The 275,152-nt window shown below is 36.5% G+C and overlaps 2 protein-coding genes across 5 annotated transcripts; one reads left to right on the top strand and one right to left on the bottom strand.

Moving 5' to 3' along the window:
- Positions 1 to 34,230: 34,230 nt before the first annotated feature.
- On the bottom strand, positions 34,231 to 156,261 carry RELCH (RAB11 binding and LisH domain, coiled-coil and HEAT repeat containing). 2 transcript variants are annotated; one of them, XM_068563230.1, is made up of 29 exons: positions 155,509 to 156,261; positions 137,912 to 138,001; positions 129,472 to 129,543; positions 129,306 to 129,361; positions 129,088 to 129,201; positions 115,455 to 115,658; positions 115,258 to 115,349; positions 114,348 to 114,641; positions 111,596 to 111,671; positions 109,286 to 109,381; positions 91,486 to 91,598; positions 86,997 to 87,087; positions 84,180 to 84,251; positions 79,958 to 80,098; positions 79,328 to 79,492; positions 76,976 to 77,123; positions 72,764 to 72,920; positions 72,013 to 72,136; positions 70,135 to 70,183; positions 68,000 to 68,079; positions 64,815 to 64,921; positions 63,722 to 63,821; positions 59,270 to 59,352; positions 58,407 to 58,470; positions 56,862 to 57,000; positions 53,018 to 53,134; positions 49,190 to 49,278; positions 44,560 to 44,630; positions 34,231 to 35,929 (listed from the first exon to the last, which is right to left on the bottom strand). In XM_068563230.1, the coding sequence occupies exons 1-29, from the start codon at positions 156,026 to 156,028 to the stop codon at positions 35,809 to 35,811; spliced, it is 3,645 nt and encodes a 1,214-aa protein (XP_068419331.1). In that variant the 5' UTR covers positions 156,029 to 156,261; the 3' UTR covers positions 34,231 to 35,808. The 2 variants fall into 2 exon arrangements, with proteins under 2 accessions (XP_068419331.1, XP_068419332.1); XM_068563231.1 differs by having other exon boundaries at positions 155,548 to 156,261.
- A 191-nt stretch (positions 156,262 to 156,452) lies between these two features.
- PIGN (phosphatidylinositol glycan anchor biosynthesis class N) lies at positions 156,453 to 261,299 on the top strand. 3 transcript variants are annotated; one of them, XM_068563507.1, is made up of 30 exons: positions 156,453 to 156,491; positions 158,551 to 158,701; positions 161,430 to 161,678; positions 163,726 to 163,847; positions 164,459 to 164,557; positions 166,234 to 166,340; positions 169,273 to 169,397; positions 170,516 to 170,646; positions 171,855 to 171,971; positions 174,163 to 174,203; positions 177,095 to 177,154; positions 178,391 to 178,483; positions 179,603 to 179,658; positions 197,503 to 197,581; positions 198,531 to 198,713; positions 204,214 to 204,353; positions 206,589 to 206,688; positions 206,793 to 206,885; positions 207,991 to 208,082; positions 210,215 to 210,323; positions 212,395 to 212,503; positions 218,702 to 218,804; positions 223,288 to 223,390; positions 225,075 to 225,161; positions 228,004 to 228,059; positions 228,355 to 228,430; positions 230,176 to 230,249; positions 233,886 to 233,928; positions 236,426 to 236,478; positions 260,993 to 261,299. In XM_068563507.1, the coding sequence occupies exons 3-30, from the start codon at positions 161,458 to 161,460 to the stop codon at positions 261,114 to 261,116; spliced, it is 2,796 nt and encodes a 931-aa protein (XP_068419608.1). In that variant the 5' UTR covers positions 156,453 to 156,491; positions 158,551 to 158,701; positions 161,430 to 161,457; the 3' UTR covers positions 261,117 to 261,299. The 3 variants fall into 3 exon arrangements, with proteins under 3 accessions (XP_068419608.1, XP_068419607.1, XP_068419609.1); XM_068563506.1 differs by lacking the exon at positions 156,453 to 156,491 and adding an exon at positions 156,498 to 156,661; XM_068563508.1 differs by lacking the exons at positions 156,453 to 156,491; positions 233,886 to 233,928; positions 236,426 to 236,478; positions 260,993 to 261,299 and adding exons at positions 156,498 to 156,661; positions 230,778 to 231,029.
- Positions 261,300 to 275,152: the final 13,853 nt, after the last annotated feature.

The raw sequence follows: 275,152 nt of genomic DNA, 5'->3' as shown, positions 1-275,152 counted from the left end.
CGCGCACCTCAACGAAGAGTAGCCCCTGCTCACCACAACTAGAGAAAGCCCGCGCGCAGCAACGAAGACCCAATGCAGCCAAAAATAAATAATTTACATATTAAAAAAAGTGAGGCTCAACTGTTCTCTGATTGGTACAATATGAAAAGATGTGTCTCTGTTTGAGAAGAATGTGAGGAAAATGATGACCATCACGAATACTATTATAATAATTGACCAGTTACTAAGGGATTTGGGGCATTCTAAAATGCATTTTATGAACGTGTTTCCAGTGATAAAGAGTATTCAGAACTCCAACTTGAAGGCGTTCATCACAGCTGGTCAACTCCTGCTGGTCTCGTTGAAAACCCACTAATATGAATCAACCCCCTCCCCACATACAGACCACTCCCCATGAAGGGGTTGTGAATTGATTTCCTCACTATGCAGACAATAGAGTAAGGCCAGTCATTCCTTTGCCTGAGTCATTTGCCTTACCTTGTAAGATGACTTTTCATATGATTATGACCAGAAGACAAATTTCGGCCTGGTCTAGGGTTTAATAATACAAAGCACCAGTCTCTTAAAAAGCTCTGCTATCATCACACCTTCAAAGCTGTCTTTACTGAGCTCTCATATATCAGTATTTGTGCAAGGGATTGGCTTGTGTAGGATAAGGGAATGAGTCCATCCCTACCCTCTCAAAGTGTGTCGCAGCAGAGGACACAGGCAGATAGAGAGGAGAGAAAACTAACAGACAGAGACCCACAGGACAACACAAGACCTGGTGCACTGGAAAGACCAAGTTCCACCAAGTCCCTGGATGCAACCCTCACTGTTCACGGACTGGGAAGGGGAGGGAACCCGGCCTGGGATACATGGGAAGGAATCACAGAGGGAGATGCACAAAGCCCAGAGGGCAGGGGCAAGGGCAGAGGAGTGAAGAATGGGGCTTGGGCGGGGGGAGGGGGAGAGGAGGAGCAGTGGGAGACCTGGGGCAGATGCGGAGGCAGGGGAGTGGGGCTCTGGGAAGAGGCAGCTGTAGAAGAAAGGGGGGTCATTTTTAGCAGTGCCATGGAGTGTACTGCAAAGAGTGGTGGAATGAGAAGAGCCAATAAGAAGGTGCGAACTCCTTTTGGCAATGAACAGTGTCTGATGGAGGGAATGACTGGTGTCTTATGGAAGGAATAGCCATGTAAAGAGCTGGCATGAACAAACAAGGTAGGGAGTCTGGATCTTGCAGGAGGAGCAAAGAAAGTGGCTTATCTCAGGGAGATGAGAAAGGGCTGTCTCCATCGTGAAACACTGAATTTAGGTCTTTTTATGCCAGTCCTTCGAAAACCCATTTTAAAAAAAACTTTGGGGGTACTTTAATTAAAAACTGTTTTTATTGGGGTAAAAATTTTATATGTATATATATATATATATATATATATATATATATATATATAACAAAATTTGTCATTTAAACCATTTTTTAGTGTACAATTCAGTGGCATTAATTACATTCATGATGTTGTATAACCGTCACCATGGTCTCTTTGCAGAACATTTTCATCACCCCAAACAGAAACTCTTTTAACCATTGCACAGTAACTCCCCATTTTTCCCTCCACCTGGGAACCCTGGAGTTAAACAATAATGCCCCATTTTCTCCAGCCCCTGGTAACCTCTATTCTGCTTTCTGTCTCTGCGAATTTGACTATTCTAGGTACCCCATATAAGCGGAATCATACAGTATTTGTCTGTTTGTGTCTGGCTTATTTCACTTAGCATGGTCTTCAAGGTTCATCCATATTGTAGCATATATCAGAACTTCATTCCTTTTTATGGCAGAATGATATTCCATTGTATGAATACATCACAGTTTGTTTATCCATTCACCTGTTGATGGATATGTGGGTTGTTTCCACCTTTTCCCTATTGTGAGTAGTGCTGCAGTGCACACTGGCACACAGATATGGTCATTCTATGTTCAGCTTTTTGAGGAACTACCAAACTTTTTTCCATAGTTGCTGTACTATTTTAATATATTCCCACCAGAAATGCGGGAGGGTTCCAATTTCTCCACATCCTTACCAACACTTGTTATTTTCCATTTTTTTGGTAATAGCGATCCTAATGGGTATGAAGTGGTCTCTCAGTGTGGTTTTGATTTGCATTTCCCTAATGACTAATGATGCTGAACATCTTTTTTATGTGCCTGTTGGCCAGTTTTGGAGAAACGTCCACTCAAGTCCTTTGCCCATTTTTATGGGGTAATTTCATTTTGCATGGACCTGTTCACAGGACTCAATTTAGCTGTCAACAGCATTGACTTATTATATAGGACTGGAATGGTTATTAGAGGGCTGTGGGACCCTTGGGTTCATTTTCACCAACTTGAAAGAAATCTTTTATTTTCCTGTTTAAGAAGAACTTTCCCAGTCTAAACAGCATCACTGCATGGCTCTCTAGAAAACAATCAAGGAGGTTTAGCATTTAAGTAAGACGTGCTCAGTGAGTTTACAACCTAAAAGTGGAACAAATTAAATATGCATTCACTTACTCCTCAAAGGTTAACTGAACACATCCTATGTGCCAGAGACAATTTTAAGTTTTTTGGATACAGTAGATACTAGACAGAGAGAGTCCTTGCTTATATTGTACTTTTTGGGAGAAGAGTGACAGTAAACAAACATGTAACGGAATCTGGTTGGAATGATTGCGATGAAAAAAATAAAACAGGATAGGGCTTCCCTGGTGGCGCAGTGGTTAAGAATCCGCCTGCCGGGCTTCCCTGGTCGCACAGTGGTTGAGAATCTGCCTGCCAATGCAGGGGACACGGGTTCGAGCCCTGGTCTGGGAAGATCCCACATGCCGCGGAGCAACTAGGCCTGTGAGCCACAATTACTGAGCCTGTGCATCTGGAGCCTGTGCTCCGCAACAAGAGAGGCCGCGATGGTGAGAGGCCCGCGCACCGTGATGAAGAGTGGCCCCCACTTGCCACAACTAGAGAAAGCCCTCGCACAGAAACGAAGACCCAACACAGCCATAAATAAATAAATAAAAATTAAAAAAAAAAAAAACAAACCAGGATAAGTGAGGTGATGGGATTATGAGGGGGAGTCTCATCAGATGAGATGACTTTTTGAGTGGAGACCTGCATGAAGTGAGGGAACAAGCCAAATTAATAGCGAGTGTCAGGTAGAGGAGTAGTTCAGGTGGACAAAAAAGCATTTGCAAACGTCCCGGGAGGGTGTGTGCCTGGCTTGACCAGGAACAGCAGGAAGGCCTGTGTGACTAGCGCAGCGAGGAGAGGCTGGAGTATAAACTCACACAACTGATGACATAATTTACCCAGATCGTGAGTTAATATGCACCTGCAGCTCCAGGACTGTGTGATACTGACTTTAGGTTCATAGTGGACATAACGTTTTAAATAATAAGCACTTCATACTATTTTTATCACCAGGCAGGAAATACAATATTTGTCATAAGAGTTTTTAATTTTTACGTTTGTGATAAAATACTCATAACATAAAATTTACTGTCTTCACTGTTTTGCCACCAGATTTTTAAAAAATAGATATTATACAGAGAAAAAAAAATCTGACTCAGGTCAGGTTTGATTAAAAAAAAAAGGAAAAAAAAAACAACCCTTAAAAATGTAGAGTAATTGTGGCCTATTAGAAGTCTTGGTATATCCACCATTTCGATTTAGCAAACGTTACAGGTGACTTCATGAGCTGTCTTGAAAGTTGCTTTTTATGGCCCCATCAGTATTTTTTTTCTCTGACCACCTTGATTCCAGATAAGCTCCTTTAAGAAAAAAAGTGCTGCACTTATTTAGACAGGAGCATATCAAAGGTCTATTGATTTTTCTTCAACTCTCCTTCTTACTTTCCTCCCAATGTATTTATTATCTCTGCTCCTAGACAAGAAAACATAGGGCCTACGGGAAAATGAAGAAATAACTTTGCATCTCAAAACTTTAATTGCAAGTTTCTTTGTCTTCCAGGGAGATAAAGGGTGAGAAAAGTCTGCAGCCGTGGGCTACCTGAAATGAAGGCCCAAGGAAGGTTAGTTTCCTAAACACAGTAATTAGGATGGGTTTGCCTTGTCCTCACACTGTCACCCCACAGGCTCCAGTGAATGCCCCTTTATTCTCCCAGTGCAAAAGGATTTTTTTTTTTGCCATTCTTGAATTTTTTTTTTTTGTTTAACTTCTATTCATTTGAGATGAGAACTGCTTTCTCTTCTTTCCTGTAGTAAGCGCTAATGGCCCCTGTGCTTCCAAGCGTGTGCTGGTCTGCTGGACGCCAAGGACCCTCCTCGGCTCTGCCTCCATACTGGGGGTGGACCAAGCTAATAAGGTGGTTAGCCCCCAAAGTGGCCGGGGTAGGGACTAGACTTGCCCCCGCCCGCCTCTTAAAAGTGCACAGAATCACCTGGAAATCTCATTAAAAGGTGATCCTCATTGGGTAGGTCTGGGGCGGGGCCTCACCCTGCATTTCTAACAAGCTCTCAGGTGATGCTCATGCTGCTGGTTGCTGAGTGGCAAGGTCAGAGATGGTTCAAGGCCAAGATGAAGTCCGGCTCCTCAGCAAGGCCCCCCGGGCCCGCACGTGTGCTCAGTCCCACCTCAACCCACTCCTCCTACTGTCTCCTCGCAGCCCTGCCCTGGATCCTAGGCCTAAAACACACTGCGGCCCCTGGCCCCCATCCCGCTCCATTTCGTCCAGCCAACCCGTGTCATCCTACTCAACCCTGGAGCCTGAGTCAACTAGTCTGACACATGAACTCGCCCACACTGGACTTTGGTTTAACCTCAGATCTCACACCTAGACTGGTTAGCCCCTTGCGCTAGGTGGTCTCACATCCACCAGGACTGTCTCCCGTCCCAATCCCTTTGATGCTCTACGGTTGTTTTTCGTGTGTCTGCTCCTCCTGGTAGACTGAAAGCTCACAGCTAGGCCCTCAGCACACCGCCCCCTCCCCACACTCGCCTGTCCCCACCATTTTTCAACAGACGGCCCTACACCACTTTCAGGGTCACCCCCCCCACTCAGCATCCTTGGTTAACTTGCCGGCATTCCAAGCCCCCTAACCTGGTTTTGTGTCCCCCGGGCCTGCTGACCACCCACACGCCACTCTACTAACCACGCCTGCTCCTGTGTCAACCCTGTCCCCATGCTTTGTTCGGCTCTCCCCGCCTCTGTCACCAATCCAAACTCCAGCCCTCCCTCCTGGCTTGGCCCGTCCCATCTCTCCTGGGGAGCCCTGCCCGGGGACTCTGACCCACGAGACCCTCCACCCTTCCTGTATCCCACCATGTATCTCATGTATCCCACATCTCACACCCTCCGATGTCCTCACAGGGCCACATCCAAGGACTTCAACTAGATTCGAAGTTCCCGGAAGGACTAAGCCAGTGCTGGCGACTGAGCAGGTGCCCACAGGATGCTGGACCTGGGGGGAGATGCAGCGGGGGGACCCTCCCCAACGAGGTGGCTGGGGCACCAGACACCACTGCCCCGGCCTCCAGAATAATCATTGCCATGCTTGGCACCCTTCATCTATCTTGCTTTTCAAGACTTTAAACCCCACACCTAGTGCTATCCCTGGACTTGTTTGAACTCGTCCCTCTTCTTCCTTTTTTTTTTTTTTTAACACAGTTGAGCTTCATCTTCTCTTGTCTCAGCCACAACTAATCTACACTTTTTTAAAAAACAAACCATAATTCAAAAAGAGTCATGTACCACAATGTTCACTGCAGCTCTATTTACAATAGCCAGGACGTGGAAGCCACCTAAGTGTCCATCGACAGACGAATGGATAAAGAAGATGTGGCACATATATACAATGGAATATTACTCAGCCATAAAAAGAAACAAATGGAGTTATTTGTAGTGAGATGGATGGACCTAGAGTCTGTCATACAGAGTGAAGTAAGTCAGAAAGAGAAAAACAAATACCGTATGCTAACACATATATATGGAATCTAAAAAAAAAAAGAAAAAGGTTCTGATGAACCTAGGGTCAGGACAGGAATAAAGACGCAGACGTAGAGAATGGACTTGAGGACACAGGGAGGGGGAAGGGTAAGCTGGGATGAAGTGAGAGAGCAGCATGGACATATATACACTACCAAATGTAAAACAGATAGCTAGCGGGAAGCAGCCGCATAGCACAGGGAGATCAGCTCGGTGCTTTGTGACTACCTAGAGGGGTGGGATAGGGAGGGTGGAAGGGAGACGCGAGAGGGAGGGGATACGGGGATATATGTATACGTATAGCTGATTCACTTTGTTATACAGCAGAAACTAACACAACACTGTAAAGCAATTATACTCCAATAAAGAATTTTAAAAATACAAAAAATGAACTCAACCACCCAAAATTATTCAGTACCTTTAAGCGCTGCACTGTGCCAGGTACGGGAATCTGACTCTCCTCCACTGCCATGTTCACAGAGCAGTGCCTCTCAATCCTTACCATGAAAAAGAATCAACTGGAAATCTTTTTAAAATGCAGATTTTCTAACAAGCTCCCAGGTGATGTTGACACTGCTGGTCTTTGAGTAGCAAGGTCAGAGATTACATTAAAGACCGAGAGCCAGAACTTTCTCATATTCCCAAACGCTGTACAGTTGTCTCCATTTACATAATGGACATTGAGAACCACCTCGCCCATCGCTGGAGACAGACACCATTTATCTTGAGTGGGTGAGGGGAAAGAGTCGGCCTTCATGCAACACCTACTGCGTGCCAGGCACCATGATTGAGGCTTTCCCTTCCTTGTATTTCTGCTTCCTCACAAAGAGACAAGGCAGCCCATTCAGACAGTTAGTGATAAGCCAACTGGCACAGTGCCAGACACAGAGCAAATGCTCGAATTCTAGGTAAATTAATGAATAATTTTTCCTGAAGGACTGTTGTGATCTTATAACTTCCCTTTACAGAAAACTATGATGGTTTCCTACTAGCTCTGAATCAAATTCACACTCCCAAGCATGGACTCGGAAAGGTTGCACCAGTTGAGGGCAAAATTAGAGACACCCTGGGGGAAAGGGGTTGCAAAATCATGATCAGAAATCTCTTTCTGGGCTCAAACTGTGTTTTCTAATAGGGATAGAACACAGGTCCGACTAATCAACACACAACACAGCTGCTCCAGCCTCTCACGCTGTCCCTCGTGCTGGGAACAGAATGCCTCTCACACTGGATGAGGCCCCTTTCACCAGGCCACCCTGGACTCGCTGTTCAGGCACAGAGCAGCCGGGTGCCGGTCACACCCTCATTCCCTTGCCTGTGAGGACTGCTCCATGCAGTTAAGATGACTGGTTGTGCATTCTAGTGCTTTGGTTATTTGTAATTTTACACCTAAGTAGGACCTCAACGGCCTGGTCACAGGGATCCCAACTGGGACACAGAAAACCTAAGCCCATCAGAAGGGGCACTTTCCCCCCACCCCACCCCGTCCAGGACAGAGCCTGGCAGGTGGCAGAAATGGGATAAACATGGCCCATGAACTGTCTTGACAAACGCAGGAGCAGGGCTATCGTCAGTGGTACAGTACAGTTTATTTCTGATGGGGGTGTGTGTGGCATAGAGGAGTCAGAGATGCCTTTGCTTCAGGAAGTGTCAGAGATGATTCAAAATGTCACATTTCTTTTCCTCCTGAGTCAGGGAGCAACTGGCACATGGACCCTATGCTGAGAATGCTCGGGTGCCTGTTTAAACTCAGCCTTAAGGTCATAGTGTTCTTCTTTCTGCTCAATGACAGTTAACAACAGAAAGGCCTCAATAGACGTACCTCCTTGAGCCGAGCCCCAAGAACGCAAACTGGTTATGCTATTTCCCAAAACGCTAAAAGAGCTTGCTTCTGCCCAGCCCCCCACCACGTCCTGGAAGTTTCTTTCTCTGCTGCTTACCTGTCCGATAGGCGACTGCATAAGCAGTTTCCCTGAGGGGTTAAGGCCATGCCACTGGGGCGGACACCTGGGAGGGGTTCCAGCTCTGCCACTTATGAGCTGTGCAAACTGGACCTCTCTGTGCCTCACATTTCTCATCTCCCTGGCAGGGTGGAGTGAGGATTGGAGAAAATCTATGTAAAGCACCTAGCACGTGCCTGGCACACAGGACGGATTCAGCAAGAGGCAGGTGCTTTTAGTACATTAACCATATATATTAACTTACAGCTGAGCTCAAAATCTTTTTATGGAATCCCACGTCTACAGCAATGGTTCTCAAACTCGAGTGTGTGTCAGAATCCCCTGCAGAGGTGGTTAAACGGTGTGTGATATAGTGGGCCTGGGGTGGGGCCCGAGAACATGCATTTCTAACAAGTTCCCAGCTGCGGACGCTGGGTCCAGGGCCCCCCCCTCCTCCACAGGGCAGAGTCCAACTCCCTCCTGAGGTTTGTTCGTGACTAATCAGCACCCCTCCCGTCCCCAACTGGCCTTGGCCTTTCCTGGTCTCTGGCCAGCTCTGGGCTCCAGACAACCGGACAGGACTTGAGTTTCTCCTGTTTGGCTCTGCTTGTCCTACCTCTAACCCTTCCCCTGCTCACTGTGCCCTCAGACTCATGTCCGTCCCTCCAGGCCCAGACAAGCGCCACCTGCCCAGCTCTCCACAGCAACCCTGTGCGCTCTGCGGCAACCCTGTGCGCTCTGCGCTCCCGCGGCGTCTTGCTCTTGGCAGCTTTAGACCCACCTAACTGCAAGAACTGAAGACGGGGTGTCTTATTTTCCCTACTAGGTGGGGAAACTCTCCAGGGCACAGGCTGTGGGGTAAGTCTGATGTTTTCCAGAGGGTCTTATGGAAGTGCAAAACCAGGGTCCAGAGAATTGAAAGGAAAAAAGGCTGACAGAGAGGTTAAAGGAAGTAGCATGAATAACCCGAGCAAGGGGAAGTAGTGGGCTGACAATCTTCAACGAGAGAAACACAAAAATAAAGAAGACGTTGGCCAACTGATCTTTACCCCCATGAAAGAACAAATTTGAGGAAACGGGGTCAAATTGTGACACAGTATTAGATTCTGCTATAGGGAAGTTCCTGCCACTGGGAATTGTTAAATAATGCACTGGAATAGCAAGGGTGGGTGTGAATAATCTCTACTAGGCTTGAAAAATGGAACAGATTCTCAATTACCATGAACGTTTCAGACATGATCCTGTTTTCCTACCTTGGGTACAAAATTGAGAACCCTTGACAGATTTTTTTTCAACTGGATATGAATTTGGCTGCTGTTTGTGCTACTTAAGGATACACTTCTAAGTTAGTTGCTAAGTACGTTCCAAGAAGGAACAAATATTTTTAAAAAATCAGAACCTTAGAAAAGTGGCTCATTTCCCATTCTGGGGGTGGGTAACGAGAACCCAGGCTGGCAAACGCTGCGGTGCTAATAGGATTTGTGCGACAGCACATGTCCACTCTCCCTGCTTGCCAGGTTTAACCATCACATTCACAAAAAGTTAGAGTTTTTCTTCCTCATTTTTAATGGAAAGTCTTCAAATTTCTGGTAGCTGGAGGAAGTGGCTCTTGTACTCTCAACACTGCACAGGAAATGTAATGAGTTATTATTACTCCGATGAACTGAAAGGGTAGTTTTTGCAGTCGGTTCTTCCTACCACTTGGAAACCTGGCAGCTCTCTGACTTTGCTTGTGCCAGACGGGCCTCTGTGTCACCTGCTAGCCTAGGACTTTTTGCAGTGGGGAGAAGAAGGGGGGTGGGCAGAGAGGAAGGGAAACACTCAGCTGAGGCACTAATAGCCACCAGGAAAAGGTGTCTCATGCAAGCAAAAAGTTTTTGCTGAGCTGTGGGTCCAAGGTAAACACTGCTTCTGCTGGGGGCAGGTGACCTATCTGAGGCCAGCGTGGGAAGACCACGGCGCAGGCCACACCAGCTCTGATGCTGGACTCTTTGGGGGTCACTGCCTGCTTATCTCTTTAGGCCTGAGTTTTAAAACTCTGCCTACATCCTGAACCTCTGATTCAGACACCTTTAGGTCAGGAAACGGCTCTGAATTCCAGAGCACACAAATTTCCTGCAGAGCCAACGCCTTGGGGCTCTTAGCTTGTTTTTTACCCCAGTGGGGTGTAAGGACTTTTGCCTCCCAGTAAGATAATCCAAAGCAGATGCGATTCCATATCCTAAACTGCAACCTTCTTTATTGTTTGTTTGGGGAAAAAAACAATCCTTCTTTACTTGAACCTGAACCTGCTGTGATTCTGATTTGGACTGAGACAGAAGTTTCCTTAATAAACCGTGAAACAATACAATCAAACGGTCAGTTGTTCTGTTCTGACATCTACCACATTTTTTTTTTTTTTTTTAATAATAGGTCCAACCACATCCTTTGCCTCGTATCTTCGGCGCCCAGCACAGCCTGCTGGCTCTGAAATCGCTCCTGCGCTTCTTTCTCTTGCCACCCTCCTGACCCGATTCAAGCCTTTACCAGCTCTTCCCCAAAGCAGGGGCTGTGGCCTCCTTACCACGCCCCGGACCCCCTCCTCCCCCCAGCGCCATGGCACCCTTCCCCGTGACCTCCACATCTGATCACGTCCCTCCCCAACTCACAATACATGGAGATAAAATCTAAACTATTTTCTTTGCACAGAAGGCCCTCGAGTGCTGGCTCCGCCTCCCGCCCCCCGCCGGCCCTCGGAGCCCAGGAACACTGCCCTCGTTAGAGTCGCCTGAAAACGCTGCACTCGGTCTGGCCTCCCCACCGTTCCCACCACTAGGCAGAGCACAAACCAGTCTTGATCACCTAGCCCACATGCTGCCCCCTTGCCCCTCCTTCTGTGCTTTGGTAAGGAAAAGGGGGTACTTTCCGCCGACACTTCCAGGCCGGTTAAAGCGCTCTTGTCCTGGGCGCCCACCACACTCTGAAAGCCCTCTTGATGGCTCGAGTGTCCCACTGCATTCTGTCTGCACGCACCTAGGCCGGGCGCTTCCTGGAGACGAGGGCTATGCCCCTGCTCTCCGTCTCCTTAGCCTGCTGCAGGGCGGCCCACCTGGAGGAGGCGCTCGCTTCGTTGCGCTAAACGAGCACATCTAACACAAATGCAGTCCTCTTTCTCATTGTTGAGTGCTGTGCCCTGGACGTGGCAGCCCACAGAAATCCGAGGCTGGAGGGCGCCGGTGGCGCACAGGACAAAGACAGCGGGTTAGCACACATGCACGCAGACGCGCTGAGACTGCTGCCGGGGCTGCCGGGCGATGAGCGGGGCCAGCAGCCGCTGCCCACGAGAGGGAGGGCAGGTCGCCGGGGAGCCCGGCGAGAGGGAGGGCAGGTCGCCGGGGAGCCGCGCCCGCCGGGCTCGCGGGCAGGAAACAGCCTGACGGCGCCTCTCGGAACCAGGGCAGAGGAACCCGCTGGGCTGCGCGTAACCTCGCCCGCCGCCCACTCAGTGTTAAACCTCAGAAGCGCACTGAGAACTTCAGACCCACTCGCTCTTCTGTTCTGCTGAAGTCCACTGTCTCACTCGTGATTTCTTCAGGCTCGGGGCTTGGGTTTGGGGGGTAGAAAGGAGGAGTTGAGCTTAAATCTGTGTTCCTAGCAGTGGGTCCTACAGGAAGCTCCCACGTGGCAGCCAGAGGGAAACACGAAGATTAGGTGCCCGACTTCCTACAAACCAGGTGGAGAATTTACAGGCGCTCGCAGGGAGAATCACCTGGCGCGCGAATCCCACCCACGCCGGCCTGGGCGCCGGGAGGTGGGGTCAGGTATGCTTCCGCTGCTGGCTGGGGTGCGGCCGCTGCAGGGAGACAGCAGACAGGCCACAGCTGTCCTGGCGGCCACCTGGCCCGAGGGGAGATGCCCTGGGGGGTGACTCATTTGTAGAGAGGGCAACTGTCAGGGCGGGATGCAGATGCAGATCCACATCCACAGCGAGACCGGCCCAGACAGCATCCTCTGGACACACCATGTGGAAAAAACACCACTATCTTTTTCCATGCGCTTCAAAGATAGGAAAATAGCATGGGGGGAATTTTAATACTGATCTGGCAGAGAAAGTTCACGTGGCACCTTCTTCAAACAATACTCTCTGCAAAGGAGGCCCTGGTTTGGAACTCCCCTTTTCATGGCCTCATAAAACACTGATTTATTGACCTTCAAAGACATACCTTTATTGTTTCAGTTTTCCTGGCATATGAATTTCTGGTAGATAACTGAAAAAGCAAGCTCATATTTCCTTATCAACACGGAGAATATGTTCATATTACAGATGTGCCATTTTCGGGGGAAGTGGTGGGAAGGAAATAACAGGGAAGGCATTTGAAATATTTATCAACAAAATGAACGAAAAGGACACTGATCCCCAAGCCTGTGATTCTCCAAACAAAGTAGTAACTTATGGCCAAGCCTTCCCACTAGGATGGGCTGGCAGGGCAGGAAGACAGCCGGGGCAGGCGTGGGCACCTACCTACCCAGTCCCACCCAGGGGATTTCCTCTTCGGGGTCTCCCCACAGGCCTTCCAGGGCCCTGCGGCTTATCTGTTTCTGATTAGTCTACATTACCATCTCAACAAGGGCCATACAAGTGTTATCTCAAAAACTATAAATGTTTAATGTCCTGTCTGTCGTGGGGTTTCTTGAATTAAGCTAGCTTTACAGATAGCTTTGTGCTATCTATAAAGTCATAAAAATATGTGGGTTTTCTCTTTTTGGCAAGATTCCTTTAGGCCTAAACCACTGACGCCACCCTCTCAAATAGAAAGCTTTCTTCCCCACAACAGCCTCTTGGAATCATTCCCTCTCTGACCCTTGATTTCCTACCCATCCTCCGAAGACCGCTTCAGAAGCCCCCTCCTCCAAAAGTCCTCCCTGATTCCTCCAACTATACTCCCTCCTTCCCTCCACCACCCTCTGCGCTTCTCGTTATCATAGTCTGCGTTATTATTATCACTGCTTCACCTGTCTCGTCCTCTCGACTGGACTGTGACCTGTGAAGACCCAGCTATGTCTTCGCCTCGTTTCTCACCAGCACAAGGTTTTACGTCCCAAATATGTTTGCTGGCCTGCGCACGAGTGAATCTGCCCTTAGGTCTTGGATAACTAGGGATAAACACAGCTGTGTGATCAATTACCTCAAAGAAAACAGCCTGCTCCTATAGTTTCTTACTTGGAATAAACAGCAGAACTATCAACATAATTTTAAATGTTTTTTTCGGTAGGCAAATACTCTTCTTCTGTCTGAACTCAGATTCCCTCACACGGGCGCAGAGAGATATAATCACAGAGATGTTTTAAAAGGCAAAACTTACAGCCCCCCAGGTAAGTTTAAATCGATTTAATATACTGTAAATAAACCTAAATACAATACTTGCAGATAAAGCACTTTCCAGAAGCTGTTTTTGCCAACTATTTTACAAAACCAATACCTCCCCCATCCTCCACACTCAACAGTTCTTTAAGCCTTGCCCAGTGTGTGATAACTAATCGCCAATGCAATGCCTTTCTTTGAACTAATAGATCAGGTTGGCCAAAGAAGCAGTAATTGAACAGAGTGCTTGTAACCACAGTATCTTTGGGGGATAATACTGCAACATTACATCTAGCTCCACCTTTCAGAATTAATGGATTTCCACTGGGGAGACTGGGCACAAACTTATATCATTTGATTAGAGCTATCCCAATATCATTTGATTGTTTCCTGTTTAGGTATGATTTAAAAATGCACATAATATAAGTAGCCAAAAGGGAAAGGGGTGGGGGGGAAGATAGCACTTGCTGAAAGATAGCTCTGAGAAATAAATGTTTTGATAGCAAACGAGTTCATGTTAGAACGTACTGCATTTTACACATATATGTACATACGTAGTTTTTGCAATAACGCTGTGAGATGCTTTTTTTTAAACTGTGTAGTGAGCAGGTATTTCTCAGGTGGCTAGCTGTTCACTGTAGCCCTAGTGCTGTGGTTCAAATAAGGCAGCACCCTGTCCAACCTGTTGAACACTTAATTAAGCAACACCTGAAGTGTTTAAAATGAAAAATTCCAGCAGGCTTTTCCGCCTTCTTTGCCCTCAACCATTCCTAGAGACTCATACCAGTAGAAACGAAATAGACTGAATCTTCCTGAGAATTGTCGGCTCCAGCCTTATAGCACGTTCCTGTTATTTCTGTCAAGGCTCTAATCCCAGGCTGGCTTCCCCCTTCTCCTCACTCCAAACACAGTTCTCCAAGTGCCGTTCCCCTTGTCTTCTTGGGGTTTCGAGCTGTTCCCCCGAAAGCTGTTAACAAGAGCCTAAGCCAATCTTTACAGAGAAGGGAAATCTGAAACTGCTGAAACCCAGAAAACCACCAACGTTTACCCTTCCCTCTGAGGGACTTCCAAGTATACAAGGCTTTCATAGTATTTGTGGTGCTGGGCTTCCTACACTACAGCTCTCCGCCGGGGAGGGCAGAAAACCAGTAACTGGTTTTATTTATTTGGCAACTGTACCGAGTGATCTTGTAAAGAAATCTCTTCTGAGAGGACTTGGGGTGGGAAGGACAACAGGACACGGGAAAATGCTCTTGTTCTGGCACCCCCAGGCCAGCAGGGCCTGGCCCCAGTGAGACTAACCACTGCCCGCTGTGCCCGCCGGCCCGTCCCCGTCCCAGCCCGGCTGAGCGCATGGAGGACGGGGTTGTTTCTGGCTCCCCTACTGGCTTGAAGCACCCCAGGTACCTGGGTTTCTCCAACTGTGAACACTATTTTGTCCTAACACCATCAGAGGGGTTCTGAGAACAAGTGATTCTATGTCATTCTGGGCCAGAACCTGAGCCGGTGGACCTTAAACTGTAGGGAGGAGTCGGAGGGGAGAAGGGAGACATAAAAAAGAGGGGAGCATAAGAAAGAAATCCGATGTCAGCCTTTCTGAAGAAACTACCAAACCCTGTTTCACCACACGCCCGGGAGGCGAGCATCGCTCTAGTCTTCAGACTACCAGCGAAGCTGAGGCGGGGAGAGGGTGTGAAGCCCAGTTAGAGGGAAGGACCGGGAGCTCCGGAGGGTTCAAAATGGCCCGAAAGGAGAAATCGTATGTGGGATGGTTACTTAACGTGGGCACTGTCCGCGGCTCTGAATTTTTCCCTCGCTTCTTCTTCTGTTCGCGGGGGAAGGGTCTGTGTCCACGCCGCTGTCTCCGCAGCAGCTACACTGCGGGGGCACCTCGTAGACGCTCCAGAAATGTTTAGAGAATAAACGACACCACCAAAGCCTGCCACTAAGTGGGACTTTCGGAAGCGCCCGTGTCCGGGTGCTGGGGTCCCGCAACTCCCCGTTCTGCACCCCAGTTCCCCTCCACTCGCCCGTTCCCTCCTTCCACCGTCCACCCCGCAGCACCCCCAGCTCTCCGCCCTCTCCGCCCCCAAATCCTCAGCTCCTGCGGCTCCGTCCAGGTCTCAGGACGTCTGGCAGCCGCCGCGCCGCGTCCTTCCCCAGCTCCCGCGAAGGCGTCGGGCGCGGGACCGGGCGCGCGGGGAGCGGTAGCCGGGGCGGCCCTCCTTACCTGCAGCCGGCCGAGCAGCGCGCAGAGCGCAAGCAGCGCGGGCAGCGGGCGGCGCCGCCGGGCGCGCTGGGCCATTGCGCGGAGGGGCGGGCTGGGCGGCCCGCTCTGCGGCCTCTGCTGCCCAGGCGGCGCGGCAGCCCCGGTCCTCGGTGTCGGTCCGCCCCGCCCCGCCCCGCCGACGCCCGGCTCCGCCCCGCCGACGCCCGGCCCCGCCCCGCCTCGGGCACCTGTTCCCGCCCGCCCGCCCGCCCGCCAGGTGGGGCCCGAACGAGGCGGGTGGTGTCCGCTTCCCGCGCCTTGTGGGGGGCGGGGGGGACGGGGAGGGTGCCGGGAGGTGAGGGTCGCGGGGGCGACCTGGGGTGCTCTCCGCGCCCGCCGCCCGCGTCCTCTGCCGCACTGTGCGCCCCTGTACGCAGGTTTGCCTGCGACCTGCCTTCGGGTGTCTTTCATGGTCACAGACGCAGCCGGCCTGCATCCCAGGACTGTCGGGGCCGAATTCCCGGGGAAGGAAGACAGCCCGGCGGCCTGACCCCCGCCTCGCGCCCGCCTGGCGCCCGCCTGGCGCCCGCCTCGCGCCCGCGCTCAGGCTTCCCGGCGGGGCCTCCCAAAGCAGGTGCACCTCGACCAAGAGTTAACGAGGAGAGGGTCTCCATCGGAGATTCCATAGGGCTCAGTGAAAGGATCAACCCAATATAGCGTCGAGCACGCTTCATCATATCCCTCGTTCGGTCTTCCGGCCAGAAGCCACTTCCTCTTGCCTCCTCCGAGCTGTCAGCCGCCACGCTGTCTCCGTCCCCCGCCTCACGTGCTTAGGAGTACGTCTGCCCTCACCTGCCAGGTGGATGCTGGATGCACACGTACACCCAAGCCTTTGCACAGATAACTTTTTTGAGTGAAAACTGGTCCTCAGGTCAATAGAATGTATTGTTTTGAGTTCCAGAACCAGCAACTTGTCAACTTTTGGCCTAGCATGTGGTGTATCTTAGTGAATATTCTGTGTGCACTTGGAAAAACTGTATTTCACTGTGGCTGGTGAAGTGCTTTATAAATGTCAATTAGGTTAAATTGGTTGAAATACCTGTATTGATTTTCTGTCTACTTGTTGTGAGAAAACTGTAAATTTCCAACAAAAACTGTGGGTTTGTCTATTTTTCTTGATCTGTCAGTTTTCTTATTTCATCTTTTTGAAGTGCTGATTAGAGGCATAAACATTCGGGATTACTATGTCTTTTTGATGAATTGATCCTCTTATCATTATTACATGTCCTCCTTGATCGGTGGTTAAATTTTGGTTTCTGAAACCTTTGATAGTGTATAGCCCTTCACCTTTCTTATGAATAGCATTTACATGGTATATCTAATTCTGTCATTTTACTTATCTATGTCTATTTAAAGTGACAGCATGTAATTGGGTCTTGCTTTTTCAATTTATCCAGTTTGACAATCTCTGTCTCTTGATTGGAGTGTTTAGGCCATTCACATTTAATGTGATTATAGATATGGTGAAGTTTAAGTCTTGCTATTTGTTTTCTGTTTGTTCCATCTTTGCTCCTTTTTTCCCTCTTTTCTTACCTTCTTTTGGATGATTTGAGTATTTTTAGGATTCTGGTTTTTCCCCATTGTTAGCTTATTTTATATACCTCTTGTTTTGTTCTTTTTAGTTCTGGGTTTACAATATGTATCTGTGACATCACAGTCTACCTTCAGATAAAATTCTGCCACTTCAGATATATTGTAAGAACCTCGGAATGACATACTTCCATTTCCCCCTCCCACCTTTGTGCTATTGTAATCATGCTAGTTGCTTTACTTTGTAACTCCCTCCCGTGCAGCTTGATTGGTACACTGCCCAGTTACTTTTGTGCTTTTTGGAAAGCAGTCTGGCAGTGTTGATTAAAAAAAAAATAAAAGTGCAAATATCCTTTGACAAAGCAATTCCATATCATAGTAAAGGAAACAAGTTACAGAGTAATACCATCCCATGTTGTAAACAATAATCAGAAACATGATTTATTTACCTAAGCAGAGAAAGTTTCTGGAGAGACAATAATAGTATCAAACACTAACAGCATCCTTACACTTACAAATTCATTGAATCCTCACAACAGCTTTGTAAGAAATACTGTCATTAGTCCCATTCTACAGATGAGGAAACTGAGGCATAGAGGTTAATAACTTGCCCTAGGGTCACTTGCCGAAAAGTGAGAGAGCTGGGATTCAAGCCCTGGCTATCTGGCTCTGGAGTGTGAGTTCTGCCTTACTAAGCACCAATTTATTTTTCAGGTTTTTAAAAATTGAACTGTAGTTGATTTACAATATTTTGTTAGTTTCAGGTGTACAACAAAGTGATTCAGTTATATATATATTCTTTTTCAGATTCTTTTCCATTATAGGTTATTATAAGATGTTGAATATAGTTCCCTGTGCTATACAGTAAATCCTTGTTGTTTATTTTATATACAGTGGTGTGTATCTGTCAATCTCATCCTCAAAATTTATCCCTCCTCCCCCTTTCCCCTTTAGTAACCATAAGTTTGTTTTCTATGTAAGTCTGTTTCTGTTTTTTTTTAAAAATTAATTAATTAATTAATTTATTTTTGGCTGTGTTGGGTCTTCATTTCTGTGCGAGGGCTTTCTCTAGTTGTGGCAAGTGGGGGCCATTCTTCATTGCGGTGCATGGGCCTCTCACTGTCGCAGCCTCTCTTGTTGCGGAGCACAGGCTCCGATGCGCAGGCTCAGTAGTTGTGGCTCACAGACTTAGTCACTCCGCGGCATGTGGGATCCTCCCAGACCAGGGCTCGAACCCGTGTCCTCTGCACCGGCAGGCAGACTCTCAACCACTGCGCCACCAGGGAAGCCCCTGTTTGTTTTGTAAATAAGTTCATTTGTATCATTTTTTTAGATTCCACATATAAGCAATATCATGTTTGTCTTTGTCTGATTAACTTCACTTAGTATGATAATCTCTAGTTCCATCCATGTTGCTGCAAATGGCATTATTTCATTCTTTTTTATGGCTGGGTACTATTCCATTGTGTGTGTGGGTATATGTATCTATATACATACAATATATATATCACATCTTCTTTATCCATTCATCTGTTGATGGACACTTAGGTTAAAGCACCTAATTTTTAACACTAGGTGAGTTCCAAAAGGAAAAGGAGAAACTGCTAATTTTAACTTTTGATGTTCCTAAGCTATTTACACTGAGGAAAAAGTACTTTTACATTTTAACTGACAAGTCTGTAAATTTGGTAAACAGATGTTAAAACTCCAGATGAAGTAAGTACAGGAATGGTAAAAAATAACAGATTAAAAAATATTTATCTGGCCTACTGTTGTCTTGAATGTGGACACAGGCTTTCTGGAAATGGTAGTGTGTGAGATTATGATTTTGATAAAAGGAACTGACTTGTGGGAGAGGGTACTTTCACTGTGGCACTTTATGAGAAATACCAAGGGTTACTCCTGGCACATTTCCAACACCAACCCCTTCTTTTTTCAAAAATGTTTAGGGGACTTAAAACTTCTGCTTGGAAAGCCCCAGAGGTGAGTGTGCTGGTTTTGGAAGCACTCTGAACAACAGAATGCCCATGTTAACATATTAAATCTACTAAAACAAGTTTAATTGAAAAAAAATGAAAGTAATTTTAAAGACTCTCTTTCTGTATTTACAGAACTATCACTCAAATAATTCAAATATTTTATAAAGGTTAATGTAGAATACACTTGTCATCAACAAGATCCATTAAAATGAGCTTGAGGACATTATCTTTCCTATATGAATAGCATTATTATGAGAAGCATGGAAGTAAGTTAAATCAAATACTATCTTCCTCTGTTAAGTGAAGGATGCATACACTATAGCTAAAGAGATTGCTCATCACTTACAGAAACTAAGTGTTATTTATGATTTTTATAAGCCCCACATTTATAGGCACATGTACAATTAAAGTTTGGTTATATGTAATAAATGTAAAATTCATTTTAAATAATAGATGTTTTAACATTTATTAAAGGCAAACATTTCCAATTTTTAAAAAGTAATCAGGTGACAGTGAATTGTTTTATTTGTACTGGGGAAAAATAAAACACAGTATACAAATACAGGCATTGTAGGTTTATTTGAAAATTATTTTACATGGATAATGCACACCTCACCCTGGAAATCCCCACTACTCCCCACTTCTGCAGGAACTGTTTAGTTTTCAGAATCAAAAAGGTAAAATAAAAATGTGGCTATCATTTTTGTTTCTAGTGGATGGTTTGTAGCATTACATTTTAATGGTCTTTATTTATGCACCCGAAAATAGACACTATCTTGTTAATGAAATGCTTATAAATGTCCGCAAGAATGAGAATTAATCAGCTTATGTAATTTTTTTTCACGTGGTGATACAAAATAGTTACTGGGCAGAGCTAAAGCAAACACTTAAAAAGCGAAGTTATTAAGTAAACGTAAGACCACGAATCTTTCAGTAAAAGCTTACTAGTAAATACAAATGTTTTTATTACCTACCCTGTTATGGTTTGCTCCTCCACTCATCTTGCCTATAAAACACTTTTTAAACAAAAGTAAACCATTGATAAATCAGTGTTCACTCACAGATAAATCAAGGTGCAGTACTATCCCATAATGACACCCAAATATAGTAAGAAATTTCATATCTATGTTTGTGAGAGAGATTGGCCTGTCATTCCCTTTCTGAATTGGGTCTTGTCAAGTTTTGGTGTCAGGGTTTTGCTGGATAAGATTGAGGTATATGGAAGAACTTTGAAAGGGTGTATAAATGGTGTTATTTTTTTCCTTAAATATTTGGTAGAATTCACCGATGAAGCCATTTGGGCACTGGGGTTTCTTTGTGGCATGGTTTTAAGTTACAAGTTCACTGTATTTAATAGATATAGAACACAGAGATTTTCTATTTCTTTTTGTGTTGGTTTTGGTAAGTATTTCATATGTGTGTTTGTTTTTAAATAGGAATATGTTCATTCCATCTAATCTTTTAACTTTGCTGGTATACAGTCATTCATAAAATCTCATATTTTTAATGTAGTGTTTGTAGGGGTTTCTTTTTAGTGTCTAATACTGGTAATTTATGCCTTCTCTTTTTCTTGGTTAGTCTTGCTGGGGTTTAATCAGAGTTCAATTAATTAGAATCAAATTTTCAGCTTTGTTCATCTTCCCTATTGTATTTTGAGTTTTCTGTTTCATTAATTTCTGATCTTTATTGATTCTTCCACTTTGCAGTTCTTTTCAAACTTCTTGAAATTGAGATAATTGACCTTAAGCCTTTCTTCTTTTCTAATCTATGTATCTAAAGCTTATGTACAGCTCCCTCTAAGCATGGCTTTAGTTTTGTCTCACAGGCTTGATATTTTTGAATTTTCATCGTTTAATAAAAATGTTTTCCAACTTTCATTACCCTTTCTTCCTTAACCTATGGTTTCTTTTGAAAGCACATTGCTTACATTTTCAACATTTGGCATTTTCTAGTTACCTTTTTGTTATTAATTTATAACTTAATTCCGCTGTGGTCAGATAATATATTCTGTAGGATTTCAGTCCTTTGAAACTTGTTGAGAAGATTTGCTCTGTGACACAGCGTATCGTCATTTGTTAAATGCTCCATGTACACTTGAAAATAAACGTGTATTTTGTAACTGCAAGTCTTTTGCAACAGACTTCTTCATAAGATGATCAGGTCAAATTTATAATTGTGTTGTTCAAATCTTTCATGTCCTTCCTGATTTTTAAACTGCTTGTTCTCTGTCAGTTTCTGAGAGGAGTGGGTTAAGAACATACCAAACTTCCACTATGATTATATGACGATTTTTCCTTTAGTTCTGTAATTGTTTACTTAATATATTTTGAAACCATTACATGAAAAAAAAAAAGATTAAAAAAAAATCATTCTATTCTTCCTGTCTACAAGCTTGACATTCTTTTAATGGTTACTTAAACTAGAGATTGATTATAACATGCATCCTTAACTTGTTAAAGTCTAATGCAAAGTAGTAGTTTTATTATTTCCTGGGCAATGCAGGAAACTTAGACTGCTTTAACATCAATCACATCCCATCCCCACCTTGTGCTCTTTTTGTTGGGTTTGTATATTTTAAATCCTATAAGACATTTAAAAATTTGCCCACATATTTATCCTTTTTATTGCTCCATATTCCTTTTTGCATCTCTAAGATGCCACCTAGGACCACTTTCCTTTGGCCTGAATAACTTTTTCTGGTTTTTCTTTGGTGTGAGTCTGCTGGTAACAAATTCTGTTTTGGGGGCGTTTTTCTAGGGGGACAGTGTCTAAAAATATCTTAAATTGCCTTCATTTGAAGTTCTAGGGTGGCAGTTATTTTCTTTCAGCATTTAAAAAATATAATTGCTTTGTTTTCTGTCGATAAGCCAACTATCAGTCTTACAGTTGCTGCTTTTAAGATTTTCTCTTTGTACTTGCTTTCCAGCAGGTTTACTATAACATATGTAGGCTTAGTTTTCTTTGAATCTATCCTGTTTGTAGTTCATTGTCCTTCTTGATGTTTTTTTGTCAGTTTGAGAAAATTTTTGGCCGCTCTCTCTTCAAATAACATTTCTGCCCAATCTCTCTCATCTCCCCTTCTGCCCCATACGACTTTTACCCTCTTTTCTGTGTTTTGCATTAAAAAACAAAATCTGGGCTGCTTCCTGTTTCCGGTTCCACATGTAGGGAGCTTGGAAGTTGCCACTCTGTCCCAATGAGTAAAAAGCTGAACAAACGGAAAAAATCAGTGAATCTTCCTAAATCCATTTAAGAGAAGGGAGGTCACAGGGCACACCACTGCCCCCCAAATTGGAGAGACTGACAGGCAAATACAGAGAATCACAAGTTACCAGAGCAGAAACTCACAAGCTGTAACCTCTGTGGGAACCAGGGCAGGGGTAGAAAAACCAGAACTGTAATTGATCAATTGCTGGAGGCCCAGAGTGGATAAGTCTGAGAGTTAAAAACTCCAGGGGGACCCAGTCATAGAGGGGTCCCTACTCTTTTGTGAGTTTTACCTCCAGGAGCTTGACCAGGTTCTCACAGCAGATGTCAGAGAAAAATCTCCTGTGCTTCTGGCAGGGGGAGGGGAGAAGAAACAATTTTGAAATACACCAGAGTGCTCTGTTCTTCCTAACAAGGCTTGCCCTTAGGAAACTAGTTAACCTCAGAGCCTAAGTTGCTGGGTATTATCAGAGCCTAACCCAGGGAAGGGAAATACCCAACTCCAGCCCACTATTGCCATTTTGTCCCACCTAAGAGGGGAGGAAGAAGCTGACAAACACTTGCGAAGTTCGAAGTCCAGAGGCACAGGCTCACTAAAGACCAAGACCTAATCACAGGACTCTGGAATGTTTCTCTTCCCCTGTCACCTACCACTCCATTACTAAAGGCCTATTTACAACAGTTGCTCTTACCTAGTACATCACGTCTGGTTATCAGGAAAAAACCACAAGGCATACTAAAGACAAAAAACACAGTGTGAAGAGTCAGAGCAAGCATCAGAACCAGACATGGCAGGTATGCTGTGATAATCAGACTAGGAATTTAAAAACAACTATGATAAATATGGTAAGGGCTCTAATGGATAAAGTAGACAGCATGCAAGAACAGACGGGCAATGTAAGCAGAGAGACAGAAATCCCAGGAAAGAATGAAAAAGAAATGCTAGAGATAAAAACCACTGTACAGAAATGAAGAATGCCTTTGATGAGCTTATTAATAGGCTGAACATGGCTGAGGAAAGAATCTCTGAACTTGAGGATATATCAGTAGATACCTCAAAATTGAAGAGCAAACAGAAAAAAGACTGAAAAAAACCCACCCAACTACAAAAGTTATAACATATGTATAATGGAAATATCAGGAGAGAAGAAAGAGAGAAAGAAACAGAAGAAAAAATTGAACCAATAATGATGGAGGATTTTACCAAATTAATGTCAGATGCCAAACCACAGATCCAAGAAGCTCAGAGAACACCCATCAGGATAAATGCCAGAAAAACTACATACACGCTTATCATTTTCAAACTATAGAAAATCAAAAATAAAGAAAAATATCCTGAAAGAAGCCAGAGGAAAAAAAAATCTTTGCTCTTTAGAGAAGCAGAGATAATAGTTATATCTGACTTCTCCTAAGAAATCATGCAAACAAGAAGAGAGTGGAGAGACATTTTTAAAATGCTGAGAAATAACTCACTAACCTAGGATTGTGTAACCAGTGAAATTACCCTTCAAAAGTGAAGAATTAAAGACTTTCTCAGGCAAACAAAAAGTGATGGTATTGTTGCCCGTAGGCCTGCCTTGCAAGAAGTGTTAAAAGAAGTTATTTAGAGAGAAGGAAAGTAACATAGGTCAGAAACTCATATTTATATAAAGGAAGGCATTGAAGAAATAATAAGTGAAGGTAAAATAAAAACTTTTTTCTTATACTTAATCTAACAGATAAAGATTTTTCAAAATAATATCAACAATGTTTGCTTATGTATACATCATATACATATGTGTGCTTATGTATATATTATATATATTGCTTATGTATGCTTATATATAAGTGAAATGAATGACAGCAATGATACAAGGGATGGGAGGAATTAGGATTATTTTGTTAATATAAGGGACCCACACTACCTGTGAAGCATTCTAGTGTTATGTGAAAGTGGACTTGGATTAGCTGTAAATGTATACTGGAAACTGTAGGAAAACCACTAAAATAAGTTAAAAAAAAGAGGTAAAATTGATATGCTAAGAAAGGGAAGAAAATGAAATCATACAAAATGCTTAATCAAAACCACAAAAAGAAGAAAAAGAGTGGAAGACAAAACTACGAACAAAGCACAAGGACAACAAATAGAAAACAGTAACAAGTATGGTAGATATTAATCCAATTATATCAATAATCACTTTGTTTTTAAAAATATTTATTTATTTATTTATTTATTTATTTATTTATTTTGGCTGCACTGGGTCTTAGCTGCAGCGTGTGGGATCTTTGTTGCGGCATGCAGGATCTTTAGTTGCAGCATGTGGGATCTTTTAGTTGCAGCCCACAGACTCTTAGTTGTGGCATGTGAACTCTTAGTTGTGGCATGCATACTCCTGGTTGCGGCATATGAACTCTTACTTGCAGCATGCATGAGGGATCTAGTTCCCCGACCAGGGATCAAACCCAGGCCCCCTGCATTGGGAGCACGGAATCTTACCCACTGGACCACCAGGGAAGTCCCTCAATAATCACTTTAAACATCAATGGTTTAAAGGTACCAATCAAAAGAGATTGTCGGAGTGGATCAAAAAACAAGACCTAACTATATGTTGTCTACAAGAAATCCATTTTAAATATAAAGACACATATGATTAAAAGTAAATGGATGGAGAAAGATATGCCATGTTAACACTAATAAAAAGAAAGTGAGAGTAGCTATATTAATTTCAGGCAGAGCAGATTTCAGACAAAGGAAACTTTGTCTGGGATAAAGAGGGGCATTACGTAATGATAAAGAGTCAATTCTCCAAGAAGATATAACAATCCTTAAAGTGTATGTGCCTAATAACAGAGCATCAAAATACATGAGGCAAAAACTGATAGAACTGCTAGGAGAAATAGATTAATCCACTATTATAGTTGGAGACTTCAACACACTTCGCTCAAAATGGACAGATTTAGGAGGCATAAAAATCAATAAGAGCATGGTTGAACTCAACAACACCATCAATTAACTGGGTATACTTGACATCTGTAGGCTACTTCATTCAACAACAGCAGAAAACACATTTTTCTCAAGCTCACATGGAACATTCACCAAGATAGACCATATTCTGGGACAGAAAACATATCTTAACAAATTTTAAAGAAGTTAGATGTATCTGTTCTCAGACCACAATGGAATTAAACTAGAAATCAGTAAGAGAAAGATAACTGGAAAATCCCAAAATACGTGGAGATTAAACAACTTCTAAATAACATACGGGCCAAAGAAGAAACCTCAAGAGAAATTTTAAAATATTTTGAACTAAATGAAAATGAAAATAAAATTTATCAAAATTTGTGGGATGCAGCATTAAGCAGTGCTAAGTGGGAAACTTACAACCTTGAATCCATATATTAGAAAAGAAGATATAAAATCAGTCATCTAAGCTTCCACCTTAGAAAACTAGAAAAAGAAGTGCAAATTCAATCCAAAGAAGTAGAAAAAAAGAAATTAAAAGAGAGCTGAAATCATTGAAATTGAAAATAGGAAATCAATAGAGAAAAATCAACAAAACCAAAAGCTGATTCTTTGAAAAGATCAATGAAACCAATAATCCTCTAGCCAGGAAAGAGAGAAAGAGAGAAAGAAAGAGAGAAGACACAAATTACTATTATCAGAAATGAAAGAGGGGACATCACTACAGATCCCATGGACATTAAAAGGATAATAAAAGAATACTGTGAACAACTCTATGCCCACAAATTTGATAACCTAGATGAAATGGATCAGTTCCTTGAAAGACACAATTTGCCAAAACTCATCCAAGATACAATCTGAATAGGCCTATATCCATTAAAGAAACTGAATCAATAGTTTATAACCTTTCAAAACAGAAAGTACTAGTCCCACATGGGTTCACTGGTGAATTCTTACCAAACATTTAAAGAAGATATTCTATCAATTCTCTGCCATCTCTTTCAGAAGATAGAAACAGAGAGAATACTTCCTAACTCATTCTATGAGGCCAATGTTACCCTAATACCAAAACTAAACAAAGACATTACAAGAAAAGAAAACTACAGACCAATATCTCTCATGAACACAGACACAAAAATCCTCAACAAAATATTAGCAAATGGAATCCAACAATGTATAAAAAGAATTATGCAGCACAACCAAGTGGGATTCATCTTAGGTATGAGAGGCTGACTCAACATTTGAAAATCAATTATGTAAATCCATCACATTCACAGGCTAAAGAAGAAAAACCACATGATCATATCAATAAATGCAGAAGAAAACACTTGACAAAATCCAACACCTATTTATGATAAAAACTCAGTAAACTAGGAATAGAAGAGGAACATCCTCAACTTTATAAAGAATATCTACGAAAACCCTAGCTAGCATACTTAATGGTGAGTAACTTGAAGTTTTGCCACTATCAGGAACATTTTGACTTTCAGAGAGTACAGGTGCCCAATGGACCCATTTTCTCAGAGACTGTCAGTCTACTGCATTTCACAAACCCACTTACCTCACTCATCAGAAGCCCAAGCTTTTTCTGACCTGAGCTCTTACCCCTGAGCTACTCTGAACATTCCTTAAAGTTACTTAATCTCTAACCCTTCCCCACCACCCACTGGGCACATGGGAACTCACGGTGCCTTCAGATTTCTTATCTACCTCCTCAACCTCTTCTCTTGAAGAGTCTCTTGTTCATCTTATACTAACTGAAACCTGACTACCCCTAAGACATCACCTTCCCTGCTATTCTTTAAAGTGGAGGCTTTTCAATTTTGTTCCCACAAACCTCTGTACTTTAAAGGCTGGAGATAGAACAGGTATATTATTTGCTTTCCATTTCTACTCTCAAAGGAAGTATCTTTCCAGTTCACTTACATGTTGTTTACTTTACTGAGACCCATCCCTCAGATTATTTATTTCCCCCCTCATTCCAATATCTCATTTTCCCCCTTTCCCAGTTTAGTCTATGGTCCATCACTATAATCATTTCTTTGCAAGAGCTTTAATGTCCTTGTCTTTTCTCCTCCTCTTATGCATCTAGAAAAACCCAGACCTGATTATACTTTATTTTGTGTATCTTCACATCTGCTCCTGAACAGTTAATTTTGTCTGGAAGAAACAAACAAAAAAAAAAAACAAAAAAACCCCACAATTGTGTTAACTGTCTTTCTTTAAATTCATAATTACTATTCTCAAATGGGCTTTCAAAATTGCTTGGCAATCCTACAATTCCCTCAATAATTCACTCTACCATTCTTGGAGACAACCATTTCTACCTTGTTTCTCCTCAAACCTCCAATACTTTCCACATGCCAGCCAAGCTAATATCTTTGCTTCATACTTCACTGAGAAGAAATTAAATGGAAACCCCCAAACCTTCCCACCACTAAATCTACCAAATTACCTCCAAGTGTATCTATTCTCTGCTTTCTCTCCAATTACAAAAGAGGCCAGGCTGCATTTGTGCTCTGAATCTCACCCCCTCTTGCCTTCTCAAGGATTTCACTCTCGCAGTTGTTGCCTGTTGTTCCTGTTGCATCATTACTATCTCTCAATTTACTGGCTTATTCTCACCAGCATATGAACAGGATCTAATTTCTCATGTTAAAAAACGTACCTACATGACCTCATGTTCCTTTCTAGCTACCAGTACTTCTGCTCCCCTTTATGGCAACATTTCTTGAAAGAGCTGTCATCTCGAGTCATTGTCTCTCTTTAGCCCACTCCAATCAGGCTTCTATTTCCACCAATCCACTGAAACTACTATTGAAGTCATCAGTGACTTTAATCTTCCACCGGATTTCAGATCCATCCTCATCCTGACTGCTGAGTAGCAATTGACCCGCCTTGGAACACTCTTCTCTTGGCTTCCAAGATGCCACACTTTCTTGGTTTCCCTCCTACCTCACTCCTCTTGAACCTCTTAGTAGTTCCTCTTGCTCTGCTGAATTTCCAAATATGGGAGTGTCCCAGACTTGGATACTCTTCTCCATGGTTACTCTCTCCCCAGGGCCATCTCATTTACTTCCATGGATTTAGTCAAATATTGTTGACTCCATAATCTATATTTTCAATCCTGACCTCTGTTGAGATCCAGACCTGTATAACTAACTTCTTGATATTTAGACAGGTAACTCTCAGACATCTCGAATTTGACACATCTAAAACAAAATTGTAGATTCACTCCTAAAACTTGTTCTTTACCTTACTTCCTTACTATTGTTATCACTCATTATTTATTCAAGTTATTCCAGACAGAAATCTCAGTTACATCTTTGGTTTTTCTCTTTCCCTCACTCTTCATACCCAACCTGTCATGCCAATTCTACTTTCAAAATATATCTCAGGGACTTCCCTGGTGGCGCAGAGGTTAAGAATCCGCCTGACAATGCAGGGGACATGGGTTCGAGCCCTGGTCCGGGAAGATCCCACATGCCGCGGAGCAACTAAGCCCTCAAGCCACAACTACTGAGCCTGCACTCTAGAGCCCGTGAGCCACAACTACTGAAGCCCACACACCTAGAACCCGTGCTCCGCAACAAGAGAAGCCACCGCAATGAGAAGCCCGCGCGCTGCAATGAAGAGTAGCCCCCGCTCGCCGCAACTAAAGAAAGCCCGCACGCAGCAACAAAGACCCAACACAGCCACAAAAAAAAAAGTATACATATATATATATATACATCTCAGATCAGCCTTTTCCCTCCATTTTTGTCCAAGCTGCCATCATCTCTTGCTTAGATTGCTGCATTAGCTTCTGTCTGTAGCCTCGACTCATACCCTTTTCCAAAGCATTCTTACAAAGCATAAGTATATCTAATCGGAATGCAAATTGGATCAAGTCATTCTACTACTTCAACTATGCAAAGGCTTCCCTTTCTAACTTCTAATCATAGTGCTCAAGGCCTTCTGTGATCTGGCTATACCCCTCTCCAATTTCATCTTTTGATACTCCATCCCATTTCAAAATGCTCCAGCCACACTGGCCTTCTTTTTCCAATGCCTTAAATACACCAAGGCTTATGATATACTGCTCTTTCTTCTCTTCCTATTTCCAAATAGTTAAAGCCCATTCTTCCTAGTTTTCAGGTACAATGTCACCTTAGAGAGGCCTTCCAAAGTAATCACCCTAATTAAGGTAAGTCCTCCTCAGAGCCCTTCCCTCTCAACCTGTTTGTTTCCTTGCCTGGCTGCAAGCTCTGTTCTCTGTTGGTCTCATTCATTGCATCCCATGCCTAGCACAACACAGGTACTCCAAAAATAATACACAGGTTGAATGGTGAATGACTTTATAATCCTTAGAAAGGGGTAGTTTCCCTACAGTTACAAATGGCTTAGGAAACGTGGTAAGGTTTGTTGTTAAAGGCGCTGCCCAGGGAGCCAGAGATATGAATACAAGCTCCGAGAGCTTTTTAGGCCATATGCACATGGCACAGCACTTAATCTGCACTTTTATTTACCCATATTTTCTACGTTGGAAATAAATAAAGACATTAAGAGAAACAGTCAAATACTTTGCTGAGCTCATAATGCACAAGACTACACAATTCTCCTGATCAAAATATAATGGCTCTACGAAAAGGACATTAGGTTAGTTCAGAATGTAGTCTCAGTAAACTCATACTGTTTTGGGGACTTCTGATTATCCTCATAATCACTCTTTTAATCTAATTAGAAAACTTGCATAGAATTGATATCAAGCTCAACAATTCATTAATTCATTCAATCAATATTTGTTGAGTACCAACCATATACCAGGCATTCTTCAAGTACTGGAGAGACACTGGTTGAAAAGGATAGACAACATTTTCTCATGGAGCTGAGTCTAGTGAGAGAGACAGACAGCAAAAAATAAGAAAATGAGTGCTGGTAAGAATCATGAAAAAGATAAACCAGGCTGATGAAGGAATTACAACGGTTACTTTGAATTGGGTGGTCAGAAAGGGCCAACTTGAAGAGGCTTTATATAAATTGAGAACTATGTGGGAATCCACATTTTATAAAATCTACTGGCTTCTCATTTTTAAAAATCAGGACATTTGTTCATCTCTAGTCTTCTGTCACCTCTTCATAATTTCTTGAGGATGATTACAATATTAAGTGTTTCTGTAGTATGACAAAGAAAGCAAAATGGTCTCCAAATTTGATATGTAGCATTTACCTCCTTATGAAGACTTCCGTAGCTTCAGCAAGAAACCTGAATTCTTTTTTTTTTTTTATTGGTCCATGGTTAACTGAAGGATTTCCTTCTCTTAGATAACAGTAGAAGCCAATTATTTTCAAGAAATGCCAGTTCTTATTTTGCTTTCCTCAGTATGAAAAGTTTAGTTACAGGGAGCCTGGAAATTCAAACTACATGTCAAAGCTAGTTACTATAAGAATCAAATGTGTACTAACAGACAACAGTGGGGATGAAGAGGGTAAAACTTTTTCAAAACCTAAACAACTTATGTAATGGAAAACGAATCTATCAAACTAATTTACTTGGGTCTTTGAAAAAATTTTAATTTAATCACAAGTTTTAGTAAATAAAGAGCAAAAAAAATTTTTTTTTGGCTTCACCACACGGCACGTGGGAGCTTAATTCCCTGACCAGGGATTGAACTCGTGCCCCCTACAGTGGAAGCACAGAGTCTTAACCACTGGACTGCCAGGGAAGTCCCTAAAGAGCAAATTTACCTTACTAGTCTTGACTAGGTGAAGTGACTCTGGGAGTGGTGAAAGTAGGCCAAAGTAACCATCAAAAGTAGTTTCTGCCTTCTACTGCAGTATTAGGTAAATCATGCCTGGCATGGTAACCTGTTCACTTACTAGAAAACAAAAGTATGAGGGAGGGGGTTATCCACACTTTAGTGATTCAGTAATTTAAAATTTAAAATTTCACTTTGACCTTTCATAAAACTTTAGAAGTGCTAAAACACTTTCAGGTTTACTATTATGTAATTTTCATAAAGTCTTGTGAGGAATATAAAGCATATTATTATTTTCATTCTCTTTGATGGTAAGACAAAAGAATTTGTTAGAAAAGTGACTATATTTATAAAATCCATATAAAAAATAAATTAGGAAATGATTTACATTATTAAAGCATTCATTATAAGTTCGTTATTTGATACATGATGGACAGCTTACAAACAGAGAAAGCTAAAAATTTAAAGAACTGTCAAGTAATTGTCAGAAATAAAGATAAAGCATCTATGAAATCATAAAGTCAATGAGAAATTATTAGTACTATTCAACAATACATATTTCATATAGAGATATTTATAATATTTCCAGCTTTTTTGAAAATCCATATCTAAAAATATCCAAGGTTGCAAATGCCAACGGTTCAAGAGAGGGTTGCTTTTCCACTAAGATAGTAGTTTAAAATTTTAAAAAGCAGACTGCTATCAACAAATGATAACCCTAAATAACATTACTGACAAAGAATTTAATACCTATAATGACACAAAATGGTAGTTTACAGACAACATAAATATTGCTACATTAAAGTCCCTCAAGAAATCTATTCATGAAATGATCTAATTGGAATAAATATAATGGAGTAATCTTTAACAAAATAAAAGGAATTAAAATAGTAAAACAGGACTTCCCTGGTGGTGCAGTGGTTAAGAATCCGCCTGCCAATTCAGGGGACACGGGTTCGATCCCTGGTCCAGGAAGATCCCACATGCCGCGGAGCAACTAAGCCCGTGTGCCACAACTACTGAAGTCCGTGCGCTCTAGAGCCTGCGAGCCACAACTACTGAAGCCCGTGTGCCTAGAGCCCGTGCCCTGCAACAAGAGAAGCCACTGCAATGAGAAGCCTGCGCACCTCAACGAAGAGCAGCCCCCGCTCACCGCAACTAGAGAAAGCCCGCGTGCAAACAGTCCTCTAATATAGACATGCTTTGAACAGAATTTTCCAGATATTACTGAAGACTCTTTGGAGAAAAGCAAATAATTTACATTCCTCACCACACTGAACTGAAGGAATTATTTATATACTATCAAAAACACATAATAAAGTTTTAAAATACTGTGGTAAGTTTATATTAACTATTGTGTACTTTATGATTGGTATGCTCTTACAGTGAATAGAAATTTTTATTTTAAGATTTTTTTAAATACACAAACAAAGTAAACCATAAAGAAGGCAATCAACACAAAGTTTCCTGTAGTTAGTCCTGAAGGGAAAATAGGAATGATGAGATGTGGCACTCTCAGATTGTGATTAGAACACAGATTCCACAGATGAAATGCATGCAGGGCATCCTTATGTAGTATAAAAATAGTCTAAAATCCAATTATTTTACCAATATGCAGATACAATTACTATTTTTGATTAGTAGCATACAGCTTTAACCTATTATTTTTAAACGTACAGAAATAAAATAGTAACCAAACCAAGTACACCGCAACGTTACATTACAACTTCCAAACACGTCTATTCATATGAAAGGCTAAATTTATTTCACAATTTGCTTGTAAGAGAGTTAACAACCAAAATAAAGTTGGAATATTGTTACCTGGACAATCTGGAGAATTTTAGGAATTAGAGTAGCCAATTACAAAGCTCTTTAAATATACATTATTTACACAAAAAGTAGTTAAGAAATTGGTAATCAGCACAAAATGTTAGCAGCAGTTGGCTATCACTGTTCAAAGATCAACAAGGTAGGTCTAGACAAAGTTATGTCCTTAAAGGTCAAATAATGGTCTAAAATAGTTTATGTTAAAAATCAGGGTCATGAAAAGACAATTCAGCACACACTGATTTCACCTCCCTAAATTTTAGTTCAGAGACTATTTGAACCAATTTTTTTTTTTTTTTCTGTAAGAAAAGGAAGTTTGATAGCACCTTGAATTGATATCCCATTAAAATTACTTAAATTACTCACAATTTCATTCAGGTTGTAAGTCAATCTGATGTTTAGCAAAGTAATCTTTCAAAAGGCGCGCTGATGGAAACAAATGAAGGTCAAGGATACTATGTATAGAGAGGTAGATAGTGTTACTACTCAAGCATCGCTCTTGGAATAAGTCAGCAAAATTGTTAACTATGGCACTTCTGGATTTCTGAAAAATTTTAGTCTCTGCCTTGCTTTGGAGCATAATTTCAAATTAACTTTTCATTACTTTGCAAACTTAACTTTTATTTGTATCATTTTTACTTCTGTTTAAAAAGAGTGAGGATGGGAGTTTTACAGCTTGTTTTGGAAGAATACACGCAGTTTCAGTGATTAATGACTGTCTTGTGTTTAAAGAATCCATATTTTACCATAAAAATCAACTTGAGGGCTTCCCTGGTGGCGCAGTGGTTGAGAGCCTGCCTGCTAATGCAGGGGACACGGGTTCGAGCCGTGGTCTGGGAGGATCCCACATGCCGCGGAGTGGCTGGGCCCGTGAGCCACAATTACTGAGCCTGCGCGTCTGGAGCCTGTGCTCCGCAACAAGAGAGGCCGCGATGGTGAGAGGCCCGCGCACCGCGATGAAGAGTGGCCCCCGCTTGCCGCCAACTAGAGAAAGCCCTCGCACAGAAACAAAGACCCAACACAGCCAGAAATAAATAAATAAATTAAAAAAAAAATCAACTTGAAAATAAATGGGAAGTCTTACTGACATTAAGATATTTAACAGCATGATAAGGGGGACTCACTTGAGATATATTGTGTATCTTGCTAGCTGGTGCCTTTCCAAAAAAACCATTAGCATTTAGATAAATGGAGTCAAATTAATAAAAATTATCACATTAAAAATACATTATATTTATTCACCAGGTAATAAACATACTAATTCTACTACAGTTCAAAGCAAATAAGAATTTAAACAGTTTTTCTTTAAATCACCTCAGAAATGTATTAATTTTATACAACATAATCTTTTTTTAGTAAAAGTAAACTAAAATAGGTAATTTATATAGCTTATATTCCTAAAATAAAATATATTTTAATGAATATACACTTTCTCATTTCATTTTGCTTGGATATAGGATATAGTGTTTCAAAATGAAAATAAACACACATAGCAAAAACCAAAACAAGTATGCAAAAACATTTTATTTATAATAGATCAACATTTTTGACATGAAAGGTAGCCACTTTCAATTTCTCAGGAATGCCTAGAATCCAACAGTTTCCATAAAGACTAATTAGTTAACAATTATTTCACTGTAGGTAAAAGAAATAATTTCAGAATAAACTTTTTAAATGGCTTTGCCTATGGCAACTTATTTTATAAGCTTTAATATGTGGTAAGCTAGCTTTCCCAGGAAGTGAATATAATCCACCTATGTTCCAAGTGTATTAAACCAGTTTATACAACAAACATGACAATCACCCATTTGTATCAGCTGTGCTCAAAAGAGAATTCTCTTTACCAAAATATGCATTTTTCAAAAAGGCCTCACATTAACCCCTTAAACCAACCACCTCCCTTCTATGTCCAGGACCACTCTTTTCTACTTCAAGTTGCGTTACTTTAAAGACAACTGTCAAATTCCAGTGGAACGGTACACTGACTTAAGACTCTATGTAATATATATCAAACACAAGAATAGTCACTGACTTCAAGGGACAAGGTGATGACTAACCAGTAATAATTTAGCCAATGTCATTTTTAGTTTAGAGGGAAAAAAGCAGCCCCCAAATGTCCTGAACTTTTCTGTACTTCTCTGTAACACACAGAATGAAAAGATAATCTCTGAAATTAAAATCATTAGAAAACATCTTAAATAAAATATTTTATGTAAATAGGTGTTAAATATTAGATTCAAACCATATTTTTTCTGTATTTCGGTTTGGGAAAAAATGTCACAATTATTAGTTCTTCTTACTTAAATTTAGTTTTGAGAATTTAAATCTACTACACACCAGTATGTAAAATTCACCTTGGTTAACCACTCCCCATGCTTCTGTGCTGGGTTTCCTCAGGTAAGTCCATTATACGCATGTAAGTGATGGGGAGGTTTAAATAGCACTTAAAGAATATTCATGAGAGTGCTGAAATATTGAAAGTTTCATTATTATCTACTTACTGTAGGATTTGCAATTCAAATTCATTGCAGTATTATAAACACTGTGTGAATGGAATGCACACCATTCCTACAGACACACAAACTGAAGTCCAAAAGGCACAGAGTAATGCTGGTGGCTCTTTCTAGTCAGTTAAGAAACAATAAAAAGTCTGCATTATTCTTCATAATTTAAATACTTAAGTAATCTCCACTTTTATTACTTTATAACAATGACTGCAAATTTACATTATTTTAAGTACCACTGTAATACCTTAGTGTATCATACAGATATTTGCTAATATCCCATCCAAAAATTTAAAAAAAACCTCTTCTATATATATATAAAATTATTCTGAAAGACAAGAACATAGAGGAGGGGCTTGGTACAGACTATCAACTCAATTTTTTATCACCACAGTTGTAACTCCAAAATTAACAGATATACAGCAATAATCAAAAGCAGTGCAAATATCTTTGGAGGTTAAGATAAAATTATAATGCAAGAACATAAAAAAGAAATAAAAAAAGGCAAGTACTTCAAGTACAAGGAACCAGTCTGCTTGAGGTCCATTTAGTGTTTACTGGGGGCTTCCTTCCTGCTTTTACTTCTTTCTCTGAAACACATTGGCCAACATGGCACCTGATGTTGTCAACTGGCCCATTTTGTTCAAAAACTTGGTCTTTGTATCTTCACTCACTAAGCTTGCAGCAATTGACATTGAGCTAGGAAAGAAATTTTGAAATTTGTGTAAAGCAATTAAAAAACTAAAATATCTATTTTTTCATTTCTTTAGTAGTATAACATTAATAAATACATTCTGAACTGGTATCACAAAAGGGAAACAAGTATTTATGGAGTAGAGTTTTTTGGTACCATAATAGGTTAGCAGCTTTCATGTTCATTGTTTTTTTAAAGGAAGCAGTGTGGTATAGTGATTAGGAGCAAGTGTGGAATGAGACTGAATCTCGGTTCTGTCATTTACCAGCTGTGTGACTTTGGGCAAGTTATTTAATCTCTGTTTCCTCATCTATAAAATGGAGATAATTCTAGTACCTACCTCACAGGGCTATTTAGGATTATACAAGTGTAAAGTGCTTATTAGCAGTGCCAGGCACGTTATAGCATGCTCTAAGTGTTAGTTATTCTTCTTAATATCAGCATTACTTCATTTAATTCTTACAGCAACCCTGGAAGATAGATATTATCCCTATTTTCACAGATGAGTAAATGAAATCACAGTGAGGTCTTTAACAATCCTATGACATATTACTTTTTTTGGGGGGCGGGGTTGGGGAGAAGAAACATGTCCTCAATTGCCAACTGCACTAGTTTTGATGGACAGTGTCAAATCTTTTCCTTTCTTTTTGACCAACCTTCTGTGTAGGAAGTAAGCACAATCTAAATGACTACTAAAGACAGCTGGTTTATCATATTACTGAACAGAGTATTGATAAAGGACAATTTTTCAGTGATCCAACAATTGTGCTGTAATGGATTAAGGAATCCAGCTTATTGGCCTTGTGGCTTTGGCCAAGATGCTTTAAATCACTCTGATTCAGTTTCCTCCTCTGTAAAATTTTGCAACTGTTATTGCAAAATATCTTGAGGACTAAGTAAGAGAATATGTTTGAACCTGTCAAAGACGATGAGTGGTGAGCAAGGTACAGGAGCTCAACAGACGTCTGTTAAATCTATACATGAAGTATGTGCTGCTACCAAAGACTTCTGGTTCTATGTGGTCTTTAAAGGTGTGTGCTGAGTTACTCAGTTAAATACCTGACCACGATGCCCATCCTGAAAGTCTCTTCTTCCCACTGCTCTCCTGCCAGTACATCAAACTGGTCTGTCCCTACGTGCTCTGAAAACCCCTCTCTTGCTGCTTTTCCTCTGCCAGTACATCAACCTGGTCTGTCCCTACGTGCTCTGAAAACCCCTCTCTTGCTGCTTTTCCTCTGCCAGTACATCAACCTGGTCTGTCCCTACGTGCTCTGAATACCCCTCTCTTGCTGCTTTTCCTCTTCCCACAAAGTAATCCTCCATAAGGCTCAGCATTTTGCTCTAGTACTTCAATTACAAAACTTACTCATTCTATAAGTTTTAAGTAACATCTCCATAGGATGACTCAAAAATATTTATTGAATCACAACATTTTTCCTGAGGGCCAGTCCCACATTACCACTGTTTGCTAGATAAAGCCAATGTCTCAAGTTTTTTTTCATACCCTAACTTTAGAAATAACTCCCCACTTTTATTTCTGAGTACAAGTCTTTCGCCTCCTTAGGCAGCTTTATTCCTAGTTATGTTATGCTTTTTGTTGCGATGGTAAATGGGATCGTTTCCTTAATTTCTCTTTCTGATTTTTCGTTGTTGGTGTATAGGAATGCCAGAGATTTCTGTGCGTTAATTTTGTATCCTGCAACTTTACCAAATTCATTGATTAGTTCTAGTAGTTTTCTGGTGGCATCTTTAGGATTTTCTATGCATAGTATCATGTCATCTGCAAACAGTGACAGTTTTACTTCTTTTCCAATCTGTATTCCTTTTATTTCTTTTTCTTCTCTGATTGCCGTAGCTAGGACTTCCAAAACTATGTTGAATAATAGTGGTGAGAGTGGACATCCTTGTCTTGTTCCTGATCTTAGTGGAAATGCTTTCAGTTTTTCACCGTTGAGTATGAAGCTTGCTGTGGGTTTGTCATATATGGCCCTTATTATGTTGAGGTAGGTTCCCTCTATGCACATTTTCTGGAGAGTTTTTATCACTCACTTTTATTTCTTTACTTGCCAGTGGTTCTATCCTTTTCCTCTCTTCCCAACAGGGAATATAATGGCTCTCCATTTCAAACTATCATCAAATCTTGTGACTTTATTCTACAACATCTTCTTTATTGTTTACTTTTATTTCTAATGCCAATACTTTACAACTGAATTATGCCAAAAGTTTTGGATCTGGTCTCCTTGTATTAGTCAGATTCACCTGTTAAATAATCACTTCTTTATATCACACCCCTTCTCAAAATCCTCAGTGGCCACTTACCACCTACAAGATAAAATATGCATGGCATTCAAGAAACATAGCAATCTAATTCTTATGTGTGTGTGTGTGTGTGTGTGTGTGTGTTTAACCAACCATCACTACTTAACTTCTAGACCCCCTTGAGTCAGGTCTGCCTAGTCTAATTGTTCAAACCATTCTCAACTTAAATATTTCTTCTTTTATCTCATGTCTAGCCATCTTTCAATTCCCAGCTCAAGCCCCATCTTTTCCATGATGCCTTTCCTTAACACTCTAGGTTTATAGTACTGTTTTTTTCTGTAAGGAACAGTGTTAAGTAAAAGATAAGTATGATTTTAGTTTGTATCTACAAAAACAGGATACATGGCTCAGATAATACTTGAGATACCATCAAGTCTTTTTCTTTTTTTTAATATTTATTCATTTGGTTGCACTGGGTCTTAGTTGCGGCAGGTGGGCCTCCTTAGTTGCGGGTCGCCAGCTCTTTAGCTGTGGCATGCAAACTCTTAGTTGTGGCATGAGTGTGGGATCCAGTTCCCCGACCAGGAATCGAACCCGGGCCCCCTGCATTGGGAGCATGCTTCCCTGGGAGCATGCGCCACCAGGGAAGTCCCCCATCAAGTGTTAATGATGTTCTAAGAGGAGTGCAACAATGATGCTAAGGAGTCTGGAAACCATAAGAGGTAAAAGCGAAAGCAATGAAGAATGTTTGGTTTGGAGAAGAGAATATTTAGGAGACTTAAGATACGTCTCTATGTTACTCGTGAAAAATGAGATATATAATATATATCTGCACGGCTGTATATATCCATAGAGCTCTACTGATGCACATCACAATTACCTGGGGGAACTTTTTGAAATGTGGACACCTAGACCTAACCCCAGTGATTCTAATTTTTTCCATCTGGGGTAGAGGACCCAGGTATGTATTTTACAAAGCTTTCTAGTAAAGAACCATTGCATTATGGCTTTTTTTTTTTTTTTTTCTGAAGAAAGAGTTTAACATTTTTATCAGTTAGACAAAAGCGTCTGACTCTGACCCCTCCGCCAAATGATGAAAACCTGGTACAGAGAGTAGATGTTATAGGAAGGGAGACTTTAACTCAGGGTGAGAAAGGAGTATTTTAAAAACAGAGTTGTCAAAAATGAAATGGGCTGCCTTGTAAAGTAATGTCTTCTTACTGCAGGCTTTCAAGGGATTCTCAGATCTTTCCTTTGCAACTCATAGCCAACCAGCTGCCATTTCTTGTTGATTCTGAATCTATAGAATCTCTTACTTCTGGCCTATCTTTAAAATTATTTATGTCCTAGAATAGTTCTCTCTCTCTCCACATCGCTATATCTTGCAAATCAAAGATCACTACTCCTTCTCTTTGAAACCCCTATTTGATTTTTTGACACCACTCTGATTTGCCTCCTATTTCTCAGTTAAGCTTCTCTTAAATGCTGCACTTTTTAAAAAAATTTATTTATTTTATTTATTTATTTTTGGCTGCATTGGGTCTTCATTGCTGCGTGTGGGCTTTCTCTAGTTGTGGCAAGCAGGGGCTACTCTTCGTTGCAGTGCACGGGCTTCTCCTTGCAGTGGCTTCTGTTGTCGTGGAGCATGGGCTCATGGGCTCTAGGTGTGCGGGCTTCAGTAGTTGTGGCTCTTGGGATCTAGAGCACAGGCTCAGTAGTTGTGGCACACGGGCTTAGTTGCTCCCGGCATGTGGGATCTTCCCGGACCAGGGCTCGAACCCGAGTCCCCTGTATCGGCAGGCGGATTCTTAACCACTGCACCACCAGGGAAGTTCCTTAAATGCTGCATTTTAAATGTTGGTCTAATTCCAGGTCTGAGCTCCATTTCCAAGTGATATCATCCATCCACCTCTAGTCCTTATCTAAGCCTTTAATTACCACCTATATCCTAATTGTTCCTAAATCTCAATAACTGCTTGTAGTGTTTTTCTTCCTGTACCTCAAATGTTAAATATTCCTCTTCAGAACAGTTCCAATTGGTTGTACTGTGCCATCATTCAATCTGGGAATCCTTATTAGATTCTAGTTCTCTCTTACTCTAATCTGTTGCCAAGTTAAACTGAGTTCACATTTGAATATATCTTGAGTCCATCTTATTCTCATACTCACTGTTACATATAGGCAGTAAAACATGGTGGTTAAGACCATGGTCTCAAGAACCACAGTGCCTGGGTTTGAATTCTGGTTCCTCCACTTAGTAGCTAGGTGGCCTTTGAGCAAGTTACCTAACCTCTGTGTCATCTGTAAAATGGGAATAGTAATAGTATCTACTTCATAGGGTTATTATGATAAATTATTAGCAAATATATGAAAAATGCTGAGAATGGTGTCTGGTTTATGAGTGTATCTTATTATTACCTGCCCATCCATGCCCACACCTGCCTTCATCATGGGTTACTACAGTAGCTTTCTGTTCCATCTGCTTCTCTGTTGCTTGTATTCACTAGAGCATGGCTTCCAAAGCAGTGGTTCTCAAAGTGTGGCTCCTGGACGCACAGTATTAACATCACCTGGGAATTTGTTGCAATTCAAATTCTCAGGCTCCATTCCAGATCTTCTGAATCAAAAACTCTGGAGATGGCACCCAAAAATTTCCAGGTGATTCTGATGGACCCTAAGGCCTGAGAAGCAAAGTTACTAAGGGTTGGTAAACTAAGGGTCACAGGCCAAATCCATTCTGCTGCCTGTTTTTGTAAATAAAGTTTTATTGGAATGCAGCCAAAGCCATATGTTTCCATGTTGTCAATGGCTGCTTACTGCTACAATAGCAGAGTTCAACTGTGTACTTGTAACAGAGACCGTATGAATCGCAAAGCTTAAAATATTTACTGTCTTTACAGAGAAAGTTTGTTGACTCCTGGCCACAGGATAAGTCCAAACCTCTCATGTGGCATACAAAGTTCTTTATTAACGGTGCCCGTCTACCTTTATAGACTTATCTCTATTGTTCTCCCGTACATACTCTGTGCTCTAGCTTTAATTACAGTTCCCAAATATGCTTTTCTGAAACTTTTGTCCTTTTGCACAGTGCTGATATTTCTGCATGTAATCCCTTTTCTCTTTTCTTTTGCCTCCGGTTGGAGGGTGGATCAGTTCATTACTTTGGAAACTGGTACACAAAGAGAAAGAATTGAACATTTATCTTGTCTTTACTATATAAACGGTATGACTTGGTAAAAATAGTACATATGGGGGACAGTTTTCTTTCTGAAGAATTCTAGCTCACAAATGAAGAAGGATTGATAGAGTAATACATTTTGTAATTGCTAATGGATTAACGGATCTAGCATTCATCATTAATAGATGTTAACATCACCAAAAAAAGAGAGAATCAGACATTACCTGCCTCACGATGAAAACACACCTCCTCCTATGTAGAAGTCTTGGCAAATAAAAAACATGCCCCAAACCTGATTACATCTCTAGATCTAGATCCAACTAGTAAATTTATGGGAAATACAGAGGAACATTTTGAAACACACGAGGGAAATGCAATTAGCAAGATTTGGACTGTGGGAGCCTCTATAGGACAAATGACTCAGTTCCTTCAACAAGTAAATTGTATGGAGAAAAAAAGAGATACAAGGGGAACCTCTGAATTGAAAGAGATTCAAGAAACATATTAACCACTTATAATATATGGAATGTTGGATCCTGACTCAAAGAAACAAACTGTAAGGAAAAAACAAACAACAAATCAATAATGACATTTATGAAACAATTAGAAATTTGAACAAAGGCCAGATAATAAATGATATTAAGGTGTTGTTATGGTGTGATGATATTGTGTTTATGTTTAAAAAAATAGCACTTATCTTTTAGAGATGCATATCAGAATATGGGAGGGGAAAAGAGTTGGGTATAGATGAAATAAAATTGACTATGAATTGATAATTGTTGAAGCTGAGTGATGAGTACATGGGAAATCATTATATCATGTTTATTTTTGTGTTATTTTGAAATTCTCTACAGTAAGAGTTAAAAAAAATAAATGATAATATAGAGGATTTGAATAACATTTACAATAGCCAGGACATGGAAGCAACCTAAGTGTCCATCAACAGGCGAATGGATAAAGAAGATGTGGTACGTATATACAATGGAGTATTACTCAGCCATAAAAAGGAACGAAACTGGGTCATTTGTAGAGACGTGGATGGATCTAGAGACTGTCCTACAGAGTGAAGTAAGTCAGAAAGAGAAAAACAAATAAAGTATATTAACACATATATGTGGAATCTAGAAAAATGGTACAGATGAACTGGTTTGCAGGGCAGAAATTGAGACACAGATGTAGAGAACAAACGTATGGACACCAAGGGGGGAAAGCAGAGGCACGTGTGGGTGGTGGTGTGATGAATTGGGAGATTGGGATTGACATGTATACACTGATGCGTATAAAATGGATGACTAATAAGGACCTGCTGTATAAAAAAATAAATTAAAAAAAAGAGTTACAATAATAAATGATAATATAGAGGATTTGAATAACATGGGAAAATATGATTATGAAAGTGAATTTTTTTTTTTTCTTAAAAAGGAAGGTCATATAACCTTAGCAATCTTAGGAAGTTACAAAGAGATTTCTTTCTTGTAAAATTCCTACATGATAATTCATGAAATTTCATTTAGAATGTATCTCACATATAATTTTTCTCAATTTTGGTCCAAAACCTTTTACATTTTAAACTAATAAGGCACCAAATAATTTTAATATTTAATGTACAACAAATGAACAGAATTATTTGCCTTAATGTTAATTTTATGGATTTTGTGTTCAGAATAGAAACCTGTCAAAGTATGTCTATTGTTTTATAACTTTCCATGGCTAAAATGATAGAAGAGCTCCCACCATTCTAGGAGGCTAAAGCAAGAGTTTTGACTCATAGTAAAAGGCAAAAGACTCGTGTGTGTGTGTGTGTGTGTGTGTGTGTGTGTGTGTGTGTCTTGGGGTTGTGGGTGTGGAGGAGTGTGCTTCTGTGTACCTAGCCTGACAAGATGAAACACTTATTCCTGGTAGTCAGTTTCATAAAGGAAACACCGTTGAGCTTTTCATGCCTAACAGAGTCCATTTAAGATCAACTGTTCAAGGTTACTTCAGAAAGAGAGTACACACAGACTATTTGTAAATTACTTCCTGTCCTGAAATGCCCAACTTTATTCTTTCACATCTATGTTCATATTTTAATTTCACTGAATCTTTGAATTCTAATTAGTTTGGTTAGAAGCATGGGACTAGAACATTCACAAGTTGACAATCCTTTATGCAGTGAATCAAGTTAAATCTTACAACTCCTCTCATAAATTTCTACAAACTATGTTCACCAGTGATTCCCAAATCCAGCTACCTATCAGAATCTCTTTGGAAGCTTGTATTTATTTTATTTTTATATTTTACTGAAGTATAGTTGATGTACGATCTTATATGTTACAGGTTTATAATATAATGATTCATAATTTTTAAAGGTTATACTCCATTTATAGTTATTATAAAGTATTGGCTATATTCCCTGTGTTGTACAATATATCCTTGTAGTTTATTTTATACATAATACTTTGTACCTCTTAATCCTCTACTCCTATATTGCCCCTCCATCCTTCCCTCTCCCTACTGGTAACCACTAGTTTGTTCTCTATGTCTATGAGTCTATTTCTTTTTTGTTATATTCATTAGTTTGTTGTATTTTTTAGATTCTTCATATAAGTGATATCATACAGCATTTGTCTTTCTCTGACTTATTTTGTTTAGCATAATACCCTCCAAGTCCATCCATGTTGTTGTATATGGCAAAATTTCATTCTTTTTTATGGCTTAGTAGTATTCTACTGTATGTATGTATCTATGTGTGTGTGTGTGTGTGTGTGTGTGTGTGTATGTGCGTATATATATATATAGATATATATATACGCACATACACACACACACACACACACCCCACATCTTCTTTATCCATTCATCTGCTGATGGACACTTAGGTTGCTTCCATACCTTGGCAATTATAAATAATGCTGCTATGAACATTGGGGTGCATATATCTTTTCAAATTAGTGTTTTTGTTGGAAGCTTTTAAATATACAGATCCCTAGGCTGACTCAGAATGTTGAGGTCACAGAGAATGAGATAGAGATCTGAATTTTATATTTCCCAGATGGTTTATGGATTAGCATTAGAGAACTGCTGATTTAAAGGATTTTCTTGTCTTCTAAATTAATGACTACAAAATAACACAATATAAAACACTATACCCACCTAAAGAAAATTTATATAGAGAAATTAAGGTTAACTAAAGCCTTAAAAAAAGAATTAATGTCTTACCCTTGAGGCTCTTGGACCGTCTTGTTCTCTACTTTTTGTTCACATTCTTTTATCATGGAAGTTAAAATAACCTGATTTAAAAAAAAATGACTTTAGAGAAATACTGTTAACATAGTAAAATGCTATGGTTTAAAGTTTTTAATTGAATTTTTAATATTCCCATAAGCTAATATGTTAACCAAAAACTGAAAATTTTGGCAGTTACTTTGTTAAAGGAATTCACATTGGATTGCTAGACTAGGTACCGAAATAGCTTTAAAAGATCTCAATCGTATAACTTAATAATTCACTTTGATTTTCACTAACCTTCCTTCTGAGTCTGATTACATTCTCCCTTAGCTTTCCCCACTATCTAATGTTAAAAGTAAAATTTGTATACATCTATACATTTAACAAATACACATACCATGGTCAGACATATTTTCCCAGTAAAAGCTGTTCTGTCCCTTGTCCCTTGCTTTTTCCAGGTTGCAAAAAGCAAGATGCTCTATTTTAAAGTCTAGGGCAGAGACCAGATATAGGTCTGTGGTCACTAAAACTGGGGAGACAATGGGTGTCTAAGAGTTGCTATCACTCTTGCGGGGAGACTGAGTAATGGAAAGGGTGGAGGGATGGAAGCTGCTGCCCCAAATGCTGGCACCCACACCGGAAACCAAATGGCCCTCCTGAATTTTCTTGGCCCATATTTGTGCATGGAGGTCACTAGACAACAAACTTATTGTCACCCTCTATGTGCTAGGCATGTTTTTAGACACAGAGGATGCAGCAAATAGACAACATTCCCTCCTTGTGGAGAGCTTATGTTCCTTTGTTATAGACAACAAACACAAAAAATAAGTAAATCATATAGTATATTACAAAGTGATAAGGGCTTTGGAAAGAACACTGAGTGAGATAAGGGGTATAGAAGGCCAAAGTGAAGAATATTACAATTTACATGGAGGTGTTCTAAGCAGGTTTCATGGAGAGGATGATATTTAAGCAAGAACCTGAGGGACATGAGGAGTAAGTGTGTGAGACCCGGGTTAGAGGCTGAGCAAAGACTCCAGGAGGGAGTATGTCTATTGTATTCTAAGCCTGGAAGCCAGAGTGGTGGGTGCAGAGTGAGCAAGGCAGAAGGTAGAAGGTGAGGCCCGGGAGGTAAGGAGGAAGGAGCTGGGTCCTCTAGTGCCTTGCAGATTATGGTAAAGACTTTTGATTTTTTAATGTTTTCCCGCTCTCTCATGTGACAGATTACAGATTTCGTTTGTTTGGCTATTTTCTTTTTCATCAGTGTTTTTTGGGGAGAGTTTTTGTACTTTCTCTTCCGCTCCCTGTATTGTCTGTTCCCTCCAGTATCCTTTTTCTTGTGTGTATGTTTTCACCTCTGTCTTTGATGTCAGAGGCTTTTCTCAAATGGTTGGTGATCTTGGGATATCCACTAAAGACTGAGGTACTAAAACGTTGATTAGGATCTCTTCACGCATGAGTAAATTCACTTTAAGGTGACTCTGGCACAAACTTTCTGCCAATCTTTTTTTCCCTGCAAATATAATTCTGGCTGCCATCCCACTCCTGGAGCCAAGAAGTAGAAAGGTAATGAGCTTTCTAATGACTAACTATACCTTCGACTTAATTTCCCTCCTTTCATTATAGCACCTTATTCCTGCTCTCAGCTAGGCCTGATATCTCAAGTCTAGAAAGGAAAGCTCCAGTCTTCCACCAAGGTTCAAAAGGGAATCTGGGAGTCTGATCCTTTCAAAAACTTTTAACCACTCCCCCTATTTTCAGTCCCACTCTACAATAATGGAAGGTAGTGAAAATAAGCCTTCTTATTTGTTCTATTCTAAAGTGGCCTTCATTTTCGATGCAAAAATCCTGAACAGAATACTAGCAAACTGAATCTACCTTCATATAAAAGGAATTATATACCATAACCAAGTGGGATTTATTGCAGTAGTGCAAAGGTTGCTTTAACATATAAAAATCCATTAATATAAAACATTGTAAGAGAATAAAAAACCACAACCATGTAATCATCTCAACCGACGCAGAAAAAACATTTGACAATATTCAACACCCCTTCATGATAAAAATACTCAAGCAACTAGCAAAAAAAAGCGAACTTCCTCAGGCTGATAAAGGGAATCTATAAAATATACAAAGCAAAAATTGATAAAACTAAAAGGAGAAAGATGCAACTCTCAATCATAATTTTAACATGTCTTTCAATAGCTGATAGAACAAGCAGATTACAAAAAGTTAATACAAATATAAGAGAACTGACTCATAAAATTAACTGCCTTTACCTTATGAAACAAAATTCATGGATCAATAAAAATATAATGGAAATGAGAATCTAATTTGAACTAAATGATAACAAAGCTACAATGCAGTAAAAGGGATGTGGCTAAAGGAACGCTTAGAGCCTTAAATTTATGTATCCGAAAAGAAGAAAAGTTAACAAGTAAATAATCTAAGCCTCCTCCTTAAGGAGTTAGAAAAACAGAAAAAAAATCAAATCTAAAGAAAGCAGAAGGAAATAAAGATGAAAATAGAAATCAATGAAACTAACACATAGAGAAAAGTCAACACAGCCAAAAGTTCAATATTTGAAAAGGTTAATAGAATTGATAAACCCCTATCAAAACTATTTTAAAAAGAAAGCAAGAAACAAATTGATATCAGAAGTAAAAGAGGGATAGCAATATAATAGATCCTACAGTAAGGAAAAGGGAAAAAAATAAACGTATTACACAAGAATCTATTATTTACAGGTGACTTTTCTACACTTGAAACTTATAAAAAAATCCAGTGACATTTTATTATTAGAATTAAAAATAAAGTTTCTCAGGTTGGCCAGACATAAGTTCAACATACAAAAGTTATATTATTTCTATACATCAGCAAGAAAGGGTTAAAAAACATATAATCCTAAAAAAGGTAGCATTATAACATTATAAAGTGACAGTTTTTTCAAACAAAGTTATAAAACTTTATTAAAAGACATTAAAGGAGATCTAAATAAACATAAGATATAGTATGTTCTGGATAGGAAGACTCAAAATCATGAAGTTGATGTCTCTCCCAATTAATTTATAAAATCAACTCAATTTCAATCAGAATCTCAACGAGATCTTTCTTGGAGTCTCATAAGATAATGCTAAAATTTACATAAAAACGCTAGGGGTCATGAACAGTTCTAAAAAAGGACAGGGTGTTGGACTTGCCCTATTAGATTTTAGGACTTTTTAACAAGGCAACTGTAATGAAGACAGGGTATCAATGTTACAATAATTGAGAAAGAGACCAGTGGAAAAGAATGTTCCCTAATAACAGACACATGCATACAAGGAAACATCATCTATGACAGAGGTGGCACTGTCAATCAGTATAGACATGATGCACTGTTCAATAAGCAATAATGGGACAACTGGTTATCCATATAGAAAAAAATGTAACTTAAGCACTACCTCACATCATACGTAAAAACTAATTTTAGATGGATTAAGAATTCTACTGTGAAAATACAACTTTAAACGTTTTAAGAAGAAAGTATAGGAGATCATGTCATGGAAATGATCAATCAATCTATTAAAAAATTAAAAGTCAGTGTTCAAATGGGCCAAAAATGTGAAAAAACATCAAAAATTGGAAAAAGATATTCATAAGACACAAAACTGACCGAATACTGATATTCCAATTATATAACAAACTTCAAGGAAATAACAGGAAAAAAGACAACCCAAAGTGGGAAAAATGGGCAAAAAACCTAAAAAGGCTTTGATGTTAGTGAACATACAAAGAATTCTCAAGTTTGACAATAATCAGGGAAATGCAAATGAAAACCATAATGATATACCACTTTATATCTACTGAATTTAAAAAGTCTAAGAATACCAAGTGTTGACAAAGATATGGATGAAAAGGCTACATACTCCTGCATGCTCCTATCAGGTCTGAAAAGTGTCCTTTCGGTGCAGCACTTTGATCAGTAGTGATCGTAGAGACAGAAGTTTTGTTGGATTACTGTGATGGTAATGAATACGACGTACCAACAGACAGTGTGAAAGTTGAGAGAGGGGGTGTAAACTGCTGGGAGGAAAAAGAGATATGAGGGAGGGATGAAGGGAAGATTTTGTTTTTGTTTTGATTTGTTTATGAGGGAAGAGTCAAACACGATAATAGGTTAAAGAAAAGCTGCTAGAAAAACAGGTTGAAGATATAGAATAGGAAATAAATGACAAACAGGGTTTTGGAGAATACTGGAAGACAAATAGAATGAAAAGAGTTATGAGGAAATGGAGAGAGAAAATAGAAACTTTGCTTCTAAGAAAGTTAATGGTCAGAGATAATACTGTACAGCATTTTACAGATAAAAAGCATTTCACATACATTTCAGTGAAGGACAGAACGTTATTCCTACTTTACAGAATTAAACAGAAGCTCAAAGATGTTAAAGGAGTGGCTTAAGATCTCATAGCTAGTAAATAAACCCATAAAATGATGCTGAACTAAACTTTAAAAAATTAGGCACAGCATATCATAATCACACCGCATATGGAGAGGAATGAAAGTCTATATAGGAGATATTAAAACACATGAACATGGCACTGATAATCACAGTGGCTTAATCATGATAGTAGCTTACCTCATGCTCTGGAGAAAGGTGTTCCATGTCAATTCGTAAACATCTGAGACCAGGTAAGAAGTGATTAACCATTAAATCCTCTGAAATGACTTGAGATGAGGTAGTTAAGGACATTAAAAAAAAACAAAACTTGTATGTCCAACAGAACAACAGAAGAATATAGAAGAAGCAGATCTCTTAAATGCTGCCTATGGCATGCTGATCACTTAGAGCAAACAGGCTTCCATCAAGCATGATCTGTATTTGTTGAGTTAGTTACTTGTCAAGAGGCAACTGTGTTTATTCCCACAAATCTCTTTGTGTCAGTGGCATTGATTATTGTAACAGCACATAATTTAATTACATGGTATGTAAACATATGAAATAATAAGGGTGAAAATTAAATCATGAAATTTAATTGGATGTTTAAATGAGTATGAAAAGTAAAAAAATTAATGTTTCCATGACAACTAAGTTGAAAGTTTCAGAAAAAACTGATAAAGGCCAGTTGCTTAAAACACTGCTGCTTGGATACATATAGCTGATTCACTTTGTTAAACAGCAGAAACTAACACAACATTGTAAAGCAGTTATACTCCAATAAAGTTGTTAAAAAAAATATCTGCTTAATTATGTATATAAGACAACTGTAAATATATACATATTTAAATATAAAGAAAAATACAAAAATCTAGAAAAATTCAGTACCCAGTATCAGAAATGTCTCTGGATTCTCTTTAAAGAAACCTAAGCTGAAATTCATAGACAATTATATTACGAATGTGGTTAACCTAAGAAAGCTGATGTTTAATTCTAATCAGCAGACTCACAAAAGAAATGCCTCAGTCCTACATCAAAAGACTGGTAAAAGAAATTACATTTATGTGTTTAAGTTAAAAGAAGTTATCTTAGGTATATACCATTTTCCTGATTTCTTACTTTAACCATTCTGTTAAACTGACCCACACTGGTCCTCACTGAATTGGGCAAGAGAGCTTTTGCTGCAATAAGTTTAGTACTACTTATATTTCCTAGTCGTATGAGTTTTAGTTGATTATATGACATTGAAAGGAGTCAGGAAAGCAGATGCATTTCTCAAACAATTCACCTTGTTTATCCACATCGCTTCTGACACATTCTCACCTATTATAGTTGTGAGCCATCTAAAAATATTTCTTATTTAATATTATACCATATTAAAGTGAAAAATGCCAGTAAATGAGTTCCTTTATAAAGATGAGTTAGTCTTTCTGAAAAAAATAATAAATTATATTAAGTAAAAAAAATCCATATAACTACTGCCTTAAAAATATAGTTATAAATAAACACTAGTTGTAAATAAAGCTCCTATAATTGAGTGACTTATAAATAGGCAGTTATAAAAATATAGACATCATTTGGTTGAACCAAATCCCTATAGATATACAAAGTTCTACAACCTAATGGCTATGTAGTTTTATTTTCTGGGTATAGGAAAAGTATCACCTCGATATATCTGTGAGTGACCTTTGGATTAGAGAAAGGTCTCTGATCTAGAGAAATCTGGGCATGGATTGAGAAACTGAAAATGGCCTTACTTGGAGGTAAGAGGGAAGACACTTTCCTTCTCCTCTCTCTCTACCCACTGTTTGGTCCTTTTCTCCCATGGAACCCCACAATCTTTCTTAGGGGATGGAAACTTAGAGATCATTTAGTCCTATCTGATGTTAGGAATCACCTCTACCTCATCTGTGAATGGTGGTCATAAAGCCTCTGATTGCTAACAATGACAGGACATTCAGTTTTGTAAGACAGATCATTGCATTTTTAGAGGGCTCAATTTGAAAGTTTTTCTTATAAACACAGTAGGCCTCTCCATGACCTCTGCTTGTTAGTGTTTGCTCTGCACTTTAGTTACACAAGTATGCCTAACCTTTTTTCTATATAACAACCTTTAAAATAATTCTCAAATTATCTTTTCATCCCTAAACCATTTCTTTTCCAGGTTAAACATTTCGAAATTCCTTCAAATTTTTCTTAAACATGCTTTCTTGACTTAATACCATGCCAAATGTTAAATTATATAGATTTCCTATGTCCCTATTGAAATACGATGTCGTGCTGAAAGGAATACTCTTGGGTTCTATCAGCTCGTAATTCAATAGAACAGCAGAACAGATATGGACAATGTGATTTTATTAGTGGCCATAACCACCCTGTTGACACAAGTACAAGTTCTGACTCACGGAGAACTAACGCTTTTAGTACTTGAACAGGGTCTATTGTTAAGACGGTTCTTCCTCTTACTGTGCTGTTATAAAGACTTTTTACTGTATTTTCTCTAGTAATATTCTGTACATATCTAAATACACAATAATATTCCTTCTACACAGACTTCTATGCTCTTCAGAAACCACTGCTTAGTCCATTTGAAAATTAGGTTAACAGAGCTAAAATTTTTAATCTTTTGACTTTCTCATTTTCCTTGAGGCATATTTCTTTAGAGACTCTGCTATATAAGATTACACACAACTCTTCACTTAAGTTTGTAAACATTTACTTACGCAAAGTTTAGGGAATAGGTATAAGCGTATCAATGTTTTCTTTCTTTGACACGCCAAACTCTGACATGCCATTATTACTTTCTTGTAAGGGTCCTGTCACTTCTCCATTACTAAAGAGTCCTTTCTTGCTAATTCAGAATTATCACTTCCTCTTTTTGCTTCCTCTATCTTCTCTAAGTTGAAAATGCCAACAAGATAAATCAGGAATGATAGTAAGTTCTGCTTTTAGTGGAATTAAACTTATAGAAGGTATATGGTTAGTTGAGGCAAAATTATCAAAATATGGTATCTCTGCCCACTTTATGATCTATAGTATAAGAAAGTGGCTTATATCAGCCACATGAATAGGCAATTTGTAGTAGAGTCCCAAAATGAAATGCTCTCAACCACACATCAAACTTCAGGTTTTAACATTTCTAAAAGGACAAGTAGCTCCTTAACAGACAGCTCTGCATTTCTTTCTCTACCATCATTTTTTTTCTGTCAAAATCATAATTCTCTGATTATGTTGTCTAGCACATACTTTTACGGTTATATTCAAGTGTTCAGCCGTTCACTCATTTTTCAATCTCTTATTTCCCCCTTTCTTGAAATATTCTGGCTTTTAATGGGAGAGCCTAAAAGCTAGAGTTTATTCTGCCCATCTTTATCTTTACTTCCTTCTTACTTTTAGTTTACTAGGCCAAGGATAGTAAAGAGAACATTTAACAGGATAGCTAAAGTTCACTGTTCTAGTCACAGTTTTGCTTTTAATTATAAAAAACAGAAGTCACTAATGTCTTTGTTTTAGTTTAGTCATTTATAAAATGTAGTGGCTGACATGGGTTAGATGATCTCTGAGCTTTCCTCCAGTTCTACCATCACTGCAAATGATTAACCACGGTGTCCCTGTATTTTTTTTAATGAGTGATATCTCTTCAAGAGATATTCACAGGGTCATAAAGACGGTTAAACATTCATTAAAAATGAATGCCAGGACACATACAAGGATTCCTTTTGATTAACAGAAGCCTCAGTTATAACTCATTGCTTGCTTAGTTATATAGCTGATTAACATAGATAAAATTTTAGTCAATGTTTTCAAAACTATGGAACATATAAACACAGAAGACTTAAAGTTATCTTTTAAAATTATGAGATGGCTAGAATAAGGAGTGGGGCAAGTCAACTCAAATTTTTAAACTTCTACTTAACTACCTCTTAGTTAAGTTGAAGAAAAAAAATTCTACTTCTCAATCTTTAACAACTGAGGTTCACTGTAAGATTGATTATTAAATATAGATATACATTAATAAAGCAAGGATACAACAACAGGAAAGTGCACTGTAGGCTTCAAAAAGATGGGTAGCAATATCCAGTCTTTTAGAATCCACAATTTGTAAGTTGTTCACCAAGGCTAACTTATGCAAATGTGGTATAACAACTGAAAAAAGAAAAAGAAATTATTAATTTTAATCTAAAACATGCTTAATACATTAAAAAATAATTTTTCATTTTATTTTATAAAATTTTATTTTAATTCTGGATGATTTCGAAAGATTACCCACATCCCATACTTGCTTTTTCTTACTAGGGAAGAAAGCATGTTTTTCAGAATAAAGAGTGATCTAGGATTTGGGAGAAATAGATTATAGCATGCCATTATAACCTAATTATGAGTATGTATACAGGTCATTTGGCTTCACTGCAATTCAGTTTCCCAATTTGAAAAATGAAAGCCAAATAAACAAACGTAAACAACCTACCTCTTGTGTTATTATCATCTTTATAAATAAGTTTATATAAATCTTGTATTACTGTTTCTATTAAAAAGATAAATACAGTATACTGATTCTTTTTCAATATCAAATTGTTTCACTACTTCATGAAACTATTATTAGCTTTAGTTTCTCAAGTTCTTAGCAAAGACCAGTGTCAAATAGCACTGGTGGTTGAGTTTTCAAGTCACCCAATGGGCTCAATATCTTATATCTCAATGCATAGTGTAAAATTTCAAAAATACAGACAACATATTGCTAAAATAAAAGTGTTGGCCCAAGAAACAGTAACCATTTCAGTAGCACTGAGCACTCCTACTGCCTAAGATTGTGTTCTCTAAATACCATTTCCCACTAAAACCAGGGTCCCTTGCAGAAATGGCTCCAGGGTAAGTGATTATCAAATTGTTGATCACATGGTCCCATTCTAGTCCCTGCTTCGTTGGGGGACCCAAAACATGGTTCATAAGCACATACTTCTGACCAACTGTAGTGACTTCGTTCATGTTTACCTTGAGCTTGTATATGTTAAAGCCACAATCTCCTAGAAAAATCTCCTGCTACCTCAATAAACCAGTACTATAATTACAACTTTTATGCTTACCTTAGTAAACGGTAAAAAACCCCACACAAACTTAGGACAACAATGGCCGTTTTTAGGGGACTTTTTGACTTATCAAAATTAATAACAACATACTTCAGAGGTGCTCTAGAAAAAATAAGTAGAAGACAAAAAACTCCAAATATTCACTGAATTCCCAATGAATTCACTGAAACTCCGATTCATTAACCGGCATGCTGAGGCCTCAACAAAATGGTGGCTCTGAGACAGTCTCTCAAAGATTCCCTATTTCATTTCTGCCCAAACATTTTGAAACTGACCTTCCTTCCACTACTTTATCTATAAACACGTGGCCTCTATTCATTCCGCTCATTCTCTGATTTCCTACACAAGCAATCCTTTCCTCAGTGTTTTTCTCAGAAACTCAACAACCACACTACACAAGATCCCTGTAAAACTGCTTAACTAGGAAACAAACCCATACAAGTTACTTTAAACTCTAGTCTACAGACAGTTAAAGGCTACAATTAAGGATCTTCCTAAATCTCAGAAGATAGAAGTTTACTAAAGAATTCAACATTTCATTATATATGTATTGTCCTGGGCTACCACATCTGTACCAATTAATTCATTTAATTGTTAACCCCTCAGATGGAGATAAATGGTTAAAAGATTTAATAACCTAGATGTGAGTAATTCTACAACTGACCTTCAGTGGGCAAGGAAAACAGGAAATACACAACATAAGGCCACTTCTGAAGCCTTTCACTTAAGGGCAGATTGGACAAAGATTCAAAACTGCGAACAAAATAAAGATAAATCAATAGGAAACTTTATAAAAGTAGATTTTTGTAAACTTTCAAAAAATATTCTGGGGTAGATCCAATAGCAAAAGTGAAGGGAATCTTGTCCTCTCTTTTTGTAAATGGGCTTAGATCTAAAATAAGGAACTTTGAAAAAAACTGATCTGAAATGTAAAATTGCCATGCTAGAAAATCTCCAAGGTATGACTGAACATTTTCAAAGAGACTTATAAAATTAAAAAAGTAGAAAACAAACAAACAAAACTGTATCATGTTCTGAATAAAACAAATGGCCCCTGAGATAAAATCAGGACCAAAAGGTCCTATAATAACTAAGAGTTGGGAGAGAAAAAGGGCCACTGGAAGAACCAATGTCTTCTATTCTCTAAGAAATAGAGGGAAAAATATCCAAAAATGCCACTCCAAGGAAGACATTACCACCCAGCAATTCTTTGTTCTTTCTCTAAACTCCTAACAGGAACTGTCTATAAATACAGATGGATAACAATATAGCATCCTTGTCAATATGGGTTCTACTTCATCTACCATTAATCTTATTAATATAGGACATTAAATTCCTCAGGGTAAAGTTTTAAAGCAGAAGAGAAGCCAACTGACTGAGTAGTAAATACAGAAGAAAAAAAATTTTTTTGTCTTAAAAAAAAAAAAAAAAGTCTGGTTGTGCCAGAATGTGAAGGAAGATTGTATAAGACATACTTGTGGGTATACAGTAAGTTGTAGAAGGCTTCAGGGATAATGGTTTACTACACCTATTCAAGCAGTGGAAACTGCTATTCTCAATTTTTTCTCAAGCCAATCTTTAATTGTTATTTTGGGGCCATTATGAACAGAATATTTCTCTTTTCTATGTGATGCATAAATCTTTCTTTTGAGTGTACACAAAGAGGTTAGATCATATTCTAGACAGTTATTAACTCAACAACATGGCACCCACCAAAGACCCATTGCCTATTCAGCCTATTCCTTGATCCAACAGCCAAGACTTATTCTCCTTGCTTCAGAGCAATTACAGCCTCAAAAAAGTTAGTCAAAGCACCTGTAGAGGGTCACCTGTAAACCTGACGTTACTATGATGAGGAACTATCCCTAATGCTAACTAAAATACTAAACCTTTTTCTGTTAACTGATTGTGAAATACTGTTATTTTCTCCTCATGCTACCAACACTATTACTCATTGAAAAATAACCTTGTGGTTGTGTTTCTGTAGCTCAATATGTGTTCATGCCCTCAACAGACCTTTTGGACACTGCAGTCCAAATCCTGACAATATTTTTGTTGTTCATCTTAAAAATACCAGGTTAGATATGCAATAACTAGTCTATGGGAGAATCCAATTTTGTACTGGAAACCAAACTGATGTAAGAAGCCAAACTTGCGGACTTTTCAAGAGCATGTCAAATTGCTAAAAATAAAAGGACTAAGGTATAACAGTGATAACTGTCATGCTTTTGGAGTAATAATTACTGGATGCTTTGATGCCACCCAAAGAAATTGTTGTCATAAAGTAAAAAGTGATACTATAGAAACTGGAGAAAATGCTTTAGCAGATCATCATGCAGATTACTTAGCAGATCAACAAGCCATGATTTATAACAAAATAGTGGAATGGCATGCTAAGTGGAAGAAATGTATCTTTCATAAGAACATGTCTAGAAACACATAAAAATTTCCTTAGAAATAAGAATTAAATAATAAGCTCTAAATATAATGAGCACAGTATTTTGAAATTAACAGTAAGAATTGTTTTAAAAATAACTTGAAATTATTTATGAGTTACTTTTCATATGTCTACAGCAATCACTATATAGTATAAGAAGCCATTTAATAGCAGTTAATAGCAATACCGATCAATCCACAATAACAAACTTGTTTCACTTTCAGCTTTCAGTATATGAAAGATAAGGTGTAGAAAGGTGTCATGTAACACATGACAAATCCTCAGAGAAGCTTATGGTCTCACTCTTACATTACAATTCAGGAAAAATGGTAAAAAAAATGCAACTTACACTCATCTCGGAACCTTGGTTCTGCATTAGGCCCAACTCTACCAAATGTTTTTATGATTTCTGTATGCAAAGAATACTGGTCTTGATATTGAGGATCTTCCAGGAAAGAAGCCAACTGCATTTTCACTCTTTCCAGCAACTTAAAATTGAATATTATACAGTCAAATTGAGAGAAGGATACACAGTAAACATGGCTTGCATCACTGGATTCAAATGACTTATATCAACATAATAGTAGACATTTGGAATTAAATAAGTACTTATTTAGTCTTTTGGCTCAGAAAAGATCTTAAATTTTTGTTTATGCTTGTTAATTCATTTTTTGTTTTTTAAAAACACAAATATTCCCTGACAAACTGTAGAAAAGACCCCACAATATTTAGGGATAAAGATAGAGTTTTGATGATTTTGTATCTAAATTATAATTCTTAAAACAAATCAGAGTGTAAGTTACCCACTTATTCACCTTCTGAAAGCAATGAGTCATTAATGACTTACATCTTACTCATATTTCCCTAAAAGACATTTTTATTTTGGGATTTAAGAATATGTTGAAATTCTGCCAAGACTGCAAGCTTTGCAGAACAATGTGTTTTTTTATTTTGCTCCACCGGTGAAATATATAAGTGAAAAAATGGAAAACATTTTTTCCCACAACTAACATGGTTGTTTAGTTTTTGTTATAAAAAAAACTATATGACAAAAAAATTTTACAGAACAGTTTAATATATATATATATAATTTTTTTTTTTTTGGTAAAATGTCTATGAGTTGGAAAATCTTGTTTTCCATTTAAGTGGCTAAGTGATATGCCCACAAATAATTTACTTTCTAATGTATAGGGTTTTTCATTGTGTAAGGACATGTCCAATTTGATAATAAAGAATAAAATTCTGATAACTAATTTTGAGAAGTGTCTTATAGTTAATGTTGCAGATAGAACCTAACAAACTGAAAATTAAATCACAAGTTTCTGAATCAAAATACATATTTAGGGAGGAAGGCTTTGGTAATCTGCTGAAGCAGGCGTGACAGAGGGTTGTCACAGTGATGTGTGCTGCAAAAAAGATGATATCAGTCTACGACATGACTTGCAGCTTGATTATCAATGACAGTTACAAGAACATAGGTACCCTCTAGCCTCCGTTCGTGAAACTGAGAAAACCTGTCTTCAAATCTGTACAAACTGGCAATTGGGAATTTATGTAGACTATCCAGAAGTCTACTGGATAATAGAAGCCTTTGGAGCTAAATCTGCTTTGAAGGATTATTCAAAACTGCAATATCCAGATAGACTTAAAATAGAACATCTGAGAGTTGGCTTATACTTAATTTTCTAGTTGAGAAGAAAGACTAGAGATTGCCTTAGCATATGAAAATATACTTTTGGTAGGCTATCATATTTTCAAATACTGAGATCCTCTTCTGGCCCGTAAGTAACTAAGAAATAAAATGAAGGGTATGATGCTACCGGGTACATGTACAGTAATGTGTTATCATCACCTCAACAGTACATAGATTAAATAAATTCCAGTCATTTCCTACCTCTCTTTGAATAACTGTTTCCATAATAGTGCCAAAGGCTGGAATTGTGGCAATCCTGACAGAGCTGTTAAAATTAAAAAAGAAAGAAACTGAAACTTTCTTTGAGATGAAAAACTGATTATTATTAAAATATATATCAAAGTAAGTACAAGGTAAATATACTGTATTAGTCTCTAGCAATGACAAATTAAATTAAAAAAAAAGCAGACCAAGAAGAATGCTCAAAAAGACAGACAGGATAACTTAAGGTCGCAGTCTGTGAAACTCACAATTCAGGATCACTGGACAAGGTAACAAGGGCCGGAGCAACCCGCTTGTCAACTAACGCTTCACTCATGCCTCGAAGAGTCAGCTGTAAACCAGTCAACATGCAATAAAAAATGGTTTGGTAAACTGGAATGAGAACTGGGTTAGCTGTGACTGAGGATGGGCAGGCAGACTCATTGGCCTTTCTTGGTTTAGTCACCCACACGAGACATTAAAATGTTAAGCCTCTGGTTCATGCCACTATACTTACTGGTAACAACATGTTAGTGAGATTAGCAGAGCATCCCTTCTTGGCTTGGAAGAAATAGTCCATCAGCATGTTTTAAGTTTTGGAAACGTTTATTGAGGACTAATAAATACTACTAATATATTCTTTTCAATATATGGCCTTGTCATTAGGCTTACTGTGAAGGTTGACTTAAAAAAAAATACATGAATAGTAGTATAATAAAGTTTAAAATCAAGTAAGCATAATTCAATATTATTATTTTAAAGAGCTAAATCTATTCTTCAATGAATTTAAAAGCTGATGGTTATTTCTTGACAGGCGCATTTTGAAAGGGATGCTGAATGTAAAAGGCAGGAACGACACTTACATTTCAGGGTCACTGGAGAGAGTTATGAGAGCAGGAACAACCCTCTGAGCTACCAGAGTTTCATTCACCCCCTTCACCAACAGCTGATTGGTCAGCGCAGGGGGTATTCACAGGTGATGCATTGAAAGAGCAAACACAATGCCACAAGAAGAAGAAAGGAACAACCAAGAGAAAGAGAGAAAACACAAAAGCAAAACCAAAATTAGAAGCTAAGCAAATATTGCTACTAGAGTGCTTTATAAAGGCAGAGAATGCTTAGGAGAAAAATAAAGCTTACACAGCCTAGCAGTCCCTGAAAACAGTTTGTTACCAATTCAATGGCAGTTTGTACTTTTGGTCAAATAGTCTATGCAATTTCCATGTTCAATTTAAAAGAAAGCTTTACCTTTTTTTTTTTTTTTTTTTTTAAAGAAACCAAAAAGAAGACATACTGGGTTCTATGGTTAAATTCTTTAAATAAATCTGATACAATTTTGTTATGACCAACAAGGTACAAACTGGACTGTTTTTAAACCAAACTCAAATGGCTAGCAGCCACCACTAAATTGCTTCTGATTGTTCTAACGCAAGTAAATTTAAAAATCACACACAAAAATTCCCAATCTTTTACATCACGTAGCTTTATTTCTTGAGGTACGGAGATATAATGCAGCCTAGTGGAAAGTACTTATTTCATGTGGGAATCAGACCTGGGTTCAGACTCTAGCTCTCCACTTATTGGTCATGTGGCCTTAGATATATTACATAATCCCTTGAAACTCAGTTTTCTCATCTGAAAATGGTGACACTATCCTCTACCTTAAAGGATCATTGTGCTACTAACTACACATAATATACTTAAATATTGTGTCTGACAGAGGCTAGGGATTCAAGAAATGCAAGTTGAATTATTATGACTACTCAAAGGACATAAGATTTGTGATATATTTGGAAAAAGAAATTATTAATTAAAAAATGTTTTTGTCTGGTCCAAGTAGTTAATGTTTACAAATAGTTCTTTGTTTTGCATTTCTCTAAAAGCTCAAATAAAAAAAATACAATGAGCACAATTAGACCTATTTCTATAATCTAATCATAAAACAATTCATTTAGCAACCAACCCTAAATCACAGAACAAGAGGACAATATTGAGCTGTACGCATTGTTTTTATAAAAATCACGGAATTTTATGAGTTCAACAGAAAAGGGTAACATCCTAATCCTACATTCTCTATTTCAGAATGTAAACACAAATTAATCCTAAATGCTAATCAATCTCTTCACCTTGTAACGGAACTAGTCCTTATGAAAGATGGAAGATGCCATGGAATTTTTAGTAACAAAAACGCAACACTGTGTTGGGTTAACCATTCCTCCTACACAGCACATCAGAGAGCAGAGCTCCCTTTACCAGAGATTTTTAATTTTACAATAATCTGTTACCATTTAACAACTGATACACTTTAGAACCTACTTCAGTATTCTGAAATAATTTTTATTTCAACAGAACCATGGATAATTAAGGCAGGAATAAAATGACAAAAGAACTTCTGTTACTATCTTAAATATTACAGATGTCAGGTAGAAAGAAATAGGGGGAAGAAGTTCAAATACATTAAATACAACTTTCTTCTCTGTATCATTTTATAAATAAGGTAGCTTAGATTCGAATTAGTAAAGTGTACCTTGAAATGTCTATCTTGTGCCAGCCAAAAAGCATTAAAAAAAAAAAAAAAGGGATAATCCAGGGGGCAAGTTAATTTTTCATTGCACTGGAGTTTTTAGGTTTAATTTATTAAGCTGGAAAATCGGAAGGCAAAATTTAAGAGCTATTGATTATTACACATTTTAGACACACTTTATCATTTGATTTTTAAACATGATGAGGTAAATTCAATTATTATTAATGTTTTAACAGATGAAGAAACTGAGCCTTAGAGAAGTTAAATAACTTGCCCAGGGTTTTAGAGCCCAAAAGAGGTAGAGCTAGAAAACAGACTCAGTCACATTTGTCTCAAAAGCCCATGCCTTCTTTGAGTTGTGGTCTTAATGTTACCTGATTTATCTCCTTATGATTGATGTAAGAAATCATTATATGAAGTTCTTTTCTGCATCGTTTGGGAAATCCATTATGTCACACTGGAAGTCACATAATAAAGTCTCTTTTATAAATCAATTTCAATAATAATTTGTTACATCAAGAATATATTGTCTCTTATTTAACAATGAGAATAATATGACTGATTGGATTTCCCCTTTTTGTCCTGCTGTCTGAAAACTCAGAGCTAAATTTAGTGTTCAGTTTCACTAAGTATCTCATATTATGTTCCTGGTATATCCATTTATTGCTTTCTTCTCAGTAGTTTCTGGTCTCACATTAAAAAAATTAAAAATTTTAAGTGACCTGTTTTTTATGTTTTTATTTTGAATTAACTCATTTTGGGGGTGGGGGAAGCAGGCATAACTGTAAATTATAAAGTATTAGTATCAAAAGAAATCTTATGAAGTAATTATTCTTTTAATACAATATTATTCAAAATAAGCCTCACTGACAAAAAAGTAACTTTAATTTTTCCTACTAATGACTTTTACTGGCATGCTCAGTAAAAATTTTTTTATCATAAATGAACTTGAAAAATCATTAAAATAAGTCTCTCAGATTAGACTCAGAAACTCATAATCAACCTGAGAGAACACTGAAAACTGCTTAAGCATAGGTATAGTTTCCAACCAGCACTGACAGCAGACATAGAAACCAAAACCAGACAAAAACCACATGTAAGAAATAAAGCAGAAAAAAAACCACAGAAACAAGTAAAAAGGGAGGACGCTTCATTTTCTTTATTTTCATTTATATTGTATGCTTCACCAGTATATACATACATTTTAGAAATAAATGGTTTAAGAGAAAGAAATAGCTGTTATGGTCTTAGAATAAAATCCTATTAAGTGAGTACATTAAAGAAATAGGATACTTTTTTCTTTTGCGGGGGAGAGGAGGCTAAAGAAAAACTTTTTTGTTTCATGGTAATAATTATTTTTCAGTATATTGAATAATCAAAAATTATTTATACCCAGAAGGCACTTATGCTAGACATCTAACTGAATTTTTAATTTGGAATTTATCTTGACAAAGAACATGTGATTCGTTTTTTTTGATCAAATATGTATAATTGCGGGAATAACATGTTCACAGGATTTTCAACCTCCTCATAAGGATGGAATTTTCTTTAGATTCCACAGATCTATTTTATATATTTAAGAGTTTTAGAAGGTATATATTTTAAATCTGTCAGTGCTCTATCCTTTAGATTGCAATTTATCTTAAATTATGTAAAAATTCTGAAATTCAGGAAAAATTGAATTCTCTAATTCTTATGAAAATAAGTGCTTTAAGATATGTGAAGAATCACATGTGTATTAAGGACAATTTTAGTTTGGATAAGTATACTTTTCCTAAACTATTATATTATTTTGTGAAGTAACAGCATATTAAAAAAAAACAGTAATCATAATGATAGTTAACATTTATTAAGCTCTTATTATTATGTGCCAGACACTGTTTTAAGACCTTAGAAGTATTAATTCATTTAATATTAACAAAAATCCTTTGAGATGGATACTTATTATTATCATCTTCACTTACATTATGGATGAGAAAACTAAGGCACAGAGAAGTTTGAAACTGGCATTAAGTGGCAGAGACAGACACTGAACCCAGCCAGTATGGCTCTACGAGAAGACTCAAGAACAGTTAATAACACTCTAAACCAATTTTAGTGCTCAAATTCAAGTTCTAGAAACATATATATATATATATGTACACTAGGCTAACATAATTTCCTCTATGATGGATAAAAAGATAGGTATTCCAATTTTCATACTAAACTTGGGTAGGTGGCAATTTAAGAAAATCTAGTTAAATTATATGAAGTCTCTTCTGTCTTATAAGTCTATGGGCAGTTAATGTATAGAGATATTGTTATTCCAGATATGAAAGGTGAGGGAATAATGAAGTAGGAATAATCAGTAAAATAAATATTTCCATAATTGCAAGTATTGAATCCAACTATATTTTACTCATGAATCCAACTATATTTTACAACTTTAAAGATATCTTATATTGTTTTAGTTTATTTTAATAGCTGTGTGCCTCAGTAAATAGAAAGTATAGCCAGGAAGATTTACATAGGATAGAAATTAAAATAAGATTTAAAAGAAATTCTGAGAAATGGAAATGATAATACAATAACATTCAAGGAATCAATAAGGCTAGAAAATAATCGGAAATGTACCAAAGCTAAATTTCTGCCCCATCACACAGTACACAACTAGATACTCTTCAATGCCATAAAATATACATCAACATACCATAGTATGAAAAGCCTCTCTGCCTTTTTAAGAAATATTCCCTCTCTCTCTTCCAAAGAAAATCATTATGATCTGAACCAATAGAAGCATTTGTTTACATACCTCAAACATTCTAGCAGCAGTACATCTCACAAGTGCTGAAGTATGGACAACACCATACCATAAAACAGTTAACAATAACTCATGGTAGGCTGGATTTGCACTGAAAGAAAAAAAAATCAATGCTAAAAGTGAGAGCCACATAGTTCTGGTTTAAAACATAAAAAGGTATATTCTTTCATTAAAGTCTATTTTGCCTTACTGGTGTATTGAAAAATACTACATTTATGAGGAATATTAATGATAAAAATATTGGCAAAACATATAGAATTACTATGTATGGTTTAATAGGTTACATCTAAGATTCTTTAAAAAAGTCACCTTATAAAACTACAAACTTTTAGCATATTCAGGAACTATACTTTTAGTTTCTCTAAGCATTTGCAATTATGATATAGATATTTCAACTCTTTAATAGCATAAAAGTTAAAATTACAAAAGAATAAAGTAAAATAAAATTTATTACTTATGAGAAAAAAACACTGGACTAAGAGCCAGATGGGTAAGTTATAACCTCTGTGGGTTTTAATTTCTGCATCTATAAAAATCTGGGACAATACTGTCCTATTTACATCATATGGTTGTTTGTAGGATCAATTAGGATAACTCAAATCACCTATATGGAAGGGTAAGTTGGCTGTGAAGCCTATCCAAATGTGGGACAGTATTATTAATAAACACATAAGTAAAGAATGAGATAAAACTACTTAAGCAGCTAGATGATGTGCTTATGAGGGACTAGGCAAATCAAATGGAATGGAAAAAGGAGCCTAATGAGCTGGCTTTCACTCGGGGCTCCTTTTCCAGTTTTGGGATACTGAATTTTCTTCAAATCTGTACTTGACTTTGTTTCTCCAACTGCTTCAAAGAAGCTATGTCTGTATCCTTTCCCCCATTCTTTTATTATAATGCATTGATTACAAAATATTAAGAATGTACAAATAGGAAAAACCAAAAACAAACAAAAAAATCTTCAGTCTCAAAACCAAGAGATTTGGTATGTGTGCCAATCTTTTTAGACTAAAAGTATGTACTCTATAAATCTAATTTTAAAACTTTACATAGCTTTTAAAAAACTATAAGCTATTATTTTTACCCCAGTTCCACAAAAGAAGCTTTCAGGCTATCAAGAGGAGCATGAGATAATGAAAGCAAGGTCATTACATCTTCTAAGAATCCAATTAACAGCTTTCGGTCTTCTTCCTACAGAGGAAAAAGACTGATAATGAATTTCCACGCAATCAAGTAGAACTAAAACCATAATTTCCTAACTATAATTAGAAAATTTTACCAAATAAGGGGAAAATATCCTAATTTGGGAGCATTTTAATTAAAGATATTTATTAAGCATATCTATGATCACAATGGTATGAGGACAAAGACTATCTTGATTCACAGATGTAGACCTGTGCTGTCCAATATGGTAGCCACTCACCACATGTGGTTACTTATATTTAAACTAAAAATGAAGTAAAATAAAAGATTCAGTTCCTGAGTTGCACTAGTTACAATTCAAGTTGTTTAACAGCCATGTGTGGTTAGTGGTTACCTTACTGGACAGCTCAGATACAGATTACTTACATCATTGCACTATCGATTAGATAGTTCTGGTTTAAAACATAACAAGGTATATTCTTTTATTAAAATCTATTTTACCAATTTTACTTCCCATTAACTCTGGCTCTAAATACTTAAATACAAACCACTAAAATAGTTATCCTCCTAAGAGTAGAAAATTGATATCTGAGAAATTATTAGTGGTGAGAAGCTTCACACTTGCTGAAATATAGACCACTGTGTTCTTAAAAGTCACACCCTTGACTAAAAAATAATCTTTACTTTTAATCTTTCTTTGACAAACCATTATTTTAATAATCTGAAAATGTTTCTTTCTTTTTTCTTACACAGTACTGTATTAAGAAATATGTTAGAAAAAGCAGGTCTACTAAATAGGAAAGTTAAAAAAAATAACTGTATGTTAAATTAACCTGAATCTGTAAGGGAGGGAATCTGACATTCTATCAGAAAATAAATATATATAGAGTCAGGTATTTTGTCTTTAGGTCTTTATTAGCTCAACAATAAATGGCTTCTGTATATATCAATAGATCCATGAGGAAGACTAGATTACCACCTACCTTTTTTCTACATGGTCAGGTTAATTTAGAATGAGGTACAGATAAGTGATTGACAAAAGTAATGATCAGCATGAATAAAGGATGGACACAGCAGTTTTATAAGATGCCAGTCTACTTAGGGAAGAACTTAGACACTGACAAACCAGCATCAGAGCTATGTTGGAATATAGATCTCACTCATTTATAGTCACTTACTATATTAAACAGAGTATCCATAAATTTGGAAGATGAACTGTAAATCTGAAAAAACTTAAGTGTGAAATAAGACCTATGAAATATACTTCTAAATGAGCATGGATTCCTTTGATTTGAAAATTTACTATAATACTATTTCTCAGCTTTGAAATTTAATACTGCTCATGTATTTGATTCAAAATAGGTTTTGTTTACCAAAGCAATCAGGGCAGTGATTAACTCTAACAGAAAATTTAGTTTAGTAAGAAAAATATTAACAGCTGGTGTGGGCAATCTAGGACAGCCACCTCAATTCACATTTTGTAACCAGCAGGAAAGTTCTTATCTCTTTAGATATTTGGATTTCATATAATGGCTCAAAAAACATGTCTTTATTCATTTATTCAACAAACCTATACTGAAGGACTACCATGAGGCAAACTTTGTACTTCATACTTTATTATGCCTTAAAATACCATTTATGGTAAAAATCAACGTACTAACCAACTGCCAGAGCTTAAAAATGAGAGAGAAAAATATTGATATCACACTTGTTATTATGCTGTAAGAGCTTCTAAAATTAAAGAGGAAAATGGTATTCACGCTATTGTGCCTCGTAATATGTGCTAGGACTTAAATCTCCATGAATTTAAGAATAACAATAGATACAATCTGTTAAGGTTACATGACTTCAAATATTCTAAACACAGGGATTCTCTGTGTATACATATTATGGAGTAGTCTTAGAAACTAGTGTAGAAAAGTTTAAAAGAATACTGTACTACTTTAACAGAGTTGGAGCTTCTGCTGCAAGATATCATATGATACTGTAGAACTATATTTTAATACTATAGGATGGTTCAAATCTGTTTTGGAAGAAGAGTGCAATAAATATGAACTGCTGTACTCTGAATACAAAAGGCAAAAGAAATTAGGTATTAATTGGGTAAATTTGGGAAAAAAGATCTTCCTGTTTGCTTCTCACATTCTAATTCCTAAAAATGCTTTATCTTGAGTCCATATCTTCGCCTCACAGGTGGGACTGTCTCACACTTAAAAATGACTGATATGCCTTAATAAACATAATGTGTTTACTTAAAACAATGTTAAGTAGAGTGAGGTGGTCTGTTACATTGGTGACCACCAATGAACCACATCTCCTGGTTCATGCTCTCATTTAGTTCCCTGTTTTTGAATCTGGGCTGGGCCTGTGACTTGCTTTAAGCAACAGAATGCAGTAGTAGTGATGTGCTAATTCCAAGCCTAGGCTTTAGCCTAGCAGATTCTGATTTTGCAATTTTAGGAGCCCTGAGCCACCATGTAATGAGTCCGGCTCTGCTGTTCCACAGGCCCTGAGGACAGAGAGAGGCCCTAAGACTACATGGAGACTGAAGCTTAGCCATCCTTGCTGAACCCCCTACCAACCAACCAAGTGAATGCAGCAACACAAGTGACTACCAGCAAGAAGAGACGCTTAGCTGAGCAAAGACCGTGAGCAAATAAAAGGGTTATGATAAGCCTTTATGTTTTGGGGTAATTTATCATGCAGTAACAATTAAGAAAAATAAAGTATTACTAAAAAGTACCTTACTAAAAATGATGATATAGTATGCTACAGCATTTTGTAGTTTGCTTCACCTAACACGTGTGCTTTGTTTGTTGTTTATTAATGAAAAAATTATCATGAAACACAAAGAAATTGCTAAATAAGTGCAATCTAACATCTCTAACAAAATATCAAGAAGCACAGAATCTCTAAATTTATTTGTCCAACAGAGATTTTCCTCAGAGACTATTACTGAAATATGCTTCCCACTGTAAATTATTTATTGAATGAAATGAATAAATAAATTTTGTTTTCATTTATGGGTAACATTTTCAATTATAAACACATTAAAAGACATAATATTAGCTATCTTTCTAAATAGAAAGTGCTTTACATTTTCCAGCAAAAGAATTTTTCCCTTACCTGAATATAACACGTAAGGACTCCTGTTGCATAAATGGGGACAGTAGCTTTAGTGAGGACCCCATTTCCTGCTGAGGAATCTAAAATCACAAAAACGATTTTAAAAATCTGAGTATGCTTTAAATGTAAAGCAAAAAGTCATAAGACAAATTATATTTAAAATTACAACTGGTTACAAGGCTTACAAATAAAAATTAAAACACATATCCACTGGTGGTTGTGAAAATATTACACAACTTAATACTTTTCAGAGCCATTAGCATAAATAGTTTTGATAGATGGGAAAAACTTTAATAACCAAAATGAGATGCTCTACTGTTATTTGCACAGTCAGAAATCAGCGTTCTTTAACACTCTCCCAAGTGCCCGTATAAGCAGGTCTTCATAAATTGTCAGGCTTTCAATTTGCAGTATTCAGTAAAACGTAAAGGCACTCAGCTGAAAGGAGGCACCCAGATATACATTTTACCTGCTTCCAGATATGAGATACTACTTAGTTTCCAGTGCTAGCCTAGTTCCAGAGCTCTTCCTGCATCCTGTATAGGGATTTTCAGCCAGACAGAACCCTGATTATTTTCATGGAGTAGGGAGGCTAAGTAAAGCATGGGGAGAGGGGAAAGCATCCAATCACAGGTGAGTGTCCCGTGACTACTGTTAACATAAGAGATTTTCTTATGCAGCAGGCGCAGATGATTTAAAAATAAAAATGTTCCAGAAGTGATATGACAGTTGCTATTTATAGCACCACAGCTCTCACTTATTGATTTTTAGGCACTGTTTTAAGTGCTTTACATTTGCTTTTATGTACTCAAACTTTTTTAATTACTTTTTTTCTATTTTTATATGGTTTTAAATTCTTTTCAGAAAGTAGTACATAAAGAAATTGATTTGAAAAAATGTATTTAACTGTCCTGAAAGAATTTTCAGCAAAAAAGAAAGTTCCATTTTCATATCAATTAGTATTTGAGGTTTGTTTATTCTCTTGGTAAGGGTAATTTTCTCTTTTGGGGAGTACTGATGTTGGTTGACTGTGACTATGGTAGCTGAGAGGTACATCTGAGGCTAGGAACATAAGCTTAAGTTGAATTCACAGATACAGACTGTATACACAGTGGTTAATAATCATTTCCTATATGAACAGCTAAATATTCACAGCTAACTAATAATTCTAAAAGCTATCAGTTTCCAAAAATATATAAATATTCTTCACCAATTTATCATCAGAATTAATAATTAACTAAAGAGATAATACCAACTATTAGGTATTCCAAGCATTAACCCTTTAGAAAGCTATTAAATATAAACTTTGGGAAGCATTTGTCAAAAAAAAAAATCTCATCGACATTTTCAAACTTAAAGGGAATCATTTATTCATTCTCTAACTATCTCTGAGGACAGCCCAAAATGGAGTTTTTCAGATGACTCAATTCAAATCACTAAGGTAGGACTGAGATAAGAATTACCTATACATTCAAAATCAACCAAGTTTAAAAACAAAACAGGGGGGCTATACATTTTTGTTCCTAACATTTTTCACAATTCATTCCTAAGAAATTAGAAAAATACACATGGACATAAGATCCACACATAAAGGAGTCCTTAGGCCAGTGGTGCTACAACTAGACTTCTTATGACAGATAAGTGAAAACTATGAACAGAGGGGCTGGAGCTGCCCATTAAAGCCTATAGTTTCTTTAAAATCTCAATGTTTCATTTAAAAAACATATATGTGTATCTTGCATTCTCTTCAATTACAATTTGTTTTAAGTTTGAAAAGTTTTAAGTAACTAATTATGAATTAGATGCTCTTTATTTTTTCCTTTTCAGTATCTCGAATATACCACTTCAACTCTCCAAGGGTACAAGTACTCAGTTTGAGAAGCTCAGCCTTAGGTCAATTTGATTACAGTGAAGGTAGATATTTACAATCAAATTGACAAAGATTAATCTTACTGCCACCCCATGGGGAGGATATTAGATGTGGCAGAGTTGTAAAACCAAGAATTCCATAGTATAAATCTTCCTTTTCAATTGTACTTGCTAGTTTATTTATACACTTTACACACAATGAATAAAGTATTTTTCTGGAGTAAAGAGATTCAATTGTTTTTAAAAGTAATAATGAACAAACTTACCAATATTTTCTTCAGACAGTCTTAAAATCTCCTGGAACTGAGGTTTTACCTAAGCAACCCAAAGAAAAGATCCAGAAAGTCTCAAGTTCAACAGACCAATCAATGGTTAAATAAAATGTTTACTACCATTGCTACTACTATTTATTTATTTATTTTGTTTTATAGACCGTTGATTCAAGTAGTCAAAAACATAACAATTCTTAAGAGCCATAGGAAAAAAGAAGAGTTAAGTTACTGAAAACAACACCTTTTAGAGAGAAAATATTAAAAAAAATCAATTCAGGTCAGCAAGTTTTCTGAAGGGCCTTTAGTTCCCTTCACTAAATTAAAATAATTTCCAAGGTAATTTTAAGTGCTTGAAATTACTACCTCCTAAAACTGACCTTGATGTTAGAAAGGGTATTTAGGCAGATATTATATGATTAGAATTATTGAAAAAATTTGCTGTATATAAAAGGAATGAAAATGAAATTCCATTCATTTAGGGTATTCAATAAGTAATATATTCATCATGTGATATCCATCAGCTTAGATTAGTCTTTAACTTCTTTTAAATTTAATTTTAAACATCAAGTACAGAATTTAACATTAAAATTTTAAGTTAAAGCAAATGCTTGTTTCAATTTTTTATTTTTAACATTATTGGATTTCAGATTTCAGGCCACTGAAGTCAACCACTTACTGTTAAGTGCTAAAATGAACTCCTAATTGTTTTTGTAAAAAAAGTAAAATAAATAACAGCTACTTCTTTTGGAGATGTCAAACAAATTGTGCCAAGCGTGATTACCAGTAAAATCAAATTATATTTGTTTAATAATTACATGTTAGTGAAAAATGTAAAATGATTTTGTTTCTTCTACAATAACATCAAGCTCTGGTTTTTGTCCTCCTATTGACAGGTCAGGCATATTAATTTACAAATTCAATTTAAACTGAGATGTAGACCACTGTGAAAAGATTAATCTACAGAATCAGACTTATAGAATTAAATGACACTGAAGCAACTTCTTCATCTCACACATGGAAAGATTAAGCACAGATACATTAAATGATTTATCATAGGATACAAACAGAACAGGGTCATAACCCATTTTCCGAATTTTGTCCAGTCCACTATACCAAACTGTCATGCTCTAAATGTTTCAGTAACTACAGATTTAATAGTAAAGAGCTACACAAAATTTTTACCTTTTAAATGTCTTGATTAACATTTGATTATAGCAATTACATCTTTTTATGTTTTTATTAGAGCTCTAAAGAACTGGCTTAACAATATGCTATGAAGACAAATGGATTAACAGGATTGAAGAAGAAAGTGGGACCTAAGGACATTCCAATTTAATATCTAAAACTACAGAATAACCTAGATAGGCAAATGCGACAGTGATTGAAATATGCAGCATTTATCTCAAGTGTCCATTCTATTCCAAGAGCTTGTATCTTGTAGCAAGTATTCTATACAAGCTGCTTTGATTCTATAATCACCTGAAGTTTTGACTAAAGCATGCTGAGCAAATGGCTGCTTCCTGAATCTGTGGTAGATGGTAAAGTACCAGAAGCACATTCAAAGAATCGCAGTTGAGTCCCCTAGCTGATACTTCCTATGCTAGAAAGCTTTTGAGATATCCACAGTGAGTAGATCTTATATCCAAATCTGGAGACAAACTAAGTTTTGGCTAAATCATCTTCTGAAAATCAATAAAGAGAAGAATATTACTGGCTAGAATTTTCTCTTACTATCACAGTTTTCTAAGGTATTAAAAGATAATTTGAATAAAGGAAGGGCTCACGCTTTTATTTACTCTGCTATAGCATTAATTAACACATTACATTTCTATGTCTCTTGCATATAAGAAAACATGGAATACAAGTTTTTACCTTAGTGTTTGTAAAAATTTTGCCAAATGTCCGGCAAAGGCGCCAGAAAAATCTGGAGAATTCATGGACACAGGCAGTTGAAGTAACATTAATTTTGCCAACTATTTCTATAAGCTGTGGCAACCTGAATATGAAAGGAAAGAAAAATAGGCAGGGGTACAAATAAATTACTATTTCCTTGCCAATTTCTGAAACAATGCAAATCTAACAATATCTTCTGTTCTGCTTTTCATAGCCAGTAAAATTGGAATGCAAAGGAGGTGTTTGGGACCCTTTGCAAAGTCTTCAGTTTATATTCTATAAATTTCTTAAAAAAAATTTTAACTGATTGCCATAAAATATATGGAATCTTAATGGTAGGGTTCTAAGTATGGAGTTAATGAGACTCAAATCAATGGAGCTGATATTTCATACAAGAGCTTGGCTAACATGGCATCATCCACTTTAGCCTCAAAAATGAAAAGTCTGGATGTAGTTTAATATCCATCACCACTTGTAGACAATAAGGCAGCAGATAGGTCTTCTGACATAATACAGCAGCACCATCTTCATAGATAAATAACTACGTATCTAGTAGTATAAATCTCCTCTCCTAAAGAAATTTACCACAGATGATGCCAAGTTATGTTTTGCTATTTGTTTTTTAATATTTTGTTATATTTTGTCCCTCAGTGCCCTGGCTAAATATAGTGAGCTATCTTTCATTCAACTGATTGAGATGTACCACATGAATACGGAGGTGGTAACTTACAATTGATTGACAACCCATAGTAAACTCTCCCAGCCTGTTGTACCCTCGTGTTCCAGCTGGTAATCATAAAGTTGTAGCAGTACTGCCAATTGCTCACGACTTCCAATAATAGTAGACACATCTTGAAGAGGCGACATAGGCCGAGGGAACCTAGTCACTACAAAAATTAGAAGCAAAATAAATCACATAGAAAATGACAGTTTGGAAAGTTAGCTATGCTGTCAAAAGAAAAGTAAGGTTCTGCCTCCTAATATTTATTTAGCTTATTATAGACTTTAAATATAAAACTAAAATATATTAATTAAACCATTTTTAGAAAAAAATGAAATACAGTTGATCCCTGTACAATCAGGGGTTAATCCGCCTACAACTTACAGTCGGCCCTCTGTATCAGAGGTTCTTCCACATCCACAAATTCAACCAACCACAGACGATGTAGTACTATAGCATTAACTATTGAAAAGTATTCACATATAAGTGGACGTGTACAGTTCAAACTCCTGTTGTTTAAGGATCAACTGTAAATTTTTGTCACATGTGAACAAATTTAGCAAATCCCAAAAATTAAGATTTTATGAGACTAAATAACTAGTAAATGAATATTGTAATGAAAGAGCTTGCCAGTGAAGAGTAAAATTTCACTTAGTTTAAATTAAAATTGGCCACAAAATAAGATCTCAGCTAAAATGTGGATTTGAATTTGGTTTTAAAAAAATAGAAATACTTGTAATTCCACCAGCCTGTTTATGTCAAAAACTAATAACTATGATAAACATTTCCTTCAGGCAGCAAGAAACTAATAGGTTGACAGCAGGGAAAAACTGTTTAATAGCAGAGAATAATGACCTAAAATACATTAAAACTTGAGCTGAACAGGCTTCTTAAGTATTTAATCTCCAATGTTAAATGATTTATTTAAAAAATGTTCCATAGTTTGATAAACATTAAGTTACTATAAAGTGTTAAAACCAGTGACCAGTAAGATAAAGCAAAATTATTACTTAAAAATGTATTATAAATATTATAACCAGAGTCTCAGGTATATACTTTAAAAGTTTTGGGGGAAAAACTGAAAAAATTACTTTTAAAATTATGTAAATAAAACATGAATATATACTAGTATATTGTAAAATTTGAACACATCAATAAAATCTATGATTCTACAGATCATAATTAGATTCCAGGTTATTAAAGAACAGGTCTTAGATGGCTGTTAAGTGAATAATGCTACCAACAGCTCATTAACTGTTGAACAGAAATTCCTAACGGCCTAGCAACTATTGCATAGGGGTTAACACCCTAAAAAGACACAATTAAGGATGCAGCATTTTCTCAAAACATATTAATGGTGTAATGATAATTATTAAACTTAAGAAAACATGAAATAACTTTAAAAATGCTCAAAGACAAAATTAAGATGGTATTGTCCGCCTATGCTGCCCAAGGCTTTTAACAATATCTTAAGTACAGATAAAGGTTATCCCTTGCTAGCTGAAGTCTCCTATTTGCTATCATAATACACATACAAACAAACAAATAAATGAATTTAGGTAACATGGTATCCCATACTATCTGAGGTTTCTGCTTGAGTTGTCATTATCTCAACCTAGGAATCAAATAGATTTGGATGGTGAGGGATATCTGTACTTCATATTTCTATATTGTCGAAGCATATCTGATAATTTCAAAAAGGATTATATCATATTGGTCACAATCTGCGATACTATGATGGAATGTATCAATATATTATTCCTTCAAAAATACTGACAAATTATTGAAAAATAGTGGAACAGTTAAAAGTAAATCAGATAATGTCAAGATTTATTATAGGCAAAGTGAGGTCCAAAGATTTAAAGCTAGGTGCAACAGAAGCAAAACAATGTCAAGAAATAAGCAATTACTTGGATAACTCAGTTCTAACAGATAAGCAATCAGAATGGTTCAGGGACCTCAAAACATTATTCTATTTAAAAAGATTTTAAAAATTTTGAGCATCTAACTTGTAACCATACAGAAAAGTCCCCAGAACGCCATTTTAATAGGTATTTTATTGTCAAAAAATTACCACAATTATACAAATCCAGCAAAATAACAACTGTTATGACTCTTCAATGTATTTCCCTCTCACTAGAACGTAAGCTCTTCATGGCAGAGATATTTGTCTGTTTTGTTTATGAGTGTATCCCAAGTGTAAATATTAGCTAGTGCTCTGGAATTTTCATTATGTAAGAGAAAACTATTAAATCTTCACTTGTAATAAACTGTATCCCAAATTATACAGATGTACATACAGACACAGAGACACAGATATATAGATAGACCCTAAATAAGGATATAATATTTCCTCATTTATAATAAATGTATCATAACCTACATGTGAGAATAATAACATTAACATTCACAGCTACTATTAGAAGTCAGAGGGTCAAATTAAGTCAATAAGAACTTAAAAGATTATTTTTGGCATGATAAAGACATAATCACAAGGAAAGGTCACATAAACACCAGAAGGAATATGTTCAGGATGGTAAAGTAGTTTTTAAAATTTTCTATCTAATCTCTAACATGTGCTTGGCAATAGGTGACATTTAAGAATTATTTGCTAAATGAATGAATGATAGCAAGTGCTGTGTGTTGAACTGTGTCTCCCTTAAAAATTCATATGTTGAAGTCCGAACCCCTAGAACCTCAGAATGTGACCTTATTTGGAAATATTGTTGTTGCAGATATAATTAGATAAGATGAAGTCATACTGGAATAGCGTGGACTTCTAATGCAATATAACTGATCTTATAAAAGGGAAATTTGGACAGAGACAAGTGCGTGCGCGTGCACACACACACGCATGGAGAACGGAATGTGAAGATGAAGGCAGAGACTGGGGTGATGTATCTACAAACCAGAGAACACCACAGATTGCCAGCAAAACACCAGAAGCTAGGAGAGAGGCATGAAACAGCTTTTCCCTCACAGCCTTCAGAAGGCACCAACCCTACTGACACCTTGATCTCAGACTTCTAGAGAGTTCACTTCAGAACTGTGAAACAATAAATATCTGTTGTTAAAGTACTAAGTTTATGGTACTTCGTTATGCTGGTCCCAGCAGAACAATACAGCAAGATAGAAAGAAAAAGAGAGGGAATTAGAAAGACAGGAAAGTCCCTAGGCAGATGAAGTGTCTTAATGAGTGAAGGGGTAGAACCTAAAGTAGCCAGCTGTGAGTGCTTTATGAAGATTTATCTTAAAAGTTTGAATTTTCATTCTCCTCAATATCATTAAAAAATATTAAACTAACTCTACCCCATCCATTCTCAATTTTTGAAGTAAAACTGGCATTCTAACAGTATACACCATTTTTATGCTGTGCTTTGTGTATTCTTGGACACACTGCTTCATATCCCAAAGATTATAGGTAGCCCAGTTTACTTTACATGAAAACAATAATTCTAAAAACACTGTGTGTTGATTTTCTCAATGTTATAATTCTCTTGTCTATCAGAAGCCTGTAAGAGACACGACTAATTCACAAATCTGAAAAAAGCTGCAAAGGCATCTCATACATAGTAATAACTTGTCTATAGCCATTTATCCTGGGGGTTAGGTGGAGTGGGGCTACCACGTGCCATGGATCAAAGGTCACTTACTAGTTAGCTAGACTTTGAGCTAAGAAAATACTGGCTCTTGCTATCAATTTCATGTATTTCTGAAAATAAATCATTTTTTTTTTTTTGCAAAAAAAAAACCCTGTGCTGCATATGCTTATATTCCTATCAAGGACATAGCAGGAAAGAGTAATTACATTTACCTTCCCCTACTGAACATAAGATGAAATAGCTGGGGAAGAAAAAATATAAAGAAAGTGGAAATGAAAAGCTTCATAAACTGGCCCTGGTAACTATTAATTCAGCTCTATTAATGAAAGAAAACACTTATTTTCTATAAAAAAGGCTATAAAAAAGGCTCTAGATTAAGAATGGAAAGAAAGTACAAATATTATAAAATAATACCGCGAGGCTTATCCATAAAAGATGGAGCCATGTAGTTCACCCCAGATATCGTACAATCTGCGGCCATGCAGTTCCACACATACAATACATTTTAGTAATTATGCTGTCATATAAAGTGACTTTTACATTTTTAATCAGAAACGATTCTTTGGGAAGCTAAGCTGTTAATATACTACATCTTCCTTCCATAATTTAAGTTCAGTACCTTCTATCTGTGGCACTTCACCATGAAGCTTGGCTTTGCTGGAGAAAGGTGCGTTCTGTAGCACTAATGCAAAGAGAGATGGGATCAAGGACTGCAAGGCAGACAGATACATGTGGAGCTTATGTTCATCCAGCCCGTGCTCTCCTTCCTGAAATATAAGGAGGTGAAAGCTAATTTTAGTCTTCTGACGTTATATATTTATGATGTTCTTCCTTTCTGTGGCAAACAATAAGACATTTAAGGACATGTATGTTAGACTCACAACATCACACCTAATGGAGATGACCATGAATCTTTTCTGAATTTCTCTTAGTATGTGAAAATGTGAAGTACTAAGGCATTGTGGAAGTAATAGAATCTTTTGTATGGAAAACTTTAGGGTGAACATTAGTCATTTCATTTGTATGGAACTTCTTTTACAGGTTTTTTTCTTTTAAGAGGGTCTTATCTTTTGACATTTTATAAGTCAGGTTAAAGAAATTAAAGTGAGCCACAGGAATCATTTTAAACGCTCAACTGCTAAACGAGCAGCAGCACTTGCTGTTCCTAACTCCTTTTATAGATTTGGTGACAACTGTATTTGCCAGCACTGGAAGCACTTTAAAACAATTCAATGCATAGATAAAATGTAGGAGAAGAGATGTCAAAAGGAAACAAAAGAGATAACAGAAAAAAAAAGCACAAAAGGATCACTATGGTACACAGAAACCAAATATTAAAGTGAAAAATAGAATCATTAGAGAGGAAAGCATTTATTGCTGTTCAAATCCACTTGAGATGTCATTACTATATTATAAATAACAACTGTGTCAGAAATATCAGATATGTTAGCTTTTTACTATCAAGTTCTAAATTAGTTAATTTCTTCATGGAAGAATTACCTTGTGTGCTGAATACTGCAGCTATGTTTAGCAACAATGTGGAATTAGCTGTGTTATGAAATGGAGCTAAAAAAAAAAAACAGGTACAGGACTTCCCTGGTGCTGCAGTGGTTAAGAATCCGCCTGCCAATGCAGGAGAAACGGGTTCGAGCCCTCGTCTGGGAAGATTCCCACATGCCGTGGGGCAACTAAGCCTGTGCGCCACAACTACAGAGCCTGTGCTCCAAAGCCCGCAAGCCACAACTACTGAGCCGGCGTGCTGCAACTACTGAAGCCCGCACGCCTAGAGCCTGTGCTCCGTAACGAGAGAAGCCACCACAATGGGAAGCCTGCGCACTGCATGAAGAGTAGCCCTGGCTCGCCGCAACTAGAGAAAAGCTCGCGTGCAGCAAGGAAGACCCAATGCAGCCAAAAATAAATAAATAAGTTTTTAAAAAACCCAAACAAACAAACAAAAAAAACAGGTACGGATAATTCTCAGATAGAAGGAACGCAAATATTAAAAAAAAAATACTTAAAAAAATTCCCTAGGTTTCATAAAAAGGAGTACTTCAGTCTAGTTGTCTATTTATAGTTTTTTTAACACCCATTTTGAAATTTATAGAAAAAACAGCCCAATTTTTAAATTAAATGAATACATGTGTATACATATAAGACTATCTACAGAGTAGTTAAAATACATTATGCTAAGAGCCTTTAAAATCTGGGGGTAAAAAGGGCAAGAGTTTGGTTTTAGAGACTGATACCAGATCCTGGTTCTGTCATTTGACAGCTTTGGGACCCTGAGCAAGTTACTTAAACACTCGGTTTCCACACAAAAAACAAAATATAATTCAAATGGTTATAAGAATGAAATAATATATTTTATTTATAAAGTATCTACCTTAACGGTACATAATTAATATGCATTAAAGAAATGTTTTTCTTCTAGACTCTAAAAGAGACTTTTAGTACAAAAATTAGACCAAGAAGTTTCTATTGTTTCTTCAACTTTTCTTCAATTCCTTTACTTGGGAAGAATGGAAAGTTCACTTTCAAAAGTCAGGACATGAACTACTGCAGTGAAAAAAGGTTAAAGCATTTTGACACTGTATAAATAAGAAAACTTTAGAGACTCATATTTTAGGTATCTCTGCATTCTGGGAACTGATGCTGACACTTTATCTAAAATATTTAAGTCTTCAGAAGAGGCTAGGAAGAGGTAGCACTGTGAATAGTATACAAGTTAGTGCCACAAAGGTGCTATTTTAGCTAAAAAACGGCAGATCATGCTCTTTCTCCTCTAGCTTCAGTCAAGCAAAACTTCCTCAAATCTCCCTTGGCTCCAGACCAATAGAGTCTTTAACAGGTAGTTAATTAGAATGTTTGCTAAGTGGTACTTTCTGTCTTTGTTCCCCCAACATTCTTTCAAGATGCCTTAGAACACACCTTTTAAATTTCTATTAGCTATATAAATAAAGGAAGTATTTACCCTGAGAAGTTTTTCAATCTTGTTCAGCAATGTAGGTATAAGATGAGACTGTAAATTTCCAAGTTCTGTAGTCCAGGCAGCATAAGCTGGTAAAAATACTTGATGTGTTGCATTAACTACTCTTTCTGAGGGATCACCCAAGGCTGACAGCAACAATTCAAAACCCTGCCAAAAGGAAACAGGCAAAATGTAGATTTAAAACAAAAAAACCTAAAAAACATAATAATATGTAATAAATATACACTGCAGTACATTTAGCAGACATTTTAAGCAAGAAAGAAAACCATTCGTAATCCTACCCTTCCCAATTTCTTTAACGAAAAATGTCATTTATCGTTGATGGGGAAACCAAAGAGAAAGGGTGGTAACACGGCATGCTTGTTGCCAATTTACTGCCACAAACCTGTGGCAGATACTATAAATAAATCAAAGCATCTCCTCCTTGAAATAGCAGAATTGAAACCAGGCAGCCAACTTCAACTGGTTAAAGTTGACACGTCTGCCATCCCTATAGGGATGGCACGTCTGCCATCTACTATAGATTCTAGGCTATCTGAATCAGAGATTTGGAATATTATACTATTTGGAATTTTACAATGAAATAAATGCGATTCATTCTGAAAAATATACCTGTTGATATTTGTCTGGATCATCAATGTATCCCATAATGATACCGAGGCTTTTGATCACAGCTTCTCTTACCAAATCTGCCTTATCTTCCATTAACATCTGTTGCAACATTGAAAGAACCAAGGAGCTACGGATTTCTTTCTGAAAATAAACAAGAACATGTTTTACTATTTATTTACACTAGCAGCAGAAAAGGATAGAAAATAATGACAGATATCCATGTACTCAAAATCTAGATTAAATATATATTAACATGTTGCTATGTTTGCTTCAAGTCATTTTTGAAAGACATAAGACATTACAGATACAGCTGAAATATCACTCTCCTCCACCCTCTCCCCCTTCCTCCAACTCCCTCTCTAAAGATAACATCTACCCTGAACTTGGTATTAATCATCTCCCAGCATATTTTTGTATTTTTACTAAATATGTGTCAATCCCTCAAACCTTTACAGTGCCCTTTTGGCAAATCAACAGTCAACACTCTGCTATAAACAATGACTCTTCTACCACTACCTGTACAACTCAGAGAAGAGCACTGACAGTCTTAACAACAGGAGGGATTACAAAAATCACTCTGGTAAGCAAAACATTTGCCTGGGGTAGGAGTGTGGAAACATGAAATCCTGGTGTTCTATTTTCTGAAGAACTGAGAAAAAATATTAAAACAGGATGATAAAACATGAGAGTAAACTTTAAAAGTGCTTAAAAAACTGCACTGATATTTTCAGATGCTATTTAATATAATGTCAACCACTGTTGTGTCTTAATTTCACGGAATTTTTTCCCATGGTTTTAGCCTAATTAATGTCTGAGGTTAGAATAAAGTGTTACTGTTATACAAATTCTTGCCCTTCCTTCCCTTTTTTTGTAGTGTTATTGTAAGTTGACAAATTTATAAAATTCTTTAAACTTGTTTAAGTTACTTTTACATATAATAGTTAAAATAAAAGGATATGATCATTTTCATAAATTTACAGTGTGATCTGGTATGCAAAGCAAGGTCTTAAAAGACATTTTTAAATGACCTAGTTTTTGTTTTGACTTTTAGAGACAAAAATATATGTAAGTTTAGCAAATTTTGGTTACATTTAGGTTGGTGAATATGCCTTTTGGTACAGCCTTGTTTATTTATCCTTTAGGCTAAAATTGCTCCCCCCAATTTTTTTTAAAGTATATTAAAAGGGCTTTTTGGTTAATATCAGCACAGGCAAAAGGACAGAGGTAAGTAAACTTCACCTGAGTATTTGCTTTGCAATGATCTAGCCTGAGGTCAACTGTGGCAGTTAGTTTCAGTATGCTAAGGGAACCCACAGGACAATTCAGGATGCTTTACTCCATTTAAGCCATGACCACACTGAGGTTTTACTGTTACTAGTTACAGTGGGGAACAAGAAAGTAGAGGTCCATGTAGGAAACATTAAGTCCATTATTAATACTGCTTAGCATTCTAGTACTAGGAGCAGTGTGGAACAGTTTCCTTCTTCGATAGCATGTGATGTTCATCTCTGTCTTGGAACAATAAATAATAGGATGCTCAAACTCACTCATGTATATCTATCTATATGATTTATCACAACAATAAGATAATTTTCTCTTAAAAGATAGGCAAACATTAAAAAAAAAGTGATTATGCCCAGTTGAAGTATGGCAAGATAAGAACTCCAATGCACTGTTGATAGGAGTACAATCTGTGCTATCTTGGTTGGGGGCAATTTAACACTGTCAAAATAAAAAATGCAAATGTTAAAAGCAGCAAGATACACAGGTATTAATGGCTTGTGAAATTTAAAAATGAAGATTCCCTTGTGTGCATTTTTAAATTTCACATACTGTTAATATCTCTGTATTTTGCTTCTTTTAACACAGAGTGATTAATCCTGGGTAAGAAAAATTTAAAGGATGTAAAAATGCAAGCTGGTATATGCATAAATTTTTATTCTCTGTAAGTATTAATTAAAAACCATTACCCATAGATGTAATCTTTGGGGATAATGACTAGGGTCAGGGAAGTCTTTGACTTTCATTTTATTCCTTTCTATACTGCATGAAAATTTAACAAAATTAAAAAAATGTTACTGGGAGGGAGACTATGAATTCGTCTTTATTCTTTATATTTTTCTGAATAAAAAAACAAAAATTTTATTTAGTTTTTTAAAAATTTATTTATTTTATTTATTATTTTTGGCTGTGTTGGGTCCTCGTTGGCGTGCGGGCTTCTCATTGTGGTGGCTGCTCCTGTTGCGGACCACAGGCTCTAGACGTGTGGGCTTCAGTAGTTGCAGCACGTGGGCTCAGTAGTTGTGGCTCGCGGGATCCAGAGCACAGGCTCAGTAGTTGTGGCGCATGGGCTTTGTTGCTCCGCGGCATGTGGGATCTTCCCGGACCAGGGATCGAACCCGTGTCCCCTGCATTGGCAGGTGGATTCTCAACCACTGGGCCACCAGGGAAGCCCCCAAATTTTATTTTTTAAAAAGACAATTGTTTGACTATTGGTTTCTCACTCTTCACCAAAGATTATGAGGTAACAGTAAATGCAACATAAACAGCTCATGTATTATACAATTCCAATTTTTGTACCCCTTTAAAAGAACAATCTTACAGAAAGGACCCTTTAAGGCAGGGGTCAGCAAACTTTCTGTAATGGGCCAGATGGTATATACTCTTGGCTTTGGGGCCAGAAACTCTCTGTTGCAGCTATTCAGCTCTGCTGTTGCAGTGTGATAGTGGACACAGACAATACACAACAAATGGGTGTGGTTGTGTACCAATAAAAGTTTATTTATAAAAACAGGCTATGGACTAGATTTGGTTCCAGGCTGTATTTTGTCAAGCTCTGCTTTAAACTATGGTTGTTTAAATTAAAATAATTTTTGATGTCACCTCATTCCTCTACCCCTTCTAAGCCCTAGACCTAGGGGAAGATACCTAAAAGGGCACAACAGTCCAGTGGTTCTCAATCTTTTGGTGGCAGGATTCCTTTAGTCATTTAAAAATTAATGAGCACCTCAAACAGCTTTTGTTTGGGTGGGTAATATCTATTGACATTTATCATATCAGAAATAAAAAAAGAGAAATTTAAAATGATTAATCATTAAAAACAACAATAAACTCATTAAAAGTTAACATAATGAAATTATAATTTTAATGAAAATAACTATAATCAAAAAATTAGTGAGAAGAATGGTGTTGTTTTATATTTTGTGCAAATCTCATTGATGTCTGACTTAAAAGAAGATAGATCCTCTTACCTGCTCAGCATTCAACTGTGTTGTACTGTTTTGGTTGAAGTATTTAAGAAAATCTGGCCTCACACAGACATATAATTGAAAAAGGAAGAGGTATTTTCATAGCCTCTTCTGATAAGAATAGAAGCTGTCAAGCTCACAGTGGTGAATACAAGTTTTCCAAAATTCTTGTTCTCACTTAGAAGTTCCACTTTTATCACTGGCAATGAATGCTGTCTACTTGTTTTCCTTGAAATGACAGGTTCCATTTTATTCATTTTCATGAAAATGTCTGTCAAAATCCCAAGTTTGAATAACCACAGCTTTTTTTTTTAGTGGTCTGTCAACTAAAACTGGTTTAGCTTACAACTCGAGTGCTTTTCCTGAAACAGCCATCATAGTTCAGAATGCAGCAAAAGGGCTTGATATGAGTATCTTCCATTTTATTACACAGAATATTAAAATCATGCATACTTAGGGTCAAAATTTAGTAGAATTAATAATTTTACTGATTCACCAAGCTTATTTTTGAGTGAAATTGATTTTTTCTGCAAGTGCATGGCAGTGAAGAATACAATCATTATCTGTCTATTTGGGTGTCACTGCCTTGATCAGTGCTAATGCACTGGCATTGTTGCCCATTACAGCTTTTGCACCAACATGTAAATGTCAACACAGAGAAAAAGTCAAAAAATGTTTCAGTATTATTATGAAAATAATTTTCATCTCATGGGACCCTCAGGGTCCTCAGACCACACTCTGAGAATTGCTGATGAGGTTTAATATGTTTATACTCATGCAAAATCAATGGTTAATGTACCTATCTGTCTGCAATGCCATATGGTGTCAACGTGAGCCTTCTCTTTTTGGCTCATCTTTTTCCTTTGTTAGGACAGAATTTGGATTAAACTGTATAATTAGACACCTGGAAAAAAGGTTTCTCTACTGTTAAAAAAGGAAGAAAAAGGTTTTTAAGAAAAAATTACAATTCTTACAGGAAGGTAAGGTGCCAGTGCTCCACAAGATTCCGCCACAAGCAATCTTCTTTCTGGGTATTTGTGATTAATCTAGAGTAAAAAATAAATAAATCAAGCATGAACAACATACCCTCCCTTCCTCCAAAAGAAAATTATTTTTCACCACAAATCCTGTTAGGAATGCAATAAAGCTTCTTTCTTTTCCACTTCGGGGATCCCTATACCTGGATCAGGATTAAGGGAATCAGGGAGAGCCTAAAAAATGAGGTCACAGGGATTACCTGTTAAAGAGAAAGAAGATAAAGCAAAGATGAAAATATGGCAAAGTGTCTAGAGATTGCGAGCTTGCCCAAGACTAAGCTTTCCTTAGGATGTCAGGAGCAACCTTCTCCTTTCCTAGCAACATTAGTATATTTTTAAATTTGGAAAACCCAGCTTCTAGATATTTACTGATACAGTCTACAATATGTGCAAGGAATGATTCCTCAGTCCTCTTTTTTTACCTCAGGGATTAGGACGTAAATTAATCGATGATTTAACCAGAGCTCTTGACTGGTGTTATGATTTTGTTTTTAAAGTAAGCAGACGTCAATTCATTCCTGTTTGCATATGCAAGATGAAGGGGTTTTGCTATTGTAATGACTACACTGAACCATAACAAAAAATAACAAAAACAAAAAAATGACACATACTGGGTTTTGTTCCCATATGTCTTCTTCATAGAATATAAATCTTTCTTTGACTGGAAAAGAAGTGTATCTGTTCTCATATTCCCATATGAAAAGGTGACATAATTCATTAATGTATTGGATGCCTAAAATTAAGAAAAGAAATTATGTAGCAATCTATTGGGCAACAAACTGGAGGTAGGTGGCTAGATAGATCCCCAATATCCATGTTTATTCAGGTTACAGAAGAGGTGGTGGTAGAGACGTTGGTAACTGACACCTCTGAATAAAATTTAATCCAGAAATAGTAACCTTAAAACAAAATAGTTTGAATGTCATAGTATTTAATACATAAACTTCTATTTTACTTTCCTTTAGTCTAGCAAAATGAGTCTCAAAATTAAATGTACACCAACAATCAACTGTATTCCTATATATTGGCGATGAACAAACAGAAAATTTTAAAAATTCTATTTACAATAGTATTAAAAAGAATAAAATACTCAGGAATAAATTTTAAAAGTGCATAAGTAATATTCTGAAAACTATAAAACATTACTGAAAGAAATTTTAAAAGACCTAAATAAATGGAAAGACATCCTAAATTCATGGATTGAAAGGCTATTAGGATGGCAACATTCTCCAAATTGATCTACAGATTCAACACAATCCTTATAAAATTTCAGCTGGCTTCTTTGCAGAAACTGACAGGCTGATCTTAAAATTCATACAGAAATTCAAGGGACCCAGAATAGCCAAAACAATCTTGAAATACAAGAACCAATTCAAGGGGTTGGGGTTTCTTTGGGGGGTGATAAAATTGTTCTAAAATTGACTGTGGTGATGGCTGTGTAGCTCTGTGACTACAAAAACCACTGAATTGTACAGTTTAAATAGGTGAATTGTATGCTCTCTGAATTCCATCTCAATAAAAGTTAAAAGAAGAAAATGGAAAAAACTATTAAAAATTACATGGACATATGTATAACTGTACAGAATTGTAAATTCAAAGTTGTATATGTTGTTTCCAAGTTAATTTGACTTTTCAGTGGTTACAGCCTAACCCTAAATTAGTATGCACTATAATTTCTAGATGACATATGGATTGTCAGAGATAATATGGATATATATAATGTTCCCTTTTAAATACTGAATCTAGATATGACTCCACTAAATTCTAAAGAAAAAAATGAATACTCAAAGAAAATGGGAACAGAATTCTAAAAGACCATAAACTTTAGCGATATTCCAGAGACTAATAATTTTTCTTAAGAATAAGTGACAAAGCTAGTATAAATAAGGCCATGCAATTTGTCTTCATAAGTAAGAAATCCATCTTTTTAAGATGGAAGAATAAGTTACTTAATGACCTAAATATGGAGTCTAGAAAGTCAAAGATTCTGAGTTCTAGAGAGGACTGGAATATTACAATTCAACATAAAACCAGAAGTACTGTTAGTAAATAGTGAGTTGAAATATAAATATATATAAACCTCCTACATCAAAGGTTTACACTTTATATTCTGTATATACTTGTAATATATACAAGTATACAATATATACAGATACGATTTCTATTATCTACCTACCTACCTACACATACACACAACCTCTTCCTTTCCCTTGAACTCATTAGTTTGTATATTTTTTGTATTTTGTATCTCACTTGATTCAGATCCTTGAACTCAGCAATTTTTGTATTTTTGTATTTTGTCTCATTGGATTCAGATTCTTGTCTAAACATCCCTTTCTCAGAGATTCCTTCTCTGACCATCCTTTCTAAAATAGCACTCCCTATCACTCTCTAACATTTAGCCTACCTTTTTTTTTCTTCATAGTTTATAAATTACAAGACATCGTTTCATTTATTTGTTTACTCTTACCTCTCCACTACGATGTCATTGTCTTTTATTCACCACTGTATCCCTAGTGACTACAACAGTACCTGGCAGTGGAAATAGTGTTCTTTAAGTATTTGTTGGAAGAACGAATAAAGCAAAGCATCCCAGAGCTTTCTTAAGGACTATTAAATCACTGTGCTGAGCTATAGAAACAGTAGCATAATTTATATCCCACATATTTCCTAATAGCATTTTTAAAAGATAATATGAACATTTATAATAAATTAGAATACAATAGCTAGGGAAAACCCTGTACAGTTATTTACCTGTTCCCAACACTGTGGTAAAAGTTCAGCTTCTACACGTGTTGGGCCAACATGACGTGCAAATGCCACACAACCCGTCAGTATCATTTGCCTGAAAGATAATACAGATGAATAAAGATTTGTATTTGCATAGAAAGCACAACTAGGACAAAGGGTTAAAAAGAGTCAGCTCTAATTAACATGAAGTACAATGTTTTTGTACAAATTCAACTTTTCACTATGGACGGGCTGCCACCAAGAAAGTAAGTTTCTTAAGACTAGTCCCTCCAGCAGTGGCAAAACCATTTGTGAGAGATGTTGTGAAGGGATTCCCTACTGGTGTGAAGCTGAATCTCATAACCTCCTAAATTAACTTCCCACATATACATTCTGAGATTATAATATGTTTAATGCTTCAGTTTCTAATGAATTCCAGTTTCTAGCTACTCAAACAATCAGTGATTATTTTTCCAGTATTTCTATAATTAAAAACTACGATGTCATATTAGTAAAATGATATTTCTTTTTTTTTTAAATTTTTATTTATTTATTTATTCATTTATGGCTGTGTTGGGTCTTCGTTTCTGTGCGAGGGCTTTCTCTAGTTGTGGGTGTGCGGGCCTCTCACTATCGCAGCCTCTCTTGTTGCGGAGCACAGGCTCCAGACGTGCAAGCTCAGTAATTGTGGCTCACGGGCCCAGCTGCTCCGCGGCATGTGGGATCTTCCCAGACCAGGGCTCGAACCCGTGTCCCCTGCACTGGCAGGCAGACTCTCAACCACTGCGCCACCAGGGAAGCCCTCTTTTTTTTATTTAAAAAAATTTTTAATTTTTATTGAAGTATAGCTGATTTAAACTTATTTATTTATTTATTTTTAGTTGCATTGGGTCTTTGTTGCTGCGTGCGGGCTTTCTCTAGTTGCAGCGAGCGGGGGCTGCTCTTCGTTGTGGCGCTGCTCTTCGTTGTGGCGCGCAAGCTTCTCACTGCGGTGGCTTCTCTTGTTGCGGAGCACGGGCTCTAGGTGCACGGGCTTCAGTAGTCGTGGCTCCCGCACTCTAGAGCACAGGCTCAGTACCTGCGGTGCACGGGTTTAGTTGCTCCGTGGCATGTGGGATCTTCCCGGACCAGGGCTCCGACCCATGTCCCCTGCATTGGCAGGTGGATTCTTTACCACTGTGCCACCAGGGAAGCCCAAAATGATACTTCTTAATGAGAATTTTTGGTATTGCACCCAAGATTAACTGTGGTAGGCAGCTTCTGACACAGCTCCTAATGAGGTCCATCTCCTGATATTCATACCCTTGAGTAATCCCATCTCCTTGAGTGTAGACTGGACCCAATGATTTGCTTCTAATGAACAGAATAATGGCCAAAGTGATGGTATGTCACTTAGGAGATCAGATTACAAAAGCCTGTGATATCCATCTTGTGAGACACTCTCTTCTGCCTTCTCAGCTGGCAGGCTTTGATGAAGACACTGCCATGTTGGACAGTTTCATGTGGCTAGAAAGTAAAGGCAACTTCTGGCCAAAAGCCAGTGAGGAACCGAGGCCCCCAGTCCAAAGATCCATAAGAAACTGAATCCTGCCAACGACCAAGCTTAGAAACAAATCCTTCCCCCATGGGCCTTGAGGTGGCTATAGCCGCAGCCAACACCTTGACTACAGTTTTATAAGACACCCTGAAGCAGAAGACCCAGATAAATTGACCCACATAAACTGTGTTATTTTAAACCACTTTCTTTTGGGGAAATTTGTTATGAAATAATATATAAATAACTAATGTGATAATTTCATTTGAATTGATAGATTTATAATTTAAAATTTTAAATAAGATTTTTCACTCTTCAAAATGAAGTTCCATTTAAAATGACTCTGAAAGGCAAAATTGTAAGTTTTTTTTTACTTTTGATTGACTATGACTTTAAAACAGTAAAACCTGATTAAAAAAAAAAGTATGCTTTCCATAGATGTTTCAAAGTAGCCAGCTTTAAGGAAAACCAAAATAGAATGTTTAATTCATATTAATTATAAAAGCCCAGGCGTTACTCATTGCTATTTCTCAAAATACGTCAATTTAACTTAAACTGAATAATGACCTTACATTTCCATTTAGTTCAGCCAAGTTAGCTACAACTGTTCTCTCAGGCTGAGGAAATAACAGACAAAAAGCATCTGGAAAATGAGAAGGGAAATGTTGAGCCAATATGTCTTCATTGTATATTGCAGCTTCTCCTCACCATAACCTTGTAATTTTTATCTGATTTCCCTTTATATTTATATCATTGTCTTCTATGCCTGTTTCTCAACTTTTCTTTTTTCTATTTTCTCCTACTTTAGGAAGGCAAATAAAGTGAATAAAAGAAAAATGGAAAAAGAAATTCCCAAGCTTTAAGACAGCACATTAGCTGCCTGTTCCCACTGAAAATTTCCAAATGTCTGATCATTTTTACCCCCATAGTATATTAAAATAATGAGAAGTCATATATGTAGGTTCTAGAAAAATCTGATAATTATAATAAATGAACTTTGGTGAAATTTAAGCATTTCAAACACACATAAGAAGTATATACTTATATAAGAGCTTCATGTGAAATGACTTTAAATAATGAGTCACCATCACTATACTAAAGATGTACAAACTTGTTCAAAAAATGTTAGTCCCCTCAGAACAAACTTCTTAGTCAGCAGAGTTAAGATTCAAAATTCTAAAAAATAGGACAGTTTTGAAATACATTTGAAAACAGAAAAGATCAGATGGCCTACAGATTTTTAACAGCACTGGGAACAGGCTCCTGTGATAGTAAAAATAAACACTGTTCCTACTTGTAGAAAATCATAGGATAGGAATTATTTGACACAGGTAGAAATATGGTGCTAGTTACGGCTGTTAGCAAAGAACTGCCAAAATGCAATACTATTGCGCATAAAATTAAGTTTCTCTTAGGATGCAAGGAAGCTTGAGATTCATTAAGTAAAGTAACAACTGATTATATGTTAAACATATCATGCTAACTTAAAAATTCTGCTTTGTTAGTTTGTTATTCATATCATATATAGTTAATAAATTGATTAGTTTATTTTAATAAATAACTTTATTTCTGTAACGTGAAAGATTTAAGTGTGGACATGAGTGTTTAAATCCTGACATATCTTGACCTGAAGTAAGGCTATAGGTACTTTTGGCCACCAGGCGGCAGCCGTTAGCTTTACATGCAGAGTCTATGAAAACAGGCTATGTAGAGCTAGAGGTTGCCTTGCAAATCTAAAAATGACAATGTAATAAGTGGTATTTAATTATAAACTAAGTTACCAAGATAGGGAATAGTATTTTTCAAGGAGAAAATAAAATATTAATTTTCCTATATAGCACCATCGAATTGTCCTTAGAAAATTTTCAGTTTGCAATGAATGGAACTTGATTGAATTTCCCTTATTTCCATTCGACTAGCATGTAGATTAATCTTGACTGGATCCTGAAAAAACATGTTTCTCTGCTTGCTCAGGTATGTTTTGGTAAGGGTAGGAAAGAGATATATGCTTACAGAGTTTTAAAGTCTACATGACTTTTTATTCTCATAGTGGAGAGATCCCTTGTGTTTAAAATTTTGAGCTTGATTTGTCTTATGGTTCACTTTTATGATTTTCCAACCTTCTCAGAAGAGGTAAAAACTGTAACAGTCAGTAAAACAAGTACTGAAATTATATAAAGTTACCTAATCATAATGTATAATTCTATTTTTTGCAAAAGTATAAGCAAAAATTATTTCTTTATGAAGATAGAAAATTACTATGTAGAAAAATGTTTCAATAGCTCAATCTTATCCAACTGGTGCTTAGTCTACCTACCCATCCACCGGGATGTTTTGTTCACAGTCACACTTGCACAGCTTCACCTAGTGTTAAAAGGCCTTACCTTCTGAGGTAGACCTCTATCACTGTTGCTTGATCAAAACCCATTCCCCTTTCTTCCAGAGAGTCTCTCGATGTGTGCCCCATCCCCCCACCACCATCAGGTATAACTCATTTCTCCATTCAGGCATCCTTGGTTGTGGGTATTTGACTCAGGACTAACCAAAACACTGTATCCCTTTAGCCACACAGAAACTGCTTTACAGATAGCTCAGTGATGCGGACATTCATATATTAAATATTTTATTTCTTGTAAAGCATAACCATTAAGAGGCCATGCTGTATCTAGTTCATCTGTGGGGGAAAAGGGAAATACTTAGTTCCTGGAAATCAAATGTGAAAGATAAAAGCAAAGAAATATCGGAATTAGAAATCCAAAGGTAACTAACACAAAAGTGTACAAATTCAACATGAGTAGTTGGAATGACAAGAATGAAAACATTGCAGGGCACTGTGAACAAGGTCAGTGTTTCCTCTTATTAAAATAGATATTAGAAAGAAAAGATGGCATTTACATTAAAATGCTAATCATGATGCCAAATTAATAAAATTAATAAGTCAACATTATATTTATTTACCAAAGAAGTAGTCATACCCACCTTTGCTCATCATCTGGTCTCTTGATCAAATTGAAAAGTATGTGGAGAAGCTGATCTCTCTCTTTAGGCTCAGGATGTAGGCAGGCTGTACACAATATGAGGGGGATCAACTCCTAAAGAAATATGAAGGTGGAAAAAGTCAAAGTAAAAATGCATTGCAGAATATTCTTTTTTTCCCCAATGTATTCTTAAATGGACATTTAAAATTAAATAAACCTCAGCGTATATAGGAGCAAATTTTAATTTTGTAAGGCTGATAATTCAAGAGAAAACACTGAAACATATATTTTTATGTTGGTTGTGCAGAAGATGCAGATCACAATGTAATAAAGTAACTTAAGATTCAAATAACCTTGTTTTCTTATCCAATACCTCCCAAGGGTCTATTAGCTTTTAAACTAAATAACATTCTATCTTACTGTAAGCTGATATAGTAGTTTTAATTTTGAAAGTGTTTTTAAACAAACACTTGCAGAAGTTAACTATACTTTAAAACTTAAAATGATAACAGAAAATAAAGACAACTCGTCCCACTTCCATAAGCACAATATAATCTTTCTTAAGATTAGATATAATCAATAATTTTGTACCCTTAGCACCTAACCTAGTGGCTAATTTTAAAGACCATTTCCACAGGTGTTGAATGCTCTCAGTACAACTACAAAATGTCAGTAGAAATGCATTATGCTGAAATGAAAATTTTTAACAATATTTTGTTTGTTGCACTTTCAACATGCAGAGGTATATTCAATATTTTCAAGGAAAGTAATAGACAAAAGTTTATTTCTCTCTCCCAAAGAAGTATTTGAAAATTAAAGTTGTTTCCCATTTTAATTAAATTAAGACTAAATTCTAAAATATATTCAAAGGATATTAATGTTTTTCATTTTTGGAATAGATTTTCAAATCTAATGAAATAAAAGTCCCAAAGTGATCAAATATCTTTGGAGAGAAATCCTCTAACTTACTTTGCAGATATTTTAAAGAAGTCACTATGATGTAATAAAAAGGGTAGAATGATTACTCCCATTTCTTTTTCCCATCTGCCTCCCTACCCAACAAAAAGTACTAGCAGATTTAAAATAGGAATTGATCACTGCATACTAATACATGATACCTTGAAGAAAAGTCTACACTGTAGGAGAAGTAGCTTCCTATTTTGAAGATGCTCCCTTAGAAACAGATGATATGCTTTTTAGAGGAGTTGAGACTGAAACTTAAAGGCATGACTAGAAGTCCTTTCCATTATTTCTAACATCTTTATATATTACGCTAAAATTATAATTACTCGGTATAATTCTAAATTGAAAGTACAAAGATGTAGATAAGAAGAGCTAAGAATAAATCTGAGAAGCAAAAAGAAATTTAAAACATTTATTCTGCCATCTTTCTATTGAGGCACCTCTGTACGTTTTAGATTAGTGAATAACTGAAAAGCAAAAGAAATAAAAAATAATTAGGGAAAATAATTTTGCACTGGGAATGGAACAGTATATGTATGGATCCTATATTGTTATAGAATGTTTCCATAGATGCTTAATATGTTGCTTGATGGGTAAGTCTTCACTTTGGAGGAGAAAATAAACAAGCTTTTATAAAACATTAGGGTAGAAGACCATTAATATCAAGGATCCTTAAGGATTCCATTGAGGCTGCTAAGAGCCAATGACACTAATAAGAGGACTAAGACTGCACATCAGCATATCACACTGAGAGTAGAACTTCAAGGATGAAAAAGTAGTTATTCTAGAAGGCACTAACAAAAAGAGAAAATATTTTAATGCCTGAAAATCAAAAAGACCCTAAATATTTTATTTGTACTTTTCCCCTCATGTCAGACCTTTCTCTCCCATGGGTTTTCTTGCTTCCTCATAACCCTTCTTCCTGCTTTCCAATCATCTCCAAATATACGCTCTTACATTATCTTATTCCATTCTCTTCCTATTGTATTACTCTTTAAAAAAATAAAGTTATGAAATGTAGGTAAGATATTTGCTATAATTGCAAATACATGCATATACACTCTGTTTAAAATATACAACAATAGCTTCTTTATCTCAATAACAAGTATACCAAAAGAGCTGTGTTGCTGTTTATTTTTTGTGCCTCACATTTTCTTTTCCTTTTCTCTTTATTTTAAAATCATGAGGCTTAGTGATTCTTAATCGAAGAGGAAGTTTATGTCATACATTAATGTAAAGAATCTTTTAACTGGAATGTGGCTATAGATTTGCTAAACCGAGAACCCTGAACTCGGAGCTGGAAGAGCTCCTGTCTCAATACTTCTTAGTACCAAAGAACCTAATGAAAACCACGAATTTCTCTGATTTTTAGTTTCCTCAAGTGAAACATATAGGAATTAATTAAGACTAGTGCAGAAATCAAAAATTCTTTACATATATCTTTACATATATTCTGTATTTTTCTTACCTATGGCTAATGGGATTGTTAATTTTTCCTTCTGAGATCAAAGTTGGCCTCAAAAAGCCTTCTCAACACAGCAGCCATTACCAACCAATCCAAACTGACACATGGGAGAAAAACGATTTGTCAGTCCTTGTCTCCTTGAACTCTAACATTATGCTCAATCACAGTTAGTAATAATTTATATTGCCATCTGTTTTTATTTCTTGCTGGTTAAATCAACAAATATGGGAAGTCATTGCCAGTAAGTTTTGGTTGATAGCCTATGGCAAGGAGAACTGTGTACAGCCTGGTACATTAATGACTATGGCAGTTATAACCCAGTGTATAAAGTATGCCAGATGGTCTCCTCTTCTTATAGCAACACTGAGCTGAGAAGAGGCCCAGAAAGTGATGGCAGAAAAAAGTGGAAAGTGTAGTCTGTATGTGATAGAGCCATCAAGGATTTTAATTGCTAAGTTATGACTATCTCCAAATATCCTAATTTCCTCTTCCTCTATCATTCATTTATTTATTCACAACTTCTATTTGTACCATTCCTGAAATAATGAATTCTGTGTTAAGTATGTATCTGCTGTGCTGTATATCACTTATTTATTGTGAATTCACCTTTTTCAAGCCTCTAAAGTACTAATTCATCCATTTAAGACCCTATTTACCATTTTCACACTACAATTGACCCTTGAACAACACGGGTTTGTACTGTGTGGGTCCACATATGTGCAGATTTTCCCCCTTAAGTATGTATTACAGTAGTACACAGTCTGTGGTTGGCTGAATGAAAAGTTATACTGGGATTTTGAACTGTGTGTGGGTCAGCACCCATAACCTTTGCATTGTTCAAGGAAGGGTCAACTGTATTCATAAATTTATAGATTTGAATCAATATTCTCCCTTTGGTATCATCTCTCCAACTGATGAAGTCTAGTGTTTAAAAAGCTTTCCTTATAATTATAAATAAAACATTTTAAAAATGGTGGCTAAATTTTCTTCAGAAAACAATGTGATAGTGGTTTTGAAAATGTCTTTGAATAATAACCATGGTAAAATAATACTTACAGCTTTGGTAACATTATATCCAAAAAGAATCCCTTGCCCCCCCCCCATAAAAATGTTATTGTCTCCATATTTCAAGGCAACAGAAATTTTAAATATTTTCAAACATACTTTAGCACCTGATAGTACTCAATTAATGTGTATTGAAGTGAAATACAAAACGGATCTACTGATTATTAGAGAGGAAATCAGTGTAGTAATCATATTGTGGAAGGTATTCCAGTACTTTATTACCACAATACTAGAAAAGATATTTCCAAGGCCTATAGAATTCATTAACCTAAAGACTTAGTAATTTGCACTTTACTCAAGTAAATGATTTTTGCTTTAACTATTTTGATTTTTGCAATTTTAACAACAATGCTAGTTCTCACTATATGAAGGGTCTCCCACTCTTCCTATGAAATTTTGTACAGAATTAAACAGGAAAGGCTTCCAGGATTTTCCTTTCAGTTTACTTTTTAAAAAATATTTATTTATTTAATTTATTTATTTTCTTTTGGCTATGTTGGGTCTTAGTTGCAGCGTGCGGGATCTTTCGTTGCAGTGCAGGCTCTTCGTTATGGCGTGCGGGTTTTTCTCTCTCTAGTTATGGCGAATGGGCTCCAGAGCACGTGGGCTCTGTAGTTTGCGGCACGTGGGCTCTCTGGTTGAGGCGCGCGAGCTCAGTAGTTGTGGCGCTTGGGCTTAGTTTGCCCTGAGGCATGTGGGATCTTAGTTCCCCAGCCAGGGATCGAACCCGTGTCTCCTGCATTGGAAGGCGGATTCTTTACCACTGGACCACCAGGGAAGTCCCTTCTTTTCAGTTTTACAAGTAAAACAAAATAACTTCTAATAATAATAAAGAAATCACTTTCAGTAAGATTAGTGTGTGTTCAGACTACAAAAACAGAAGAAAAAAAGTACCTAAACAGGATCTAAAACAATGTGAGTGATCAGATGTTAAAGGGGAAAGAAATGAAGTAGGAAATGAGATCAGGCAAATTTTAAAAGTAAAAAAAAAAAAAGCATGGAAATGTTGATAAGATAATGGCTCCAAGATCTGAAAGGAATCTAAACCATAAAAGGAAGTACTGCATTTAGATCAGATGCCAAGGAGGAAATGTTTGAGTACTTCAGGTCAAGAAGCAAAATTCTATAGTTCTAGAAAGGTGACATTAGTCCAATTAATTATAGTTCACTGCTTGTCCTCACTGTTCCACTAAAATTATTTCCTATAACCCAAGCTTCGTTAAAAATTTTAGATAGGGGACATCCCTGATGGTGCAGTGGTTAAAAATCCACCTGCCAATTCAGGGGACATGGGTTGGAGCCCTGGTCCGGGAAGATCCCACATGCCGCAGCGCAACTAAGCCCATGCGCCACAACTACTGAAGCCTGTGTGCCACAACTATTGAAGCCCATGCACCTAGAGCCCGTGCTCCGTAACAATAGGAACCACCGCAATGCGAATCCCGTGCACTGCAACAAAGATTAGCCCCTGCTTGCCACAACTAGAGAAAGCCCGTGTGCAGCAACGAAGACCCAACATAGCCAAAAAATAAATAAATTAATTAAACAATTTTAGATAACTGTTATTAAATTTTTTTTCATCTAGTCTTTAGCCTAGGGATTAAGCAATAATGAATTACAATTTAAATTCAAGTACCAACAAGTGTACATCCTCTGATTTAGAGTTTCAGTTGAAATTTGTCAGGATGTTGACAGTAACATGTAAAGAAAAAAAATAAAGAAAAAACACTGCAAAGACTCACATAAGGAAAAGACAAGATTACTCACCTCTGGAAAAGTTTTACACTTCAAGGGCTGCTAAAATATCTATTCTTAGAATTATTAATATCTATAATTCCTGGGGCTCAGCCTTTAGGAAGCCTAACTGAAATACTTAGGTGACTTTCAAACTCTGATACTGCTAAAGAGCATGTGATTTACTCCAAAAATTACAAGATACACACACACACACACACACACACACACACACACACACAGTCTACATGGGTAAAGAAGATGGACCAAGCTTATGTACTTTACTGTACTATCTACTTTACTTGTACTACTATATTACTCTCAGACAGTTGTAATTATCTGGGGCTATCATTACACGTAAGTTAAAAATTTACCATGGAGCAACCACTAATGGCAATGTAAAAGAGCAAACTTTAGTTTCTCAGAAGATGAGCAAGTCTTTTAGAGGTACTAAGCTACTTTTAAGTCTTTTAGGGAATTGGTGTTCTCCTTTATCTTTTTTCTTTTTATAGCTTTAATGATATATATTTTATATATCATGAAACTCATCCATTTCAAGTGTACATTCAGTGGTTTTTCAGTAGATTCAGAGTTATGCAACCATCCCCAATCTAATTTTGGAACATCCTACAAAGAAAGCTTGGACTCATTTTCCATTTCACCTTGCTGCACCCCCGTTCCAGGCCCAGGCTTCTCCTTTGCTTTTCTAATTTAGCTAGCTGATGACATATATTTCCTTGCCGTAGAATAAAAATGAACATTAAATTTAGATGTATTATTTTAAAATGCTTTTAGAAGTAATTCTTTAAGAAATCTTGTTTTAAATTACAGAATTTCCCCTTCAAATGCATTTAAAGCAGAAATTGTGAAAAATCAACTTCTTTAGCCTATTTTACTATATACATATATCAAATGACAAATATATTTACTTTGTAATTTGGTTTGAAAGATACAAGTTCCTCAACCAAACCATTAATGTGAACTACTATATAGAAAATCAGTTCACTATTTTATTTTTTTCTCCCAAAATGAACAGGCAAAAAAGTCTTTTAAAATACAAGCTGGTAAAAAGAGATTATCACTACTTTGCAGAACATAGGAGAAAAATTTTTTTTCACTTTTTATCATCTCTGAAATTGGGATGCACCTTACAATGGAGAGCGTATCATAAATTAATTGGAATTCTTATTTCTTAAAGGTACATAATTGTTACAATCAATGGTATCTTAGATTTGAAAATAAGGTATGTTGAATTTGGAAAATGCTATAATTGTGCCCTGAAGGTTAAGTGAGGTTGCGATTTTTCTTTTAAAAAACAAAAACAAATAACACTAATATCTATAGCCACTGTACTTTCCACTTTTATACAACATAAAGTTTAATTTATTAGACAGTTTTAATTAACCTTTATGTCACTCCATTTAAAATAGTGGGTCATAAAGTCAACTGAATGGGTCACAAAGAGCTTTTTTTTCTTTTTTATTGTTTATTTAGGTATATTCTTTAGTGTTTTAAAATATTTATAAAATCCTGTTTGATACTATCTTCTATTTTAACTTTTTGTTATAAAGGCAAGACTTGATTTGTAACACTTTTATTTTAATTACATGTGTAATTATATACTGGCACATGATGTAAAATATCTTCCTTACTGACAGTGTAGTCAATAAAGCTTGAAATACCCAATTTAAAACATGTTTAAAAGACTACAGAAGACTAGATATTATGCAGTCTTGAGAATGAGAAAGCTCTTTATCTACTGACATAGGAAGATATAAAAATGTTACATGGAAAAAAAGCAAACTGGAAAATAGTGCATAGAGTATGGTAGCATTTGTATAATTCATTCATATATTTGAGCTTGCTTATACATGCAGAAAATACCTCTGAAAGAATACAATACAGCTCCAATAATAGTTGGAGACTTCCATACCCCAGTTTCGATAATGCACAGAACATCCAGACGAAAGATCAGTAAGGAAATAGAGGACTTGAACAATGTAAAACAATTAGACCTAATAGACATATATAGACCACTCTAGCTGACAAGAGCAGAATATATATTATTTTCAGGTGCACATGGAACATTCTCAAGGAGAGAACATATGTTAGGCTACAGACAATTCTTGGTAAGTTTTTAAAAGATTGAAATCACACAGAGAATCTTCTCCAGCCACATTGGAAATTAAAACTCAATAACTGAAGGGAAACTGGAAAATTCAGTAATATGTGGATGTTAAACAACACATTCTTAAACAACAAATGGGTCAAAGAAATCACTAAGGAAATTAAAATACTTTGAGATAAATGAAAATGAGAAACAGAACATACCAAAATGTGTGAAATGCAGCATAAGCAGGACACAGAGGGAAATTTATACTTGTAATTGCCTACATTAAAAAAGCAAGATCCCAAGTCAACAACCTTGCAACAAAGAGCAAACTAAACTAAGGGCAGGCTGAAAAAAGAAAATAATAAAGATTAGAGCAGAGATAAATGAAATATACACAAGGAAAACAAGAGAATCAGCAAAATCAGAAGTTGGTTCCTTGAAAAGATCAACACAATTGAAAATCCTTTAGCTAGACTGACTAAGAGAAAAAGAGAGAAGATGCAAATACCTAGAATCAGAAATAAAGGAGAGTATATTAGTAGCAACCTTACAAAAATTAAAAGGATTATAAGTGAATACCATAAACAATGCTTCAGCAACAAATTAGATAATCAAGAAATGAACTAATTCCTAGAATCACATAAATTACCAAAACTGAGTCAAGAAGAGATAGAAAATCACAACAGACCAATAACAAGCAAATAGATAGAAACAGTAATAAAAACCCTCCCCCAAAGAAAAGTTCTAGGATCAGAACTGATGAATTCTAAAACATATTTAAAGAATTATTAGGGGGACCCAGCCTGAGGAGCAGGGGCGGGAGCTTCGAGACTGGGGGGGCACGAGAGGACTCTGGGAGGGCTCACACCAAGGAGTACTTCCCCCAACTTCTGCTGCCAGTGTCCTTGTCCCCACGGTGAGCCACAGCCACCCCCCGCCTCTGCAGGACACCCTCCAACACTAGCAGCCGTGTGGATGAAAGGCTCTTGGTACTCCAGCCAGGCGTCAGGGCTGTGCCTCTGAGGTGGGAGAGCCAAGTTCAGCACACTGGTCCACAAGAGACCTGCCAGCTTCACGTAACATCAAACGGTGAAAATCTCCCAGAGATCTCCATCTCAACACCAAGACCGAGCTTCACTCAACGACCAGCAAGCTATAGTGCCGGACACCCTATGCCAAACAACTAGCAACAGAGGAACACAACCCCATCCATTAGGAGAGAGGCTGCCTAAAATCATAATAAGGCCACAGACACCCCAAAACACACCACCAGACGTGGACCTGCCCACCAGAAAGACAAGATCCAGCCTCATCCACCAGAACACAGGCACTAGTCCCTACCACCAGGAAGCGTACACAACCCACTGAACCAACCTTAGCCACTGGGACACCAAAAACAACGGGAACTATGAACCTGCAGCCTGCGAAATGGAGACCCCAAACACAGTAAGTGAAGCAAAATGAGAAGAGAGAAAAACACACAGCAGATGAAGGAGACAGGCAAAAACCCACTAGACCTAACAAATTAAGAGGAACTAGGCAGTCTACCTGAAAAAGAGTTCAGAATAATGATAGGAAAGATGATCCAAAATCTTGGAAATAGAATGGAGAAAATACAAGAAATGTTTAACAAGGACCTAGAAGGACTAAAGAGCAAACAAACAGTGATGAACAACACAATAAATGAAATTAAAAATTCTTTAGAAGGGATCAATAGCAGAATAACTGAAGCAGAAGAACGGATAAGTGACCTGGAAAATAAAATAGTGTAAATAACTACTGCAGAGCAGAATAAAGAAAAAAGAATGCAAAGAATTGAGGACAGTCTCAGAGACCTCTGGGACAACATTAAACGCACAAACATTCAAATTATAGGGGTCCCAGAAGAAGAAGAGAAAAAGAAAGGGACTGAGAAAATATTTGAATAGATTATAGTTGAAAACTTCCCTAATATGGGAAAGGAAATAGTTAATCAAGTCCAGGAAGCACAGAGAGTCCCATACATATAAATACAAGGAGAAACACGCCAAGATACATATTAATCAAACTATGAAAAATTAAATACAAAGAAAAAATATTAAAAGCAGCAAGGTACAAACAACAAATAACACACAAGGGAATCCCCATAAGGTTAACAGCTGATCTTTCAGCAGAAACTCTGCAAACCAGAAGGGAGTGGCCGGACATATTTAAAGTGATGAAGGAGAAAAACCTACAACCAAGATTACTCTACCCAGCAAGGATCTCATTCAGATTTGACGGAGAAATTAAAACCTTTACAGACAAGCAAAAGCTAAAAGAATTCAGCACCACCGAACCAGTTTTACAACAAATGCTAAAGGAACTTCTCTAGGCAGGAAACACAAGAGAAGGAAAAGACCTACAAACCCAAAACAATTAAGAAAATGGTAATAGGAACATACATATCAATAATTACCTTAAATGTGAATGGATTAAATGCTGCAACCAAAATCCATAGACTGACTGAAAGGATACAAAAACAAGCCCCATATATATGCTGTCTACAAGAGACCCACTTCAGACCTAGGGACACATACAGACTGAAAGTGAGGGGATGGAAAAAGATATTGCATGCAAATGGAAATCAAAAGAAAGCTGGAGTAGCAATTCTCATATCAGACAAAATAGACTTTAAAATAAAGGCGATTACAAGAGACAAAGAAGGACACTATATAATGATCAAGGGATCGATCCAAGAGGAAGGTATAACAATTGTAAATATTTATGCACCCAACATAGGAGCACCTCAATACATAAGGCAAATACTAATAGCCATAAAAGGGGAAATCGACAGTAACACAATCATAGTAGGGGACTTTAACATCCCACTTTCACCAATGGACAGATCATCCAAAATGAAAATAAATAAGGAAACAAAAGCTTTAAATGATACATTAAGCAAGATGGACTTAATTGATATTTACAGGACATTCCATCCAAAAACAGCAGAATACACATTCTTCTCAAGTGCTCATGGAACATTCTGCAGGACAGATCATATCTTGGGTCACAAATCAAGCCTTGGTAAGTTTAAGAAAACTGAAATCGTATCAAGTATTTTTTCCGACCACAATGCTATGAGACTAGATATCAATTACAGGAAAAAATCTGTAAAAAATACAAACACATGGAGGCTAAACAATACACTACTTAATAATCAGCAGATCACCGAGGAAATCAAAGAATACTTAGAAACAAATGACAATGAAAACACGACGACGCAAAACCTATGGGATGCAGCAAAAGCAGTTCTAAGAGGGAAGTTTATAACAATACAATCCTACCTTAAGAAACAGGAAACACCTCAAATAAACAACCTAACCTCACACCTAAAGCAATTAGAGAAAGAAGAACAAAAAAACCCCAAAGTTAGCAGAAGGAAAGAAATCATAAAGATCAGATCAGAAATAAATGAAAAAGAAATGAAGGAAACCATAGCAACGATCAATAAAACTAAAAGCTGGTTCTTTGAGAAGATAAAACAAAATTGATAAACCATTAGTCAGACTCATCAAGAGAAAAATGGGAGAAGACTCAAATCAATAGAATTAGAAATGAAAAAGGAGAAGTAACCACTGACACTGCAGAAATACAAAGGATCATGAGAGATTACTAAAAGCAATTATATGCCAATAAAATGGACAACCTGGAAGAAAAGGACAAATTCTTAGAAATGCACAACCTGCCGAGACTGAACCAGGAAGAAATAGAAAATATGAACAGACCAATCACAAGCACTGAAAATGAAACTGAGATTAAAAATCTTCCAACAAACAAAAGCCCAGGACCAGATGGCTTCACAGGCGAATTCGATCAAACATTTAGAGAAGAGATAACACCTATCCTTCTCAAACTCTTCCAAAATATAGCAGAGGGAGGAACACTCCCAAACTCATTCTATGAGTCCACCATCACCCTGATACCAAAACCAGACAAAGATTTCTCAAAGAAAGAAAACTACAGGCCAATATCACTGATGAACATAGATGCAAAAATCCTCAACAAAATACTAGCAAACAGAATCCAGCAGCACATTAAAAGGATCATACACCAAGATCAAGTGGGGTTTATCCAGGAATGCAAGGATTCTTCAATATATGCAAATCAATCAATGTGATACACCATATTAACAAATTGAAGGAGAAAAACCATATGATCATCTCAATAGATGCAGAGAAAGCTTTTGACAAAATTCAACACCCATTTATGATAAAAACCCTCTAGAAAGTAGGCATAGAGGGAACTTTCCTCAACATAATAAAGGTCATATATGCCAAACCCACAGCCAATATCGTCCTCAATGTTGAAAAACTGAAACCATTTCCACTAAGATCAGGAACAAGACAAGGTTGCCCACTCTCACCACTATTATTCAACATAGTTCTGGAAGTTTTAGCCACAGCAATCAGAGAAGAATAAGAAATAAACGGAATCCAAATCAGAAAAGAAGAAATAAAACAGTCACTGTTTGCAGATGACATGATACTATACATAGAGAATCCTAAAGATGCTACCAGAAAACTACTGGAGCTAATCAGTGAATTTGGTAAAGTAGCAGGATACAAAATTAATGCACAGAAATCTCTAGTATTCCTACACATGAATGATGAAAAATCTGAAAGAGAAATTAAGGAAACACTCCCATTTACCACTGCAACAAAATGAATAAAATATCTAGGAATAAACCTACCTAACGAGACAAAAGACCTGTATGCAGAAAACTATAAGACACTGATGAAAGAAATTAAAGATGATACACCCAGATGCAGAGATATACCATGTTCTTGGATCAACACTGTGAAAATGACTCTACTACCCAAAGCAATCTACAGATTCAATGCAATCCCTATCAAACTACCAGTGGCATTTTTCACAGAACTAGAACAAAAAATTTCACAATCTGTATGGAAACACAAAAGACCCCCAATAGCCAAAGCAATCTTGAGAACGAAAAATGGAGCGGGAGGAATCAGGCTCCCTGACTTCAGACTTTATTACAAAGCTACAGTAATCAAGACAGTATGGTACTGGCACAAAAACAGAAATATAGATCAATGGAACAGGATAGAAAGCCCAGAGATAAACCCACGCACATATGGTCACCTTATCTGTGATAAAGGAGGCAAGCATATACAGTGGAGAAAAGACAGCCTCTTCAATAAGTGGTGCTGGGAAAACTGGACAGATACATGTAAAAGTATGAAATTAGAACACTCCCTGACACCATACACAAAAATAAACTCAAAATGGATTAAAGACCTAAGTGTAAGGCCAGACACTATCAAACTCTTAGAGGAAAACATAGGCAGAACACTCTATGACATAAATCACAGCAAGATTCTTTTTGACCCAGCTCCTAGAGAAATGGAAATAAAAACACAAATAAACAAATGGGACCTAATGAAACTTAAAAGCTTTTGCACAGCAAAGGAAACCATAAACAAGACCAAAAGACAACCCTCAGAATGGGAGAAACTATTTGCAAATGAAGCAACTGACAAAGGATTAATCTCCAAGATTTACAAGCAGCTCATGCAGCTCAATAACAAAAAAACAAACAACCCAATCCAAAAATGGGCAGAAGACCTAAATAGACATTTCTCCAAAGAAGATATACAGATTGCCAACAGACACATGAAAGAATGCTCAACATCATTAATCATTAGAGAAATGCAAATCAAAACTACAATGAGGTATCACCTCACACCAGTCAGAATGGCCATCATCAAAACATCTAGAAATAATAAATGCTGGAGAGGGTGTGGAGGAAAGGGAACACTCTTGCACTGTTGGTGGGAATGTAAATTGATACAGCCACTATGGAGAACAGTATGGAGGTTCCTTAAAAAACTAAAAATAGAACTACCATACGACCCAGCAATCCCACTACTGGGCATATACCCTGAGAAAACCATAGTTCAAAAAGAGTCATGTACCAAAATGTTCATTGCAGCTCTATTTACAATAGCCAGGACATGGAAGCAACCTAAGTGTCCATCAACAGATGAATGGATAAAGAAGATGTGGCACATATATACAATGGAATATTACTCAGCCATAAAAAGAAACGAAATTGAGTTATTTGTAGTGAGGTGGATGGAGTTAGAGTCTGTCATACAGAGTGAAGTAAGTCAGAAAGAGAAAAACAAATACAGTATGCTAACACATATATACGGAATCTAAGGAAAAAAAAAAAAAGGGCCATGAAGAACCTAGTGGCAAGACGGGAATAAAGACACAGACCTACTAGAGAATGGACTTGAGGATATGGGAAGGGGGAGGGGTGAGATGTGACAGGGTGAGAGAGTGGCATGGACATATATACACTACCAAACGTAAAATAGATAGCTAGTGGGAAGCAGCCACGTAGCACAGGCAGATCAGCTTGGTGCTTTGTGACCACCTAGAGGGGTGGGATAGGGAGGGTGGGAGGGAGAGAGACGCAAGAGGGAAGAGATATGGGGACATACGTATAGGTATAACTGATTCACTTTGTTATAAAGCAGAAACTAACACACTATTGTAAAGCAATTATACTCCAATAAATATGTTAAAAAAAAAGAATTATTAACACTGATCCTACTCAAACTCTTAGAAAGAATAGAAAAGGAGGAAAAATTCCTAATACATCCCATAAGGCTAGCATTAGCCTGATATCAAAACCAGACAAAAATAGCACAACAAAAGAAAACTACAGACCAATATCCCTTACGAATTTAGAAGGAAAAATGTGCAGTAAGATACTAATGCCAAATTCAACAATATATTATAAGGATTATACACCATGACTGACTGGGATTTATCCCAGGAATGTGAAGGTGGTTTAACATATGAAAAATCAATCAATGTATTTATTACACCAGGGAAAAAGATCATCACCTTGATTGATATGGAAAAAGTTTTTGATGAAATTCAACAACCTTTCAAGATAAAAACACTCCGCAAACTAGGATTAGAAGAAAACTTCCCTAATATGATAAAGGGCATTTATGAAAAACCCACAGCTAGCATTAGACTCAATGGTGAAAGACTGAAAACTTTCCCCCTAAGATCAGGAACAAGACAAGGATATCTGCTTTCTGAAAACAATGGTATTTAAAATTGTATTGGCAGTCCTAACCAAAGCAATTAAGTAAGAGGAAGAAATAAAAGCTATCCAAATTGGAACGAAAGAAGCAAGATATCTCCATTTGCAGATAACATGACTCTATATAAATCTCATAGAATCCACAAAAAACTACTAGAGCTAATAAACAAATTCAGCAAGGTTTCAAGTTATAAGATCAACATACAAATATCAGTTGTTTCTATATACCAGCAATGAACAACCTGAAAAGGAAATTAAGGAATCAATTTCATTTACAACAGCATCCATGAGAATAAAATACTTAGAAATAAATTTTAACATGGAAGTGAAAAACTTGTACACTGAAAACTACAAAACATTGCTGAAAGACACAAATAACTGTAAAGAATCTCATGCTCATAAATTGCAAGACTTAATGTTGTTTGAATGTCAATATTCCCCAAAGTGATCTACAGATTCAGTGCAATCCCTATCAAAATTCAAATGACCTTTATGGCAGAAATCAAAACTGAGCATCAAATTCATATGGAAATGAAAGGGGCCCTAAATGGCTAAACGATATTGAAAAAGAAAAGAAAGCCGGAGGACTCATTCTTCCCAATTTCAAAACTTACTATAAAGCTACGGTAATCAAAATAGAGTGGAATGGGCATAAAGATAAACACAAAGACCAATGGTACAGAATTGAAAGTATAGAATTGAATCCAAACATCGACATTGAACTGATTTTTGGCGAAGGTGCCATGACCATTCATTAGGGAAACAACTTTCTCTTCAACAAATGGTGCTGGGATATCTGGATAACTAAATGAAAAGAATAAAGTTTTGGACTCCTACCTCACTCCATATATTAAAAAAAAAAAAAAAACTCAAAATGGATCAATGACCTAAATATAAGCGCTAAAGGTATAAAACTATTAGAAGAAAACACAGGAATAAATCTTTCTGACTTCAGATTTGGCAATGGATTCTTAGATTGATACCAAAAACTCAAGCAACAAAAGAAAAAAGTAGAGAGATCAGATTTCACAAAAATGAAAAACATTTGTCCATCTAAGGACATTACCAACAATGTGAAAAGAAAACCTATAGGATGGGAGAAAATATTTGCAAATCATGTATGAAATAAGGGTTTAATATCCAGAATTGTAAGAACTCTTACAATTTAAAGGCAAACAATCTACTTAAAAAATGGGCAAAGAACTTGAAAGAATACACTAGAAGCTAATAAAATTTATTGCATGTAGGGTGGTGGCTCAGGGACAAGGGAAGACAAGTTTTTGTTGTACATCTTTTTATATTTAAAAGATGTTAAACCATGTGAATGTATTATTTTTTCAAACCTTAAAACCTGTTTTTAATGTTTTATTTTTTTAATTACCTAGGATATTGCTATGATCAGTTTACTAAGGGACATTTTAATTGTATTTACATATCAATAAAAAGGTTTATACTGATAAGAGAACACATAAAACTTGAGAAATAAGAAAAAATAAAAATATTAATCCTTCAATCTCGAGACCTTTTTAAAAATATAGATATAAAGAACTAGGGTAAAATATTAAATACAAGTAATCCAATATATCAAAGGATAAAACGAAATAAAAGTTTTGACCTTTTATGCCCTGGGATTAGTTTCAAAGAAAGGCAAGGTATACTTCATTATTTACCAATTTAATTTTGAGGGAATACAACTTTGGTATATAATAAATGGTAAATCTTCCGGTAAAACAGAATAAAGTACAAATAATTAAACAAAGATAAATGATCAATTCTTCATGAAATTATAAGTATATAAATATTTTAAAATATAAAAACCTTAAAATCAGCCAAAAAGTAAACATCATACCACAAATAAAATATATGTGTATATATAAATATGTTTACATATATATTTATATATATATATCTGATTACTGATGATGCAAATTTATAAATACTTCATGCAGTACAATCAGATTTTAGTGGTAGTTTTTTATGGTTAAAAAAGGGAAAATTAAAATAAAAAAGCTTAAACTGCATCTCATAACAATTAGGTTTCTGTGATATTTTAAAGATTATATTAAGGAAACATAGTAAAAGGGATGCAAACATTAATGCATTGCATGGATTATGTTACAAGCTGAAAAAGGAAAAGAAGCTCAAACACCATTCTGCCAGGCAGAACTGCAAAACAATCTGAAATTGGACACTGATCCTTCAAGACACAGAAAAATTTCCATACTTATTAACGTCTCACAGCTATTTTTAAATATTAGGTAAAATAAAACCATCAGTAAGAAAACAGTCATGTTTATCTTTTTTAAATTAAAAATACCTATAGGTATAAAAAATTTTTAAGCTCTACACATACATTTTCTTGAGGATCAGTACAAATTTCTTGTGCTAAACAGATAATTAAGGATAAGCTCTACATGGGTTTTGCCAATGCACTGTGTACCTATCATACTGTAGGTCCCGTGAATTATGATTAAAACCGGTGGTAAATATTAAGAGGATAACAAAAGAAACTTTTATGACACATTCTAAAATATTCTTAACCCATTAAAAAAAAATTTCTGAACTGAAAATTGATTTCATAAATTGAATAATTCAAATAAATAATTAACTTGTTTGCAAATAAATCATTCACTGTCATTTAAATGAGATTACAGATAACTTTTCATTACTCTTTTATTGGCTAAATATAACTCTAAAAATAACTTTCTACAGTATTTATGGCTTGTAACATAGGCAATGTGTACTAAAATAAATTTGCTACTCTATTTTGGACATATAAAGCATCTGGTCAATAACAGGTGAGCTACAAGAAAAACAAAAAAGGTACTTTCAAAAGTTATTGTAGACAATATTATAACTATCCTATCATCCTAAGACAAGTGTAATTACTGCCAAACAAATACAATAAAACTAACATTAATAATAGGTAACTATGTTTAAGAAAAGTTACATTATTAGTCCCTGTGAATGTTCAATACAAAGTGTGTCTATTTCTGTAGACAAATCATGCATATCATATCAAAAGCAGAGATAGAATAAATTAGTTAACTGGTAATGTAAAAAACGGACAGTGTTCATGGCACATAAATGGACCTACAGTAATAGTTAGTGCTGCAAAAGCTAATGATGCTTTAAGCAAAACTGGAAAACATGAATACCATGCAGTTTTACTGAACTCACCTGACAGAGGTGTAAAACCATTCTCTAGGAGCAGAGATGCATGCACAAAAGTAAGAATATGATTGCAAGTAATAGACTTTAACAAAATAAAAATATAACACTAAACTTCAAAATGACAAAAAATGGACAACATGATGAGATCTGGGGAATGAAAATACTTTTATGTGTCTCACCTCTCTCTTTGCCAACAGCACATTAGGAACAATGTGTGGCAGGCAGCGCCCCAGCATTAACATAACACTTTTCTCACTGTCTGCAATCCGAGACACCTAGAAAACCGAAGAATTAATAAATGATGACACTGGAGAACTTCTGTGCATGATGGTATTGTACTTAAAGTTTATGTTTTGGACCCTGTCACCTCTGTTCCAAACACACAACCAAAATTACAATTGATGATGATGATGATAAAAACAACAAGAACAACTGTAATCCCTAATGGGATAAACATTTTTATAGACCAGAAATGGATTTAAAACACTGTTAAGAAGCAAGGGTGAAGACAGGGAGGCTTACAAGGCTTCAGTTCTGGGAACAAACAGGGATAACACAGGACTGGGGCAGCTTCAACGGTTTTTAATTTTGTTCTTGAGGAAAAGGTGCCCACAAAGCTACAGGCTTTGCCTAAGGTGAAAGTAGTTTGCATAATGAAGCTGCATGCAAGGGAAGTCCAAGGGGGCTGACCCAGTCTTACAACGAGGATTGCCAGATTGCATCCAAACCATCCTCTAGCTCTTTCATATTCTTAATGACATTGTGGGACAGAAGCCCAAAAGAGGTGAAGTGGAATCAACCACAAAACAGCTAGAAAGGGAGGAGTGAGTATAAAGATAGGAGAAAAAAAGAAAAAAACCCTCTGAAGATAAGCCTGCAACAACAATTACAAAGGACTTGAGGAAAACAAATCTGAGAGCTAATAAACTCTGAAACCAAAGACAATCAATCCGAACCTAGGGGTAGGACAGAAATAAAGATGCAAGCGTAGAGAATGGACTTGAGGACACGGGGAGGGGTAAGGGTAAGCTGGGACGAAGTGAGAGAGTGGCATGGACATATATACACTACCAAATGTAAAATAGCTAGTGGGAAGCAGCTGCATAGCACAGGGAGATCAGCTCGCTGCTTTGTGACCACCTAGAGGGGTGGGATAGGGAGGGTGGGAGGGAGACGCAAGAGGGAGGAGACATGGGGATATATATATATGTATAGCTGATTCACTTTGTTATAAAGCAGAAACTAACACACCATTGTAAAGCAATTATACTCCAATAAAGATGTTAAAAAAAAAAAAGAAAATTACAGACAACCAAAAAAAAAAAAATCCATATGCCCAACTTCTCTTGAAAAAGACTGTTATCGGCTATGCCTTGCACAGAGAATCAGCCTAAATGGTAAGCGGGGCTGACATCCAACAGGCACTCATTTGCCACACCAGGTATATATCCACCAAAAGTAAGGAGTATCGTTTTAATTTGCACAAAGGTGCTATATAGTCTAGCAATGGCACTATCCTTGGGCCCTCACACACACACAGAAGCAATCACCTGGAAGATTTAGGCAAAGGATGTAAGTCTGAATTTACTACAGTACCCACCACTCCTTATTATTACCCTCTTGCTTCACCATATTATGAGACCTGCCCGGTTTCTTTGCAGACATTTGAGTTCACAGCTTTTGGTCAGCATCAAAAGGAAACAATATTTTTGATTTATTCATCTAAATAACCTAAGTTTAGATTCACTTTGCAGAGGTAGGTTGTTCAGCTCCTGACACCAATGCAAATACTCAGCAATTAGGCTTTACAATCATATAGACCTGGGTAGCTGTCTAACATTGGGAAAGTTATGGGACTTGTCTAAAATTTCCTTATCTGGAAAATTAGACTAATATTACCTACTTTGTAAGTTTGCAAATTAAAATGCAGATTAAGTGAGATGACATGTAACATAATGCTTAGTGTGTGTTAGGTATTTTTTAATGGAATTTCATGTTAACTGCTGAAATAATACCCTTACCCTGACCCTGAAGCAGAAAGCTTATCAGTTATTTCTGGAATCACGAATATTTGTTCAAACTTATTAGACTATAAAGCATAAAGCATGAAGGTGGGGGAAAAAAAAGACAATCCGAATGAAATTAAAAATAGAGTAATCTAAAAATAACTGAAATTATAAACAATATGTACACTTGATTTGGTTTTCTGAATTATACCATAGAGAGGCATATAACCATATGTTGGTAGACATAACAAAACTAGACTGTAAAAGGCCACTTTAATACTAAACAAAGCTTTAATCTAAAGACAAAAATAATCAACTACTTTCCTTAAAATTTTAAAATTTTAGGCACAATTTCTTAGAGCATTATTTTAAATAATAGATTTGTACTTGAAATAGAGTCTTATCACAATTATTTTTGGGTAAGATGCTAAGAAGAAAAACGGAATGTTTTAAGAAAGTTTGAAAGAATCGGGTATAATTTACCTCTGATCCTAAACGACTATCTGCTGACATTCGACAGAAAGAGAGTAGTGCTTGATGGAAAGCAGGAGACAACTTCCTAGAAGAAAATATTGAATGAAAATGGGACAATACCAAATAGTTACCACTGGCATTTAAGGAGAAAGTAAGTTGCAGGTTATAATTCCCATCCTTGCATGATCCCTACCCCACAAATGTTAACTGAATATCTCAGCCACAAAAGACTTAAAGGTCACTTCAGTGGAGAATTATACTGGGGAAAAGAAATCAGCAATAGATGCTGATCTTAAAAGAGCTTGATGTTATGGGAATGAATGACTTATAAATGTTAGTGGATTAAACCTGAAGTGGTATGGCAGGTCAATGACCACAGAAAGTGCTTGTAAAACCTGAAATGAGTTTTTTTTTTTCTTCCCTAATTCTCTATGGTCCCAGAAAGGTAAACAGTGGATACAAAGGCTGACCTGGTATGTTGCTGAGAAGTTTTACAGATCTATATAATGATAATGATAATCCTTAATGTTAGAAACCCACATAAAAGAATTAAAAATTAAAGATAAATGAAGGAGAGGCTTGTTCAACATTCATGGTATATCTCAAAGGAAGTATTTTTGTAATTGAAAATATTAGCCTATTTATGTTTAATAAAAAAGGTTAAAACATTTACATTTTTAAAACAACACTGGTCTCTACGTAATAGTATTCATAATATTATAACTATGAGTTGTACTTTATTTGCTCAATCTACAAAGAAAAGGGCTAACACCAAAGTTACATAATAGAGGTTATTTAGTATACACCACAAAGTGGCCCCAGTAACATCTCATTGTGGAGTTAGTGTGCCAAAGCTTAAGCCTATTTGCTTGTTATGTTTCCCCTCCCATATTCTTTCAGTGGAGGGAGCTATAATGCATCCAATTGCCCAAGCCAGAAAGCCTTTATCCTTCCCTTTCTTTTAATCTCCTAATCCAATCAATCTCTTACTTTCTAACTATCTTATAAATCTATCCACTTCTTTCTAATACAGGAAATTCAATCATTTCTTACTTGGATTCTTCCAATAGATATCCTATTATTCTCCTTTCTTCCTGTCTTGCTACCCTCCAATTACCTCTACCCTAGAGGACTCTTTCTAAAACTTAGATGCCATCATGTCCCAACTCTCTAAAATGAGTTAACACGGCTTATATGACTTAGTCTTTGCTTAGTTCTCCAACTTCATCTCCTGTCATTCTTCTCACTTGCATTCTTTGCTTCAACCTTAATAAATTCTTCTTAGCTCCCAAAGTGCACAGTGTTCTCCCTGCACATGCTGTTCTCTCTTAGTGGGAAGACTTCGTCTTATTTCTTTGTCTGGTTAACTGCTACTTAGTCATCAGGTCTAAAGTTAGATAACACTTCTTCCCTGAAATCTTTCCTGCTCTGATGACTAGGTTAGGTGCCCTGATTACGTCTTCCCAAAGCAAGGTGAACTTCTCTTATATTACTACTCTTCATACTTATAATAATTGTCTGTTGGCCTCTCTCATACTGTAAGGTTTGTAACCGAAGGGATGACCATATGTTTGGTTACCATTACACTCCTCTTTAAGACTGCCTGACATATAGTTAAGAGCTAAAAAAATTAGTTGAAGAAATTTAACAGTCATCTTTCTCCAGAGAGTGGCTTTGGTGTATCAAAGGAGATATATGGAAGTACTCCTAAACACTAAGAACTATTACGAATGCCACTGTTATTGAGTATCATTTTTATGACTGTATCTTAACCATATTAGATTAAATGCACTTTGAGGATTGGGCTGTGTCTATTTCAACCCCCATAATACCTAAAAATACACACACACACACACACACACACACACACACACACTTAAGCAGGTACACAGAAAGTTGTGGCACATGAGGGGAAAGATTTGCTTGGGGAAAAAAAAATCAAATACTTCTCACTAATAATGAGTACCTTTAAAACAAATTAGTCATGCTTTCCTATTACATCCTAACACTTGGTATAATATTCTTCCATTTAATAGGAGGAGGAGGAAGCATGGCTTTGTGGCTCAGAATGCACCACAGGGTAATTTGTGAGGATTAACTAAGTTAGTATACATAAAGCATGTAGAACTGTGCCTGACATATAAAAAAGAACTCAGTAAATGTTCCTTTCTTAATATTTTTCACATTAAAATGTAAAATAATTTTAAACACATTTTGTTTCCCCTACTAGAAAACATAATCATGACGGGCAAGGGACCGTGCTTTTGTCATCTGAGTTCAATCACTGCGATCCAATAAAAACTAAATGAATTAAGAGAATATTAATGATACAATATTAGTAATGGAAGCAGACACAGGAAAAAGGCCTAAGATTAATAGCTAATCCCCTCTTTAGTACAGGCAACTATTCAGTACCAAAACCTTCTAATGAGTCTGATAATGACGGTAGAATACAGAAAAGGTAAAAAGCACTGGGTAAAATACAGCACATAAAACATACATATTATTTATGGGTTTAAGTACTTGGCTAAGATAGGACCTATCCCATTTATGGTCTATTCCTTGTTAATACAATTTAACTTAGTAATTACTTGTGATTTTTTTTTTTTTTTTGGTGACATGGACTTTGCTATGTGTTAAGTTCATGCCAAACATAAAAATTCATACATCTGACCTGCAAAATAAGAATTGAAACTCTTCTATTTTGACAATGTTCTAAATAGCTGAAAGATGCATTTCAAAACACAGGATGCATACTAACCTATTGGGTTTATCAAAATGGACTGTGTTTTTATTTGATGGAGAAGAAGATGGCATTCCTTCTCTTTCTCTCCTGGGGAAAGAATTTGGGAAATTCTCTTTAGGAATAGTGGAATCAATTTCATCTGATTTTGAAAGATGGATATCCTTGTTTTCTCCCTTTTCTGAACTATTTACAACTGAATTCTGTCCACTGTCTCCAGAGTCTTTGTGGGAAGACTGATCCAAAGAAGGCTGAACAGAGTCACAAACTACAGGGCTGGCAAAGTGTTCATTTTTGAGGAAGTCCATTTCACTGTAGAAAGAAAGAGAAATTATCAGAGAATAACTGTATTTTTTAAAACTTTGGTAATAGCATAAACCTCATAATGGGTTTAATGGTTTAAAAGTATAACATATTAATAGAAAGTGGTTTGGCAACTGATTAATCTTTTCTGCACCATATACACTGATGCCTCATATACCTAGAAGTGCAGCTACAAACTCTTATAAAGCATAAAAATGGTTTTATAAACTATGCTTTGGATTAGCACTTAACTTTCTTCATTTGCAAAATGGGGAAAATTATACAGAATTAAGAATTAAATGAAATAATGAATGGGAAATATGTACAACACTACTGTGAAGAAGCTATTTTATTACTACTGATATAATTTGGAGAAAATAAAAAATATCTTATTTCTTGGTTCCAAGACATATGCAATTACATTATTATTACGGGGACTTAACAACTTTTTTGGGGGGAAAAGGACACTTTAAGTATATAAGCAACTATAAGACTTTTTACCAGAAGTATTAGGATATGAAAAATTATGTCTTACAACTGAAATGTTATTTTATATATTTATATAATCTGTCAATTTCTTTAAAAACTTTAAGAGGTCTTTTAGAAATAATGATTAAGTACTAACCTTTCAAGTCTTCTGATTTGTTCCATCAAAGACCATTTCTCACTATTTAATAAACTAATTTTATCTTCTAATTTCTTTACTAGCAAGGAGTTCTAAAATCAAAATGGGAGAAAAACAGAAACTCAAGATCTCATAGTATGCTTTTATGAGGTTTAAATACTTTTTGTGGACTGAATTACTTAGTTAATACCTCTCACCTCTACAGTCTGAGGAGTTTCAAGGGTTGGAGGAAGGTTGCCTAAAACTGGTGTCAGAGCCTCTAATTCATCTTCTTCTACACCACTGGCCACATCCACAAGATCTTTCCCAGTCACTTGATGATTTCCAAAATCTCGGTAGAGTTGCAGTAAGTCTGGAGGTTTTGGAATGTTTAACCCTACATCATCCCATAGTTCAAAATCCTAAAAGATAAAAAATAATAATATAAAAAAAATCTATGTGGCAGTTTTATCTTGCATTTTTGAAATTTATCTTTTTTTTTAAACATCTTTATTGGAGTACAATTGCTTTACAATGGTGTGTTAGTTTCTGCTTTATAACAAAATGAATCAGTTATACCTATACATATGTCCCCATATCTTTTGCGTCTCCCTCTCTCCCACCCTCCCTATCCAACCCCTCTAGCTGGTCACAAAGCACCGAGTTGATCTCCCTGTGCTATGCAGCTGCTTCCCACTAGCAATCTATTTTACATTTAGGTAGTGTATATATCTCCATGCCACTCTCTCACTTTGTCCCAGCTTACCCTTCCCCCTCCCCGTATCCTCAAGTCCATTCTCTAGTAGGTCTGCATCTTTATTCCCGTCTTGCCCCTAGGTTCTTCATGACCATTATTATTATTTTTTTTTAGATTCCATATATATGTGTTAGCATACGGTATTTGTTCTTCTCTTTCTGACTTACTTCACTCCGTATGATAGACTCTAGGTCCATCCACCTCACTACAAATAACTCAATTTCGTTTCTTCTTATGGCTGAGTAATATTCCATTGTATATATGTGCCACATCTTCTTTATCCATTCATCTGTTGATGGACACTTAGGTTGCTTCCATTTCCTGGGTATTGTAAATAGAGCTGCAATGAACACTGTGGTACATGACTCGTTTTGAATTATGGTTCTCTCAGGGTATATGCCCAGTAGTGGGATTGCTGGGTCATATGGTAGTTCTATTTTTAGTTTCTTAAGGAACCTCCATACTGTTCTCCATAGTGGCTGTATCAATTTACATTCCCACCAACAGTGCAAGAGGGTTCCCTTTTCTCCACACCCTCTCCGGCATTTACTGTTGTAGATGTTTTGATGATGGCCATTCTGAGTGGTGTGAGGTGATACCTCATTGTAGTTTTGATTTGCATTTCTCTAATGATTAATGAGGTTGAGCATTCTTTCATGTGTTTGTTGGCAATCTGTATATCTTCTTTGGAGAAATGTCTATTTAGGGCTTCTGCCCATTTTTGGATTGGGTTTTTTGTTTTTTTAATATTGAGCTGCATGAGCTGTTAATATATTTTGGAGATTAATCCTTTGTCCATTGATTCGCTTGCAAATATTTTCTCCCATTCTGAGGGTTGTCTTTTCGTCTTGTTTGTAGTTTCCTTTGCTGTGCAAAAGCTTTTAAGTTTCATTAGGTCCCATTTGTTTATTTTTGTTTTTATTTCCATTACTCGAGGAGGTGGATCAAAAAACATCTTGCTGTGATTTATGTCAAAGAGTGTTCTTCCTATGTTTTCCTCTAAGAGTTTTAGAGTGTCTGGTCTTACATTTAGGTCTCTGATCCATTTTGAGTTTATTTTTGTGTATGGTGTTAGGGAGTTTTCTAATTTCACGCTTTTACATGTAGCTGTCCAGGTTTCCCAGCACCACTTATTGAAGAGACTATCTTTTCTCCATTGTATGTCCTTGCCTCCTTTGTCATAGATGAGTTGACCATAGGTGTGTGGGTTTATCTCTGGGCTTTCTATCATGTTCCATTGATCTATATTTCTGTTTTTGTGCCAGTACCATATTGTCTTGATTACTGTAGCTTTGTAGTTTAGTCTGAAGTCTGGGAGCCCGATTCCTCCAGCTCCGTTTTTTTCCCTCAAGACCACTTTGGCTATTCGGGGTCTTTTGTGTCTCCATACAAATTTTAAGATTTTTTTTGTTCTAGCTCCGTAAAAAATGCCATTGGTAATTTGATAGGGATTGCATTGAATTTGTAGATTGCTTTGGGTAGTACAGTCATTTTCACAATATTGATTCTTCCAATCCAAGAACATGGTATATCTCTCCATCTGGGTGTATCATCTTTAATTTCTTTCATCAGTGTCTTATAATTTTCTGCATACAGGTCTTTTGTCTCCTTAGGTACGTTTATTCCTAGATATTTTATCTTTTTGCTACAATGGTAAAGGGGAGTGTTTTCTTAATTTCACTTCCAGATTTTTCATCATTAGTGTATAGGAATGCAAGAGATTTCTGTGCATTAATTTTGTATCCTGCTACTTTACCAAATTCATTGATTAGCTCTAGTAGTTTTCTGGTAGCATCTTTAGGATTCTCTATGTATAGTATCATGTCATCTGCAAACAGTGACAGCTTTACTTCTTCTTTTCTGATTTGGATTCCTTTTATTTCTTTTTCTTCTCTGATTGCTGTGGCTAAAACTTCCAAAACTATGTTGAATAATAGTGGTGAGAGCGGGAAACCTTGTCTTGTTCCTGATCTTAGTGGAAATCGTTTCAGTTTTTCAACACTGAGGACAATATTGGCTGTGGGTTTGGCATATATGGCCTTTATTATGTTCAGGAAAGTTCCCTCTATGCCTGCTTTCTGGAGGGTATTTTATCATAAATGGGTGTTGAATTTATCGAAAGCTTTCTCTGCATCTATTGAGATGATCATATGGTTTTTCTCCATCAATTTGTTAATATGGTGTATCACATTGATTGATTTGCATATATTGAAGAATCCCTGCATATCTGGGATAAACCCCACTTGATCATGGTGTATGATCCTTTTAATGTGCTGCTGGATTCTGTTTGCTAGTATTTTGTTGAGGATTTTTGCATCTATGTTCATCAGTGATATTGGCCTCTAGTTTTCTTTCTTTGAGACATCTTTGTCTGGTTTTGGTATCAGGGTGATGGTGGCCTCGTAGAATGAGTTTGGCAGTGTACCTCCCTCTCCTATATTTTGGAAGAGTTTGAGAAGGATAGGTGTTAGCTCTTCTCTAAATGTTTGATCGAATTCGCCTGTGAAGCCATCTGGTCCTGGGCTTTTGTTTGTTGGAAGATTTTAAATCACAGTTTCAATATCAGTGCTTGTGATTGGTCTGTTCATATTTTCTATTTCTTCCTGGTTCAGTCTCGGCAGGTTGTGCATTTCTAAGACTTTGTCCATTTCTTCCAGGTTGTCCATTTTATTGGCATAGAGTTGCTTGTAGTAATCTCTCATGATCCTTTGTATTTCTGCAGTGTCAGTTGTTACTTCTCCTCTTTCATTTCTAATTCTATTGATTTGAGTCTTCTCCCTTTTTTTCTTGATGAGTCTGACTAATGGTTTATCAATTTTGTTTTATCTTCTCAAAGAACCAGCTTTTAGTTTTATTGATCTTTGCTATGGTTTCCTTCATTTCTTTTTCCTTTATTTCTGATCTGATCTTTATGATTTCTTTCCTTCTGCTAACTTTGGGGTTTTTTTGTTCTTCTTTCTCTAATTGCTTTAGGTGTAATGTTAGGTTGTTTATTTGAGGTGTTTCTTGTTTCTTGAGGTAGGATTGTATTGCTATAAACTTCCCTCTGAGAACTGCTTTTGCTGCATCCCATAGGTTTTGGGTTGTTGTGTTTTCATTGTCATTTGTTTCTAGGTATTTTTTGATTTCCTCTTTGATTTCTTCAGTGATCTCTTGGTTATTAAGTAGTGTATTGTTTAGCCTCCATGTGTTTGTATTTTTTACAGATTTTTTCCTGTAATTGATAACTAGTCTCATAGCGTTGTGGTCAGAAAAGGTACCTGATATGATTTCAATTTTCTTAAATTTACCAAGGCTTGATTTGTGACCCAAGATATGATCTATCCTGCAGAATGTTCCATAAGCACTTGAAAAGAATGTGTATTCTGTTGTTTTTGAATGGAATGTCCTATAAATATCAATTAAGTCTATCTTGTTTAATGTATCATTTAAAGCTTTTGTTTCCTTATTTATTTTCATTTTGGATGATCTGTTCGTTGGTGAAAGTGGGGTGTTAAAGTCCCCTACTATGATTGTGTTACTGTCGATTTCCCCTTTTATCGCTGTTAGCATTTGCCTTATGTATTGAGGTGCTCCTATGTTGGGTGCATAAATATTTACAATTGTTATATCTTCTTCTTGGATTGATCCCTTGATCATTATGCAGTGTCCTTCTTTGTCTCTTGTAATAGTCTTTGTTTTAAAGTCTATTTTGTCTGATATGAGAATTGCTACTCCAGCTTTCTTTTGATTTCCATTTGCATGCAATATCTTCTTCCATCCCCTCACTTTCAGGCTGTATGTGTCCCTCGGTCTGAAGTGGGTCTCCTGTAGACAGCATATATACGGGTCTTGTTTTTGTATCCATTCAGCTAGTCTATGGATTTTGGTTGGAGCATTTATCCATTCACATTTAAGGTAATATTGGTATGTATGGTCCTATGACCATTTTCTTAAATGTTTTGGGTTTGTTATTGTAGGTCTTTTCCTTCTCTTGTGTTTCCTGCCTAGAGAAGTTCCTTTAGCATTTGTTGTAAAGCTGGTTTGGTGGTGCTCAATTCTCTTAGCTTTTGCTTGTCTGTAAAGGTTTTAATTTCTCCATCAAATCTGAATGAGATCCTTGCTGGGTAGAGTAATCTTGGTCGTAGGTTTTTCTCCTTCATCACTTTAAATACGTCCTGCCACTCCCTTCTGGCTTGCAGAGTTTCTGCTGAAAGATCAGCTGTTAACCTTATGAGGATTCCCTTGTGTGTTTTTTGTTGTTTTTCCCTTGCTGCTTTTAATATTTTTTCTTTGTATTTAATTTTTGATAGTCTGGTTAATATGTGTCTTGGCGTGTTTCTCCTTGGATTTATCCTGTATGGGACTGTCTGTGCCTCCTGGACTTGATTAACCATTTCCTTTCCCATATTAGGGAAGTTTTCAACTATAATCTCTTCAAATATTCTCTCAGTCCCCTTCTTTTTCTCTTCTTCTTCTGGGACCCCTATAATTTGAATGTTGGTGCATTTAATGTTGTCTCAGAGGTCTCTGACACTGTCTTCAATTCTTTTCATTTTTTTTTCTTTATTCTGCTCTGCAGTAGTTATTTACACTATTTTATCTTCCAGGTCACTTATCCGTTCTTCTGCTTCAGTTATTCTGCTATTGATCCCTTCTAGAGAATTTTTAATTTCATTTATTGTGTTGTTCATTACTGTTTGTTTGCTCTTTAGTCCTTCTAGGTCCTTGTTAAACGTTTCTTGTATTTTCTCCATTCTATTTCCAAGATTTTGGATCATCTTTACCATCATTACTCTGAATTCTTTTTCAGGTAGACTGCCTATTTCCTCTTCATTTATTTAGTCTGGAGTGTTTTTACCTTGCTCCTTCATCTGCTGTTTGTTTCTCTGTCTTCTCATTTTGCTTAACTTACTGTGTTTGGGGTCTCCATTTCACAGCCTGCAGGTTCGTAGTTCCCATTGTTTTTGGTGTCTGCCCCCAGTGGCTAAAGTTGGTTCAGTGGGTTGTGTAGGCTTCCTGGTGGAGGGGACTAGTGCCTGTGTTCTGGTGGATGAGGCTGGATCATGTCTTTGTGGTGGGCAGGTCCACGTCTGGTGGTGTGTTTTGGGGTGTCTGTGGCCTTATTATAATTTTAGGCAGCCTCTCTGCTAATGGATGGGGTTTTGTTCCTGTCTTGCTAGTTGTTTGGCATAGGGTGTCCAGCACTGTAGCTTGCTGGTCATTGAGTGGAGCTGAGTCTTGGCATTGAGATGGAGATCTCTGGGAGATTTTTGCCGTTTGATATTACGTGGAGCTGGGAGGTCTTTTGTGGACCAGTGTGCTCAACTTGGCTCTCCCACCTTAGAGGCACAGCCCTGACGCCTGGCTGGAGCACCAAGAGCCTGTCATCCACACGGCTCAGAATAAAAGGGAGAAAAAAAGGAAAGAAAGAAAGAAGAAGATAAAATAAAATAGGGGCTTCCCTGGTGGCGCAGTGGTTAAGAGTCTGCCTGCCAATGCAGGGGACATGGGTTCGAGCCCTGGTCTGGGAAGATCCCACATGCCGCAGAGCGGCTAGGCCCGTGAGCCACAACTACTGAGCCTGCGCGTCTGGAGCCTGTGCTCTGCAATGGGAGAGGCCGCGACAGTGAGAGTCCCATGCTCGGCTATGAAGAGTGGCCCCTGCCCGCCGGAACTGGAGAAAGCCCTCACACAGAAACGAAGACCCAACACAGCCAAAAATAAATAAATAAATAAATTTATTTAAAAAAAAAAAAAAATAAAATAGTTATTGAAATAAAAAATAATTATTAAGAAAAAAATTTTTTAAGTAATAAAACAACAACAACAACAAAAAATGGACAGACAGAGCCCTAGGACAAATGGTAAAAGCAAAGCTATACAGACAAAATCACACAGAAGCATACACATATACACTCACAAAAAGAGAAAAAGGGAAAAAAGAAAATATATCGTTCCTCCCAAAGTCCACCTCCTCAAATTGGGATGACTGTTTGTCTCTTCAGGTATTCCACAGACGCAGGGTACATCAAGTTGATTGTGGAGATTTAATCCGCTGCTCTTGAGGCTGCTGGGAGAAATTTCCCTTTCTCTTCTTTGTTCGCACAGCGCCCGGGGTTCAGATTTGGATTTGGACCCGCCTCTGCGTGTAGGTCGCCTGAGGGCGTCTGTTCTTCGCTCAGACAGGATGGAGTTAAAGGAGCAGCTGATTCGGGGGCTCTGGCTCACTCAGGCTGGGGGGAGGGAGGGGTACAGAGTGCGGGGCGAGCCTGCGGAGGCAGAGTCCGGCGTGACGTTGCAGCAGCCTGAGGCACGCCATGTGTTCTCCGGGGGAAGTTGTCACTGGATCACAGGACCCTGGCAGTGGCGGGCTTCACAGGCTCCCGGGAGGGGAGATGTGGATAGTGACCTGTGCTTGCACACAGGCTTTTTGATGGCGGCAGCAGCAGCCTTAGCGTCCCATGCCCGTCTCTGGGGTCTGCGCTGATAGCCACGGCTCACGCCCGTCTCTGGAGCTCCTTTAAGTGGTGCTCTGAATCCCCTCTCCTCGCACACCAGGAAACAAAGAGGCAAGAAAAAGTCTCTTGCCTCTTTGGCAGCTCCAGACTTTTTCCCGGACTCCCTCCCAGCTAGCTGTGGCCCACTAGCCCTCTTCAGACTGTGTTCACGCAGCCAACCCCAGTCCTCTCCCTGGGATCCGACCGAAGCCCGAGCCTCAGCTCCCAGCCCCGACCCATCCCGGCGGGTGAGCAGACAAGCCTCTTGGGGTGGTGAGTGCTGGTCGGCACTGATCCTCTGTGCGGAATCTCTCCGCTTTGCCCTCCACACCCCTGTTGCTGCGCTCCCTTCCACGGCTCCGAAGCTTCCCCCTCTGCCACCGGCAGTCTCCGCCCACGAAGGGGCTTCCTAGTGTGTGGAAACCTTTCCTCCTTCACAGCTCTCTCCCAGTGGTTCAGGTCCCGTCCCTATTCTTTTGTCTCTGTTTTTTCTTTTTTCTTTTGCCCTACCCAGGTACATGGGGAGTTTCTTGCTTTTTGGGAGGTCTGAGGTCTTCTGCCAGCATTCAGTAGGTGTTCTGTAGGGGTTGTTCCACATGTAGATGTATTTCTGATGTATTTGTGGGGAGGAAGGTGGTCTCTGCGTCTTACTCTTCTGCCATCTTGAAGCTCCTCCCCTGAAATTTATCTTTTCCTTATTGCTAATATCTTTTTTTTTTTTGGCTGCATCAGGTCTTAGTGCGGCACGCGGGATCTTCCGTTGTGGCGTGCGGGCTCTTCGTTTTGGCACTTGGGCTTCTCTCTAGTTGTGGCATGCAGGTTTTTTCTCTCTCTAGTTTTGGTGTGCGGGATCCAGAGTGCGTGGTCTCTGTAGTTTGTGGCATGCAGGCTCAGTAGTTGTGGCGCGTGGGCTTAGTTGTCCCGCAGCACATGGGATCTTAGTTCCCTGACCAGGGATCAAACCCACGTCCCCTGCATTGGAAGGAGGATTCTTTACCACTGGACCATCGGGGAAGTCCCCTTATTGCTAATATCTTGAAAATTCAACATAATCATAATTTTGTTGTAATGTCAAAGTGTATGTTCCAATTGAGAAAACATCCTAGGAGAAAACATCCTGGTTTTAGAGTGTGAGAGGCACCACCATCTCATACTTGGAAAATAGGGGAAACAGGGTCCTCAGTGAAGAGACAAGTTGTATTTAAAGTAAAAAGGATATTCTGAAAGAAGTTGAAAATACACAGAACGCTTATTTACAATAAAAACAAAATTTCACATAGCACAATAGAAAGAAAGGATAGAAAGTAAAAAATTATAAAAGAACTGGTAGGAGGGAAGCAAAGAACAGTAAGACAATGATTGCATGCAGATAAAAATATGAGAAAACTATCAATAAATATTTACGGAGTTTTACTATACATGCAGATATAGAGATGAACAAGAGATTCTTTTACCCTCAAGAAACTTATAGTCTAGTCAGGGAGACAAGAGGTAATTGCAGGTAATGATAAGTGCCACTAAGAGGGTAAAATTGGGGTATATGATCAAAAATAAAACAGGGCAAAAAGTCTTACATTTTGTCTAGAGACTAAACATGAGGGGAGTGAGGGCTCTATATAGCTCTGCTTTTAGGTCAGTTGAAATTACCACTAAATGTTGTTTAATGGTTAAAGAACAGGTTATTGATGAGCACTTCCACTGCCTTTCATAAAAAACAGCTTTACTGAGGTATATAATTAATACACAATAAACTGCATGATTTAAATCCACGAGCTAATTTAAAATGTACAATTTGATAAGTTTTGACATCTGTGTATACCCCTGAATAGATCACCACAATCAACAAGATGAACTTGTTCATTACCAAAGGTTTTCTTGGTCCCTTTGTAATCCTTCCCTCTTATTCCTCACATGTGCCCTGTTCCTAGGCAAATACTGATCTGTTTTCTGTCACTGTATAATAGTTTACATTTCTTAGAATTTTTTATAAATTCATACAGCAAGTACTATATTTGTCTGGTTTCTTTCACCCAGATTAATGATTAAGGATTTTCAGACTGATCTGTGTTGTTGTATCTGTCAGCAGTTAATTCCTTTTCGTTGCTGTGTAGTATTCTACTATAAGGATATGTTAAAATTTTTTATTCAACCGCCTGCTCTTGTATATTTGGGTTGTTTCCCTGATTTTAGCTACCATAAATAAAGCTGCTGTGAACATTGTGTAGGAGTCTTTGTATGAACATATGCTTTCATTTCTCTTGGATTGTAATATCCATGAATGGAATGACCAGGTCATATAGGTGGTGAAGGTTTTAACTTTTTAAAGAAACTGCCAAAAAGTGTTCCAAAGTGACTGTACCATTTTGCATTCTCACTAGCAAAGATGAGATTTCTAGTTACTCCACATCTTTGCCAAGACTTGGTACAGTCTCAGACATTCTATTAAGTGTTATGGTATTCTCATTGTGACTTAATTTGTATTTCCCTAATGACTAAAGATGCTGAGCATCTTTTTCATGTGCTTATTTGCTATCCATATATGTTCACTGTTGAAGTATCTGTTTAAATTTTTTGTCCATGCTTTTAAAAATTGGGCTGTTTCCTTATTATTCAGTTTAGAGAGTTCTTTAAATATTCTGGATAAAGTCCTTTAGCACATATGTTACTTGCATATATGTCACCCAATCTATGGCTTACCTTTTCATTTGCTTAGAGTGGCTCTCAAGGAGCAGAAGTTATTGATTTTGATGAGAGCAATTTTGCTGAAGAACACCATACTTTTGGTGTCATATATAAGAAATCTTGGCCCACCTTCCAAGGTTTCAATGAATTTTTCCCATGTTTTCTTCTAGAAGCCTTATGGTTTTAGAAGTTAAAGCTATAATCCATTTGAATTAACTTTTGTAGATGGTGTGAGGTATGGTTTGAAATTCATTTTTGGAGGTCTATAGATATCAAAATGTTCCAGTACCAATTATAAAAAAGACTGTCCTTTCTGAATGAAATTTACTTTGCATTCTGTCAGACATCAAAAGATTATCTATGCATAAATTAATCTCTTGACTCTCTATTATGTTCTATTGATCTATTTGTCTACCTTTATGCCAATAAGATACTGTCTAAACTACAATATCTTGAAGTCAGGTAGCTGAAGTCCCCCAATTTTGTTCTTCTTTATTAAAGTTGTTTTGGCTATACTATGTTATTTCCATATGAATTTTAGAATAAACTAATTAATCTCCAGAAGAAACGCTGGTGAGAGTTTGATTGGGATTGCACTGAAAATACAAATCAATTTGCTGAAACTGACACTTTGACAATATTGAATCTTCTGATTTATGAGCACAATATATCTCTTCATTTATGTCTTCTTTACTTTCTCTCAGCATGTATAATAGTTTTCAGTGTATAATCCTTTATCAGATTTTTCCCTATTTCCTATTTTTTGATACTTTTGTAAATGGTATCTTTAAAAGTTCAATGTTTATTTGTTGCTAGCATACAGAAATATGATTCACTTTTGTTTACTGATCTTGTATCCTACAACTTTGCTAACATCACGTATTAGCTATAGCATCTTTTTTTTTTTTTGGGCCGTGCCATGCAGCATGCAGCATCTTAGTTCCCTGAGCAGGGATCGAACGCACACCCCCTGCAGTGGAAGCGTGGAGTCTTAACCACTGGACCGCAGGAAGTCCCTATAGTATTTTTTTTATGTAGTCCACAGGATTTTCTACATATACAATCATGTTACCAGTGAATTTAGAGTTTTATTTCTTCTTTTCCAAAATGTGTGCCTTTTATTCTTTTTCTTGCCTTGTGTTGGCTAGAATCTTCAGTATGATGTTCAGTAGAAATAGTGAGAACAGATATCCTTATTTTATTCTTTATCTTTTATCATTAAGCATGATGTTAGTGATAGTTTTTCTGTAAATATCTTTTATGAGATTGAGGAAATTCCTCATAATTCCTAATTTCTTTAAAATTTTTATGGGAAATGCATGTTATGTCAAATGCTTTCTTCTGAGATATGATTTTTTTCTCTTTTAAAAAATTTCTTAAAATGGTGAATTACAATGACTGATTTTTGGATTAAATCAACCTTGCATTCCTTGGATAAACCATTTGGTCATGATGTATTAGCATTTTTACATATTGTTGGATTTGATATAGTAAAATATAGAATTATATAGAATTTCTGCATCCAATTCACAAGGAAAATGACCCTGTATTTTCTTTGTTTGCAATGTTTTTTATCTGACTTTGATATCAGAATTATTCTGGTCTCATAGAATGAGTTTGGAAGCATTCCCTTCTCTTCAGTTTCTAGAAGAGTTTGTGGAGAAGTGGTATTACTTCTTCCTTAAATGCCTGGTAGATTTTACAAGTGAAGTTATCTAGACCTAGAGTTTTCTTTGTCGGAAGGTTTTTAAGTACAAATTCAATTTCTTTAATAAATACAAAGTTCTTCAAATCTATTTCTTCTTGAATGAGCTCTGGCAATTGTCTTCTTTCAAGTAAAGTTGCTCATAACATTCCCATTTTATCCTTTTAATATGAGTAAAATTTAGGGACTTCCCTGGTGGTCCAATGGTTAAGACTCTGCGCTCCCAGTGCAGGGGTACCAGATTCGTTCCCTGGTTAGGGAACTAGATCCCGCATGCCCCAACTAAGAGCCCGCACGTGACAACGAAGATTCCGTGTGCCGCAACTAAAGACCCAGCGCAGACAAATAAGTAAGTAAATAAATAAATATTTTAAAAAAGAAAAGAAATCCAGTGGTATATATTTAAAAAATATATAATAAGTAAAATTTATAGTGATATAACCTTGCTCATTCCAGATTTTGATAATTTGCTTCTTCTCTCTTTTTCCTAATCAGTCAGACTAGAGGTTTTCCAATTTCATTAACCTCAGAAACTCAGTTTTTTATTTTATTAGCTTTTCTCTATTGTTTTCTGTTGCCTATACCATTGATTTACACTCTCATTTTTAATATTTCCTTTCTTCTGCTTACTTTGGGCTTTGCTTAGTTTTCTTTTTCTAGTTTCTTAAAGTAGAAGCTGATTTTCATTAATTTGAAATCTTCCTTCTTTTCTATTATAAACATTTTGGTGTCATAAACTTTCCTGTAGCTTTAGCTACATCCTGCAAATTTTGATGGTTTTGTTTTCACCTTCATTCAGTTCAAAATACTTCATAATTTCCCTTTTGATTTCTTCTTTAACTTATGTGTTATTTGGAAATATTTAAAATCCCCTTAAATATTAAGACTTGCTTTATCACCTATATCTATTTAATAGATATAATATGATCTATTTTGATAAGTGACTCATGCGTATTTGAAAACATGTATTCAGCTATTGAAAGATGAAGTCTTATAAATTCTACTTATGTCAAGTTAGTTGACAGCATAGCACAAGTGTTCTATATCCTAAATGATTTTCTATTACCTTATTCTATCAATTATTGAGAGAGCCAGCTTGAAATCTCCAGTAATTTCTGCCTTTTAATTGGAAGGATAGACCATTTATATTTAAAGTGAGTATTGATATGGCTGGGTTTTAAATCTGCCATCTTGCTATTGTTTTCTGTGTGTGCTATCTATTCTTTGTTCCCTTTTTCTTCTTTTTCTGCCTTCTTTTTGGCCTCTCAATGTTTCTCATATATTCAACATATTTCTTATACATTGTTTAGTTGATCATTAACCCAAGTCTGTGATAAAACATGATTAACCTGAAATATAATCATAGTATATTATAACATTATTTATATTAGGTAAATATTAGTTTAATGTCTTTTATATAGTTGAGTAAAACTACCATTTAATAAAAAATAACTATATATTTTATTAAATTTAGTTTTTGCCAAATACATTACAATAACTGAGGGAGTGACTGTACTGCTATCTTCCTTAAGAGAACTTCTATTTTTGCTAAATGATCCATGGGATAGTTTAGGGACCAATGGGATATACCTGATTTAAAATGATGGCCTCCTGATTTCTATACAATACACTCCTTGGTATTACTTTACTAAGGTAAAAGATTCAAACTGACCTATTTGCACTAAGAAGTCAAAATATTCCAGAGTTAGGAGATAACACTAAACAAAGCATCATTTCTTTTCCTATAAGATTTTATCAGTAAAATAATGAAGTTCTAAGATTGGCTCCTCTTCAGAAACACAACTTATATTCTCTTATTCAAAATATTCTCTCTTAATTGCTGTTATCTATCATCTTAATTATTATAGTGTTACTGAAGAGGTTTTAGCTAAACTGAATTTATAAGTACACATTAATCTGTACTACTAAGTGAATGTTTTAAAGTTAAAAAAAAAGCACATTTTATAAATACATGGAAATATGAGTAGATTACATAGTTATAGGGGAGTTGTAAAAAGCTCCCTGGAAAGAATGAGAAGTCTTTATGTAGAAAGAGGAAATCTATAAGCCAACAGAATACTAGACTGGGAAGCCTTATGGAATTTTACAATATGTATAACTTTTTAAAAAACTAAAGAAACTAGATAAAAGAGAAAATAAGTATATTATAAATTAAAAAGGAAACAAATCATCGCTTATTAAAAAAAAAAACCGAAAAGAAATTGTACCTGATCATCATTTTCATCTGAAAAGGTTATTGATGTCAGCTTGTAGTTATTCTTCAATAAAAATTCATTGACTAAGAAGTTTAGAGCTCTCTTTTCAAGAGGTTTGATTGGCTCCTAGAGATAAATAAAAGACAGACACAATACTGTAAGTCTTCTTCCTTCAATACTTGTGCTACCATTTCATACGGAAGATACTTTTAGATCTGTCATTCACCCACCTGAATTTCAGGACTTGATTTGTAATTTTTTCGTTCCTGTAAAGGAACTTCGTGTTCTGGTGGAAGAAAATATGAATAATATTTTACTATTTTACATTAGAAAATATCTCAGCTACTTCTACATTGTCAAAGTAGAAAAAGTCTCAAAAAAGTTTATGTACACCACCTGCAGCCTTTGTCAGGTTGGCTCGGAGGGCCTGAATGGTCTCCTTGGCTTTCCGTAGTTCAAACTCCAGGACTGGACAGGGATTTGGAATAAACACACACAGGCATCCAACCAAGAAAAGGGAAACAAAAATAAAAAAATAAAAAGCAAGGATGGGTATGAAAAAAAAATACAATTTGTATTGAAAACAGAAAGCATGCAGTCTTTATGAAACTTGTGAACGCATGCAGCAGAGTTGATTTGCAAGCAAACTGGTGAATGTTTTCCATAGTTTTAGAATACAGGGGACTACTGATCAAATGTTCCAGCTGTCTGACAAGGAATAGCTCTATTTAAAAATAAGATCTATGGCATACTCTCCTTTAGGTAAATAAAAATCTTAGTAATTTAGGTGGTTATGTTTCACTCAGTCTAGGTAAGAAATGTAATGGAATGTTTTCAGGTGACATAATTTTAGGGGAAAAGACAAAAATTAGATGAAGTCCTAGCAAATATACTTAAAGAAAATCTTAGGATTAAAAAAAAGGTATTTTAAAATGCATTATCTAGAATAATGTTATAAATCAAGATACAGAAACATTAGTGAATATAGTCCTTCATTAAGATGTTGAAAGAACAGGGTTTAAATATTTAACAAATGTGGGATGCCTATCAATTTTTCTACAAACAAGTATGTCTTCTATAAACAAGCACAGATATGCTAAACACATATCTAAAAAAAGTTCTGAGGGGTTTATTTTAGGTTTCATTTAAAGCCAAAGGATAGAAATAGTTTGTCCTTTAATTTATAATTAAGATCATTCTAAAGCAAATGATTGAGTACAATTCTACAAGTGTGGTAATCTAAGGATACTGAGTAAATTTAAGTAGAATTTCAAAGTTTCTGACAACTCTTCAAATAGATATTTGTTCATAGTAAGAGGTACTAATGAAACTTAAAGATTTCTCCTATTACCACAGAGTCTGATTATAAGATAAACATGAATACTGAGGAGACATTTTAATGAGCTCTTTAAAATGTTTCATCATGAGCAAGATCTAACTATATGTGTCTTTGCTGGGAATTTTCTTTAAAATATATAAATACTGCTCTGAAGAAAAAGCAAGCTTAGATGTGGGGGAAAAAAGCCATTTCTGTGAAGTAAAGCTCTGAGAAAATTAAGTGATCTTTGTCACAACTGGATATTTAAAAAAATTATAATTTAAATAGTTCTGCATAAAAATTAGCAAATTTAACACTTTAAAGATGCATTTTTTCCTCACTGACTGATAAACAGAATGAAGAAGATGGCAAATGAAATGCTATCAGAGACAACGAAGCTATAAAAATATATGGAAAAAATAGAATTCACTCAGTTTGCATATTTTCATTAAAAACTTAAGATGTAACTGAATCACATCTAGTACATTAAAGCCAATTATTTTGATGCACAGAATTTCACTGCAGCAACATGGAAGCACAACTAAAAATCAGATGACATGTATGTGACTATTTCTTTTTTGGTAGTCAGCAATGCTGATCTGCAAACATTTCTGTGCAACAAAGTTAAAACATTTCCTAAAACTTACACTTCTGGAAACTCTTAGAGTTTGTGTTTAAAGTCAGACTGCACACATTCAGTGTGTTAGGTAAGTACAGAATAGGTTTACTTTTCTTTTTATTTCAAAACTTTAGGTAATTTATTTTGATTTAAAAGCACTTAACTATACCACAAGCAAAATGAGTATACATATTATGCTTCCAGTATCACTTACAATTTACTAACATATTACAGAACAATTGCAGATCAGAAATGCCCTGCACCAGAATGAAAGAAATATGAAAAAAATAAATTAAAAAAAAACTGGTTAAAACACAAACTGTGAAAAAAACTCAAATTCAACTGGTGAAAGTTTAGGTGACCAAGAGCAAAACACTAAATGATCAAGGCACAGAAAGCCAGAAAAACCCATGTCAGACGGCAAGAATTTATATTTTTATGCACATCTACACATACATTGCCAAATGTCATTAAAAGGTACCAATGCTCTGAAAAGATAGTGCTTATCAAAATGAATTCACTCTGCTGCATGTTTCTTAATATACAATATAGACTTTAAAAGACAAAGGCATATCTTTGAAGCCATAGCACATCTCTATAAAGGCACAGTATGATCAAGTATTTGCAGTTATGTGAGAAAGTTTCACAAGAAAGGTCTGAACAGCTATATTTACACATATTTAAATTTGTCACTTCTTCATTAAAAAAATATTGGATTAAATCTCAAAATTTATTATCCTGTAAAGAGATACATTGTACCAAGCAACCTCCAAGTATTTTTCAAATATTATAATTCTTCATAAAAATGTTTGAAGTACATGTTTTTTAAAAAACACTGTAGGAACCAACTACCAGCCTGCTCACTCCACTATTCCAACCCTCCACTAGCCCAACCCTGCTGAATGCAATTTTATTGGAACTAAAGTAATCGCAAAGACATAGGTATATTCTAATACTGCATATTACAATCTTACCAAAATATTTAATGACTAAGTCAGTATAAGCAATTCTAGATTAGTTGAAATAGTTATTTCCTAAATAGGGTTGGATAATACTGGCATTATATCAGGGGTACTTGAGAGCTTCAAGATCAGGTGCTCATGACTTGGGATATATACAATTGACCATGTCGAGACACCAGAGGTGCAGTGTTAAATTTCAAAGCAGAAAGAAATATTGATTCTTTGTTGCCCCAACTAAATATATTACTAATATTATCTCGAAATATTTGTTAGTCTTAGTTCTTTGGCACAAAACTCAAAATAATACATATTTTAGATCTTTCCTATAATACTGATCAGAGTAAAGTATTTTTCATTCCCATTTTTCTTCACTAGTGAAGAGTTCATATCATTAGGGCTGAGTCAAGGACCTTGCCATCTCATAGTAGACATGAAATTGTCTTCTTTCAAGTCAGAATTTCTTGGATTTCTTTTCCCCTGAATATAAGGTGATTTTACTTCATAATAAAATACCACTTCCCCATCCTTAATACTCATTTTATTATCCCAGGAAAGGTTCTAGGAAAAGAGGAAAATTCTCATAAGAATATGAGTTAGAATAAAAATATATTCCTAAAATAATACAAAAATCCCCAGACAGTACCATCACCACTCCTTCTGGGTTTAGAGAATGCTCCCTGCCTATTACAGACTTAAGAAAGGTAGAGGACTGTTACGCATGACTTAGCAAATAGTGAGAAATAAATGAAAGGAAGCAAGATGCAATCTCCATGGTTTGTAGACATTTCGTTTTCTATATTCTTCTGAGGGGGAAAAAATTCCTCCTCCTTAAACTTTAAAAGAAGAAAATTCTTCCCATTATTGTTCCTCCTGCTCAGGTTCTCTTACAGATTCCTCTATCATTCATCTCAAAGTTGGTGTTTCCCAGAGTGTCCTCCCTGGTCCTTTTCTTACTCTATATACTGGGATGATAAACATTTCACTCTTACAGTTTTACTCACACCAGTACTCTTAAGATTCAGAAATCTTTAAACTTTTCCCCCAAGATAAACAGGGCTACCTGTTTATCACCTGGACATGCCCACTTGAATGTTTCATAAGCTTTGAATTTTAATCCTATCTAAATGAACTTCATCATCTTCCTCTCAAATCTGCCTTCCCTCCTCCTGCAGTATCTCTTCATTAAGGGCACCACTATCTACCCAGATGCCCAAATAAGAAACCTGGAGATTACTCTTCACTTACCTCTTGCCCTTACTCCCACATTAATTAAATGTCAAGCTATAATGATTCCAGCCCTTGGATCCTAAATAACCATTCATCTCAATTGTCTCTGCAATTGTCCTAGTTCAGACCTTTATGGCTTATATAAATTTTAACAATTTACAACTCATATCAAAGGCTTGTTGCCCTTAAAAGGCTTGTTGGAGCATCTATCCTATTTTAAATCATACAAAACCATAAATAAGATTTAAGTAAAGTTGAAAATAAGAAAAACAAAAAAGTACTGCAAACAGGAATTAAAGATATCTGTACTAAGGAAAAATATATTATAATAAGACAGATAGGCTTATTTAATCCTGATAAAGCTGGATATGTATGCTGCAGCCCAGCAGCTAAGGAGTGAGAGGGCTATTGATGATGCTTCTACCCAGGGGGTAAGGCCAGGTTATCCCACAGGCAAAAATTTGAATTTCATTTTAGAATGTTTACTAGATTACGTAGGCTTAAAAAGGCTTCATATGTCTACTTTGTTGTTTATTGTTCCCATAACAGTATAATACCTTGAATATAGAGGACTCAACAAATGTTAGTTGTATGAATGGGCATTCCAGTACTTGATGCCATATCTAATACATCTAAACATCAGTGATCTTACCAGCATTCAGTAGTGTCTTTCCCTGCAAATTAGAAAGAACAGCTTCTGCAGTTCTCTAGATCCCAATACAAAAATTAAGGTATGAACTAGAGAAGTAATACAGTAACAGGTAGAGGTATGAGAACAAATAAAGTCAGAGACGCTGATGCTAAATGATGGATCAAGTGAACCTGAGACAGGGATATAGATGGTTCTAAAATCAACAAGTTCCTTATCACTATTTCCAAAGTACTGAACATTTAATTGTATTACAGACATAGACAGGTTTTAGTACAAATTCCTTGAGGGCAGAAACTCTGTCTATTTCATGCTTCTGTATCTAGCGCCTAACATAGTACCTAATACGTAGCAGATGCTCAAAATGTCTAATTAAAGAATGGCAATCCCAATATTTAGAACATAGATGTCCCTTGCTATCCTGAAGAAAACTTGAAAATTTAACAGCTACACTGTATGTACACTGTACAGCTTTGTTTAATAACATATAGAAAGGCTTTTACTAAAAAGTCAGTTAAATTAAGCTCATTTTGGTTTGGTGTCTACTAAATTCAGAAGTGGAAAATAATTTAAATGAAATGCTTTTGAAATTTTACTTTTTTTTGAAAGAAAATGACTATGTTGAAACAGTCTTGTATGGGAAAGATAAGATTCTGCTATCCACATGAATGTACAGATGAGTCAAAGCTCCAGCCTGGTACTTAAAGATACATCGTGAGCCCTGGAATAAAAACCTGTATGTTCACATCCTGATTTTGCCCTTTAACCGTACGGAGGCTACTGGGAAAAATTTTCAATCTCAGTTTTCTGATCTATAAAATAAGGATATCATGACCTATTTTGAAGGATTGTTCACAAGGTTAAATAAGTATTTTATATAAAGCAACCGGAACCGTGCCTGGCACAGAGCAGGTGCTCAATAAACATTTGTCCATTTAGAGATCTTTTCCTCTTTAAAGGAACACCTGTACAGACTTGAAAAAATAACCAGATTTTTAAATTTAGGGAAAAGATGATAAGAATGATGCTGAACCCACATGTAGTAGTATATATATGTCTCATAAACAGCAACAGTTTATTAAAGCCTGGAGCAGACCCTACATTTGCATCGTGGGGCAGCGGACTCAATACCTGTATTATCTATAATCTCCTTCTGCCCAAGACTGGTATATGAAAATAAAAGAGATGTTTATTCTTTCTCAGTGAGGTTTACATGTGATCCAATGACAGATGGCAGGATAATTATCTTTTCTGGATTATTCATTTTTTGATTAGGTTCTAAGTTACTAGCAATGGTTAGCAAAGAGCCAAAACTCTTTTTGTAAATGGGAATTGTGATTAATTGAAATTTTCATCCACATATCACACATTTGGTTCAATAACAGGCGATGGCACAAGAGCACTAAAAGTCTAAATGCCATTCTCCTGGAATAACATACATTTCCTTCCCTTTTCCAATGAAGATGGAAGACACCACTCAGTCACTCATTTACACTGAAGTATAGTTGATTTACAATATTGTCTTGAGCTTCAGGTGTACAGCATAGTCATTCAATTTTTTTGTAGATTACATTTCGTTACAGGTTATTACAAGATAATAGGCATAATGCCCTGTGCTACAGAGTAAACCCTTGTTGTTTATCTATTTAATGTAGAGTAGTTTGTATCTGTTAATCCCATACTCCTAATTTGTCCCATCCTCTCCTCCCTCTCCCCTTTGGGGAACCATAAGATTGTTTTCTAGTCTATAACTCTGTTTCTGTTTTATACTGATATATAGATTCATTGGTATTATTTTTTAGACTCCACATATAAGTGATACCACATAGTATTTCTTTCTCAAGACAGCATATATTTATACATTAGCATTATATAGTAAGCAAAAATTACTTTATCTCCCCAAACTTAGAGACAAGAGTATAATCTTTAGATTAAAAATATAAGGTCAAAACTACCAAATATTTAAAATATTCACTCTTAGTTATGCTTAGTTATAACATTTTGCTTAATTATAACATCTTGCTTCTACATCAGTGCTTCCCCTAATTAGAAATACTAAAATACCTAAATACTGAGAATAATGATGAACCTCTTAAATTTTACTAAGTCTAAAATTTAGGTTTTCAAATAAAAATTAAAGGGAAGAAAATAATTATGTGGTCTATTTCTGGGTAGAAGTTATTTTCTAATACATAACCACCTGAACAACAATACAATATACAAAACTAAATATATTTGGTTAGTCTCTAATAAACCAAAACACCATGCATTTAATACTTAACATATAACAGAAAACACAGAATAGCTAACATTTACTATATAATTAAATATAACATAATGCCACTTAACAAATGATATAATTAGTAGGATAAGTTTGTCCTAAAATTATTCAAATAATTCCCATTTGATTTGCTAATTTTCAGACAGTACTGATGTGATTTCCTTTTTGATACAGCTTTTAATTAATAATGCTTATGACTAAATCATGACTTGATATATGGAGCTGCATTAAACTCTTCCAGTGACTTCCCCATTCAATTGATAATGCTATCGTTCTCACTGCTGAATCCTCTCTTAGCCTCTGTTGAACTAAAAACAATTACATCATTTTTTTCCCCTAACTCAGGGAAGAGATTAGGGAAAGAGAGATTTTTTTAAACATTCAATAGCTCTATTCTCGAGTAATAAATGAAAACCACATAGTGGAATGTCATTTTAACCAGGTCAAACCTCATCCTTCATGCTAAGAGGTAGCATACAGTGCAGTCAGTTGTGGGCTCTGCTGCTGGGTTATCTGCGTTCAAGTCTTAGCTCTGCCACTAAAGTCTTAATAATCTCTGAGTGCCTCAGTTTCTTGGGGAGGGGAGGATGATGATAATTGTATAACTCAAAGAGTTAATATACATTTACAACAGTGTTCAGAATGGAGCAAGTGCTATATAAAAATTAGCACTCACTTTTATTCACAATGACTATGACAGGCAAACATTTGGTAGGTTTTAACAAACTTGTCCCAGTAAATGGAAGAAAAATATTTCCCTCACAGGCTCCCATCTGTCCCACGTGGCATCCTTCCTGTGCCAGGTGTGCCCACCATTCTGGTGGATTAAAATACCTAACTGATGTCTGTCTACTTCCCATCTATCTCAGAGTCAACGTCCTATGAAAACTACAATTCCAATAAGACATTCAAAAATTACTTCAATAACAGACAGCCACAGCCTTGAAGCACCAGAAAGGTACCAGTCACTTGACACCTGAGGAGCCAGAGCTGCTACAATGGTAAATCCCAGGGTGGACCCCCAGAAGAATCCAACTGGCCTCATTTGATGTGGGCAGAACACAGAGGGTACAAATTGGTCTTCTGAAGTCCCTACAGATCCAGTGGTGATGCCTAAAAGGCAGAAATGGTGGGAGGATGGAGAGGGGAAGGAGATTGGAATGAGAAACCAAGCAACTAAGAAGGATGTTGGCCTTCTTTTTGGAATGGGCAAGGTCCTGGAGGCCCCTGCTGGACCAAGCATTAACCCTTTATTTTCTGGATCACAGGCAAGTCGAGAAGTTTCTGGAGAGATGCAGTGATGGCCAGGGAGCATCCAGGGAACCAAGCAAAGTTTTATTCACCAACCAGCATAGAAGTATTTAAACCAATTTTAACAATCAGTAGAGCTGTACTGGTATATAACACATGAATATTACTCAGCCCTGGTTTGGAGGATAAAAGGAATGAGGAGGCCAATGACCAACTAACTTTGTACTAAACCATGGCTAACTTAAACCTCTTTTACACCAGCTGTATAACTACATGGTTGTAAACTACTAGCTACAAGCAGAACTCAGCAAACTGTAGGTGTGCATAACCAAAAATTCAGAGCACCACTGGAAAGAGCAGTTGGGGGCTGGGATGTTCCCTGCAACCAATAAATTAGTAACATAACTTTGTATAATAACTATATCAATATATTCACATACCAAATTATAGAAAGAAGAGAATTCTTCAAGTCATTTTATTATTTCTGGAATGTCAAAAAATCCAAATCTGTCTTTACAATCTTACTCACCTGCCACTCTCTCATCCGTTTCCCTGTTACCATCATCTGAATATCTTGCAAAGTCTAAAGAATCAAGGGTACTGATGCTCCCAGCTCGATCTGTAATAAACCAAAAAAAAAAAAGAATTAAACAGATTTTTATTTAACTGCCAAAATAAGGGATTGGAAATCAATTAGCTATGATTTTTTTTCCAGTGAATAAACTGTGATTCTAAGATATAGGAATTCTATTAAAACAATAAGGTAAAAATGCTCATACCAATTAAGCTACTTTGAAGTAACTCAAGTTTCCCTGCCCAGATCTCTAACTAACTCCTGAGTAACGGACACACAGGATATAATGCAAGCCCAGCTAAGGACAACAAAACTGCAAACAGTTTGAATTTTATTCCAAGTACAATGGAAAACAACAAAAACACATACATTTTTGGAAAATCATTTTGGCTGCTGTAAGGAAAGTGGTTTGTAGAGAGACCAGTTAAGAGACTACTATGTAAATCAACTACACTCCAATATAAAATAAAAATTAAAAAAAAGAGGCTATTAGAGTCATGTAGGTGAGAGATGATCAGATTTGGCCTAGAATAGAGGCAGTAGAAATGTGAGAAGTGGTCAGATTTGGGTTATTTTTTGATGTAGAACCAACATGTCCTGGTAGTGAAATGGATGTGGGTTTAAGTAAAAGAAAGTAAACAAGATGATTCCTAAAGATTTCATTTATTGAATTTGTAATATGGGATGCAAAAGGCAAATGAAGGGGTTTCAATAGTTCTGTGTTTTACGTGCATGGTGGTAGTGGGGAGTGTCCCTAGCTTGTGCCAGATTTTTAAGTGTCCCTAAACAGAAAAACATGATGTAAACATTCTCACTTAAAGGAAGAAATCAATGCTGATACTCATTAAAGGAGCTCTAGTTAGCTAATGCAAAGAAGGGACAAATGAGAGGCTAGGTCAACTCTTTTTATTAAATCATGCTACTTACATAGTGTCTACTGTTTATATATTGCTCTAAGGAATAGATTATCTGTGTTTAGAAAGCACAGTCTGGACAAATGAATGCAAGTTATAGAAATAAAGATTTGAACTCCACATAGGGCTCCCTCACCTCCTTTTAAAACAATTAGTACATGCCAATAATTGAAATGGTTGACTCTTCAAATAGAGCTATGTCATTATCAATGAACCACTTATCTTTAAATTCCTATTAAGGTGAACTAAGTGAAATTCTATATATAGTACTCTTCTGAGAACACTGTGTTCGTATTCACAGAAGCATTTAATTCCCCTGCAATTTAATTATATCTGATAAATAACAACTTGCTACTAACTTAAGTTTTAAGACAGCATAAACAAATAACAGAAAATCAAGTATTACAGTACCATTTATTAGAGCATAATTTATTTTAAGCATAAACCAAGAAACACCAAATAACAATAGTAACCACAGAAATCTAGAAAGTTCATATTAAATATAGGCTGAACTCAGGAACATTACTCAGAAATTAAAAAAAAAAAAACTATTGAGATATATGCCACAACATGACTGAATCTCAATGCTTTAGGCTGAATGATAGAAGTCTTACACAGAGTACGTAATGCATAATTTCATTTACATGAAGTCTTAAAATAGGCAGTAGTAATTTATGGTAGAAAAAATCATTATAGTGGTTCTTGGAGTGGGGGGCTGAAAGGGGTGGGGACTGACTGACTGGGAAGGAGCATGAGGGAACTTTCTGGGGTGACAGTAATGTTCTATATATTGACAGGAGTTTGGGTTATCATGAACTGTTAAGTATGATGTTGGTTGTTGATTCTGGATAAATATTTTTCTATTATGTTAAGTATCTATCTAATGTTAGTTTTCTAAGTGTTTTCTAGTATTTTCAATCACACATACAAGCCTAGGTTAGAGTATTTTCAATCACACATACAGGCCTAGGTTAGAGTCTATTTGATCACCATATATTATTCCTCCATTATACTGTTACTATTTCTCTAAAACTTTCAAAGAAATCACCTATGCAATAGGAAGAGTTCTTGCGGAAAGCAAACACTGCTTAATTTTTGACTTGATATTATTATGGCCATTGAAAAATATATTCTAATTATTTTTTTTAGTTCCAAGCCAACAATTTTATATTCTCCAAGAAAAAAAGTTCTAATGTCTTTTTAACTAACAATAACTATAGTGTCATAAAAGTTAAAAAAAATCTCCTAATTTATTAAAATTTATTCCATGTCAGAAAAAAATTATAGAAGGAAGTAATTTTAACTTTGATGGGGCTAACCTATAATAGATTTTGCACATAAAATGTACTTTGGAATTTAAGACTAATAGGTAATATTACAGCTCCTAGAAAAATACACTTCTTTGGATTCAGCCACAATTCTTTTCCAGGGCAAGCACATGCCTTTCCAAATACTCTAATATAAAAGAGGAAGAGTTTGGAAAAATTAGCCTCTTTTATTAAGAAAGAAGTTACTACCACTTTCTAATATAAAGTATACCACAAAGCCTTTCTTCAAATTCCAAGATTGTGTAACTTCTTAGTAATTCACTTTACAACTCAGAAACCGAATGATCAGGGACTTTCATCATAGTTGGCAAACCAGTAAAACCTGTATGTAAGTTTTACTAGGTCTGAAAACTAAAACCATTATACACAGTGTGACTATAAGGCATGCAGATTGATTTTATAAATCACATATGAGAGTAGTCTTATTTATACATATACTTTTAATCTTTTAGTACCGATGACAGACGGTAACTTTTACAGTAGTTAAAAAAATGAGTTTCAGACCCTTGAAAAGGTATCTTTTATGGAAATTATATAGCACTTTAAAAGCTAAGTGTACCAGGAAAATTGATCAGCTCCTGACTGGTAAAGAGCATTGGTTAATTCAGTGAACATTTAGTGAACAACTATAGTGTACCAGGTTACTGACAGGAAGCTACAATAAAAGATTGAATGATAATTTTTAAAGGTTGTAGGTATAACTGACTCCAAGAAGCAGAGTTAAAATTTTTTAATACATACTCCTCTCCATACTGCTTGAATTTTTTTATTTGTGCTTTGGTATTTTTTCCCCAAACACAGTTAATACCTTTTATGATATGGGCATTTTATAATTAAAAAGTCACAAAAGTACCCAGTTCACACTTAAAGAATAGGAAGAAAAATAACGTCAAGCAATTAGCTTTAAATTCCAATTTGTTTAGTAAAGATCGTTTACTGAACCATGCCTGTGTCATGGTAAGTAACAAAGAAAGAAGTATATAGTATATAAATTTAATAAACAGAAAGATAACAAATTTACCTTAAAAGTAATCATATCTAAACCTGAGGTCATGCATAAACACTTTAATATGTTATCCACTTAAATTAAAAATGGATCTCAGAAATCTGTCAATGGCAAAACTTATATTTATATTTTCTGATCCTCAGTTCTTCTCTAACGCTGGGACTCACTTCACTGACCCCTATGTTCAAAATATTTGAGAGCTAGACGGAATCTTAGAGATAGTCCAACCCCTCCATCAACCCCAGTTTGATGAGAAAACTGAACCGTGTATTCATTCAATGCATATTTACTAATCCACGGTAGGGAGTAGAAAAACAAAATTCAGTAAGACTTGGTTCTTGCCTTAATAAGTTTATAAACCACTGTAGTTTCATGCTGTACACAGATAACGATAATACAATTAGACTACTTTATGTTAAAGGTTAAGCAAATTAATCTGTGAGCAAGCTAGGGGTACAATGTAAGTCTCCCAGTTTGCAGTCCACTGTCTTTTCTGTCACAAGATTCCACTGAGTTAAACGTCAAATCAAAAGACTTAAACTTAGGAAGAGACTTGAACACTGAAATTTTATTGACAAACTATTCACTGAAGTTAAAATTTCTATAATGCTGGATGATTTCACCATATGAACAGCTATCAGGTTAAAAGGAAGATTATTATTAATAACAGCATTAATTATTATATTGAACATTTTCTGACCACTTATTCTGTGCCAGATATTTTTCACAGATAACCTTATTTAACCTTCGTGAAAGCCCCCTGCAAGAGGAGTCATTACCTTCCATATTTTACAGTATGGAAACAGAGACTGTCCCAGAGATACACAGCTAGGAAGTAGCAGAGTAAAAACATGAACTCAAGCTCTCTGATGCCAAAGCCTGAGCTCTAAACCATTAGTTCCCTTGAACAATATGTAAAAGCATGCAGGTTCAGATCTCCTAGATTCCAGCTAAGTTGGGCTTGATACTGTGAAAGGCCTCAGAAAGATCAGCCTGGACTCAACTTTCCTCAGGCTATACAGGGAAAAGCTAATTTCACAAGGAATATTCCAAACTTACATATTTATAGGATCCCACTACCTAAAGATCATTTCTTTAACATAACATCAACATTTTTTCAAAGGCTTATTTGCCAGACACAATATTATGCACTGGTGACAGAAAGATAAATAAAATATGGTCTCTTTTCTATACTCATGCTAAATAAACATTTATATATTGCCTACTTTAGGCATTTGTGCCAGGTGTGAAAGAAGTCAAAGATATATCAGACAGGAACTCGAACAAACATCTTAAAAAAAAATCCAGTCAGCTAAAACATTAACATATACAAAAATTTCAGTAACACTAACAGTCACAGGTTTCCATATAATTAATTTCCATAAGTGACACAGACCAAAAAACCCCACAAGTTCAGGGGATTTAGAGATCACTATGTGCTGGAGAAGCTTCAGGGAGAGGAAGGAACACAAACTGGACCTTCCCTTAAGGATATACAGAATCTGGAAAAAACAAAAGGAGGATGGAGGAAAAGAATTCCAAGAGAAGGAAAAATAATATGGTCAAAGGCACTGAGATAGGAATATACAAAACACGTTCAAGGGACATTGAGTAAACAATGTGAGTACACCAAAGGTTGGTATATGACAATAGGGTTGAAAAGGCAGGAAGAAGCAAAATTACAGGGAGAACTTTATGATGCACATCTATAATAACATATTTCAAAGTCATTTTTATCATATACTATGCAAAAATGGGAAAAAATAAAATTCCTAAAAAGAATTAAATTCTTGTTTCTGCAATATATAATTTTGCTAATAAAAAAAGAGTTTGAAAAAGTTGCCATGGACAGGAGAAAGCAATGTTAAAAGGTTTTAGCCGCAGTGACAGGAATGAATAGCTTTTAAAATCAATTAAGAACAAGGATGGAGGAAAAGTTTAAAGGCACAGGAACCAGTTACAAGGCTAAAACTGAGGGTCCAGATGTAAGCTAAAGGCCTGAACTAAGGCACCACACAAGCACAGGGCTGATGGATGGTTAGAAAGAACATAGCCAATACGATGACACTACCTTGAGCAATCTAAGCCACCTAACCAGGACCAGCTGGTTTCAAAAACAAATGAACATCATTTCTGACTGCTGGGGAGTTTTGAAATAATAGGTGGGAATATCTGGAAGAAGGTTACACCCATGATGGCAACTGGGGTCTCCTCCTTGAGGCTTAGCCATGTTCCATGTCTAGACCAGAAACTTAGATGTAACCATGCAGCAAAGCTTCAAGACTGAAAAAGAGAGTACATGCTAATCCAACCTTGGCGGATTTCCTTAGAATTTCATTCAGCAGATTATTCACCTCCGTCTTGATGTGGTGCTATAGTTTATCACTTTATTTTTTAAATGATCAACATTATACTACCTGACTTGCCTTCTGCATTAAAACGACTGGCTATTCTGAGTTAATAAGATATACTCTGAATGAGTTATTAAGATACTTTGCCTGACCATACACTAAAATGATTTAAGAATATTTGCTTGACTGTGCTTTAAAATTGACAAAACAGTAGTTGTGGTGTAATGGAAAGAATGCAGACTTGGAAGTTAGCGATCTGGTTTGGAATCCCAGCCTTGCCACTTAAGACATGATATGTGGTAAAACATAAAAGGGCATACAAAGAAAAGGTAAGCCCATCTCCCAACCACCAATCACCCTCTGTGACGACAATCGTTGTTTAGACTCTTCTGTATATATCCTTTTAGAAATATGCTAGGCATAGGCCAATTTCTCCCTTTTCGTATGTAAATGGAAAACACAAATACTTGAATAAATTAGCCTGCATCCTAATTTATTCAATTTATCATATATCTTGGTGATCATTCCACATCAGCACATATAGATCGTTTTTTTTTAATCAGCCAACCCCCTACTGTTGGACAGTCAGGTTGTTTTCAATCTTTGATACCTTTACTTGTAGAATATATGAAAAAAAATCTAGGTTCAATAGTAATGCAAACAAGCTTGTCTATAATAAATTATAGAAATGGAATTGGATATTAAGGAATAGGTATTTTAAAAATATGATTGATATCACCAAATTATTCTCAAAAAGAGTATCCTACCAACAGTACATAAGTATACCTTTTACTTTCCGACCTTTGTGTCACACATATTTGATCAAAACTACATTCAGAGGACAATACTGTTTATAGAAAAAAAATCTGTTAGGAAGAGTTCAGTGAGACTGTAGATTCAAAAATCACCTATCAATACAGGCTACCTATTTGATATGGACATCTTATTAGAAGGTTTAGGAGACAAAAATTCTTACTACTGTAACTTATTAAAGGGTACAAAATGCAAATATTAAACATTAAGAACAATAATAAAATGTGACTAGAGATTTTGGTGATACATTCATAACTCATCATTCCACCTTATATTCTTTGGTCAACTCTCCTTACTCACATATCCATCCCTGAAGAAAAAAAAAAAAAGCTTCAAAAAACAAGCTTACCATGATTGTAAAGAAATGCCTATAATCAGGAGCTACTCTTGCCTAGAAAAATTAGAAACTTTAAGGCTGTTGCTAGGTACTTTTCTAACAGTAATTCTATTTCCGTACAGATATACATCAACAGAATCGTTACAAGACTCCCCATATGATGCAATAAAAAGCTATTGGTACAGTTTTGTTCACTTGAAACATGTCAAATGTATCTTAAAAGAGATTTATGTCAACATTATACTAAGAATTATTAACTGATTCTGAAGATTTCCCTTCCAGATAAAACTGATCCACAAGGTTACAAATGGCAACAGGAGACTGAGAATAGAGAAACTGGTACAGATGTACCAATAGTTTGTGAGCAAAGAATGACATTTTTTTGCTGTTATTTTGTGCAAATTTAATTAATAGATAATACAAGACAGATATTCAATATAAGGTAACAAAAAAGGTAGACATATACCAAACACATATGCAGAAATAACTTACTATGCAAAATTCATTCTCTGTGTTCATATACCAGAAAGAAGATGGTATTTCATGTCACTAAAAACACCAAACTCAATTTACACTGCACAGTTATAGGATTAGGTGCCAATTAATGGTGGAATAGTGGAGTTATAACTCCCGTTACAAATTTTTCTTGTTTTACCAGAATTTACTACATGCAAATTTTGACAAAAATACTTTAAAATGCTTTACTTTAAATTGCTTTAAAGAAAAGTACAAAGTACAACACCATATAACCACCACCTGATATGAACAACTGCTAACAGTTTGCAATTTAAAAAGAAATAATACCTTAAAGTTCATGTCCCTAATGTTTCCCTCCTCAAGGGCAATCACAATAATGGATTTGGTGTGATTCTAGTTGACGCTTTTATATCTATAATACATATACAAGTACCCACAAATAATATACAGTATTGTTTTATGTGTTTGAAAATTTACATAATGGTATAGAACTGTGTGTAATGCTCCACAACAGACCTGAGATCTGATTAAAGGCTAAGATTTCCATTTTATGAAAATACCATAACTAATGTTTCCATCATGTATGGCCAAGAGGACTGTTTCCAACCTTGTACACACCTTGTTACGCACCCTCATAAGTTCCAGATAAATACTTACACGTGGAAAAGCTGGGTTGAAGGGTGTGCACATCTTCAACTTTTCTAGATTTTATCAAAATATTCTTCAAAGTAGTTGTATCGACACTTCTACTGGGAGCACAAGAGTGCCTGCTTCCTCCATATCAGGAATACTAAATGTTGTCAGACATCTTCATTTTTGCCAAAAGGCTGGGTATTGTGAAATGCATTTCCCTGATTACTAGTGAATTTGAGCAACTTTTCATTGGTTTGTTTCTTTTTGAATTACCTATTTTTATCCTTTGCCTATTTTCATTAGGTTATTTTTCCTTCTCTTAATTTATAGGCATTCTATACAGATTCTAAATTTGAAATACTTTTTGACTGTTATATGTATATGGCAAATATGTACTCCTAGTCTGTGGGTTGTCTTTTACTTTATGTTAGCTTTTTACATACAGGAATTTTAATTTTGATACAAATATATCAATCTCTTACTTTAAAGTATACAATTTTTATGTCTAAGAAATCCTTACCTCAAGGTCATAAATATGTTTTAATATTTTCTTCCAAAAGTTTTCAAGTTCCATTTCCCACACTGAGTATTTTAATTCATTTGGAGACTTTGTTTTGGTGTGTGTGTATGTATATGGTAAGAGGTAAATAAATAATTTCCCTCTAGAAGGAGAAAAATTTATTGAATAGCCTACCCTTCCCGCACTGATTTGACTCTTTTTCCTATACAAAAGACTCCTTGAGCTTGTTTCTGGTCTGTAATCTCTTTCTTACTTCACTCTGTCTACCTCTGCTCTTCTTTGCTTTTAAAGCATTTGTTCTGTAGATGGCAACATATATTGATTTTTTTAAAACTATTATTAAGTTCCAAAAAAATAAATAAATAAAGGGAAAAAACCCCTTTTCTGGCCATCCGTTAGTTATAAAATTGAGTAAGTAACCATTGTCTAAGAAGAACACAAAAAGAAATTATATTTAAAAATAACTTACATGAATGTGATTAAACACATCTGTAAAAATGTAGGTACAATGCCTTTACAGACATAAAATACAATGCATTAACTGTATGGTAGTAGATTTTAATGAACCATTACAAAAATCCTAAATCCAATGTTTGCCTTTTCATAATTTATTTTACACTTATACAGACTTACTGCAAATGATAATAAATATTAATTCAGCTGACTCTCACAACAGCTCTATGAGGTAGGTACCGTTATCCTCATTTTTAGATGAAGAGACTGAGGCATTGAGAGATTAAGTTACTTATTCAAAGTCACAAGGATAAAAAAGTAGCAGAAACAGGATCCAAGCCAGGTAGTCTGACTCCAAACTGTGCTCTTAACTCACTATGCTATACAGCTTTTTCCCTTAAAATGAGCAGACTTCTTTGATCTAATTTATGGTGGCTACTCAAATAGAAATGCTATCAAATTTTCCTGTGAATTTCAAGTACAAATGTTCCCAGTATGTTTTTTAAACGATTATTTTAATTAGTATGCCATACACCCATTAGTCCCATTTAATCCTATAAATTAGTACTAGCAGACATCACCTATCTTTCTCAGTCTTTTATCATCAGCAAATCTGATCTAGTTTTCCCTCATCGCTTCGTATATTTTTTCTTATAAAAGAAAGAACTATAAAATGAGTTTTTGAAGTCCTCTCACATATATATTCTCATGTAAACTTCATTAAAACCCTATAACTAGCAGTGGACAGAAATGACTCCTATGCTTTACACAGAATAAGAAGGCTCTAAAAGGCTAAGTAATTTACCCAAGGTAACAGAGCTGTAAGTGGCAGAGCAGAACTGAGGATCAGATATCAGTACTACAAGTTGAGTGGTCTTCAAAAAGTAGGCCAAGTTCAAAAGTATAGATGGTATAGACTGGCACAGACCTACTGCTGTTTTATCAGTTACGCATCTTTCCACAGCTACTCTTTTACCAAGCCCATATTTCTCTATTTTATTCATACCAGTGTGAGAGATCTGTCATGTAGCTTGCTATAATCCAAATATATCAGCTCTAGGACAGTCTTCTTAATCCTGTTATAGTTAAGTGTTATCTTTTGCTGAATCTTAGTAAATACCATTGCTGTATTCAGTTATATCAGGTATTCATTTCTCAGAAATCTGAAGAATCTATTTTTAAAGTGAATTAGACAATTTACATTCAACTTGTTCAGATTTCCTGGGCAGATGTCCTTAGTTTGTAGAAACTATATGCATAGGCGGAATTAGAGAGTTATCGTGCTCCAGCGAAATGGGGGCCAGCAACCACTTTAAAAATTAATTGGAGGGAGGGAGACGCAAGAGGGAAGAGATATGGGGATATATGGATATGTATAACTGATTCACTTTGTCATAAAGCAGAAACTAACACACCATTGTAAAGCAATTATACTCCAATAAAGATGTTAAAAAAATTTAATTGCAGGTACACACAATGTTCACTGCAGCACTGTTTATAATAGCCAGGACATGGAAGCAACCTAAGTGTCCATCAACAGATGAATGGATAAAGAAGATGTGGCACATATATACAATGGAATATTACTCGGCCATAAAAAGAAATGAAATTGAGTTATTTGTAGTGAGGTGGATAGACCTAGAGTCTGTCATACAGAGTGAAGTAAGTCAGAAAGAGAAAAACAAATACCCTATGCTAACACACAGATATGGAATCTAAAAAAAAAAAAAAAAATTGGTTCTAATGAACCTAGGGGCAGGACAGGAATAAAGATGCAGACGTAGAGAATGGACTTGAGGACACAGGGAGGGGGAAGGCTAAGCTGGGACAAAGTGAGAGAGTGGCATGGACATATATACACTACCAAATGTAAAACAGATAGCTAGTGGGAAGCAGCTGCATAGCACAGGGAGATTAGCTCGGTGCTTTGTGACTACCTAGAGGGGTGGGATAGGGAGGGTGGAAGGGAGACGCGAGAGGGAGGGGATACGGGGATATATGTATACGTATAGCTGATTCACTTTGTTATACAGCAGAAACTAACACAACACTGTAAAGCAATTATACTCCAATAAAGATGTTAAAAAAAATTAATTGCAGGTACAAATTTCCAATTGTAAGATAAATAAGTCTTGGGGATGGAATGTACAGCATGGTGACCATAGTTAACAAGACTGTTTTGTGTATCTGAAAGTTGCTCAGAGAGTAGATCTTAGAAGTTCTCATACAGGAAAAAGAATTGTAACTTTGTGTGGTGATGGATGCTAACTAAACTTCCTGTGGTGATCATCTCACAATATAGACATATTATCAAATCATTATGTTGGACACCTGAAACTAATAACATGTCACATGACAATTAGATCTCAAAAAAAAGTTAATTGTAATACTGAAACAAACACTCATATGATAAGGGAGTTGAAGTAGATCAATCCTAAACTAACGCAAAACCCCCGAAAATCAACCCAAGAGGAGCTGTGTTCAAAATATGGCCAAACAGCAAAACATAATTCACTTAAGCATTAACAAGTATGTTTTTAGTATAAATAATTTAGAAACCACACTTTATCATCAACTCTTACAGTACTTATAGGTAGAAGCCAATAAAAACAACTACCTGAAAGAAAAAGAATAGACTATTAATATTTAAGATACTTCTCAATCCATATTTGTAATTTAGATATAAGTAGACTGTATTTTTAGATCAAGGTAAGTGTTCTTTTTCAGTTAATCATCCTAAAACCATGGGAGTTAACGGGGTGGGCACAATTAAAAGCCATCATATAAAAACAAATTAACCGAATTTAGTTTCTGACCTAAATATACTAAACAAAATGAAAATTACACTAATCCTGGAAGGTTTTTTCCAACAAATGTTTTTAAAAAAACAAGCAAAGAAACAGATAAGCATACATTCTGAAGATCACCCCTAAAGTAGAAAGTGTAAGTTTAATTTTTGACAGAAATAAGGCCTGTTTCCCTTGATTAATGCCCCTATCTTGCTTCCTTTTAAACTATGTACCACAATGGCTTGAAACATCATACTGCATTTTAAAATCTCTTTATTATTAATTGGTGAGCCAGATAATAGTAAGCACGTTCCCAGATGATGTTTTAAACAAGGCAAAACATAAAATAAACATTATCTTCTCTTTACCCTCATTTTCTTGCCTCTCCATCAAGAACATAAACTCAAGGACATACACTAAACTTCTTTTGGATTCCTACAACCCTTAGCTGATCACAGTTTAATAAATGTATTGATCAATGTAAAATATTGAATACCAACTATACTCGTCACTGTTCTAGGCAATGAAAATATCTGACGAAATTTCCACAAGAATTAATAAGTTTGAAGCTACTGAAAGGCATAGGCAAAAAAATGACAGTCATGTAAGAGATAAATTTAGGACCATATGTCCAGACAATAGTAGGAAGTCTCATTCAGCTAAAAGCAGTGAACCTAATAAATTTTAGAAATATTCTGTTGATACTCTCTTGTTAGAAGCCAGAGGAAGCACTAAACCCAATTCCAACCTAACAGGGAGGAACTACCGTACTTTGTAAAGCAGAAGAGATGGGAACTCTGGAAGATGGTAATCATATAGCACAGGTGATACTAAGAAAGGAACAGAGCACAGTGAGATACGTACTCTTTCAGAGTTTTGAGAAAAGATAGGCAAGGTAATGAAACAGAAAATTTAAAAAAGGAGAAAGGTGACTCAAGAAGTCTGTAGGCTCACAAGTTAAATTATTAAATTCAATCATAAATGCCTCCTGATAAGCAGCCTTACAAAAATTTGAAAGCATGATAAATACAGAATAAAAGAAATCCATCATTGAAAGGCATAAGTTATGTGACCACCTACTGTCTCTACAAAGAACTGGCTCATCCTAAGCAATTACAGACCAATTTTGATTAGAACTCTAAGGCTTAGAGTGCAACCAGCATTCCTCAGGATAAGATACTACAATCTGTTCAGTGCTAATCAATGGCATTGGCACAACTTTTATCTTGCAGTCTAATTGGAAAGCAAAACAATTACCAAATTGGCTCAACTGGCAAAAATACAGGGGAAAATATATAATTAATGTGTGTATATATTCAAGCAAGTAAAACGAAATACAAAAGATCTAATTAGTTTAACAAATGGATCTAGTAGGAACATCAAAATGATGCTGCAACAATTTATCAAACACTGAGACTTCATTAGAGCTCATTTTAAATTCTTCTACTGAAAACATCAAACTTATAAAGCTATAATTCTTTTAATTTTTGAATGTTTTATAAATATAGACTACTCTTCTAATCAAGAAAAAAAGATTAAATATAGTATGAAGACTTCTTACAGTATTTTAAAACCAGCACTATACTAGTATTAACCGAGGTCAACAGACTTTTGGGTAAACGAATTAGTAAATCTTACAAAATTAAATTGCTTTTAGACATCCTTAAAGAAAACTACTTTTCACTACACATCTATTATTCTGAAGTATTATGAATTTTCAGATCAGACACACATCAATCAAAAAATACATAAAAACAAATAAAAATAATTTAATGTTTTAGGTAATCCATACTATCAATCTTTATACTGTTTATAATGAACCAAAAAGTACTTATTGAGTATTATAAAGTCATAATCCAACTAGCAACAGCTGACATGCTAGAACTGAACACAGAGGACCTTAAAACAGACAGTAGTCTGGTCCTAAAGAAGGATTCATCCTTAGAATCTCTAAAACAGAATTTGTGTGATTAGGAGCTTAGTCAAAATCTTCAAAACATGGTACTAACCACAGTTTTACAGACTTATTTTAGCATTTATCTATTTTCTGACTGTATTAAGACATTTAAGTGCACTGATATTTTGACATACACAATGCACTTGCATTTAAGCTATACTAAAGTTTGTGCTATAAATATCTGCACATTTATAGGAGGAATATTTAAGAAATATTTCTTCTTTTTATGATGCCATCATAGGCCTAAATTTAAAAGCTAAAACTATAAAACTTCTAGAAGAAAATACACAAGAAAATTGTTGCAACCTTAGGATAGGCAAATATTTCTTATTTAGGACACAAAGAGCACGAATCATTAAGGAAAAAACCCGATTAACTGGACTTGATAAAATTAAAAACCTTTGTTCATAAGACCCATTATTAAAAAATGAAAAGGCAAACCATACTGGGAGAAAAAATTTGCAAAACACATACTTGATAAAGGACTTGGGTCCAGAATATATAAAGAACTATAACTCAATAACAAGCTGGGAACAGACATTTCACAAAAGATACATTAATGGCAACACACACACACACACACACACACACACACACACACACACACACCCCCAATGGCAAAAAGCTCAGAAGAAATAGCTCAGCATCACTAGCCCTCAAGAAGTGAAAATTAAAACCACAATGAAATACCACAGCACTCTCACTAGAATGAGTTAAATAAAAAGCCTGAAAATACCAAGTGTTTGGGGGATGTATAGAAATTGAAACTCTCATACACTGGTGATGGAAATTTTAAATGATACAACCACTTTGTAAAAACAGTTTGACCGTTTCTTACAAATTTAAATATATACTAAGTATATGACCCAGCAATTCTATTCCTAGGTATTACCCAAAAGAAATGAAAACATATGTCCATGCAAAACTTATACAAGAATGTTCATGGCAGCTTTATTCATATAGGCCAAAGATGGAAAAAACACAAATGGCTAACAGATGAATGGATAAACCAAAAAAGGAATGAACTATTAATACACATAAAAACATTATTTGGATAAATTTCAAAAACATTTTACTGAGCAAAGGAAGCCAGACAGAAAAGACTATATGCTCCGGAACTGCATTTATATGAAATTTTAAAATAGACAAAACTTAACTAAGGAAGTGGTTCTCAATTGGGGAAATTTTGCCCTCCCCTTCTTGGACAGTGCTGGTGACATTTTTTGATTGTCACAACTTAGGGAATGGGGTCGGGGTGGTTGCTACTGGTATCTAGCAGACAGAGAGGCCAGCGATGCTGTTAAACATTCTAGAATGCAGAGGACACTAACACAACAAAGAATTATCAGGCCCAAAGTTTCGATAGTGCCTAGGCCAAGACTGGAAAATTGTGTTCTACAGTGGTCAGTGATGGTCTTGGGATATTGAATGAAAAAGAAAATGAAAGAGTTCTGGGGACAATAAAAATGTTTTATATTTTATTTGTAGTAGTAATTTGTTTTCCAAAACTCATCACACTGTACACTTGAAATGGGCACATTTTATTGTATGCAATTTTACCTCAAAGTTGATGGTAAAAATTACAGTGTCTGTCAACTAATATAAAGCTATATAAAACAGTTTAAAACAATTTTTGCTTTTTAAATTATATGGATAGAAAAGACAGAAAGGGCAAGTACCACTGGTTGGATTATGGATAATTTTGATTTTTTTTTCCCTGTTGCTCATTTGTTTTGTATTAACTTGAAAATACATTATCTAAAATATATTATCTAATTATATATTTTTGAGTTATACCCAAAACAGGTCCAATTAAATGAGGATAATAGAAAAGCACAACTGCAGATGAATATTTGATAGTAGTTAAATTTTGATTTTTGATCACAGGACTTAAGTTATTTCAAGAAACTATAAAAATGTATAATGCAAAGGCATTCAGAAGTCAATTTTTACTCTAAAACACCTCTATAATATTTAGTCTAAATTATAAATATATTTGTATACAAAAGGTTTTTAAGAGACATTTTCACTATAAACAGTGATATCACGCCATAATAAGGTAGGGTGAACAGGATAATAAATTCTTTTAAATTAAATAAAGTTATGAAGTAAGGAATAACCCATTTCATTATATTTATATAGTAGAAAAACACAGCAGATGCAATTTAATTATGTTCAACAACAGGCCAGGAACTGTACAAACTGTGAGGAATATAAAGATGACCCTCAAGAAGTGACTATCTAATGGAGAAAAATGATACTGTTAACAAATCAAATAAAAAAGTTAAAAGCAACGGTTGAGGTTTGAAAATAGTACAATGAAAGAACCAAACAACCAAGCCTGGAGAGTGTGGGAAACATTTACAAAGATGACATTTGAGCTGGGTCTTGAGGAAGTAGTAAGAGCTTATCCGGTGAAAATCATTATTAGATAGTTCAAAAATCTGAAACCAAACAAAGAAAGCCAACTACCTAACAATTTTGTTACACTGCTCTTTGTTACATTTTATGGTCTTAAAGGTCAGCAATGAGCAAATCGTTTCCAGAAATGGAATATTATCCTATAATATTGAGCAAGGAAGTTACACCTGCTGAGAAAATTCCATATTCAAGAGAGAAATATGCTCAGTATTTACCCTGATGGAAAGTGCACTCTTTGCACTTTCACTACATCTAAGTTAGGAAATTTAAGTCTCTGGCACCATTTAAAAGTATAGACAAAAAATAATCAATTGGGTTACAATTTTAAAATTGTATATTTAACATTTGTTAGTAAATTCCAGTTGGCCTCACATAACACACAAAAACACCTTATACCATTAATAAGGGAAAAAATCTAAGATGCCTCTCAAAAGGGGTGGGTCCTAGGAATACAGTATACATCCTTGACAGCACGTTTTAAAGCCATAAGAAATGCTTATAAATATATGATGAATGAAGTAAACGACTACTCTATACTGCTAACAATGATTATAACAAGGTAAAAAAATTAATTCCTGGGCTTCCCTGGTGGCGCAGTGGTTGAGAGTCTGCCTGCCAATGCAGGGGACACGGGTTCGAGCCCTGGTCTGGGAGGATCCCACATGCCGCGGAGCAACTAGGCCCGTGAGCCACAATTACTGAGCCTGCGCGTCTGGAGCCTGTCCTCCGCAACAAGAGAGGCCGCGATAATGAGAGGCCCGCGCACCGTGATGAAGAGTGGCCCCCACTTGCCGCAACTAGAGAAAGCCCTCGCACAGAAACGAAGACCCAACACAGCCTTAAAAAAAAAAAAGAGTTAATTCCTAACTTAGGCAGAGAAAAAAGCCTGTGAGGTGGTGAGACCAGCAGATACACTGCAGGTAGAACTTGCCTAGCCAGTTCCTTAGACTTCCTGTAATTTTGGAAACCTACTGAAATTAAGGAACAGAAATGCAATTAAATTGAGTTTAAACAGAACAAATTTTATGCAACAGAAAACCTAATTTTTGAGTGAGCAAGTCACCCCAAAGACAAAGGGTCTTCAAGTGGATCTGACTTCGTGGAGAGAAATTTCCTATTCTTTTCTCTCTTGACTTTGAGTCAAATAATTACTGCGAACAATTTAAGGAACACTGTTTCCAGGTAGTGGTGATTCAGGGGATTGGAGAAAACGGAAAAAGGATTAAAGCGATAAACCAAGGTTGCAAGGGAGTCTTCTGGAGTCACGTAATAGCCAGTGAACTAGCCAGTGAACGCTGGCTATTTAGTAGATCCCGACACCAAGAGTGGAGCCAGGAGCAGGTGCAAGTCCAGCCAAGAGCTGGAGGCAGGCAGGCAGAGAACAGTAACTGCCAGATCCTTTTGCTTCCGCCGCAAAACATCACCCCCCGCCCCAACTCTCTTAACTAAAATGTTCCTCATACTCAGTACCCGCCCGGAAGTACCCCCTCCCCACAACTACCCCTTGCAATCCCAACAGTCCAGCCGGAGTGACAGGGCTGTTGTTCACTTACTGAGCTGTCCCCCACCCGACGTAGTACTCGGCTCCCGACCTCCTGCGCCTCCAACGCCGGCTGCTCCAGGGATCCCCGGCGCCCCTAACCCCGGCGGGGTCCCGCTCTGCCTCTCGAAGTTGCCGGGATTGGAGAAGTAGTCGCGCAGCCGAGGGAGCTCGCGGCCGCTCTCTAACAGCTCGGTGTGCAGCTCCAGGGCGGTCAGTAAGTATTGATCGCGCAACAACTGAGCCGCGATCGCATCAACTGACAATCGGGCCGGGGTCTCCCCGGTGACCCCCAGTGCCACCGCAGCCGCCGACGCCTCCCCAGGGAGCCCTGGCCGTGCACTGCTCCCTAAGGCCACGGGATCCTGGGGCGATAGCGAGTCCGCAGAGCCAGGATCTAGGCCGACCCCGGAACTCAGCCGAAGTCCAGCCCGCCGCTCGTCGGTCGCTGAAACCTCGTCGTCGTCCTCGTCCGAATCACTGAGGAATGGATTCACGCCGCCGCCACCACCTCCAGGTGCCATCGCCGCCATCTTATACTGTCAGGAGCGTGGGCGCCTCCCTGTCTGGCTCTGACAGGCCGCAGCCTGAATCCCCACTAAGCCTCAGCGGGCACTGGGCACCTCCAGGGCCCCGGATTGGCCACGTCCCGCCTCCTCACTTGGAGGCCAGGCCCAGGCTCGGAGGCAAACGGTGTGGAAGCAGCACCACCCGCTGCCTCAGCCACAGCTGCAGCAGCAGCCCGGCTCTGCAGGCGTCTTCCTGGTCCCCAGTCTCGCGAGAAATGGCGCGTGCCGTGCCCCCTCTCCCCGCCCCAGCCCCGCCCCCACCCCGCCCATTCTCCCCACTAGTGAGCAAAGATAGAGGGCCCCGCTCCCCGCTCCAAGACAAAAATCCCGCCCCACTCCTTTTTGATTGGCCGAATGAGATAGGGGGCGGGGACTGGAGTTACGGAGGGCTGACCCAAGAATTATCGCGAGAGCAGCTTCTGGCCAGGTAAGTGTCAGGGGCGTTCAGTGGTTGAGGAGCGGTTTTGATGGTGGCTTAGGAACATTCTCTTGGATGTCCTTTCGGGAACAGAGGGGAACTCTGACCTCGAGCTGGGTCCCGCCTTCGCGGTGAGGAGGCCTCATTCCTGAGATCAGGCCTGACCTGTATAAGCCCAGGTAAAGTCCGGGACTAGTGGGGGAGAGGTGCGGTCACGCCCGCCGCCGAGCTGCTTCACTTTTCCTTAGCACGTTTCACTTTTTCTGCTGTGTGCCGCCAGTTGATGACATTTTCTCCGCACGTGTAGCAAGTGCCCAGGGCAGGGGCTGTAGTCAGAATGTGGCTTCCTTTCTCTTCCTTGCCTTCCTAGCCGTGTGCCCGTTTGCCCTGGAGGCCTAGGAGAGCGCCTTCTCGCCACCGAGTTAGTAGTGATAGGGCAGGATGCCATAGGGTGGGGTGTGGGAGATGGAGAGAGTAAATGGAAAATGGAACTCAGAGGTTTGGATTTGCGTGGATCAGAGAATACCCTGATAGCCTCGACTTCAATAGCAAACTGTTAGGATCTCAGGATTTAATACACAGGGATGCCTCAGAATATCAAATGCAGTCCCTCAGTGGAGGGAAAAGTAGACTTAATTCTAGAGACGTTCAATGACCCGGTCAAGTCAACTCCATCAATAAGTATTCAAAGGAACTAAAATCAGTTCTCATGTCCAAAGCCATTCTTTCTCCGCTATGCCTTGCAACATTTCTGACTTGTACATTTAGGCTGGAGTCAAGGTACTGACTGTGGAAGTGAGAAATTGTTTTCAAACTTGGCTGCTTTTGACAGTTTTGATATCCTTTATCAAATGTTAGCACAGTATACTAAGTTTGGACAGTATACAAAGTATACAGTATACTGTATACTTTGGACAGTATATATATATTGGACAGTATACAAAAATGTTAGCACAGTATACAAAGTTTGCCACTTTTGTACTTTTAGATTTCCCTGTCATTCTGCATAGGTTCTTCCTTTAAGCACCAAAATAGAGGTGGCAATAATTATGTTATCAGGTAAGTTATGTTACATTGAAGCAGTAAAGTATCTCCTTTAGGTCTGTGGAAAAATAAAAATATAGCGTTCTTATATAGCCTTAGGTCAGGTTATTGGTTTACATGTCAATGTATGCCAACAGTTAAATGTCGGCTTTAATTTCAGTTTACCCAGGCTCAGTAAACTAAAATTTTCATTTGAATGAGGCTTTGGGTTTTTCGTTTTGTTTTTGGTAGAAGTTGTTTTTGATGTTATTAATACTAAGAATTCGAAGTATTTTTTTGTAGAACATTAGCTCCTAATGTTTGAATTCTAAATTTTTTTGTGTGTGAGCCGTATATTGAAGAAAAGCATGGGGAAAAAAATCCTGGATCTCAGAAAAATAATATCAAACTAGTCAATGCTGTTACATATTTCTTAGCTAAAAGGATTGCTGCTCCTTATTGAGTTTGCCAGAGAGACTGAAAATGGAACCAATTTCTGGAATGGAGGAATGGAAGGGATTAGGGAATGGCATGGAAAGGGCATGATTAGAAATGGGTTGTTTGTATAGTACAATATTTCTATCTCTGTAATGGGGAGTTTTAGAAATCTTTTGTATTTAGGGTCCCTGCACTTAGGGTCTTCCCTTAGAGGATTGTGCTTATTAGGTTGAAGAGCCTAAAGTTCATATCCCAGTTCTGCCAATTATTTGCTGTGAGACTTTTAAATAGTTACTTGACTTCTCTCAGCCCTCATCTGTCGAGGGGATACTGAAAGTATATAGAATTAGGAATGTGCTTGTCACCGTACCTGGTACCTAGTACACAATAAATGTTATAGTCAGTTATCAATTAATGTAATACTAGTATATGGAGAACATTTGACAGACTTTTAAAAATAAAGCAAAACAAACCCGTTGTCAATTGTTTAGTAGCTACAGCCAGAAAAAGCAATTAAGGTGGCCCCAGAGGGAATATCTTTAATTTAAGGTCTGATTTCTAAAATGAAAGTTGAAAATATCAATAGATTTAAAATATGTTTCCTCAGAGAGTCGTAAGAAGTTGGATGTAGAAGTCCTTCCATGATTGGCTTCCTATAACACGTCTGTAGTTTCCTGATTCTACTTCGTATCCTATAATCATGGACTTGTTTATGTGACCTTCCAAGCCCGTAACAAATCAACTGGCCAGTCTTCTCAGTAAGTACTTTTCTCTTCCACAATACATAGAGGTTTACTTACCAATTAAAAATGTTTAAGAAATAGCACATACTAGAATATTAATAATTGCTGATCTCTACTTTTAATAATTTGCTGTTAATATTGTTGAGAAATTTTCTTTCTACTTAGCAAGATCTGCATTAATTTGGTCTTTACAGCTAATGTTTCACTGAATAATATAGATAGTCATTGAAGTTTGTATCTTAGTGATGAAGATATAAAAGATCGCTTTTTTCCAAGCACTTAAATCATTTTCATGTTTAAAACATTATTTTTTGCTTTAGTAGTCTTAAAATAACCACAAGTAATATTTTAAATGCAAGTTTTTCATTGACTTAAAGCTTTATAAGTATCTAATTTTTTATACATTTTTATGCATTCTAATTTTTTAACATTGTTTTTCAGCATGTGGTAAACATCCCACAGATATAAGCTAAATAACTTTTATTGATACATGGTTATGTGTATTTTAAAATTTTTAGTAATTATTCATTTATTTTGGTGGTTTCCAAATGATTCATCCATGACAAAGTTTTCTTTTTCACTAAATCTGAATAAAAAGTGATTTTTTTAAAAACAGAAATATTAAGTAATAATATTGCTTAATTACATGTGCTTAGCAATAATAAAATAAGTAGCGTGTGAAGAATGATATTTTGGAATCACCGAAATTTTATGTATAGTAAATGACTTAAACATAAAAGTTGTTGTGGTTGTTTATAAGGATCCTGAATCTTCATAGTTCATGCGTATGTTCTGGAGGAGGAATAAATAGAGAAACAAGGCAGCCTCTAGTGGCTATCCTGCATATTACATTTACCTTTGAAATGATAATTGAAAGTCATTTATTAGTCCTTAGTAAGTGCCCAGGACTGTGAGGAGTGCTGGAGAAAGCCTGTCTTGCTGTCCTGGAATCAGCTTTAAATGATAGAGACAGACATTACTACAAATAGTCAGAGTCATAGCCATATAACTGTAAACTGAAGTAAAGATTTTGGCTTCTGATTTGGACTGCATAGTCCCTGAGGAAGTGATGCTTGAGAGTGCAAGGTAGGGACTTGACTAGGAGCCCACTGTCACTATATAACACAGCTAGATTTTTATGTTGGCTGTTACAGCTTCAGGGTCAAAGTTCTCAAACACAATTTTTGTTTCACTACTTCAATAAGGTTTTGGGTAGTGGAAAATTTGTATTATCCTTTAACACATAAACTTTGAAACTTTATATAGAAGAGTTGTGTAATAGCAATGGAGAAAAGAAAGAACATAAGTCCAGGGAGTTATTTGTAAATACAAATGAAAGTGAGAAGTGGTATACATATTTCCTTATTTATCAGCATGAAAAGGAGATTGCTATTATTAAGAAGGGAGTTGCTATGTAGTCAAAGCTCATAAGGAAAATACATATTTATTCTGAGAGTGTTGCCTTAGATTGCAGAATAGCATCTACTCAGTAAGGGACTTTTATAATTTGTGGAATATCTTTGATATTTAGTTGACTCTTGACTCTCCCAAGAAAAAAGTGGTCCATAATTTGACCATTTTCTCTATTTTATTTTATTATATGCTTGACTTTGATAAGGTTTCTTCCCCAATGTTTCAGTGTTTTTGCAGGATATTTTGCCACCCTTTCCTTTCATAATGTACTTCTTCAGGCCAGGAAGAATAAGATGTATCTGTAATTAAATTAACTCATCTTTAGTGTTTTTCAGCCAAGCGTCACTATGTGTAACTAATGCAGTTACATTACAAGAAGGACAAGTTAGAGTACTTTGCTGTTTTTTGTAATCTGGGGAGAGATTCACCAGCAAAAGCAAATTGTAGACTGGCTTGAAAAGCACTCCCATGGACTCCCATTGATTTAGGCAGTTAATGGTATATTTAAATGTGTTATTTAAATGTTTCACATTGCTTAGTTTTCCTTCCCTAAGTATTTGTAAGCTCATCAGATTTGTGACTGTGTCACTTTGGTGGTCTCTGTAGTTCCCCAGCACATAATTATGTGCTTAATACGTGCACAGAACATTTTTACTGAATGAATGAATGTAACCCTCTTCTTTTTTGTATTGGTTCAGGGAACTAAAATAAAGTGTTCCCTTAATGAGTGTATATCTTCTGAAGCAAAGATGAAATTTAACTACTTTTTCCTTCCCCTACTAAATGGACAAAATGCATGTTGTCTGCTCAACTTGGTGATAGTCAAGAGAAGCTAAAACTGTACTGAGCTGATAACCAAAAGTCAAAAAAAAAAGAAGCACAAATAGTTAAATAATGTTAAATTCTGAGAATATCAATGGTTGTCACATGGGTAACCAAGACCACCATGAGTTACATTTTCTATTTTATACAGGATTTGACTTGACTGAACCCTAACTCATTTTAGGACTCATTTAATTCTTTCTTTGTTTTTTGATCCTATGTTAGTTTTTATGAGCTTAGTATGCATTTAAGTTTATTATAAATAGTTTATTGGTGCTAATTACTTATGATACTTGAACTTTTCTTTTTGCTTGAGTGTACTTTATCATATATTTTATTTCTGTAATATCTCATTATTAAATAATGCTTGTTACCATCATAAATGAAGGTGAAGCTGTGTTATGTAATATTTTAAAATATACAATCTATATGTAGTCATCAAAATAAGTGAAAATATATATGATTGCACTAAGGCTTACCCAAATTTAATTTTGTTCCCTCTTTTCAGTTTTTCTTGAAGATTAGTTACACGGGATATGCTGCTGTACATTATTTTGGGATTGCTCATACATTTGGTGTTCTTCGCCTCCATCTTTGACATTTACTTTACATCTCCTTTGGTTCATGGAATGACTCCTCAGTTTACGCCGTTGCCTCCCCCAGCGAAAAGATTAGTGCTGTTTGTTGCTGATGGCCTGCGAGCAGATAAACTTTATGAATTAGATGAAAATGGAAATTCTAGGGCACCATTTATTAGGTAAGCATGTCAACTGGTACAAAGACATCTCTGGAAAATGTTACACTAATACTGTTTATCTCACGTTGGGTAGAGGAGTGATGATGAGAAAGAGAATAGGGCACATATATATTGGCCTTTGCCATAGAGATTAGCAAGTTTATTTCCTTCTAGGAGTTATTTCTCATATTGTGGAAGTTGCTATCAGGTGAATCGAAATGAATGACCTTAGCTGCTTGGCCTAACTTGTCCTAATTTCTGAAACCTGGCTTACAACTCACTATATTGTCCTTTTCTTATTAATGACAAGCATATATATTAGTGAATTGCCAATTACAAAGGTGTTTAACTAGAAAATATAGACTTCAACTCAAAACACATCTTCTATAAAATATATGAAGCCCTTCCAAGTCTATATCACTACATAATGCAATTTTGGATTCTATTAAGTGGCTTTGAAAAGAAATATTTAATTTTTGGGGCTTAGGGGACTCCTGCAATCAACTGTTCTTTTTCTGATTCATAGCAAGCCCCTCAAAAGCCCTTCCTAATGCTGTTATAGAGAGATTAAAACTTAAATTCAAGTGGAAATTTATCTAAAATCGTCTGTCTTTCTCCTGCCCCTGTCATGATTTCTTTCTATCTCTTTACCCTATTTCAGTTTTCTTTATAGTACTACTTAGCAACTTCCACTAAGTCTGGGACTTTGTTTTATATACCACTTTATCTCTAGTTCCTAGAACATATAGGCAATTAATAAATATTTGTTGACTGCTAGAAGAATGAATGAACCTGAATTCTATGTTGAATTTCCAGGAATAAATTTATGGTGCCTCAAAGAAATGCATAATATACTAAAGTATGCAAATAAATGAGCAACTCAGGGCAATAGGAAAATATGAGTAGGAAAATGAGATCAAGCCTGGGTTAAGTTCAGTACACAACAATGTGTAACATAAATTTCTATGAATAGTTTAAAAATTGGGGTGATATATTTGGTTGAATTTCTTAGTTGTCAAAGAAAGGAGAGAAATATAGTTCATTGCAAAATTAATAAGATATAAAATATACTGGTTGTTAAGGCAAAGGCAAGGCTTTCTGGTACCACTTGCTTCTCCTTGGGGTGTTACATAGAGGGCAGAGGGCTCACAGTTGATGTGCCTTGTGTTGTATGCCATTCTAGCTTCTTCTAAATCTTTTTTTTGAAAGGTTTTATTTGTTCCTCACTGTTTTTTAAAAAATATGATCTGATCAAAATGTTTTCAACGGAAGTATCCACATTTCTTTATACCTCCCTCTCTCTGTTGGAGTTCAGTTTCCATTACATAACTGAAGAAGTTAAAAAATATTTCTCCCTCAGCAGGTGGTTCAATGGTTTTTTAAGCCTTTTACTTTTTATGTATATATTTGACCAAAGTTGGTTTTATTATGAGGTGTCAATATTAAAAGTATCTAAACCAGCACTTTTAGATACTTTTCTACAGAACATTTTGAGAGTTGAAAGTTTATCTTGAAAGTTGTTACTAATGAATTAGTGTTTTATAACTTGTTGCTCTGCTGGCCTTTCACCTGCAACAGCATTACTGATAGTTTTGCATTTTCCCCCAAATTTTGCAAATCACTGTTAGACAACTTAAAGAATGTTGATACATTTTAGCAAAAGAAATTTTGGCCTGTTTTAATCTCAAATTTAGGAAGATAATTTAACCACCATCACACCTAATAAAATTTAACATTGACAGAATAATATTGTGTATATCAATGATTTCTTATGTAACATACCATTTCAATACTTTGTGGCTTTAAACAATAATGGTGTATTTTGTCTTGTGATCCTGTACAGTGGTTGAGTGGTTCTTTGTCTCACCTGGGCTTTCTTGTGCTACTGAATCCAGCCGGTGGGAGGGATAGGACTGGGCTCAAGTGGGATCAGAAAGATTCCTTTCCTTCTTAAATTTTGACTCATTCTTTTGACTGGATTCCTTCTGTAATAATCTTATTTTTCTAAAGCCTTAACAGAGCATTTGATCATAGTCTATGTTAACTATTCATCTGTAACATCTTTTAGGAATATCATAATGCATGAAGGCAGCTGGGGGATATCTCACACACGTGTGCCAACTGAATCTCGGCCAGGCCATGTAGCCCTGATAGCAGGGTTTTATGAAGACGTCAGTGCAGTTGCCAAAGGTATTGTCTATTTAGATGATTTTATCACATGAAAAATTTATTGCAAAAATATTGCTTCTTTAACACTGGATCATGACACAAAGTGAAGTATGTTTTGAGATACTTTTTTTTTGGCCATGCTGTGTGGCATGTGGGATCTTAGTTCCCTGACCAGGGACCGAACCGACTCCCCCTGCAGTGGAAGCATGGGGTCTTAACCACTGGACCGCCAGGGAAGTCCCTGTTTTGAGATACTTTTGACAAGTATTTTAGCATGCCTAACTCACATAAACACACACTGGGATTGACTCAAGAATTAAGCTTTAGCTTTTTATCATCCTGTGCTATTGATAGAATATGATTGGATGGATTCATGGATTTCCTAGATCTTAACACTCGAAAGGTCAAAAGTGATTCTATATTTTAGTAAGAAGTAAATTGTCTATTGTAAGCTTTTTAAAAAAAATTGTAATATAATACATGTAACAAAATCTGTTATTAGTTTTGCATTTGTTCTGCAATTAATCCTCATTGTTATTATTTGAAAAATACTTCTTTAGGGGTTATACTAATATTTCATCATGTATATATTACTTTTGTCATTGTTTGCTTTTTTTCTCAATTACCTGAAGGATGGAAGGAAAATCCTGTAGAATTTGATTCTCTTATTAATGAAACCAGGCACACATGGTGCTGGGGGAGCCCAGACATCTTGGCTATGTTTGCCAAAGGTAAAAGTCATTGATTATATTTCCTCAGCTATTAAATAGGCAGTAAATCAATATGGTAATTTAAAATATAGACTATATTTTATTGATCTTGAAATACATGTTTTTACATATTTAACATCTCTGAAATAAGGGTGTATATTACAATAGATAGACATGTCAGTTTGATTTTTTTCCTTCTTAGTTGTACTTGAAATGTTGAATTATACAGTTTTTAACACCTTGGATTCGATGAAATGGTATATGACTCTTAACATCTAACAGCTTTTTAATCTTGGGCAAGTTAGATAACTTCTCTGAATTTCAGTTTTCTTTTCTGTAAAATGTGATAATAATAATAATAATTTCTATCTTCTAGGTTTGTTTTGGGGATTAAATAAGATAATTCATGTGAAACATTTAGCAAAATGCTTATTATGATGATGATAACTCCTCATTGTGATGATGATGTAGATGTCTGGTTCATTTTACTTCGATAGATTATTACTAAGAAGTTAGCAGATAGTCACATAAAGATTTAAATGTTAAAATTTATATTTATAACTTCTATTTGCATATATTCAGGATCATGCCATTTGGATTTGTTGTATTTCTGTGCATGAATCTGCAAGTATTAGAACATCTCTTGATTAGAAAATTCATTTACATTATTTTCTAAAATCAGTTGGATTCCATTTGAATTTTGTAACATTAAATGCTTTTTAGTGAGAGCATTATGATCATTTCACCTAATGAAAAGTTTTACACTTAGTCAAGAATATAATATAATAATTGAATTACTAAAGATTATTATATGTCTCAAAAGCAAAACAGATATTCAAAATTTTCTGTATGGTAGTCACAGAACATTATTATGTAGAGCAGGTCAAAAAACTCATACTGCTTGCCATTTATATACTCCCTTCTTTGGAAAGCAGTTAAGATTTTTGGGGGACTGGTGGTGGTGAGGATGGATTAAGTTGCTATTGCTACCAAACTTACCTCCCTATTTCTGACTACAGTTGATAGGACAGGACACCTGAATTGGAGATAATCGAATAAGAATGTTCCATTTCTTATGGCAACCCACAGACCCACTCAGATCTTTACTTAGAATGTGGGAAGTAGAATGGCTGAACAGTAGAATAGTGTCATTAGAGCTAAGCTGATATTATAAGAGATTTGTCATTATTTTGTTATATCTCTTACTTATGAGCTGTAAGAGCCTAACTCAGAAAGTCACTAAGTTGATTAGATTCTTAACAAAATCCTACAAATGTGTAAGATTAATATATTTGTTGACCCTTTCAAACTATTTGGCAATAAGCAATATTTATTCTCTTATACTGAGAAAAATGCACATATTTTATGAATAAAAGAATTGAAATATTTGAATTTTCTTCTTGGTTAGGGAATTTTGTAAAACAGATGATTTCATCTATTTTAGATTGTACCATCCTTAGATGCACAAATTCTTTGAATAGTTTAATCCTTACAGGGAGACAAACTTTGGTGTTTACTTTTGTGCTGTCGTGTATTCATTAGCACTGTGACTTTGGCAAGTTAATTAACTCACTTGTAGTGTATCTGTAAAATTGGAATATGTTACTGTGAGAACAAAAACAACAGCATATGTTATAGTATAAACTATGGTCCATGGCAGATCATTAAAAATTTTTTTCTCCAAATTTCCTTTTCAGGTGCTAGTGGAAACCATGTTTTTGCACATAATTATGACGCTTACAGTGAGGATTTTGGTGCCCAGGACGTAACAAAACTGGATACCTGGGTTTTTGATAATGTGAAGGTACGTGCTATTGAGTGGCTAATCTACAGCACACGTATTTGTACCTAATGTACTAGAAACTGATTTGTTAGTAAATGCATCTTAGTTTTTTTTACTTGTATGAACTTGAAAGTTCTTTATTGTAGCATACTATTTTAAAAAGACTGGATTCTAGGAAATTACACATTCTACAATAACCAATTAATAGAAGTTTAAAAAAAATAATTAGAAAAAGTTAACTCTGGGCTTCCCTGGTGGCGCAGTGGTTGAGAATCCGCCTGCCAATGCAGGGGACACGGGTTCAATCCCTGGTCTGGGAGGATCCCACATGCCGCGGAGCAGCTAGGCCCGTGCGCCACAACTACTGAGCCTGTGCTCAGGAGCTTGTGAGCCACAACTGCTGAGCTGAGCCCGTGTGCCACAACTACTGAATCCCACGCGCCTAGAGCCCGTGCTCTGCAACGAGAGAGGCCACTGCAATGGGAAGCCCACGCACCGCAACGAAGAGTAGTTCCACAGCTGGAGAAAGCCCGCGCGCAGCAACGAAGACCCAGTGCAGTCAAAAGTAAATAAATAAAATAAATAGATTTATTAAAAAAAAAAAAAAGTTAACTCTTAAATTCCGTGTTTCTGACAGTAAAATGAGCCCTTGGTTGGATTTAGGAAACCTGCATTTCTTTCCTAGTTTGCTGAATCATCCTAGGTAAACCTTCTTGATCTTTCATTGACCATAGAACCAGTCTCTTACAAGTAGTGGGACCATGTGATTTGTGTGAAAGTCTTCTGAAAAATGCTGTTCAAATCTAATGCATTTGTTGTAACATAAAGTAGATGTTTAAAAAAATTTGTACTTTAAAGAAAAATTAGATAAGCAAAAACAAATTCACAAGTTAATCATAATAAAATATTTGAATTTCATTAAGATATTGAGTTTTTTGGACTGTTTGTTAGTGACAATCATCACAGCTTTACCAGGAATCCAATAGAATTTATATTTTCAAAAATTGTGTGAAAATCTCAGCTGTGGATATGGGCTCACTCCTTTCTATCAATCTATTCCTTCTCATCTCCAAATTATCTCATAATTCATCTGTTGTAAGAAGCATTCATTGATTGACCCTTAATGATTCTTCCTTTTACCAGTAGTGTCTTTGGACTGACATTGCAGACTTCTCCATAATGTAGTCATTTTTATTGTTTGTTTGTAAACAGTCAGTATGTGTCTGCATTTTTCTTTGTATTTACTTATCAGGAATTAAGTGCTCAATGTGTTCTTTGATAAACCCTATTTCTTTTATCAGAATATTTTTCCTTGAAGCTTTCTTTTTTCATTTAACATATGCTTTTGTCAAAAGGGAAAACCTTCAAGTTAAATAAAATCTCTTCAAAAAAATAATTAGCAATTTATTTTGCTATCACTTCTTAATATAATTGACTTATATTAGTATCTGCTTAAAGGCCTTTGGCTTCTAATTTCATAAACATAGCCAAAAATGTTCCAAAATCATGGATTTGATTCCTTGTGGTTAGGCAGATATTGCTAATGACTGGCCTGATTTTATGCCTTTTTTACTTTACTTCAACGCTGCTAGTTGGTGATATGATAGTGACCAGAAAAAAAATTTGCCTACAACTTCATAAGATATGATAGAGACATGTACGTTAATCAAGTAATAACAAAAATATGAAATCATCAACAATGGTAAGTGGTGTGAAGGAAAAATGCAGGGACTAAGAATATATCTTTAGAAAATTCTGATCTAAACTAAACAGTTAGAGGAAGACTTTCCTGAGAGTTTTGAGATAGTCTCTGGAGAAGTATAGGAGACAAAGAAATGGATGGATCTGGATTGCATATAGAGAAGAGTATTTCAGGCCAACAGCGTTATGTAAACTTGGGCCCTGAAAGGAGAGCCAGCATAATGGATTTGGGGAACTGAAAAAAGGGGAGGTTAGCATGTCAGGAACACTTACTAGAGCACAGTCTGAGATCAGGCTAGAGAGGGAGTCAGGGGTCCAACCTGGACTTTGTGCCCTGGCCAGAGACTCATGCTTAATTCTAGTCAAACGGTTTACAAATATATGCCAATTTCTACTCACTTTTTTAAAAATTGTGGTAAAATATCTATAGCCATCTCCTCTATTAGGTCTTCCATGACTTCCCTTTGCTTTACCCCACTTCCAGTTTGCCTTAGAGAACCCTCTTCTATATTCCCTTAATACCTCTATCTTAGTACTTTATTATGCTATGCTGTAATTTTTGATACATTGGCAACAATTTCAATCCTATGGGAAAAGAATCTAAAAAAGAATGGAAAAAAAAAAGATGTGTGAGGACTAACTGTTCCAATACATCCCAGAGGATTAAAAGGAACTCTGCTTTCATTTAAGCTTACAACTGCCTATATTATAAGCCATTGGATCTAACAAGCATTTCTGTACTGTTTATGCAAAAAGGAGGGGATTTAAAAACAAAACAAAACAACAAACAAAAAAACCCAAACAATTTCAATCCTACATACATCTTGTGGCAGAGATACTGTCTTTTTCACATTGTTAAATCTAAATTCCTATCATGGAATTGTCTGGTACATAGATACATGATTAATTTAGATTAAATTCAACTCTGTAATAGAAAAAAAAATATTGCTTAGAAGTTCTGTCTCAATAAAAGATAATGCCAGAAGTAGGCAGCCCAAGATTGATGCAGTCCAAGATTGCCATAGTGGTTCCACAATGTCATTAAGACCCAGTCTCCTAAGTTTCTCTTCTACCCTCAGAGCATGGTTTTAGTACAAGTACTTTGTGTTGGTAGGTCCTGAGGACAAATTTAAACAAAATAGGATAATTTAATTTTATAGTTATGTATAAATTTAATTAAATGTTTTCATTGGAATTACTTTTTAAATAAAATAAATGAACTAAAATTTTTTAACTGATTTGTTACATATAGGAATTCTTTCATGCTGCCAGAAACAACCAATCTTTGTTTTCTAAACTAAATGAAGACAAAATAGTTTTTTTCTTACATTTACTAGGAATAGATACAAATGGACATGCTCACCGACCATCGTCAAGGTAATTTAAATGCTGTGTTTAATTTCATGGTTTTGAGGGAAACACCTGTTTGAATTTTTAAAATATTATTATAATGTTTTCTTTGTAATGATCACAACAGAACTTATATTTTAAATAACTCTAAAGTAGAATAAGTTCTCATTTATATGAGATGTAGTATGATATAGTGGCTAAAATCACATATGCTGTGACCACACTGCACATTAATATAAGTAAAATATATCCTGTATGTGTATTGCATATTCTTCATTTATCAGGTTAGAGAGAAAAAACTTATATTTTAGAAGTATTTTAGTAAATTTTGAAATAAAAAGCATTTTTATGGTGTTAATATTTATATCACAAAAAGACGTAATTAGCTGTTCCTTATGTTCCATTTAATCAGTGCTGTATGTAGCAGATAATAGTATAAAGTTTTGTATATGATGTTTCAGTAGTACTCATATTAAAAGAGTGACTATTTTTCTCACTTTTGCAGACCATAAGAAAGGAAGAATTCATGTTATACTTTTATTCTTCATTTTGAATTTGATTTAGATTAGTCTAACTAACTGTAAAGCCTATTGGTTAGCTGCCAGTAATGAATACCTCATGCTTCCCTTCTTTAACACAATGCATTGTCTTAAGTGATAGAACTTATACCAAACCATCCTTGTTCAACTGTATGGAAAGCTTAAATATAGTTTGTTCAAAACATATTATATTATAGTGTTTTATATCACAAACACTCTAAGGGATGGAAATATTCTATAGTTGAAACAGTGATGCTTACCTATTACTAATGTGGAAAGAGCAATATAGTTTACATTATGAGAGGCATGAGCTTAAAAGCCATCATTGTTGCATTTGAGACTTAAAAAGTATTCCTTAAAATCTATTTGCTAATCAATATCTTTTTAAAAATCATTTTTGAAAATGATTCCAGATTTTTTTTACTTCTTTAAGAGGAGAAGAAAATTACTTTTAACACTCTAAAGAGCTCTGATTTAAAAAAATATTAAAGATGAGATCTAAAAGTACTTCAAGGTACTGACTCTATAAGTTCATGTTGAATAAATTTGATTTTCCCAAATTAATGTAATTAATATAATTTAATTTTCTCTTCTCTTTTTAAACAGGGAATATTTGAACAATATTAAAATAGTTGATGAGGGATTGAAAGAAATTGTGTCTACTCTTAAAGATTTTTACGGAAGTGATGGGAAAACAGCATTTATCTTTACTGCTGACCATGGAATGACAGACTGGGGTTAGTCTGTTTCTAAGTGATATATACTTTACGATTAAAGTAGTGGTAAATGTAGCTTGCAAATATCTTGTAATGTTGAAGAGGATTAGATATCTTAGTATATGCAAACTGTCTAGCACATAATAGCATGCATAAAATGTTAATGTATAAAAGACTTATATAATCTTTCTTCTAACTATGAAAGGAATATACTCTGATTTAACATGAGAAATTAGAGAAAAGTGTGGTGAAGAAAACAAAAAATACTGATTATCCACCTAGAATTAACTGTATGTGATGGCAGAAGGGGTGAGTTTAAGGTGGTATTACTGAGGGTACTACTAGATGAGCCTATCCCCCCTGTGAGATTCCCAAGGCAAACACAGTGTGTGCACAGAGAACAAAATAAGGCAAAGCTAAGGTTTGGGTCACCAAATCACAATGTAGAATTCTTCTGAGCCGGTTCCACTTTGTAAAGGGCTTTTGGCTATACCAGCCAGAGTGGCCTGGAAGAAAAGCATATAGAGACTTTGCTATCCTCTGCAGAGTAGACCTGGCCTCAAACTTGGGTGGTTACTCCCCAAAGGAGCTTTCCCTGTTCTTTCTGCCTTTGGTGCTACTCTGGTGGCATCTCCTCCAAGTCTTATTGTTATTATTCTTATTCTTCTTTCAACCAGTCACTCAACGGATGTTCTGCTTTTTGTTTTTGCCTGTTTGTTGTTGATGGTCTGACTTGCTTTGGGAATATTTAAAAACGAATTGTTATATAGAGATGCAAACATTTGGGAGTATGGTGGCTAGAATTAGCTATATAGAGATCAACTCTTTAAAACTAAGTATTAGGGGCTTCCCTGGTGGCGCAGTGGTTGAGGGTCTGCCTGCCAGTGCGGGGGACGCGGGTTCGAGCCCTGGTCTGGGAGGATCCCACGTGCCGCAGAGCGACTGGGCCCGTGAGCCACAATTGCTGAGCCTGCGCGTCTGGAGCCTGTGCTCCGCTGCAGGAGAGGCCACAGTGGTGAGAGGCCCGCGCACCGCGATGAGGAGTGGCCCCCGCTTGCTGCAACTGGAGAGAGCCCTCGCACGGAAGCGAGGACCCAGCGCAGCCATAAATAAATAAATAAAATTAAATTTAAAAAAAACCCAAAAACTAAGTATTAAAAAATATTTAGGTGTAAGTTAATTCTTATATATTGATACTTGTCTTATTACTCTTTGTGTCTCATTTGTAGGTTCCCATGGAGCTGGTCATCCTTTAGAGACTTGTACTCCTTTTGTCACTTGGGGAGCTGGAATCAAGTATCCTCAAAAAGTGTTAGCTCAGAAATTTGATGATACATATTTACAAGGTATGAACATTTATCTTTATTGTTTTTATAAATGTGACATTTTAAAATAAAACCAAAGTTTAACTTAAAAAACTTGCTTTTCAAGTTATAGCTTTCATTTTGATATTTGTGTCATTACTATTTCTATGTATTACTTTTGTATAGTTCATATTATTTGGTTTATAATAGTCAGCTTGAAATATAATTGTTAGTTATTTGCCTTGTGAAAGTTCAAGTATAAGTTTTAATATTTTTTTTTCACAAACCTTATTCCAGGACTTAGATTAAACCCTTGGCTTAGATCTTACCTGCAAAGACTATCAATTAGATAAATCACACATATGTCACAATTGATATTTCAAAACCAGACAGATTTTGCCCTGTCTCTAGTACTTTTGAAGGCTCTCTCTGTTGCCCAAGCCTCCCTTGCTTCTCAATCCATGACGAAAAGGAATTCCTTTTTCTTGGAGCTCTGGTTATTTTGTAAGGTAAGGGTATTTTAGCGTTTCAAAGCTTTTGCTAATTGGACAAAATAAATTCCTCTCAAATGCCTTTCTCTGGATTAGTTGTGTCAGACTCATTCAAAGCACTTGTTAAGAATACAGATTAAAAAATAAAAGTCACACATTTCCAGACCTTGTCTGTAGGTATTTTGATTCCATGAGTCTGGGTAAGGCCTAGAAATGTTCCTTTTAAAACCTTCTCCAGGGATGTGGACTCCCAGCTGTATTAGGTGTTTCTACCATAGAAGATTTTTTGGTTTGTATAATAAAATTTTCCTACACTCTTTCTTTTTTCTTTTTGTTTATTTTTTATTGAGATGTAATTCTCATACCATCAAATTCATGTTTTAAAAGTGTATGATTAAATTTTTTTAGTATATTCACAAGATTATGCAATCACCTCTACTATCTAATTACAAAACATTTCATTGCCACCCCTCCTCCCCAAATCCCTTCCCATTAGCAGTCACTCCTTACTTCTCTCTCCATTGTGTGTCTATGCCATATTTCATTGTCATCTTATGGACATTTAGGTCGTTTCCACATTTGGGCTGTTATGATAATGATGCAATGAACATTTGTGTAAAAGTTTTTGAGTGCATATGTGTTTTTATTTCTCTTGGGCAGGTACCTAGGAGTGGAATTAATGGGTCATGTGTTCCTCTATGTTTTATTTTTTGCGAACTGCCAAACTGTTTTCCAAAGCAGCTGCACCATTTTATATTCTTATGCTCTGTGTTAAATGGATTAGATTTAATCTAAATAGAAGCTAGGTTAAATAGTATGTTTGTATTGAATACTTAGGAGACAGAACTTTCTTTTGGCAGTTGATTTCTCAGTCACTTAACGTTTTAGAATCATATGACTTCAAGAATCATTACTGTAAGAATGTATTTTTTCTTATATGGATATTTGGTATCATAAGTTACAGAGAAAGGGAATGTACATGTTTTTCCTCATCAGGTGATTAGTCTGAATTTTTAGTAGCTGACTGGTAGAACTAGGATCATATTTTTAAACTTTATTAGCTTATTAAAGGAAATTTCATCATAAAAATGCCTTAGAACCCTTTGGGTAATATATCTTAAAGTCAAAAACAAAGTCTTAAAATCAAGACATGGCCTCATAATCATTTGTTTTGATTACTGTTTATTGAAATTTCTGAATTTATATGTAGAAAGATCGGGGAATGAGGCAGTTTTCATAGTAACTCACTATACTACTTTCACATTTGGGATTAGTGACGGTGGGAGCATCAGAGCTAAAAAATTTCAAATATTTTGCAAGCAACTCTCATTACAGGAAAAAGAAAAGCTCAGATTGACTAACGGGCTATCGGTTGCCTTAATAACTCCCTGGAGCAGGACTGTCATTAGTTGCAGTCATGCTGACAGTTGTTATCATTGTGCCTTTTACTTCCATCTTTCCTTCCTTAGCCTTTGGATGTTTTGAAACCATTATCTCCAAATTATTTCCAAATTAATAAACTATCACAGAAAATATCAAATATTTACTTTTCAGTTATTCTTTTAAAATTCTAGTTTAAAAAATTTACAGCTCTTCCTTCTTAAGCACGCTTTTTGTTCATACTTGGCTTAAAATGAACTTTACCAATACTTTCTTTTTCCACTGACCACTTATAATAATAAAATGATTTATTTTTTAAAAAATTCTTAACATCAGCTCTGGTGTTTATTTGTATCTTTCAGAATGGAAATTGGAGAACTGGAAGAGACAAGATGTCAACCAGGTATTCATTAAATTTAATCATGTTCAGATTTAATTTCATCTATAAGAAGTTTAGACCAAAAAAATCTGGAAAAAAAGTATATTAATAATGATAAAAGATTTTTCTAAAACATTTCAGTTACCAAGGGAAATCCTGTTAAATGAGAATATCTTAACCCCAAGTAATCTTCCTTTTGGCAAAATAAAAAAAGCAGCCGCAAATAAAAGTGAAAGGAGAAGATGCCCTCCCTCCAAATAACACTGGCTAATTAAAGAATTATTATGCAAATTAAAATTTACATGCCTGTTACATTTCTGTGATTTCTTGTCATGGTTGCCTTGCTTAGTTGCTTTAAGCACAGATCTAATAAAACCCCATTATAGGTTTCTCTCCTGTTAGTGTGTCAGTTACCATTTCTTTTTTATTAACACCCATTTTATCTTTAATTCTACCCAGAGTTTTTACAAATGCAATGGAGAAAAAGTGACAAGAGTATATAGATTACTCAGCTAGAAACCTTACATTATAGGAAAATGAGTGGCCAACCTAATCAAGTTAGACCAGTAACATTATCTGTAAATATGAAGCACAGATTTTTCTTGTTGAAGATATGCTGTGTAGACAGCCATCTTTACTATTTGTGGAAGGCATGGCATTGTTGGTATGTGGCCTCCAAAATGACAGGAATACCTTACCTTTCCAGGTCACCTCACAAGCTGACATTCCTTATTGTGGTGGATAAACCAAGGTCTAGGGTCTCATTTTCAGGCTTACGGTTATAGAAGCCTGTTCTTTCTCAGCATATTAAGAATGGTCTCTTTGCTCAGGATGGATGCTTATTATCCAAGTAAGTGACAATGTATAGAATCAGATAGCAGTCTATTAATTTGCAATAAAAATCACTGTCAAAGGGATGGGAATAACTTGAAGTCCATAAAACAAGAACATGTTTTTTATATAGACTGGATCATAATCAAAAACAATATAGATTCAGCTATTGCTCTCTGAATACTGCTTCAGATCTACATTAGATGAGAATTCTTTATTCATTCCTTCTGCCAACACTGTTGTGTGTCTGCAGTATGTTTAAACATCGTGCAAACATTAACATTAACATTAAAATATTGAAACATTAACACATTAACATTAAACTTTGTATAAGGGATATAATGGTGAATAAAAGCTGACACACTCCCTACCCTAGGAAGCTTATAGTTTAGGAATAAGATAAATTTTACTTTTATTTGTATTTATCATACAAATAAATGTAAAATTATAGCCGTGATAAGTACAACAAAAGAGGCCTGTGAAGCCATCAGAGTACAAAGCAGATATATCTCATAGGCTGTGTGGTCAGCAAAGGCTTCCTCAGAAATTGAGGCTTGAGCTGAGATTGAAGAATGAGAAGCAGTTGCCAGGCCAAGGCAGGAGGAAGGGAGCTTTTCAGGCAAAGGAGCAGCATGTGCCCAGAGCTCTGGTAGAGGGTACGTGGCATTTTAAAGGATCTTGAAGAAAGCGGGTGTACAGAGCAACAGACCATGGTTTGATGTGAAGCAGAATAAGGTAGACACTGGACCACACAGGGCCTCATGGGCTTAATGGAGTTAATCCTAAAGCTTGAGGAAGCCTTTGAAGTGTTCAAAGCCTGGGGAGTGACATGATCTGATTTTCTTTGAAAGGATTCCTCTGGCTGCAGCATGGAGACTAGATCAGGGGAGGCCAACAGTGGATTCTGGGGGAAGGAGAGGAAGCGATTAGGCGGCCAATGGGGTTTTCAGTGTTCTATGAGATGGTAAAGAGAGGCTAGATGGTAAAAAGTAAGACTGAGAGCTTGGGACCAAACTCCAGTTTTAAATGGGGGCTAGAGAAGGTATCTGGAAAGAAGCCACAGTGAGATTGGAGACACTCAGTGGAGCGATGTTACAGAGGCCCAGGAGGGGGTGGTCGGCACAGCACTGCCAAGAGGTCACGTAATTATAACCATCACAACAGCATTTGTAGCCACCGGTTAGTGCAGGACTGTTATGTGCCAGGTACTTTATAAATTTAGTCTCATTTGATCCTGCCATAACTCTGTAAGGGAGAAACTTTTATTTCTTTTTTAACTGATAAGGAAACTGAAGCATTGGAGAGGTTAAATAACCTGCCCAAGGTCTCAGAGATCACAAGCAAGTGTTTGAAACTGGGCATTCTGACAGCCAAGTATTTTACTCCCTGAAAAATTGTATGGACTAATATAAAAGCAATCAATTAGTTGTAGAAAAATGGAGGTTATTAGCTCTTTAGGAAGAGCGGTCTACAGGATGATAAAGAGTCAAAACAAGTTAGAGTGGCCTGGGGAGTGATGGGGAGGTGAGGCCATGGGGACAGAAAGCACGAGCAACTCTTCTGGGGAACTGGACTTGAAGGGAGCTCTCCAGAACGATATTTGAGGTCTTTTGTCCAAAGAGCCTCTTATCTGGTTTGTATCTTTTCTGGACTTCACTGGCTGGCAAACCAACCTCCTTCTGATACATACTGTCTTTAATTTATATATATATATTTCTTTAGTTAAAGTCTATTTTTGCTATTTATTTTCTATTTAAAGCATCCTTCTCATAATACTCAAAAACTGTTGCATAAAGTGGTCAAGTTTTTAGCATCTAGAATAAGTAACTTTTTATGTTATGTGTTTTACATTTGGGGCTCCTAGTGGTTTCTTGTCAAATTTAAGTTTTCATAAGTTCATGTACCTCTAGCAAATGACATTTTTTAGAGATCAGTACCTACTATGTATTAAATAAATGTTTGAAGGTAATGGATTATAATGAATATCATGGTTATTTTTCAAACTACAGTGATATTAATTAGATTATTTACTTTCCTTGTTGATCTCTGTTGACTTCTTAGATTTGAACTTCTTCTGTTTGTAGGCTGATGTTGCACCACTGATGGCTGCTCTTATTGGAGTTCCCTTCCCTCTTAATTCAGTGGTAAAGAATACAATTTTCTTATCAACTCTCAGAATTAAAAAAAATTATTGTACAGTAAAATTTACTTTTTTTGTGTTTCTGAATTATCTTTGATTACATTTAAAACTTTTTTCCTTTATATTTCTTTCTAAAGATGTAACACCTCATAATTATGTATGAAATACAACATGGAGCGCAAGCCTAATAGCTTTTCTTAAAAAATTTTTATTTTCTAAAATATAAATAGATTTATATCTTTGTATTTTAGTTACATGATGAAAATATATAAGTAATTTTTTATTGTAAGCAGCAGAAACTGAATCCATTTAAAGGAAATTTATTAAAAATATATTGCTGGTTTGCTAAATCAAAGGGGTCCTCAAAAGCCAGACTGGGAAATGAACAGGAACCAAGAGTGCTCCAGAGACTCAGGAGAAAGAAGCTCACCGTGGTCCCATGGCAGGGCCAGTCTGCAAGGTCACCGGCACTAGGGGAGAGTAGCATTTACACCTGTTGTACTCTCTGTTCCTTGACTCTCAAGTGTCCAATTCCAGTGCTTACCATTTGAGCGGTCTGGCCTCAGTTATTTGTCTACCCTTCAGTGAGGGAAGGCTGGGGGGGCCTCATTAGAGACCTACTATGCTCTACCTGATATCTCAGCTTAGAATGGTAATGCTGTTAAGAATGGGAACTGGATGCTGAAAAGCTAAAAACAAACAAAATCCATTCCCGTCAGCCATTCTTCCTAGCCCTTCAAATCAAACTTAAAAAAAATAATGTCATCTACCTCAGAACTCTGATATGACCCCTATAGTCATAAGTGTGTGTGTATGTCTGTCACTGATACCAAAGTTTCACAAAACAATCCTTACCATTACTATGCATAGTAGTATAGTCCTATTTTTCCTATTATGTCTTTTTTTCCTTCTTAAGTGAGCTGGCTGTGGCCCACCATAGTAATTTTTTGTGTGTGCAGAGCACCTTTAGTTCACTGCCTACCACATAGTAATCTTTCAATAAATGTTAGGTTTTATTGAACTTAATTCATCTCTTTTGCTTTGTTTATTATATCTACTTTGTAAGAAAAAATAATAGAACATTTTTTAGTTATGGTTTTTAAAAAGATTTTTTGTTTAATTATTCCAATAATTTGTCCATATGTCATCTCTATTGCTTCCTTTGTAAGTCTGTTTTGTTTTATAAGAATATTTTGAGCTTTGTTAGTACTAATATTAAATCAGTGTCTATTATTTACAGGGAACCCTTCCTGTGGATATACTTAACAGCACTGATCTCTTCAAAGCAGAGAGCATGTTTACAAATGCAGTACAGATTCTTGAACAGTTCAAGGTAAAACAAGACCACACACAAAAATGGACGCTACTACAATTTTAAAATTGCATATATTAAGTGAAAATATTTGATTTTGCATTTTAAGAAATGATTTTCTATAATTTATTATCTTTAAATTTTGTGTGTTTAACTAGTGTCCTAAAGTTTCACATATCTGAGGTGCAGGTTCCATGAATCAGTTTGAGGGTGTAGAATTACCTTTGAGCAGTGTCCCTAATTGTTAGGGTACCACATATGCTCATAAAGACTACAAACCAAGTCTTCATCAATGGAATTTGCCTTGTAGAAGTAAGATTAGAGATTGCAACATTTCTTGTCATTCCACGTATATTATTATATGCATTAAGAGCTTAAACAAGTGACCATTTAACTGAAACTTTCTGTTATTCTTTTTTGTTTTTGGCTGCGTTGGTTCTCCATTGCTGTGCACGGGCTTTCTCTAGTTGCGGCGAGCAGGGGCTACTCTTCATTGCAGTGCACGGGCTTCTCTGCTGTGGAGCATGGGCTCTAGGTGCATGGGCTTTAGTAGTTGCAGCATGTGGGCTCAGTAGTTGTGGCATGCCGGCCCTAGAACACGCGGGCTTCAGTAGTTGCAGTGCGTGGGCTCAGCAGTTGCGGCGCGTGGGCTCTAGGGTACACGGGCTTCAGTAGTTGTGGCTCACGGGCTCCAGAGCGCAGGCTCAGTAGTTGTGGTGCACGAGCTTAGTTACTCCGCAGCATGTGGGATCCTCCCGGACCAGGGATCGAACCCGCGTCTCGTATACTGGCAGGTAGACTCTCAACTACTGCGCCACCAGGGAAGTCCCTTTCTGTTATTCTTAATAACAGAATGTGTTAATGCAGCTTGGCTTCTTTTGTTTCCTAAGAATTAAAGAAATATAGTTTAATTACATTACAATATGTTATTTTACAGGCTTGATATGCTTAATTCTCAGCTTATTGTAATGGTACAATAATATTAACATTTTCTTTAGATATTTATGAAATAATATAGCAACACAAAATTCCATTTATTTCTGTCCCTGAAGAACCATTTCAATGGATGTTTATATTTCAAAATGAAATTAATTTTTTTTCTCATTTATAATATAAAGTATTTTCATACTTGGTTCGCAGGTGAAAATGACTCAGAAAAAAGAAGCTACTTTACCATTTTTGTTTACACCATTTAAGTAAGTCTCTTATATTTTTTATTAACTTGTAGGAAATAATTTTTCACTGAGTTTGAAAGCTTGACAGGATAGATTAGGTACTTAGAAACATTGTCTTTTTTGGGTACGTTAGTGCAGTCTTCTAAATGAAAGCCTCTTCTATTGTTTTATAAATAATGAACCAGATGCTATATACCTTTGAATGGCTGGTAGAGGAGATATAGGGGTGCAGAGAGATATGGGAAACATTAAGGAGATAAATTCAACAGGGCTTGACTGGGAAGGTGTGGGGCTCTTGGCTTGGTTTATTGGGAAGATGCTTGTGCCATTATGGCTTATAGAAAGAAAGAAGAGCTAGTATGAAAGGTAAGGATGAATTTACTGAGTTCAACTTACATTTGAAGATACCAGTTAATTAGTTAAAAATAAGGACTTGGATCTCAAGATAGAGATGAGAATTGGTTATTAAGATTTTGGAGCCAACATCATAAAGATGGTGGTGGAAACTGTTAAACACGTAGGAGGCTCTGGGGAGAATATAAAAAGTGACAAGAAAAGGCCAATGAGACAATTCTGGGAAACACTGACAACTACTTGGGCAAAGAGGAGAGTAGATTTTGGTGGGCAGCAGATTTTGTCCCACATCCAGAAAGATGTGCTTTCCTTGAATTGAGAATGGGGAGATTTGAGTCATAAATGTGGCTCTGCACCACCGACTCAGGCGGGTTTACTCAGCCTCCTTGGACTTCGTTTGCAATTAATAGGGACTCACATTTAATTAGGAAGGATTTTGCTCTTGACCAAAATAAATAAAAACTGTTTGAAATATGGGTGGTAAGGATGTGATTGAATGACTTCATTGGAGTTATTTTTCGTAACTTATATAGCACTAGTGTAGTATTCATAAACTAGAAACTATTGTCCTCTGAATCATGTAATCACATCATTCTCTATGGCAGCTTGCCTTTGTGTGTGTGTGTGTGTGTGTGTGTGTGTGTGTGTGTAGGAGAGCAAAAGCAAAGCAAAATTAGGATTTTGCAAGTTATGACCATATGAAATTAATTATATTACATATTGCAAAGGTAGAATTATTTTTGAGGAGTGTCCCTAATTGTAGGCTTATCACATATACTTATAAATAAGCCAAGTCTTTATCAATTAGAATTTTCCCTATATTATATCATTTAGATATCATATGCATCTGTTTATTTGTAATGTAGTGGTATAGTCAGACAGTAACAAAATAAACAAATAAACGAACAAGAAATATATTATCAATTTTTGATATGAAGAAAATACACAGGACATTGAAAGTAACTGAGAGTTACTTTAGATCAGCTACTTGAGAAAGAGTGATCAGGGAAATGCTCTTCTGGAAGGGGTTCAAGTGCACATTGCCCACCTTCCTCCACTTGGCCCAGGAGCTGACCATGAACTTCCCCTGCTTTCATGCTCAACACCTGCCTGCGGAGCCACTGCTAGCTTTGTGTCACCAGGGGCCCAACAGAATGGTTGATTCTCACCCACTGGCTCACCCACCCTGCCTGCAAACTTGTCTGGCTGAAAATCATCATTCGTTGAAAGCCTGCAGTATGACCAGAAAAGCCTTGGATAAAACAAAGAATTGACTCGTGAGGAAATAGATAACTGAAGGTATAGAAAAGAGCTTAAAAATATTAAAATCCTCAGAAATATCTGAGAAACTGTTGTATCCATAAATAAAAAAGCAGCACAAACTTTACAAAGTGAGAAAAAATATAGGATGCATTTTTTTTTAAATGCAAAATGCAACTAAAAACTTACAGAATGATAACTTGTACAAGAATGGTCCAAATGGGAGGCAAATCCTCCAAATTAGAACAGCAAGTAGACCTCAAATGAAGTGAAATGAATTTTAGGTAATATATGCACTGAATGAGAAGCTGGAGGAAACACTGGAAGGTGTCGTTTCTTCACCCCCCGTACACTGGAAACTTAAGGGAAAAGGAAACATTTTAAATTGTACAATAAAAACAGGCTTCTGAAGCAACCTAAGATGTGACATGATTTTGAACAATTGTTGGGACTGTAAGAAAGATTTGAAGATTGGCATGTGGATCAAGGCTTCAAAGAAATAGATGAGAAAATTTAATTATAGTATAAAACTTTGCTACTGAGTGAACAGCATTTAAGTAATCATAAATAATGTAAATATTGGTTTTCAGCTTTTAGAGTCAAACCTTAGACAAAGCAAGGAAGACTTTATAATGATTACAGAATAGAATGCAAATGTTACCAACTTCGGCAAGGTACAAGGCTACAGGTTGGAAGGCAGAAATATAAATGGAATAATAGTGGTGCTATTGTCCTCATAAAATAGAATGTGGAGATGATTCCAGCTATAGTTGAGAGAATAAGATAGAGGTTTGGGTATTAGATTATTAAAGTGACCAACGTAGCCACCAGGAGGTAAAAATAGTAATATAACCATGTTGAGGTGGGAGGAGACAGCAGGAGCAGAGTCAGCGGGGAGTCAATAGCAAGGGTCTCAGGTTATCAAGTCAAGAAATAGTAATAGGGGCTTCCCTAGTGGTGCAGTGTTTAAGAATCCGCCCGCCAATGCAGGGGACACGGGTTCGAGCCCTGGCCCAGGAAGATCCCACATGCTGCGGAGCAACTAAGCCCGTGTGCCACAACTACTGAGCCAGCACTCTAGAGCCCGCGAGCCACAACTACTGAAGCCCTCGTGCCTAGAGCCCGTGCTCTGCAACAAGAGAAGCCACTGCAATGAGAAGCCCACGCACTGCAACGAAGAGTAGCTCCCACTCACCACAACTAGAGGAAGCCTGCGCACAGCAACGAAGACCCAATACAGCCAAAAATAAAAACAAATAAATAAATATTTTTAAAAAGAAATAGTAATAAAAGCATATTATTAAGAAAAATGAGGGTAACTACCAGAATAACTAAAATCAGACACATGTAAAAGTTTTTATTTCTGGGTTGGGGAACTGAGAGCTGAGAAGGGTGGGGCAGGGACACATTGGTTGTCATTTTGCCCCTCTGTACTGTTTCTGATTTTTAAAAATTATATGTATATATTGCTTTGATAAAACATAATTTAAAAAGAAACAAAAAATAGGTAGTTCCCTGGTGATCCAGTGGTTAGGACTTGGCACGTTCGCTGACGTGGGCCTGGGCTCAATCCCTGGTTGGGGGACTAAGATCCTGTAAGCCACACAGTGCGGCAAAAAAAACACAAAAAACAAAACAAACAGTATTCTAATCATTGGCATGAATCAAAATCATAAAAGTTATGGGCACAGATAAAAAAGAAATTTATTCTTCCATATACATTTTAGAATCATCAACTTGAATTATATGAAAAATTCTTTGGTTATTACACTATATTTAGGAAGCAATTTGGAGAGAATTGACGTTTTTACACTATTGAACTTTATTTATTTATTTATATCTTCCATTATGTCCCTAAGTAAAATTTTATCTTTTCCCATCCAGTATACATTTCTCATTATTTTATTCCTGGATATTTTATTTCTATTATGAGTAGTATCCTGTTTTCCCTGTTACATATGTTCAGTATACCAGGAAAAACAGTTATCATCATTTATCATCTGAGTACAATGGGCTCTTTATTTTTCTCTAATCCAATGAGTTTTTTTCATTTCTACACCATCTCTTTCCTTCCAGTCACCTTTATATATACACCTAATGTTAGCATTGTCCACTTAGAAACTATATCAAGTAATTATTGGAACATAAACATCATAAAATATGAAAGAATGCTGTGGTCACACATCCTTTTTGTAAAACAGCTCAGGTTCTTGTTACAAATAATTGTTCAATGAAGTCTTTCCTTCTTGAATAAGTACCATATTTCCTTTTTCTTGTTAGAAATATATTGTTCACTCATCAGTTCTTAAATGTAAGAAAACTTATCTAGGATACTGACAGCTGAAAATTCAGTCTTGAGATTTTATTTATGTGATTAATTTCACCAGCATCACTAGATTTAGGTTTAACAATATCTCTCTACCATTCTTCCATTGTCTTATTTAGTCTTTTCTAGCATGAATAATTGGTGAATAATGTAATAGTTCCTAGGGTGATGAAATAGCAAATGTGTCAAGATATAGGAAGAACAAGATTGCTAAGATCCTGTAACATATCTTAGACTTGTAAAAGGGTCCAATGGATCCATATGGTAATTGCATATCCTATTTTATCCTATTATTTAAAAAATAAGTAAATTTTACCTTTGATATTTTAAAGACCTCTAAGAAAGAATAAAAATCATGAAATATTCATTATGACAAATAGAACTGCTCAAAAAACCCTCAAAACTAAAATTGGGTCTAATGGACTCCGAGTCTATGCCAAGGAATGCCCAGCAGGTGGAGCTACATGACTAGAAAAAGTATAGTTTGGCTACATGTGAAAGTACCTTAAAAAGGAGGAAAAAACACTTTCTATTTGAAAAGTGTGTATAGAGGCTAAAGTAAGATAAGAAAAACATTAAAAGAAAAAAATTCCATGAAATGAGAAAAGAACAAGAGAAGACTCTTAAGAGATATTTTAGAAAAAAATGAAAATGGGAAGGAGATATTGTACCTTGCCAACAGAAGCCAAAACATGTTATATTTTATTTAAAAATCACTATTTAAATTCAGGGAACTGAAATAAATTTTAACAGAATATTTTAATATTAATATTTTCTACTAAAATGACAAAAGATAACTTTTATTCTTTTTAATATATTTATTTCTTTTAGTCTGATATGGATTAAAATTCCTCCCTTGGACCAAATTTTAAATATTTGTTTTAATGTGAATCTTTCTACCATTTCATCCATCTGATTTACTAAAAGTGTAATTTTCTGCCTCAAACCCGAAATTCTTCTTTTAAAAAAGTAACTTTGGGGACTTCCGTGGTAGCACAGTAGTTAAGAATCCTCCTGCCAATGCAGGGGACACAGATTCGAGCCCTGGTTCTGGAAGATCCTACATGCCACGGAACAACTAAGCCCATGAGCCACAACTACTGAGCCTGCACTCCAGAGCCCGCGAGCCACAACTATGGAAGCCCGTGCACCTAGAGCCCACGCTCTGCAGCAAGAGAAGCCACCACAATGAGAAGCCCGCACACCGTAACGAAGAGTAGCCCCTGCTCGCCACAACTAGAGAAAACCTGCGGGCAACAACAAAAACCCAACGCAGCCAAAAATAAATAAATAAATAAATAAATAGTTTTTTAAAAAGTAACTTTTATACATCACATACCTACATTGGAAAATATTCATTTACTTTATTATGACATGAAAGATAAGATTCTACATCATTGGTCAGTCTAAAGGAATGCAAATTATTCTATAAATACTTTTTTATTCTGCTTTTTCTGTCTTTGTCTTCTTGATATAGTTTTTCCTTTAAATAGATATTCTAAAAAGGAATGGAGTAGATATCATTAAGTACCTCTAAAATAACATTTGTAAATGCAAATGAAATATCTTTGTAATAAAAATCTGAGTAAAGAATATATAATACTTCTATGGGTAGCATTTTAAGGAGATTTCACCCTCCAAACACTAGTTCATGCTGAAAGTTTTGATAATTCTAAAACATGGTTTAGTTTCTTCTACAGTGTTCAAATAACTGTGGAAAAAAGATGAAACAATAGCAATCACAGCAAAGAAATGTGCACAATTAATATTTATTTCTCTTTTGCTTTTTAGTTAAACTTAACATTGTTGATAACAGATTCTTTTAAAATTTGATGTTTTCAATATAAAAGATTTAGTCAATAGAGGAGAAATTTTCATACAAATTACTACGTAGAAATGTTGTGTTGCTATTATCATAAATATTACTTCTGCCAAATTCTCTCTCTTCTCCCTCTCTGTGATTCCAATTGTGTGTGTATATATATATGTGTGTGTGTATATATATATATACAGGAGAAATATATATATATATATGTTCCTGTTCACAATGATGTGTATGGTTGAGTTTTTAAATGGTCTTTTCTGTATTTTCTTTCTGCTCTTCAAGGTTGAGGCAAGATATTTTCTATTGACCTATCTTCTGATATACCAAATCTCTCTTCTGCTTTGTCTAGTTTGTGGCTATCAGTTATCACTTGTTTTTCAATTCTAGGATTTTTATTTCAATTTATTTAAAAAGTAGATTCCAGTTATGTGGTGTAATTTTCTGTCTTTTTCTCCATTATTGAATGTATTAACCACAATTATTTTAAAGTCTGTACTTGATAACACCAATAACCGTATTGTTCGTGAGTTTGTTACTGTTGTCCTTTGTCAGTTGGTCCTGTTGTTGAGTCTGGTAGTTTTTAAATGAACCCTTATCATTGTACATTAAAAGTTTTAGAAGCTCTGGATTATCTCATTCTCTGGAGAGGTCTTACCGTAACCTCTGACAGGCACAGAGCAGTAGCTGACTCAAAGCTGTGTTGCAGTTTGTTTCTTTGTCTCTTCTTCCCGCTGGTTTGTCTCTGCTCTTAGAGTGGAGCCGCCCAGGGATATCAGCTGAAGCTTGTTGTGTTAGCTAGATCCCTTCCTCTCAGGTGGCTCCTGAACACCAAATTTTCTCTCTCATATATCTTGAGATTACTGTCCTACTTTTCAGGTGCTCTCTCCCCAACTTCTTGCCCTCTTGTCCTACACAGCTGAAGAATTCAGCTGAGTGTAAAGTTCACCTTCCCTCTTACCAGCACTTGGTCTCTGTCTCTTTATCTGAGTTCTCCATATATAAATTCTTGCTTATAAAAATTCCTTCTCTCATTTTTCTTAAGACTTCACTTCAGAATCTGTATTAAATTAGTTTAAGTAATTCCAGATAACCCTCTTTTCATGTCTTTTTTTAAAAATCCAGAATGAAAATTGTATATTGTTCTCTTATTTTTATTCTCTTTTGGGTCCTCAAGTCCTGGCTTCATGGGATGCTGCAAACCTTAATTTTTATCTCTACAGTCTGATAAGATTGCCAAAGGCTTTGTTGGATTCTCTACATCCTGGTAGCAGCCGTCTGCCCAAATTCTCAGCCTTTTTCCTTGTGTAGGGATGCCCTAAGGGTTACAGTTTTCTGTGTGATTTCTTTCTAGGGTCCAAACCCTTCAATTCTTGATGGTCTCAAGACCATCAAGGGTCTGCTAGCTCTCCAGTACCTTCAAATTTATTTTTAATTTTGTTTTATCAGGCTTTCTGGTTGTTCCCGGTGAGAGCATTGGTATGCCAAAGCTTCTCCATCATAGCCAGAAACTATGGTTAAATTTTAATGTTTTAATTATTTTAAAAATCTGGTTAGTAAAATGTGAATGAAAAAGTAATACATCTTCACAATAAAAATCACACAGATGATAATAAAAAGTTCCTGTGCCTGGTGTGTTCCACTCTTTACAGTCTTTGTTCCTGGAGGCGTAGCTGCAGTTTCTTCTGTATCTATCTATATATATCATGTGTACCTATGTATCTGTATGTATATATCCCTTTGGCTAACATATTTTTGATTTTAATTATGAAATTGTTCAAACACACTGAAAAGAATAAAGACTATAACAAAAATCCTTGTACCTACAAATCCAGGTTTAAAAAATGTTAACATTTTACCATATTTCTTTAGCTCCTCCTTTTTTCTTAAGGAATAAAGTGGTGTAATATAATTGAATCCCTATTTTTAAAATCTAACAATTTTTTTTTTTTTACAATTCTCTTTTTTTCCCTTCAGTACGATTTTCAAGATTTACCAGCGTTGGCACGTGCAGCTCCCCTTTATTCATTTTAATTTGTATACGTTATTCCTTTGATTACTCCCTTGCCAACCCCCCTTATTTTGTTGTTGTTTTTTGTTTTGTCTTTTTTACATGGATGTTAAAATATTGTACCTTATATTCTGGACTTTTTATTTCTCACAAAACTTCTTTATGTTTAAAATATGTGATACTAAGACTTATTTTGCACTCATTCTCAAGTTATGGAAAACTAAAAAAATTACATGGGGAACACGTTTATAAGAGTCTTTAATGTCATAATGCAACAGTGAGGTTTGTATAGAACATTTTGATGAATTCCAGACACATTCTGAACCTTTGGTATGTCCCTAGATTTATAAAGAGTCCATTTAGAAAAATATAAATTAGACTGACCATGGTTTCTTTACCAAAATACTCCATATATAATGTAATATTTCATATAAAATATATATTTAATGTAATGTAACAAGTATTTCTCTTTAAAAATGTTTCTTCTCGTTTTTTTTAAGACTGCACTTGAGAACATAAATTAGCTTAAGTAATTTATTTCCAGACAAGCTTTTTTTCCCCTTTTTTTATTTAGTTTAGCAAATTGTTAGGTGCTTTAAGAATGGCAAGATACATTCTTTTATTTTTCTTCCTTTTTTAGGTCTGCAATATTTTGATAGCATTTTTTTTAACATCTTTATTGGAGTATAATTGCTTTACAATGGTGTGTTAGTTTCTGCTTTATAACAAAGTGAGTCAGTTATACATATACATATATCCCCGTATCTCTTCCCTCTTGCATCTCCCTCTTTCCCACCCACCCTATCCCACCCTTCTACCTGGTCACAAAGCAGCAAGCTGATCTCCCTGTGCTATGCAACTGCTTTCCACTAGCTATCTATTTTACATTTGGTAGTGTATATATGTCCATATATACATTACCACTCTCTCGCTTTGTCCCAGCTTACTCTTCCCCCTCCCTCTGTCCTCAAGTCCATTCTCTAGTAGGTCTGTGTCTTTATTCCCGTCTTCCCCTAGGTTCTTCATGACTTTTTTTTTTTGGATTCCATATGTATGTGTTAGCATATGGTATTTGTTTTTCTCTTTCTGACTTACTTCATTCTGTATGACAGCCTCTAGGTCCATCCACCTCACTACAAATAACTCAATTTCGTTTCTTTTTATGGCTGAGTAATATTCCATTGTGTATATGTGCCACATCTTCTTTATCCATTCATCTGTCCATGGACACTTAGGTTGATTCCATGTCCTGGCTATTGTAAGTAGAGCTGCAATGAACATTGTGGTACATGACTCTTTTTGAATTATGGTTTTCTCAGGGTATGTGCCCAGTAGTGGGATTGCTGGGTCGTATGGTAGTTCTATTTTTAGTTTTTTAAGGAACCTCCATACCGTTCTCCATAGTGGCTGTATCAATTTACATTCCCACCAACAGTGCAAAGGGTGCCCTTTTCTCCACACTCTCTCCAGCATTTATTGTTTGTAGATTTTTTAATGATGGCCATTCTGACTGGTGTGAGATGATATCTCATTGTAGTTTTGGTTTGCATTTCTCTAATGATTAATGATGTTGAGCATTCTTTCATGTGTTTGTTGGCAATCTATATATCTTCTTTGGAGAAATGTCTACTTAGGTCTTCTGCCCATTTTTGGATTGGGTTGTTTGTTTTTTTGTTATTGAGCTGCATGAGCTGCTTGTAAATTTTGGAGATTAATCCTTTGTCAGTTGCTTCATTTGCAAATATTTTCTCCCATTCTGAGGGTTGTCTTTTTGTCTTGTTTATGGTTTCCTTTGCTGTGCAAAAGCGTCGAAGTTTCATTAAGTCCCATTTGTTTATTTTTGTTTTTATTTCCATTTCTCTAGGAGGTGGGTCAAAAAGGATCTTGCTGTGATTTATGTCATGGAGTGTTCTGCCTATGTTTTCCTGTAAGAGTTTAATAGTGTCTGGCCTTACATTTAGGTCTTTAATCTATTTTGAGTTTATTTTTGTGTATGGTGTTAGGGAGTGTTCTAATTTCACTCTTTTACATGTAGCTGTCCAGTTTTTCCAGCACCACTTATTGAAGAGGCTGTCTTTTCTCCACTGTATATTCTTGCCTCCTTTATCAAAGGTAAGGTGACCATAGGTGCATGGCTTTATCTCTGGGCTTTCTATCCTGTTCCATTAATCTATATTTCTGTTTTTGTGCCAGTACCATACTGTCTTGATTACTGTAGCTTTGTAGTATAGTTTGAAGTCAGGGAGCCTGATTCCTCCAGCTCTGTTTTTCTTTCTTAAGACTGCTTTGGCTATTCGGGGTCTTTTGTGTTTCCATACAGATTGTGAAATTTTTTGTTCTAGTTCTGTGAAAAATGCCACTGGTAGTTTGATAGGGATTGCATTGAATCTGTAGATTGCTTTGGGTAGTAGAGTCATTTTCACAATGTTGATTCTTCCCATCCAAGAACATGGTATATCTCTCCATCTATTTGTATCATCTTTAATTTCTTTCATCAGTGTCTTATAGTTTTCTGCATACAGGTCTTTTGTCTCCTTATTCCTAGATATTTTATTCTTTTTGTTGCAGTGGTAAATGGGAGTGTTTTCTTAATTTCACTTTCAGATTTTTCATCATTAGTGTATAGGAATGCAAGAGATTTCTGTGCATTAATTTTGTATCCTGCTACTTTACCAAATTCATTGATTAGTTCTAGTAGTTTTCTGGTAGCATCATTAGGAGTCTCGATGTATAGTATCATGTCCTCTGCAAATAGTGACAGCTTTACTTCTTTTCTGATTTGGATTCTTTTTATTTCTTTTTATTCTCTGATTGCTGTGGCTAAAACTTACAAAACTATGTTGAATAATAGTGGTGAGAGTGGACAACCTTGTCTCGTTCCTGATCTTAGAGGAAATGGTTTTAGTTTTTCACCATTGAGGACGATGTTAGCTGTGGGTTTGTCATATATGGCCTTTATTATGTTGAGGTAAGTTCTCTCTGTGCCTACTTTCTGGAGGGTTTTTTATCATAAATGGGTGGTGAATTTTGTCGAAAGCTTTCTCTGCATCTATTGAGATGATCATATGGTTTTTCTCCTTCTATTTGTTAACATGGTGTATCACATTGATTGATTTGCGTATATTGAAGAATCCTTGCATTCCTGGATAAACCCCACTTGATCATGGTGTATGATCCTTTTAATGTGCTGTTGGATTCTGTTTGCTAGTATTTTGTTGAGGATTTCTGCATCTCTGTTCATCAGTGATATTGGCCTGTAGTTTTCTTTCTTTGAGACATCTTTGTCTGGTTTTGGTATCAGGGTGATGGTGGTCTCGTAGAATGAGTTTGGGAGTGTTCCTCCATCTGCTATATTTTGGAAGAGTTTGAGAAGGATAGGTGTTACCTCTTCTCTAAATGTTTGATCGAATTTGCCTGTGAAGCCATCTGGTCCTGGGCTTTTGTTTTTTGGAAGATTTTTAATCATGGTTTCAATTTCAGTGCTTCTGATTGGTCTGTTCATATTTTCTCTTTCTTCCTGGTTCAGTCTCGGCAGGTTATGCGTTTCTAAGAATTTGTCCATTTCTTCCAGGTTGTCCATTTTATTGACAGATAGTTGCTTGTAGTAATCTCTCATGATCCTTTGTATTTCTTCAGTGTCAGTTGTTACTTCTCCTTTTTCATGCCTAAATTTATTGATTTGAGTCTTCTCCCTTTTTTTCTTGATGAGTCTGGCTAATGGTTTATCAAATTTGTTTATCTTCTCAAAGAACCAGCTTTTAGTTTTATTGATCTTTGCTATAGTTTCCTTCATTTCTTTTTCATTTATTTCTGATCTGATCTTTATGATTTCTTTCCTTCTGCTAACTTTGGGATTTTTTGTTATTCTTTCTCTAATTGCTTTAGGTGTAAGGTTAGGTTGTTTATTTAAGATGTTTCTTGTTTCTTAAGGTAGGATTGTATTGCTATAAACTTTCTTAAGGTAGGATTGTATTGCTATAAACTTCCCTCTTAGAACTGCTTTTGTTGCATTCCATAGGTTTTGTGTCATCGTGTTTTATTGTCATTTGTTTCTAGGTATTTTTTGTTTTCCTCTTTGATTTCTTCAGTGATCTCTTGGTTATTAAGTAGTGTATTGTTTAGCCTCTATGTGTTTGTATTTTTTACAGATTTTTTCCTGTAATTGATATCTAGTCTCATAACGTTGTGGTTGGAAAGATGCTTGATTTCAATTTTCTTAAATTTACCAAGGCTTGATTTGTGACCCAAGATATGATCTATCCTGGAGAATGTTCCATGAGCACTTGAGAAGAAAGAGTATTCTGTTGTTTTTGGATGGAATGTCCCATAAATATCAATTAAGTCCATCTTGTTTAATGTATCATTTGAAGCTTGTGTTTCCTTATTTATTTTCATTTTGGATGATCTGTCCATTGGTGAAAGTGGGGTGTTAAAGTCCCTTACTATGATTGTGTTACTGTTGATTTCCCCTTTTATGGCTGTTAGTATTTGCCTTATGTATTGAGGTGCTCCTGTGTCGGGTGCATAAGTATTTACAATTGTTATATCTTCTTCTTGGATTGATCCGTTGATCATTATGTCCTTCTTTGTCTCTGGTAATAGTCTTTGTTTTAAAGTCTGTTTTGTCTGATATGAGAATTGCTACTCCAGCTTTCTTTTGATTTCCATTTGCATGCAATATCTTTTTCCATCCCCTAACTTTCAGTCTGTATGTGTCTCTAGGTCTGAAGTGGGTCTCTTGTAGACAGCATATATATGGGGCTTGTTTTTGTATCCATTCAGCCAGTCTATGTCTTTTCGTTGGAGCATTTAATCCATTTACATTTAAGGTAATTATCGATATGTATGTTCCTATTACCATTTTCTTAATTGTTTTGGGTTTGTTATTGTAGGTCTTTTCCTTCTCTTGTGTTTCCTGCCTAGGGAAGTTCCTTTAGCATTTGTTGTAAATTGCTGGTTTGGTGGTACTGAATTCTCTTAGCTTTTGCTTGTCTGTAAAGCTTTTAATTTCTCCATCGAATCTGAATGAGATCCTTGCTGGGTAGAGTAATCTTGGTTGTAGGTTTTTCCCCTTCATCACTTTAAGTATATCCTGCCACTCCCTTCTGGCTTGCAGAGTTTCTGCTGAAAGATCAGCTGTTAACCTTATGGGGATTCCCTCGTATGTTATTTGTTGTTTTTCCCTTGTTGCTTTTAATATTTTTTCTTTGTATTTAATTTTTGATAGTTTGATTAATATGTGTCTTTGAGTTTTTCTCCTTGAATTTATCCTGTATGGGACTCTCTGTGCTTCCTGGACTTGATTAACTATTTGCTTTCCCATATTAGGGAAGTTTTCCACTATAATCTCTTCAAATATTTTCTCAGTCCCTTTCTTTTACTTTTCTTCTTCTGGGACCCCTATAATTCGAATGTTGGTGCGTTTAATGTTGTCCCAGAGGTCTCTGACACTGTCTTCAATTCTTTTCATTCTTTCTCTTTATTCTGCTCTGCAGTATTTATTTCCACTATTTTATCTTCCAGGTCACTTATCCGTTCTTCTGCCTCAGTTATTCTACTATTGATCCCTTCTAGAGAATTTTTAGTTTCATTTATTGTGTTGTTCATCACTGTTTGTTTGCTCTTTGGTTCTTCTAGGTCCTTGTTAAACGTTTCTTGTATTTTCTCCATTCTATTTCCAAGATTTTGGATCATCTTTACTATCCTTATTCTGAATTCTCTTTCAGGTAGACTGCATATTTCCTCTTAATTTGTTACATCTGTTGGGTTTTTACCTTGCTCCTTCATCTGCTGTGTGTTTCTCTATCTTCTCATTTTGCTTAAGTTACTGTGTTTGGGGTCTCCTTTTCTCAGGCTGGAGGTTCATAGTTCCCGTTGTTTTTGGTGTCTGCCCCCAGTGGCTAAGGTTGGTTCAGTGGATAGTGTAGGCTTCCTGATGGAGGGGACTAGTGCCTGTGTTCTGGTGGATGAGGCTGGATCTTGTCTTTCTGGTGGGCAGGTCCACGTCTGGTAGTGTGTTTTGGGGTGTCTGTGGCCTTATTATGATTTTAGGCAACCTCTCTGCTAATGGATGGGGTTGTGTTCCTGTCTTGCTAGTTGTTTAGCTTAGGGTGTCCAGCACTGTAGCTTGCTGATCGTTGAGTGGAGCTGGGTCTTGGCATTGAGATGTAGATCTCTGGGAGATTTTCGCCGTTTGATATTACGTGGAGCTGGGAGGTCTCCTGTGGACCAATGTCCTGAACTTGGCTCTCCCACCTCAGAGGAACAGCCCTGACACCTGGCTGGAGTACCAAGAGCCTGTCACCCACATGGCTCAGGATAAAAGGGAGAAAAGAAGAAAGAAAGAAGAAGATAAAATAAAATAAAATAGTTATTAAAATAAAAAATAAAAAAATAATCATTAAAATAAAAAGTTTTTTTAAAGTAATAAAAAAAGAAAAGAAAGAAAGAGGAGAGCAACCAAACCAAAAACACAAATCCACCAATGATAAGAAGTGCTAAAAACTATACTAAAAAACAAACAAACAAACAGAAACGGACAGACAGAACCCTAGGACAAATGGTGAAAGCAAAGGTATACAGACAAAATCACACACAGAAGCATACACATACACACACACAAAAAGAGAAAAAGGAAAAATATATATATATCGTTGCTCCCAAAGTCCACCTCCTCAATTTGGGATGATTCGTTGTCTATTCAGGTATTCCACAGATGCAGGGTACATCAAGTTGATTGTGGAGCTTTAATCCACTGCTCCTGAGGCTGCTGGGAGAAATTTCCCTTTATCTTCTTTGTTTGCACAGCTTCCGGGGTTCAGCTTTGGATTTGGCCCCGCCTCTGAGTGTAGGTCGCCTGAGGACGTCTGTTCTTCGCTCAGACAGGACGGGGTTAAAGGAGCAGCTGATTCGGGGGCTCTGGCTTGCTCAGGCCGCGGGGAGGGAGGGGTACAGAGTGTGGGGCGAGCCTGCGGCGGCAGAGGCCGGCATGACATTGCACCAGCCTGAGGCGCCATGTGTTCTCCTGGGGAAGTTGTCCCTGGATCTCGGGACCCTGGCAGTGGCGGGCTGCACAGGCTCCCGGGAGGGGAGGTGTGGAGAGTGACCTGTGCTTGCACACAGGCTCCTTGGTGGTGGCAGCAGCAGCCTTAGTGTCCCATGCCCGTCTCTGGGGTCCGCGCTGATAATTGCGGCTCGCGCCCATCTCTGGAGCTCCTTTAAGCGGCGCTCTGAATCCCCTCTCCTCGTGTACCAGGAAACAAAGAGGCAAGAAAAAGTCTCTTGCCTCTTCGGCAGCTCCAGACCTTTTCCCGGACTCCCTCCCGGCTAGCTGTGGTGAGCTAACCCCTTCAGACTGTGTTCACGCCGCCAACCCCAGTCTTCTCCCTGCGATCCGACCTCCGAAGCCCGAGCCTCAGCTCCCAGCCCCTGCCCGCCCCGGCGGGTGAGCAGACAAGCCTCTCAGGCTGGTGAGTGCTGGTCGGCACCGATCCTCTGTGCGGGAATCTCTCCACTTTGCCCTCCGCACCCCTGTGGCTGCCCTCTCCTCTGTGGCTCCAAAGCTTCCGCCCTCTGCCATCCGCAGTCTCTGCCCACGAAGGGGCTTCCTAGTGTGTGGAAACCTTTCCTCCTTCACGACTCCCTCCCACTGTTGCAGGTCCCATCCCTATTCTTTTGTCTCTGTTTTTTCTTTTGCCCTACCCAGGTACGTGGGGGAGTTTCTTGCCTTTTGGGAGGTCTGAGGTCTTCTGCCAGCATTTAGTAGGTGATCTGTAGGAGTTGTTCCACATGTAGATGTATTTCTGATGTATTTGTGGGGAGGAAGGTGATCTCCACGACTTACTCTTCCACCATCTTGATGCTCCTCTCCTTATAGCATTTTAATCAATTAAGATTTATTGATTCATTTTATGTGCTTTGCACTTTGCTGAGTATTATTGATATTAATGTAAATAATTAGTGGCCCTCATGAAGGTTAAAATTTAACTGAAGAGAAATAAATTGATGATGAGACCACACTAAAGTGCTAATGGTGTGAGGTGAGATTTGGAGTAGACCATAAAGGATGATGAAGATTTGATTTTGGAAAGCAGAGACAGGAGGATCTTTATGAACAATAACTCAGACGTGAATGCAAGATAGGTGAAGAATGAAGAGCTTAACCATTTTATAACTGAGAGTATATATTTGGGATAATGGGAAATTAAGTAGAATAGAAGGAGATGGTCATCAGTAGTCCAGGAAGTTTAGAATTGATGAAGTAGACAATAATATACCCATATCAATTTCAAGTATATTAGAAGATGTAATCAGTATTTTAGGAAGTGGAGTGGATTAGAGCAAGGAGAAGGAAGATCAACTTAGAAGGGTTTTATAGAACTTTGGAAAATTTATCTTAGATGTAGCCTTCAAAGAATGCCTGTGCCCTTTTTCCCAGTAATTCCATTTCTAAGACTTCTAGGAAGATATTCCAAAATGTGTGGTGTCTGAAGGACGGAGAACTGGATCATGGCAACAGTTTGAAGTAACTTGTTTTTCTTTCGTGTATTCTTGCTTCCTGGTACCTTTTTCTTCCACATCCCACTGAGTCCAGGGGTGGGGGATTTTCCTACAATCTGACAAAGTGATTGGGTTCCCATGAGTTGAAAGATCTGGGATCCCTTGGAGTAGGCACAGATTCTTAATCAAGCCTGTATAGAACTTAATCAAGCCTGTATAGAATCAAGCCTGTAGAGAGTTCATAGTTGAGTTCTGGGGTTCTTGAATTTTCTGAAATTATATGTAAGATTTTGGATTATTTATTTTTCTAGAGCGAGTTTCAGATTCTGAAAGATGTCTGTGACCCACCCAAACTAATAACATTGCTTAAAAGATGAACTTTCTACAGTCTCCATCTCTTATCTCTTATCTCTGAAACCAAGTAGAAAGAAGACAAGTGATTATTGAGCCATATGAAATTGTCAAAATTTAATTTAGTAGTTTTTGACATATAAAAACATCAATTTCAAATGATCCAACCTAATATATCCTTAAATAACTTTTTTACACTTTTAAAATGTAAAGGTATTCACTTTAGGAATGTAGATGCTAGTTAAGCAGTATATATTCAATTTTGTGTTTAAATATACTTATTTAAAAATTACTTATGCAGTATTAGGTGTATTTCTCCTTTGTATTTAAGGTTTTTACTGTGGTAAAACAAGGACAGGGAAATCGTGGAAAGAGAAATGAAAGATAGGAAAACCAAAAAAGTATATGGTGTAATACAAAAATAGCAAATAGATTCAAATTATTCACTAACTTTAAAATTTATTTATTTATTTTATTTATGGCTGTGTTGGGTCTTCGTTTCTGTGCGAGGGCTTTCTCTAGTTGCGGCAAGTGGGGGCCACTCTTCGTCGTGGTGCGCGGGCCTCTCATTATCACGACCTCTCTTGTTGTGGAGCACAGGCTCCAGACGCGCAGGCTCAGTAGTTGTGGCTCACGGGCCTAGTTGCTCCGCGGCATGTGGGATCCTCCCAGACCAGGGCTCGAACCCGTGTCCCCTGCATTGGCAGGCAGATTCTCAACCACTGCGCCACCAGGGAAGCCCCACTAACTTTAATTTTGGTTAAGCTCTGCTCGGATCTCTTTGATAATGAAAATTGTCAGGCACTGTCTGGCTCAAGGGTACAAAGCACCGTAATGTATCTGCCCTGTCTGTTGTGTCTACCATGAGCATGAGAGAGCTGAGTGTTGTAACTCAGACCACTCGTTTGTTGTTCCATTAATTACATTGATTTAATCAGAATTTCTGTGTTAGCCAGAGCATTACATTTCTTCCAATGATGTATTGTATGACTGTCATAAGTGGAGTTTGGCAGTTGAAACTTTGAGTCAAGAAAACCAAATTTACTTATAAGTTATTTCTTGGAAGAGTTCAGATAACCAGCAGTGATACAATTTGGCTCAGAGTTTGTTTGTTTCTTCTTTCTCTCTTTCTTTTCTCAATTTTCACCATCCTTTTATTTTCAATTAAGCAAAGAACCAAGAAAAAATGTAATTGAAATGAAGAAACATTTTAAACCTAAAGCATTTTTTTTTCTTTTGTAGCTCGCTTTCTGATTCTAAACAGATCAACATTTTAAGAAAAGCAAGATCTTATATAAAACAGAAAAAGTATGATGAAGCAGTAAGTATGCAGGCCTTGTATATGTAAATAGCTGATCATTCAGGTATGGGGAGGGGCAAGTATGGTGATGGAGAGCAAAGTGGGCAGGCCAGGGAGCTTTCCTGAACCTTTAAGGAAGGGTTAAATTTCCTAAGTAGCTGCTTTATCCACATGGACATACTTCTCTTATTTCGGGTAATGTTATAGGTAAATTTTTTTAGGTTAACATTGGAAATGAACAATTGCTGTTTTCTATAATGAGAAAGTATATTCCAAGCTTCTGTCATCCAACTTATTTTTGCATAATATTTTAGAACATGACATATCTGTACATTTAGAATTAGCTTCACACTATTAGAAATATAATGGTTCATACTGAAGCTCTGACTTTTCCCAACTCCTACCCTACTATGTTTTTCATTAATTTTCTCTGTTTTAAATGGTCATATAATTTTAAAGTAAGAAAGAATTCTATTTTTGGTTTCTAAAATTGCCTAAGTAGTATGGTGGCATTTCTAATGCTTATTTTTGTTACAGTTTTACAGTGGCAAGCTATTCTTCTCCACTAAAATATTAAGCTATTTTAATAATGTTTTGTAACTGATTTGGGTAATCTGATATGAGAAAGTCAAAAAATGTAAATGTTGGCATCTCTTATCAGGGACCTGTATTAGAGAACCATTTCTTTCATGTGTCATTTGAAGATAATTTCCACAAAATGAATCATTTAGAATCATTTAAAATCATTGCACATCTCATAGATAGTTCGCATTTTAAATGTCCTTTCTTATCAAGATTTAGAAATTTATTTTTTTCAGGAATTTTTCATATACTTTGCAAGAAGATCCTTGAACAATCAAAATCTGTTTTTGATCAATCATCTATGGTTACTTTAATAATTTTTCTTCCTTTGAAACTTAGATTTTCTTTGTCTTTGCATGTGGCGAGTTATATTTTTCTTTCTCCATAGGTCTCCCTTTGCAAGGAGCTGATTAATCTTGCATTGAAAGGATTGTCCTATTATCACACTTATGACAGATTCTTTTTGGCTTTCAATGTCGTTCTTGGTTTTGTGGGATGGACATCTTATGCTTCTTTGCTGATCATCAAGTCTCACTGCAACCTTACCAGAGGTGTTAGTAAAGAAGTCAAGGTATGTTCAGAAAGTATAATGAAGATTCAGATGATGGTGTAAAATCATAAGACTAAGGAAAGAAATTATATCAAATTAACTGCAGTGAGTTCATATAATGTACATGCTGTACTAAGCTAACTCTTTCATTTGCTTTTGTTGCACTGGGTCTTTTTTTCTCAGTAATCTCTGTTTCTTTAGTTGGGAAAAGGGTGTATCAGTAATAATGGTCCTGTAACTTAAGAGGCTATAAAGATAGCTGTGTAATTTACATTTGCCTATGGCATTAACTGTGTTGTTTTTCTGTTTATTTTTATAATTATTTAGCATGTTATAAGTATTCCGTATCTTTCTACAGTACAGGTGATCAGAAAACAGTTTCAAAACAATATATTTAACTTTATCTGATATTAAGTTTAGGAGCTGGAAAGAAATAAAATCACTTATTCAAAATATTCCTTTTAAAATAATATACATTTTTCTGGAACTATCCTTACCTTTTTCATCTTTATAAAATTCTTAAATACAGATTTCCAGAACTTTCTATATATCCTCATTTTAAGAATTAGTCCCTAGTTTACTGTACTTTCAATGCCAAAAATACCCCGCTCTTTAATAATACTTTATACAACTGAGAAAATGTAACAGTACATATATGGTTTTACTATATTAAAACACTTTACTCTTTTAAAATATATTACTGTCATTTACCGGGGATAATATGCCTCTTCCATCTCCTTTACTTCATTCTCTAATGATTATTACCATGTCCAAATCCTCCTAAAAGTAATATACCTGAACAGTGTATTATTAATAATAATTGTCTGCAGACATTTCCAGTGGTAACTTTTTTCAATTTTATACTTTATTTTTCTGTAATGGAAGGAAGAGCAGTAGTATTTATTCCATTTTTTTATAATGCTGTAATGCATCTTAAATAATTTACCCCAAGTAATTTTCATTCTTTGAATGTATGTGAAATTGGCTAGAGTAGAAATCATTTCTTACGTGGTAGGAAAAGAGACAAAAACAAACGTGTTTTAGTGGAGGATATAACTAGGCATTCAGCTGGGTATTTGAAATTTATTTTGCCACTTTAAACGTAACAGTGCTGGAAGTAGGCATTATAATTTTTCTGTATAAAAGAGGAAACCGAAGCTATTTAAGTAATTTGCAAAAGGCCATTCAGCTAGGATGTGGAGGAACTGAGATTTGAGTCCAGAGTAGTCTAATGCCAAGCGCTGCCTTTTGGTATTTGTCTTGATGTTTTGGGTTATTGAGAAGGGATATGATGTCTTTAGATTGTTGTGTCAGCAGATTTCACAGCTGATAGTTCTTTATTCATTAATCTGATAATGCAGAGAATATTTGCGTATACAGCACAATGCTAGATGCTTCATAGGATACACCAAGAAATACAAAATTCAGATACAAAATTACAAGCTTCTCAAGGAGCTTGTAATTAAATAAAGTAGGTAAGAGATGTATACCTTATCAGGTATAGGTCATATACTACGCTATATTACATAAGACAACAAATGTTTGACAACTTTAATATAAAATGTTAAGTGTGATATAATGACTATCATATTTTAAATAAAGAAAATCTCACTTTAGCTAGGGTGATGATAACAGGAAAAAATAAGTCTTGGTGGAAGTTTAACAGTCAGAATATAGGGAGAGGATGAGAATTAAAGCAAATTGAATAATATAAATAGAGGCAGAGTTGGGAAGATGTATTTTTATGCTGGGATAATAAGTAATATTTATTAAACTGCACTATTCCAGGACTGTCCTGGGTGTTGTATATGTGTTATTCAGTTAAGCTTAATACTACCCTAAATTTAATGGTTATGATTCTCATAATATGGATGGGGGAATTTAGGCTCAGAGAGATAAATGTTTTCCTCAATGACACACTGGTGTCCTTGAACTCTAATACTTAAATTCATGCTCTTTCTATACCATGCTGCCTTCAAAATAAATAGTTCAGTTTGGGGGGAATTTGGGAGGTTTGTTCAAGGGCCTAACAAGAAATAATACCGATAATATAGATTAGGTGGAAGTAATCAAAGGCCTCAAATGCTAGACTATAGAGTTTAGACTTTATTTAGTGAAGAGCTGGTCTATCACTTAGAGTTAAACCAGAGAAATAGACCAGTAGGATCTCTGTATTAAGAAATTTAGTGTAAGGAATTGGCTCATGTGACTGTGGGGCTAGTTAGGCAGGTCCTAAGTTCAGCGGTCAGGCCATCAGGAAGGGCAGACTGGAACTTGCAGGCAGGAGCGGAAGCTTCACTCCACAGGTACAGTTTCTTCTTCAGGGAACCCTCTGTTCTGCTCTTAGAGCCTTTTGTGAATCAGGCTCACCGTGATTGTTCAGGATAATCTCCCTTAAAGTCAACTGATTATGGACTTCAATCACATCTACAAGATATTTTCACAGCCAACACCTAGATTAATATGTGATTGAATAACTAACTAGGGTCTGTAGCCTAGCCAAGTTGACACGTAAAACTGACCATTACAGTTGAGGTTATTAAAAGTATTTTGAACCCTTTGGTTCTGTTTGCAAAACATTCTGATTCTTCTTCAGCGAGAGTTTATAATCTAGTGAAGTGTCAGCATCTGGAGGAAGAATAAGTTGCCAGAAGTCTACAGCATTAACCAAAGGGAGGCTTGGAGAGCAATTAGGGGGTGAGATGATTGCAGCTGTGCACGCATTAGAACATGATGCTTGCAGTTGGGGTGTAGGGAGCCTTCACCGAGGTAGTTGTTGCCAAAGTCAAATCTTAAAGGGTGAGTCGGATAGCCCAATAGAAAAAAGGAAAAAGGTGCAGGGAGAGCAGCATGTGCCAGATGAGGAGTGAGGAAGCATGGCTTCTTGGAAGGGCTGCAAGTCACTGACACAGCTAGACTATAGAGGGCCCGGGGGGAGTGAGAGATGAGCTCGCAGCAAATTCTACCCTCCACTGCCGGATGAGGAAACAGCTTGAGACAAGCTAAATGGTTTAGTCAAATTGACAGCAAATAGAACAGCAGTGCTGGAATTAAATTTAGGTCTGACTCCAAAGTTTCTGTCACTTCTCCATGACAGTGTCCCCCAGATTATACAGGTTTATCACTCTTACAGACAACTCTGCAGTGAACATTCTCTTTAAAGGTAATTTGCCATAGCTCCTCCTAATTGAACTCTGCATTTAACTTCTATCTACTCTTCTCCTTTGCTTTTGCTAGTTCAGATGTCTTTTGCTTTAGAACTGAATATCCTTATTTTGCCACATGCTTCCCTTATTCTCTCACTACTTAGGGAAATCACAAAATGTTAACCCCTTAAACCAAGTCCCAGGATTCCATCTCCACCTGTATGGTTTAAACTCCTCATAGGCCAGCACCTAGTACTGAGCGTGGCGTAGACTGTGCGACGTAATCATTGTTAGTTGGATGGAGGAGTGATGACAATGCACACAGCACGGTTCATTATCATCAGGTGTTTTTTGGAGGGTCTGGGGAGGCAGGGAGTTAATGATGATGAGGTAGGAAATGTTCCCCATTCCTGTTATTTAAAATCCTTTCAATTTTTACTTCAGCTGAACTGAATTCTTTTTGATTTGGTTTCCTACAAGTAGATGTTTATTTGTAATGTCGATTACTTTATGTGTCAAAGGATTGGATAATTATATGATATTGTACTGACTCTAGAAAATCACTCGAGTGTCTTTTTTAGGTGCTCTTTAAACTTATTTTCTTATTATTTTACTATCCTCAGAGTGATGTGAAACCAGTCCCAATTCCTAAAGTGAATCCCTGCCTCAGGCACCTTGAGCTTTAGAGACTCTACCTGTCCATATCTGTTAGAGACCTGCTCCTTCTTCCTCCATCCCTTGCTATGGGACCTCCATTTCCAGTGCTAGTCACTGAGAGGTTTCTGTAGTGACTTTTGGGACTAATGCAGAGAGGTAGAGGAGGAGAGAAGAAAAATAAAGGTGATAATGATAGCCATTATTTATTAAGCAGTAGTAATATTCTGGGCATTTTGTTAAGCTCTTTTCATAATCTCATTTAAGCATTACTAGCCTTGATAAATAGATATGGAATTATTCTTCGCATTTTATAGATGGGGTAAAATTAAGTCTCAGAATCTGTTTTGTACTTTGCTCATGGTCATACAGTGAGCAAGTGACAGAGCCAGGATTTGAATTCTGATCTGTGTAGCTCCAAACTCTTAATCACAATGCTATGTCTCACCTTCCTTTTTACTACTCTGCCCTAGTTTATTCTTGCTTCTTTACTTCCTTTCTGGTGACATTTTAGGCCAGAGGGAGGAATTATAAAGGGGGAAAAAACTCTTGCTTTTCCTCCCTAACCTCCCCTACTCCAGAAGGTAATTCTTAATTCTCACCTTATTTAGTTTGGGTAGCAAAACAAGGGGGAAACAGAGAGAGAGAAAACAAGGCATGGAGGCAAGAGAGTACCGTGTGACCCCTCCAGTCCTGTCAAGGGGGAAACAGAGAGAGAGAAAACAAGGCATGGAGGCAAGAGAGTACCGTGTGACACCTCCAGTCCTGTCAAGGGGGAAACAGAGAGAGAGAAAACAAGGCACGGAGGCAGGAGAGTACCGTGTGACCCCTCCAGTCCTGTCAAGGGGGAAACAGAGAGAGAGAAAACAAGGCACGGAGGCAGGAGAGTACCGTGTGACCCCTCCAGTCCTGTCAAGGGGGAAACAGAGAGAGAGAAAACAAGGCACGGAGGCAGGAGAGTACCGTGTGACCCCTCCAGTCCTGTCAAGGGGGAAACAGAGAGAGAGAAAACAAGGCACGGAGGCAGGAGAGTACCGTGTGACACCTCCAGTCCTGTTTTCTTCTCCTGTGCGCTCTTAGCATCACAGCTTTCCGTAAGTGTGTTCTTGTCCCAATCGTTGGCATTTCTGTCCCTGACCCTCGCAGCATTACTCCTGGCCCAGAGCACCCACGGCCTGTGGAGGCTGTCACTGGTGATTTACATGGAGGAGCTCCTTTCGTGTTTGGCAGGTGTTTGGGAGAGAAGATATGACTGAATGAACCTACTGTGGTTCGGTGACGGAGAGAGAAGCGTGGGCAGCATGTCAAGTTGAAGTTTGAATAGATAGAATCATTGTTCCAAATGAAGATTAGGTCCCACAGTTTGTTGTAGATGGGCTTTTGTGGGCTTGTCAGTGAACTCAATCAACATTTATAAAATTGTTACTAAGGAGAAATATGTTCAGAGTTCCGAACAAGTTACTTGCAAACAAACTTTAGGAGCATAGTCATTTTAAATTGAGAATTACCTAATTGCAACAATTCCAGGCTATCCAGCTTTTTCTCCTATAATGTGCTTCTCCAATGACAGATTTTTTTTAAATGCAGTTCTTAGATTAATCATATAGTTGTAGAATCACTGAAAGAAAGTAATGTATTTTCTTCACTTTATAAAATCTCTTTTAAAAACCTATCAAGTAACATGGGTTTGGAGTGTTTTCAATGTTTTGTTTAACTTTCAGAAACCAAGCCATCTCCTGTCATGTAGTTTTGTAGCTGTTGGTGTTTTACTAGCACTTTTCCTGCTGATTCAAGCCTGTCCCTGGACTTACTACATATATTGCTTGTTGCCACTGCCAGTATGGTATGCGGTTCTGAGAGAGTAAGTAACACATCTTGTGGTCTTGTTTTTCACTTCACTGACAGTTAAATCTGTATTTAAATGCATTAGATTTCTGTAACATAAGTCATGAAAGATAATTATAATACCCTCAAATCTCCAAGCCCTTTCATTTCATTCATAGCAGCATAAACATTGCATATAAACAGGCTTTTTTTTTTTCTTGGCCACACCTTGAGGCCTGCAGAATCTTAGTTCTCCAACCCAGGATTGAACCCGGGCCCTCGGCAGTGAAAGCGCAGAGTCCTAACCACTGGACTGCCAGGGAATTCCCTAAACATCCTTTTTATTTTACTTTTCCCTTTTGACTTCATCTTGATTGCCCTGAGGTAGCACTGGCCTCATTCCCTTCTTTGTGTTATTTTTTATAAGAAAAATCTGGAGTAAAAATTAAATAATTAATATGGATTGTACTACGTCAGGAGTGACTTACGTTTTGAATTTGTCTCATCATCCCAGTTTCCAGTGTATCTTCATGTTTCACAAAGCAAGTTGCATGCTTTTGTTCTATACATTTTTGCCCCTCCTTTCCCAGCTATCATGTAAACCTAGATGAATGGAAGTTCGCAATTAAATCCAATCTAGTAATGTATACCTACAGGGGTTAGGGGAGATTATTCTTGTATGCTGTGGTTCTACCTTTAAGTGCTTGCTCACAAGTTGGACTTGAAATGGATTCTTATCATTGTAGAAAACATCAGAGGTAGAGCTCTCATGCAAGTTATAAGCACTTTAAAAGAAAATCACTAAAATGTTGGGCTGGTTCACGTTCACAGGCAGCGAGGGTCATGTTACAGATCGTGTTGATTTCTATATTTGCACCAGTAATCTAGAATTTAAACTTAGTCTTGGGCATCCTTTGAGCAAACCAGACGCCGAAAGCAGACCAGGGAATGACAGCCCAGAATAAGGGTGTTGTCAGGGTTGGCGAGCATGTTGCAATGACACAATGTGTTTTCTTTTCTAATTTTTGTTACCTCCAGCTTTGACCACCTCTTCTTAATATGAAAAATAAAAATTAATGTTAAAATATTTTAAATGTTAACATTTTTAAAAACAAGGCAAAAAGACACTGACAAAAGAACAGACTGTTACTTCTCCATTTGAAAGGAATAGGGTTGCTGGATGTACATATTTAAATTGGATTTTTTCCTAATGTCATTTGCTCTGGCTTAAAAATTTTTAGAGTGAAAGGTGTTATCCAAAATTCCCTCCTGAATTATTAAATGTTCTATTTATGAAGAACACATATACATTTAAATTTTAAGGACAGAGTGATTTTGAAAATATGTTATATTCTATCTTTATCTTTTTGATAGATTATAAAGAAAATAAAACATAAAAATTCACTTTTCTTCTAGAAATAATCTAAATGATTTTACTAAAATCATCTAAAATCATCACTGTTGAGAACAAAAGAAACATTCTCCTTTTGACTGGTGTTAGCTTTTCTTTCCTAACATGGCACCTTAATTGTTTTGATGACATTATGTAACCATTGTTTTCAATCAGAAAAAGGTTATAAACCAAGTGATACTGACTTTTTATAATTGCCTACTTAATAATGCACTACCAATGCTAAAAAAATTTTTCCAGTGATGAAATGTAAAAAGGACTCAAGTATGTAATACATTTTTAATGGTTATGAATTCACATTTAATTACAATTAGTGTACAATTAGTGACATCTTAAATTGAGTTTGGAAAAGGTTATTTCACCCAGTGAAAAAGTGCAATTAAGATTTTCTCTACCTAGACTAGGAAAACATACCTTTATTTTATTAAGACAGTTGAGATTTCAATATAAAATTAACTTTAGTGAATTTTAAAAATGTTCTCTATGTTTATTCATTTGGGTTTATTGTATTTTATTTCTGATGTTGTATCTGTAATTGTATGTGCCCATGTTTAAGATCCAATAAGACTCATTTATTGTCATTAATGTTTATAAAAAAACCAAGCAAATTAATGTGATCATTATCAACTTAATTCAGAAGTTACATTTTTCCTAGAATACTAGGTTTCAAAAAAAGATTTAGGTAAGTAAAGCCATTGAAACAAATCTGTTGGAGATTATCTTAGTTTTTGAAAAATCTATGAGTTGAAAATTCCCTGATTTCTATGCACAAAATTTTTATTTTTTACTATATGAGAACTAATTTTTTTATATTCAATATAGGTTATAAATAATCTTTTTATAAATAATCTTGTTAAACAGATTTCCAGTTATTCAAGGCTTGGTCACATTACTGTTGACCTTCCCTCCAAGTCATTTTGTTGGATACCTGTTACTCTTTATCCTGGGAGTTGAAGTATTAGTAAGTAATTTACCACGTTACCACATTTTCAGGTCTCTTTCATACACATGTAACTCCTTTGAAATGACTTCATTTTCCCTTTCTTCTTTGGATTGCATTACTAGGTTCTCAGTTTTTTCTACCGCTATATGCTTACAGCTGGACTCATTGCGTTTGCAGGTTGGCCATTTGTCACTCCACTGTGGACTCGAGCAAAGGTATAAGTACTCACTTTGAAATTAGGCAGATTCATAGCGGCTTTGTTTTGATATGCGTTTAACTCAGGGAATTATTCATTTTTTTAAGAAAAGGGTAGAATGTGACCTTACATAAAGATCCTGATCCTTTTGACAGGAGGACTGATATTGACTTTAAGGTTTCAGTGATTCATGCAGACTTTCATATCAAAGTGAACTGGTCTTGTGGTGATTGAAATACTCAAGAAGCAGAGCTGATTTGTCCTTCTCTGAAGCACTTCCTAGATTCCTTTAGGCTCAAATATCTAAATGCCACAGAGGAACTGCCCAGAGCAGTGCGGTGGCATGAGAGGCCACACTCTGGACTCAAGTCAGAGGAGTCACCTCCCTCCTGGTCTGGAGCCACCTCAGTTTTTCTCTGGAGAAGTATTTATTCATGATAGATTATTTTAAAGTATGATTACTCCTGATTTTCTGCCTTTAACTAGGTAGGTAATTACAGTGTGCTTCTACAAAGAATACTCTCATGTTTCCACTTTGATACTTTTTGGTGGAGGTAGCAGGAAGATAGAAATATCTTCTTTCTACTCTATGAGAACCTACAAAATTTTCCAATTAATGGGACTATTGACAATTTTTTTGTCTTAATCTAATTACAGAAGTATTTTTACTTATTTCCCTCCTGGGCACAATCATTTGATTATGATTGCAGGCCAGCTTTCTTAAAGATGTCATCAATATATGGTAGAACATAAATTGAATGAAGTGCTTGCTTTGAAACAGCAGACCTGAGTCTAAATCCTGGCTGTTTCATTTACTAGTAATAGATCTGGTTCTACTTACACTTTGACATCTCTAAGCTCAGTTTCCTCATCTGAAATACTGTGAATAATATAGCGTACCTATTGAGGTTATCGTGAGAATTAAATGAGATAATGCCTATATCATGCCTAATATAGTGCCTACTATATAACAGATCCTTCACAAATAGTAACTATATTACTTTTTAAAGTAAAGAGATGTAAGGCTTTGAATTTTCCTTTTAGTTTCACAGCCATGTAGTCAAACAATGAAGACAGTTTTTTGTACCATAATTGTCTAAAGATAACTTTTTTCTTTATTTCAGAGCACCTCACTGAGTTGGATTTTCTTCTGTTTGCTCCTGGCAGTGTTCCCACTTATGCCTGTTGTAGGACGAAAGCCAAATATCTTTCTAGTGTATGCACCATATTTTAACTTATTTTCTTTTTAATGCAATTGTTTTTCTCAATCAACACTATGAAATATGAACCAAGTCTTGGCCATGAGTTTCAAATCATGTGAACAAACTAGAAGTTAAAATACTAATATCAAACCATTAGTCATAATTTTGGATCAGGCTCTGAGAGGCATTAAAACTCCCTGAAGATGCTTCTGGACCTTCGTAAAACATGAAATTGTGCCAGGCGCTTGGCAAATTAAATGGTCATTATTTCATTTAACATTTCCTTTCTTATTTTCTAATCATGTAATCATCTTTGTTACTTTCTTTTGAACTTTGTGTAACCAACTTTTTAGCATTCTAACCCCATCTTTAACAGATGAGAGTATATCTTTTGAAGGAAAGTTAACTCAATATTTTTTTAAAGTATGCGTTCATTTTAAAGTACCTATAAATTATATACATTTTATCTCATTTCTGTGAGAATAACAATATGGAATAGATCAGAAATTATTCCAGGAAGTCAATTTATTAGCAGAGCTCAAAAAATTGTATTGAATTCTAAGAAGATTTTATCTAAGCCATACTTTATTAGTTCTAAGTGAAAACATTTTGCAGCTGTCATAAACTGTAAACAGCATGTGCAAAGATGAATTCGAACATTTTATTTTTTGTTTCCCACTACTCTGTGAGCTCTTCTCTTGTCTCTATAAAGCCGCATTCCCTCCTTTCATTGGCCTCTACCCATCTGTCCTGCTCAAGCACTATTGACATATTTGAACAGGACTTATGCTAAAAGGAAAAGAAATTATATAAATGGTCTTCATAGAAATTTTTCACTTTACCTATTCCAGTAAAGATTAATTCAGGAAGCAAACTTGTTAAATCATGAGAAATCTAATTTATATTTTTAAAAATTATGTTGTTTCCCCTCTTAATTTAAATTCCTCAGTGCTTCAAGTTTCCCAGTAGCTATGTTTGCAACTTCTTCATTTTGCCTCCTGGTTTATGGAGAAATTGCTACTCTCCATTTGATCTCTCACCTCATCTCCCTTCTTTAGAAAATTACAAAGATAGATATGTGAAATATTTAAGGATAAATTAATAGAAAGAGCAAAAACGTATATAACATAGCTATAATATTCCTGTTACTCCAGTTTTCTGAGGTAAAAACATATTTGCCAATTAATTGAAATACCAAATTATTTTTTTTAAGAGGGTATGGGGGAGAAAAAGCAAAAACAAAGAATCTTAATCATACACGGTTGTTTTTCATAAGTTTTAATTAACTTTTCCCTCATGATTCTTAAAGAGAATATTAGAAGAATCAAAACAAAGGCAAAAACAGGCATTTTCCTGGGAGTTCCTGCTTCACGTTCTCCATAACCCTGCCTTTTGCTCTTTCTTATTTCTCTTAAACCAACTCCTTTTCACGTAGTTCTATTATATTACTGGGTTCCAGATTCTATCCTCAACAAAATTTCAGTCGTCCTATGTTACTTGGATTTTTAGGAGGTGAGAAATAGAACTCAATAGTAATAGTACAGTGTTTCCTTGATGTTAGTGTCCTTTGACTTCAGGAACCATACTGTATCTGGTGTTCTTGAAAAAGTGCAATTTGTTGTTTCATTACTGTACCAATGCCTCACCCACATGCTGCTTTTGTGGCCCCTCTTCCATCCTTCCCTTAGCCAGAAACAGCTGTGAAAAGCACCAATGTCAATGATAGAGAGGAACAATTTGTGGATTATAAATGTAGATTTTCCTTTTTGTATGAGTAAGTGCTCATAGTCAGAAAATGTATGGTGTAGATACTGATATACTTGTTTAGCTATCTTTTATATTGTTTTCTGTAACTTTGTCCAAGTCAAGCTGAGAATTATGGTATGCGTAAATGTTAAAAAAATCAAATTATAGAGATAAGATGAAGATACTTAAAAAATTGTGTGAAAAGTTACAAATGACACCATCCCCACAGGATCTTTATTCTAAGATTTTTATTCTTCTTACACCTGTGTATTCATTTTGTTACTTCATCTTGATTAAGCCAAATGATTGAGAGATTCTACATTAGAGTAAAATATCTAATATTTTCATGTGACATATATTCTTACGAAAATTTGAAATTGTGAATTGTGTTTTAAAACAGAGTGGGTGCAGGCTTGCTGGTTCTTCTGCTATCCCTGTTGGTTGTAACATCTGTCATAAAAAGAAAAGATAGTTTTGTAAATGAAGAGCTGGTGTTACATCTATTACAGGTCAGTTACAGATTTTCAACACTATGTTATACAAATGATACACTAAAATGTATCTTACAGTTGTATTTAATTATCTTGTTCTTAAGATGCCATCCTGTTTTTTTTAACCTCAATACCAGCTGAGAAGAGTTTTCTGTTTAAGATATTACATGGAAATATATTCTCTAAAAGGTATGAGATAGCAAAAAGGTCAGCAGGAGGCCCCCCAAAAACGCCTAGATAGCAGAGATTAAGGAGATATAAGAGGTATTGTCCAAAGAGTTGAACTGAAAAAGACTTCCTCTGGTCTGAGATTCTGTGTTGTCCTAGTTTGGGTCAGGAAAAAAGTAAGTTCTTTGAAGTGAAAGCAGCCGCTTAGTATGTTTATATGAAGATTAGTCAGTTTAAGACTTCAGATGACATACTAGGAGAAAATAAACTTCACTTTGGTTGGTGGCTTTGGAGTGGTGAAAAGAACTTTGAACTTGAAATTTCAAAATTGAGTCAATTCCCAGTTATGCTTTGTACTAGATGTGTGATTTTCAGTAATAGAACTTGTCTGTTTGTTTTTAATCTGTAAAGATAATATCCAGTAGGGTTGTAAGAGATTATATGATGTCATATTCTGTAAAATGATAGCTTTTTTGTAGATAAGAGTGGAAACCACTTTTTTTTTTCCTTTTCAACAATAAACAATAAACCACATCTACAACACTGATAAAAAAAACTTATTTGAGTCTCCTCAAAAAATTTACTCAGAACAAAGCTGGGATAATAGTATATCCAAGAACACTCAAAAATTAAAATGTACAACACTTAAAAGATGTTAACTCATTCTTAGAGAACAACAGAGAACATATAAAAAGAGAAGTATTTTTGTCAAAGATCCTATCAAGCCATTGAAGCGTATCTTTTCATTTTAAATGGTATACCGACTGGTTTTACACTAAACCATAGTAGCTTTGAAAAAATTCACCTGTAATAATGAATACTTTGACAGAAGTGAGTGTTGCTGAATCTTACTCTGTAGGAGCAAAGAATACCATGTTAAAATTCTTATGGACTTTGTGAGAAATACCCCTAAGTATAAAGTAATTCCTTCTTACATTAACCTTATTACTTTGCATTCATTCCTCTATTGTGTACCATATATATATTTTTATGATTCTAAGATTTGTGTCTTCTCACATTTTAATGTATCTAAAATGAGAATGTGTCTCACATTTGAAAGGATCCTAGAATTGTGTCATAGATTTATTGACAGCAATTTTTCCTTCTTAATTCACTGAAAATATGAGTAAATTAAATGTATCTCTAGGATTTGGTGATCAGGTTGCTAATCTGATCTTTAAGAGAGTTTACTTTGTTCATAGCCATAATTTAGCTCATTTCTTAAATTGGCTATTAATCCGCTAGTTCAGGGGTCAGCAAACATTTTTCTGACGTGCTAGATTGTACATATTTTAGGCTTGTGGGGCATATGGAGTCTGTTGTCACTTTTCAGGCTCTACCGTTGTAGGGCAAAGGGAGCTGTAGACAACATGTGAATGAATGAGAGTTACCATGTTCCAATAAAACAATATTTCTAAAAGCAATAGTTTACCAACTCTACACTAGTTTGTATATATTCCCTAAAGAATATTGTACTCCTTGTATTCCCAGTACCAGTGAAAACTCAGGCCACAGATATGTATTGAATGAATAAATAGATACGACTGTTAGTGAGGGCCAGAGGTGGAAGACACTCAGCCATATACACCAAGCTATATACATTTCACTCTCTGCAGTTCCATGATTTAAGAAAACTTCAAGATTAATAACACATATTTCTAAGTAGAAACAGTGTGATAATGTATGCCAAAATACTCCTGAAAGTGTAAAACACCTCATTCATGCTTGTAAAGGAGGGCTTTTGCTTAGTACAAGAATTCTGACTGTTGATCTTAGCCACAAGAAGGTGAGCTGGTCCAATTTCAATAACATTTTGGCCAGACTCCAGTTGTTCAAGCACTTTTCTAAGTATTCTTTCTAATATATAAATTAGTCACTCACCACCTTCTCTTTTATTTACGTCTTCTGTGTTTGTTTTCAGATGCTAAGCACGGTGCTTTCCGTGTGTGTTGTGTATGGCACTCATAATAGTCTACTCAAGAAACAAGGACTGCCTCTTATTAATCAGGTTGTTAGCTGGATAATATTAGGTAAGAGGTCAATCAAATCAAATGAGATAACTTTCCATCAAGTTACATCTTAAAATTATCCATTTACATCTGTATCATTGCTGTTGAAACAAATAATTTTGTTGTGGGAAAATAATAATAACGAGCTATTATTTCTATCTCTTGTTGGAAGTTGACAAAGAAAATTAGAACTTTTGTGAGCATTCATGTGTTATTAAGAATTACTTGATAGAATATTTATGACTTGATAATAAGGCTGTATATTTATTCGCACCTGATAAAAAGTGCTTCCAGAAGAGAAGAGGGTTTTGTGAAGAGATTCCTATGCTGAAATTTCATGTCAATTCATAAATTCTCCGTTCTTACACAGGGACTAGGAAGCAGTTAAATTTTATCTGTATTTCCCTTGCTGAAAATAACATTGATTAGTCACCTCCCAACACATTACACATTTTATAAAGCTGACTATACATTTTAAAACGTATTCCTCTATACTTTTAAGAATGTGCGTGTGGAGCCAACAGATGTCGTTTAAGGACTTAGCCTTTTCCTTCCAACTGGAAGACAGGAGCAAATTTTAAGTCGAGGTTTTTCATTAAAAAAAAGAAAAAGTTTGTAATGCCTATGAATGACATGATGTGTAATTTAACATTTATTTATTTATAAATGATTTTTGTTCATCATTAAAAAAAAAAGATCTTTGGATGGAACTTTATCTTAAAAAGACGATTAAGGGATAGGAGTGTTTGTCCTTGGATTGCTCTTAAAATCCAAGCAGAGGCTTAAAAATACAACAGGAAATGGACGTGTATCTCCTAAAGTTTTGATTTGCTCATTTTCTATACACCTTGGTCATTGTATAAGTGGAAGTTATTCTTGGACAATAAGTGTTCTTGTATATATAACTTTATTTTCACTATGTAAACTTCATTTCATTATTGGCATTATGTAGGCCTTCCCTTTTAAATTATCTTGATTACTAAAGTTACTATTTACATTCATTCTGCATGACAATAGCAGAGACTGCTCTTTCATTAAAAAAAAAAATGTGTTTAGTTTGTACTATGTTCTGGCACTATTCTGTTCTCTGAGAATAATAAATATGGAACAAGTCCCTGCCCTCCTGGAGCTTATATTCTGCAGGGCTGGGTGGTGGGGCTAATATTCTAGTGGGGTATCTATATGTAATTGTCTCTCACATGACATGTCAGTTTTCAAATCCACAGAAAAATCAAAAATTATGAATGGCAACGATGACATTAAAGGGAAGTCTTTTTATTTTCCTGCATAGCTTCAAAAATATGCAGTGTATATAACACACACCAGCATATAAACAATATATCACCTAGGGATAAACCACATGAAGAAGAGAAGCAAAGAAAATAGAATTTGTGTTCATATTATTGTACCTCATTTTTAAACATCTAAAATGTCTAAAAAGTTTAAAAAAATAGAAATTTCCTAGAATTACAGAAAGTCATCCTCTACTTCATGTCCTTGTCCACCTGTGATTACGAGTGTATGTATGTATAAAATTTTTTAAACACCATATTCAATATTTTTATCTATTCTACCATCCTTATATTAATTTTTCAGTTGACTTAATAATATCCTTTATGGCATTTTCCCTTTGTTTGTCTTTTATGACATTGACATTTTTGAAGAATATAGCCAATTAACTCTGGGAAAACTTATATTTTACCCATGAGTTACGTTGAGACATTCTAACCAAGAACAAGGGATGTCCTTTCCCTTGTTCAAGTCTACCTTTGTGCCTTTTAAAGCAGTCTTCATAGTTTTCTTCATATAGGCTGGGAATATTTCTTGTTAAATATATTCCTAAGTATTTTATCTTTTTTGTTGCTATTATAAATGAGCTTTTCTCATTCATCGTATCTTCTAATTTTTAATTTTTTTTTGAGTATAAGATGCTATTGATTTTTTTTTAACATCTTTATTGGAGTATAATTGCTTTACAATGGTGTGTTAGTTTCTGCTTCATAACAAAGTGAATCAGTTATACATATACATATGTTCCCATATCTCTTCCCTCTTGCGTCTCCCTCCCTCCCACCCTCCCTATCCCACCCCTCTAGGTGGTCACAAACCACCGAGCTGATATCCCTGTGCTATGCGGCTTCTTCCCACTAGCTATCTATTTTACATTTGGTAGTGTGTATATGTCCATGCCACTGTCTCACTTTGTCACAGCTTACCCTTCCCCCTCCCCATATCCTCAAGTCCATTCTCTAGTAGGTCTGTGTCTTTATTCCCGTCTTACCCCTAGGTTCTTCAAGACCTTTTTTTTTTTTTTTTCTTAGATTCCATATATATGTGTTAGCAGACGGTATTTGTTTTTCTCTTTCTGACTTACTTCACTCTGTATGACAGCTTCTAGGTCCATCCACCTCACTACAAATAACTCAATTTCGTTTCTTTTTATGGCTGAGTAATATTCCATTGTATATATGTGCCACATCTTCTTTATCCATTCATCTGTCGATGGACACTTAGGTTGCTTCCATGTCCTGGCTATTGTAAATAGAGCTGCAATGAACATTGTGGTACATGACTCTTTTTGAACTATGGTTTTCTCAGGGTATATGCCCAGTAGTGGGATTGCTGGGTTGTATGGTAATTCTATTTTTAGTTTTTTAAGGAACCTCTATACTGTTCTCCATAGTGGCTGTATCAATTTGCATTCCCACCAACAGTGATGCTATTGATTTTTGCATGTTAATTTTATATCCTACTTCTTTACTGAATTTTCCTTTCTTGAGTTAGGTTTATCATTGACTCTCTAGGTAGAATTTTCCAAGTATACCATCATGTAGTTTACAAATACAGATATGTATTTCCCCCTTCCTGTTCTTATTCCTCTCTTTTCTTTCATTTACTCGCATTGGCTAATACCTACAGAACAATGTTAAATAGTAGAGATAGTGAACCTCCTTGATTTTTTTCCTGATCTTAGTGGGAGTGTCTCTGGAGTCCCCCCATTTAAGACAAATTCTGGCTTTAGGACTGAGGTATATATATTTATCATGTTAAAGAAAGTACATGCTCTCCTGTTTTATGTAGGGTTTTTATTAAGAATGGATGTTGAATTTTGTCAAAGACATTTTCAACATCTATGGAGATAATAATATGGCTTTTTTTCCCTAGACCTGTTAATGTGGTGAATAATACTAATAGATTTCCAGTATTGAACCATTCTTGCATTTCTGATATAAACTCCTGAGACACATTTGATTATAATGTATTATTTTCTCAATGTAGCATTGGAGTTCATTTGCTACTATTTTTCCATCAGTACTCATAAATGATATTGGTCTTTAATTTTCTTTGTTGTTCTAAATTTATCAGGCTTAGGTATCAATGTTATATTTGCTACTTAAAAAGAATTGTTTCTCTTTAATTTCTATACTCTGAAACAATTTATGTAGCACTGGGACTATCTGTTCTGTAAAGTTCTGAAAGAATTCCCCTGTGAAACTATCTGAATTTAGTCCTTTTTTGTTGGGTAGTCCCCTGATAACTTTGTATTTCTCTATGAAATTAGTCTGTTTAAGCTTTTTATCTCTACTGCGGTTAATTTGGAAATCTATATTTGCTTAAGGAATTTTCTGTTTCTTCTAGATTTTCAAATTTATTCATATAGAGGGATGCAAAGTAATCTCTTATGATTTTAAAAAATTCCTTCTGTATTATTAGTCATTTCCCTCATAATTTATTTTGTATATTTGCACTTTCTTCCTTTTCTTTGATTAACTTAGCTAGTGGTTTGTCCTTTTTGTTTATTTTCTCAAAGAACATGGATTTTGATTTACTAATTTGATCTACTGTTTTTCTGTTCACTACCTCATTAATTTTTGCTTTATCTTGAATTTCTAGTTTTATTATATTGTGTCAGAGAGTATTTTTTGTATTATTTTTACCTTATAGAACCTACTGATATTTTCCTTGTGCCCTAGTGTATATGATTAACATTAGCATCCCATAGGTTTTAGTATGTTGTGTTTCCATTTTCATTTGTTGAAATATCTTTTTATTTCCCTTTTAATTTCTTTTTTGATCCATTAGTTGTTCAGGAGTATGTTGTTTAATTTCCACATATTTGTAGATTTTTCAGCTTTCTCTTGTTGTAATTTCTAGTTTTATACCATTATAGTCAGTAAAGATACTTGATATGATTTCCGTCTTACTAAATTTGCTAAGACTTGTTTTGTGATCTATTATATGATCTATCCTGGAGAATGTTCCATGCACAGAATGTGTTCTGCTGCTACTGGTTGGAATGTTATATAAATTTTTGTTAGATCCATTTGGTCTAATGTATGGTTCAAGTCTAATGTTTCCTTGTTGATTTTCTCTCTGGATGATCTATCCCTTTCTGAAAGTGGAATATTGAAGTCTCCTATTATTATTGTATTCTTGTCTATTTCTCCCTTCAGATCTATTAGTATTTGCTTAGTATATTTAGGGGCTCTGATGTTGGGTGCATATATATTTACAGTTGTTATATCTTCCTGATCAGTTGACCCCTTTATCATTATATAATGACCTTATTTGTCTGTTGTTACCATTTTTTGACTTAAAGTCTATTTTGTTTGATGTAGCTATAGCTACCCTTCACTTTCTTTTGGTTTCTACTTGTATAGAATATCTTTTCCATTCCTTCACTTTGAGCATATGTGTGTCCTTAAATCTGAAGTGAGTCTCTTATAGGCTGGACATATATTTTAAACAAGACAATTCCTCCTTGGGATTAGGAGAACATCGGTACTAGAGGATGCCTACCATATGGTGCAAGGCATGAAATGGTTGACTCATAGGTAGGTCAGCAGTATCTCCAGAGATATCTTCCAGGCACTAATTCACTATAGTCTAGCTCCAGTGAATGTTTTTTGCTAATGTGCTGGGATCCCTAAATGGGTTATATGTTATGCAACTGGTTCTAACTTATGTCACTCAGGATGGGGACTCTTATTTCCCTTTTAGCATCTTATCAATCCTTTACACAAAAGTCAAACAAATACAGAAAATACAGTTTGGTAAAACAGGTCTCATTTGAACTGGCTTTTTAAATAAATATTAAAATACTATTTCTTTCTGTTAAAATATGTACCAGATGATGATAACATTACTGGAACTACACATCTGAAAAAAAATCAGAAGCGATTCTTCTAAGATTACTATAAATATAACTTACATAATCTTAAATCTTACAGTGACTCAACTTTGAATGAGATTGTCTTTACATTTAACTTATTAGTAGATGTTGACTAGTAGTAATAATAGCACCTAGCAGTTATTAAGCACTTACTGTATCTCAGGCACTATGCTTATTAAGGAGCATTTTATAGGTGAAATTGTATTTAAACCTCACAACAACTTTATATCATTTCTACTTAACAGATGGAAATACTGCTTAGATAGATTAACAAACTTGCCTCATGGTTAAAGAGTTATAAGTAATTCAGCCAGGATGCCCTCCCAAGTTATCTGTCTTCATACTTTGGAGCATTTCATTCCACGCATATTGCCATCCTAGCCAGGAGGATTAGGAAATTATGCATATTTTCTTTCCAAAATAAAGATTGGGGAGTTCATGTTTTGCTACCCATACCCCACCCCCAATTTATTTGCTCTTCTCCCACTGAAGTAGTTGCTTTCTAATCCTGAGAAGAAAGATTACTTCACTTATTTGGATTACTCTTATTACAACTGTCATGTGTGGTGAAGTCCTTGTCTCCTGTCTCTAATTTTCTAACTGGCACACTACAACTCTCAATGCATACTTTGCAGTGGGAAAACTTGGAGGAGGGAGTGCTTAGGAAAAATCAATTTCTGGGGAGTAAGTTGTCTTTGAACTAAATGTTTAATTAGGAGAAAAGTTGCTGAATCTTGAGTAATATTTTTTTTTATTATTTACATTAGAAAATGACAAATTATTTATTTAAGAGTTATTACAGTGAGCAAGGCTGAATATAAATTGGGAAAATCTGAACTAAATTGTGGTTAAAATGGTGAAATGTAATTTTAACTAAAAATGTGAAGTTTCAAATTTCTTACAAAAATGAGTAGGGCAAATGTAGCTTCATTTTAAATGTCACACAAATAATAAATGCTATAAATGATAATAGATTATTCAGTGCTTTAAACTCAACATACCCTGTGTCGCTTGTACTAACACTACCCACATTTGTTTTATTGCAGCCTCTTCCTTCATCGTGCCTCTACTGAGTCCTCTGATTCTCTTTGATCGGCTGTTTAGCATTCTTGTTTCCTCAATGTCGACCTACCTACTTCTAAGCACAGGGTATAAACTGTTTTTAAATTTTAATTTTTAGTAGCAAGTTTTAAATGACATATTGACATTTCTCTGAGTATTTAACCTCTGGAAATGAAAAATATGTGAATCTTGAGGAATAAATTAGAAGTATTTTTCCTCTGTAAAAACTGTATGTGACTTGATCTGTAATCTTCAGTTTTCTTTTTCTTATCATTTTCACAGTATTGCCTGTAGTCTTTGTGTTTCTGTTTACTTCCTGAAGTTGCTTAAATATTGCTTACCTACAGTGTTAGAGAGTTCTGATAGATTGTGGAGGAATTTTAAGTCTCAAACAATGACTTACAAGAATTTTAGTCTTTGTTGCATTCCTTTCATGCACTTTAAATTATGTTTTGATTTGTTCATTCTTCTTTGAGTATAATATTTTATTTTTACTCTTGCATATGTCATAGTCCAGATATTCCTTTTGATTCAGAAACCTTTTAGAATATTTTCCCAAAAGTTAAACTGTTAAAAAGTGAAACATTTTCACTGAAGATTAAAATTCTCTTGTAAAACAAAAACGAAAAAGAACAGCTTGATTTGGGTTGGATTCTGAAGCATTCTCTAGAAATCAGTGAGAACAATGACATACTCTCCCATCTACTTTGAAGAAAAGAGTTCTTCACTTGCTTTTGAATTTTATTTCATCTTTACTTAAATCTTTATGAGGGTGAGAAATATGCACATTATAATAAACACTGAATAGAACAGACAAATCGAATAAACACAGCTCAGACAGTTTCAAAATTTGGTCCAAATATAGGATCTTGATCCCAATTAGAATAAACCTAGGGATTTACCATTGTGCACATTTAAGCACATTTAATTTAAGAAATCTAAAAAGTGAAAAATCATGCCTATAATCAGAATAATGAGTATGACCTTATTAATGGATGTATTAAGAAATATATTACCCAACATCAGAAAGTATATTTACCTTTGCAAAAAAAAATTAGACAGAGGTAGCCTGAAACAGCAGTCTGATAATTTCAGTTAGTACATTTTTCAGTGTCAAATCAGTTTTGCAAAACATAGTCCACCTGTTATCATTCCACATCACTATTTTTGGATGACCTGGAGGGTTCTCCATGTAAATAAGTGAATAGTCAGAATTATAGGATATTTAAAAGAAATGCAGTTTCATTACTTTACAAAAGTACAGTAATAGTAATCCTACATTCTAACAATGCACCCTTGATTAAATGAATAAAGAAGATTTATTTTTAATCAACATTTAATTATTTTTATGCAGATGGAAGCTATTATAATACTTGAAAATAGTTCTCTTAAGTTGGTTAAACATTTTCCTCCAAAATTTTGATTATATTATCCCTTTGCTTAACAAAGTATAATACAAACGAAATGTCTTTTCAGCCCTGTTCAATTTGCACAGAGACCAAACTAGCAGATCCTAATTTAGAAAGGTTTTATTATGTACACTCTGAGCCCATGATGACATTTTATTGGTATTTCAGTTTATTAATTCAGATATACAGACTTTATATGAGATATTGGTTGTCTAAAGAAATAAAGTCCCATAAGAAGATTGCCTTTATCAGATTTATTCATCTACATTTTACAAAAATTTTATTTTATAGTTTTTGAAAAGAAGTATATCTGTAGCACTATATGTAGAACTATGGAATTTATGTTTTTACGTATTAGGAAAGAATAATTTCATATATAAGTGCAAATATTTTAAAAATCATAGGTTTTTTTGGGTTTTTTTTGCTCAGAGAGTACACTTTCTTGATTCAATTAGTCAACAAGTTTTTTTTCACATTTCTAGTGTCCTAAACACTAGACAGACATACAGTTAGAACAATTAGTGTACCCCAGGTGTATAATAGAGTTGTAAGCTGCTATAAAATATGGACTCTATTTTACAATGTTAGGCAATTGCAAAATGCAACAATTAAGTTATCGTAATTTAAGTTGTGAATTATGTGATATAAAGAATGACTAGAGACAGGGTTTGGGTAAGGGAGCTGAACTGGTGCCATCAAGGACTCATGTGGAAATTGAACTAAATTTTCAAGAATGGCTAGGATACAGGCATTCTATTTCTTTTTCAATTTTTTTTTTAATCATTGTGAACATAGTATAATCACATTTTGAAGCGTAGGAATAAGGAAGAAAAATCATCTATTAACCCTACCCCTCCTATTGATGTTCTGACATATTTCCTTCCAGTCTTAGCTCTGTATTTATCCTTTTAACACAGTATTAATCATAGTCCATATACTATTTTATATCTTTATTTTCTACTTTGCTGTATTTTATTTTTTATGTTTTGAAATTTTTATTTTATTTTTTTTTATTTATTTATTTTTGGTTGTGTTGGGTCTTTGCTGCTGCATGCGGACTTTCTCTAGTTGTGTTGAGTGGGGACTACTCTTCGTTGCGGTGCTTGGGCTTCTCATTGCGGTGGCTTCTCTTGTTGCGGAGCACGGGCTCTAGGGGCATGGGCTTCAGTAGTTGTGGCACGCAGCCTCAGTAGTTGTGGCACACGGGCTTAGCTGCTCCCTGGCATGTGGGATCTTCCCGGACCAGGGATTGAACCCGTGTCCCCTGCATTGGCAGGCAGATTCTTAACCACTGCGTCACCAGGGAGGTCCCTCTACTTTATTTTAGAAGCATTTTCCTAGTTGGCTTATAGGCTTCCTAACCATCATTTTAATAGATTTTTAATATTCTATGACATGGCTGTACCTTGATCTTTCCTGTATTTTTTGGTCACTTTATTTCCAGTTTTTATTGTCATGAATAATGTTTTGAGTTATGTTTTTATGCATAAGCCTTTTATATAGTTAGATTATTTCCTTTTTTCACTTCTCAGTTGTGGTATAGGTGGGCCGTAAAATATGAATTTTTTTTTACTTTTGTCTTAAGAACAGTGCCAGCTTATAATATTACCAACAACCTATGAGGGGACCTACTTCATCATATCCTTTCATATCTCATTTTTAAATAAGAATATCAAATGCTATTTTAGTAAGCCAAAAATAGTGCAGCTTTGTGTCGATACATTTTTCTGCACTTGTTTTACTAATAATATTTTCTCACATATGTGTTGTCTGTTCATATCCTGGGGCGTCCTAAATCTTAGATACCAGGTGATTTGTGTATGCCTTCTCAAACCTGAATGTTTTCTTCTGCCTGATCTTCAGTGTTTTAGTTTTATGATCGGTGGTAGAGTTTAAAGCATTTTGTTTCTTTTGCTTTCTCATGTTTAGGAAATAGCACAATATGGAATAGAGTTCAATAGTTGAAAAACTTGAAAGAGAAATACAGGTTTTTTTGTTTTAATTTGGTTTGCTTGATTTTGTTTTGTAACTTCCAATCAACAAATACTTATTATGAGGGGGCCTGTGGTGGTGACAAGACTGACCCAGTCAAAGATTTTCCAAACTAGTGAGGAATGCATATTAGTAAACATGTGATTAAAATAGTGTGATAACTACTATCATATGTAGAGTATTTTGGGGATTACAAAGGTGAAACACTTGTCTTAAACTAGGGCAGAAAAGGATTAGGAAAAGCATCTGCCACTGCGTTATCTCATGAACATTTCTCCTTTGTCCACATTATAATGTCCACATTATACGCCAGCCTAAAGATGTACCATACATTATTTAACTAAACTCCCCTGTGGATATTAAGTTGTTTTCTTGTTTTTCTCTTCTGTAAACAATATTGTAACAAACATCTTCAGATGGGAATCATAGTGCATATGTCTGATTATTTTCTCAGGGTGAATTCCTGGAAGTGACATTATTAGATTATACTATATGAATATTTTTTAGATTCTTGTTGCATAGTATTAGATTGCCTTCCAGGAAGTATTTGTTCCTATGTAGAGAGTATGAGAGTTCCTTTTTCATTATACTCTTGTTGACATTTTTTTAATATGGGTAAATATTATAAGTGACTATGGCATCTATTTTTTAATTTCTATAGCAGTTATCAATATGGTCAGACACTTTTATGGATTTATTGGCTCTTTTTTTTTCTTCTTGAGAGGTTTATATTCCTGTATTGCACCCATTTTTTTAAAAATTGGGGATGTTTGTCTTGCTTTTCTTCTCTGTATATTAATCCTTTTAACCCAGGAATTGTCTTTTTACTTTTGTCTTATGTTTTCTTTCTTTTTTGTGTATTTCTGTCATTTACCTCATGAATGAATTTTAAATATCTCTACTATTTTAAACATTTAATGATCTCAAGATCTGATAAATTTCAAAAGATGGTGTTAGAGTTGATATTTAAATGTTACTTTCCTTTCCTACTTTCTTCTTCTGGAAAGCCTAAAAAATTTAAATTTTGTGATATTGTAACTTAGAAGTATTATCAAGATTGTTTTAATTTTGAGAAAGACCTATTAGTATTATAAATTTGCATTTTTATTTGTTTAATGTTTTTTTCTTTTCTACCCTCCCACTTCCGCCTCACATCCTCCACCCCTTAGGTATGAAGCTCTCTTCCCATTAGTATTGTCATGTTTGATGTTTGTCTGGATACACATGGAACAAGAAACCCTGCCACAATCTGTTGTTTCCCGTAAACAGAAGGTAGCTTGTCAAAATCATTTTTGCATTTATTTAAGAATATTAGAGTATTCTCTATCCTATAAGGAGGTTGCGATGTTATTTCATCAAAAATTCTACTTAAAAATTTACAGTACTTAAGGCATTAATAATTAAGTTAATAATTAAGTCAAACAGTTTGTAAGGAAATTTTCACTTACAACAGAAAAGCATGATTTTATTGTTTCATGGGCATTATATGGGTTGGGCTTTTCTTAGAGATTATTTGAAAAAATCTCTGATGCAAAAAAACATTAATATAGGTGAAAGAATATAGGAGAAAGAATGTTCTTTATCTTGTTTGCCTTTGTTTTCACATCTAATTTTTCTTTCCTTCAGTTTATTTTCATTGGAATAATATTTATGTTGTCGCACTTCAATTTATGAATTTGATCATAAAGTGACATTTGTGTTCCAGTGTTATTTTTCTCTTTCTAGTCATTCTAATCCAAAATGCTTATTCTGTCACCTTAGTGATCATGGCCTCAGTCCAAATCTTAGACTGTTTATTCAACATAATATACTTTGAATTGGCTAAAAGCCAGCCAGATATTAAGGACACCTTTATCATGTTGAGCTAGAGAGTTAATTGATGTCTCTTGCCTTTATTTCAGAACTGAAGATAATTATAAGAAATTTGTGATAAAATATTTATAATTTTACTGAGGTCAGATAAAAGAAATATTGCAGGAAAATACCTTCATAGTTGATCCATTGATTCATCCTTAACTGGTTCTAGTTGAGTTCACAAAGAGTACTTGATGTTTTAGAATAAACAATTTCAATAAAGAAGAAACTTTATTGAAGTATATTGAGTAATTACTGGTTTTTAACTTTCAGTCCTGGAATATTAAAACAATACATGAAAAGAAGTTTTGATCAGATTCAAGTAAATGGTCAGACTGTCCTTAGTATTAAATATTCAAAATTTTAATAATTAAATATTATTAAATTAAAAATGAGGTTTACTGTGTTATTTTTTAAATTCTGTATTTTAACTGAAAGGAGATATGTCTTTTTCTAGAAAAGAGGATTAAAGCATCCTAAGAACTTAACAGAAAATTACATGGGAAGTGGGAGATAGGGAAAGTCTCCCTTTAAACTTACCCATGAGTTTTTCTTTTGTGGAAAAAGGGGGATTAAGCAAGAGTGCATCCATCATGTTGGAATTGAGAGGCTTTTTATTTTACCAGGACAGAAATATTTTGCTTTTTTATAGAGAGAAAATAATTTCTCTGGAAATGAGTTAACAGAAGAACAAAAAAAACAGAAAAATATTTAATTTATCCTGCTTTTTAATATCATACCATACTTGAGTTTGAGAAGATCGGGACACTGAGAAATCAGATGTTAGAAAAGGGAAAAATTATATAGGGATTTAAAAGTGAAGCATTTATACAGGATAATAAAAAGCTCAATTCTCACTTTTATTACACATGTGGCAATACTACAACTCTGTTCAGTATATTATTAACAGTATATTTTACCTTTCGGCAGATGTTATTAAGGTGAAATTAAGCTATAGGAAAAGATTTATTTGTTTTTGTTTGTTTTCTTGTCAGTACAAGTTATCTTTCTAGCTATTGTAACTTTGACGGTAAGTTTGCTTTTGAGGGTAGAAGTAAGCGAACTGTTATTGTGCATTTATAAATGTCTTCTTATCTCACAGGTCTCCAGTATCCAATTCACCTATAATACTGATATAACCCGGTTTCGAGATTTCTATCTGGATGACATCCGTAGGGCCTTCTTCCTTGTATCCTTTTTATGGACTTCTGTTTTAAGGCACTGCAACCTCCCATTTAATGGAGTAAGAAGAAGTGGGAGGGGTTTCTGCCTGTCATTTGGTAGTGGTATTACCTTGGAGGCCATTTAACCACCCTCCCAACCATAATTTTCTCATATAGTTTACACTTCAAAAAAATTCTGAAACTAGAGACAAGCATAAAGAATGATACAACAAACAAATGCATATATGTGTATTCTTGCCATCCAAGATATCAACAACTAATATTTTGTCACATATGTCACACATTTTTAAAAATTAAAATATTACAGCTAAAGACAGTCTCCTTTCAACTTCCAACTCCAAACTAATTTCCCTCATCCAGAAGAAACCACTATTATGAGTTAGGTTTGTATCTTTCTATGTGTATTTTATACTATACTCATGTTATATAACATCTGTCTCACAAGGTTTTTGGATCACATCAGAGGCAATGTTGTGTGAAAGTTATTTGTATTAGAAGTTTGAAAGACAATGTGACAGAATAAAGTCTCACTTTGGGAAGGCTGGCTGACTGACTTGAAGAAACTCATAGGGAGATATTTCCTTTGAACTTACTGTGGTGGAGTCTGGACCTTATAGGTCCGGAAAATAAATGTTCTTATTCTCTCCTCTACCTCTTGCCTTCACTCTCAATTTTGCTTTCTGTCTTTGCAGATTCCTTCCACTCAGCCTATACTAATAAAACACTTCTTCCTTTGAACCCTGCATCTCCCTAAATTATAATTTCATCTTGTCCTTTGTGTTTACTACCAAGCTCCTTGCTGCTACCATTTCCTCCCCATTTATGTACTATATCCTCAAGCCTTGACCAGTGCCTGGCACATAGTAGCTCTTCAGTATTTGTCAAATGTCTGTGCTGAAGTTGTCCTCTCGTGCTCTGCAGGGCCTTCCTGATTGCACAGTCTAATCTGTTCAGTTTTACTTGACCACTCTTATAACATTCAACTCAATTGATTTTTCTCTTTCTTTTCCCTTGACATCCAGAACATGATCCAGGTTCTCTTCTCAGCTTTTTACACCATCTCTATTCTCCTTCATGGAAACTTACTCTTCCTTTGCTCTTGAACCATGTATGTTTTTCTCCAAGCTCTATCGTTAACCTTCTCCTCTAATTGTGCCTGGGTAATGTCATCCTCTCCGATAGCTTTGACTGACACCTCTGTACAAACAACTCTAAGATCTACTTCTCCAGCCCTGACCTCTCTGACCTTAAGAGTCATATGTCCAACATCCTGCTGGGCATCACCAGATATATGTCCACACTGACTAATGACTGCCCACCCCTCTCCAAAATCACTCTCTGCCAGGTCTCATCTCATTTAATGGCATCGCCATGCTCCCAGCTACCCAGGGCATCAAACTTGTCATATTTAACAACTCCCTGTCCAGTTTTAAAGTTCCATGGTCTCCCCTCCTTCTCCATTTCTACTCTAACCACACTGGTTCAGACTTTCCTTGTCCCCAACATGGACTACTGAAATAGCTTCCTAATTGAATTTCCTGCCTCTAATTATTTGTATCCCTGATCCAAATATCTCACTGTTATTGGTATTTCTTATTTATATTACTCACCTAAAATGCTTGCTAGCTCTTCATTGTCTCCACAATAAAGTTCAAGGTTTTTTATTAATATGCCACCAATCTACATTTCTTGCTTCATCTTTCACTGTACCCTTCAATAAACCGTCAGCTTCTATCACACCTGTTTACTGTTTCTTGACTACATCATTTTTTTTTTTTTTTGTCTGCACCGGGTGGCATGTGGGATCTTAGTTCCCTGACCAGGGATTGAACCCCGCACCCCCTGCGTTGGAAGCATGGAGTCTTAACCACTGGATTGCCAGGGAAGTCCTTGACTACATCATTTATTTCCCACTGTTTACCTTTAAATTCATCTTATATACTTCTACATATCATCATAATCTTAGTCACCATATGAGCACTTTAAACTATTTTATTTATATTTATATTCTTAGTGCCTAGCTCTGCCTCTGACATGTACTAGATGATAAATCTTGGTTGGTTAGTTGACTGGTTGAATGCATGGAACAATGAAAATACTTAAGGCTCAAGTTACCAACGCAAATGCCGCTTTTTCACTGAAATTTGTCTTGATTCATACTTCCTTTTTAGTGTTTCTGTACTATTTTTGTGTATGTGTTTATGATAATAAAGTAACTAACATTTATTGAGCCCTTTCAGTGGGCCAGGCACTGTTTTAAATACTTTACTAGCAGTAAGTTCTTAGACCCCAATATAATTAATACCTACTTTTTATTACTGCACTATTACAAATGTAAGTTTAAGAAATGTCAAAAAGATGTTTACTTTCTCATTCTCTATTGAATTATTTTAAAACATGATATCTTATTTCTTCCTAAGTCTTTCAAAGAACCTGGCACGTTTCACATATAGTGGGCACACAGCGAGCATGTATGAAATGAAATCGTATTTCAGCTGAAAATGTCTGTCGCTTTTTTTTTTAATCATTAGCAGCCAACTACAAATAACAATAATCCAACTGTTTATGTTAGAGGCGAGGAAAATAGTAACCTTCCCAAGGTTACTAGTGACAAGTAAGGATGACCTCCCAGGCCTCGTTGTTCTTAGTACATTGCTTGTTCAGTCTGGTTCTTTCCAAATGCATTCACAAGGAGATACAATGGAACACTCATTTACAATAATTTATGATCAAATGTACAAGTAGAAAAGCAAATTACCCTCATGGTAGAATAGGTATATCTTTTCTCAATGAAAAAGAACTTTTATGAATTCTGACTTGTTTTGGCATTTCCTTAACTCTATTTAGGTTTTCTTCTTAATGACAGCCTTTTTTGGAACTGGGAATATAGCTTCTGTTAACAGGTAATTTAAAATAAAAACAGCATATGTATAACCAGAAAATAATACAAATAGGGATTTTGTTCTGTACCTTGCTTTTTACACTAAAGGATGCATTTTGAAAATTGGTATGTATCGGCACATACAAGTCTATCTCATTCGTTTTACTGATTTTGTAATAGTTCTTGAGACAATGTATACTTGTGCTTTAGTAAGAGTAGATTTCAGAAAAGTAGTTTAAACATGCTTTTTAGAAGAACATTCTTTTAAAGTTACAATGTGAATTCTAAACTCCTTTTTCTTTTTGTTGATTCCTTAGCTTTGATCTTGCCTCTGTCTATTGCTTTCTGACCGTGTTTAGTCCTTACATGATGGGAGCCCTAATGATGTGGAAGGTTGGTTTTCTTATTTTCTTAAGATACTGATTAATAAGATTATGAACTCATTGTGACAATTAAGATTATGTAACATGTGACATTAAGATTATAAAGTGACAGACTTAAGTCACATGGAAAGAAGATACCTTCTCAGACACTGTTGAATGGGAAGTCGGACACTTTAGCTTTTACTCCAAAATATAGTTAATCCTTTTACTTTACTCTTAAGCCCATTTAACTTCAAAAAAGTAGAGAGTCTGTTAGTCCCAGGAAGTCCTATCAAAGGTGATTAAAGACTGTGGGAAGTGATGGGTGGATCAAAACTGCCTTGCTCCTCCAGATCAAAGGCTCCCCGAACTGATGTTCCCCACGCCCGAGACGGCCAACATGTTACCATCTTTTCTCATAATCCCTGTACTTAGAACTGATTCATTCATTCAATAAATATGTCATTGAAGGTTTATCAGCACCAGCTGGGTACTGAGGAGTCTAAGATAATGACAAATTATCAGCTTTCCAGGGGTTCAGATGCTCCAATAGAATGTAATTCATGTTCTTTCCCTGTTTCTCTAGGATCATTAAGCTTGTCTTATTCCCTCTACCGTAGTGCCTGGCACATTTTATGTACTTAGTATATATTTGTTTAAATAAAGGAACTAATATCTGCCTAAAATCTGATTGCCTTCTATTCAGATCACAGAAGTAATAATTGTTAAAAGTATGTGTTTATTAAAGGATTAATATCCTTTTTTTTTGTTACTGCACTAATACAAATGTAATTTTAAGAAATGTTAAAAAAGGTGTTCATTTTCTCATGTCCCATTCGCTATTAAATTATTTTGAAATGTGTATTAATAGTTTCCTTAATCTTTATTTACATTTTTCTTAATGGTAGTTGTTCTTTTCTCAGTCTATTAAAGATCATGGGCCTTTAATTAAAAACAAGCAAAAAGAGAAAGAAAAACAGAAGTTTAAACTAAATGCTAGATTTATAATCTCCAGCTTAATTCAGCAAGCTTTACTGATGTAATATATTTGGTCACTTTCTTTGACTGATGTGGCTGGAAGTGAAAATTCTCCTGGACCTCTGTTTCAGTCATGTAGCCTTAACTACATGTAGCCTTTGCTTGAATAAGAGTCTTATGCAGTTTTGAACATCATTTCTTTTCCATATTTTCTCCCTCCCCTCTTTGTTTAAACATTGTGTATGTGTGTGTGTATTTTTTTTTAATTGGTCATTGGAAAGCAGTATCTCAAAATATTAACAGTGTTACCTCTGGATTATAGATTTTTCAACCAGTATAAATGTTATTATACCTTTCTCCATTTTTTTTTTTACGGAGTATGAATTTTATAATCAGAAATAAATTAGTATTAAAATAAAACAACAGCAAGCAATGGTAAAGCAGCTAAATCATGTTAATAGAGTTGTAGTATCAAATAACCAGATGAGTTCAGGGATCTGTGAATCAAATCATCAGGCTCCATAGTTTATTTGATTTGCGTCATTAATTATTATACTGAGTTAAATAGAACAAAAATTTGGAATAGGCTTTATTTGAAATATTTGTTGTTATCTTTTATACTACATATGCTATTGATGTGGATTTTTAAATCCGTTTCATCACCGTTCTATATGTCATTGGTATCATGGTTTTATTTCAGCATTGGCTTTTCACTAATACAGACAAACTTTGAGAAATTGAAATATTTCTTCAAATGCTACAGCTACCCATGGCATCATTTGTTGTTCTTTTAAACAGATTTTAATCCCCTTTGCTCTTGTGATGTGTGCTTTTGAAGCTGTTCAGTTAACTACCCAGTTATCATCAAAAAGGTAAGGTGAATGCTTAAGAAACGTTGAATTTGTTAGTTTTTAGGAAATGAGAGTTAACACTTTGAGGGTATTTTGTGTGATTGCTATTAAGACACAGTAACATAGATTTATTATAAAAATGAGAAAAAAATGTTTCACCCTTTTAGTCAGAATTCAGTTGTCATGAGAGGAAATTAGTTGATTAGAGCCTCTAGCAGAATAATATGCTTTCTCAACAATAAAATGTTATTAGAATATTATTCAAGCTAGAGAGGAGCCCCACTAAAAAACTATAAAATATAAACGTTAAATTTTTGTAGTTAATAACTTGTTTATTGTAGATATAACTGTGCCTAGAAACTCCAAGGGATACCATTCTGTTTTCTTTTGGATTATTTCTTAAATGTGTATTAGACAAATGTGTTAACATTATATCATTTTACATGGCTTGAAATTAACTTCTAGATGTCAATAATTTACATAGTTTCTTCGTCTTGATTTCTACACTTTTGGCAAATGGAATGGGAAGTATCCTTTCTGAGTTTCCAGGAATTTCTGGAGCAGTCAGTGTTAAGCAATCAAGACTCTGGAAGAGAAGCTGTCAACTCAACTATTTGCTTTTTTGAAGCAATGAAATTGTGTCATCAGCACAGGACTGATCAGCCTCTCTGAAAGACACGAGATAAATGTGTAGCTTCTTAGCAGTTTTGTTATTCTTGAATCAAACTGGAATATTCAATGCTGAAAGAAATAACTAATATTAGCATAAATTTGCATGTTCTTGATGAATTTAAGCTAGAACCAAGTGTAGCATATTATTATGTATTTGCCATAATAATAATAATAAAAATAATAAAAAGGTTTTCTTGCACTGTTTAAAAATAGTAGAAATCTCATTTCTAGATTAATTTAGTATATTTTTGCAGGATATTTACATGAATTTAACATTAAAAGCATTTATACCTTGTCAGTACCACATAGAAGATACTTAGACCCAATTTAAAAAAAGACTAGTAAGTGACATGTACTTTCTCACATCTCTGTTAACAGATGCAAGATTTTAGAAGGGCTTTTAATTAAAGTTTAAGAAGAGCTGGGGATATGTGGGATAAGAAGTAGAAGGCTTATCAAAATGTGTGTGTATATGTATGTGTGTATTTGTGTGTGTGTGTGTGTGTGTGTGTAGTAATTTTAACCTGAGACTAGTACGACGAAAAACTAAATACAAAGGGAGAGTTTTAGTTTTGTTCGTTTAGTATTTAGTTTGTTTAGTATTTGGTTTTTTTACAACGAAAAACTAAATACAAAGGGAGAGAACTGAGGCAAAGATGACAAAGTTGTGGCTTTATAAATGTCTTCTCTCTCGACCTTTAAACCTTTACAAGTCACTGACATTCCCCCCTAATATAACACTGACCCCTCAAACTTAATATGTCGTACATTGAACCCAGCAATTCCCTTTCTTCCTGTTGAACTCTAGCTGCTCATCCTGTTTTCTTTTTCTAATCCGTCACACAAGCCCAAGTCCATCCATCCCTCATTGCCAAATCCACTCGCTACATGTCACTGATATCGTCTGTTCTTTCTATTCACATTTTCAATCACCTCCACCCGCCCACTATCATCAGTCGTCTTCAGGGGCCTCTTAGCTGATCTCCCTGCTTTTACTCCTGTCCTCCTACAGTTATTATCCATACAACAGACCGAGGAGCCTTTAAAACCTTCCAGTGGCTTCTTGTCACAACTAGGAAAAATTCTAAAGTCCTAATTATGGCCTAAATGTCCCCATGTGATCTGGCCCCTGCATATCTATCTCTCCAACCTTATTTCCCACAACTTTTATGCTAGCACACTCTGCTTAAAGCTGACCCTCTTGCTGTTCTGCAAATACACCATGCACGTTTTCACCTCATGCCCTTTGTACGTTCCACACTCTCTCTACCTGCATTGCTCTTTACTCATATAGTTTCATGGTTCACTCTGTTCACACAGGTCTCCACTTAAATGTCTTCTCCTCATAGAGGTCTCCCCCGATCAATCAACTTTTCTTCCTCACATTTAACACCACCTGACATTTTATTGTTATTACAAACATTCTATTTATTATTTGTCTCCCTGAGTAGATGGTAGGCTCTGTTCACCAATGTTTTACCAGCAACAAGAACAGTGGCTGGCATACAATAGAAACTGAAAACACATGTGGTAAATTAGTGGTAGAAGTTATCAGCACAAAATAAAACTGGAAATGGCTACTACTACACATTGTGACATTTCTTTTATACACAAGACTGACTTAAGAACGTCCCCCTTTTGGTTCCAGAGAGCACTAAAATTTGACCCAGGAAAAATTAGACTTGGTAGAAGCAACAACAAATAATACTGTAGAAACAACAACAATAATACTGTAAAAAAGTAAAACCACCCAGAGTAAAATCTACAACTGACAAAATAATGTTGAAGAAGCAAAAAATAAAAAATAGTGACATCACCAAATGCTGGGGAGGCTGCAAAGAAATTGCTCTCAGACGTTGCTGGTGGGAATGTAAAATAGTACACCTACTCTGAAAAGAGTTATCCAGTTTCTTATGAAACTGAGCAAACAACATAATCCAGTGACTGCACTCGGCTATTTTTCCTAGAGAAATGAAAACTTGTGTTTGCACAAAAACTGTACATGAATGTTTATAGCAGCTTTATTTGTAATAGCCACAAACTGGAAACCACCCTGATGTCCTTAAGTGCTTGAATGGTTAAGCAAACTGTGGTATAATGGAGTACTGCTCAGCAATAAAAAGGAGCAAACTATTGATACACACAGAACCTTAGATAAATCTCAAGAGAATTGTGCTGAGTGAAAAAGGCAATCCCAAAATGTTATAAGAGATTCAAATGATTCCACTTGTACAACACTCTTGAAATAACAAAATTATAGAAACAGAGAACAGATCAGTGGTTTCCAGGGACTGGGGATTAGACAGAGAGTAAGCAAGAGGAGGATAGATGTAGCTATAAAAGAGTATCATGAGGGATCCTTGTGATGATGGAAACATTCTGTATCTTGGCAGAATCAATGTCAGTATCCTGGTTCTGATATTGTACTATAGTTTTGTAAGATGTTACCAGTGGGGGAAACTGGGCAGAGGGTACATGGGTTCCCTCTATATCATATCTTGCAGTTGCATGTGAATCCATAATTATCTAAAATAAAAACTTTAATTTAAAAAATCATAATTCATGTCCCTTTCTTTTTTTAATTTTATTTATTTATTTATTTTTTATGCAGCAGGTTCTTATTAGTCATCCATTTTATACACATCAGTGTATACGTGTCAATCCAAATCTCCCAATTCATCCCACCACTACTACCCCCCACTGCTTTCCCCCCTTGGTGTCCATACGTTTGTTCTCTATCATGTCCCTTTCCTACTATTGAAATAAATATTCAAAGTGTTAAATAACATTTTTGAAGTCCAGCCCATCACTGTGGGACAGTAGTCCATGATAATGTGAAAAGAGCCTTTGTCAAATGTAATATTTTCAGAAGCAGAAATACTAATAACAGAATGTTAGATTATTTGATTATTCTCATTTTGATTTTAATGTGCTTTTAAATGTGTCTGCAGTATTACATGTGTTTTTTCTTTATTTTTTTTCCAGTCTTTTTCTCATGGTTATCAACATATCAGACATCATGGCTTTGGTAAGGCATTACTGGATATTCAATATAAATAAGATTGACAAGCTAAACAATGAGTTGATTTTTTTTATATATATATAATGTATTTATTTATTTATTTTTGGCTGCACTGGGTCTTCGTTGCTGCGCATGGGCTTTCTCTAGTTGCAGCAAGTGGGGACTACTCTTCGTTGCGGTGCGTGGGCTTCTCATCGCGGTGGCTTCTCTTGTTGTGGAGCACGGGCTCTAGGTGTGCAAGCTTCAGTAGTTGTGGCATGCAGGCTCAGTAGTTGTGACTCACGGGCTCTAGAGCGCAGGCTCAGTAGTTGTGGCGCATGGGCTTAGTTGCTCCGCGGCATGTGGGATCTTCCTGGACCAGGGCTCGAACCCGTGTCCCCTGCATTGGCAGGCAGATTCTCAACCACTGTGCAACCAGGGAAGTCCCCCAATGAGTTGATTTAATCAAGTGAAATATGAATGCATTTCTGTACATGAACTCTTTAGATACTGAATTATTAGTGCTGGCATAATTTACACATAAATTACTTTCTTTTTATATGACCTATAATGTGGTAAGAGTGCTCTTCTTAAAGTGTCAGAAATCTTCTAACTTGATTTATTAGAATCTGTTACTTTATACATAGTCTTCAGTGGTACATTGTATCTGAAATGAAACTTCCATAGGAGGTTAACAGAAAAAGCTAACTTTAGGTTTAGGTAATATACCATTTTCCTACTTGAAATGCTGATTTTTAACCTTTTTGTCAGATTGAAAAAGAAAGGAAAAAAGAGAGGGGAGGAGGAAGGGAAGGAAGGAAAGAGGGAACAGAGTGGGATGATGTTATCAAGATGCTAGCTCTAATAATGAGTTCTAGTGAGGAGCAGGTAGGTGGGCCTCTTGTATGTAATGTATTAACAAAAAGAACCCATTTTACACCTACAAGTTCAGGAGGGTTCCCCAAACTACCCTAAGGTTTGATAATTCACTAGATGGACTCACAGAATTCACTGAAGACTGTTGTTTCCACCAGTGTGGCTTATTACAGGGAAAGGAGACAGATTAAAATCAGCCAAGGGAAGAAATGCAGAGGGCAGAGTCCAGAAGGGGTCCAGATGTGGAGCTCTGGCCATACTCTTCCCGTGAAGCTGGGACAGCCGTGCTCTACTGGCAGTGATGTGTGACAGTGCACATGGAGTACTGCCAGCCAGGCTCACCAGAGCCTCGATGTCCAGGCTTTTTATTGGAGCTCGATCATATATTGTTCCCATGGCTAACCTTTAATCTCCAGTCCCTCTAGAGGTAGAACTGATAACACACGGCCCAAACCCCTGAACATAAATCACATTATTAGACTGTCCAGTGGTTGAGTTCCCCCAGGCAAAACACTCCTATCAGGCAGGGCCGAGTAAATCGCCTCCTAGTAGCTGAAGGTAAAGGCCAGACCTCTCTTTAGGTAGGGTTAATTCTTCACTACACAACATCTTATGCTGAAAGGGCTGAGACGACTGTTAGGGTAACTTCCCAAATCAGATTCCTAGTCACTTGATTCAGATGAGAACATTTTTATGTTGTATTGAACTGGATATATTTCTGAAATTGACCACACATAATGTTAGAACAAATTAGCTTTCAGTTTTGCTCACAAAGTGGCAAATAGGCAAAGACATGTTAACAGAAGAGAATTTAAATTCTCTGATTAATTTTATATGAAGAATCAGACTGCTGAGTTTAACTTAGAGAGCCATGTGTGGTCTAAGTTCTGCTTACCTGATTGGTGTTGTATCTCTCCTCTCTCTCCTTGTTTCCTCTACCCCAGCCTCACCTTGGACATGCCAAGCTGTACCTGGACTCTTGATGTTTATAAACGTTACTCCCTCTGTCAGAAACAAACTTCTCCCCCGATCTCTCCAACCTCCTCTTTCCTCTGACTCTTACTTGTCACTTAGATTTTTAGACTTTTTATTGGGACTGCCTTCCCTTATTACCCCAGCTGGCGTGTGTACCCCTTCCTTTGTGCTCCTGTACTTGCCTGTATTTCCAATGATAACACTCATCACACACACACACACGCCTGATAAATTGACTGAATCAGTCACTAGATTATAAATCTCCTGAAAGAGAGTTTATCTCCAGGACCTAACACAGTGATTGGCACATAGTAGACAATCAGTAAGTGTTTGCTGATGAATAGATGATACGGCTTCCTTTCACTGCAGTCTTTGGTATTATCGATACTTAGTGTCTTTTTTGAAGGTTGGCTGGGTTTTCTTTCTAGTTATTCAAGATGTCACTTTTGTGTTTATGTGATTGAATGGTAATGCTGTTTCTGGCTTTTAAGCTATTGCTCATTTTAGTCCAAGCAAAAATTTCAATAAAGGGCGAATTCTTATTGATTCCAGTCAGATAGTGGTTCTGAGGGGTCAGAAATCTGAAAGACATAATCCTAAAACAAAATTGCTTTTAGACTGAATCTATATAGCCTTTGTTTTTAATGGAGCCATATTTTGTTTTATTTTACAGCATTTTTTCTTCTTGATCAAAGATTATGGCAGCTGGCTTGATATTGGAGCAAGGTATAGTATATATTCACATAGAATTCTTCAGAGTGCAGTGAAAAATAGTAACTTGGTATCTTAGTATAGAAGATTTCAATTTGATTTTTGAAGTAAGCATAGCAAGTAGCAATTATTTTAAACCTCTGGAGGTGAGACATGTCCCTCCAGTTCTTGGCATTAACACATTATCAGGTGTTTCCTTGGGATGATGTGGGGACAGATGTTAAGTCTGAAAGAAATGCAGAACAGCAGGAAGGTACAAGGAAAACTGCTTGAATCTGGGGTAGATCACTCCAGTGTCTGTGTTCTCACAATCTCTCAATCTCTCTCGAGAACAATGAAGCTATTCAAGTTGCAGTGTGAATTTTCTGTGGCAGTTTACATTTCATGTAATCATCATATGCCTCCTAAAATCTTCAATATGGGAACATGTTAACATGTGATACCTATAACATCATTATTTAAAGTATCATCTGAACAAAAAGTCAGTTTCCTCTTTATTGTGATTTGAACATCAATGATTGCCATAATCTGTTAAATTTCTTCTCTTTGAGGGGAAGAAGCAAGGTTGATCCTTTTGCCTTTTTGTTTTCAAATGCATTCAGAGATAGAATACATTTTTATAGACTAATTTTATTTCCTTCAGTCAGTATTTGTTCAGCCAGGAATTGTGTAGGTTTGGGTGAGGTACTCGATTACAAGTCCTCTCCTCTGTTCCTACCTCTTAGGCAGCTCAGGCTTGTACCGCCTTGTTATTTATATAGAGGTCTGTCTCCCTTGATAGTCAGCTGATTTGACTCTCTTTCATTCCTTCTGTGCTAGGCACAAAGAGGGTACTCCATAGGTCATTAATTTTGTTTTCATTAGTCTCTTAAGTTTGAAGCTTAGGGAAAGTTTTAATGTGTCCTTCTCACCAGCCCTCTGATCCCAAAGTGTCCAGGCAGGTAGTAGGTCATGGCATGGGCTTTAAACCAGAGTTCCTGGGATTGATCTATTTCTGCCACTTTTTAGCTGTGAGACTGTCAGCAAGTGACTTAACGTCTCTAATCTCTCTCTGTCTCTTGTCGTTTTGAATGAATTAATCCATCTAAAGCATTTAGCACAGTGCCTGGCATCAAATAAGCTCCAATAAATGGAAACTATTATTATTAATATTACTCTGCAGTTCTATTTTTTTATCCTTCATAGTGTTTCTTGTATTTGAGATACCTCTCCTTATTCTCTCCATAATTTGATTAATTTATTTTCATTTTAAACATAGGTCAGAATTTTGTTTGGAAAATATTCTGACAAAATATAGCATTTTTACATATGAGACTTTTTATTTTATTCTTAATTGTAGCAAAATATACATAATATAAAATTTACCTTCTTAACCCTTTTCAAGTGTAGAATTCAGTGGCATTAAGGACATTCACATTGTTGTACAACTATCATTATCATTCCATCTCCATAATGGTTTGCATCTTGCAAAAAACTCCTCATTCCCCATCTCTACCAGCCCTGGCAACCACCATTTTAATTTCTGTTTCTATGTATTTGACTACTCTAGGATAGCTCACATAAATTAAATTGTACAGTATTTGCCCTTTTGTGACTGAATTATTTCACTTAGCATAATGTATTCAAGGTTCATCCCTGTTATAGCATGTGTCAGAATTTCCTTCCTTTTGAAGGCTGTATAATGTTCCATTGTATGTACAGACCACATTTTGTTTACCCATTCATCCATCAGTGGACACTTGAGTTGCTTCCCCCTTTTGGCTATTGTGAATAATGCTGCTATAACATGGGTTTCAGACTTTTTGATGGGAGAAATTTATATTGGTTTTGGCTCTAAAGAGGTGCAAAGGAATGAAGAGGATATAATTCTCACATGAAGATGTGCATCATTAATTTCTGCACAGCATCATTAATTTATATTACACAAGTTAAGGATTTGATTTTCTCTGATTCACTTGAGGTTTATCTTTACTTGGCAGATTTTTTTCTTCAAAGTACAAATTTCACTGTTATTACTAGTAATAACACGCATAAAACACAAAGCATTTTTAAATATCCATGATCTCATTCAACAGGGCAAATATTTATTGATCACCCACTATGCACCAGGTGAATTCCTGGGGATGAAAAGCACATTCTCAGGCTCTCAGGGAGCTTAAGTTTGGAGGAGGAAACAGACTCATGAGCAGACAATATGGTGCAGTGTGGGAATTTCTAGAATAGTCTCTTGGGTGCTGTGGGGACATTAGTCAGGGCACCTACCTCAGCCTTGCAGGGTAAGGGAAGGCTTGTCAGGAGAGGGACTGTTTAGACACTGCAAGAGTAGCATTTAGAAGAGCACATTGGGTCACAAGATCTAGGGAGAATGTGTAGCGTAAATAAAGGCCAAGATCTAATGGCATCTTAAGGAACCACTGATATTTATGGGTAGAGAACAGGAGGTGTGGCAATGAGGCTGAAAGAAGTGGCCAGAAAGGCAGGAGGAAACCAGGTGAGAGTAGTGCGGTGGAGATCAAAAGAACATTCAGGAAGGAGGGAGGTTATCGAGATGTTACAGAGAGAGTAAGTAGGAGAAGACATAAAGATATGCATTGGATTAAACGGTGGGTCATTGATGAGCTTGGCCAGGGACGGTTCAGTGGTAAGATTTAGTACTAGACGTCTGCACTGAATCAAATCCATTGATTTCTGGGTGGGGACCACAGACCAAAGATAATCATTTTTCTCCTCTCTACCAAGTCTTCAATAAAATAACAAACCCAGCAAAAGTGAAGAGAATAGAAAAATGACCATCAGCAAATGCAAGTTCAACAAATTCCTAGAAGATGGATAATCTGAGAGAGGAAGCAGCAGCCCAGAATCTATCAGTGAGTGTTGCCAAAGGAACAGGGAAGCCCAGAGGCTCCAGACTCAGTCGGACAGTAATACGGAGCATAGGAATGAGGAAGGGGATTAACTGCATGTCTCCCAGTCCAGTGATGGTACCAGTGGGCTCTCCATGGCCTCTTTCCTCCTTCCTTCATCCCCACACAGGAAGTACTACTTTCTGCCTTTTACTCCCAGGGAAAAACCAGAGGACACCTGGAAAGAGGCTGAGGAGATGTGAAGAATTTCACTGCTATGACACATGTGCTTCTACCTCATAGAAAAATTGTCCTCCACTCTAGCATTCATAGCTTCCTTCCACCCCGGCCCAAAGGGCAGAGGCAGGCACCCCTCCTGCTCATCCTAAAACATGACATAGCAATTTTTATTACATACCCACAACTTACTGGCAACTATCCTATTTGTGAGTTAGACCTAGAGGAAAACAAGACTTTCTTAAAAACTTAACACTACCCTCTGATTGCTATTCTGAATAGAATAGCATTCTATTCCTAGATACCTACCCAAGAGAAGGAAAAAATATGTACACAGAAGACTTGTACAGGAATTTTCATAGTAGCTTTATTAATAATAACCAAAATCTGGAAACAACCCAGATGTTTACCAGCACTTGAATGGATAAACAAATTATGCTATATCCATAAAATGGAAAACTACTTATTAATAAAAAGAAATGAACGACTGATGAACCCAACTACATGGATGAATCTTAGAAATTTTATAATGAGTGAAAGAAACCAGGTACATTAAGAGTATATATTGTATTATTACATTTATGTAAAATTCTAGAACAGACAGAATTAATCTATAGTCACAGAAAGCTGATCAGTTGTTGTCTGGGCCTGGGAATTAGGGTAAGCCTGCCTATAAATGGGCATGTGGAAACTTTTGGAGTGATGGAAGTGTTCTACATCTTGACTGTGATGATGGTTACATGGGTGAATCATTTGTCAATACTCATTTAATCAGATACTTAAAATGGTTCCATTTTCTTATATATAAATTATACTTCAAAGTTGATTCATAAGGAAAAATAGAAGAACTAAAATAACTACCTAAAATTGACATGAGTAAGGTATGGTATAAGTCAGCCAAATCCTCCTCTTGCCTAGCAGAGACTTAATAAATGATGTTTTAAATTGTTGCATCAATAAACAGCAATGTAAAGATACTAATTCATGTCAAGGAGGTAACCACCAGAAGGTCTAAAAAGGGAAGCAGTTAGAGTGGTTGCTTGAGAAGTGGGTAAGAAAGAATGAGGGGTATTACTTTTCATTGTAAGTCTTTCTCCCTTGTTTTGCTTTTTTAATACTGTGTGTATGCCTCAGATAAAAATTAAAGGGAAGCCCTGAACCAAGATGGCAGAGTAGAAGGACGTGCTCTCACTCCCTCTTGTGAGAGCACCGGAATCACAACTAGCTAATGGACAGTCATCGACAGGAAGACACTGGAACTCACCATAAAAAGATACCCCACGTCCAAAGACAAAGGAGAAGCCACAGTGAGACGGTAGGAGGGGGCGCAATCACAGTAAAATCAAATCCCGTAACTGCTGGGTGGGTGACTCACAGATGGGAGAACACTTATACCACAGAAGTCCACCCACTGGAGTGAAGGTTCTGAGCCCCACGTCAGGCTTCCCAACCTGGGGGTCCAGCAAAGGGAGGAGGAATTCCTAGAGAATCAGACTTCGAAGTCTAGCGGGATTTGATTGCAGGACTTTGACAGGACTGGGGGAAACAGAGACTCCACTCTTGGAGGGCACACACAAAGTAGTGTGCATGTCGGGACTCAGGGGAAGGAGCAGTGACCCAAGGGGAGACTGAACCAGACCTACCTGCTAGTGTTGGAGGGTCTCCTACAGAGGCAGGGGGTGGCTGTAGCTCACCGTGAGGAAAAGGACGCTGGCAGCAGAAGTTCTGGGAAGTGCTCCTTGGTGTGAGCCCTCCCAGAGTCCACCATTGGCCCCAACAAGGAGCCCGGGTGGTCTCCAGTGTTGGGTTGCCTCAGGCCAAACAACCAACAGGGAGGGAACCCAGCCCCACCCATCAGCAGTCAAGCAGATTAAAGTTTTACTGAGCTCTGCCCACCAGAGCAACAGTCAGCTCTACCCACCACCAGTCCCTCCCATCAGGAAACTTACACAAGCCTCTTAGATAGCCTCATCCACCAGAGGGCAGACAGCAGAAGCGAGAAGAACTATAATCCTGCAGCCTGTGGAACAAAAACCACATTCACAGAAAGATAGACAAGATGAAAAGGCAGAGGGCTATGTACCAGATGAAGGAACAAGATAAAACCCCAGAAAAACAACCAAGTGAAGTGGAGATAGGCAACATTCCAGAAAAAGAATTCAGAATAATGATAGTGAAGATGATCCAGGACCTCGGAAAAAGAATGGAGGCAAAGATCGAGAAGATGCAAGAAATGTTTTACAAAGACCCAGCAGAATTAAAGAACAAACAAACAGAGATGAACAATACAATAACTGAAATGAAAACTACACTAGAAGGACTCAATAGCAGAATAACTGAGGCAGGAGAACAGATAAGTGACCTGGAAGACAGAATGGTGGAATTCACTGCTGCGGAACAGAATTAAGAAAAAAGAATGAAAAGAAATGAAGACAGCCTAAGAGACCTCTGGGACAATATTAAACCCAACAGCATTCTCATTATAGGCGTCTCAGAAGGAGAAGAGAGAGAGAAAGGACCAGAGAAAATATTTGAAGAGATTATAGTCAGAAACTTCCTTAACATGGGAAAGGAAATGGCCACCCACGTCCAGGAAGTGCAGCGAGTCCCATACATGATAAACCCAAGGAGAAACACGCTGAGACACATAGTAATCAAATTGGCAAAAATTAAAACAAAGAAAAATTTTTGAAAGCAGCAAGGGAAAAACGACAAATAACATACAAAGGAACTCCCATACAGTTAACAGCTGATTTCTCAGCAGAAACTCTACAAGCCAGAAGGGAGTGGCATGATATACTTAAATTGATGAAAGGGAAGAACCTACAACCAAGATTACCCAGCAAGGATCTCATTCAGATTCGATGGAGAAATCAAAAGCTTTACAGACAAGCAAAAGCTAAGAGAATTCAGCACCACCAAACCAGCTCTACAACAAATGCTAAAGAAAGTTCTCTAAGTGGGAGACACAAGAGAAGAAAAGGACCTACAATAACAAACCCAAAACAATTAAGAAAATGGTCATAGGAACATGCATATCAATAATTACCTTAAACGTGAATGCATTAAATGCTCCAACAAAAGACTCAGGCTTGCTGAATGGATACAAAAACAAGACCCACCTATATGCTGTCTACAAGAGACCCACTTCAGACCTAGAGACACATACAGACTGAAAGGGGATGGAAAAAGATATTCCATGCAAATGGAAATCAAAAGGAAGCTGGAGTAGCCATACTCATATCAGATAAAACAGACTTTAAAATAAAGAATATTACAAGAGACAAGGTAGGACACTACATAATGATTAAGAGAGCAATCCAAGAAGAAGATATAACAATTATAAATATATATGCACCCAACATAGGAGCACCTCAATACATAAAGCAACTGCTAACAGCTATAAAAGAGGAAATAGACAATAACACAATAATAGTGGGGAACTTTAACACCTCACTTACACCAATGAACAGATCATCCAAAATGAAAATTTATTTATTTTATTTATAATATTTATTATTAAACACAAGCTTTAAATGACACAATAGACCAGATAGATTTAATTGATATTTATAGGACATTCCATCCAGAAACAGCAGATTACACTTTCTTCTCAAGTGCGCACAGAACATTCTCCAGGATAGATCACATCTTGGGTCACAAATCAAGCCTCAGTAAATTTAAGAAAATTGAAATCATATCAAGCATCTTTTCTGACCACAACGCTATGAGATTAGAAATGAATTACAGGGAAAAATACGTAAAAAACACAAAAACATGGAGGCTAAACAATATGTTACTAAATAACCAAGAGATCACTGAAGAAATCAAAGAGGAAATCAAAAAATGCCTAGAGACAAATGACAATGAAAACACGATGATCCAAAAGCTATGGGATGCAGCAAAAGCAGTTCTAAGAGGGAAGTTTATAGCTATACCAGCCTACCTCAAGAAACAAGAAAAATCTCAAGTAAACAATCTAACCTTACACCTAAAGGAACTACAGAAAGAAGAACAAAAAAAACCCCCCAAAGCTAGCAGAAGGAAAGAAATCATAAAGATCAGAGCAGAAATAAATGTAATAAAAACAAAGAAAACAATAGCAAAGATCAATAAAACTAAAAGCTGGTTCTCTGAGAAGATAAACAAAATTGATAAACCATTAGCCAGACTCATCATGAAAAAGAGGGAGAGGACTCAAATCAATAAAATTAGAAATGAGAAAGGAGAAGTTACAACAGACATTGCAGAAATACAAAGCATCCTAAGAGACTACTACAAGCAACTCTATGACAATAAAATGGACAACCTGGAAGAAATGGACAAATTTTTAGAAAGGTATAACCTTCCAAGACTGAACCAGGAAGAAATAGAAAATATGAACAGACCAATCACAAGTAATGAAATTGAAACTGTGATTAAAAATCTTCCAACAAACAAAAGTCCAGGACCAGACGGCTTTACAGGTGAATTCTATCAAACATTTAGAGAAGAGCTAACACCCATCCTTCTCAAACTCTTCCAAAAAATTGCAGAGGAAGGAACACTCCCAAACTCATTCTATGAGGCCACCATCACCCTGATACCAAAACCAGACAAAGGTGCTACAAAAAAAGAAAATTACAGACCAATATCACTGATGAATATAGATGCAAAAATCCTCAACAAAATACTAGCAAACAGAATCCAACAACACATTAAAAGGATCATACACCATGATCAAATGGGACTTATCCCAGGGATGCAAGGATTCTTCAATATATGCAAATCAATCAATGTGATACACCATATTAACAAATTGAAGAATAAAAACCATATGATCATTTCAATAGATGCAGAACAAGCTTTTGACAAAATTCAACATGCATTTATGATAAAAACTCTCCAGAAAGTGGGCATAGAGGGAACCTACCTCAACATAATAAAGGCCATATACGACAAACCCACAGCAAACATCATTCTCAATGGTGAAAAACTGAAAGCATTTCCTCTAAGATCAGGAGCAAGACAAGGATGTCCACTCTCACCACTATTATTCAACATAGTTTTGGAAGTCCTAGCCACGGCAATCAGAAAAGAAAAAGAAATAAAAGGAATACAAATCGGAAAAGAAGAAGTAAAACTGTCACTGTTTGCAGATGACATGATACTATACATAGAGAATCCTAAAGATGCCACCAGAAAACTACTAGAGCTAATCAATGAATTAGGTAAAGTTACAGGATACAAAATTAATGCACAGAAATCTCTTGCATTCCTATACACTAATGATGAAAAATCTGAAAGAGGAATTAAGGAAACACTCCCATTTACATTGCAACAAAAAGAATAAAATACCTATGAATAAACCAACCTAGGGAGACAAAAGACCTGTATGCAGAAAACTATAAGACACTGATGAAAGAAATTAAAGATGATACCAACAGATGGAGAGATATACCATGTTCTTGGATTGGAAGAATCAATATTGTGAAAATGACTATACTACCCAAAGCAATCTACAGATTCAATGCAATCCCTATCAAATTACCAATGGCATTTTTTATGGAACTAGAACAAATCATCTTAAAATTTGTATGGAGACACAAAAGACCCCGAATAGCCAAAGCAGTCTTGAGGGAAAAAAACGGAGCTGGAGGAATCAGACTCCCTGACTTCAGATTATACTACAAAGCTACAGTAATCAAGACAATATGGTACTGGCACAGAAACAGAAACATAGATCAATGGAACAAGATAGAAAGCCCAGAGATAAACCCATGCACCTATGGTCAACTAATCTATGACAAAGGAGGCAAGGATATACAATGGAGAAAAGACAGTCTCTTCAATAAGTGGTGCTGGGAAAACTGGACAGCTACGTGTAAAAGAATGAAATTAGAACACTCCCTAACACCATACACAAAAGTAAACTCAAAATGGATTAGAGGCCTAAATCTAAGACCGGACACTATAAAACCCTTAGAGGAAAACATAGGAAGAACACTCTTTGACATAAATCACAGCAAGATCTTTTCTGATCCACCTCCTAGAGTAATGGAAATAAAAACAAAAATAAACAAATGGGACCTAATGAAACTTCAAAGCTTTTGCACAGCAAAGGAAACCATAAACAAGACGAAAAGACAACCCTCAGAATGGGAGAAAATATTTGCAAATGAATCAACGGACAAAGGATTAATCTCCAAAATATATAAACAGTTCATGCAGCTCAATATTAAAAAAACAAACAACCCAATCCAAAAATGGGCAGAAGACCTAAATAGACATTTCTCCAAAGAAGACACACAGATGGCCAAGAAGCACATGAAAAGCTGCTCAACATCACTAATTATTAGAGAAATGCAAATCAAAACTACAATGAGGCATCACCTCACACCAGTTAGAATGGGCGTCATCAGAAAATCTACAAACAAATGCTGGAGAGGGTATGGAGAAAAGGGAACCCTCTTGCACTGTTGGTGAGAATGTAAATTGATACAGCCACTATGGAGAACAGTATGGAGGTTCCTTAAAAAACTAAAAATAGAATTACCATATGACCCAGCAATCCCACTACTGGGCATATACCCAGAGAAAACCATAATTCAAACAGACACATGCACCCCAATGTTCACTGCAGCACTGTTTACAATAGCCAGGTCATGGAAGCAACCTAAATGCCCATCGACAGACGAATGGATAAAGAAGTTGTGGTGCATATATACAATGGAATATTACTCAGCCATAAAACGGAACGAAATTGGGTCATTTGTTGAGACGTGGATGGATCTAGAGACTGTCATACAGAGTGAGTCAGAAAGAGAAAAACTAATATCGTATATTAATGCATATTTGTGGAACCTAGAAAAATAGTACAGATGAACCAGTTTGCAGCGCAGAAATTGAGACACAGATGTAGAGAACAAACGTATGGACACCAAGGGGGGAAAGCCGCGGGGGGGTGGGGGTGGGGGGTGTGCTGAATTGGGCGATTGGGATTGACATGTGTACACTGATGTGTATAAAATTGATGACTAATTTTAAAAAAAAATGAGGAAGAGGAAGAGAAACAGGAAATAAGTATATTAATACACTGAAACAACAACAACAACAAAAAAGGTTCCAATTCAAAAAAAAAAATTAAAGGGAAAGTCATAAATGAAATGGGAGGTCAGGAAGTAGAGTTATAAGTCCAGACCACTCTTTCAAGCTTAATTGGAAAATGAAGGAGAAATAGGGCAGTTATCACATGGGAATACCCTCACACCTCCTTTTAAGATTTTGTTATCATTTTGTTTCACCCATGAGTGGTGTGAGGAATGATATTATAGTTGGAAGGCATGAATATCCCTAGATCTGGTTACCCTCTGTCAAAACTGGGGTCCAGCATCGGGGCTCAAATGTAGGAAGCCCATTCACAGAGTAGAGTAGTGACCCATCCCCGCAAGGTCAGAGCAGGGCATTGCAACACAGAATCTGGTACCCAGTAGTTGGTTATTTGAGACATGGGCCCTGAGAGGCATGATACAGGCAGTTCAGAGACCAGGGAATCCGTTTATATTTGGCAAAAAGCAAAACAAGACAGAAGCTCAAACTTGAGTAGGAGGCTCAGGATGCCAGTCAAAGGCTTGCCCCCGGTCACAGCTGTAGCACTAATAACCAACACTGGTATTGTGCCACCATGTTTACAGTATCTTCCAGCACATTATTTCATGTGCTCTTTATCATAGCACTGTGAAGTACACATTATTTTCCACCACAGATATATTTACTGCCTCATTTTACAGTTAAGGACCCCGTGGCCCTAAGGAGAGTGCGACTTGCTCATGCCACAGAGCCTGTAAATGGCTGAGCAGGTCAGGGAGGCAGCACTTGGGCACCAGGGCTGTGTATTCCCACTGCCCCTAAGTGCCTCTACTTAGAATTCCCTGGAGTCTTTGTTTTGTAATTCTAATAACCTCTTTTTGAAAAGTGGCTCTGTGTCTAATCCCACGTTTGTGATTGTTGCAAAGGAACCATTCACTGCAAAGTTTTGAATAATATAAATCTAGGATTTACAGGAGAAAGAAATATTGATTAGGAGGGAATGAGCCAAGAGTAAGGGCATCTTAGGTCAGAAAAGTCCTGTTTTGGAAAGTCCTGTTTTGGGCCAGAGGCCTTTGTTGAGTATACAGAGCGGCGTTGTGTCCTCAAAGAGAAAATACTGAGAAGCAGGGAATGAGGCCGGTGGCAGCTTCCTGCTAGGGGAAGGACGTCACGGGGCATGCAGGCTGCCGACAAGCACCACAGACTCAAGCACACACTGCCAAACTGCACGGCTGGCAAAGTGGCGTCTTATTTATGTCAGAAGATGGCAACAGATAGTCTCATATTGGTGGTTGAGAGAAAAACCTTGTGACATAAAGAAGACTCTGTTCCTAGGAGAGTTAAAAGATACGGTTAAAGAAACGCTGCAGTACTGTAATGCTTATGAAATTCTGAGGCTTTGTGTGTGCCCTAGAAGGACTTTTGCTGGGGCTACAGAGAGTCCAGGGCAAATTCAAGGACATAGTGATGAATCAAGATACCCATGAGCAAGGCCCTGAACAGAAATTTTCGTTAGCTGTGTCACCTTTGCTGACCTTGGTTACCTTATACTCAGGACTCCAGTAGAGGAGATTTCTTTTCAGCATTGGATCCCAGAATTCAGGACCTTTTCCCCCACTTACTGACTTATTTAGTCTTTCATGCTTTCACTCAACAAGTACCTATTGAGCAACAACCCTAAGCCTGTCTTTCTCATTACATTGTGCCCTCTTGCTCACATCCATCTCTTGTCAGTTCTTCATGGATCCCATTCCATTCAGCACTGTTGGTCCTGTTCCCTTTCTGTCATCTTCAGTCTTTCATCTAAAACTTAATTAGCAGAACGTTCCCCTCAACACCAACCCCTCAAATTACCTTTTCTTCCTCTCCAGTAATATACTGTTTCATCAAAAAGAAGAAAAAGAAAGAAGAAAAGAAGGACGAAAAAGAGAAAGGGAGGGGTGGGGAGGAGGCAGGGAAGAAGAGAGGGAGGGAAAGAGAGAGAAAGAGAAAGAATACCCTTTTTAGCATTTCATTTTCCACCTTCTGGCATCAACATCAGCCCTTGATCCACTCTGGAAGTCCTGTATCCTTCTTTGTCCAAAAATTATTTTCTCTCTTTCCCAGTCTTTCATGTTGCTTGTTTAAAGATAGTCACCATTTTTCTCTGGAAAATTCTGCAATGTCTTTCTTTAGAAATGTTAAGTTAAACTGTTTTAAGGAATTTAATGCAATCATGTTTATCTCTCCTCCTTTCTGGGATCACTAGAAGTTTCCAGAAACTATTTGGAGGATTGGATTGTTTTGCCACAGAAAAAAACATACCCAAATCTGGGGAAAAGCCAGATTAAATTAAGCAACAAATGGGTAAAGTTAAGGATTATTGAGAAAGGTATTAAACTGATATAATAATTAGTATTAAAATGTCATTTATTGCACACAGTGTATTAGGAGTTTTACATAGGTTATTTCATTAGTTTTAATGACAATGATGTGAAGAAAATATAATTATTTCTACTTTACAGCAGAGGAAACTGGCTCTGAAAGACTTTAACAATAACAGGGAATACCTAGGTTTCAGTTTTTTGCGTTATATGTACACTTAATGTATAGATCATTTCTTCAGGAAAAAGTATATAGTGAGCACTCACCATCCATGAAGCATTCCCAGGTGTTACCAAGGACCCAAAGATGAATGGGATTGCCTCCTCAAGACTTGGTGATGCCCCACTGCTAGAGACAGATAACTCCTGCATCAGAGTTTTTCGTAGGGAATTCAAGCACTGAGGGGGAAGTTCTACTGTATAACTTATAAGGAATATTCCAGCCCTGGAAGGATATGACTCTGACACATGGCCCCTGCATTCAGGGTTGTAAGACAGAATAACTGTAATACGAGGCAGCATGTGCTTAAGCGTTATGTGAATACCAGATGGAGCCCGCTTCAATTCCGACTTTAATGACTGAGAAAACATTGCTCAAGGTCAGCATTTGAACTGGGCCTTGAATGAAGGGTATAATTTCAGTTAGGGAACTTAGAGTATTTTCAGCAGACAAAATGGATATGAGCAAAGCATAGAGGTGAAAAAGCCCAATGCCTACTCATCTGGAGTGTGATAAATAAGTTGAATTTCAGAAACCTTAGGTTTTGGATAAACAAATTTCCAGAAAATAGCCTTTGGGAACCTTAACTTGGAGAACCTTGAATACGAAACTACAGCGTACATTCTGTTGGCATATAAGTGAGCAGCCATGTACTTTGGTTCTACTGGAGCTTTAATATTTTAGATGTTACTTCCACAAGTGAATTATTGCCTAGGAGTTAAGAATCTTGACTGCCTTTTTTATACAAGTTCATTCCATGGAGTGACGGGTGGGGTAGAATGTGTGTCTGGAAATGGAGGAGCTAACTAAACCAGCACCGTCAGGGTGATTAAGCATTATCCTTAAGTGCTCCTGGTGTCATAACCTTAACAGTCAGGCTTCAATTCTCTTTTGATCCCTGAAGTTATTCTGTGCTTCCAGGCATAATTTTTTCCTGCTTCCTTCAAGGTCTGTCCTCCCAGGCTTCAGTGATGTTACAGGGCCCGTTACCATGTCATAGTACCTTGCACTAAATCCAGATTGCCAACTTTGACAGTCTTTTTCCTTGATAATGTTTTTCTTTTATTTAAAAAACTTATAGTAATATATACATAACATTAAAAAAACACCTTAACCATTTTCAAGTGTACAGCTCAGTTTTATTAAATATATTCACATTGCTGTACAACTAATCTCCAGAAGTTTTTCATCTTGCATAACTGAATCTCTATACCCATTAAACAGCAGCTCCCCATTTTCCCTTCCCCTCAGCCCCTGGAATCCACTTTTCTACTTCCTGTCTCTATGAGTTTGGCTACTCTAGGTACCTCGTATAGGTGGAATCACACAATATTTGTCCTTTTGTATCTGGCTAATTTCACTTAGGGTAATGTCCTGAAGGTTCATCCACGTTGTAGCATGTATCAGAATTTCCTTCCTTTTGAAGGCTGAATAGTATTCCACTGTATGTGTATATCACATTTTGTCTATCCATTCATCCATCAGTGGGCACATAGGTTGCTCCCACCTTTGGCTATTGTGAATAATGCTACTATAACATGGGTGTTCATTATCCATTCAAGGCCCTGCTTTCAGTTCTTTGAGATACACACCCAGAAATGAGAATGCTGGATCATATGGTAGTTCTGTTTTTAATCTTTTGAGGAACTGCCATAATGTTTTTCATAGCAGTTGTGCCATTTTATTCCTACCAGTAGTGCAGAAGACTAATTTCTCCACATTCTCACCAATCCTTGTTTTCTTTTCTTTTTTTGATAGTAGCCACCCTGTTGGGTGTGAAGTATATATCACATTGTAGTATTTGCATTTCCCTAATGGTTCGTGATGTTGAGCATTCTTCATGTGCTTGTTGGCTATTTGTATGTCTTCTTTGGCAAAAATATCTGATCAAGTCCTTTGCCCATTTTTAAATTGAGTTATTTGGTTTTTTATTGTTGAGTGGTAGGAGTTCATTGTGTATTTTGGACATTAACCCCTTATCAGATATATGATTTGCAAATATTTTCTCCCATTCTGTAGTTTGCTTTTTCACTCTGTTGATTATGTCCTTTGCACAGAAGTTTTAAATTTTGATGTAGTCCAGTTTATCTATCTTTATTTTTGTTACTAAAAGAGGCTTTGACCCATTGCAAAACTTGAATTTAATATCTAGCGTGACATTCTTCTTGGCACACATGTGGTACCTCCAGGCCTCTTCCTTGCATTCCTTTACACAACCATCATGGGAAATAAAGTGTTCATCAGAGCACAAAATAATAGCAAAAAAGAGACTGCAGAGGCATAAAACAAACAATGAGCATCATTCAAACCAAGGGAAACAGAATGGTGCATTAGCACTTGTAGGCTGTGAATGCATTAATGACCCCTCCCTCAGCAGCACTAGCCATGAGAAAAGGACGTTAACTCCGTGTTTCAGTCTGTACTTCATTTATATTACATATTAAAATAGTATATAATTAATGCTATACAGGGTAAAAACTGTGCTGTAGAAATATTTTGTGGTAATAGTATTTTTTTATAAAGAGAGCTGCCCTACACATACAGTGATCATATGTCCAGGTTTACCTGGAGCAGTCCTGGTTTATGCCTTTTGTCCTGGTGTAATCTTCACATCCTCATCTATACAACATTAAAAATCCAGAGTGGATGGGAAGAGAATAAAGGCATAGCCAGTTAATAAGTTATGTTAAACCTCAGTTTATCTCAGTCTCAATGCTTCATCGTCACGAGTCTAACTCCCATGGGTAAAATGGGATGCTTGCTCTGAGAGACTTCAGATTTCAGAGCTCAGTTCTGTTCATCAGGCTGAGAACATTGAACTATCCTACATAAATTACCCACATCCTCTCCCAGTCTTTCCTGCTGAAATATCTTCTTGCTCTGCTCTGTTTGTCTTCTTTGTCTTTTATTGTATTGTACAAAAGATGCCTACTTAAGAAAGGAAGATGATGGGGATCGGGGAGGTGGAAGAGGTTGGGATGGAGAGACAAAATGAAATCTGAGTTAGTGGAATTAAGCTTTCTAAGTGGAATTGCCCCAGTTGATGCTGCAAGGTGAGGTTTTCGTTGCTGCTGCTCTTGTTGGTGAGTTAGAATTCTAAAATCTTTCCTTTGCATCCTGTGTAGCAGTAATGGCATATAGTGCCGCAGTGAACCATGTGACGCAGGTCTAATGCGCAGAAGTGGTTCATGCATCTTCATAAGCATCTGATTGATTGCCAGGAAAAGGCTTGGATAGTGTGGGAAAATACACTTCAAGATCCAAAACTAAAGCACCATATAATAAGGTTCACCTATCAAAACTTCATTATTCTACTTTTTCCTGCATTTTATTTGTGAGAATATTGCTTTTAAGTTTTGGCTTTCTAATTATTCCTATGTGGATATACATTTGAAAAGCTGAGCAGTTCCTTGTCATGTTGCAGATATTATTAAACTTACTGTCAGAATTTCCTTAATGGGAACCAGGGTTATTTGAATTGTGCTCCTGCAGTGGTTTCCCTTTGTGACAAATTTTATTTCCAAACTCCTTTGTGTTAGTAATACAGTTAATAACTTCAGCCATTCCATGCCTATTATTCACAGGAGTGGAATGTTGTCCTTTTGTCCTCACTATTTTATTGCTTTATAAATATATAAATGGTGAGAACCTGTCCTAGAATTTGAGAGAGGACTAGGGGCTAATGACCCCCATGAATGCAGTCTGACATGTATCTGTAATGTCTGTAGTGACATGTATCTGTAATGTCTGTAGTGCCGTCATGGGGACTGCAGTGGGTTTTCAAAATAGGTTGGAGAGATTCCTCAGCTATGAGTTTCAGGTTAATAAATAATAGTGTCTTTAAAAGTAAAGATTGCATTGCTAGGGCATAAGACAGGATATCTGTTTGTAAGTATAGTCCAATATGTTCAAAATGCATCTTTGGAGCAGATTTTACCAGGCTTTAATGGAAACTCTTAAAGGAATACACTCCAGTCAGTATGATCACCTGAAACCGTAGGTGTAATTTCAGTGGTTTTCTGGAGAACCTTGTGGCATCAGGTGTTTTTTTCAACAGCCATGTGAAAAATATCCTACCCAGGCCATGAAACTGAGTTGGGCCAACAGAGCTATAATTTAGCATTTTCTTCTTTTGATCTTTTACACAGTTTCTTCATTTATAGCAGGCCATAAACTTTACAGAGTATTGCCTTTTATATTGCATAATGAGAGAAGTGCATTTTTAAACTAGAGAAAAAATTCCTTTGAGGGAATTTTCATAACTATAAAAACATAGATTTAAATTTATGTTCTCAATGTATTTGATATGAGGTGAAGAGTCATCATCGTCAGTTTGAACTTTAGTTTGATAGTGGTATTCATTTGCACCTTGTTTCCTACATGCACCATTGTTATACATTATTAAAATATAAATGACAACTAAAGTATCACTTCTATCTTTAGATATAGTGAAAACTTATCATTAAGTTCAGTAATATTTTAATATCCTCCTAAATGTAATTAATAAGTGCCATAAAATATCTTTACACTTGACAATGAATACTAAGCTTTATTAAAATCAGTGATTCTCAACCTGTTTCTTCCCCAGTACATCTGACAGATAGGACCTGCTTCTATTGCCCATTATCCTAATTGAGAAGTATAATTAGCCTTTTATCACCCATTGTACACGTTGAACAGGTCTGCCTGGTGATTCTGTATGCCCCTCCACACACAGACCCTGTCCCTCTACCATCTCATATGTATACCTTTAGAATTACTGATTTAAATGCTGTCAAAATAAGTCAAGGGGAGAGAGTGGGAACAGCGGAACTCATTTCAAGTAGAAATTTGATGCTCCTTTAACTCTGCTATGCTATGATGACACCAAGACTTGATTGACGGAAAATATAACAAACTGAATGCCTTAGACTCAATGGCACGAAGATGATGAGCTTCACAACTGTTCCCTGCCAATGATGTTAGCTTAACTGAGCCAAGAGTCCATGATTTCAGGCCACTTCAGGTCAAGGAGATAGGTGATCTGTGGAATACCTTTTATAAATAGACTGCCACTAAATTTGAGGATGGGTCGCCTACTTTTCTGGTTTTACAAAACTACTTTGTTAAGAGATCAAGTCATATTTAATATTTTAAAGTTTTTAAAAACACCTAAAAGTGATAGTAAAATTTAATGGAAAAAACATCTGCTAGAATATAATCTCTTCTTTTTTTTTTTACAGCTTTATTGAGGTATAATTTATATATCATAAAATTCATCCATTTTAAGGTTTTAAATGATTTAAATCACTTCAGTGATTTTCAGATTTATGGAGTTGTGCAACCATCACCACAATCTAGTATTTGAATATTTCCATCACTCAAAAAATTCTCCCGTGCCTAATTCAGTCCTATGCAATTCCCATACCTGGCCCCCGGAAACCACTAATCTGCTTTCTGTCTCTACAGATTTGCCTATTCTGGACATTTCAATAAATGGAATCGTACAATATGTAGTCTTTCACATCTGGCTTCTTCCAGTTAGTGTGATGTTTTTGGCATTCCCTTATGTTGTAGCATGGATCAGTACTTTGTTCCCTTTCATTGCTGAATAGTGTTCCATTGTATGGATAGGCCACATTCTGTATATTCGTTTTATAGTGTAACCTTTTACAGTCCTCATGGCTTTCCTTCATCTACCTGCCTCCTAACCTCCTTGCCTGGTCTTCCCATGGAACCAGGGTCAGATTGGGCTGTCCTGGATTTGATCCTCGAGGTTGTAGACTGGGCAGTTTGCACTCCATCCCTCATCTCACCTCTGACTCCAAACTCCAGTCTCTGGGTTGGGGAGTGAACCTTCTTATAACATGAGGAATTGTGACCATTATATCCAGCTTATTGGGTTGAGGATTTTTATCTCAGGAACCGTTGCAGATTTTGAAATGTCCTGTGAGGAACAGAAGTTGGAGAGAGTTGAAGATTTCTGTGATAATTATGAGCTCGGCCACGAGTTCTATGTCTAAACCTACCATAATTTGTAAACGTCACATAAATAGAAACGTATCACAAGCTCATTGTCGAAAATACTGAAAGCATGTAGAAAAAGTAAGAAGTCACACATATTTCAATGTCTCAGAGTTAACCTCTGTCCAACAGGTTGACGTATCTCCTTTTAGACTTAATTTATATGCAAACATATACAGGGTGTTTTGTTGTTTTTTTTAAGTTGGCTTTCTATGATAACCATTTCCTGATGTCATTACTTTTGAAAACATGAAGGTTATTGTGACGAGAAAGGTGTGAGGAGAAACATGGTAGGGAGAGAGTTCAGAAAGACAGTTGATGTCACTTATGGCTTTGAAGGTCATTGTAAGGAATTAGGAATTTATTCCAAGTATAAGGCAAAGCATTAGACTCTTGAGCAGGGAAGTATTTGATACGCTTTACATTTGGAAACAACACTTTGGCCAATATGGAGAACATACTCAGGGATCGAGAGAGGGAAGAGGAAGATTGGTTAAGAGGCTCTTGCAGTATTCTAAACTAGAGATGATGACAGCTTCGACTAGGGCAGTGATTCAAAATGGTAACAAGAGGCTAGATTTACAAAGTATTCTGAAAGAGAGGTGAGTAGAATTTGTTAATGGACTGGATGTGCTAGGAGAAGAAAAGGTGAGAATCAAGGGTGACTCCTAAGTTTTTTATCTTGAGTAACCAAGTGAATGAACGGTAAAGCCATTTCCTGAGATGGAGAAGCCCCTCAGAAAAGTGAGGTTGATGAAGATTTGGGAAATTAAGAGCTGGGTTTTACATATCAAATTTAAAATGCCTTAAATTAGGATGGTGCCAGAGGAAGCCATGGGATCTTGGGAGAGTTTTTCTTTTATTTTTAGGATGAGAGAAATTACACATCTGTGTGGTGACAGCTTTGCTCACTTTAGAGAAGGGGAAAATGTCTCTATAAGAGAGGGGGTGGGATCATTGCAAAAGTAAAGTCCTTTTGTAGGAAAGTTGGAACAGGATCCAAAATAGAAGTGGAGGGGTTTGTTTTAGACAGGATCAGGTGCAGGAAGAAATATGGACAGATATGGGTGTTTTAGTAGGTTTGGGGCAAGAAGAGAAGTTCTCTCTTAGCTCTCAATAAAGTTTTCTCAAATAAGCAAAGTCATCTACTGAGAGGGGAGGAAGGTGATAGAACTTTGAGGAGAGAAGAAAGGACGTTAAATGGTTTGACTTGGAGACAGAAAAATAATTCAGAAGTGTGCAGTCAGAATTGAGGCATTCATGAGAACCAAATCTCACCTGTGCCCATAAAATTAAAGTGAGCCTAGCCAGAACAGTCATGAGTTTTTTGTGATGCTTCCTTTATCTTTAGTGTACGGTGCTTTCTGTTCCCTTCCCTGGTTCTGATTATTGATTCTAATGCCAGAATTACATTTATCTTTATGTTTTAATATCTCCTAGGGCTAGTTTTACTTCATTTTGGGAGAGACTCTTTGTTTCTTTAAATATTTTGGGATTTTGTTTTTTATCATTTAATTTTGATTATATGTCTATGACTTTTATTTTAGGGGAGTCTGATTTCAGTCCAGGTTAAATCTGCCAGGGTATATAAAGCAAAAGAAGATTTTCTGATTTCTTTTAATTACAAATTACCATTTTTAATAATTTAACAAATATTGATTGAAGGGCCCACAAGGCCTTGAATTGGACCTTAGAGATGCAATGGGGAGAGAAACAGAGACCATGGTCCCTGCCTCCAGGGACCTGACAGCCTAGGGCAGAGGTCAGCAATCTATGACCCTTTAGCGCAAGCCAGCCCACCTCCTGTTTTTGTGTTGTCTGCAAGTTGTTTTTAATTAAACATTTTATTTTGAGATAATTATGGGTTCACATGAGATTGTAAGAAATAATACAGAAATCCTTTACTCCCTTTACCCAGTTACCCCCAAGGGTAACTTCATGCAACAAAGCTATAGAACACCTAGGATATTGACATTCATATTGTCAAGATACAGAACAGCTTCTATCAACACAGGATCCTTCGTGTTGCCCTTTTATTGGCAAAACCACTTCCTTCCTGCTTCCATCCCTCCTTAACCCCTGGCAACCATTAATCTTTTTTTTCATTTCTGTAGTTTTGTTATTTCATGAATGTTACATGTGTGGAATTATACAGTATGTAACATTATGGGATTAGCTTTCTTTGCTCAGCATAATTCTCCGGTGATTCATCCAGGTTGTTGTGTGTTTCAGTAGTTCATTCCTTTTTATTTCGGAGTAGTATTCTATAGTATGGATGTACCACAGTTTGTTTAGTCATTCACCCACTGAAGAACATTGAGGTTATTTCCAGTTTGGGGCTATTATGAATTAAGCCTCTAAACATTCTTGTGAACATCAGCTTTTATTTCTTTGGGATAAATGTCCAGAAGTACACTTGCTGGGTCATACAGTAGTTGCATGTTTAGTTTTATAAGAAACTACCAAACTGTTTTTTGACTGACTGGAGTAGAAATCCAGGTTCCCCATTCAGCCTCCATTGACACCCAAAGGGGTCTCCTCGTTATTACAGGTCAGGGGAAGGAATTACAGTTCCCCACTGGGCCTCCCCTGGTATTTCCGTGGCTAGGAAGGGTTGGAAGTCCTTATTGCTCCCCTACATGACCTCCACTAACATCACAGTGGGGAGGGGAATGGCCTTGTTAACTCTGGGCGGAGGTGAATGACTCTCCACTGGGCCTGCTCTGATACTACCCCAGTGAGGGGGGCCCTTATTACTGCTGGATGGGTGTGCAAGTCGAGGCTTCTCACGTTGGTCTCCACTGACACTGTCGGACAGTGGGAATTGCTTGTCACTGCCAGGTTTGGGTGAAAGTACCAGCTTCCCTACTCAGCGTTCTCTCATGCCATGGGGGTTCAGGGTCAGGGATGTATGGGGGTTGGAGTACCTCATCACAGCCTGGTGAGGGTGGAAGTGTAGGCTCCCCACTCGGCCTTTGCTGGAGCAGGTAGGAGCCGAACCACCCTTTTTTCTGTGGCTTCTGGCTGAAGTGGAACAGTTACTGTCTAAAAGTTTTCCATCTTTTGGGCCTGCCCCATTCCTTGTCTGTCCTTTGGCTGGAGAGTAGGCTTTTGTTATCATGTTGGGTTGTTTGGGGGGGGTTTGGGCTATGTCCATTGGCATTTCTGGTTTGCCAATTTGTTCCAGCAAAAAGAAAATCCAGGAAACTACCCACTGTGTAATCATTCCTTGGGTCCCAAGATCCTTAACCTGTCTGTATTCTTTCCACTGTTCAGTCTTCTTATGTTTCTTTTATATACAATGCCCAGAGTTTTTAGTTGTACTTGGCAGGAAGAATTGGGGAAAGTACACCTACTCCATCTCCTGGAAAAGGAAGTTTTTCTGATTTTTTTTTTTAAAGCTGCTAGTTTTCTAACACCTCTGTGCTGTGATAAACTTGAATTGCCCCACTTTGGAAGATGTTTAAAGTAAGATCAGTCAACCAGTTACCAACTTATGTGTGATAAAATTTCAGCATAACTCACATAATTTTAGTAACATAATCTTGTCTATTTTGGCATGAGTTGTTCAAGAGCATTCTGTTAACATAAATATCTAGATAGTTTTATTCCCAGAAGGGCTTTGTAGAATAATAAACATGTCTTATCATTGTTTTCATTTTTAAATAAATAATTATCAGTGATTTATTTCCTCTGTAGCTACTAAAGTTGGAAAGTAGCTTTGTAAAATCTACATAATTAAGTGGTAGATAAGAGCTATATCATATTCATTCAGGGTTAAAAAAATATATACAAACACACATACACACAAACACATACACACATAAATTTAAGTAGAAAAAAATTTCCAGGTCCAATATTCTATTACATTATTTTTACAGTGAAAATAAACAAACGTTTCAAAAATCTTAACTTAATGTTAATATTTGGCTAGCAGTTAAAGATCTAATTTTATTGTTTTCTTTTTAGGTCAGGAGCCTACCCTAGTCCAGAACCAGATTTCTAACATAACTAGTTCTCATTCTTATTTTTTAATTAGCCAGATCTTCTATATCAAATTTACTTTACAAGATGAACCAGTGAATCTAGAGAAAGATTCTAAATAGGAATCAGTGCCTTTCCAAAGGAAATCTTATCAAACCATAAAGCTTTACAACTGGAGGTTCTTACTTAAAAGCTTATAACAATACCAAAAATAAATAAATAAATAAAAGCCGCATACAGTAGAGGCCCTTCTTTCCTGGCCTTGAGGGGCCTTGCCTATGGGGCAGTTACCTGACAGCAAAGTGAAGCTTTGCCTAGGTTGGCCTAGGGCCAGCAGTTTGACATTTTGGGGGGCTGCCCACCTATTGGACTGGATTTATTGAGAAGGTGGGAGGGAGACCTGCAGGCTGCTGTTCCCTTTCCCCTTAGTCTCCATCTCCCTCTCTGTGATCGGCCTGTTTTACATGCACCCAAAAGGCACCTTCCCAGATGCCCTAAGACAAGTTCCCTGGGGCTTGTCCTGGGGGCCATTCTTAGGAAGGCGCTTCTTTAACCCACACCAGGACTTCTGTTTGTTGGGGGTAGAGGAAAGGAAAGGGGAGAAAATATGACCTCCCTTCATCAAGCCAGCTTGGTTACAGGCCTGCGGAACCTTCCCTTCACCTTTGTTGAAGGGTGTAAAAGGTACGAATCTATTATGAAGTTAGATAGTTAAACACAACTCTGATAGGCATTGTGAATAAATAACTTGCCAATCTGCACTGAAGCTTAGCTTGGGCAATACTGTACTAGTATCACTATAGGAAGCCTCTGCTTTGTTGCACATTTGTCATATCTGTGTCCTAAATTTCTTTCCATATTTCCAAATTTATCATCAAGCCATGTACTATGTACTGTGTTTAAAAAGAAAAACTGAACATTTATTATTGCTGATAGATGGGAACTGGGATTGAGTAATTTTAAGAGTATTCTATCTTTTTCCAGAAGTCTAGGGGATAGTAGCTTTGACTCTGAGATTAATAGAGAGATGTGTCCCTTTTCTTTTGTTTAGATTCTTTGACTAAAACTTTTGCTTCACTGAATTTGAGTTTGGGTAACATTTTTCTTTCTTTGTGGCTGGTAGTTTTGTCAAAGTACTTCTAACTTATGTCAAAACATGGGATGGCATGCTCTAAAATATCAGAATACTTAACTTGGGGACATCTTGGGGAGTCTGTGGATATTATTCAGAGTATATAAGAATTAGAAGGGGGAAATTATCTTTATTTTTCTAAAAGCTAAATTTTAAAATTCAGTTTCTAATGGTGACAAAGACACAGGCACTACTAATACCAATCAGACGTTTTCATATCATTATAGTTGTTGGAGCTCTCTCAAAATATTATGTTCATCACTACTTCTACAACAAATTTGTTCTTTTCAACATATTGATATCTATTTCAAAATCATTGGTATCCTCTGTAATTCTGTGTATTTTATTACACAGTTGACCCTTGAACAACATGGGTTTGAACTGCATGGATCCACTTATATGTGGATTTTTTTCAATAGTAAATGCTATACAGTACTACAAAATCTGTGGTTGGTTGAATGCGAGGATGCCAAACCATAGATACTTAGGAACCTTGGATGCTGAGGGCCAACTATAAAGTTATAAGCTGATTTTTGACTGCTCAGAGGGTTGGCATCCCTAATCCCTGAGTTATTCAAGGATCAACTGTACATCTAGAAATATTAGTTAGAGGAATCTTACGCTTTTCCTCTTATGTGTTCTCTCTGCCTGTAACATGTTTCTTTTTCTCCTTCTGTAGCATCAGCCACTACGTGATTGTCATGTCCATGACCATCTTTCTGGTGTTTCTCAATGGCCTGGCACAGATGCTCACAACAAAGAAACTCACACTGTGTGGCAGACCCAAAAGCCACCTCATATGATGTTGCCAAAGCCATCATTCAGCATCCAGATCCTGTTTCTCATTCTCCTTGTCAACTAAAATCTTATCAAGGATTCATAAAGAAGATGGATATTAATGTATAACATACTCTGCTCATCTAAAGGAAATTATATGTGGAATTCTGAATTTACAGGTTATCTGGAATAAAGGAGCTTCCATTTTCTTTAGGGTTTTCATGAAGTTGTGGTTACGTCTGTGGAAAAGCAGAGTAAAGCATTCTGCATTTTCATTTTTTCCTTTAGTTGGCAACTCTTCTCACCGATGTTTCAGAGCACCTGTAACAGTCTCTGGTCCCCAGCTGTACAGCTTCCTGTATTATATGCAGAGGACAATGTGCTCCTGAGGGGGCAGTACTGGTCACATCCAAAATCAGTGCACTGGCTGAACATGAAGTAAATCACCAGGTGGCACCATAAATATTTATCAACTCTCAGCACTTGTTTTGCAAGTAGTTCTAACTACTAAACAACATTAGAAAGACAATCAGGATATGTAGAAAAATGTTTGCAGGTGTTTTTCATTTTTCTTCAGTATTCAGCAATACTATTTTATGCTTTTTAGTGCTTTTTTAGTTTTCATAGTCAATCAGCTAGATGCAGGTTTGACCTTCACTTTTTTTTTTTTTTTTTTTTTTCCATTTCTGGATTAGCGTGGAATTTCTGGAGATAGAAAAGCAGAAAAAGCTTGTTATTTGTGTCTTGTCCATGGGGGAAAAGACTTAAATGATTAGGTTTTTTTAAATTTTATTTTATTTATTTATTTTTGGCTGCATTGGGTCTTCGTTGCTGTGCGCAGGCTTTCTCTAGTTGCAGAGAGCGGGGGCTACTCTTCGTTGCGGTGCATGGGTTTCTCATTGCGGTGGCTTCTCTTGTTGCAGAGCATGGGCTCTAGAGCGCAGGCTCAGTAGTCGTGGCGCGTGGGCTTAGTTGCTCCGCGGCATGTGGGATCTTCCCGGACCAGGGCTCGAACCCATGTCCCCTACATTGGCAGGCGGATTCTTAACCACTGCATCACCAGGGAAGCCCCTAAATGATTAGTTTTTAATTGTAGATTCAATAACTGTTACTTCCAAAGCTTTTATCATGCATTATTCCAACAGAATTCTTTAAATCAATGGTTAAACTTTCTGAAAATATCATGTCAGTGTTAAAATTGCTTTTCTTTCTGGTTGTGAGATTCTAGCTCAAAGGCCCAAAGTCCTCTCGTTAAAGTTTAATTTCTATTCATAAACTAATTTTAATGGACAAAATATTTTGAGAGTAATTTTTATTTGGACTTTTCATAAAGTGACCTTTAGATATCACTGTGGAGTTGGCCTTTTGCCCATGGTGTGCCAGGAGAGTTTGGCTGATGCTAAGCTTTCTTGGTCTGAGTCCCATTTTAAAAAAATAATTGATTTTGAATTAAGTTATAGCATCACTAATTCATATTAATGATGAGGAAGCCCTCTACAAATTAGCAGATTTTTCAAATTGGCAGGTGAGTGAACAGATACAATTTAGGAGATTCAAAAATAAATTTGGCAAAATGTACTTTCTTAATTCCTATTTATGATGAAGTATAGTTATAATTGACTTGTGATAGTACTTCATGGTATACCAGTGAAAGCATTATAGTACAAAAAAACAAGAGACGTATTGATGTCAATGTAAGACCTCATGCAGTCTGTAATATGAAATCTAGGTGGACAGCTAAGAAGCTGCTGAAACGGTATTGGCAGATGGAGAACCCATGAACTTTCACGTGGCCTCAAAGGATTTTTGATCAGTCTTTTCACAAGTCAGAGAAAACTGACTTTATAAACACTTATTATTTTTCCTTTTATATCTAGTTTTGCCTTTTATCTTTTTCCAGATTTTCACACGGAGGAATTAATGAATATTTTATTACAACATGGTAAAAGGTGCTCTGTGCTTTATCTTTATTTTGCTTTTCGAAGCACATCTTTTTAATATTGTTTCAAGTCAGTGTGAATTTACAAAACAAGGGATTGCCCCTGCAGCCACAGGCTGGCCTTGCTCTACTGTGACAGGACCCCTCAGACTCATCTGGGAACAGTGCACTGGATGGGCCTTTTCTATTGCGCAGCTTATCAGAATATCTTGAAGTGTTTTGAAATGCATATTTTTATATTGAAAAACAGAGAAAATATAAATAAGATTTAAGTAAAATATATTTCTGTTTAAGGCACTTACTTTTTCATTCTAACTATAAATACCAGATTTTCAAGTCAAGACTTAAGACATGTGCTGATTAACATTTGTTTAAATTAAGAATTGCTGTAAGAATTAAAGTCGGCATATCAGGTTGAGAAAATATTGAACAACAAAAAAAAACCATGCTATGTCACATGGACCATGAATAAATCTTGGAGGAAACCCTAAGGATTTAGGAAACTATCTGCAGCCTGTCTGTAATTTAGGAATGCTTTAATTCTCTGTACTATTTTTTTTAATGTGCTGTATTTAGAACTCACAATGCGTTTTTAGTTTTTCAGGAAATAATGTTATAAGCGGTAGTATATTCTCACAATAATCCCCTCAAACGATTTAAACAATGATAGAGCTGAACTACTTACCTAGAAAATCTACTCATCACTTATGATACTGTTTCTCATGAAAAACTCATTCCGAATTTCAGTCAACTCAGATATTAGGAGCATATATATCCCCCACCTCCAGCCCCACCCTTACACACCTATAGTGGACTGGGGACTCCTTTGGCCTTCACCTTTTGATATGTAACTGTGCCATCAAATATGTAATTTCTGATGGAGCAGGCCCAGAGGGCATGGGGTCGGGGCATTGCATGGGGATTGTCTCTAGAGGCGCTGCGGGTTCCTGGAGCTCTTCTGGGGAGAACCAAGTGAGCTCTGCGATATATATTAGATGCTCTCTGGTCGGGGAGGGGAGCCGGGGGAGCCCCCTGCAGAGAATGAGCTACACCAACTCAATCATTTGGGGAGGATCCCCTTCAAGCAGTTCTGAGGACTACTTTAAGAGATCTGAGATAACTTAGTAATGTCTCACCTTTTCAGAGTTGTTCTTTTTATACTGACATTCTATCTGTAAAATGCTTGAGAGTGAGATTGTTAGGGTGTGTGCTTTCAGCACTGTAGTAATATCTTGTAGCATTTTCCCATTTCTGCATCAGTGTGGTTTGTAAAAAAGGTGGGTGGGATTTCTGCTCTTAATACTCATTCTATAAAAAGAACATTTGAGAAGTAATGTATCACTTATTAATTTCCTTAGAGACACTAACACAGATCCCAATTGTTAACTCACCACCCTGAGTACTGCAGTATTTGCCATATAGCAGCATTTCTCAAAGTATGTCCCTTGGAACATGGGTTTCTTAGGTTACAAATAAATGTCATAATAAGAAAGGTTCCCTGATCAAATATATTTGAGAAACACCTAGTCAAAGCTAAATAGGCGTATTTCTTGTAGTACTGGGGAATTTAATTTGGTATGTGCACTGTGAAGGGAGAAGATAGCAATATGCCCCAAACTTCCACTTGCTTGACCACAGACCCAACCTTCAAGTCTCCCTTCCACCTGGCACAAATACTTCACAAGTGTCCCCACATAGTTTTGCACTTAAAAACCTCAGCTTATCATACTGTTTCAAAAAAGGGTGTTGGGGGGAGACCTTCAAGATGACGAAGGAGTAAGACATGGAGATCACCTTCCTCCCCACAAATACATCAGAAATACATCTACATGTGGAACAACTCCTACAGAACACCTACTAAACGCTGGCAGAAGACCTCAGACCTCCCAAAAGGCAAGAAACTCCCCACGTACCTGGGTAGGGCAAAAGAAAAAAGAAAAAACAGAGACAAAAGAATAGGGATGGGACCTGCACTAGTGGGAGGGAGCCGTGAAGGAGGAAAGGTTTCCACACACTAGGAAGCCCCTTCGCGGGTGGAGACTGCGGGTGGTGGAGGGGGGAAGCTTCGGAGCCACGGAGGAGAGCGCAGCAACAGGGGTGCGGAGGGCAAAGCGGAGAGATTCCCGCACAGAGGATCGGTGCTGACCAGCACTCACCAGCCCGAGAGGCTTGTCTGCTCCCCCGCCGGGGTGGGCGGGGGCTGGGAGCTGAGGCTCGGGCTTCGGAGGTCAGACCCCAGGGAGAGGACTGGGGTTGGCTGCGTGATCACACCTGAAGGGGGCTAGTGTGCCACAGCTAGCCAGGAGGGAGTCTGGGAAAAAGTCTGGACCTGCCGAAGAGGCAAGAGACCACTGTTTCGGGGTGCGCAAGGAGAGGGGATTCAGAGCACCGCCTAAACGAGCTCCAGAGATGGGGGTGAGCTGCGGCTATCAGCACGGACCCCAGAGACGGGCATGAGACGGTAAGACTGCTGCTGCAGCCACCGAGAATCCTGTGTGCCAGCACAGGTCACTCTCCACACCTCCCCTCCCAGGAGCCTGTGCAGCCCGCCACTGCTAGGGTCCCGTGATCCAGGGACAACTTCCCCAGGAGAAAGCATGGCGCACCTCAGGCTGGTGCAATGTCACGTTGGCCTCTGCTGCCGCAGGCTTGCCCCACATTCTGTACCCCTCACTCCCCCCGGCCTGAGTGAGTCAGAACCCCCAAAGCAGCTGCTCCTTTAACCCTGTCCTGTCTGGGTGGGGAACAGACACCCTCAGGTGACCTACACACAGAGGCGGGTCCAAATCCAAAGCTGAACCCTAGGAGCTGTGCGAACAAACAAGACAAAGGGAAATCTCTCTGTGCAGCCTCAGGAGCAGCGCATTAAACCTCCACAGTCAACCTGATGTACACTGCATCTGTGGAATACCTGAATAGACAATGAACCATCCCAAAATTGAAGCAGTAGACTTTGGGAGCAACTGTAGACTTGGGGTTTGCTTCCTGCATCTAATTTGTTTCTGGTTTTATGTTTATATTACTTTAGTATTTAGAGTTTATTATCACTGGTAGATTTGTTTATTGATTTGGTTGCTCTCTTCCTTTTTTTAATATATATATATATTTTTTCCTTTTTCTCTTTTTGTGAGTGTGTATGTGTATGCTTCTTTGTGTGATTTTTGTCTGTATAGCTTCGCTTTTACCATTTGTCCTAGGGTTCTGTCTGTACAGTTTTTCTTGTTTTTGTTTTTTAGTACAGTTTTTAGTGCTTGTTATCATTGGTGGATTAGTTTTTCGGTTTGGTTGCTCTCTTCTTTCTTTTTTTATTACTTTTAAATTTTTTAAAATAATTTTTAAAAATAACTTTCTTTCCTTCCTTCCTTCCTTCCCTCCCTCTTTGTTTCTTTCTTTGTTTCTTTCTTTGTTTCTTTCTTTCTCTCTCTCTCTCTCTCTTTCTCTCTTTCTCTCTTTCTTTCTCCCTTTTCCTCTGAGCCATGTGGCTGACAGAGTCTTTGTGCTCTGGCCGGGTGTCAGGCCTGTGCCTCTGAGGTGGAAGAGCAGACTTCAGGACACTGGCCCACCAGACACCTCCCAGCTCCACGTAATATCAAATGGCAAAAGCTCTCCCAGAAATCTCCATCTCAACACTAAGACCCAGCTCCACTCAACAACCGACAAGCTACAGTGCTGGACACCCTATGCCAAACAACTAGCAAGACAGGAAAACAACATCACCCATTAGCAGAGAGGCTGCCTAAAATCATAATAAGGTCACAGAAACCCCAAAACATACCACCGGACACGGTCCTGCCCACTAGAGAGACAAGATCCAGCCTCATCCACCAGAACACAGGCACCAGGAAGCCTACACAACCCACTGAACCAAACTTAGCCACTGGGGGCGACACCAAAAACAATGGGAACTACAAACCTGCAGCCTGCTAAAAGGAGACCCCAAACACAGTAAGTGAAGCAAAATGAGAAGACAGAGAAACACACAGCAGTTGAAGGAGCAAGATAAAAACACAGCAGACCAAACAAATGAAGAGGAAATAGGCAGTCTACCTGAAAAAGAATTCAGAGTAATGATAGTAAAGATGATCCAAAATCTTGGAAATAGAATGGAGAAAATACAAGAAACGTTTAACAAGGACCAAGAAGAACTAAAGAGCAAACAAACAATGATAAACAACACAATAAATGAAATTAAAAATTCTCTATAAGGAATCAATAGCAGAATAACTGAGGCAGAAGAACAGATAAGTGACCTGGAAGATAAAATAGTGGAAATTACTACCGCAGAGCAGAATAAAGAAGAAAGAATGAAAAGAATTGAGGACAGTCTCAGAGACCTCTGGGACAACATTAAACGCACCAACATTCAAATTATAGGGGTCCCAGAAGAAGAAAAGAAAAAGAAAGGGACTGAGAAAATATTTGAAGAGATTATAGTGGAAAACTTCCCTAATATAGGAAAGGAAATAGTCGATCAAGTCCAGGAAGCACAGAGAGTCCCATACAGGATAAATCCAAGGAGAAACACACAAAGACACATATTAATCAAACTATCAAAAACTAAATACAAAGAAAAAATATTAAAAGCAGCACGGAGAAAACAACAAATAACATGCAAGGGAATCCCCATAAGGTTAACAGCTGATCTTTCAGCAGAAACGGAGAAATTAAAATCTTTACAGACAAGTAAAAGCTAAGAGAATTCAGCACCACCAAACCAGCTTTACAACAAATGCTAAAGGAACTTCTCTAGGCAAGAAACACAAGAGAAGGAAAAGACATACAATAACAAACCCAAAACAATTAAGAAAATGGTAATAGGAACATACATATCGATAATTACCTTAAATGTAAATGGATTAAATGCTCCAACCAAAAGACATAGACTGGCTGAATGGATACAAAAACAAGACCCGTATATATGCTGTCTACAGGAGACCCACTTCAGACCTAGGGACACATACAGACTGAAAGTGAGGGGATGGAAAAAGATATTGCATGCAAATGGAAATCAAAAGAAAGCTGGAGTAGCAATTCTCATATCAGACAAAATAGACTTTAAAATAAAGACTATCACAAGAGACAAAGAAGGACGCTACATATGATCAAGGGATCAATCCAAGAAGAAGATATAACAATTGTAAATATTTATGCACCCAACATAGGAGCACCTCAATACATAAGGCAAATGCTAACAGACATAAAAGGGGAAATCGACAGTAACACAATCATAGTAGGGGACGTTAACACTCCACTTTCACCAATGGACAGATCATCCAAAATGAAAATAAATAAGGAAACACAAGCTTTAAATGATACATTAAGCAAGATGGACTTAATTGATATTTATAGGACATTCCATCCAAAAACAACAGAATACTCTTTCTTCTCAAGTGCTCATGGAACATTCTCCAGGATAGATCATATCTTTGGTCACAAATCAAGCCTTGGTAAATTTAAGAAAATTGAAATCGTATCAAGTATCTTTTCTGACCACAACGCTATGAGACTAGATATAAATTACAGGAAAAAATCTGTAAAAATTAAAAACACATGGAGGCTAAAGAATACACTACTAAGTAACCAAGAGATCACTGAAGAAATCAAAGAGGAAATCAAAAAATACCTAGAAACAAATGACAATGAAAACACGATGACCCAAAACCTATGGGATGGAGCAAAAGCAGTTCTAAGAGGGAAGTTTATAGCAACAAAATCCTACCTCAAGAAACAAGAAACACCTCAAATAAACACCTAACCTTACACCTAAAGCAATTAGAGAAAGAAGAACAAAAAGACCCCAAAGTTAGCAGAAGGAAAGAAATCATAAACATCAGATCAGAAATAAATGAAGAAGAAATGAAGGAAACAGTAGCAAAGATCAATAAAACTAAAAGCTGGTTCTTTGAGAAGATAAACAAAATTGAAAAACCATTAGCGAGACTCATCAAGAAAAAAAGGGAGAAAACTCAAATCAATAGAATTAGAAATGAAAAAGGAGAAGTAACAACTGACACTGCAGAAATACAAAGGATCATGAGAGATTACTACAAGCAACTATATGCCAATAAAATGGACAACCTGGAAGAAATGGACAAATTCTTAGAAAAGCACAACCTTTTTAGACTGAACCATGAAGAAATAGAAAATATAAACAGAAAAATCACAAGCACTGAAATTGAAACTGTGATTAAAAATCTTCCAACAAACAAAAGCCCAGGACCAGATGGCTTCACAGGCGAATTCTATCAAACATTTAGAGAAGAACTAACACTTATCCCTCTCAAACTCTTCCAAAATATAGCAGAGGGAGGAACACTTCCAAACTCATTCTATGAGGCCACCAGCACTTTGATACCAAAACCAGACAAAGATGTCCCAAAGAAAGAAAACTACAGGCCAATATCACTGATGAATGTAGATGCAAAAATTCTCAACAAAATATTAGCAAACAGAATCCAACAGCACATTAAAAGGATCATACACCATGATCAAGTGGGATTTAATCCCAGGAATGCAAGGATTCTTCAATAAACACAAATCAATCAATGTGATTCACCATGTTAACAAATTGAAGGAGAAAAACCATATGATCATCTCAATAGATGCAGAAACAGCTCTTGACAAAATTCAACACCCATTTGTGATAAAAACCCTCCAGAAAGTAGGCATAGAGGGAACTTACCTCAACATAATAAAGGCCATATATGTAAAACCTACAGCCAACATCATTCTCAATAGTGAAAAACTGAAACCATTTCCTCTAAGATCAGGAACAAGACAAGGTTGTCCACTCTCACCAGTATTATTCAGCATAGTTTTGGAAGTTTTAGCCACAGCAATCAGAGAAGACAAAGAAATAAAAGGAATCCAAATCGGAAAAGAAGAAGTAAAACTGTCACTGTTTACAGATGACATGATACTATACACAGAGAATCCTAAAGATGCTACCAGAAAACTACTACAGCTAATCAATGAATTTGGTAAAGTAGCAGGATACAAAATTAATGCACAGAAATCTCTTGCATTCCTATACACTAATGACAAAAATCTGAAAGAGAAATTAAGGAAACACTCCCATTTACCACTGCAGCAAAAAGAATAAAATACCTAGGAATAAACCTACATAAGAAGACAACAGACCTGTATGCAGAAAACTATAAGACACTGATGAAAGAAAGTAAAGATTATACAAACAGATGGAGAAATATACCATGTTCTTGGATTGGAAGAATCAATATTGTGAAAATGACTATACTACCAAAAGCAATCTACAGATTCAATGCAATCCCTATCAAACTACCAGTGACATTTTTCACAGAACTAGAACAAAAAATTTCACAATTTGTATGGAAACAGAAAAGACCCCGAATAGCCAAAACAATCCTGAGAAAGAAAAATTGAGCTGGAGGAATCAGGTCCTGGACTTCAGACTACACTACAAGGCTACAGTAATGAAGACAGTATGGTACTGGCACAAAAACAGAAATATAGATCAATGGAACAGGATAGAAAGCCCAGAGATAAGCCCACGCACATATGGTCACCGTATTTTTGAAGTAGGCAAGAATATACAGTGGAGAAAAGACAGCCTCTTCAATAAGTCGTGCTGGGAAACTGGAGAGCTACATGTTTAAGAATGAAGTTAGAACACTCCCTAACACTATACACAAAAATAAACTCAAAATGGATTAAAGACCTAAATGTAAGGCCAGACACTATAAAACTCTTAGAGGAAAACATAGGCAGAACACTCTATGACATAAATCACAGCAAGATCCTTTTTGACCCAGCTCCTAGAGAAATGGAAATAAAAACAAAAATAAACAAATGGGACTCAATGAAACTTAAAAGCTTTTGCACAGCAAAGGAAACCATAAACAAGACTAAAAGACAACCCTCAGAATGGGAGAAAATATTTGCAAATGAATCAACAGACAAAGGATTAATCTCCAAAATTTACAAGCAGCTCATGCAGATCAATATCAAAAAAACAAACAACCCAATCCAAAAATGGGCAGAAGACCTAAATAGACATTTCTCCAAAGAAGATATACAGATTGCCAACAAACACATGAAAGAATGCTCAACATCATTAATCATTAGAGAAATGCAAATCAAAACTACAATGAGATATCATCTCACACCAGTCAGAATGGCCATCATCAAAAAATCTACAAACAACAAATGCTGGAGAGGGTATGGAGAAAAGGGAACGCTTTTGCACTGTTGGTGGGAATGTAAATTGATACAGCCACTATGGAGAACAATATGGAGCTTCCTTAAAAAACTAAAAATAGAACTACCATACAACCCAGCAATGCCACTACTGGGCATATACCCTGAGAAAACCATATTTCAAAAAGAGTCATGTACCACCACAATTTTCATTGCAGCTCTATTTACAATAGCCAGGACATGGAAGCAACCTAAGTGTCCATTGACAGATGAATGGATAAAGAAGATGTGGCACATATATGCAATGGAATATTAGCCATAGAAGAAACGATACTGAGTTATTTGTAGTGAGGTGGATGGATTTAGAGACTGCATAAAAAGTGAAGTAAGTCAGAAAGAGAAAAACAAATACCATATATTAACACATATATATGGAGTCTACAAAAAAAAAAAAATGGTTCTGAAGAACCTAGGAGCGGGACAGGAATAAAGACGCAGCCGTAGAGAATGGACTTGAGGACACGGGGAGGGGGAAGGGTAAGCTGGGACAAAGTGAGAGAGTGGCATGGACATATATACACTACCAAATGTAAAATAGATAGCTAGTGGGAAGCAGCCACATAGCACAGGGAGATCAGCTCGGTGCTTTGTGACCACCTAGATGGGTGGCATAGGGAGGGTGGGAGGGAGACACGAGGGAGGGGATATGGGGATATATGTATATGTATAGCTGATTCACTTTGTTATAAAGCAGAAAATAACACACCATTGTAAAGCAATTATACTCCAATAAAGATGTTAAAAAAAAAAGAATGCAATAAAATCATAGGGCATAGTTCAGTGTAACAACAACAAAAAAGGGTGTCTTATACATAACTGAATGTTTTGTTCTCCTGAGAGCTTTAAAACCATTTTCATTTTAACTTTTATAGTGGGAAAACTTTAAAATGTACTAGCCATTCTCCCTGCCTTTGCGTAAGTCAAGTAATCTTTGACAGGAATCTTCAGTACTAGGGCATGGGCATCCAGTCAGTCAGAATTTAGCTAAGTCTATATACCACATCCTTTACCAGAAAAATAAATTCACGACAAATACTGGCTTATTTTCCTGTGATTTGCCACTAGAGAAGTTGATTACTAGTTACATTTTTGTGCATTCCCTGGTTTTTCTATTTTACTTATTTCTCTCTTCTCACGTGACTCCTCTCTCTTAGCTATGTTAGAACCCAGGGTGTATACGAGTGTGTTTTTCTTCATGAGTTAGTTTTCATCAGTTCTTACATTCAGTATGTACTGTGAGTGTGTGGCACTCAGCTGGGCCATCTGCGTGGCGCTCTCTCTTCTGCAGTAACTGCCTCCATCGCTTACCGTGTGTCTCTGGCATGAGTCACGTGCCTTTTATGACTCCTCCCTCACCCACCTGACTACTTTAGGGGTGCACATTTGGCCCAAGCCAGGCCAATCTGAGTTCTTTGCAAGATTTGCAAGCTAGAACAGAGAGAAAATTTCTAAGATGTAAAATTCAGGAGTCATTGACAGCTAAGTTTAATTAAGTGAAAAGAAAATTAAGTGAGATCCTCCAGTAACCTTCCACAACATACTTAACCAGTAAAAAGAGGGATTAATTTTACTGGTATTTCTAAGAACACACTAAATAACGACAAGTCCAAAGTTCCACTTAAAATGTATATACTTGTATATTTATGCTTTCTAAATGGGGATTGATGGGACAGAATGGTTCAACGATGTCCTTGCAGGTCCCTTTGGCTGCGTCCTCTGCTGCCCAGCTTCCCTTGGTTCCAACCATTTTTTTTAACCCTTCCTAGTTATTCTACAAGCCATTCATTTTCTTAAAATTTTTGTCTGCATCTGTTACTTGCAACCAAGAACTTTAATTGATACGCATGCTTTGATTGTGTTTGTAACTGTATCTCATCAATGTTTAGTGTGGTTTCTAATTACTGTTTTTTAAAAAATTGTGATGAAACTTATATAGCCAGGCTTCCCTGGTGGCGCAGTGGTTAAGAATCTGCCTGCCATTGCAGGTTCGAGCCCTGGTCTGCGAAGATCCCACATGCTGTGGAGCAGCTAAGCCCGTGAGCCACAACTACTGAGCCTGCGTGCCTAGAGCCCATGCTCTGCAACAACAGAAGCCACTGCAATGAGAAGCCCGTGCACTGCAACTAGAGAAAGCCTGCTCACAGCAACGAAGACGCAACGCAGCCAAATAAATAAATAAATAAATAAATTTATTTTTAAAAAACAAAAAAACATATAGCCCTTACAGTGTGCCACGCATTGTTTTAAATGCTTTACAAATACTAACCTATTTGATACTTATAACAACCCTATGAAGGAGGTATTATTATTATTATACCATTTTACAGATGGGAAAACTGAAACACAGGATGATTATAAATAACTTACCCAAGATCCCACAACTAGTATGAGACTTTTTTTTTTTTTAACATTTTAAAAGGATAGTTTCCCCCCAAAACATTCTATCCTGGAATCTGCATAAGAGCATTTGTAGATTTTTGCTTCTGAAAACACAGTCACTGTACCTAAGCAGGTGATGTAAAAACTAGACTTTTTTGGTTGTGCATGTCTAATCAAGTATAGACACCATAAATATGTATACATGCTTTTGAAGTTGCCTACATCTGTGCAAATGGTGGTGTAGGGCACACTTGCACCAGATTCTTAACGTTCACCTTTGAGGCATATGTCAGCTGTCGTCCAAATGGTAAATGAAGCAAAAGGAGGAAGAGTTTCCTCCCTCATCTTTTTATCAGCATTAAAGGAAGGAAGGGAATATTGGCTATTTTCACGCACTTGAAGTTTTGTCAAGACCTGGAAGTCCAGAGGACACTTAGGGTAATGGGTTGAATTGTGGATCCTCCAAAAGATATGGCCACATCCTAACCCCTGGGACCTGTGAATGGGACCTTAAAAAGGGTCTTTGCGGATATAATTAAGTCAAGGATCTTGAAAAGAGATCATTCTGGATTATCGAGGTGCACCATAAATCCAATGGCAAGAGTCCTTATAAGAGACAGGAAAGGAGAAAGAAGGAGAAGAAGGCCTTGTAAAGATGGAGGCAGAGACTGAAGTGATGCTGCCACAAGCCAAGGAATGTCTGGAGTCACCACAAGCTGGAAGAGGCAAGGAAGGAGCGAAAACATTGATTTGGGCCTTCTGGCCTCCAGAACTATGAGAGAATAAATTTCCATTGTTTTAAACCACCCAGTTTATGATAATTTGTTATGGCAGCCCTAGAAAGCTAACACATTTGGGGAGGTGAATTTTATAGACTCATCAGCCACTTTTTTGATAGAACCACAGCACTTGCATGGCTAAGTCATACAGTTGTTTTGTTTCTTTTGGGTTTTTCTCATATATCTTTTAATAAATTTATTTATTTATTTATTTTTGGCTGTGTTGGGTCTTCGTTGTTGAGCACAGGCTTTCTCTAGTTACGGTGAGCAGGGGCTACTCTTCTTGGCGGTGCACTGGCTCTAGGCGTGCGGCCTTCAGTAGTTGTGGCACACGTGGTCAGTAGTTGTGGCTTGTGGGCTTTAGGGCACAGGCTCAGTAGTTGTGGTGCACGGGCTTAGTTGCTCCGCGGCATGTGGGATTTTCCCCGAGCAGGGCTCGAACCTGTGTCCCCCGCATTGGCAGGCGGACTCCTAACCACTAGGCCACCAGGGAAGTCCCTGTTTTTTTGTTTTCATGACTAGCAAAATTTTTTTTTTAAATGCTTGATTGAAAGGCACTCATAGTTTAGGGCATACAGCAGAGAACGTGATAAAGGCTGCTCTCCTGTAGAGAAGCTACTACATCAGAGATCTATGGTGATAGGCACAAACGGTAAGCTATTTGGACCTCTTAAATAGTAATATGAAAGGATCTTAGAGACACAATAGGCCAAGTGACCATCTCGAACAT

Source organism: Eschrichtius robustus, chromosome 14 (assembly GCF_028021215.1).
Source record: "Eschrichtius robustus isolate mEscRob2 chromosome 14, mEscRob2.pri, whole genome shotgun sequence".
Lineage (NCBI taxonomy): Eukaryota > Metazoa > Chordata > Mammalia > Artiodactyla > Eschrichtiidae > Eschrichtius > Eschrichtius robustus.
The sequence above is the reverse complement of the archived record's forward strand: the minus strand, read 5'-3'. Positions and strand labels throughout refer to the sequence as shown.

What these genes read in the sequence shown, in the direction of transcription:
- RELCH (XM_068563230.1), bottom strand. Translation starts at nt 156,028, where the DNA reads ATGGCGGCGATGGCACCTGGAGGTGGTGGCGGCGGCGTGAATCCATTC. An exon ending in AAACAGTTATTCAAAGAGAG is followed by an intron (nt 57,001 to 58,406) that starts GTAGGAAATGAC and finishes TTCAATTTTAAG; the next exon opens with TTGCTGGAAAGAGTGAAAAT. An exon ending in ACCAAGGTTCCGAGATGAGT is followed by an intron (nt 53,135 to 56,861) that starts GTAAGTTGCATT and finishes TTCTTTTTTCAG; the next exon opens with TTGTTATACCACATTTGCAT.
- PIGN (XM_068563507.1), top strand. Translation starts at nt 161,458, where the DNA reads ATGCTGCTGTACATTATTTTGGGATTGCTCATACATTTGGTGTTCTTC. An exon ending in AGAGACAAGATGTCAACCAG is followed by an intron (nt 174,204 to 177,094) that starts GTATTCATTAAA and finishes TTCTGTTTGTAG; the next exon opens with GCTGATGTTGCACCACTGAT. An exon ending in GAGCCCTAATGATGTGGAAG is followed by an intron (nt 228,431 to 230,175) that starts GTTGGTTTTCTT and finishes TCTTTTAAACAG; the next exon opens with ATTTTAATCCCCTTTGCTCT.